Source organism: Bos javanicus, chromosome 26 (assembly GCF_032452875.1).
Source record: "Bos javanicus breed banteng chromosome 26, ARS-OSU_banteng_1.0, whole genome shotgun sequence".
Taxonomy (NCBI): Eukaryota; Metazoa; Chordata; class Mammalia; order Artiodactyla; family Bovidae; genus Bos; species Bos javanicus.
Genome location: NC_083893.1, coordinates 30871605 through 31159962, shown reverse-complemented (window position 1 = coordinate 31159962; position 288358 = coordinate 30871605). Strand labels below are relative to the sequence as shown.

The 288358-nt window shown below is 41.8% G+C and overlaps 4 protein-coding genes and 1 long non-coding RNA gene across 20 annotated transcripts; 1 reads left to right on the top strand and 4 right to left on the bottom strand.

The window, feature by feature from the left end:
• Positions 1 to 92477: 92477 nt before the first annotated feature.
• Positions 92478 to 144166, bottom strand: LOC133239408 (uncharacterized). Of its 9 annotated transcripts, none has more exons than XR_009733824.1 (9): positions 126197 to 130301; positions 122762 to 122867; positions 117630 to 117840; positions 117378 to 117446; positions 116460 to 116794; positions 111614 to 111962; positions 106088 to 111273; positions 102577 to 102666; positions 92478 to 102221 (listed from the first exon to the last, which is right to left on the bottom strand). It is a non-coding gene; the product is annotated as an uncharacterized LOC133239408 (long non-coding RNA). The 9 variants fall into 9 exon arrangements; XR_009733825.1 differs by having other exon boundaries at positions 102602 to 102666; XR_009733823.1 differs by having other exon boundaries at positions 92478 to 102666; positions 106088 to 106274; positions 110418 to 111273.
• On the bottom strand, positions 131166 to 134472 carry ADRA2A (adrenoceptor alpha 2A). The gene has a single exon (XM_061403444.1). The coding sequence runs from the start codon at positions 134033 to 134035 to the stop codon at positions 132629 to 132631; it is 1407 nt and encodes a 468-aa protein (XP_061259428.1). The 5' UTR covers positions 134036 to 134472; the 3' UTR covers positions 131166 to 132628.
• A 10376-nt stretch (positions 144167 to 154542) lies between the features above and the next one.
• On the bottom strand, positions 154543 to 241975 carry SHOC2 (SHOC2 leucine rich repeat scaffold protein). Of its 4 annotated transcripts, none has more exons than XM_061403438.1 (9): positions 241888 to 241975; positions 209096 to 210020; positions 183710 to 183847; positions 167565 to 167695; positions 164410 to 164598; positions 161179 to 161301; positions 158796 to 158933; positions 158147 to 158264; positions 154543 to 156669 (listed from the first exon to the last, which is right to left on the bottom strand). In XM_061403438.1, exons 2-9 carry the CDS (start codon positions 209796 to 209798, stop codon positions 156461 to 156463), a joined length of 1749 nt encoding a protein of 582 aa, XP_061259422.1. In that variant the 5' UTR covers positions 209799 to 210020; positions 241888 to 241975; the 3' UTR covers positions 154543 to 156460. The 4 variants fall into 4 exon arrangements, with proteins under 4 accessions (XP_061259422.1, XP_061259423.1, XP_061259421.1 ...); XM_061403439.1 differs by lacking the exon at positions 241888 to 241975 and adding an exon at positions 241338 to 241537; XM_061403437.1 differs by lacking the exon at positions 241888 to 241975 and adding an exon at positions 241174 to 241284.
• BBIP1 (BBSome interacting protein 1) lies at positions 241660 to 259330 on the top strand. 4 transcript variants are annotated; one of them, XM_061403446.1, is made up of 4 exons: positions 241660 to 241742; positions 242689 to 242786; positions 254632 to 254704; positions 258101 to 259330. In XM_061403446.1, the coding sequence occupies exons 3-4, from the start codon at positions 254659 to 254661 to the stop codon at positions 258262 to 258264; spliced, it is 210 nt and encodes a 69-aa protein (XP_061259430.1). In that variant the 5' UTR covers positions 241660 to 241742; positions 242689 to 242786; positions 254632 to 254658; the 3' UTR covers positions 258265 to 259330. The 4 variants fall into 4 exon arrangements, with proteins under 4 accessions (XP_061259430.1, XP_061259429.1, XP_061259431.1 ...); XM_061403445.1 differs by lacking the exon at positions 241660 to 241742 and adding an exon at positions 241952 to 242040; XM_061403447.1 differs by lacking the exon at positions 241660 to 241742 and adding an exon at positions 242269 to 242528.
• PDCD4 (programmed cell death 4) lies at positions 259315 to 285933 on the bottom strand. 2 transcript variants are annotated; one of them, XM_061403442.1, is made up of 12 exons: positions 285844 to 285933; positions 281378 to 281484; positions 274408 to 274710; positions 272768 to 272862; positions 271591 to 271704; positions 269793 to 270014; positions 268122 to 268219; positions 267051 to 267165; positions 264398 to 264505; positions 264065 to 264175; positions 263105 to 263244; positions 259315 to 260035 (listed from the first exon to the last, which is right to left on the bottom strand). In XM_061403442.1, exons 2-12 carry the CDS (start codon positions 281418 to 281420, stop codon positions 259975 to 259977), a joined length of 1410 nt encoding a protein of 469 aa, XP_061259426.1. In that variant the 5' UTR covers positions 281421 to 281484; positions 285844 to 285933; the 3' UTR covers positions 259315 to 259974. The 2 variants fall into 2 exon arrangements, with proteins under 2 accessions (XP_061259426.1, XP_061259427.1); XM_061403443.1 differs by lacking the exon at positions 285844 to 285933 and adding an exon at positions 282909 to 283592.
• Between the last annotated feature and the right edge of the window lie 2425 nt (positions 285934 to 288358).

Below are 288358 nucleotides of genomic sequence, written 5' to 3'. Positions count from 1 at the left end.
GGATGCCAGGTTCTTCTATGGATCAGAAATGTGGGAAGGTGAGGAAACAAAGTAAAAAGACCATTTAATTCTTGCAAATGTCTCCTAGAGCGGCAAGCCTCAGGCAGGGGGGTGTATTAGTTTCACTTCCTTAACAGCTCTTCACAGGCAGGCAGGGTCAGGCTAGCTCCCTGAGGCAGGCCATTAGGTTTGTCCAGAATAACAAAGGCAGCAAGATAAGGATTAAAGTCTCATAAGCAAATCCAGTATGAACTCAAAATTAACCCTTCCTGGTTACAACTATGGGGCTTCCCTCATAGCTCAGTTGAGAAAGAATCCACCTGCAATGCAGGAGACCCTGGTTCGATTTCTGGGCTGGGAAGACCCGCTGGAGAAGGGATACAGCTATGAGTTACAACTATAGTCATGGATGCCCAAGCATGTACTGGATTCCTCGATAGGAGAGAATTCATTTATATGAGAGGAAACCCGTCGGCCACCTTCCCCCTCCAACAGGGCTCCACCAGGCAGCATCTCTGGCCTGAAGCATGAGATCTAACTTCCTTTTGAGCCCCAAACGTGATGCAGGGCAGGCCAAGGGGGAACCACAAAACCTGTGCTCCTGGCCATTCCTGGAAGGACAGCTTTGACAGTGAGAGAAAGCTTATTAGGATGCCTGTGATGAAATTTAACACCTTTCTTGAGAGGTGGTGGCATCCGACTCTTTCAACCCCATGGACTGCTGCCCACCAGGCTACTCAGTCCATGGGGATTTCCCAGGCAAGAATACTGGAGTGGGTTGCCATTTCCTTCTCCACGGGATCTTCCCAACCCAGCAACTGAACCTGTGTCTCTTGCATTGCAGGTGGATTCTTTACCACGTGAACCACCATGGAAACCTTTCTTACCTTTGGGGAATTAAGTGGTAAAGTGCCAAAAAGGAGCTTGCCTTCTTTTCACTAGGCTCTCCTAGACCAGCTACAGTGTGCTCCAACTGCTCTGTCTTTTACCCCAGTTTCCAGGTTAACTTAAATTCTGATTCCACACCTCTCTGGACCCAAAATCCCAGGAGTAATAAAGATTAAGACTACAGGTTAACACTTCTCAAGGCCAATACCAGTTGAAGGTATTCCTACTTTCCTCACCCCTTCAGGGGCAGGCTCAGTGCTAAATGTAAAGATTAGAGAATTACCATTCAATTAGAAGCTATACTAATTGGTAAAGCCAGCTGATTGACCCAGATAAAACTACTTGGGTTAACAAAGGTACCTAACAAAAGAAAACTTTGCCAAGTTTGAAGTCTAAATAATGTAATGAGATTTAAAATAAAAGGAAAAATATCAATCTGGGAGTGGGGTGATATGTACAGCTTCATCATATTTTCGGTCTTTCTGGGAGACTGAGCTAACCTATGGCAGAACCAAACCACTGAGATAGTAATTACAAAATAACAATACGAAAAAGTTACATTTGAGAACCCTTTGGGCAAAACAGTCTGCAAAGCTTTCTTAATGGACTGATTTAATTCTAACAAGGATTCAGTGATGTGCAGGTTTATCTTCTTCAATACATGAAAAGCTGGGACTTAGGGAGGTTAGTGTTAATCACTCAGTTGTGTCTGACTCTTTGCAACCCCATGGACTGTAGCCCACCAGGCTTCTCTGTCCATGGAATTCTCCAGGCAAGAATACTGGAGTGGGTAGCTATTTCCTTCTCCAGGGCATCTTATCCAGCTACTAAGTAATGAAGCTGGGATTTAAACACAAATACATTTGAATCCAGCGTCAAAGCTCCCAACTAATATATGCAACAAGACATAGGCTGTCACATCCTCCTGGGGCCGTGGCATTTAGGAGGGATCCAGTCAAAATCCCAACCTCCTTTTAACAGTGAGTACCATGTGCCTGCCATGTTCCAAGCACTGCCCTGGGTGTTCTACATCATCATCACTGAATCCTCACAGTAGTGCTTTGATGCGGCCCATCCCTCCATTTTACATACAGATAACGGGCTTAGAGAGCTTAAGTGTCCCATGTCACCCTGTTAGGAAGAAGCAAAGCCAAGCCATGTTCACTCCAAAGTCTGTAACTTTCACCTCCAGACCTATACCTCCATATCAGGAGTTTCCATTTACAAATTTGGAAAAAACAAGATGCATGGAATTATTAGAGTCCATAGAGAATCATGACTAACTTCCCTCATAAATTTCCAGAGTGATCCCTTGATATCCCCAAATTTTGAAAACCAAGCAACCAGCCCCAACACTCAACATAGTCCATCAAGCTGAAATTTTGTAAGGGAATACTGGTGACAAATGTTTCTCAAGTTACAACAACAACAACAACAAAAAAAAAACAATTCCGCTTAGTAGCATCATGGATCACGGAAGCGTTTATGTGAGTCTGGGCCTCCCTCCAGCTCTTCCTAGGGTTTCTGCTTGGATTCCTTCACTTATGAATTGTTAGCTTTTAGAACAGGGTTAGTGGAGCTCTGCAGAGAGCTGTGATATCATGGGTCAGTTGTCTTAACAACTAACGGATATGTGCCCTCCCCACTTCCCTCTACCATCCAAAGCACGATGGGTGTTAAACCCTTCTCTCTGGTTCCCACTAACACAGGATATTCTCAGGACCCAAACTTGAGTCCCAAGTGGATACCCTGCAAAGACTTTGGCAAGTTTTCTAAGAATTTCTTCTCCTCCTCTCCCAGGCTGGCTTCATCTGCCTGCTGGAGAAGTATCAGCAGCTCTCACCACAGCCTCGAGCTGTCATCTCAGAGCACAGCTTCATGATGAAGTTGAATCTAGCCCACTTTCCATCCTGGGCACTTGCCACTATCAAATATTCAAGTGGAACTAATGAATGCCTTTTACTTCCCTTGAACATAAAGAGTCTTGAAGAAATCGAACCCCAAGAGCCTGCCAACTTCAGGGAATTAGTCTGGTCTTTGAGAAAATGTATTTGCCACTCCCACCCCCTCAAAATAGTTCTGTTTCCCGTGCCCACCTAAAAGGATAATAATATCTTCACCATTACTATGCCAGCAAGAAAAATGTTTCTTTCCCCAGGAGGCAGAAACACATTTTCTGACTGAGCCTAGGAGACCAAAATGTTAAAATTTGAATTCACTTTCTTTATAATATCTTTAAAATATCTGGGACCTGCCCCTGAGTTCCGTGTAGTCAGCAGTTTCTCCAATAAGCTCGTTTATTTTTCATACCGACTAGAAATAGAGCTTGATTTTCCCTAGTCCCATTTCTGTCTGCCCCTGGAAACTTCCAGAGAAAAGACCTTGATATCTAGGAAAAGAGCAGCTTGGAAGAGAAGTATGGAAGGGCTGGCCACTGAACGGAGCCCACAGTGGTTTCTAGAGGAAGGCAGCACTGGAAAACGCACCTCAGTGATTTTCCTCCATTTCCTCTCCTGAAGTTCTCCAGATAGACAATGTCCCTGAGAGGACTTTGGGGCGAGAGCTCTGAGTCTCGGCTGTAACGTTTCATCACACCATTTCACACCAACAAGAGGAAGAAACCCCAGTCGGTGCATATGAAACAGACAAACTTTCTACAGTCAGCAGCAGGGGAATCTGCGAACGCGGAGAACAAAAAGGGGAGCCATACCAAGGCTCTAATCAAAGCTCTGAAATTATCAGTGTCCCGAATCAAAAAAGATTCTCAAGGATGAGCCCAATCATTCACCGTATTTCCTGACCTAAGTCCCAAACCACACACCCAGAACTATGGGTTTGCCTTCTCTCGAATTCTGGAGTGTTCTGAAAGGACAAGGATGCAGCCTATTTGAAGATCAGAATTCAACCTACTAGTCAGTCTGTCCTCTTAGCATCAAAGAGCCCAAACAGGATAATAAAGTATGAAGTGCTCTCAAATTTTAAAAAGGGTGGCAGTCGCTGCAACTGGACCAAGGCACTGGAGCTGTCCCTGGTGCTGCCTCCAAAGGCTACAGTAGCCTGGGGCACCCAGTCTTGCCTTTTGATCTGCCCACTGGCATCTGCCCATGTCCAACTCCTTATCACTGTCCTTCTAGCTATACAGTCCCAATTTATACCTTTACAACCACACCCATTCTGAATCTCTGCATGCTCTGCAACACTCCCCAACCTCACTGGACTGAACTCCACCCACCTATTGATTGAGATCTTCAGCCAAAAACCCAGCCCACCACCACCTCAGATCACTGAACACAAACATATTTGAACTTCATCCCAAAAGCAACATGGGGTGACTGAAGAATTTTAAGTGGAGAAATAATGCCAACACATCTGATGTTTGGGAAGGTCATGCTGATCTCAGTGCAAGGAATGGAAGAGGAAATGGGAAATTAGTTATAGGCCGGTGCATTAACCGAGACAAAATATAATAGACAAGATAAGGAAAGTGACAGAGGAGTTAGAGAGAAGATTGTGGTTTCAAGAAATATTTAGGCTTTAAGATAAGCAAGATGTGGCTGAAGAAGATGCAGTCTGTGTGGAGAAAAAAGAAGCCAACGTCAAAGATAACCCCAAAGTTTCCGATTGGACAATAGGTAGGATGGTGTTACCAAATATGGAGTTGAAAAGCACGAGAGAAGACACAAATTTGAAGGGAAAAAAATGTAAATTCAATTTTATATATGTAGAGTTTAGGGAATTTGTGCCATATACATCTGGAAATGCTAAGTGAACAGCTGACTGCAGATCTGGAACTCAAGAGACACATCTGAACTTAACATAGAGATGTTGAAATTATCAGATACAGGTGGTGATCAAAGGCATGTGACTAAGTAAGAATGATCCAAGTCAAAAGAGATCCAAGGAAATGACTCCAGTGAACTCAATACTCACTTCTTTGGAGTATGGATTTTCAAATTCGTGAATAAGTAGTGAGGAGTCAGATAGAAGGGGGCACACTGAGGGATGTGTGTCAGGAAAACAAGAAGAAGGGAGTGTTTCCTTGAAGAATGGTCCACAGTGTCGTAGAAGACAGAGACCACATAAAATTAGACTTGCAAAGTGTCTACAGAATTTAATGACAAAGATCTTAGGCAACCTCCAACTGGCTAGCCTTTCACTGCAGAGAGGGTGAGATTGAGGCCAATTTAAAGTGCGTTAAAGAGAAACTGGAAAGTGAGAGATTGGAAGAGTACATGGATATAACTCTTTCAAGTTTGGCTGTGCAGGGAAGGAAACACCAGAAGGGTGGGCTGCGGACACCGTGAAGACTTTTGTCGTTAAGGTGAAAAAACTTACATATATTTAAATGCTGGCTGCATTGAGCCAATTGAAAAGGAGAAGTTAACGATGAAAAAAGAGATAACTGGTAGATAAAGATTCCTGAGGAACTAAGGGGAGGGAATATGGGATCCAAGGCACCAGCATTCCTCTCCTGGATGGAGGGGAGAGCTACAAGGGGTCAGAACCCACAGATGTGTGAGGAAGTGAGTCAGATGAGTGGCTGACAGTTAGGGAGTTCCTGCCAAGCCTGCATCAGATGCCAACCATGCACACTTTCTCCCCACCACTTCATCATCCAAGAGGAGAAATAAATTTGTTCTATCAGGAAAACTGGAACATATTGGTGAGTGTTAGGAGGAGGCAGATTTTGATTTAAGAGAAGAAGAAATCTGCTAACAACTGGAGCTGTCCAGTGACAGAATGGAATCCTCAGTGAGCTGTCTATCAGAGGCAGTGTTCAAGTAGAGAACCAAATGCCATAGCCTTCCTGGCCAATCTCGGTGAATCCTGTACTGGAAAGAAGCTTGAGCGAGATAGTGTCTAATGACCCTTTCAGCTATGAACTGCTTCTGCTTTCAAGGCAGTCCCTGACTCCTTCCCAGGAATCCTTGAATTGGCTACTGTTTTTGCCTATGAGGGGTCACGGGGGTTCTTAGACCACCAGTGCTAGAGATGTCATTTGCAGAGGGGCCCATAGTGGGTATTCAGGAGACAAATTTGTCCACTAATAAATAACTTCGTATCATGTCATTTTACTGTTGGAAGTTTATTCTGTGGAGCTTTGCTTACCCTCAAGAACTCCCTGTGCAAATATAGAGATTCTTAGGAGGGTTTCCATTTTACAGTGACATCGGCCAACATCTGGAAGCAGACCTCCATGAGAATGGACAGTCTGCTGTCGTGGCTGAGAGCTGGTCTAGCATCTTCCTTCCAGGTTTGCATTCAGCTCCATCAGTGTCAACTAGTTGACTGTTGGTGAGTTACTTAACCTTTCTCTACCCTGTTGTGGAGGATCACAAATCTAATACTTAGAAAAGCACCCAGCACATAGTAATTTCTCAATAAACATTTATTAAATGTATGAATGAGGCAATAATGCCAGAAGCCTGGGACAGAATAGTCATGGTTGGTGAGAGGATGCTAAAGAAATAGTATTTACTTCATTATCTTCCATCAAATTTTATCATTTGAGATTTGCCCAAATATCAGCCTTTTAGAAGATATTCTTCCAATGGTATAATTATCAGCTGACCACGAAGCACAAATGTGTTTGTCTTTCCAATGAAAAAATGCTCTGAGCTATAAAGCTTGACTGAGAAAGCAGGTTCAGGTTACTCTTCATTATGCTCTAGAGGGATCATTTCAGCCCAGCTAAGGATGCTCTACTGATTTCCCACCCAAATCATGCTGGTGACTGACAGTTATTCGGTACTTACCATGAGCCAGGAAGCTTAATTTTATATGTTGGCTGTAATCCTCATAAAACCCTGCAGGACAGATGTTAGTCCCACTTAACAGATTAAAAAAAAAGAAAGAAAACCTTGGTTTAGGGAAGTTTTAGCAGCTTTTCCAAGGTCACACAGGTAGTAATTAACAGGATCAGGATTCAAAGTCAGGTCTGTCTGACCACCAAGCCCACATTTGCTATTATGCCCCATTTTTTCTCCCTTAAAGACTCTAGCAGATGGTAAGTTTCTTGCAGGCCAGCAGGGTGATTCCTGTGTTTCCCCTGCACTGCCTGACCCTGTTACATAGGAAGGGCTTAGTAAATGGTTATTCAATTAAAATCTAATTACTTGGTAATTTCCAGGTTGTTAGTCACTGTTACTATGTCTTGTGCCTTACCTAACTTCCAACAAACAACAATCTACTAATAAACTTGAGTCCCAAAGCCTCTTCACTTCTGTTTTGCCCATGAGAGACCCTTGGGGTTCCCTTAGGGGATTTCCCTTAGAAACAGACCCTGGACAGCCCAGAGCCCATAGGAAGTCCTTCTACTGCCTGGCCTTTAACCTCATAGAGGAGCTACACTTCCCATGCTCTGTAGTAACCAGCACTAGAAATTCACTTAATATTCAACCTAAATGAAATCAAGGAAAACCAGGACTGAAGGCATGCAGAACAAAGACCAAGCCTCTAGGGTGGCTGAGTCAGGAAGGTATCTTAGACTTTGGGCTGAGACCAGCACATTCTATGCTCTTTATCACCCAGTCTTCTCTGCACCTTGCCTCTACGCCTCCCAGCAGGAAGCTTTCCAATCTGGCCCCTACACACATCCATTTCTTCCTCTGTGGTGTGAGTTGCAGCGCTGGCTTCTCTGGCATGCCTCTTCCCACCACTTTGTCAATTCCTTTTCATGCTGCAAAGGTCACAACCAGAAATCCCTTCCTGACTGTTCCATCCCTCTATATCTTTGTCTCTTCATTTCTAATGCAAAGTGTAGCTTAGACATAGCCATGTGTAGCCTCTTATCTGTCACTGATGCTTCCTGCTGATGCTCCAAGTCCCAACAAGTAGACTGAACATCCTTTACAAGTAAGAACGATGCATGCTATTCCCTGCCCCCTGCTGGTGACCAGGTCAAAGACACAGGATATCTCCCAGCCAAGTTTCTCATGCTGCAGTATTCAGCATGCACCACCCTGGCGGGCCTGGGAAGTGCCCTTCCCTTCAAACCCAAGAGTCATCCCCATCCCATCGGCTTTCCTCAATTATCTCTAACCAGATTATCCTTCTCCCACAGAATACAGAACCCTCCAAGGAGGCCCAGATGGATGCTGGCCCCAGGTCTTCAACTAATTGCTCTCATCCTCTTCCGATACAAGTAAGGAATTATCCCTTCCAAAGCAGTATAGTTCTGGAAAAACATTAATGATGACTCATGCCAGGGTGCAGGGTGGGAGCAGAGAGGAATGGAGAAAGAAAAGAGAGAGGGTGCAGGCTGCTTATGGAGCCACAGAATGAGGCACATTAACCAATTTTGCCAATTATGCAGCTGAAGCAATTAAATAGTATCACAGTGATAGGAGGAAGTGCAAACAGAGTCCACAACACTGTCCTGGGGCCAGAAGAAAACCAAACTTGGCTGCCGTGGTGGAAAGTCACTGCCTTCATGGCTCCAGCTTCACTTTCTCCTTTTACATCTGGTCATAGAAGTCCTCTCCCCTCAGGAGACCTCTCCTCTGCATCTGGTCGTGGGCTCGCCTCTAGGTGAGGGGGACATTGTACCTGGGTTAGGGGAGTGTGCCTTCCCCCAGCCTCAGTGGGTAGCAGAGCTGATTAGAATCAGTCCTGAAAATGAAAATATCGACACTGAAAGAACTATCAGATTGTGAATGTGGAAGGTGCTTGCTTGGGACTGCCAGTAGCCACCTCTCCTTCCAGATGGAGAAGCTTGCCTGAAAATAAAGGCAATCAGTGAAGGAGGGCAGTATTAAGAGGTGGAGAAAATGTGGAGCTTTGATACCTCATTTGAGCCCTAGATCTGACCATGCCTTAGCACCTGGACAGAAATCTCCTCTATCCCCCAGTTAGATATGGGTTTCTAGATGTTTCATTCTATTGTTTGAGTGAAACAGACACCCAGCCAATATAGCCACTGAGACCAGAGGCCATGTTCCGTGGGGAAAAGCTGCCAATCGCCAGACAGAGATCGATAAAACAGCATCACCTCCACATTTTACTGAAGCAATTCAGCAGGACTTTCAGCCTCCTGCACTGGAGAAGCAACCTACTGCACTGTACTTAAGCCAACAACAGAGAAGCCTTAAGTATAAGGCATGGAGAATACTGGTGGGAGTCATCTCAGTCTTCCCCTAAAATCTCATCTAATCTATGCTTCAGGGGGCAGGACGCACAGTCCTAATTTGACCAGAGGCTAATCACCAGCTCCTGTGCACTCTAGCCCTGAACCTAAACAGCTTCTGAAAGACCCCCACTTAACCCCCAGATCAGCTTTTCCAGTGTCCTGCCCAGACACTGACTGCCACATGAGAATGCCCACGACTGCCTTCCAAAAATGAGGAGTGGGGTACAGAGCCAGAGATGGCATCAAGTCACTCTCTTGATGGCCTCCTGATGCATCACTCAGCTCTCATTTCCCCGGGCAGAATGCCAGTGAGGCAACCACAGCTCCCTGGAGGACGAGAAGCAACTTCTTAATTAAAGGAAAGATCTAAACCTTCAAAGTGATTTATGCAGAGCCCTAAGGCCCCCAGTGGTGGGCACTCACACAGACCCTCCTCCTAGCACAGGATTTCTGGGCAGACCTGGCATCAATGCAGAACTGCTCCAGCCCCCTAAACTGCCTTACACACCCTGCGTTAGAAGATCCTCAAAAACTGGACATAGAGTGCAATTCATGCATTGATGCCACCGATACACGGTGGCAGTAGAAAACAGATGCCACACGGGAGTTCATGGGAAGTCAAACGATAAAGGAGCAAGAGACAGACAAAAAGACAAGCCATTTTCTCTGGAAGCTGACCCTTGGAGCTCACCCTGGCATTTCTAACTCTCTTTCACAACCACAAACCAGAGCCAAGATGTTGCTGTTCAGCCGCTAAGTTGTGTCCAACTCTGCGACACCATGGACTGTAGCCCACCAGGCTTTTCTGTCCATGAGGTTTTTTAGGCAAGAATCCTGGAGTGGATTGCCTTTCCTTCTCCAGGGGATCTTCCCCACCCGAGGATCAAACCCATGTCAACCCGTGTCTCCTGCATTAGCAGGCAGATTCCTTACTACTGAGCCACCAAGGAAGCCCAAGATAGACGTTCCCAATCCTGGATACACACTAGAATCACCAGGGTGGTACTAAAATTCTGTGATGCCTGAACCCCAGCTCCACCAAAGCCAGCCAGAATTTTCAGAGGAATCATTTTCAGAGGAATTTTCAGGCATGATTGAGAAGCACTGAGCCAAGAGAGCACCATTTTCCCATCCACTTCTTGTCACTTCCAGGATGCCCTCAGCACATGTGGTCCAGAGGAATCAAAGATGACATGAGGGTCCCTCTTCCTCAGTCCTCTCTCCGCTTCCTGGAGCACACAGGCTCCCATTTGGTGTTAAGCAGGACTTTACCCAGAGCTGAGGACCCCAAAAACTGGAAACAAAAGCCAGTAGGAAAAAGAAAACAGTAGAAGCCAGCTGGGTGACAGCTTCTCCAGATCCTGCCTCAGCACGGTGACCGTTGAATGGCGATCTTAGAAGCAGGGATGGGCAGAAATACTGACGGAGTGGAGAGTGGTCTTAGTGCTCAGTCACCCCACCACAAGTAGACTGGATGGGGGTGCACCAGTCGGACTTCCTCCCCCGGGACTGGAACACAGCTCCCATGGCTGGTCTCAGTTGGTGTTTAAATGGCAAAAATATGCTGATGTGTGTGTACAGAGAATGAAGCTGCTGGGAGAGATAAGAGGGGAGCAGACATGGTGAAAAGCAGAATAAAGCAGGGTGAGGCAAGTCGCTCCAGCTCTTGTGCCTTTCAGCCTCTTGCTCTAGGCTGTGTAGAAGCCTAGCAGCCACCTCTGCCTTGGGCTCCAAGAAAACCCCCGCAATGGTGAGCAAGGTAACTCTCCTGACTGAACATACACCCCCCCCCACTTCCCTGCCCTCCTCACCATGGAGCCGTGCCCACAGTGGAAAGAAAGAACCTGGCCCCAGGGTCCAGATAAGAGCTTTCCCATGAGAGGCTTGGGCACATTGCTTAACTTGCCTATGCCTCAGTTTTCACATCTATGAAATGGGAATGTGATGAACAGTAAAGGAGTTAATACAGATCACAGCCTCACACGGTGCCTGACATGTTAGATCTTAAACACATTTCCATAAAAGTCATATTTTGCTTCTCTCTAGAATCAAGTGCTGCTTCCTTCCAGTCCCAGGAAGGAAAACATACTGCCCAGTGACCCAGTGGATGAGCACGCTGGCCTCCCCAGGAGCCCACGGTGGTGCTTTATGGTGGGTGACTCTGCAGTGCTCACACTGCCAGCAGCTCAGAGGTCTCAGCGTGGAGGGTGGACTTGTGTAGGTCATGACTCTGGCGCTCAGGAGCCTTGCCTCCTTGTTGGGAAAATCAGGTATGCACAAGAAAAGAAAAGAAAAAACAAGTTCCCAGGGACACTGTAGGTGGTTAGTGGTGACACAGGGGTTGGTAGAGAACAGTCACTGACCAGACAGCCTGGTCGTGGATGCCTCACAGAGGAGCTGTGATGTGCATCACCACGCGATGCCAGGCCTGGCAAGGTAGCCATGGTGCTCTCCACCACATTCCACACCATGCCTCCTGGGAAAAACCATAAGCGCATTTTCCATGAAAGAGGAGAGTGAAAAAGCTGGCTTAAAACTCAACATTCAAATAACTAAGATCATGGCATCTGGTCCCAACACTTCATGGCAAATAATAGATGGGGAAACAACAGAAACAGCGACAGACTTTATTTCCTTGGGCTCCAAAGTCATTGTGGATGGGGACTGCAGACCTGGCATGCTGCAGTCCACGAGATTGCAAAGAGCCGGGCACGACTTGTTTTAGTTGCTAAGTCGTGTCCGACTCTTTGTGACCCCATGGACTGTAGCCTGTCCTCTGTCCATGGGATTTCCCAGGCAAGAATACTGGAATGGGTTGCCATTTCCTTCAGGTTTCTAATGATCCCATTTCCCCCTGAGGCTCATCAGATCTTATTTTTAGATGAGGAGGTTTGGGTTTGCTGTTAACCAGAAACCACAGTCCTTTTTGCAGCTAGAGTTGGAGCAGACCTGGCCACACCCATGCACCAGCCCCCGGGCCACCTGAAGACATTCCCATAGCTGCTGGCTTGCTGTGTCTCTATCTAGGGACACGAGTCTGCCTTGAGACCTTGCTCGGCCCGGCTCAGGGAAGCTGCGAAGGCCGAGGAGTCAACATCCCAGGGGCAGCTGTCAACCAGTGAAGGACAGGAGTTTGTGACAAATATCCTCTTTCTCTCTCCCCGCAGTGTAAAGGGCAAGACCAAGTCTAAGGCGTGTTCCACACAGTTTCTCAGCATCTCCAACAGGACTGAGCCCCAGCAGCCCACTGCATCTCCTGCTTAATGGCTCACCCCTTGTTGGGTCTCTTCCATCTCCCTAGCTCACTTCCCCAGATCCTTCATGGTGGCTTCTGAGATCACCTCCCAGATGAACTGCTGGCACCAAATCCTCATCTCAGGGCCTGCTTTTAGAGGAAACCCGACCTGAGCCCAGAGTACGGCGGACCCTCATGAAAAGGAGGGGCGTGGGCCACTGAGAAGTCATCTCCCAGCCTGCCCTCAGCCTGCTCAACTTGGCACAGTCTGGAATGCTTGCTTCTGCCTCCTTCCTGGGTGGTTTCTCATCCTGTTTGTTCCTGCCTCTACTATCCAACACCATTTGGTGCTGCTTAATAGGTCTCTGCTCCTGCAAGTGAATTAGCAATATTGCTTGGATGTTTTCCTAATAAGCATCTTTGGGGAGGTGTTTATGGTGCTCAGCAGCTACATTTGAACCTAAAGAGCTATCAGACATAGAGAAGGTAGCTGAAGCCCTGGACGGGTCCCTCATACTAGCCCCACTCAGTGATTCATCGGGGTGAAAGTGGGGCCCAAGTCAGACACTTACGTGGATTAAATCTCCTTGCAGGTAAATAAACCAGACAATTCCCATGCTTAGCATGTCAGCTGGGTGTTGGCAAACAGGAGCACGGCTTTAGCCCGGCTGTTGCAACAGCACAGCTGCCTAATGAACGGAGCCCCCTCAACTCAGGCTACCCGGATGGGAAAGGTCAGGATATCGGCTCGAGGGAGATGACACAGGTGACATCATGGAGCTGCACGTGACCCTTCAGCTGGACTCTGTTGGCTGATTTCAGTCTTGCATCCATAAATGTCATCCTCCTTTAAAGATTGGAATGAGATGGACACAGAAGAAGTCATGTGGAGATCAAAAATAAGCTGCCCTTCCTGCCTCCCAGATATACTGAGGGCTTGATCACTCTGCCGTGTTCAGTGGCAGGATCATTGAACAGATGTGTTCTGGCTCCCAGGATAAGAAAAGAGGAGGACACTGTCAATCTAGGGGTGCAGTGCTCGCAGGTGACCCAGTGACTCAGCCTGAGAAACTGGGTCTGTCTCCTTCCTCAGGTTGTATCAGAGTCTGTGCAGAAGAAGGTTGAAACTAGGAGGGCTCAAGGTGGGCAGTAAGGACACCCCCAATTCATGCCAGGCTCTCCAGCCCTGTCACACTTATAAGGACGTTGAGAAGGAGGAGAGAAGAAAGAAAAGGCAGGAGAGAGAGGCAGCTGAGGAGACAGGAGAGCTCAAGCCTCCCAAAGGACAGAATCCACCTGGAGCAGACCTACCAACACGAATCCCTTCACTCAGCACTTACGGCTGCTAGGTGCGCATCTCTGAGCCAGGTGCTGGGAAGACGGGGTAGGCGTAGCCCTTCAGGAATTTCCCACCAAGAGGAAAATAAAATTTTGAGAAAAAATGCCCATGAATGGCAGAAGAGTGTCACCTAAATGAAATCAGAGGGGACTTGAACAAGTGAAGTAGGAAGCATCTCATCCAGCTAGTTTCCCAGAGGCTCAGGGTAAGGTCGCTGGGAACAAGGAATGAACAGGAAGCAGCAGCCAGAAGGAGGCTGGGTGACAGCGACCTTCCAGGCAGAGCTAACAGCACATACAAAGGCCTCAGGGCAGAAAGCCCAGCTTCTCTGGAGGAGCTGAGGAGAAAAGGCAAGTAAGAGGCTGGTGGAGAGAGTGTGGAGAGGCAGAGAGAGACTGAGATGGGAGTGACTAGCTAAACTGCAGACAGATCAACCAAAGAGGGAATTGGTGAGTGGACGTTTTATCTGGAAAACTTAGGATGCCACAGAGAGAGACCCAAGATGGGGACCACGCATGAGACGTTAGAGGGTGTGGAAGAAAGAGCGAGAAGGAAGGAAAAGAAATGAGAGAGACGCTGTATCCAAAGACACGACGGTAGGAAATTCTCCAGGATTAAAGAGTTTCCTCAGATTGAAAAATCATGAGTCATGAGCGGGATAAATTTAAGAAGGTTCAGAATTGCTAACCCAATACCCCTGTGAGAAACAAATTTCCCAATTAGAATATCATGTTTGTGTGCAATTCTTTTTTGCATTTTCTCTAAACTGAAGTAGACACAATATTTCCTAGGTAACTTCTGTCAGCTCAGACCCTCCTGTGTGATTGTGTGAATCATTTTAAATACAGTTAGATTCATTTGTTCCAGGCCATATTCCTACCCTCGCCTCAACACACACACACACACACACACACACACACACACACACAGGTTGATTTCTTTTCATTTATGTACAATAAAATATATTCTTTGTAGACTATAGCTCTGTGATTTTGATCACTGTCGTGTACCCATACAGAAAACATCAACATGTGATTTAGGGATTCTAATAATGGTCCCCACTTTACACAGGACAAAAGGAAAAGTAACCTTGCCTTAGGTCATCCAACCAGTTCACAAAGGGCTGTGCTTTCACCTGGGTGGTTCCTGGCTCCAGAGCAGCAGCTAAAAACCCCTACGCCATCCCGTCTTAGATGTCCACACCCAGCCCAAGTCTACATAAACCTCTGATTACCATCTACTCAGTCACCCAGATGTGCATGTGCTTGAATCCTCAGTCACTGTCCTGACTGGGGCACGTGAAAAGCCTGGCCTAACTTTTTTGGGGAAAAAAAAAAGTCAGGAGGACAAAAATAACACCCCTTTCCAAACTGTGGAATCGGTTGGGATTGGGTAGAAAGAAGAGGGAAGATGTAAACCTCAAGCTCAAGACTGACTGAGGGTTATTTAATCCTCCAGCCTGTGACCCTTTGACGGCACCGTCACTTATCCATCTCTACATTCATGGTATTTAGCACATGGCAGGTGTTTAATCAACATTTGTTGGAAGAATGTGTGTATGAGTGAATAAAAGATCATACATTTAAATGTCAAGAGGTACCAAAGAAGACTTACGAGCCACAGGAGATGTTCCCTCTTGCAATCAACATTCTGTATCCTTTCCATCAGAAGAGAAGCCTTACTCTCCCAATCTTACTAACAACATCTCCACACCTGCAGTGCAGCAGAGACCATAGATATGCCAGACCTGTCAGCTAAATTATGAGTAATGACATACAGCTCAGTGTCTCTCTGTAGCCCTGGAAGTCAGGTGGAACTGTGAGGTGACACAAGGCAATATGAAGCAAAGCCATGGATGGATAATGGGTACAAGACGGATGGATGGACAGATGGACCAAAAGACTGCACTAAATTTAAGTTCAGAGCTACACTTACGTACTCCTTGAGGACAGAAGTTATTGTCCTCCTTCATAGCCATGAATTAGGCAGTGCCTAATGCATTGCCTCGCACACAATAGTTTCTCAAGAAATACCTGTTGAATAAAAGAGGAATGAAAAGAAAGTATCTGACAAGCAGTCTCCCTGTGCCAAATGCTATAAAGTACAGGCATTCAGAGTTTATCCAGATACTTATCTAAGTTTGGGCTTCCCTGGTGGCTCAGACGGTAAAGAATCTGCCTGCAGTGCAGGAGACCTGGGTTCGATCCCTGGGATGGGAAGATCCCCTGGAGAAGAGAATGGCTACCCTCTCTAGTATTCTTGCCTGGAGAATCCCATGGACAGAGGAGCCTGGCAGGCTACACTTCATGGGGTCATAAAGAGTTGGACATGACTGAGTGATTCACCCAAAGTTTGACTCCTGTGTCACAGCTTCTCTGCCAGATTTTACTAATAATGAGGAAAATTAGAAGACCAGCTCCTTCTGGGCTGATTTTTGTTCACACAGCCTACATAAGTTGGGAATGCCTGTAAGTTAACCAGGCTTTCTAAAGACTCAGTAGGAGAGCTCAGAACAGACAGGACAGGACTCTCGCAAGGGTCCCTGAGATAATTTGCTTGAAGACCATTAACTGTCTTCACTTTGCCCACAGAATCTGAAGGCAATGACGTTCAGAGGCACAGCACTCCTTACCCCACAATCAGGAAAGAAAACATTGCTAATGACATCCAGGGAGACCCTCAACAAAGGAAGTTGGCCTGAGAGAGCGTGGAGAGGCAAGCAGCCAACAGTCTGCGGTGGCAGATGTTCTGGCATGACCATAGGAAATGGAGAATCACATATTTAATGTACATCACTTTGCTTTTGTCATGTTGGGTTCTGGGGACAGGTGAAGGGCACGTTCCTCATTCCACCTTGCAGCCCGGCTTTCTAGTCAATCATTGCTATTCAGGATCATGCTTGTTGAGCCAACAAGAGCATCACACTGTCCTTGAAATCAGTGTGAATATGCTGGACTTAATAATAACTGGAGTGTTGCTTGGTCCCCTGGGCATTCCCTGAAGCGATCATGCCAAGGAGATACTCTGCTCCTCGGGGCTAAGAATTTATAAGAAAAGACTGCATTTTATACATCATAAAATTATTCCTGCAGAAGTGAGCTTCTCTGTCTGGGACACACAAGACCACAACAAAGAGCCCAGCTTTGAGGCAGGTTCTTCACAGACACAGTGTGTAAATTCTGAGCCTCAGAATCTGCAAATTAGGATTTGAGGCACCCTGCCTGTCATGGTGGGGTAGGGCTTTGTCAGCAAAACCCAGTGTCAAGGTTTGTCCAAACCCTTCAGGTGCACACCCACAAATCACTGATGCCAACTCTGCAGGGACTGTTCACTCCAAAACCTGGAGCTGTCAGGAAAAGTCTCCATCCCGTCACTCAATTCTCCAGTCTGCCACCAGAGGAAACTTTGCATCCCTGGCCCCTCAAAAAGACACGTGCCTCTCAGAACAGTGGACACTCTGGGGCTCAAGGAACCCTGAGCAGGTTCACAAGTACTAAACTCACTGCCACACACGCAAAGGGCCAGGAAGCCTGACCTGAAATGTGCCGAGGTCTGGCCCCGTCACTGCTCACCCGCTCCTCTGGGCACATGGCCTGACAGTGTAGTTAGGTTGTGTGGGTCCCTCTCTGTCTCCTCGGTGCCATTCTCCACCGGGAACTGCATCACCAGGCTTGCTGGGGCCTTCCAATGCGCTCCCCCGATGGAGGCACTGCCAGATTAGCCTTCCCCTCCCACTCCCTGCTTTGGGCCACACTGTGGGCAGGAATGCCTCCCTCCACACTCCAGCCACTGCCATGCAGCCACGCCTCCACCCTCAGCTCTCTTCTGGTTTAAAGAAGACCGTCCTCTCCCCCTGATACTTCAAGCCCAGTGATGGAGGCAGCTTCCTGCTCCTGACTGACTCTGGGTACCTCAGCATCCCTTGTTGATTTTCAGAACCCCACCCTTTGCTCTATAAGTCTCCCCTCATCAAACTATCCAAGAGGAATTCTGTTTCCTAGCAGGGTTCTGGCAAGTAAATACATGCAATGGAAAGGGCGTTGATCTTGGATTAAGGAACCTGGGTTCAAGATGCTGCTCTGCTTCTGACTAGCTGAGTGACCTTGACCAAACGCTTCATCTCTAAACTGCAGCTCCCAACCACATCATCAGAGTAAGAAGCTGGGTCTGTGCAGGGAAGACCTCCCTTTTCTTCATGCCAGCACCAGCGTTCCCTGGGACTTCCCTCCAGGATCCTGGGGCTCTGAAGAGCAAGCCAGACATACCAGTCACTAGTTCCTGTAGTGACTTTGATACTTGATATATACAGATTACATGGTCTTCTCTGGAGAATGAACACAATGATTAGGATAGCAATTTTCTTAAAAGAGGTTGTCTGGGCTTCTCTGGAATCAAGATTGTCAGGAGAAATATCAACAACCTCAGATATGCAGATGATACCACCCTAATGCAAGAAAATGAAAAGGAACTAAAGAGCCTCTTGATGAGGGTGAAAGAGAAGAGTGAAAAAGCTGGCTTGAAACTCAACATTAAAAAAAACTAAGATCCTGGCATCTGGTCCCAGCATCTCATAACAAATAGAAGGGGAAAAAATGGAAGCAGTGACAGATTTTATTTTCCTCGTCTCCAAAATCACTGTGGACAGTGACTGCAGCCACGAAATTAAAAGATGCTTGCTCCTTGGAAGGAAAGCTGTGACAAACCTAGACAGCATATTAAAAAACAGAGACATCACTTTGTCAACAAAGGTCCATAGAGTCGCAGCTGTGGTTTTTCCACTAGTCATGTATGGATGTGAGAGTTGGACCATAAAGAGAGTTGAGCACTAAAGAATTGATGCTTTTGAACATAGAAGACTCTTGAGAGTCCCTTGGACTATGAGATCAAACCAGTCAATCCTAAAGGAAATCAGTCCTGAATTTTCATTGAAAGGACTGATGCAGAAGCGGAAGCTCCAATACATTGGCCACCTGATACGAAGAACTGACTCACTGGAAAAGACCCTGATGCTGAGAAAGACTGAAGGCAGGAGGAAAAGGGGATAACAGAGGACAAGATGGTTACATGGTATCACTGACTCAAAGGGCATGAGTTTGAGCAAGCTCAAGGAGATGATGAAGGACAGGGAAGCCTGGTGTGCTGCAGTCCATGGGGTCACAAAGTGACGGACAAGACTGAGCGACTGAACAATAACAATGGTTTAGACATGAGAGTTGGAACACAAAGAAGGCTGCCCACCAAAGAATTGATGCTTTCAAACTGTGGTGCTGGAGAAGACTCTTGAGAGTCCCTTGGACTACAAGGAGATCAGACCAATCAATCCTAAAGGAAGTCAACCCTAAGTATTCATTGGAAGGACTGATGCTGAAACTGAAGCTCCAATACTTTGGCCACCTGATGGGAAGAGCCGACTCATTGGAAAAGACCCTGATGCTGGGAAAGATTGAGGGCAGGAGGAAAAGGGGACAGCAGAGCATGAGATGGTTAGATAGCATCACTGACTCCATGGATGTGAATTTGAGCAAACTCCACAAGATAGTGGGCTGCAGTCCATGGGTTCGTGAAAAGTCAGACATGACGGAGCGACTGAACAACAATATTGGGGTTCTCAAGGCACTCAGGAAGGGAAGCCAAGTACCAATTGTACTAGACACTGGCCCTTCCTGACACGAGGAGGCTGACCTTTCTTCTGTAGGCTCGTGTAGTCTGCCAGGTGTGTGGGCTGCAGGAGCCCAGGGGAATGCTTGGCTCTTTGCAGGTAGGCGCCCATTCCTCCAAGGGCGAGTCTCAGGAAGGGCACAGCAGTGCCCCCTCGTGGCCAACACTCACAGCCATGACGAGTTCCAGGGGGGACCTGTGTGGGGTGCCAGCAGCCTCCCCAACCCTGACCTCCTGCCTCTACAGCCCCTCACCGCACCCCAGGTGCCGCCCCTGGGAAGATCACCACCTCACTTGGTCCTCGCAGCCTCCTCCTGATGCCAGCAGGGCAAGAGCTTTTGACATTTACATTTCACAAGTAATAGACAAGTGCATTCAAGGAAAACGAGTCCCAGAGGCATTTCCCAAAGTTGCACAGCTCACGACCAAAATCCAGGCCTTGGTGTCTTTTACAGAACCCGATATTCAATTTATGTAGATGATTAAACTAAATTACTGGCTTGAAGGACTCTGTGTCTGGAACGAGGCCAACTTTGGCATGTTTTTAATTCAGGATTAGAAGCATGTCCCCTGGCTGATCTCCATAATGTCATAGGCTTACCGGGAAATAAAGATAGCTCTCTGTGAACTTTGGCTTCTTAGCTGTACTTTCCCACGTGCTTCGGTGAATGTTGTCTCACACAGGTGGGGCCATTTGGGCCAAGGTCACACAACTACTCAGCTCCTCAAGTCAGCGCTGGAGCCCCCATGTCTCTCAATTCTAAGTCTGGTACTGTCTTTGCCTCTTCACAATCCTTCAGTCAGTCAACAAATGTGCTGAGTCAGCAAGGGCCAGGCCTGCGTCCGAACAGCGGCAAACGAGGCCCAGCTCCTGCCCTTAGGAATGTTGAGAGTCTGGTGGGAAAATGGCTGCATGAAGGACAATAGAGGTCCAGGGGATGGCTGTAAGGAAGGGATGTGCTAGGAACATAGGAGGAGCCCCCCTGTCTTCCTTGGAGGCACCGCACAGAGGAGCAGGGGAAGAGCCGAGACTTGAAGGACCTGAAGATGACCTGGATCCAGCAGGCAGGGCACTGCTGGAGGAAGCAGCATACTGGGCCCAGCAGGAGCTCCGTGGGCCAAGGTGTAAGCAGGTCTGGCCAGGTTGTTCAGCAGGGCAGGAGCCTCAGGAGCAAGGATGCGACAGACTGACCGGGACAGGTCAACAGGAGGGTCTCCCTGAGTCCGTATGGAGACAGCGATTTCCAGGGGAGAAGAGCACCATGACATTTGGGAATCATCCAAGAATTTCAAAGGGAGCCACACAGTAGGTAATTCTTGGCAAGCCCTGTGTGACGGTTACTGCACCTGGGAGCGTGGTATCTGATGACTTTCAAGAGCCTCTCTCCAGGAAGGATAAAAAGCACCAACAGCAATAACAGTACTCACTGCTGCAGCTGCCTAGCTCACCTGGTGCCAGAAGGAGCCCTGCTGGTGTTCAGAGAATACAGTCAGCATTTTATTACAGCATCTGGTGGACTCATCTTACTCTAAGATGAGATGCAAATGTGCTTTTTAAAAAAAAAATGCTTAACAAAAAAACAGAAGTGGTCCACCCTCAGGTCCAGCCAGGCGCAGCTCCTGAAAGAAGCTGCTCTGAGCCTCGGGGGTGAACCCATCCCTATGGGTGTCCTGCACCCTGGCGGGCACCCGCCCCCACTCATGTCTGGTGCTGTTGAATGTTTCCTGAGTTCTGGGTCTGGCCTCCTCAGCAAGCCTGGGGCTTCCAGGGCCAGAGACTACAGCTGCACCTTCACAAAACCTCGGGCCACAGTGCACATGTGAGGGATGTGAAATAAATGAAAGTGGATAAAGGCAGCTCCCTCCTCCCTTAGTACAGCAGCACGTACAGGCAGTGCGTGCCCTTCCTGACAGCTTGTCTGTCTGTGTGTCTCCCCAGGAGGGACAGCAATTGACTCCCTGGCATCTTACCTTCCCGTGATCAATTTCTCCTGGCATTTGTCAGACTCTCATACCTCCGCTGTGGCCCTCCAAGGGTGGGTTCTGTTCGTGGAATCTCAGCACGGCCCATCTGAAGGGAGGTGCCTTTCTTAACACCACTTTTCAGAGCAGAAACATCAAGACAAGGGAAACCAGAGAGAAGAGAGGCTAGGCTGCAGCAGAGACCCAAGAACACTGGTGCAGGGTTCCAAGTGACAGGTGTTTCCAGAGGGTCACAGAAGCTGGCCCAGGAAGGGGCCACAGTTACAGCTTCCTACATGGTATCTCTCTGTTGATTAAAAAGCTGTGGCTTTCTCCCCTACCCCTGACAGAGCCCAATTCCATGTCAGGGAGCCAGATCCACAGATCCTGAATGTTTTTTCATCTCCAAGAGTCTCCTGTCCTCTGCCAATAGCCAAGAAAGGGCTTATTAAGCCATAAACTCTTAGTAGCTGAGATCTCAGAAATAAATTAATTTAGCAGATACTCCTGATAATCTGGCCCTGGGAAAGCAGAAACAACAATAAGCCCTGCAGGAAGGATGAGACTCCAATTGAATAGAAAGATCACAAGAAGGGGGAGATATTCAATTCCCCATGTCTAAGCCCTGTCCTGCGCCAAATACATAACACACACGGTCTATTTTCACTGCGGTCTTCGGGAGAGCAGGTGCTGTTATCCGCACTGACAGACGAGGTACCAGCAGCACAACAAAGCCGACGTACTTGGTCAAGGTCACATTGCTAGGCTAGGGCAGGTCTGGACTTGATCCCTGCTACTGAGCAGAGAGTCCTATGAGGAGACTGTTTAAAAACAGATTTCTCAGTCCCCCATTAGAGACTCTGATGCATCAGTGTGGGGAGAAAAGTCCAGGAATCTGCATATTTAACCAGCACCTCAAAGTGACTCCAGGGCTTTGGATGTCAGGTGGTGGTTTATAACATGAGCTTTTGAAAGACACTTGAGTTAGAAACCTAGCTCTGTGACCTTGAACAAGTCACTTAAGCTACCTAAGCCCCAGCTTCTCCATCTGTAGGTGATGGTATGCACACCACCCAGGCTTGTGGTGAGATTTATAGGGAATACTGCAGGAAAGTGCCCGGCATGGGCTCACCTCTAACATTTCAGGGGCCTGGGGCAACAGCACAAGCAGAGGTACCCCAGCCTGCAGCTCACTGCCCTTCACTTCTCGCCCGTTCTATTCTGCACCCTTAGGATCCTGTCCTGTCGAGTGCAGACAACTCAGGACATAATCAAAGCTTTGTCCACACCCACTGAAAACAGCGCTCCCCACCCCTACACCCTTTGGACCTAGGGTTGTACAAACTAGGAGCATGGTCTGACCCAGGGAATGCGGATTCAGGGAAGAGACTACCCAAGTGGGCAGGAAATTCTAGGCCTCCTGGTACTTGAGGGGATGAAGGCTTCTGATGGGCATGTTCCACTGGTCCACAGACACCTCACCTCCTGAGGAAGGCACGGCAGGGGGCCAGCCAGGCAGGGCCCTCCAAAGTCAGGGCCCAGGGAAGGGGCCCTGGTAGCCTAGGTCCAAAGATAGGAGATCAAGTGCATAGACGGAGAAGGCAGTGGCGCCCCACTCCAGTACTCTTGCCTAGAAAATCCCGTGGACGGAGGAGCCTGGTAGGCTGCGGTCCATGGGGTCGCTAGAGTCGGACATGACTGAGCGACTTCACTTTCACGTTTCACTTTCATGCATTGGAGAAGGAAATGGCAACCCACTCCAGTGTTCTTGCCTGGAGAATCCCAGGGACGGGGGAGCCTGGTGGGCTGCCGTCTACGGGGTCGCACAGAGTCGGACACGACTGGAGCGACTTAGCAGCAGCAGCAGCAAGTGCACAGAGTTGACAATACTATGTTACACCCTTGAAAGTTGCTAAGAGAGTAGATCTGTAAGGTTCTCACTTAAAAAAAGAAATGGTAATTATGTGGTGTGCTGGAGGTGGCAGCTAAGCTAAGGTGCTAATATTATCGCAGTATGCGTGTGTGCTCAGTCGCTCAGTCACGTGTGACTCTTGCAACTCTATGGACTGTAGCCCGCCAGGCTCCTCTGTCCATGGGATTACCCAGGCAAGAGTACTGGAGTGGGTTGTCATTTCCTCCTCCAGGGGATCTTCCTGACCCTTGTACACCTGTATCAAATTAATGCATGGTACACTTTAAACTTATACAATATTACCTGTCAATTATATCTCAATAAAATGGGGTGGGGGGACCATCCTACTTGGCAAAGGGTTAACACATTCCAAGGGCCCCAGAGACACATTGCTACTGCCAGCCCTGACTGTGGCCTTGGTCTTGGTGCCACCATTGTTGAGCTCATGCTTTTTGATGCCCCAAATTGGAAGCCACAGGCAGAGGCCCATGACATCACCCACAGTCACATAGGGCTGGTCATGGGGAATCCAGAGAGGCTAATGCCTGTTCTCCAAGGCAGCCCCAGAAAGAAAACACATAGAGACCACCTGGCCCCGACATGGCTCTGAGAATACTTGAGCGCATTTCCTCACGTGCACTCTTATCAACAGGCCTGAGGGGAGGAGTTGACAATAGCAGGGAAACGATCCCCAGTTTATGGATGAGAAACCGAGAAATAAGAGAACTCTCACTCATTTATTATAGTGTTTATCGCTTTCTGTCTGTTAAGGTTTGGAGCTGCATGGGTCTGAGTTCAAATTCAGCCTCTGGCACTAGGACCTGGGGCAGCTGTTCACTTCTTCTAGCCTCAGCTTCCTCATCTGTGAGATGGGGAAACACATGCTCCAAGTATTATAGACATTGAAGGCAATAATATACGAAAATCAATTAACACAGAATCTAGCAAATTCTGAGAGCTCAGGAAGTGTCACCTGTTATTATTTACCCTATATTATTTCAGGCAATGGCACCCCACTCCAGTACTCTTGCCTGGAAAATCCCATGGATGGAGGAGCCTAGTAGGCTGCAGTCCATGGGGTCGCTAAGAGTCGGATACGACTGAGCGACTTCACTTTCATGCATTGGAGAAGGAAATGGCAACCCATTCCAGTGTTCTTGCCTGGAGAATCCCAGGGACAGGGGAGCCTGGTGGGCTGCTGTCTATGGGGTCGCACAGAGTCGGACACGACTGAGGTGACTTAGCAGCAGCATTTACCTTATTGGGCTTCCCTGGTGGCTCAATGGTAAAGAATCCACCTGCTAATGCAGGAGATGCAGGTTTGATCCCTGGGTCAGGAAGATTCCCTGGAGGAGGAAATGGCAACCCACTCCAATATTCTTGCCTGGAAAACGCCATGGACAGAGGAACCTGGCATGTTATAGTCTGTGAAGAGTCGGACACGACTTAGCAACTGAAAACAACATTTACCTCATTGGGGAACATGGTTTACCTGTCTGAGTAGGCTGCAAAGCCCTGCAAAGGGGCCAAGATCCATATTCCACTTCAGATTCCTCTTCCCTTGAGAGCTGAGCGCAATGCTTGGGACATACCAACCAACTGATAAATGTTGGGGGAATAAGTAAAATAATATAAAATGAATGAGAAGGGGAGAAGAGCGTGATCCACAAAATCCACAACACCTTGATCCAAGCAAAGTCCAAGCAGCTAAGGAGCCTGGTGAGAGGGAGGCACCAATGCGCCCTTCACCCAGAGCGCTAATTGCTTCCAAGACAGACATACTGTATGCCAGACCCAACTCAGGCTCCAGCAAGGCTGGAGAGATGGTGGGAGAAGGTTTCAGAAGGATCTGGGAACACAGCTAACATTAAATGACTCATTTTTTTTAAAAAAACCACGAAGCTAAACTGGAACCATATAGTTGGATCACATGATAATATAAAAGTTTAACATGCATATGTATATATTTATTTAGTTTCCTTGGACAGTCTGACAAACCCCTTGGGACCTGCTTTATGACAGGAAAGCTATTTTCAGACCAATATGTTAAGAAACCGAGTCTCTACTCAGGACCTTAGCGTGCACCCCTGGGGCTCAGTGGACTGGGTGGGTCTTCCCCTTGGCTCCTCCAAGTGATCTGGGCACAGACTCCTTTGCCTCATTCAGAGCAACGCTAGGATTCTAAGCCAAGAAAAAGTTCCCAGAAAAGAGATGGGTCATGAAGGATGAGAGCCAGAAAACTAGAGGAAACATCAAGTGTTTGAAGGAATCTGGAGAATGAAGTGATTTTGTTTTCACAACAAATTAATTTAGGCAGCACACGCTTTCATTCTCTTTCAAGCCTACATTAGAAAAATATCCATATTAGCCCTGGAAAAGAACAATCAGGACAAGGCTCAGGTGATTCTAATGAGATCCACATTTCCAGGGCATTTTCCAGATCTGAAGCAAGGCCGAGCAAAGTTGAGATGTCAGAACTGAAAGCTTAGGGGAAACAGACAGGAGAAGTCCCACCAAATCAAAGAGGGCCTTGTCCTAACTCACTCAAGTGCCCCCAAGGGATCGTCTTCAATGTGAGCCTGCTGGGTCTTACTATGGATCTACACCTCCCCAGTCCACTTGTAGAGCACCCCCTACTCTGAGCATCTACTGCAATCACCAACAATAAAAGTCATCTGAAGTTCCTGATTGTGACCTACATCAGGTATATAATGTCTTCTAGGAGGCACCTATTTCTCTGTTAACAAGAAGTGGGGTACACAGTCAGGCCTTCTGCCTTTGGTAGGCTGCAGACCTTCAAACCTGGCACTAATCCTTTCTATCGGGACACCCCTGTCTGTCAGCCCTTCCCAAGCACAGAGCAATATCCCCCGGGCAACCCCATCCATGAGCTCAGTTCTGTACTTCTCCTGCAATCAAGTTTCTGAATCCTTCCCAAAAAATATACGAAGGTGCAGTATGGGAAAGCAGTAGAACCTGAAGGAAGGATGGAAGAAGAGAAAGGAGGGCAGGGAAGAAAGAGGGAGGAGCAGAACATTTCTTGAGCATCCTTCAAACTGCTCCCTGAAGCAGTCCATTTTATGCCGTTTTATAGACCAGGAAATTAAAGCCCAGAGAGTTTAAGTAGCTTTCAAGATCACACAGCTGATTAGTGCAAGAGCTAAGAGTTTTATTCATGACTTCCTGGCTCCAAAGTCCCATCCTATATGTTTTCCTGAATATTAAAATCATCACACCATACAGAGTGATTCCACACTCGCACATGCTAACTGTCACACTTACTCCCAGCTGGACCCAAACTGAGGACCAGTGTCACAACAACAGTGAGTGACAAGGAGTTCCAAACTGCTTATTACTTCACCCTGAACCTTCCAGTGCATCTGAAAAAGGCCAAAACTTCCCAGAAAAATTCATTTTCCCCTCCTCATTCAGTAATTCCAGGAAAAAGGAGGCCACAAGTAGTCTTGATACATACCCCAGGGTTTGGATTTCATAAAAGTGGTCAAAGTCCCAACCTCTTCAAGGTCTAATTAAACCTCTGCGGCCCTACATACATCCAGACAAAACTCTAATTCTAAAATACACAGGTTCATAGCAGCACGGTTCACCATAGCCAAGACACGAAAGCAACCTAAGTGTCCATCAACAGATGAATGGATACAATGTGGCACATATATACAATGGGATACTACCCAGCCATTAAAAGGAATAAAATAATTCCATTTGCAACAACGTGGATGGACCTAGAGATTATCATAATAAGCAAAGTCATAAAGAGAAAGACAATACCATATGGTATCACTTACAAGCAGAATCTAAAATAGGACACAAACGAACCTATCTACAAAACAGAAACAGACTCGCAGACACAGAAACAGACCTGTGGTCGCCAAGGGAAGGAGGACGAGGAGGAGTGGATCGGGGGTCTGGGATTAGCAGATATAAACTATTGCATACAGAACAGAGAAACAACAGGGTTCTACTGTAGCGCACAGAGAACTATATTCGATATCCTATGATAACCCATAATGGAAAATATAATAATATATATACACGCATAACTGCTATTACTTCTGTATAGCAGAAACTAACACAACACTATGCATCAACTATATGTCAATTAAAAAAAAAACTCTGAGACCATAAATGCCACCCCACATTACTCTAGTATATGAATGTGTGTAGATAAATATTCATGTGCATTTTGTTTCATTTTATCTGTATCATATACATGCACATTTTGTTTTAACATCTATCTGTATCATATATATGTTTGTGGGCATTGATATACATATAAAACAAAATACACATGAAGTTCTCATTGGGATGTCTCTGTCTGGCTGACACCTTGAGTGTTTTTATCTGCAACTGGACTAAGTCAGCACCACGCTACATAAAGCTTCCTTCCAAGGAAAATAACATAACAAGAGGGGCTGGAAGATGGATGGAAGAAAGCTGCTTCATCATCACATAGAAGAATGTGCATTCTTGATCCTTCCTTTCCCTTCTTGATCCTTCCTTTCCCTTCTGGGTGTGCCCAGGAAGTTCTATCGATATTTAAATCAAGGCAAGGTACTCCTGGGTTTTCTCTCAGAAACCCTTTCATCCTGGCTCGCTTTCTGAGCACAAAACACCCAGAGCCTGGGCAGGAAAAGGCACAGACACCAAGTGACATGGGGTCTCGGTTGGTGTCTCTGTGCCTCCCATGGGGGACCTGGAACTCATGAACTCAGGCATAGTGCTCTGACTGTGACTCCCACTTGTTTTCATAATTGAAAAACAAATCATCTGTGATGTTCCAGGCCCCTGAGAGGCACACACATAGAAATGTGGCATCCCTACAGTAAGACTCCTATGTTATGACTTTAGCATGAACTGAAGAGCCATCATAAGAAACACTGGGTTGGAAGAAGAACAAGCTGGAATCAAGATTGCCGGGAGAAATATCAATAACCTCAGATATGCAGATGACACCACCGTTATGGCAGAAAGCAAAGAACTAAAGAGCCTCTTGATGAAAGTGAAAGAGGAGAGTGAAAAAGTTGGCTTAAAGCTCAACATTCAGAAAACTAAGATCATGGCATCTGGTTCCATCACTTCATGGCAAATAGATGGGGAAACAGTGGAAACCGAGGCTGACTTTATTTTTGGGGCTCCAAAATCACTGCAGATGGTGACTGAAGCCATGAAATTAAAAGACACTTGCTTCTTGGAAGGAAAGTTATGACCAACCTAGACAGCATATTAAAAAGCAGAGACATTACTTTGCCAACAAAGGTCCATCTAGTCAAGGCTATGGTTTTTCCCGTGGTCATGTACGGATGTGAGAGTTGGACTGTGAAGAAAGCTGAGTGCCTAGGAATTAATGCTTTTGAACTGTGGTGTTGGAGAAGACTATTGAGAGTCCCTTGGACTGCAAGGAGATCCAACCAGTGCATTCTGAAGGAGATCAGCCCTAGGATTTCTTTGGAAGGAATGATGCTAAAGCTGAAACTCCAGTACTTTGGCCACCTCATGCAAAGAGTTGACTCATTGGAAAAGACCCTGATGCTGGGAGGGATTGGGACAGGAGGAGAAGGGGACGACAGAGGATGAGATGGCTGGATGGCATTACCGACTCGATGGACATGAGTTTGAGTAAACTCCGGGAGTTGGTGATGGACAGGGAGGCCTGGCGTGCTGTGATTCATGGGGTCACAAACAGTCAGACATGACTGAGCAACTGAACTGAACTAAACTGAAGCGCCATCATTAAGACAGGTAGAGCAAGGTGACTTTATAGACCTCTGATAATCTTGGGACTTCTCTCCCAGGATGTTCATTTTTAATTCAGAGTATTTGAATACAATGCTCTGTATTGCTTGAGTATGTCACTTTCTCTGTAATAAAAACCTCCCTCCCATTACTCACTTTTCTAGTGTGGATTCAAAGCCAACCAATTCAGCTCCTTGGAGACTCCCCTCTGCTCACCTCTACATCCCCTTGCACACTCACAACCACCTGGTAACTTAAAGAAATACATATGTGGAAGGACGACTGGAAAGAGCCAATATGAAAAAGCAGGTGTGTGGCGGGTGTATCTAATACAGAAGGGATGGAATGGTTTACAGCAGTCCCCAGCCTTTTGGGGACCAGGGACTGTTTTCATGGAAGACAGTTCTTCCACAAACTGAGGGACACTTTCGGGATGAGTCCAGCACATCACATTTATTGTGTTGTTGATCAGTTGCTTAGTTGTGTTTTACACTTTGTGACCCCAGAATGCCAGGCTTCCCTGTCCTTCACTATCTCCCTGAGTTTGCTCAAACTCATGTCCATTGAGTCAGTGATGCCATCCAACCTCTGTCATCCTCATCTCATCCTCTGTCACCCCCTTCTCCTCCTGCCCTCAATCTTTCCCAGCATCAGGGTCTTTTCTACTTTATTTCTATTATTATTACATCAGTTCCACCTCAGATCGTCAGGTATTAGATCCCAGAGTTAGGGGACCCCTGCTTTACATCACTCTGATAAAGAGGAATCTGAGAAGTGACAGAGGTAGGAAGACGACCCTCACCCCAGGCTGGTGATGGGTGGGGATAAAAGACTGGAAAAGTCAACAGGAGCCGAGGTGGAAAGAGGAGAATTCAAGGACTGTTTGATCTAAGGCTGGCTGGATAGAAGAGGGTGCAAGCCAAAGACTTTGTTCTTAAGCCTCTGCCACTCTCTAGGTGAGCCCAGAAGGCAGCAAAGAGCTGACCCGGGAGACCATCTAGATGGACACTAGATAATGCAGGACTAAACTCACAGTGTCTCCAGATTTAAATATTGCCCATCTGAAACATTCTCAACCTCCAATCGAGTTGTACAGCAAATGGACGGTCTCAGTATTCCCACTGTATGATGCCCTCTGAGATGGCCAAGATGCCCTCTGGGGGAGCATAAAGAAAGGCTCTAGGCTCAGAGTACAGCCTTGCTCACCTTGACCTCCTGCCAAACATGAGACTTCCTTAGACTTGGCAACTTTCTTGTCCTACGTGAAAGGACAGGGCTGCAGGATTCTCCCTCAAAACTGGACTCCTCAGCCTAAATGGAAACCACAGGTTGCATGTGTATATGTGTTTCCTCTAATCTAGACTCTGGCAAAACAGTGAGACTGCTAGGAGAGTGAATTCCTGAGAGAATAAGGCAGGAAAAAGGAACAGACCGATCTTTCAGAGGGAGCAGCCACGGTGGGAGAGCTGTCCTCCCTACTTTTTACCCTCAAGCAATGGCGTCTGCAAGAGAAATCAGGTCTGTTAGGCAGGGCGCAAGAGAGCCTACTTCTCTCTCCAGCCTGAAAACTTCTAAGCAGCTCTGGAAGGATGCCTCTCAGAGAAGGTGCACATCCAACTGAGCCAAATAAAGAGAGAACTTCAGAGCAGACAGCCCCCACCGTCAACAACACGCTGCTTTTCTTCTTGAGGGGCTCCAAGGAAAGACAACCGACATGAAAATGAGCCTTGCAATTTTCTAGAGCCACCGAAATGGATGACAGGTGTGAATAATGAGCCATTAGGATGAGTAGGAAAGGCCAGGACAGTTCACTCAACACAGAAAGAGATAAAATGAAGGTGCCTCTTTCAAAGGGACATGAGCAAGAAATAGCTTCTAGTTCCCATGAGAATAAGAGGTGGAGAGTGACATCTTTTTCTAGTCCCTACTAGACTCCCAAAGATATGCTTGGATATACAGTAAGAACCATGTCAAAGTTCATATCCTTTACCCAGAAATACTATTCCAAGGATTTCTCTAAAGGAGATCAGTAAACTAAAGCAAAAAAAGGATATTATATGGAAAAAACATTAACTATAGTATTATCCAGAATGGCCCCAAACTGGAAATAACCTGTCAAACCAGTCAGAAGTGAGTTAGTCATAGTGGTTTGTATTTGCATTATAGCCTATCATCCAGCCATCAAAATGACAGTTACAAAGATTGCATAAAACATGAAATCATGTTTATGATGTAATTTAAGGTCAAAAATGGTTTCTGTATATTTGAGTACTTACTACAGCTTCACTCTCTTACACAATTTGCATGCATTATCTCTTTTCATCCTCAAAGAACCTATGGGTAGGGCGAGGTCTATTACTGTCCTCCTTGTAGTGATGAGAAAATTGAGACAAAGTTGCTTAGTAATTTTCCCAAATTCACAGTAACGCCAGGATTCAAACATATGGTGACTGACACTGAAGCCATTTCTCCTCATTCAACATGCCATAAAAGCCCTAGACCTCAAGGATAATAAGCAAAGGTTATTTTGCATATTAATATACATGAAATAATGTAGGCCTAAAATATATATTTATATTTCTATATTTATTAAAATGAGAAATAACAGATGGAACAAATAGAAAACAAATAGCAAGGTAGTAGATTTAAATCCAATCATATCAATAATAGCAGCAAGTGTAAATAGTAATGTACTATTACATATAAATTAAATGTAAATAGTCTAAACAGTCCAATTATAAGATTGTCAAACTGGATTAAAAAAGGAAGACCTAACTATAAACTGCAAAATTCATTTTATTTTTTTGAGGAACTCATTTTAAAAGCAAAGGCCTGCATAATCTAAAAGTAAGGATGGCCCCCCAAAAATGGTTTATTTCTACATATTAACAACAAATAATGAGAAACTGAAATTTTTAAATAGCATTACAACAGCATTAAAGAAAAAAGAATTCTGGAATAAACTTAACTGCCGGGAGCCGGTGAGGCATTCCACTCGTGACAAAGGTCATGAGGAAGGAGGCTCAGCATACGCAAAGGCGGGATCGAGCCTCAGGAGTCCCCCTGGATATTCTCGAGTATCTACCCCCAAAAAACCAGAGTCTGCCTACTTTATTGCTTTGTGCTCTCACCTCTGACTTTACTGGGGGCTGTCCCCCACCACCATCTCACTCTCTCTGTCAAAGAGTTAACTTACAGCTCCAATTAATAAAGTTCCTGGGCAACTAGGAGTGTTTAAATCCAAACCCCTCAGATGGCTCTCTAACTCGCCTGACAAGTTTACCCGGACTCCTACAGCTATGCATACGATTGTTTACAGTCTCCCAGCCTCGAGAGGCGCGGGAAGCTTAAGATATTCAAATAGCTTAGAGCCTCTCAGAGAGTTAGAAACTGTCAGAATAAAACTCGTAAAAGATTTCGTTGATGAGCCAATGCTTGTTGCCAAGTTTCCACATCCCCTGGATTGTATTCTTGAATGTGTATTAATTAATATAGTTGGTATGTAGGAAAAAAGGTAGTGGCCTTGGTGTTAGTAACTTTAGACCCTTAAGGTAATAAATTCTTTCCTTTGTTGTAAACCCATTACACATCCGCCCTATAGGAATGCAATTTTATCTTCAGAAAATGGTGCCAAACCTTAAAATAATTACGCTTAGAGAAAATAAGTGTTACAGTTGATAAGTCTTTGTCAAGAGTCATAAAATGTTAATAGGCCTTCTGGCCAGAAGATGATGTAAATCACCTAAACCATTTGTATACGATAAATTTGCAGGAAAGAAACACTGGTTTTTGATAAGGATCAAAGACTGCTGACTTTGCATCCCCTATTATCTTCTATGTGTAACTTAGGGTATAAAAGCCCCTGTTGAAAATAAAGCTACGGGCCTTGCTCACCAACGCTTGGTCTCCCCATGTCATTCTTCCCCTCAATTTCCAGCTGAGTCTCCATCTGGAGCGCGGATATCCTCTGTGACCATTTATTTGCCTGGGCTTCTAAGACCCACTCGAGAAGGTGTCTAAGGTGGGGCACCTTCCGCTATTCGAGAGGGCACCTGCGGCCTCCGTGGTCACAGCTAACCTGGTATCATGGGTTGTATTGATTTTCCGCGTAAACCAAGCTACTCAGCTTCTTTTCTCCACTGAATTTTCCTACTGAGCTATCCTCATTCTATTACTCTTTATATCTTTGATAAATAAATAAATAAATAGGTTGCCGAAGCTGTCTCTCCTTCGAATACCCTGGATCAGCCGGGGCTGGACCCCGGCACTTAACAAAATATTTGAAATATCTGTATGCTGAGAACTATAAGATTTACTAAGATAAAGAAGCCTGAATTACATGGATTAGAAGATCAATATTGTTAGATGTCCTTTCTCAACAAATTAACCTGTGGGTGAAAAGTTATGGCAGTCAAAATGGGATTTTGTTTAGAAATTGGCAAGCTAATTCCATATGGAAATGCACAGACTTAGAATAGCCAAAACAATTTTGAAAAAGAATAAAGTTGGGGGACACACATTAACAGATTTCAAGACTTACTGTGGAGCCACAGAAATCAGAAATCGGTAAATGCATAAGAATAAGTATATAGATGAATAAAGGAAGGAGAATCAACTGATTCTTAACAAAGATTCCACAAGAAAGGAATTCAGTAGAGAAAGAAGAGTCTTTTCAACAAATGGTGTTTGAACAGTTGGATATCAATAAGCAGACAGACAGAAAAAATGAGATATTCCCAACTCTTATCTCATACCATATATATAGATAATACAAGAGCTAAAACAACAACATTTCTTGAAGAAAGCGAGACAAAATTTTATGACTTTGGATTTCTCAAGACTGTAGATAGGACAAAAAAGCATGAACCATGAAAGAAAAACATATGATAAACTGGACTTCACCAAAATTAAAAACCTCTGTTTTCAAAAGACTTACGAAAATTAAAAGAATAGAAACATACTGGGTGAAAATGCTTGAAAACCACATATCTGACCCCCCTCCAAAAAATGAATATGGAATATATAAAAATTTCAAAAGAAAAAAAGCAGTAAAAATGGCCATATAATGTAAAAAGTTTGCAAAAATTGTTTATAAATAGTCAATAAGTACATGAAAAGATGTTCATATCACTCACTTATAATCAAAATTGGAAGGACTGACCATACCAATCGTTAACAAGAGTGTGGAGCAACTGGAATTCTCACATACTGCTAGTAGAGATGCAAAATGATACAACCACTTTAGAAAATAATATGGCAATTTCTTATAATGTTTAACATATACTTTACCATACTACCCAGAAATCACAGCACTAATTATTTACCCAAGAGAAATAAAAATCTATGTCCATTCAGAAACCATTCAGGTTTTAGAATATCACGACAGTGGACTACAAGTCAGCACCTTAAAAAGAGAAGTACTGATAACAACAGGGATGAGTCTCCAAAGCACTATGGTAAATAATAGAAGCCAGACATGAAAACTTCCATCCGTATGATCCCCTGTATATCACATTCCACAAAAGATAAAACAATAAGAACAGAAAACAAATCCATGGTTATTGGGCTCGGAATGTGGACAGGGGACTGACTGCCAAAGGGACACAGGAAACTCCAGGAAAATAATAAAAAATGTTCTATATCTTTATTGTTTTGCTGGCTACACGATTGTACATATTTGTCAAAACTCACATTCACAAGAGTGAATTTTGCTATATGTAAATTATGCCTCACTAAACCTACATATAAAAGAAGTGATGGGATTTGTCAGGCATATTAAATATAAATACCACTTTACTTAAGAGCAAATAAAATAAAGATGAGAAGCCTTTCTCTTTTTTTGCTTGGCTTGGAACTCCATTGAACCTCTTGAATTATTAGCCTCTGGGCCAAATACTGACCACTGGGCAAAGCAGTCTGCCGCCTGCAGAAACCTCTCTGCTCTACCTTCCTTAAAGAGGCTCAGAATACCTTTTTGTTGTTGTTGTTGTTGTTGTTGTTGTTAAATGCCACTTTCTAATCTACCGAGGAGTGCATTAACAGTAAATAAATCACAGTCATGTAGACTGAATGTTTCTTGAAACAGAGACCAACATTTAAAAGGAAGAAAAGGAAATAAACACTTTAAAGCCTGTGTGATAACCAACCGTGAAGTTATAATACCAGAGAACAATCAGATTGGTCCACAGACCCCTCCTCACCCTGGCTCTCTTAGCTCACCTGGGATGAGCAGTGACCCGCCATCAACAGCTTTTTGTTGAGGGATGACGACATTGATAATGATGATGACAGCTGTAGCAGTATCACAGTGCCAGGTATACGCTAAGCACTCAGTAAACTTTCATTCTGAATTTTCTCATTCAGACCACCCTTCATAGGCTTGTCTTAGCCTAAGAGTAAGCACATTAATTACCTATCCTACTTTACAGAGAAGGGAAATAAAACACAAAGACGTCAGGTAACGCTCAAGATCACACAGCTCTTAAGTAATAGAGTTGTTACGATTGTTCATTTTATGTATCAAACTGACTGGACCACAGTCAAGCCCTGAAATTTGGCCAAACATCAGCTGGATGCATCTGTGAGGGAGTTCCTGAGTAAGAGTAACACCTGAGTCATAGACTGAGTGAAGCAGATCGTCCTCTTAATGTGGGTGACCTCAGCCTATCACTGAAGACCTGGATAGAAGAAAGGTGGATAAGAGAAAATTCCTCCTTCCTTCCCGATTGACCTGGGACACTTGGTCTTTTCCAGCTTTTGGACTCAGACTGAAACCCTGGCTCTTCTTGGGTATCAATCCTATTGGCCTTCATTGGAACTTACACCATTGGCTCTCCTAGATCTCTAGCTTGCTGACTGCAGTTCTCAAGAGTCTTTGTCTCCAAAATTATGGGAGTCAACTCCTTCTAATATTAGATACATATTATGTCCCAAGACCAACAGAGATGAGAGGAAAGCAGGGAAGCAGGGGAAGGGAAGGAGGAGGAGAGAGAGAACCTGTTGGATCTGATTCTCTGGAGAACTCTGACTCTTACAGCTGGGCTTTCAACCATCTATCTCTGACTGCAAAGCAAGAACTCTCAGCAGTGCTGCAATTCTTCAGATACCTTATGTCAGCGAAAAATCAACTTGTTTTCATGAAAGTTGAACATCTTCTCCAAGTTCTAGGATGTCTAGAGTTTTTTGTTCTTGTTATTTTACATCCATCTTTTACTTGCCACAGCTTCTGAAATTCTAAAACAGGAAACACTTTTACCATACATGGCTGTCCTAAATCTCATGTTCGGATTCAGTTTCTCACTCACTTATAATTTCCAAGTTCTCCCTAAGCACCGAGTCCTGATAAAATGAGGGCCTCCAGTTTAATTTGAACTTTTTATCCAAAGCAGTCACATAATAGGGAATCAAACACAGAGGCAGGAGGCAAGGTGGCTAAGGGGTAAGATTAAGAACTAGGACAATGTAGAATTAAGGGAGAGCTAGAAAAACAACTTTATTCAGCCACCTCTAAGCTCTGTAATGTATAATTATACCCACAATTTCCATCTTTACCATCAAGATTTACATGGAGGCATGAGAAGAATAGGGAAAATGGCCAGGGCCTTCCCTGGTGGTTCAGTGATTAAGAATCCACCTGCTAATGCAGGGAACACGGGTTCAATCCCTGGGTCTGGAAAAAGTCCACATGCCATAGGGCAACTAAGCCTGTAAGCCATGACTATTGAGCCCAGGCACCCTAGAGACCATGCTCTGTAACAAGAGAAGCCACCGCAATGAGAAGCTTGTTCACCATAACTAGAGAAAGCCAACGTGCAGCAATGAAGACCCAGAACAGCCAAAAATTAAATAAATTTTTTTTAATGAATCATGTTTTTAAAAAAAGAAAGACAGAAAAATGCCCAGGAAATGAACCAAGAAGAAAGTCCATTTTACCACCGGGATCTCTGATACAATGAGAGAAACCAACGTGAAGTCTTTCATCTCAGCCAGATCCTCCCAGAGTGGCTCCTCCAGCCTTCAGTGGTGGGGAACTATTGTACATGAATATATCTAGTCTTCTAAGATGGCCTATTTCTGGTCTCTCCCACTCCTTAGGTTAGATGCTTATGCTCTACTGGATAATGTGGTGCCTTCTTTAAAATACCTCAAAATAGTGATGGAATTTGCAGTGCACTTAACAGTTCTCATATTTGTATGATCTCCTTGTCTCTGTTCTATGGCCTGGCCACGTGACTAGCCAAAGAACTGTGAGCAGAAATGATGCGCCATTTCCAGGCCAGACCACTTTTTGCTGTGTAGGATGTTCCCTCTGCTGGAAAATCATAGTGTTGAGGATGGGCTGTTCCATCAGCCTGAATCTCAAAAAGAAGAGACAAGAAGCCAAGTTCCCCAAAGATGAGCAATGGACCTGTGCTCTAAGTTGTTACAGCCACTAAGATTTGGGGGTTGTTTATTATTGCAGTGAAACAGAGACTATCTTAAATGAAACAAGTTGTTAAAACTACCTCTTTGGGGCCTTAAAAGGTATATTCAAATTAGATGAGTTAGTCTTTGCTGACCCTTCTGAACCATTCATGAATTGTAGGGCTTGATTCACATCTCTCATCAGGCTTGGTATAGCTAGTCTGAAATACCCTAGTCCTTAAAGTCTACCCTGATTAATTTCCTCCACCACCATCACCACCTAGTCGGCTCATGCATACACTCCCACCCACGTACACATGAGGACTCACACTCACTCATACACATTCCCACATACATACATCTTTCTCCATTTAATGGTGCCGCTTGTTATGAACCCGGCAATCTGGAACCTTCCTTGTTACATTAGTTGGAAGTGACTTTACAGAGCTGCAGAAAGGATTCCACCTAAAAGGAGTGTCCAGAGAGAGTGGCCTCTTCCATTTCACGGCTGTGTGACTGAAGATGGGAAAGCACAGCAGATGGAGCTCAGACCGCTGAGTCAGATAAAGACAAATTACAGGAAGAATGAAATGAGCCCCGGAGTCAGGGACAGAAAAGGGAATAATACTGTGGAGACTTGAACAAAATCCTAATCAGGAAAATCAGTTGATACTCCCAAACCAGGCGGCCCCTCAGAATCCCCAGCTAACACTTGGGAAAATGCAGTTGCCCAAGCCTCATCCTGATTGTTCTGCATCTGGATCTCTAGGGACAGAAACAGGGAACATCACAGTTTTACAATCCTGAGGGGCATTCTGATGATGAACCAGGTTGGTGACTCGTTGTAGGTGTGTGTTTGTGTGTGTGTGTGTAATAAATCATTTTAGTCATGTCTGACTCTTTGTGATTCTATGGACTATAGCCCACCAGGCGCCTCTGTCCACGGGATTCTCCAGGCAAGAATACTGGAGTGGGTAGGCATTTCCAGAGGATCTTCCTGACCCAGGGATCAAACCTATATCTCTTCATCTTCTGCATTGGCAGGCATGTTCTTTTACCACCAGTGCTACCTGGGAAGCCCCAGGGGAGCTATGCAGCCCCTTCTACTTGTGAAATCCCTTGGTCTCTATGCAGAGCCAGGCATATAAGAAGTCAGTGTCCCCAGATGTGAAACCAGGTGCTAGTTTGTGCTCAGGTGAATCCTTGTCCATGTTCATCTTCCCAAGCCAGGTATCAAACCCAGATCTCCCGCATTGCAGCTGGATTCTTTACCATCTGAGCCACCAGGGAAGCCCAAGAACACTGGAATGGGTAGCCTATCCCTTCTTCAGCAGGTCTTCCCCACCCAGGAATTGAACTGGGGTCTCCAGCATTGCAGGCGGATTCTCTACCAGCTGAGCTACTAGGGAAGCCCTTTGTCCATTAGGTGAGCTAATGAGAGGCTTTGATAAATGTAATTGATAAGACATTTGGAGAAAGTATTTTTTTTAATGGCTGTGTTGAGGTCCAGGTTAGAATGAAGGAGAACTTCCTGGAGTTTCGATATTCCTAGACTGTGAAGATAAGTCTGCCAGAAACTAACCTAGGCTTCATGCGGTCAGTAACCTGCATTCCATCCACTGGCCACATTCTCTAGTCCAGGAACCACTGGCTTCATGTGTATATGACCGGTTGCCTCACAGAGGCACTCAATCCCAGAAGAGACCCATACTTAGTGTACGCTCTACAGTTACTTTCTTAAAATTATTAGTAATTTTATTGCTGAATATGGGGTTTTTTTTAAGTGAAGTCTTGAACTGAACTGAACTGAACTACGTGACAGTGAAGGATGCTAATGAGCAGAAAAGGTGTATACCAGGCAGCAATACAGGCTGAAGGCAGTCCAGGATGTCATGGGACCCTGTGGGGGGAGCCAGGGCTGGGACTGAGTCAAGGTAGGTGGTGGCAAAGGCAGTAACAGCAGCTGTACGAGCCCCAGCAACAGGAGGCCCATCGCCGGTCATTCCTCAGAGCTCAGCCCCGTGACATCTGCATAAATATGAACTCTCTATCCTGAACGCCAGGGTAGGAACTGCTGGTGCTCAGGCAATAAACTCTGTCGGTAAATTATCACAAAATAAAAATGTGCACATGGACATTGCAATAAAGCCTATCCATGAGTTACTGGGAGTCTTCAAAGAATCCAGTTTTAAAAACTGTTGCAACATTTACAACATTGCAAAGCAAATGGCCACAGGCTTAAAAATAGAAATTTAATGTTAAGGTTGTCACATTCCATGGAAAAGAACATTTTCATAAGAAACTTTAAAATAACCAATTTTAAAAGAAGGATAGTTTTAAAATTAATGCATCCTGTATGAAGAAAGACAGCAGATGACCTAAAAAAGCATTTTGAAAAGTGAAATTGTTAGTCGCTCTGTCGTGTCCGACTCTTTGAGACCCCATGAACTGTAGCCCGCCAGGCTCCTCTGTCCATGGAATTCTCCAGACAAGAATAGTGGAGTGGGTAGCCATCCCATTCTCCAGGGGATCTTCCCAACCCAGGAATTGAACCCTGGTCTCCTGCATAGCAGGCAGATTCTTCATCCTCTGAGCCACCAGGGGAGCATTTTGAAATATACATACACAAATTGTGAAGCCACTTTCAGTTGCTCCCAGAATCTTTGCAAGCTACAGGAAATGTCAGAGAAAACATTAAAATGCCATTCTGAAAATTTACATTTAAAATTAAATTCAACTTTATACAAAACTAATTTGTATGGAGAGTTAGATCTTTTTAGAGAACCTGTTAGGCCAGAAACATCGGCTCTAGATATACTGTCTATATATCAAAATGATTCTTTAGAAATCTATCCTAATGCTATTATAGCCAATAAGATACTCTTAGCTGCCAGTAACAGTTACATCAGTAGAAAGATCCTTCTCAAAATTTAAAATTATCCAAAATTATTTGTGATCTTGCACATGCAAACAGCAACTCATGCTGCTGTGAATTATATCAATTGAAAATGAAATTGTGAAAAGTATAAATTTTCATAAATCTGATAAATAGATTCCCAGAAAAGAGAGCCAGAAAAATGTTATGGTCAATCAGGATATCACAGTTTGATAAAGTATTATTTTTTTAACTGTAGTATATAAAATTATGGCAACAAACCTTTTTTTTAACTATAATTTTTGTTACTCATGTATCACAACTTACACCATTATGCTTTACAATAAAATATTTTTAAAGGAAAAGGTTTATGTTTAAACCCCTTTAACTATACTTAAAAAAAAAAAACAAAGGGCCCCACATTTTCATTTTGTATTTAGCCAATTATGTCACCACCCTCCTTGAAGGGTAACTATTCTGAGACTTTGCTGGAAACTTCAAGATGTGCCCAAGATCCGCATCTTGCCAAAGGTTTTCACAGTGATTTCATCAAGTACAAGAGAGTACAGTGCATCCTGTAATGCAAAAACCAGGAACATTATAGCAGTTACGTTCTCAGGGTCTACATCCCTAGGCATTCTAGGGCATCCTTGACGTTGGGTTCTCTTTTTACAATAAGGTCCCCATCTTCTGAAACAGAAGGGGCTGTATTTCAAGTTTTCACCAATGATTCATGAGTCCAGCATCTTTAAATAAAAACAGCGCTGAGAGGGAAGAAAGCATCAGACATCTTTGAATTTGGGCCAGTGTTTCCAAATGCAAAGTACTCAACAGCCAATTTCCCCTGGCTTCATAGATAAACAACAAGATGACCTTTTATGTCAGAAAGGAACAGTGAAATTTCCATTTCCTTGTGGAATGTTGGGTTTGAAACCAAGTTTTTCTTTGTTTCTTCTCAAGATAACAATCCACAAAAAATGCCCCCAACAAATGCAAATTATGGGATTCCTGTAGCCAATTCAGATGTTCAAGCAAATGATCTCGCCTCTTTTCTAAACAAAATATTACAATTACTTCCTTAGGAATGTATCCCTGCAGAAATGGAAGTTACCCCTTTCTCTATAACGTTGTGTCCTGGGGCTCCTGAGAAATGTTGTTCTATCCAGCAACTGATATTGTGAAAGCAGGGGATTCCCGCACTCTCCTTCCAGACAGTTCAGAACAAACTGAGGCCATATCCCTGAATCTTTTCTGGGAAGGGAGGGACAGGGAATAAAATTTTCCCAGTGGAGAAAAATGAAACCATTGTCCATACTCCACATATCTTTTGATCCATTCTCTCTTCTTTCCTTATTCCCACAGTTTCTTAAAATTATGGTTCTCAGGCCATACCAGTCTGGGGCTAAACCAAGATGGCCATAAGAGTCATGTTCCCACCCTCCTTAAAAAAAAAAAAAAAGAAGAATCTGCTGCCTCCACCAAGTCTAACTTTCAGGGGGTTCTGGTTATTCTTTTTTTACAGGATTTCTTTAAATAACAACTCTTCAGGGTGGACTTAAAATAGATTTTGAATAACAAATTTGGGGTTTACATGCAACCTTCCAAGACTAGGTCAAGTAACATGCAATGAGGTCCACACGTGATTTTTTTTTTTTAATACTTTTTTGGCCGCATATCAGGGCATGTGGGATGTTAGTTCCCTGACCAGGGATTGAACCTCTGCCCCTTGCATTGGAAGCACAGTCTCAACCACTGGGCCACCAGGGAAGTCCCCACACATGATTCTTTTGCTTTTAATCTCTCACAAAATTTTTTGTTTCACAATAAAATGTTGAGAGAACACTTTTTAAAAACTTTGTTGGGTTCTGTTAAATTTGCTTTTAAAAAGCCTTGATATAAGAGCTCTTTGTCAGAGTTCAAAATGTGAGGGCGCTCTCTGCCAAACCATCCAATATTAGAGAGAGACAGAGTGATCTCGACCTTGAGGATCTGAGAAGGAATGAATAAAAGTAGATTAAGTGACCATGTGCCTTTCTCTGATACTTGACACCCATCCCATCTTCATTGGTATTATCAATATCAACCTTCATTGCAGGCCCACTGGACCAAAAAGCTTTGTGTTCCTGTCAGCACCAGCACATTAGCAAAGAATCAGGCAGGGTTGGAGGTACAATGTCCATCTGTGAAACTGCCAGAATTAAGTGGGCTCTAGATTGATAACAAGCACTGCCGTGACCATGCAAATTCACACAGCCAGACACCAGCATGGTGCTTGGCCCAGAACAGCCATAGATATGTATTCATTGGCTGAATGAGTAAGTGGCCTTTATCTAGTGAAAGGTATCACAAACATGGACGAATTCCATCCAAAATCTGGACTGGAAAAGCAACAGATTAGTGGGTCAGACAAAGGGCTATGTCAACTCCAAGGAAAGAGAGAGCTCAGAAGATGCTTTAGGAGGAGGGAGAGGCTAACAACTTCACCCAGAGGTAATTCCAGGGAGACTTTCATCTGTTCCCTTGTCACACTGAGAGAAGGGATGAAGATGACACCTATAAGATTGCAGTGAAGATGATTTCAAAGTGGCAGGACTTAACAGATACCAAACAAACAGCTCTGCTGGTGGAGTTACCCTGAGCATTGTAACTCCCTATTCACTTCCAGTGCCTAAGTGGGGAACTGCCTATACGTCCCAAGGTTTAAAAACCACAACAAAATCACTATGAAACTGCCTCCACTGTAAAGAGCTGGGAAATGTACACTGCATAGGAAACTGTCTTCAGAACCAGCATTCCTGCTGACTCATTGACAGTAAAAAGAGGAGGACAAAAAAAGAGTTTTCCCTCCCATCTCCAGCTGAGCAAAGCTGGCTGCACATGAAGTCCAAGCAGCACCAATAGCTGGGTTGGTGATGGTGGTTCAGTCAGACCCTTGAATGGCTGGATGATGCACCTTCTGCACTGACTCTGTTAAGGACTGGCTCCTTGTTCAAGCCAGAAAATTACTCTGTCCATGAATTATATGTCTGTTCTCTTTTATTTTTTCCCTTTTTGCTTTAGTAACTCTTGAATCATTATGAATAATTTAAAAATTATAGGAGGTTGTCATGTTATATACTAGTAAGCAAACAATCCATTCAATAAAAATATCTCCAGTAGGAGCCATACTGCCAACGTTATCTTTGCCAAATTAAATGTACTCACCACACCAAACTGGACCTTTTCATGTGCTCAGTCGTATCTGACTCGTTGCAACCTCATGGACTGTAGCCCGCTGGGCACCTCTGTCCATGGGATTTCCCAGGCAAGAATACTGGAGTGGGTTGCCATTTCCTACTCGAAGGGATCTTCCCAACCCAGGAATCAAACCCATGTCTCTTGCATGTCCTACATTGGCAGGCGGATTCTTTACCAGTAATGCCACCTGAGAGACATGTAAAAATATTCACATATGAGCCCTTCCTCCACAAGCATGCATGTACACACATACACTCTACATGATTCATGTTATGCCTCATTTCATTTGTTTGTTTACAATAACCAAGATGATTTGGGGAAACTGAAAAAAATTTGGAACTGGACCATCCTTACTCGCTCCTATCATAACACAGCCCACTCGAACTGAAATTCAAAAGGAGATCCTTCCCTTAAGAGAAGAATCGTGGGCTTGCTCTTTTAAATAGAGTTTAGGAAACAGCTACTTTAAAGTCTTTTTTCCTAGTCATCTGACTTCTAATGTCTACTTCCTTTCTGCCCAGAGTTGCCCTTTTTTTGGATAACAGGCGAAGTAAGGTAGAGATTGATAAACTCTATATTGCATGGGGAAAAAAAACAATTTCAATCTCTTCCAGTGAAATTTTACCTGCTTGACTAACTGCTGGCTGCCACTTATATGTACTTAGTGTTGTGTTGAATTCTGAAAGATGTGGGAATACCAGACCACCTGATCTGCCTCTTAAGAAATTTGTATGCAGGTCAGGAAGCAACAGTTAGAACTGGACATGGAACAACAGACTGGTTCCAAGGAAAAGGAGTACATCAAGGCTGTGTATTGTCACCCTGCTTATTTAACTTATATGCAGAGTACCTCATGAGAAACGCTGGGCTAGAAGCACAAGCTGGAATCAAGATTGCCAGGAGAAATATCAATAACCTCAGATATGCAGATGACACCACACTTATAGCAGAAAGTGAGGAGGAACTCAAAAGCCTCTTGATGAAAGTGAAATTGGAGAGTGAAAAAGTTGGCTTACAGCTCAACATTCAGAAAACAAAGATCATGGCATCCGGTCCCATCACTTCATGGGAAATAGATGGGGAAACAGTGGAAACAGTGTCAGACTTTATTTTTTTGGGCTCCAAAATCACTGCAGATGGTGACTGCAGCCATGAAATTAAAAGACGCTTACTCCTTGGAAGGAAAGTTATGACCAACCTAGATAGCATATTCAAAAGCAGAGACATTACTTTGCCAACAAAGGTTCGTCTAGTCAAGGCTATGGTTTTTCCTGTGGTCATGTATGGATGTGAGAGTTGGACTGTGAAGAAGGCTGAGTGCCGAAAAATTGATGCTTTTGAACTGTGGTGTTGGAGAAGACTCTTGAGAGTCCCTTGAACTGCAAGGAGATCCAACCAGTCCATCCTAATGGAGATCAGCCCTGGGATTTCTTTGGAAGGAATGATGCTAAAGCTGAAACTCCAGTACTTTGGCCACCTCATGCGAAGAGTTGACTCATTGGAAAAGACTCTGATGCTGGGAAGGATTGGGGGCAGGAGGAGAAGGGGACGACAGAGGATGAGATGGCTGGATGGCATCACTGACTCGATGGATGTGAGTCTGAGTGAACTCCGGGAGTTGGTGTTGGACAGGGAGGCCTGGCGTGCTGCGATTCATGGGGTCGCAAAGAGTCAGACACGACTGAGCGACTGAACTGAACTGAGTGTTGTGTTTTCTCCACCTTCATGAAAATATACAGAAGCTGAGCCTCTGTAGAGACAAAAAAGCATAGGATTTTGAAATGATAAGAAACTAAGGGATCTTCTAAGGCTGACTACTCACTCTACTAAAATAATTAGCTGTGGAGTCCCTTTAAGGGACAAGCTCCTGTGTGCCTTTAAAATGGAATTGAATTACAAAAAATAAATTCACTAGCTTCCATATTCCAGGAATATGTTCACTATACATAGTAAAGTGTTAATGTTATTCGCTCAGTCGTGTCCAACTCCTTGCGACCCCGTGGATTATAGCCCTCCAGGCTCCTGTCCATGGAACTCTCCAGGCAAGAATACTAGAATGGTAGCCATTCCCTTCTCCAGGGGATATTCCCAATCTAGGAATCGAGCCCAGGTCTCCTGCATTGCAGGTGGATTCTTTACCATCTGAACCACAAAGTAGAAAGTGGACCTGTAACATTATTTGGTTTATCTGGTAAGAGCTATAATGCAAAAGGGCAAAATGAAAGTTCTGTGGTCATCTTACCACTGAGAAAAAAGTGGTGGTTACAGCTATCAGGCCTGCTCCCACCCCAAGGCCTTCCCATTGTTCCTCCTTCTACTTAGAACACAGCTTTTCACAGAATATGGATGCCTGAGTCCCTGCTTCATCCAGGTCTCTATTCAAATGTTCTTAGAGAAAGTTTCCCCCTGGTTATTCCAGCTAAAGTAGTGCCCCCCACCCCCCCTCCCTAATGCTGCCTTAATTCTCTTCATCAGGCCGATAACTACCTGGCTTATTAGATCTCTTTATAATCAGCTGCCCCTGACTAAAGCATAAGCTCCATGAAGATAGGGTTGTTGTTGGTTTTTTATGGGTTTTTTTTTTTTTCAGTTTTGTTCACTAGTGATATTTCCAGCAGCATCAAGAACTGTGCTTGGCACACATACATTAATAAATATTGAATAAGTGAATGAAGGAACAGCCAAGCAAAGGAGTACTTGGAATACCTCAAGCATTTCTCACGTTGCCAGGTGCCTGTCACTATTGCAAACATGACGTTCTTACCCCATGAGGGAGCTCTCTGCTTTGACAGTTCTTTCCAAATGGCAGTGGGTATGAAACACGTTTTGTAATTCCTCTGACCTCTGACCTCTATTCTTTTTTTTTTCTTTTTTGGAGTATTAACACTTTACAATGATACATTAGTTTCTGCTGTACAATGATTAGATGATTGATTATCTTTTCTCTCTATTTCCTCAGCTACTCAAAAAAAAAAAAAAAAGCCTGCTAGGTACCAGACAATATATATGAACAAAGAGGGAATGACTGAATAGTATAGTGAGAGACAGGATGAGCGTGAGTGTCAAAGAGGGAAATGTGAGCCAATCAGGGGACATGTTCTGAAGGACAGATGAGGGTAGCCAGACAAGCATGGAGAAATAGGCATCCTAGAAGGAGGAAACAAAAGACACAAGTATCAGAACAGCAGAAATGATGAAAGGAAAGGAGCTAGCTAAAAGGCAAAGAAGAAGAACAGATGAAATTTGAGTTCTTGCTTTGGGTGAATGAAAAGCCTTTTGTAAAGGTCCAGCTCCTAACTGCCTAGAACCCAAACACAGACTGTTCTGTAATGATCCTTAGTGGTCTCATGGGTAGCAGCCACCACAGTCTGTCCTGATCACAGCTGCAGGCAGACCCCACGAAAGGCGGGACAGCTGGCGTCCCAGGCTATGTGTAGGACAGAAACTGTTGCCTGAGCAGCCAGTTCTGCAAACTGTCAGATAAAGCCAAGCCTCACCTGGCTAGACTTTCACAACCAGGAATTTGATGATAACCTTGGTAGAGATCATCTGCCTGATTTCATTTTCTGGTCTGTGAACAAAGAGAGGCAAGAAATGATACACAGAGTTGTTCAGGTCCTCGAGTTCCCTGTAGCTCACCTTAGCCCCAAATACATCCAGTTCACAGTTTTACACCTGATTTTATGAAGAAACCCTATAGGCAACTAGAGAAAACCTAGCCTGTATCGGACATGATACCCAGTGCTCTTGGGTTATGATCTCAATAGACCTGATAACAGCCCAGTGAGGTCACAACACTCATTCCCTTATGGATGAGCAAATGGAGGATGAAGAGGTATCATGGCTTTCCCAAGAGCCATTAACTACTGAGTAAAGAAGCTGAGAGCCTCAAGGCTAAATCTGTCTGACATCTAAGTCTGGCGGCCATGCTCTACCCCCTTACATCCAGCTACCTGGTCAGCAAGGTACTCATAAAGCCAGAGGTATTTATTTGGCAAGATGCAAAGTCAGAACGCGATTTGAGAGAACGGATGACAAGGCAGTGGCGAGGAAGGACACTGCACTTGTCCTCGTGGAGCCCCAGGGCCCCAGTGTTCTACTTCCCACAGCCCTGCGTCCCCTTTGCCAGTGCCTCATCAGGGCCAGGGCCAAGTCCCAGGATCTGACTCTGTCCCTGGCTCTGGTCTTCAGTCCAAGCATACAGCATCCAATTAATGCAGCATCCTAAGGAGTTTTTAATGAGGTATAAAGGTTTTAATAAAGGTTTTAAGACAAAAGACGTGAAACAAAGCATATACAAAATCTAGACACCATAGGGTTGCTTTTTTCTTTTTAACATTTTCTACTTCTTCCATAGGTCTTAAATATATGAGAATAAAGAAATATGCCTGGATAGAGTAACCAGCTACATAGCTCCTTTTCCTATGAACAACTAGGTAACTGGGAAGATACACAAACAATGGTTTCCAAATATGGAACAACAGTCATTGCAAAGCTCTAATCTCAGGGCGGGGGGGAAGGAAAATAAGAGCAGCCCTGTTTTTGCCCTAGTTCTTGACCAGAGGAACTTTACAGACTGTAGACGGAGGAGAATCCCAAGCAGGTGGCCAGTCTTGCTGCACTGTGGATACAGACACTTGGGTCTGAGTGTGCTGGGACAGCTGGACTTTGTGGAGGCAAAATTCCAGAGAAGAGAGAACTGGGCAGAGAAAGAGCTTCAGGAAACTCTTTAATGCACAAGTATGAAGGTGTGCATTAACAGGACGAAACTCCACAGAATCAGGGATAAAATGACCAGGGATCTGTAAGCTGAACACTTGGGACAGCTGAAAAGACTGAAAGAAATGTAAGTCCTAACCAGCCAGGGCAGTGACTCATCACTGATCAGCACTCAGTAGAGAGTCCAGAGGACCATGTCCTCACAGTGGGGCTATACCAGATCTAGAATAAAGGCTTCTATGGTATTGCCCTAACAGAGCTGAAAACAAGCCCTGAAAGAGGGAGGCTGTTTCCCAAGCAACTTAACTCCCTGCCAGAACACAGCCTCATTAAGGGACACTCATTAAGGGAAACAAAACAAAACAACAACAGTCTTATGGGCTGAACTGTACCCCCCCAAATTCATAGGCTGAAGTGCTAACCCCTCTCCATGTGACTGTATTTGGAGATAAGGCCTTTTAAGAGGTAATTAAGCTTTAAATGAGGTCATAAGCCCTAATCCAATATGACAAGTGTCTTCATAAGAAAAGGAAGAGATCTCAGGGAAGCAGGCACACAAAAGGAAGGCCGTTGTGACTGCACTGGAAAAAAATCAATCACGTGAAACAGATCCAGAAATAGTGGGTAAGATTTTTTTAAACATCTATTATAAACATGCTAAAGAATAAAGAAGGGCTTCCCAGGCAGTTCAGTGGGTAAAGAATCCACCTGAAATGAAGGAGTCATAGGAGACGTGGGTTCAATCCCTGGGTCGGGAAGATCCCCTGGAGAAGGAAATAACCCACTCCGGTATTCTTGCCTGGAGAATCCCATGGACAGAGGAGCCTGGTGGGCTAGAGTCCATAGGGTCACAAAGAGTCGAAAACTACTGAAGTGAGTGAGTTACAATTCACAAAGAATTACATGACTATAAGGCAGATATAAAAAACATGAAAAAAGAACTAAATGAAACTTCTAGACATGAAATATAGACCAATGTGAAAATTTTACTTAATGAGTTGTATTAGCCAGGGTTCTGCAAAGAAAGAGAGCCAATCTGAGATAGGAATTAACTTTAAGCAACTGCCTTGCATAATTATGGTCTTCCCTGATAGCTCAGTTGGTAAAGAATCCACCTGCAATGCAGGAGACCCACTCCAGTGTTCTTGCCTGGAGAATCCCAGGGGCGGGGGAGCCTGGTGGGCTGATGTCTATGGGGTCACACAGAGTCGGACACGACTGAAGTGACTTAGCAGTAGCAGCAATGCAGGAGACCCCAGTTCAATTCCTAGGTTGGGAAGATCCACTGCAGAAGGGATAGGCTACCTACCCCAGTATTCTTGGGCTTCCCTGTGGCTCAGCTGATAAAGAATCTGCCTGCAGTGCAGGAGACCTGGGTTTGATCCCTGGATCGGGAGGATCTCCTGGAGAAGTGAAAGGCTACCCATCCCAGTATTCTGGCCTGGAGAATTCCATGGACTGTATAGTCCGTGGGGTCTCGAAGAGTCGGACACAATGAGCAACTTTCAACTAATTTGCATAATTATGGAGGCTGGAAAATCCAAGATCTGCAAGGTGGGCTGGCATCCTAGAGACCCAGGGAAGAGTCAGTGTTGCTGTTCACGTTTAAAGACATCTCCTATGAGGCTTCCTTCTTGCTCAGGGGAGGTCAGTCTTTGTTCTGTTAAGTCTTTCAACTGATGGGATGAGGCTCCCCCATATCTAAAGGGCAATCTGCTTTCCTCAAATTCAAGAATGATGTCTTTAATCAAGAAGACATGTACTTTGTACTATGTACAATGCCTTTGTACTAAATAAGAAAGCTTCAAATTACACAAAACTTCAAATACAAAACAAAAGGAAAAATGGATAAATCTAAAATTAGAGATAATAAAAGTCTTCTTATTAATTAAAGTAGCAAAATAAAAATCAATTAAGTGCATAGAAGATTTGAACAACACTGCAACAACTTAACCTGACAGACATTTGTAGACACTACACTCAACAACAGTGAAATACACATTGCTCTCAAATGCTCATGGAAATTTCACTGTGACACGTAATCTGGGCCATAAAATAAATTTCAATAAGTTTGAAAGGGCTGAAACATATTGAATATGTTTTCTGACCACATTGAAGTTCAGTTAGTCATAAACAAGAGAAAATATGGAAAATCTTCAAATATTTAGAAAATAAGCAAACAGACTTGTAAATAACCAATGGCCCAAAGAAGACATTACCAAGGAAACTAGAAAATATTTGGAACAGGATGAAAGGGAAAACCAGTGTATCAAAATCTGTACCATACAGCAAAGCAGTCCTTGGAGGGAAATGTATAAATCTAAAGATGTATACAAGTAAAGAAAAATAATCTAAAATAAAGGGCCTAAATTTACATGTTAAAAGCTAGAAAAAAGCAAATGTAAGTCTAAAATAAGTAGAAGTAATGAGATAATGAACAAAAATTAATGAAACAGAGCTGACCAAAAAAAATGGAGACTAGCAACAAAACAAAAAGTCACTTTTTGGGGGGAAAAAATGAGTTAAAAAAAAAAAAAGAATACCACAAAATGTTAACATTTCTTTTTCTTGGATATTTAGATTATAGTCATTTGATTTTATTCTTTATATTTCATATTGTCTAAATTTTTTAATGAACACTAGTTACAGTCATCATCAGAACATCAACTCTATTTTTAAAATGACCACTTCTGTGTTTATTTCAGAAGAATTTCAAAGCCTTGCTCTGAATTGTCTTTCAGAATTGTCTTTCCTAAAATCTGTTGACCAGGTAAAGTAACAGAGAGGGGACACGGCCTACCCAAGCTTACCACTTTAGGAAAGAGGTCCCCACTCCACTCCTGACAGCTCCAGTCCTGGAATAAACACTCCTGTTTCTGTTCACTACACCCTGTCATGTCCCAGAGAGCGTGATATACCATGAATCCTTGGAACCCACCAGCACTTCAAAGTAGAACTGACCCCTACTCTGCATTTCCCTCTCCTTCCGCTCTCTTACTCTCCAAATAAAGTCTGACCCCTTGTCTTCCTCACCTAGACAGGCCCTTCCCCTCTCCCTCTCATCCTCCCCGCTGCAGGTCAGACCTACCGTTCTCTCTCTCTGCCCCAGAACAGCTGTTACTTCCGTGTGGTAGGAGGAAGTAACACGTGACATGTCCCACTGTATTCTGCAGCACATCTTCTCAGTATCAAATGTGATACTAGACCTGATTCCCATTTGGCAACATGTGTGTATGTCCAATTGGTCAGAATCCTGAGAAAAGGGGAGGCCTTGCCTAACCTCCTGTCCAATATACTATTGGATTCATAACCTGCTCGCCCCAGATGACACATGCTTTTTCCTGATTGAACTGTACATGTGTGACAGATGAAGCTAATTTATGACACAATCTCTAGAAAAACTGGGTTTATCTAGATACTGTGATGCTAAAGACATAAAGCCTGAGTATTACAGTTGGTAAATCTGTTTTTCACAGGGGCACAGGTTAACAAGTCTAACATTACTTATATGCTAAGACTGAACAATAGATAAATACATTATACATGATGAGAATCATGTTCTTCACTATAAAAGAAAGAAGACACAAACGAGGGAGGGGAAGTCTAAAGTGAATCCTGCTGGATTCGAGTCACAGAAATCAGTAGAAACTCATGATTTATTCAAACACATATACAAATGAATACAGAAACAAATGTCGATATGGAATATTACATACGTGTATATGTGTATACTGTATATATCATTTTTCTAGCTCTGTACACTCAGAAAACCTAGAATCAATGATATCCCAGTGGCAATGAGCACAGCTAACACCCAGATCTTGGGTTTTTAAATACCATTTTCCAATAAAAGGAAGTGACTGATTCTAAGTCTGGGGACTGAAGCATCTCATAACTTTAAAAAGAAAAAGACATAAGCCAGTAACAAAAAGACAAATACTGCACAATTCCACTTATTCCACAAATATTGCACAAGTAAAATAGTCAAATTCATAGGCTCAAAGAGTGGAATGGCAGTTGCTAGAGGCTTGGGGCAGAGGAAACAGTTACTAGTCATTGGGCAAAAAGTCTCAGTCAAACAAGATGAATTAGCTCTAGAGATCTTCTAGACAATATTGTACCTATAGTCAACAATAATCTATTACAGAAAAACTCCAATTTTAAAAAGTAAGGAATGAGAGAAACAGAAAAAAACACTATTAGCACACTATAGTAACAGTGCTTCAGGCAATATCCTTTGGCTGCTGATTGGTCACTAAGCAGTGTTCAACTCTTGCAACCCCATGGACTGTGTAGCCCACCAGGCTCCTCTGCCCATGGGATTTCAAATTGATCGGTAAAATTTTAAGGAGAAACAGGATATTTGCATAGCCTCAAAGTGTAACTACTGAAATATTTACTAACTACTGTGGAACTTTGAATATGTCCACAAATTCTTTGATACACATCCCTCTAGAAGGTGGAGTTTACTTTCCCTCAGCTTGAGTGATGGCTGGACTTAGCGGCTCACCTCTAATGGACAAAGTACGGAAAGAGGAAAAAAGGCAATTTTACAGTCGTAGAACCCTGGCAGACACTGCTTTTACTAACTGAACAAAGTTAATAACACCAGCATTTGGTCATACTGACATCATATAACCCCTGATATGAGGTAATGAATTATCATCTGAGATATTCTTCCCCAATATCCATAACCTTAGTCTAATTATGAGAAAATAGACAAAACCAAATTGAATGCTTATAAAACCAGCTTGAACATCAAAAAAAAAATTTTTTTAAACCAAATTGAAGAATGCTCTACAAAATATCCCAACAGCATTCATCAAGGGTGTCAAGGTCATGAAAGACAAGGAAATCCCAGCCCCCCCAAAGAACTGTCACAGACTAGAGGAGACTAGAGAGATAAGACAGATGTAAGGCGGTATCTTGGACTGAATTCAGAAACAAGAGAAAAGGATACTCATGGAAAAACTTGGGATATGAAAAAAAGCCTACAGTATAGTAAATAGTACTGCACCAACATTAATTTTTTAGTTGTAAAAAATGTACCATGGTTACATAAGATGTTACCATTAGAGGAAACAGAGTTCCGGAAAAGTATGTGAGATCTCTCTGTACTATCTTCACAATTTTTCTTATAAATCTAGAGTTACTGTAAAGGGGAAAAGGGGGGAAATACGGCCTCAATCAGCAAAGCCAAAAGTTCAGCTTTGAAAGATTAATAAAGCGGATGAACTCCTAGGACAACTGGTCAATAAAAGGGAAATGCAATGAATAATGAAACAAATCAAAAGAAGATCTCTACATAGAACACAACAACGCATTGTGAAATAGGTAAAGAAAATTCAAATAAATGGAGGGATATATCATGTTTGTGAGCTGAAAAAGTTGATGTCAAAAAGATATCAAATTCCAAACTGATCTACCAGTTGTGAGGAATCTCACTCAAAATTTCAGCAGGTTTTGCTTTGGAAATGAAAAAGTGATTCTAAAATCGATACAGAAATGTGCAGAGAAAGGGAAAAGTCTTGAAGAATAACAACAAAGGACTTATGTTACCCAAAGTTAAAGCTTCAGTAATTAAAACGGTGTGCGACTGGCATAGAGACAAACTGGCAAATGACACAGAGGATAGTCCAGGGACATAAACACATAGAGACGCAGTCCTCGGGGCCATAATGAAAGTGAACATGCAGTGCAGAAGGGAAGGTCACTGTTCTAAACTATGGGTGCTGATTCGATTGAATATCCGTGTGGGGAAATATATAAGTCTCGGTTCCTATCACATACTACCCACAAACATCAGTTTCAGATGAACTGTTGGCGTAAATGCCGAAGCTAAAAACATAAGACTTTTATAGGAAAATACAGAGAATATGTTTATTACACTGGCCTAGACAAACATGTCTTAAATAGATCACAAAAAGCTCTAGCCAAAAGTAAAAAAAATCGATAAATCATGCTACATTAAAATTGAGAACATCCACTCATCAAAGACATCATTAGATTTTTTAAAGCCACGGATATATGTATTTGCAATGCATTTATCTAACAAAAGACTCATCCAAAATATATAAAGAAACCCTATAATCATTAAGTAGAAGAGAGCCCAATAAAATAGGCCAAAGACTTGAAAAGGTGTTTCACAAAAGAGAATATCCGGATTAGCTAAAGTAGATGAAAAGGTGATTGGGTTCGTTTAGTCATCATGGAAAAGCAAAGTTAAAAAGTTACAATCAGATACCACCATGCCCCCACTAGAATTGAGTTCAGTTCAGTCACTCAGTCGTGTCCGACTCTTTGTGACCCCATGAATCGCAGCACACTAGGCCTCCCTGTCCATCACCAACTCCCGGAGTTCACTCAGACTCACGTCCATCGAGTCAGTGATGCCATCCAGCCATCTCATCCTCTGTCGTCCCCTTCTCCTCCTGCCCCCAATCCCTCCCAGCATCAGAGTCTTTTCCAATAGTTATAATGAAAAAGGCAAGTCATGCAAAATGTAGGAGAAGATGTAAATCAACTGAGACTTTTATACACTGCTGCTGGTAAGGGTGTAAATTAGTATAACTATGTTGAAAAACCATTTAGCAGTAGCTGCTAAAAGGGAACATGTGCATTCCTACAATCCAGCAATTTTACTAATAACATACTCAGCAGATATGTACACATATGTTCACCTAAACACACGTACAAAGATATTCACAGCATCATTACTAGTAATACCCCAAAATTGAAATAATCTGGATGTCCATCAATAGTAAGATGAGTCTTCATAAAAAACAATTGCATGATATGGAGTCAAATAAATCAGAGACACACAAATATATAATTCGAAGTTCAAAATCAGGTAAAACTGATCTACGGAATAAGTCAGGATAGTGGGTATTCTGTGTCAGGAGGGTGACTGGGGGGAGACATATTAACTGGAAGAGAGCATGAGGGTGGCATGCTGATAATGTTCTATGTTTTGATCTGGAGCTGATTCAACAAGTGTGTTCAGTTTGTGAATACGTATCATGTGATACACTTATGACTTGTGCATCTTTCTAAATGTATGTTATACTCGTTAATAAGGTTTACTGAGAGACAAAAGGTTGTATATATGCCCCTAGAAGGCATGTTATTATATATATGTTAACAGAGAGATATGAGCCCCGGCAGTGGAAACAAACTGGGAGGAAATAAAGATCCCCAATCAGCTGGGATGAAAATCTCTAATTTGTACAACTCCTTTTGGTGAGCAGCCTCAGTTGTCCCACCTTTTCCATTTCTCTCTCTTTTTCCATCTCTAGTTCTTTTGCGAGGTACAGGGTTGGATAGAGACAGCGTACATTAGACTCACTCCATCCTGAACTGTGTTTCCTAACCACTTCACCAAGTCAGGATGCCAAATCTAACAAGAAGCTTTCTGGGAAAGCAGTGCCAGGAAGACCACCTCTAAAGACCAGAGAAAAACAGAGGCAGATGACCCATGTGTCTGCCAAAGCCCTTTGTGAGATAAACAAATGGGAAGACGTTGGGAAAACATGTTCTTTTTGTCAGTAAGAAATTTGAGGCCCTGTCCTTCACCCTGCTATCAATCAAAGTATCTCAGTGATTTCATCTCCAAATAAATATCGCTCTGATGACACTTGTGTCTTGCCTCTGAACCATAAAGTCAAGATTTAAGAACAATGTGGTGCAGGAAGCTTGGGGATTCATTAGGATCATCTGAATGTGTCCTTAGAACACCAACTAAGCTCTGATTTAATGCCAAGTTCTTTCTAATGAGGGAATGTGCAGAACCACATGACTGGCCTGTAGAAACTGGCCTTGAGTTGACCCTCTGTGACTCCCTTCGACCATCTGTCTTTAAAGGGTCCCCTCCATCGTCTGACCTCCTGTGGCACTTCGTGAGTCAGAATGTTCCAGGAATGGAACTACTTCCTGAGTTACCACTATGCTGCTGACCATTTTGAATCCTCATTTGGCATTTGTTGATGTAACTTCCTGGTCATGGCCACTCTGGGTATTTTTCCGGACCATGTTCAGGGTCGACTTCCCTACAACGCCCTTCTGAGCATCCCTTCCCCCACCCTGTACCTCCCCACAACACCTGTGCCCCCTGGACACAGTTCTATCACTGCTCACATGATGGCATCCTTCCTTTAGTGGCTTTCTCCCCTACGAGACTTTGACCTTTACAAGGGTGGGGACAGTAACTTATACATCATGTTATCCACAGCTCCCTGCACAGTACGTAGCATCGTTATTGCTCTGATAACACACGTAACACAAGGCAATATAAAATTCACATCTTAGAGAAGTACAGAATGTAGACAACGAAACTTCCCCCAGAATCTTTCTGTCACAAGATAACCACTGCATATTTTGTCCACAGTGTATCAAAACAACAAATTATTAATAATTATATTTTTTCCTGAAGATGAAATCATTGCCTACATGCTGTTTTGCAAATTGCTTTTACCACTAAGTAGTATAAGACAGGAGCAGGCTTCCTTGATGAAGCACATGGCTCTGCCTCACTGATTTTAACAGCTGCATAGGATTCCATCATAGCGAGGCCCTATAGTTTACTTACATTTCTCTTTGGAAAGACTTTCACATTATATCCCATTTTCCTTGTTATACAAACAATAAGACTATAAACTTTTTTGTGCATCTCTCTTTGTGTTCATAAGGGAGTATTTTTCTGGGCTACATTCTAGAAGTTAAAGTACTAGATCTGAAAGAGTAACAGGCAGGAAGGCCAGGGGTCTCCAAACGGAGGAAATAGCCTGCAAGTGTCAGACATTTTTCTCTCTCTTAAGCAGCAGGAGGAAACAAACTAGCGATATTTTTTTCCTTCTCTATACAAATTTAAAAGGAGGTTTCTCTTAAAATACTGTGTTGCCATAATGACACCTGGTTTCACCTGAAGTTAACTATTCGCAAACCTTGAGTTAACCAATGCCTTTTCCTTACGGAAATGTTTGTCTTAAGCTATGCTAATGTGCTATGCATTTACCCCAGACTCTGTCTTCATGTCGGTTCCGCCAAATGGCTCAGAACCTACTTGACAACCCAGTATGTTATACTCAGATATTGTTGCCCTAATCTATATAAATGAAACTATTTGTATGGTAATCTGCCCTTCTACGAGATTCAAGTTAATCATTTTATGGCCCAGGATGAACCATTTGGTGCCAAGATTATCCCAAAATGCATCTTATGGGTGAGACACCTGGTGCCATTCTGAGTTTTAAGACATTCCTTTCTTTCATTAACAGACTGCTAGTGACTATATAACATCCATCTGAAGACTAGCAGGGGGGTACTCTTTCTGCCCCCTTCTGATGTCTATGTCAGAAGCTTTCTCTATCTCCTTTATACTTTAATAAAACTTTATTACACAAAAGCTCTGAGCGATCAAGCCTCGTCTCTGGCCCCGGATTGAATTCTTCTCCTCCAGGGGCCAAGAATCCCAGCGTCTTTTCATTCAACAACAATCTTTCAGATCCTTAGTTTCCATTTCCTTCTGCAGAGAACTGGTGTGGTGTCTGCAGCCAACAGTGCCCAGAAATGATTGCTGACTGACCAAACAATGGAAGTCAATAAAAGAAATGGTCCTAAAAATATAATTTCTGTTCCATTGCTAATGTGGCTTTAGGAAACTGGCCCCTTGTATTGGATATGATCCCTTAATACAAGCATACACGTGACAAACTCCTCCCCATTAGGCTAAAGACAAAGATGAGGTCTTAATTTAATTTGTTCATTCAGCAAATATTCCAAGCCAACCCTAAGCTATAAGCAGGGGATGGAATTGCCAGCAGTAATTTCTATAAAAAGTTGATGACTCCAGCAGAAATACTGAGCATCATTTACTAGCTAATTTCCCTTTATGCCTCGTTTGCCAGGAAGTTCAACACTCAGTGCTGATAAGAACTCTCTCTGGCTTCAGATTTCTGCTATATGGAGTTGCCGTTTTTAGTTTTCATTGCATTGCTTTGCTACATTTTTTAACCCATATTTCTATCATTCTACAGAAACTGAACTCAAATTCATATCAAGGGTCATAATGATAACTAATTGCTTTATAAAGAATTTACATATGTCATTTAATTTAATCCCCAATTTTCAAAAGTTGCTATGAAGGTCGGACAGAGATCATCACTGTCATCTCATATTTTCAGTAAACTGAGGATCAGGAAGATTAAGCAACTCACCCAAGACATTGCAGCCAGGAAAACACAGCTTTGAGAACCTAACTAGGGTCTCATAATTTTGTAACTGAAAAAACAAAAATGAACTTATACATTGAGTCATATAAATGCCTGAATCCTTCTTTCCCCTTTACAGGTAAGTACACTCACCTTCTCTCACCTGGGCATCCATATCCTCTAAATAATCAAGTAGTTCTTAGTGGAGAGGCAGAGGGAGCAGAAAGTTGCCTTAGTTTCTAACGAGATAAACACTGCCCTGCCCGCCCACCACCACCACACATCACAGTCTTCAACTGTGATTTCTCACTTTGCACCTTAACACAGCTATTTCTCTATCTCTTATGGCTCCTTCTAATTGTTCTAGAATCTTCCAGAAATGTTAAATCACATGACAGAAGGAGTGAAGAGGGAGGTTGAAGGAGGGGTTATGTAGGAAGGATGGGACTGGAGGTAAGGGTGGAGAGAGAAAGTAAAAGAAAATGTGACTGATGTCCCAATGTCCACACTAAAGCCCTTCCTTTTCTTCTTTGCTTCACTATTTTGATGGAGTGGGAGGAGGATGGTTTTTACACCGCAGCAAAACAAATAGAACTTTGAGCTAACATTTCACAATTTATTTAGCGATTTCCTGTCATTTTGAAAATCTACTAGAGTGGCAACAGTTAAAATTTTTTCCTCCCAGGAGAGTTTAAGAGGCATACACCTGTCACCCTCCCTGCATCGTGTATTTATGACCCAGATCCTGGGCATTTCACAGGCTGGTTTCTATTGATCTTCCCTACCAGCCTCTCTGAATACTTGACTCAGGGCTTTTCCCTGCTCACCCCTGGTATCGTTCATCTATTTCCTTGGAGCTTGCTTACCTGACTCTCCAGTGACTTTTGGAACCACCGATCATTCTCTAGATGAGACCTTCAGGCGCATTGTCTTCATCTGCTCCCAGCTGAAGATAATCCCTGGTACCACAGTGCCCTGTGACCACTGCCTGCTGCCCCAGCTCTGTAGACACAGGTACCCAATGGTGGTGGTGAATTTTATGTGTCAGCTTCTCTCTCGTTCTCTCTCGTCCACTTTGAAGGGGTTTCAGACCACCTGTTATTCAGAGTCCAAGCTGGCAGAACAAGTGCTTGAACTTTTGTGAATCCTGCATTGCAGCTGAAGTAGTAACGTTTTTCAGTAGGGACGCTCAGAGTCGAGAAAAACTTGTGCTAGCAATTGGTGAAATTTCCAAACTGTATCTCTCTGGGACAGACCTGTGCTCTGAGTACCAGTCTCACACATCACCTGCCTTCTCAACAACTCCACCTGGATGACCAAGAGCAGCTTCAGCATCACAGGTGCAAAAGCGAACCAGCCTTCTTCTCCATCTTCCAACGTCTTCAGTTCCCCATCTCAGGAAATGGCATTTCTCTGCATTCAAAGAAATGCTGGAGTCATTCTGACACCTCCTTCTCCCTCAGTCATGAATTTTACCTGCTGGATATTTCTCCAACTTATTCACTACTCTCCCACCTCACTGCTGTCACCCCTTTCACACCACCATGATCTCATGACTCAGATACTCATGCGGCCTCCTGGCTGGTCTTCCTCCTCCTCACTCTTGACGCTCTTCAATTAGCTTCAATAATACAGTGAGCTCTTCAAAAACACAAACCATTGCATAGACACTCCGATGGCTTCCTAGTGCTTTTAGAATTAAGTGCACAGATTTGGCTTGGCCTTACAAAGGCCCACATAGGTCAGACCCCTGCAAGTCTCTCCAATACCATCTATGCCTTCATTTGTTCAAATGCACTGTGCATTTCCTGCCCCAGAGACTTTGCACATGCTGCTTGACCATATCTGCCTGGAACGCTCAGCTCCTGTTTCACTTCACTCAGTCAACTCTTTATTTGTCAGGTCTCAGCTTAAATGGCATTTACTCCAGGAAACCTTCCTGACCCTCTATAACAAGCTGTCACAGCATCTTGTATCTTTTCATTGTATTTATGAAATTGTAATTAATCATTCTTGCAATTATTTATTAAGTGCCTATCTCCTCCTCCCTCACCCTAATTCCCAAACTGTAAGCTCAGCGAGGGCAGAGACTATACAGGTGCTCCCCTACATTCTACACATGCAACCATGAATGAGACAGACGCAGAGTAAATGCTCAGTAAAGGTCTTGGGGAGGACAGATGGGAAATGAAGCTGAAAGAACAGGAGGGAAGGACAATTTGGTTCTTTTCTGAACCAATTTCTCCTTTATCTTTGGAATGCAGGAAATAAGAGTTTCCTAAGTGACTTGAAGGAAAGCTGTTTTTGAAGACGTATATGCATTGGCATATATATTTTTTCTTTCTTCCTCATTAATAAGGAAATCCAAAAAAATCCAAGCTTAGGCTTACACCTAAAATTTGATTAAAGTGGGACCATTTAAATGAAAATCATCAATTAATAAAAGGCTGTGTACAGAAAACTTGCCTCACTATGGCAAAACCACCACTTTCCTGCATTCCAAACAACTGGAATAAGCAAAGAACCAAAGAAATTCCTGGTGCCTATTTTACTTTTTGTGTGATAATCTTCTTTTAAGAACCTTTTCTTCCCTCTTTCCAAAAATTGCACAGGTCTTTCGGGGATATTAAAAATTTTCCAAATCTTTGGCAGCATCAGTGCAGTTCTACAATTCATTGCTGTCAACTGAAAATGAGAAATGTCCAAACCCAGCTGCCAAGCCAGAGAGTCAGTGCAGCAGGGTTCACGCCAGTCCAATGTTTCCTGAGCTCAGGGCTGCTGAAGGTAATGAGACCGCATGACAAACATCCAGACGCATCCATTCCACAACCAGCATCCAAGCCACAGCTGTCGCCTGGAAAGATCGAACACTAATACTAAGCTGCGACCCAAGCTACCTTCATAACTACCTTTATGTACCCACAGCTTGGCTACTTCTAACTGCTGAGATTCAAAGAAGGATATAAAAGACAGTTGGGGGCAAGCCTGGTGCCCACCTGGAAGGTCATTTGAGTAACATCATTGTTTGGTTTCTACAACACCTCCTGCATATTATCAAGGACACAGAAAGTCTTGTACCTCATTTGGCTTCTCTGTAGCCATTGCCCACAGAGGACTCCTTTTCTGCAGGCATTTCTCAAAGAATTGTCTTGAGCTGTAGCTGCATAGAAGAAAACTGCCCTTATGTTTTCCATCCAAGTATAGGCCAAAGAATTGATGCTTTTGAACTGTGGTGTTGGAGAAAACTCTTGAGAGTCCCTTGGACTGCAAGGAGATCAAACCAGTCCATCCTAAAGGAGATTAGTCCTGGGTGTTCACTGGAAGGACTGATATTAAAGCTGAAACTCCAATATTTTGGCCACCTGATGCGAAGAGCTGACTCATTGGAAAAGACCCTGATGCTGGGAAAGATGAGGACAGGAGGAGTAGGGGATGACAGAGGATGAGATGGTTGGACAGCATCACCAACTCAATGGACATGAGTTCGGGTGGATTCCGGGAGTTGGTGATGGACAGGGAGGCCTGGCGTGCTGTGGTTCATGGGGTCGCAAAGAGTCAGACACGACTGAGCGACTGAACTGAACTGAACTGATAGACCATAAGCATTAGAATCATGGGGTGGAGGGAACTTGTGACAATGTAGATTTCCCAGCCCCATTCTGAACCTCTGAGGAAATTAAAATAAATCCACTGACGGAGAGTAACAGGGACCAAGAGTGTAAGAGCCATGGATGTGGGAGAGGGGAGAGGCAGAGTGCTCAAGGCAAAGGAAAGAACACGGGAAGATTCTACATGCGGACATGCTTCCGAGACTAGAAGGGGGCCTGTGTAATGGGAGGTGGGTGAGAAGGAGACCAGAAACAATGGGGAGGGAAGGCACGGGCTGACCAAGGTCGAGTATCAGGGGTAGTGTTTGTTTTGCCAAGATTGCTCTGATGCTGAGTGAACCTCTGGAGGGCAAGAGAACTCAGAAGAACATGCAGATTTGTATGAGGTTGGTAAAAGTAGAAAGAGAGAGATGGACAAATCCCAGGTATGAGGCAGAATTGACACAGCCCAGTGGGCTGACGGTCAGGGTAAGAGGGAGAGAATCTGGGCCCACAGCCAGAAGGTTTGCAGCGCCCACAGCAGGAAGGTGGCAACTTCAGCTCATATGGGCAAGACTGGGAGAAGACGTGGGCAGCAAGACGTCCCCATGAACCTGTTCAACGAGCTGTCTTACCTGGAAGGTAGAGATAATTCCACCAGCATAAATGGCTTTTGTAATGATTAGAGATAATATACACAAGGTTCTTTAACAATAGGAACTCAATTAATAAAAATATTTTCTTATTTTTTAATCAAGCATCAGAATATTTGGTGGTACACTGGACACATTTAGGCTAATATTTCTTCCTTTTTTCTTTCTAAAAACACCATATCTTGAAGCTAAACTGAACGATGCCCACCACTCAAGTCCAACCTCAGAGATTTTGCATACAGGTCATCTCTGCCTCCACTTAACTCCAGTGCCCAACATCTGACACCACACACTTGGTTCACTTTGCCCCACATCATTGGAAGGAAACATCCAGAGCCATAAGAATTCTGTTCCAAAGACGTGTGTGTGGAGGAAGCTTGTCAACAGTCAATCTCACACGCCAATGGCTTTTCCAACTCTCCGGTCTCACCTCTACATGTCTCAAGCCCACAAGTCTTCTCCAGGTTTCCCAGTGCAGAGCCAACAACCACAATTTTGCCTCTCCTGAGACCTAAAGGTGCTGCAAAGAAAATTAACCTCACACTTCAAAGGGGAGCAGAGGAGACCCCCATCCCTGGTGATGGGAGGAAGTGAGTACTCACTGGGAAATCCCTGAAGTCCATTTTAAATGATTTAATGTGATGAGGAAGAACACAGCCCCGTTCACACCAGAAGAACCTGCATGGGCTCTAAGGAATTAAGTGATCCTGAAAATGTTTGCTGGAGGAACAAGAAGAGTCACGGGGGAGCAAGCAAAATGTCACCCAGAGTAAACTGTTCCCTGACATCAGGTGACGGCTCAGCCCCTGTGCCTTTCATCAGGTTTCAGGAAGGCAGGCTTGACATCAAAATCCTCTGGCTGCCAAGAGGAGGAAAGTGATGACTGTGACTACAGGGACAAGTATGGCCAGAAAAATAAAACTGCTCAATAACTCCAAAGCACCTAGAAAATGTCATGATTGGGGACAGAGACTGGGAGTTTATCACATCAGCCTTAGTAAAGGAATAGTCAAGCCTATCTGTTCCAGGACCACAAGCTGCTGCTGCTGCTGCTGCTACTGCTAAGGCACTTCAGTCATGTCCGACTTTGTGCGATCCCATAGATGGCAGCCCACAAGACTCCTCTGTCCCTGGGATTCTCCAGGCAAGAACACTGGAGTGGGTTGCCATTCCCTTCTCCAATGCATGAAAGTGAAAAGTGACAGTGAAGTCGCTCAGTCGTGTCCGACTCTTAGCGCCCCCATGGACTGTACCCTACCAGGTTCCTCCATCCCTGGGGGTTTTCCAGGAAAGAGTACTGGAGTGGGATGCCATTGCCTTCTCCAGGGACCACAAGCAAAGGGAAGTAAAGCCTTTGGGACACTCAGGAGCTGGGGAGTTCAGTCCAGAGGAGGGAGCAGTACTCAACAAGGGACCAAGCCATTTGCCCTCCTGCCGTAACAACCAGAAACAGGCAGAGAGGTGGCCAAGGGCAAGAGCAGACTGGCTGAGAGGGTGCTGAAGTGGCTACCAGCCCCTCCTCATCTCTCCTAACAGAGTGGACTTCCCAGCTCTCCAGGTGGATTGCCTGCATGCCGGTCTCTCTAATCAAGGAGAAGGCAATCTCCAGAGGCTCAAAAATATGTTCAGCATCACTTGTTCATCCAACTCTTTTCAACCCGATGGACTGCAGCATACCAGACTTCCTTGTCCTTCACTATCTCCCAGAGTTTGCTCAAACTCAGCATCACTGGGACTGGGACAGATGTCATTACACAGCTGTAGTCACTGGTCAAAGGCGTGTGAGACCATTCCATTGTCCTCTCACCAAAGCTTCTGCCACAGAGCATTTAACCCAGGTCCTGGGGACAGTGTTGCGTCATCAGCATCATGCTAAACAGAAGGGTGCCGACCCATTTATAAATTATCTTCCAGCCCCAAGTCATTCAAACATTCAATAACCTTGAATATCCCCTGTCAGGACTGCAGCTGAGGGGGGACAGCAACACCCAGCAGAGTAACAATAGAGACACGCCTTTCCATTGGGCAGCTGCTAGCCGAGGAGGATGACTCGTGTCTGGTCCAGTGAAGTCTAAGAGACAGGGGTGGAGGAGCTTTTCAGTTTAATTTTGGAGACACAGCAGAATGTAATCAGTTTACGAGTTAAACAGAGACATCTGTCTGGTTCTACCTGAGACCTCCCAGCTTGCTGTGCTTAGCCCAGAGTGCTTTTTAATAACACAGTAGGATCAAGATTGAGAAATGTACATAAACACCAAAAGATGGAGAGCAGAGCTGCTCCCTTTCTATCACCCTCCCCTCAACCACAGATTCCCCACCTCCCTGCTCTCTCCAACAGGTGAGAACTCTCACTAAATGTCACGGCACCCAGAGGGGCATCACTAACTCAATGCACATGAGTTCGAGCAAACTTCAGAGACGGTGAAGGACAGGGAAGCCTGGTATGCTGCAGTTCATGGGGTCGCAGAGAGTCAGACACGACTGAGCAACTGGAGGGGCAAGAGGGGCAGCTTTCAGAAGAAGAAAATAATGTCCTTCAAGATGGGGTCTTCCCTGTACTGCCCCTAGTTACAGGTCCCCAGTATTGCTGCCACTGGCGGATACCAAGGGCCTGGAAGAAGCATCCAATCGGTCATCCAATGGGCATTTACTGAGCACATGCTCTGGGCCAGGCCCTTGGCTAGATGCTAAGGAGACAAAACATGATAGACACACAAGTGACTTGCAAGTGAGAAGAGAGAACAAAAACGAACCAGCGCGCACATGAGCAAGGCTACATGGAGAAAAAGTTAGGACTCCAGGGGAAACAGAGATGGAAGAGAGGGTCACTGGAGCCTGAGTGTTTGCTTGAAATCAGGGAGGAACTGCTCAGAGGACAGGAAACCTGGGGCAAAACCTGGAGGCCATGGAGAAGGCAGCTCTCAGCAAAGGGAGCAGAAAACGTATCACAGGCACCCAGTGGGCACTGCCATGGAGCCATTCCCAGGCGTGCAAGATGAAGAGAGACAACTGACAGATGTAAGGAATTATGTGCAAAGCAGTTCCGCCTCATCCACGGGTCTGGCAGTGTGCATCAGGTACATGCACATTTGCATATAAGATGTCCCATGTTCCTTCCATGGCTGGAGCGCCCAACTGGCTTTATTTAGCAATTCCAAGGCAGATCCAGGGCACATAAATAAATGGCCAGATCACAGGTCACAGGCCACAGAAAACCTCCTGCACTGACACCAGGGTTTCCTGCTCTTCTTCATTCTGAAGGTGGCATCACATGTTTTATGAGGGAAACCTCTTAGACACCACAGGGAGCACGGCACCCTTCCCTCCAAAAGATTTGGAGCAGAGACAGAGCTCCCTCTCACTTTACAGTGAGCTTGGGGCTGGATTGATGCTGGGTCATTGCGCCCCATTAAGGTTGCCATGGTTACCCCAGGCCTGTGGTACCTGGACTTTTGATGTGCTGGATACAGGGGCAATAGCTGCTCTGCTTCTCCTATAATTTGCCAGGGGAGTGGCAGAGAGGCTCAAGGTAGAAATGCTAGATGGGACCCCAGTGTATGGAGACACTACAGGTGGGTAGGGCACATCCCTCATCACTGAAAAAGTAAGACCCTTTCCTAAACCCACTAGCCTGTGAGTGGCCAGGAGGGCAGGGACCCAGGCTGCTAAACTGTGGTCTCCTCCAGCATGTAAAACAGACCTGGCACATAACAAACTCAATCAACGTGACTGATTCATTTTGTGACACAGAAAAATATTTGCAAAAGCATTCAAACGAAGAATCCACCTTGGGCTCCACCTTCTACAGAAGCCAAGGGGGTAATGAGGAGGTTCCAAGGGAAACCATGTGCCTCCCATTGCAAACTGGAGATCAAAGAGAGTGAAGCGTCTCCAGATAAAAGGAAGGCTCTGAACATGTGGGCAGAGAAGCAAGTCAGTGTCAGCCCTCCAAGTGGCAGATATTAAGATAGTGTTAGATGCACAAGAGGCTTTTTTTGGGGAGGTGGGGAATGCCTGTAAAGGATAAGAGGAGAGGAAGCAGGAGAGGGAAAGGAGAGCTTTCAGAGCATGATGCAGACCTAATAACCAGGAGAAGAGTCAGGGGAGAGGAAATGAGGTTTCAGGGCAGCTCTGGCAAAGCCTTGGCCAGGCTAATGGAGAGGCTCCAAGAAAAGGCTGTCTGTTAGAAGGATCCCATGCTGAGGAGGAGTGGCCAACTCCAGTGATCCCACAGCATGCAGTCATGAGCTGGATGGACCAAGGGGAAATGTGGTCTCACCATGAATATGGTGTGGAATCCAAAGTGAGACAGCTGTCTGCCCCCTGCAAGGAGATCTGAGCCTCCATGACTACCCAGGATGAGGGGACATTTGAGATGGGTAAGGAGTCTGGAACCAGTATGGCTGGAGGTGTGGGGAATGTCTTCAGGCCACAAAAGGAAGATGAGGAGGTGACTGGGAGGCTGTGCCTCTCCAGGCTAGTTGCCTACCCAGTGTCTGCTCTGCCCTTCCTGCTTAAACCCAGAAACACCTCAGACTCCCTTGCAGCTATACGTGGCCATGTGACCCAATTCTGGCTGGTGAGATGGAGGCAGAAATCTACTGGAGGTTGACAAAAAGGGACCAGCTCAACTGGCATGTCTGTGACGGATGCTCTCCTCCCTTCTCCTGGAACAGAAGACCTGAGGCCCGCAGGGGAACAGTCCTCTTATTACCGCAAGGTGATAAGCCTGAGGATGAAAACCACATGCTTGAAATGGCAGAGCACAAAGAGAGAGGAAGTCTGGAAAACTGACACCAAGATGGAGCTGCTGCACGTGAGAAGCTCACTTTCAGAATTCTTGTTAAGAGAGAAAAATAAACTCCCATGCAGTTTAGGCATAAGAGTCAAGCTAACACTCCATGCAGCCAAGCCAGGGTCATGAATAATCCAGAGAAGATTCAGATGGAGGGTAAGCAATGGAACTCTTTGTGTTTAGACAAGACATTCAGTAAAATTCCTTCCGCAGTGTGGTTGGATAGTCTTGGGTGATGGGGGTTTCTGAAGGGAAGTGGGTGTGACAAAGCTGCTTTTTTTTTTTTTTTAACTTTTTATTTGGTATTGGAGTATAGCCAGTTGGGAGCTTCCCAGGTGTCTCAGTGGTAAACAATCCATGGAAATGTAGAAGATACAGGTTCAATCCCTGAGTCAGGAAGATCCCCCGGAGAAGGAAGTGGCAATACACTCCAGTATTCTTGCCCGGGAAATCTCATAGACAGAGGAGCCTGGCAGGCTAGAGTCCATGGAGTCACAAAAAGTCAGACATGGCTTAGCGTCTAAACAATAACAATAGCCCATTAACAATGTTGTGACAGTTTCAGGTAAACAGGGAAGGGATTCAAGCACACGTATCCAAGGATCATTCTCCTCCAAACTCCCCTCCCATCCAGGCTGCCACATAACATTGAGCAGAGTTCCCTGTGCTATAAAGTAGGTCCTTGTTGGTTATTCATTTTAAACCTGCTCTGTTTTTAAAGCACACATTTAAAAAAAAAAAAAAAAAACATTTGTTTTTAAAGGGCAAGAGAAGAGGTTGTCCCAAAGAACCAACGACCTGCTCTGTAAATGAACGACTCCCAAAGCATGCCCTCAGTTTGTAACCTAAGTGCAGAAATGAAGCACAGAAACTTGACCGTAACCTACACGTTAATCTTAACATTGTATGACTTCATCCCCAGGCCACTCTTGTGCCCACGCCCATCACACATGAGGATGGACATTAGTAACACTCTCAGGACTCTTTCCCCTTTGGGCCCAGGGAAGGTTTGGCATCCTCCCTGCCCTCAGGCAGCCCCTGCCACTCTGCTGAGGTTGGCCCTTGAAGTGAGATCTATTTACCTGGCTGGACGTCATCTGCAAACTTGAGGATTTTAGGCCACAAAACAGAAAGTTGAAAGATATCATATCTCAGACTTAGGACAAATTTCCCCTAGGGATCTCTGGAATAGCATTTCAGATACCAGTGGACATGAAACAGCCGCCCAAAGCCACCCACTCACTCTGTCCAACATTAGAAAGTGGTCCATGCGACTCAGCCCTTCACGTGGTCACAGCAGGAACTCCTACTTCTGAAACTCTGGGAGGAGAACTACCCAAAACCGCCACCCTGACAAACACTGCACATTTGCGGTGATGGAAGAGAGATTGCCAGGCCACGCTTCACTTGTCAGCACGTCAATTTCAGAATGTCAGCAGAAGCGTTCACTTACCATCACTGCTCTGCGGGTCAAGCACTAGCAATCTGATCAGTCCTCCGTGTTCTTTGAAGGCACGGCTCATGGTCCAGAAAATTAATTAAGGCCTCCAAAGGATAAAGAAAATTCTGATCTTTCCAAAATGAAACCAACTGCCCTCTGCTCTCCTCACATCCCCAGGAGGCTTACATGGAGTCAACCTTCTCATCAAAGAGCAAGTTCCACATCCTTTTCCAGTTGCCATAACAGGAAGAAGCTCCCCACGGACCGTTTCAGCTATTTCTTCAGTCTGGAGAAAATAGATTTGATTAACAATCATGTAATTACATTTACAATCCAATGACCATTATCATTGGATGGGGTGACCTTGGAGCTTCAAAGGTGAAGTCCAAATGACAGTGAAGAGTTTGGTAAAAGGCATGTCACTGGTGATGGAGGGAGGCTTTATGAGTATCACAGGCACCATCTGGTTATATGATGGAGTCCTATCCTTTGGCAGACTTTTTTTTTTTCCTTTTTATGGGGTCGGGGGAGGGCAGGGTAGATAAAAGATAGAATATTTATTTGGGAAACAATAGTTTCAAAATTATCTCCTGAGTTCAGAATCTACGGGCCAGAATATACACCCTAAGCGAACAAGTGTTGTTCTTTTAGTCACTCAGTTGTGTCCACGTAGCCTGCCAGGCTCCTCTGTCCATGGAATTTCCCATGCAAGAACACCGGGTTGCCATTTCCTTGTCTAGGGGATCTTCCCGCCCAGGGATCAGACCCCTGTCTCCTGCACTGGCAGGCAGATTCTTCACCACTGAGCCGCCTGGGAAGCCCAAGCAAACAAGCGAGGTCTTCATTAATGGCTCACTTATTAAATAAAACTTTTAATTAACTGATTAGGTGGAGTAGTGCATCTCCCACACTTTCATGATAGGAATCCCTTAGAGTGCTAGAGTTAATTCCATTAATTAACACACTGGGCCTGAGATGGGACAGTAATTTTAAATTTTTAATTTTACAAATTCCTCTAGATGATTTTAATGATGAAAGAAATTTGGGGAGCACTGAAGAAACATGCTTTTCTGCTTCCTTTTCAGATTTTAAGACTTGAACACCTGGTCCCAGAATGACCCAGTCTAGTTCTAGGAAAGGAAAGTAAGTCTTCCAAACATTTGGTTTGGTGTTTCCTAGAATACACGGTTTCTCATTTCCATTTCTGGCCCACTTCTTCTAGATCAGGTCTTTTTTGGAGGGTCCATCTTCTTTGAGTTGATGCATAGCAATCCAATTTTTAAAAATTGGTTTAATAAAAGATTGTCACATTTAATTAAATCATCTTCGCTTGCTTTTGTCTTGTTCCCCTTTTCCCTGAAACTTGTGTTAAGAAGTTAGGATGCTTTGCATAGATTCAATATTCTCGCTTTTCCACCTTACATCTCCTACTGATGACCCCATGTGGACCAGCCCAGATCTCATTGTTTTCTTAAAAGGGTCCCATTCCCTTTGACCTCCCAGTCAAGATAATGTCTCCTTCATCCAAGGTCATTATCTTAGAAATGTAGTAGATGAAGAAGTGAAAGTTGCTCAGTCATGTCTGACTCTGCAACCTCATGGTCCATGGAATTCTCCAGGCCAGAATACTGCAGTGGGTAGCCTTTCCCTTCTCCAGGGGACCTTCCCAACACAGGGATCGAACCCAGGTCTCCCACATTGCAGGCAGATTCTTTACCAGCTGAGCCACCAGGGAAGCCCAGATGAAGAAAAGGGATGGAGACAATCATGGAGGATGTTTCACCCTCTTGTCTGAGTTCACCTTGGCCTTGAGCCCCAGCTTCAGGTTGGGAGGGTCAGGGAGCTTCTCTTTAGGTACAAAGGCACTGATGGGGCAGGAGGCCGTGAAGCTCGTGGCCAGGCTCCAGGCAGGTCTTGCGCTCACCCTGCATGTCACTGGAGGTCACATCCAAGCACAGAAACAGCCAGTCGTGTGGTCCACGGTTGTGTCCTCCATGCCGATGCTTGCCCATCACCACGTCTGACTGGAGCTCAAGGTGTAGGCTGCACCTGTAGGCCGCACAAGGACCAGCGAGCCATCGGGATGCAGCTGGTGGAGGCTTCAGGAAGAGCTCTGGCTCACTGAGCATCTCCTCAACATGGCCTCAAGGTCCCTGCCCATGCATACAATGCTCACCCCCGACTCCCAGGAGCTGGACACCAGCCTGGTGGCATCCACGCTTCTGCCCGTGGCCTCCAAAGACACTGGGACACTGCCTGATAGGCTACCGGATTCTGCTTGCTGACCAGAGAGGACCAGCTACCTCGGAGCACTGTCCCAATGACTCTGCTGGGTGCCCAGCGCCCATCCCCCTGGGAACTGCTGTCCAGAGACTCCCTCAGGGCTGCCTGGCCTCAAGACATGGCCTGGTCCCTGGAGAGATGTGCAGGTTCTGGCCACAGCCTCTCAGGTCACCATCAGGCCCGCAGCAGCCCCAAGCAGGGCCTACAGACTTTGCCTAAAAACAAACTTACCTCTAGTAAGTTGAACAGATGAAATTAGGAAGAGAGAGGCAAACAGAAGCTGGTCCCATAGAAAAGGGGCTTAAAAGCAGGTGCACAAAAGGCAGGTTGCTGTGTTCTGCTCTCTCCTCACCATCTCCCACTCCTCCTGCCAATGCCCAGATGGCTAAGATACCCATCTCCAAGCACGGGAAGCCTCAATTCCAGCTGGAACTCCCAGCTCCCTCCTCAGGACTTAATATCCTAGCCATTTGCCTCAGCTGCTTGGTTCCAGCACTAACTGCCCATCACTGACTTAATTACCTCCTTCACAACTTGAACTAGGCTGTTTCACCTGTGCTGTTATCTAGTGGGGAATCCTTCCTGTGTGTTAACCTGGCAAAGCAATGGCCCCAGTTACTCAAACTCTAATCTAGGTGAAATCTGTGCTTGCTGTTTAGTCGCTAAGTCGTGTCCAATTCTGCTACCCGTGGACTGTAGCCACCAGTCTCCTTTGCCCTTGGGATTTTTCCAGGCAATACTGGAGCAGGTTGCCATCTCCTTCTCCAGGGGATCTTCCCTGACCCAGGGATCAAACCCGCTTCTCCTGCTTGGCAGGAGGATTCTTTACCACTGAGCCACCAGAGAAGCCCAAAAGCTTCTGTCAGTTCAGTTCAGTCGCTCAGTCAAGTCCGACTCTCTGTGACCCCATGAATCGCAGCACACCAGGCCTCCCTGTCCATCACCAACTCCTGGAGTTCACTCAAACTCATGTCCATCAAGTCGGTGATGCCATCCAGCCATCTCATCCTCTGTCATCCCCTTCTCCTCCTGCCTCCAATCCCTCCCAGCACCAGAGTCTTGTTCAATGAGTCAGCTCTTTCCATGAGGTGGCCAAAGTATTGGAGTTTCAGCTTCAGCATCAGTCCTTCCAATGAACACCCAGGACTGGTCTCCTTTAGGATGGAGTGGTTGGATCTCCTTGCAGTCCAAGGGATTCTCAAGAGTCTTCTCCAACACTACAGTTCAAAAGCATCAATTCTTCGGCACTCAGCTTTCTTCACAGTCCAACTCTCACATCCATACATGACCACTGGAAAAACCATAGCCTTGACTAGACGAACCTTTGTTGGCAAAGTAATGTCTCTGCTTTTGAATATGCTATGTAGGTTGATCATAACTTTCCTTCCAAGGAGTAAATGTCTTTTAATTTCATGGCTGCAGTCACCATCTGCAGTGATTTTGGAACCCAAAAAAATAAAGTCTGACACTGTTTCCACTGTTTCCCCATCTATTTCCCATGAAGTGATTGGACCAGATGCCATGATCTTCGTTTTCTGAATGTTGAGCTTTAAGCCAACTTTTTCACTCTGCTCTTTCACTTTCATCAAGAAGCTTTTTAGTTCCTCTTCATTTTCTGCCATAAGGGTGGTGTCATCTGCATATCTGAGGTTATTGATATTTCTCCTGGCAATCTTGATTCCAGTTTGTGCTTCTTTCAGCCCAGCATTTCTCATGATGTACTCTGCATATAAGTTAAATAAGCAGGGTGACAATATACAACCTTGATGTACTCCTTTTCCTATTTGGAACCAGTCTGTTGTTCCATGTCCAGTTCCAACTGTTGCTTTATGACCTGCATATAGGTTTCTCAAGAGGCAGGTCAGGTGGTCTGGTATTCCCATCTCTTTCAGAATTTCCCACAGTTTATTGTGATCCACACAGTCAAAGGCTTTGGCATGGGTGAATTTAACTCAGATGACTATTATATCTACTACTGTGGGCAGGAATCCTTTAGAAGAAACGGAGTAGCTATCATGGTCAACAAAGGGGTCCGAAATGCAGTACTTGGATGCAATCTCAAAAATGACAGAATGATCTCTGTTTGTTTCCAAGGCAAACCATTAAATATTACGGTGATCCAAGCCTATGCTCCAACCAGTAACGGTGAAGAAGCTGAAGTTGAAAGGTTCTGTGAAGACCTACAAGACCTTTTAGAACTAACACCCAAAAAAGATGTCCTTTTCATGATAGGGGACTGGAATGCAAAAGTAGGAAGTCAAGAAACACCTGGAGTAACAGGCAAATTTGGCCTTGGAATACAGAATGAAGCAGAGCAAAAGCTAATAGAGTTTTGCCAAGTTTTGCCTCCTACAAATAGGAGGCCTATCTGTAAGTCCTCCTTACAAGGCTTGCTATTTGTGAAAAGAAGAGAAGCAAAAAGCAAAGGAGAAAAGGAAAGGTATAAACATCTGAATGCAGAGTTCCAAATAATAGCAAGGAGAGATAAGAAAGCCTTCCTCAGTGATCAGTGCAAAGAAATAGAAGAAAACAATAGAATGGGAAAGACTAGAGATCTCTTCAAGAAAATTAGAGATCCAAGGGAATATTTCATGCAGAGATGGGCTTGATAAAGGACAGAAATGGTAGGGACCTAACAGAAGCAGAAGATATTAAGAAGAGGTGGCAAGAATACACAGAAGAGCTGTCCAAAAAAGATCTTCAAGACCCAGATAATCATGATGGTGTGATCACTCACCTAGAGCCAGACATCCTGGAATGTGAAGTCAAGTGGGCCTTAGATAGCATCACTACGAACAAAGCTAGTGGAGGTGCTGGAATTCCGGTTGAACTATTTCAAATCCTAGAAGACGATGCTGTGAAAGTGCTGCACTCAATATGTCAGCAAATTTGGAAAACTCAGCAGTGGCCACAGGATTGGAAAAGATCAGTTTTCATTCCAATCCCAAAGAAAGGCAATGCCAAAGAATGCTCAAACTGCCGCACAATTGCATTCATCTCACATGCTAGTAAAATAATGCTCAAAATTCTTCAAGCCAGGCTTCAGCAATACGTGAACCGTGAACTTCCAGATGTTCAAGCTGGTTTTAGGAAAGGCAGAGGAACCAGAGATCAAATTGCCAACATCCACTGGATCATCGAAAAAGCAAGAGAATTCCAAGAAAACATCTATTTCTGCTTTATTGACTATGCCAAAGCCTATGACTGTGTGGATCACAATAAACTGTGGAAAAGCTTCTGTAGATATGATTAAAATCTGTAATCAGTTGACTTTAAGTAAGGGAGATTATTCCAGATGATATGGGTAGATCAATTCAATCAGTTGAAATACTTGAGAGCAGAGCTGAGGTTTCCCAGAAGCAGAAGGAATTCACTCTGCAGGAGTAGGTTCAGCCCAGCCCACCCTCCCTGACCACCCACCCATGGATTTCAAACTCACCTAGCCAGACCCACACTTATGTGAGCCCCTTGCAGCAAATCTCAATACTAATCTCCTACTACCTCTGTTTATTTGGTTGAACCCTGACTGATATATATGATACATCTAATTAAGAATGTTTTCTTTTAACCCACTCACTTTCTTTTGCTAAAAGAATTTTATTTTGTACATGTATATGCCTACCATAAGTAAAAAATCCAGGGCCACCTGCCAAAATGGAAAGAAACCATAAAGATAAATACAATAAAAACAAAAGCAATGCCATGGAATTCCAGCTGGATGCTATTGCCTGCCAAAGGCTCTAAGCATGAGGCCCATCCTGCTAGCGTCAGAAAGAAGATGAGAGAGTGGTGATTTGGTGCTGGGATGTGCCTACCTCAAGGACAAAGTCTCAGAAAGATGCTGATCAGACAGACCCAGAAGGGAATACACTTTTGACCACGTGCTCCCTGTCATTTAATCCTACATCTGTGTACATCCCATCTCTCTTGTGCAGTCAGAAGTCTCCATCCAGCACTGCGGATATACACTGCCCATTGTGGAAGGGCGACCTGGGAGCACACAGATCTTCCTGGTGATCACAGACTGTCCACAGCAACTGTTCTTGGTTTAACTGCAGGGAGTTGCCAAGCCCAACCACGGGGACAGTGGACTCAAACCACCTGCCTCATCTTTCCTATGCACCTAAAGAACAGAGACCCATAGGAGTCTCCCTAGTGACCTATTAGGGTGGCAAGTTCATGTACCTCCCCCACTTCCTAAGGAACTCTCTCAGCACCTGACTACTTTGCCAAGGTTCTTTGGGACAGACTCACTGTGTACAGTAATCAGATTCACAGCACACAGCAGAGCTCTTTTCCAATCCCCCACCTGTGTCACTGGATTCCTTCCTGTTTGACAACTCACTCTAGTTGCTCACCAGTAACCTATAGGAAGCCAAGCCAATGAAAAGACACAAGAGATGCTCCTGAGTCAGGGACAGAGATATACCTGGTCAGGCCTGAAATAGGCCAAATAATGGAAAGAAACTGGAGTTAGGTTCAAATTTCAGTTCTGGACCTCCCAGTGGAGAGATCTTGAATCAAATTACACAAATTCTCTGACCCTTAGTCTCTTCATCTACAGAATGGACCAGATAATAAAACTGTGGTTGATACCTGATATTTTGTCTTCTTTGGATTAAAGGGCCCCGATTTTCTTTGGGAATACCATCCCTTCTCGGTCTCAGTCCATATGCTATGGATGGGGTAAACTTAACTCCTCCCCCTAAAGTACCAGGTATACACACATGATCCAGCTCCGGCCACTCAATCTAGCCTACCTCCCTGGTTCAGGTTTACAAACTGGAGCACACAACCAAAGGCAGTCCACTCAGAGTGACTTCTGGAGCCACACAGCCAAAGCACCTTCTTTCTTCTACTTGGCTCTCTAGGCTGGGAAGATATAAGGCAGATATAAGCCACTGGTGGCCGTTCACCTCATGGAGAATTTCTGCTGAGAACAAAGTCAATATAAAGGAAGGCAAAGCAGTATGAGGAGGAGGAGGTCCAATCATAGTATTTGAGCACCTGGATCCAGCCAGACCTAAAGGTATCCAGATTTATTGCAAAAACTTTTTTTTCAGCATCATTAGGGCAATAAAACTAGGTTAAAGAGAGCTGAGTTGAGTTACTCTCACTTGCATCCTCACTAGGCAACTACCCGTCCTAAGAGGATATGAAGATCACATCAGATGCTATAAAATCACTGAGCACAACTTGATGCACAATAAGTATTCGATAAACACTAGCTGTGGTTTTGTAGGGTCTCAAAGGAAATAAGGCACCTAAAGTACTTCTCTAATTGCTCACATTTATTCGGTAATGATGATTGTTGTTTCTCCATAGTAACCTCCTTAAGCACCAGTTCATTCATCGAGCAGCGCTACCAGCCAGTAGGCTCACAGGAGCATACTGCTGAAGGCCCATATTTTAGGCTCCAGAGATAAAAAGTTAGTTAACCAAAACATTATTATTGTAAGCGGCAAAGCTCACTGTAGACACCACTCAGCTCTGTGTGACTTGGTAGACCTCGGCAGAGCTGCTGCAAATGGGAAAGTCATTTTGTTGCTGATTAAATCAAGACAAGCTCTGAAAAGTAACCGTGAAACTCCTGAAGAACCTAAACTTTTTCAAAAGGAAAAAAAGGGGGGCCAAGTAAAAATTCATCTTGTTTCTAAAATCTAGATTTAGACACTGCCAAGAGTTATGCATGACACACAACCCCACTAAATCTTGATGACATCTTGACGACAAGAAAGATTTAATAATTACTCTTTTTTTTAAAAAGGTTGATGTACTTAACCATTCTTCCAAAAATACCAGTTAAGCAGGGAGAGGGAGGAGCAGATGGGAAGTGACAAAAATGCATCAACTGGCCCACATCATTTCACAACAACAGCAGTCAGAAGCAGCAGCCAGTCTCCCAGTGGTGGGACTGCCATCTTTAGATCCAACCACCATTGGCAGGTTTCACCAGTAGCTGCAGATAAGTCCCATGCTTTAAAATACAAGAAAATCTGATAAGAGAAAACATTATGGAATGAATGTTGCTGGATAAAATCTTTTCAAATAATTTTTTGAAGGCTTCTGAATTCTTTCAAGGTCTATGTTATCGGCAGGCGATTAGTGACCTTGACTTCATCTTGGGGGGATAAAGGGAGAAGAGAGGTAAGAAATTAGTACTATTGAGTAGCTACCATATAAGTTCTCTCCTCTGATCTTCACCCCCATCTCATAAGATACGTAGACAGTAGCCCCTCTGTAAAGATCTTGAGTTCTAAATAGCAAAGCAATTCAGGTCACAATGCCTGAAGCCAAGCAATTAGAAATAACAAGGACAGTCTTTGTCAGACTCCAAAATTTGTATGCCTACCCTATGGACCCCCTTTTCTTTCCCATTCTCCCAATTACTTTCTCTCTTCTTTTATTCCTTTTCTATAAGAACTGGAGCTTAGAGAGAATATGAAGCAGGTCTATTTACTGTCCAAAAAAATATTTGAGGAAGGACACAGGAAAGCAGGAAAGAAAGTTGGGGGGGCTTCCCTGGTAGTCTAGTAGCTAAGACTCTGTACTCCCAATGCTGGAGACCTGGGCTCAATCCTCAGTCAGAAACTAGATCCCACATGCCACAGCTAAAGATCCTGCAAGCTTCAACAAAGATTGAAGATCCTGGCACAGCCAAATAAACAAAAACAAATAAATATAAAAAAGAAGGAAAGTTGGTCTACCAAGCCATTGGTCCACAAAAGGAGCCCCAAACCTGGGTAGATCAGCACTATCTGAATGACCTTCCTCTGTTTCTGTCCTTGAACTCTTTGACGTTCACGAGGAGTCTATGATGATTAGAACTTTCCAATCAAGCAAAATCTAAAAAACAGGAGAATGAGCTTGAAGTTACCATGATAATTGCTAATGTTTTTCTTACCTAAATGCTTACTATCTGCTTCTTTTTTAACCATTTCATTTACATTAACTCAGAGAACCTCCATAGCAATGCTATGCTGCTGCTGCTGCTGCTGCTGCTACTGCTAAGTCGCTTCAGTCATGTCTGACTCTGTGCGACCCCAGAGACGGCAGCCCACCAGGCTCCCCCGTCCCTGGGATTCTCCAGACAAGAACACTGGAGTGGGTTGCCATTTCCTTCTCCAATGCATGAAAGTGAAAAGTGAAAGTGAAGTCGCTCAGTCGTGTCCAACTCTTAGTGACCCCATGGACTGCAGCCCACCAGGCTCCTCCGTCCATGGGATTTTCCAGGCAATGCTATGAGGTAAGTGGTATTAACACCTCCACATTACAGATGAGTAACAAGGCCCAAAGAGGTAAAGCCACGTGACCAGGGTTGCCCAGCTGATAAATGGTCCAAACCAAAGCAGCTGGCTCTGGAGCTCATGTGGAAATCTACCACTTGAGTCCTCAGTGGGTAAGCGTGTCCCATAAACTATGTTCATCCTACACTTTAGGGGCATCTGGACAAGAAGACTTCATCTGAAGAAACAAGGAGTCCAGGAAAGGAGAAGAGATATAGCATTGCCCACAACCCCTCCAAACAGAATAAACCAGTGTCAGGATGGAGAAGGGGCTTCCCCTACACCCACCCTTTAAAACATCCCCTTTGCCCAGTCCCCAGTGACTCACGTGAATTTTGGCAATGGAATGTAAAATTAAAGAGCCATTAACATGAAAACTGCTGGAGCCCTGGACAGACTCAGACACTACCAAAGGCAGCACCTGGATGCAGGCATCCTCCTCCACCTCCTGGGTGTCGTTCAGCTGAGCATAGACAGCAGACAGCAGGGGCAGCCAGAAAATGGGAGGCAGAGCCGCCTCTCTTGGCATCCCCTAAGATGGAAAAACCAGAGTGGCAGAGGTGGAAAGATGCCTTGGGTTACCAAGAGCCAAGCAGACATGTTCAGGAGTCTTTTGGGTAGGGGGAGAGAGGGGGTGCCTGGCATCTCTATGGAACAAATGAGATAGAGACACAGAAATCCTTCTTTGTGGCTATCATCAAGACCCTACTTTACCCTATATTGGTATAATCTAGAAAGAACAGCCATCTTTACCCAGAAAAAAATTCACAACAAATCAGAATCAGACAGGCACATATGCACATGTACACGCACACGGGTTTGGTATGTGAGTATGTGAATAGGCATACGTGTACTCATGCTTCATTTATCATTTTAACAAGCACCTACATTTTCTTCCTCCCTGAGTCACTGAGTTGTTTGAAAAAATAGACAAGAAACTCAACTCTTGGGATTTCTTCAGATTTCTGAACAGAGAGCTTCTTAGAAGAGTCATTCAGGAGAGGAACACTTGGAGCAAGCCTCTGGGACAGACTCATAAAATGCATCTTGCTTGTTTTCAAGATCTACAGCATCTACCCCTGCCCCCATTCCTATCAGTATCTTCCTCACCGCCACACATGCTGCTCCTTCATCCTCAGGGGTACCTGCTTCAGCTCCCCAGGAAAGTGTTAGTCACTCACACTGTCAGACTCTGTGGCCCACGGTCTGTAAGCTGCCAAGCTCCTACGTCCTTGGAATTCTCCAGGCAAGAATACTGAAGTGGGTTTCCATTTCCTTCTCCAGGGGATCTTCCCAACCCACAGATTGAACCCAGGTCTCCTGCATTGCAGGCAAGTTTTTTGCCAACTGAACCACCAGGGATGCCCTGAGTGAACCACCAGGGAAGTCCCAGCGCAGTTCAGTTCAGTTCAGTTGCTCAGTTGTGTCCGACTCTTTGCGACCCCATGAATCGCAGCACACCAGGCCTCCTGTCCATCACCAACTCCAGGAATTTACTCAAACTCATGTCCATCGAGTTGGTGATGCCATCCAGCCATCTCATCCTCTGTCATCCCCTTCTCCTCCTGCCCCCAATCCCTCCCAGCATCAGGGCCTTTTCCAATGAGTCAACTCTTTGCATGAGGTGGCCAAAGTATTGGAGTTTCAGCTTTAACATCAGGCCCTCCAATGAACACCCAGGACTGGTCTCCTTTAGGATGGACTGGTTGGATCTCCTTGCAGTCCAAGGAACTCGCAAGAGTCTTCTCCAACACCACAGTTCAAAAGCATCAATTCTTTGGCATTCAGCTTTCTTCACAGTCCAACTCTCACATCCATACATGACCACTGGAAAAACAGCCTTGATTAGATGGACCTTTGTTGGAAAAGTAATGTCTCTGCTTTTGAATATGCTATCTAGGTTGGTCATAACTTTCCTTCCAAGAAGTAAGTGTCTTTTAATTTCATGGCTGCAGTCACCATCTGCAGTGATTTTGGAGCCCAAAAAAATAAAGTCTGACACTGTTTCCACTGTTTCCCCATCTATTTCCCATGAAGTGATGGGACCAGATGCCATGATCTTCGTTTTCTGAATGTTGAGCTTTAAGCCAACTTTTTCACTCTGCTCTTTCACTCTCATCAAGAGGCTTTTGAGTTCCTCTTCACTTTCTGCCATAAGGGTGGTGTCATCTGTATGTCTGAGGTTATTGATATTTCTCCTGGCAATCTTGATTCCAGCTTGTGCTTCTTCCAGCCCAGCGTTTCTCATGATGTACTCTGCATATAAGTTAAATAAGCAGGGTGACAATATATAGCCTTGATGTATTCCTTTTCCTATTTCGAACCAGTCTGTTGTTCCATGTCCAGTTCTAACTGTTGCTTCCTGACCTGCGTACAAATTTCTCAAGAGGCAGGTCAGGTGGTCTGATATTCCCATCTCTTTCAGAATTTTCCACAGTTTATTGTGATCCACACAGTCAAAGGCTTTGGTATAGTCAATAAAGCAGAAATAGATGTTTTTCTGGAACTCTCTTGCTTTTTCGATGATCCAGTGGATGTTGGCAATTTGATCTCTGGTTCCTCTGCCTTTTCTAAAACCAGCTTGAACATCAGGAAGTTCACGGTTCACATATTGCTGAAGCCTGGCTTGGAGAATTTTAAGCATTACTTTACTATCGTGTGAGATGAGTGCAATTGTGCGGTAGTTTGAGCATTCTTTGGCATTGCCTTTCTCTGGGATTGGAATGAAAACTGACCTTTTCCAGTCCTGTGTCCACTGCTGAGTTTTCCAAATTTGCTGGCATATTGAGTGCAGCATTTTCACAGCATCATCTTTCGGGGTTTGAAATAGCTCAACAAGCTCCTTGTATATCCCTTTGGCTAAGACTGGCTTATTTACTTATATCACCCCCATCCTAGTGCCCAGGAACAGAGATGAAGCCCCCAATCTTTACTCCACATGTGGAGGGTGAGATCTGAGAAGCAGACCCCTGATATCACCTGTCTCTGTGTCATCCAGCCCTCTTGCCTGCCTCACCCTTGAGAGCACAGTCTCCAATTCTGGAAGGATCTGTGGAGATGGCATGAGCTGGAAAAAAAACCAAGTCAGAGAAGCAGTGTTGAAAGGCACTGTGAAGGTCTCTTGTACCATCGTTATTCAGCAAATGTTAATTGAGCACTTAGAGAATGCCAGGTAATTCTTAAAACCCGGTGGAAGGTGAAGCAATGAGATTAGTTTACTTCCACAGTGGTCAATCTCTTCTTTTATTGTCCATGTTTAAATCATTAGAAATTTCATTCATGCAATGAATCAAAATCTTCCCCCTGATAACTCGTATCTTTTGATTTGGATATTAGCTTAAACTGCATTTAATTAAACCATAGGAATTTAGTGTAAAAAATTAGGGAAAATATATAGGTGAACATATAATCTTAGGTCAGGAGAGATTTTTCTAAATTTGACATAAAAGGAAAAATTGAATGAAAATGTTGATGGATTAAAAATTAAATAAAAATGTATGGATTTGGCAATATAAAAATTAGAAATATGCATATACTAACTCAAAGGCAAGAAGCAAAATGAAAAATATTTGCAACGTGGATAACAGATAAAGAGCTAACAGTCAACATTAAAAATGTTTACAGTCAATAAACAAAGAATAATACTGATGGAGAAAAATGGGCAAAAGACACAGATAGGCAATTCACAAAAAGAGATTTAAAAAGCCAAATATGGAAGAAAATATATTTAACTTCACTAATAATCCAAAACAAATTAAAACAAAACACCACATTTCAGTTACCAATCCGACAAGCCATTTTAAAGTCACAGTACCCAGTACTAGGGAGAATGTGGGAAAACACGAGTACATTGGTGGCACAGTCGAGGGAGCCATTTGGTCACACACACCAAAAACAACACAATAAAGCCCTTTAAAATGTTCATAATCCTTTAAATCCTAGAACTTCCACTTCTAGGACTTTATATTAAAGAAATCCTCAAGAGTGTGCACAAAAATTTATGTGCGAGGCTGCTTTTCCCAGCATTCACTGTACTAGAGAAAAACAGAAGAAAAATAAAATTTCATAAATAAATTATGGTTAATCCTTAGAATTCTGAATTCAAGTTTAGAATACTTGAAAATGATGTTGCAACTATCGTATATAGGATGGATAAACAACAAGGTCTGACTATACAGCACAGAGAACTATATTCAATATCCTCTGATAAACCCTAATGGAAAAGAATGTATGTAACTGAATCACTTTTCTGTACAGCAGAAATTAACACAACACTGTGAATCAACTATACTTTCGTAAAATAAAATTTTTTTAAAAGTAAAAGGAAATGATGTGGAAAAATATGACTGTGAAAGTTGTTTATAATAGTGAGCCATTAAGCCAGTTTTCAGGCTATGTTCTCTCAAAAATTTTATATTTATATATACACATGTGTGTGTATTTGCTAGGGGAAAAAAAAAAGGTTATAACTCAATGGGTTAATAGATAATTGTAAGAGATAGAATTAGCGATAATTACTCACCACTACCACCATTTCTATCTCTCTCTCTCCTCTGTAATTCTCTAATTTTTTTTGCAGTGAATACAAGTTTTTTTCCTAATCATAATGTTTTTCTATTTAAGCTAAGATTACATGCCGTGTTTTTTTAAGGAACTCCACCACACAATTAGTCTATGTTAAGACTTTCACAAAAAATAAAGCCCAAGGAATTACCCCCTGGTCTTCTATATCTGACTTTTGGGACCTAAATACCATCTTTTGCATTACCTACAGAGTGTCATTCATTTCTGACTTAGAGCCTCCTGGGGTCCTTTCAACCCCACGCTGCTGTGGACACCTTAGCTTTCTGATTCTGTACATTTGGGAAATTTGATAAGCACGCTTTCTCTTCCCTCCTCTCTTCCCCAAGGGCACAGAATTGAAGACGGGCCACTGCAGGGACATTTCCCTTCTCTGATCCTGCCTGGGTAGTGGGTCTGGAAGGATGAGAGACAGAGCAATTTACCAAGTCAACCCTCAGCACCAACTGGGAGCAGGATGGCAGGGGAAGAGAAACGGAATCAAAACAGGGAGACTATATGGAGGAGCCACAGAAAAACATTCTGCCTCCAATCTGATTACAGAGGGAGAAGTCAAACCTCTGGGGCCAGCTCTCCTGGCTGCCTGCCCCATCCACAGACCCAGGCACCGTGGGGACCCACTCTGCATCACTCACTTAAATGGCAACAATATCTGACAGACAGAGCACCAAGCCGTGGCCCCGTGTGTCCCTAATGTGGTTAGAGTCAGAGAAATTATTCATCAGAGGATATACTAAAGCGCTTAGTGTCCCCTGGATGCATTAGGGGCAGGTTCTGTCAGCCTCCGTGAAGCACCTCTACGTGTTTATCCTGAAAACTCCCGAGCTGGCTCCACACTGATGCTCCATTACTCATCTCCATGACTCACAGTCACGTGGCCTCATCACAGCCCCTTTTCTCTCTTCATGCCCTCCAGGACTTTTTGGGGCTGCTTACCACCCTCTTCCTAGGTGCCACAGTCTCTAGCGAAGATGCAAAGGGCCCCCACTTGCTGTCCTCACCCACATCCTCCCACACACATCTTTCCATGCCCCCTGCCTGCCCAATCAGTCCCTGTTCCCCAGCATCACCACCTGTCCTTCCTGTCCTTCTGGGCTTGGCTACCTTAACCTTAACCCTTCTTTTGATGTCTGCCCAGTTCTCTCTGCCCAGTTTTCATCAGTGGAAAATGGGCCCCTCTCAAGGGCTCTCCCAGAACTTTTTTTTATTAAGTTATAGTTGATATACAATATAAGTTATAATATAGTGATTCACAATTGTTAAAGGTTATACTTTATTGACTGTGCCAAAGCCTTTGACTGTGTGGATCACAATAAACTGTGGGAAATTCTGAAAGAGATGGGAATACCAGACCACCTGACCTGTCTCTTGAGAAATCTGTATGCAGGTCAGGAAGCAACAGTTAGAACTGGACATGGAACAACAGACTGGTTCCAAATAGGAAAAGGAGTATGTCAAGGCTGTATATTGTCACCCTGTTTATTTAACTTATATGCAGAGTACATCATGAGAAACACTGGGCTGGAAGAAACACAAGCTGGAATCAAGATTGTCGGGAGAAATCTCAATAAGCTCAGATATGCAGATGACACCACCCTTATGGCAGAAAGTGAAGAGGAACTTAAAAGCCTCTTGATGAAAGTGATAGTGGAGAGTGAAAAAGTTGGCTTAAAGCTCAACATTCAGAAAACGAAGATCATGGCATCCGGTCCCACCACTTCATGGGAAATAGATGGGGAAACAGTGGAAACAGTGTCAGACTTTATTTTTCTGGGCTCCAAAATCACTGCAGATGGTGACTGCAGCCATGAAATTAAAAGACGCTTACTCCTTGGAAGGAAAGTTATGACCAACCTAGACAGCATATTCAAAAGCAGAGACATTACTTTGCCAACAAAGGTTTGTCTAGTCAAGGCTATGGTTTTTCCTGTGGTCATGTATGGATGTGAGAGTTGGACTGTGAAGAAGGCTGAGCACCAAAGAATTGATGCTTTGGAACTGTGGTGTTGGAGAAGACTCTTGAGAGTCCCTTGGACTGCAAGGAGATCCAACCCGTCCATTCTGAAGGAGATCAGCCCTGGGACTTCTTTGGAAGGAATGATGCTAAAGCTGAAACTCCAGTACTTTGGCCACCTCATGCGAAGAGTTGACTCATTGGAAAAGACTCTGATGCTGGGAGGGATTGGGGGCAGGAGGAGAAGGGGACGACAGAGGATGAGATGGCTGGATGGCATCACTGACTCTATGGATGTGAGTCTCAGTGAACTCCAGGAGTTGGTGATGGACAGGGAGGCCTGGTGTGCTGTGATTCATGGGGTCGCAAAGAGTCGGACACGACTGAGCGACTGATGTGATCTGATCTGATACTCCATTTATGGGCTTCCCTGGTAGCTCAGCTGATAAAGAATCCGCCTGCAATGCAGGAGACCCCGGTTCAATTCCTGAGTCGGGAAGATCCCCTGGAGAAGGGATAGGCTAGCCACTCCAGTATTTTGGGGCTTCCCTGGTAGCTCAGACGGTAAAGAATCTGCCCGCAATGCAGGAAACCTAGGTTCCATCCCTGGGTTGGGAAGATCCCCTGGAGGAGAGCATGGCAACCCACTCCAGTATTCTTGCCTGGAGAATCCCCATGGACAGAGGAGCCTGGAGGGCTTCAGTCCATGGGGTTGCAAAGAGTTGGACACAACTGAGTGACTAAGCAAGCACACATACACACATACTCCTTTTACTGTTTTGAAATACTAGCTATATTCCCTCTGTTGTAGAGTGTATCCTTGTAGCTTATTTCATACCTAAGTTTGTATCTCCCACACCCCTACCTCCATATTGCCCCTCCCCCTTCCCTCTTCCCACTGACAACCACTAGTCTGTTCTCTGTATCTGTGAGTCTGCAATTTTTGTTATATGCACTAGTTTGTTGTATTTTTTATATTCCACATATAAGTGTTATCATACAGTATTTGTCTTTCTCTGTCTGACTTATTTCACTTAATATAATACCTTCCAAGTCCATTCATGTTGTTGCAAATGACAAGATCTCATTCTTTTTTATGACCAAGTAAGAGTTGGACTGTGAAGAAAGCTGAGTGCCAAAGAATTGATGCTTTTGAACTGTGGTGTTGGAGAAGCCTCTTGAGAGTCCCTTGGACTGCAAGGAGGTCCAACCAGTCCATCCTAAAGGAGACCAGTCCTGGGTGTTGGAAGGACTGATGCTGAAGCTGAAACTCCAGTACTTTGGCCACCTCATGAGAAGAGTTGACTCATTGGAAAAGACCCTGATGCTGGGAGGGACTGGGGGCAGGAGGAGAAGGGGACGACAGAGGGTGAGATGGCTGGATGGCATCACCGACTCGATGCACATGAGTTTGGGTGAACTCTGGGAGTTGGTGATGGACAGGGAGGCCTGGCGTGCTGCGATTCATGGGGTTGCAGAGTCGGACACAACTCAGCGACTGAATTTAACTGAATATCCCATCATGTATATGTACACCACATCTTTTTCTTTTCATCTGTTGATGGACACTTAGGTTGCTTCCATACCTTGGCTATTGTAAATGGTGCTGCTAGGACTATTGGGGTGCTTGCATCTTTTCAAATTAGTGTTTTGGGGTTTTTTGGATATATGCCCAGGATTGGAATTGCTGGGTCATATGATAGTTCTATTTTTAGTTTTTTGAGAAATCTCCATACTGTTTCCATAGGGCTTCACCAATTTACATTCCCACCACAAGGCACTTTCTTTTTCTTTTTCTCCAGCACTTTCCAAACAAGCATGTAAGGGTAGTCAGGTGGGAGAGGCAGCGTGGTGGCAGGTGGAGAGCTATCATGAGGGAGATTATCAGCTCCTACAGAGAGCAAAGACCACCATCTCCTGCTCCTTCATGCTTTGCATATGGCATAAAACCAAGTACACGGCCCGAGTGTGCATTGGCTTGGGTTTCCTGTACTCTGATTCCTTATGAAAAGAATAATTTTAATATTATTTCTAATAACCACTATTAAACACTTAGCTACCTAATATTTTGAAGGCCTGAGCTTAGGAAAAGATCTCTACCAAAGAAACTCATTATAATTATATTATTATCATCAGTAGTAGTTTAGTGATCACCTTCATTTACTATGTATCTGCTATGAACCAGGTCCATTCTATGCATTCTATATATACTGTTTTTAATATTACAATAATACCTCAAGGTAAGTCCTAACTCTGTGTGATAAATGGGAAAATTAAGACAAAGAGAGATACAGTGATTTACCTAAGGTCTAATTACTCCAGATTGTGAAGTTAGGATTTAAACCTGAGATCTAACTCCATATTCCCATTCTCTCCACTCTTCAGTGTTTTCTGGTAAACTTTAAGATGTTTCCTGCAGATTGTGAATTTCTGGGCTCTACTTAAGTATTTTTATTGGGGGAGAGCAGTGTCATCGGTAGGAACAGGATCCTGTAGTTAGGTACACTGGGTTTAAATCCTGGCTCAAGGATGACTAGCTGTGAGCCCTTGTTCAGGGCACTCATCCTCTTCATGGCTGAGTTTCCTCACCTGTGAAAAGGCAAGTTAGCTCAGTGACATCCCAGCTATTGCACTTCTGGGTGCTATGCATGTTAAGGCAATGAGCTCATTAATCCCCAAGAACAGCCCAACAAGAAAGGCATAATCAACTTGGCAGGGAGACTTTTGAGGTGAAGAGTTGGAAAGAGTTTTGAAACCACCACAACTTGGAAGATCCCTCAGAATTTTTTTTAATTCAAAAGTAGCTTGTAGATCGTTTGTAAACTGTTTTATGGTTTATAGAATGCTCATGATGAGGACATGTTCAGAGACATTGGGTTTACCAGTTGGCCTAGCAACCTGAGACCTATTTGTCAGGGCATGATAGGTAGAAGGGAGCCCTGTGATTTTAGTAGCTCATTTAAAATCCTTCCTTCAACAGGTCCTTAATGCCAGTAGGTCAAAGTTCAATGCCTGAACTTGCCCTATAGGAATCCTATCAAGCTAGCCTCAGGTCAAATTATCAGTCATTATCTCAAACACTAACCTTCCACTCCTGCATACCACAAGCTTCTATTTATACCCAACTCTAATGTCCCCTGCCTAGTAGAGCCCTCACTGATTTCTGTGAAAGAAGGTCATTGTTACTCCACCCTTGTTACCAAGGCCCTTATGAACACCTCTCTACTGCAGTGCTTCTTAACATCGTGTTCTAATTAAAGGTTTATGTGTCTGTCTCCTCTCTTAGTCAGGGATAGTGAGCTGCTTAAGGGTTGGGGCCACATCCTAGTCATTTTCCACCCTGTACGTGTCAAGTACTGAGTACATAAATCAGTAAATAACTTTCAATGTTAGTGAAAAAAATCACTCAGGCAAACCAAAATTTTGTTTGATCTTAATAAACAGTAGCTCCCTCAACCTCATCATCCTCAAGAACATGAAGATTTCACCAATAGAGCCTGTGTATCTGAGAAAACTTAAGACCCTTGATGGAAGATTTCCTTGCATTGTTCTCCTAAATAATCAGTGTCAATCAAAAGGCTTTCTCAGAGGTCTCAAATATAACTATCTTCCTCATACAGTCAATCTGCTATGAGACAGCAAAAGCACAAGGACATTCAAAGGTTGATATATTGCTCTTGCAGGAACATGGACACCTGTGTTCACAGGGACAGCACATGGTAGGCACCCTGGTAAATATTTGCAGCATGATGAATATTTACGGTATAAGGCAGCTCTCCCATGTTGCCAGCTTGGAAGTCAACTGTCCACACACCTCTGGTTCAACCACTTCAGTTATGAAGGAGCGAGTGGCATTGCAAGGGAAAAAAGCATTGTCAGAAGACTCAGGTTCAAGTCCTAGCCCTGCTACTTAGCAGCTGGGTGACTTCAGGTAGATCACTTGCCTCTCTGGGAAAGTGTCCTCATCTGTAAAGTGGGGTTAATTCCCCTTGTCTTGTGGGGACACCACAAAATCAGTACATCAGAAGGTATCTAGCATAGGTCTGACGGGGTGGTCCGTGAACATCTGTAGGGTATGAACTTGGTTCTGTGGCTTTCCTCAAGTTCTTTCATGATGCTCAGCTTCAGGATCAAGAATTGTATTCATATCCATCTTGCTGTTGCTGCTGTTTAGTCTCTGAGTCATGTCCAACTCTTTCACAACCCCATGGACTGTAGCCTGCCAGGTTTTCCGTCTGTGGGATTTCCAAGGCAAGAATACTGGAGTGGGTTGCCATTTCCTTCTCAGGAGGTCTTTCCAACCCAAAGATCAAACCTGCATCTCTTGCATTTGCAGGTGGGTTCTTTACCACCAAACCACCTGGGAAGCCCCCATAACCATATACCAGCATCCAAAACAAGAGGATGAAGGGAAAGTAGAGAACAGAAAGGAAAGACTGATTCCTTGGAAGAAAGATGCTTTATCCAACTGGACTAGAGGTGGAACTAAGAAAATCTCAGGGAAAACCATCACATACACACATACCTCGGACACCGAGTGTGACACTGGGGATAAATTCAGAGACACATCCAGTTTATTTTGGCTCTATAAAATCTGACAAAGTACTTCCCTTATGGGAACCACTTACCATGTGTGCCCAATTTTATGCCATTCACATCATTAAATAAAATGTTGGCTTCTGTTGGTTATAAGTCAGTATGCATGCTGCATCTCATACATTGCCTATTTGTTGCAGTCAAACAGTTGCTATTTTTTAAAATGAAAGAGGAGTATGTTGACTCTGGCTTTTGTTCATATTTGTGATCAAAGAAAGGACAACTTAAAAAATATTTGGATGTACCATTCATATGACAATTAATCAACAAAAAATGCAAAATAACAAATGTTGGTGAGGATATGGAGAAACTGGAATCCTTGTGCATTGCTAGTGGGACTTTAGACTGGTATGGCCACTATGGAAAACATCATAACAGTTCCTCCAAAAGTTAAACATAAAAATAGCATATAGGGACTTCCCTGGTGGTCCAGTGGCTAAGACTCCACACCTCCAGTGCAGTGGGCCTGGGTTCAATGCCTGGTCAGGGAGCCAGATCCCACATGGTCAAACTAAAACCTGGCAGAGCCAAATAAATAAATATGTTTTTAAAATACTATATAATCCAGCCATTCCACCTCTGGATATACATCCTAAGGATTAAAGGCAGAAACTGAAACAGATACTTATACACCAGTGTTCATAGTAGCATCATTCATAGTAGCCAAAAGTTGGATACAACCACCCAAATGTCCTACAAAAGATGAACTAATAAACAATATGTAGTATATACATAAAGCAGAATATTACTCAGCCTTAAAAAGGAAGGAAATTCTGATACAATGCTACAACATGGATGAATCTTGATGACATCATGCTAAGTGAAATAAGCCAGACATACAAGGACAATTACTGCAAGATTCTACTTGTACGAGGCAAGTAGAACAGCCAAATTCATACAGACAGAAAGTAGAATGGTGGCTACGAAGGGCAAAGAGGAAGAGGCAATAGAGGATTATTGTGAATGGGTACAGAATTTCTGTTTGGGGTGATGCAAAGCTCTGGAGCTAAACAATGATGATGACTATTCAACCTTGTGAATATATTTGACATCACTGAATTCTACCAAACATGGTTAAAACAGTAAACTTTATGCTTTGTCTATTGTACCACAATTTTTAAAAACTTTAAAATACAGATGGAATATATTTCTATGATGCAGTGATTGGGATGGCTCTTAATTTCTCCTTATTTCAATATAATTGCTGGCAAATTGGCAATGAGCGAAACATCTCAATGTCAGTGCATTTCTGGAGACCTGCATTTGGAGGGATCCTGAAGGGACAGTCTTTTCAATTCCTCTTCATGAATTCCCCAAATCCTGCTAACAGGGTTGGCAAAAAGTCAAAGGAGCCCATTCCTTCTGGAGCCTGGGACTCCCTGGCAGGTCCTTAATGGAAAACAAACCCACCATCATCCTTTTCTGAGCTTCTATATCCAGTCACCAAATGACCAGCCGGGGCTCCTCAGAATCCAGTTAGGTAGCCAGAAACAATTCAACAGACTGGTGATATAGACCTAATAGCTTAACAGGCTACCTCTCCCAGAAATCATATTTGCAATCTCATTGAGTTTTCTGGAAACAATAGTTTAAATCGAAATGGCAAATACAAATCTGCTCTCTCAACAAATATTTGTTGCTATGGGACACACAGCAACATAGCAATAGAATACTTTTCCTTTCAAGGATGTTTGGGTCACATGCTACAGGTAGCTGCAGATCAGGCCTGAGTCCATCAACCGCAAAGGAAAGAACAGAATGTGGAACATGGCAGAGAACCAAGGGCACCTCTGTTTCATGTCAGTCTCAGCCTATAGATCAAACCAGTCAGTCCTAAAAGAAACTGACCCAGAATATTCATTGGAAGGACTGATGCTAAAGCTGAAGCTCCAATATTTTGGCCATATGATTCGAAGAGCCGACTCATTGGAAAAGACTCTGATGCTGGGAAGGATTGAGGGCAGAAGGCAAGGGGGACAACAGATGATGAGATGATTGGATGGCATCACCAACTCAATGGACATGAGTTTGAACAAACTCCGGGAGATAGTGAAGGACAGGGAAGCCTGGCATGCTGCAGTCCATGGGATCACAAAGAGTCAGACAGGACTGAGAAATGAAACAACAGCCTATAGGTAGTGAGGCTAGAAATGCCAGGAGGCACTCACCTGGACCCAGGTTCCGTTCAGAACCTATGTTGTGACTGGACCACCCCTTGTGGTGCAAATTGTGACTGCAAGACACCCTCAGCAATAACCATCAGGAAGTTTTGAAAGATAGTGTTTGTTACTCACAAGTCCAAAAGGTACACAGCACTCCTGAGGCCACACAGCAAGGTTCTCTGGGCAGGGGTGGGGGAGAAAGAGCCTGGGGTTTTGTTTTCACTGGAGCTGAGGGTGAGGCCTAGGGTTTCATAGGCTTACTCTTTATCAGTGAATTTAAAACATAAGAGTGGGAATTAAAGCTCAAAGAGAAAAGAACTGCACCACGAGGCAGTCATCAAAACCAACTGAAGATCTCTGAAACAAAGAAACTGGCCTGGGAAACTGTGGCTGGCAGTGTGTTTACTCAACATGTTTACTGGAGGGCGCCGTCTTTCAAGTGGAAGCCTGAACAATCCAAGCTTAAATCAGGCACTCACCTTACAAAACGCAAAACCAACTGTGAAGGCTCAGTGCTTCACTCTCTAAGCCTCTAAGTGCAAGTCCCCCAGCCTGTAACTGAGACTCTTGGGCAGCGTTCTCTCTGGGGCCTTTTCAGATCTAAATTGCACTGATTACGCTCTGCTATGATATTCAACAGCTCAGCTCCAGCCACACAAGCCTCTCAAGTTTCTCACCTGAGCCACATTTCAAACAGAGGGCTTGGTGAGTAAATAACACTGCCTTCCCACCCAGTTAATCCCATAGGTTTCCTGAACAAGGGCAAGGCCAGTGTTGTGGTTATTGGATCACCGCCCACCCCCACTCCCACCACCACCACCACCACCAGGTTCCAGCCAAATTCCATTAACTCAAAGCTGGTCTTTTAAAACAGACTGAAACTCATTCCCAGATGAGCGGGGACAGAGCCCTAGAGGAACCTTGTTTTTGCTGGCCAAAAGCAGAAAGGATGAGTGCCCCAAAATGGCTTTGGCCCAAGAGGGTAAGGCGTTGATCCTTGAAGAAGGCAGAAAAGGAACTGGGAGAGGGGGTGGATGGTTCTATGAAGAGAAGGCGCCACGGCAAGGTGTTCCTCCTCTCTCAGCCCTCCCAGGCAGCTCAGGCCACAGCCCTCTCTGACAAGCAATCAGGCAGAAGCATGGAAGGAAGGACTGAAGGGGAACCTTGGGCTCAGGGCAAGGTGCCCAGCACCCACTCAACTGACTGAATAAGCCCGCCCAAGAGCATCAGAGAAGCTGCCAGCCCTCAAGCACTTAGAGCGGGTCCAGCCTGTGCTATAGGCTGGGCAGCCATTATCTCCTTTAATTTTCAAGCTGAAATAGAAACTCTTATCCTTTCTTTGTGATAGGACTGAGGTACGAAGATATAGGCTGACCATCAAGAAAGCAAATGTGTAGCTCCTTTTAGCTCCCCTGAAAAGTGACATTTTTAGACTCAATTCATGCCATGCATTTCACTCACTTTCGACGGAGCCCTCCTCATTTTCCTTATTAGAGGTAGAGACCTCTGCATAATCCCCACTTTTCCCTGCCTCTGTCCTTAGAACAGATGGGAACACAACTGAGGCCTCTCCAGATTGAACTTGAGTGCGAGGCTCATGTGTCTTGTCCATCCTGGATACCAAGTGAACTGAGCCAACAAGGCCACGTGGGTGACACAAGAGAAAACCATCCGAACACAGGATGTTTTGCAAAAGGTTCCTTCCCAGGGAAGGACCACCAGATACCCTATCTCCAACCTCCAGGCCTGGGGGCGAGCAGGGCTGACGCTTGCCTATTGTCTGTGACTAACACTGGGGCCAGACCTTGCAGTGTATAAGCCCCGTGTATTTTCTTGCTCTTATGGAGTCAGTTGCCTTGAAAATACCCAACAGCTGTGCATTCCACAGTCGACTGTACATTAATCACGCATCACAGGGGAAAGTGCCATCGTTGCTTCCAAATCTGCTAACACACAGACGTGCACCCAGCTTCTGAGCTGCTAGGATGTAAAGACAGGCCTCCCAACTCCAGCTGGTCCCTTTCTGTACGCTGTAAAGCCTCAGACATCTGGCTAGAAAGATTGGCAAGGATGCAGTCCCTTGGCTGTGATGTGTGTCATAAGGGTTGGGGTGCCTCTGACAAAACCCAGCTCACCCTCCCCAGACCTGAGATGGTCCAGGGCACCCACCTCATCCCTTTTCTTTCTCCCTCTATTTTCTTTCAGTCTCTCTCATAGTCAGTCTCTCTCTTGTCTATGACTCTCTCCTTCCAACAGTTCAGGACAGGACATGTTAAAAAGAATTAGACTCACAATATTCATTTAAGAACAACACAGCGGTTTCTATCTGAAGAAGGCCTACCATGTGCTTGGCCCTGCTCTGAGCCTCAGAAACACCCTGTAAGCTGTGCTTCTCTACCAAGGAAGAAGCAAAATCAACTGGGAAGGAAAGGACCTTCCCAAGTCACAGAGCTGGGAAGTGGCAGAGCTGTGACTCAAACCCTGATCTGGTTGATTCCCTCATCACACTTTTTTTTCATTCCCACAATTCCATCAGGTCCTCCAGCCATTACTGTTTCCTGGTCAGGATCCTGAAGCCCGGAAATAAAAATGACTCACCAGAGAGGCCAGGCCAGAAGGGGCAGAGGCGGGGCCAGAGGCCAGAGGCCAGGCCAGAAGGGGCAGAGGCGGGGCCAGAAGGGGCAGAGGCGGGGCCAGGAGGGGGTGTAGGCGGGGCTAGAAGGGGCAGAGGCGGGGCCAGAGGCCAGGCCAGAAGGGGCAGAGGCGGGGCCAGAGGCCAGAGGCCAGGCCAGAAGGGGCAGAGGCGGGGCCAGAAGGGGCAGAGGCGGGGCCAGGAGGGGGCGGGTGGAGGTGGGGCCAGAAGGTGCAAAGGCAGGGCCAGAGGGGGCGGGGTGGGGCGGGGCCATGAGGGCGGGGCAGGGAGGAGGAGTGTCAGAGCGAGAGGAGCCTGTGAGGAAGCTTATTGTAGAAGGAAACTATGTTGTGAAACGTTTAATTGTTGCACTTGGGGGTAATTTATTATCAGGGAAATTAAGTGATGCCATTAGCCTCCTGTCGCTTTCCAAAATAAATCTGTCAGAGTGGGGTGAGCGGGGGAAAGGGAGATGAGAGCCTCTCTGCTTTAGTTTTTCTGCTGATTGCCAAATGGAGGTTCGGGCTGCATTTATCTATGGGAAGGGAGTTGGCCACGGTCCTGGGTGCGCCTCTCTGCTACATTCAGCCCCTCTACAGCCACATTTCCATATCAGAACAAAAACGAGCCCAGCTTGAGAAAATGGGGCAAGTGCCCAGTCAACGCGGAAAGAGACCAGAGGCCTAGGAGCTGGAGCCAGTTCTGCCACCAACTGGCTCTGGGGCCTCTGGCAACTCATGCCCCAACTCACAGATGAGTCTCAGATGGCCTTGCCCTCCCCGCCAACGTCCCCTAAGTCTGATCCAAATTTCAATAATGCTTGTGCCTAACTCCAACATTTGGCTCATAAGGAGAGTTCAATCACTGGCAGTGGTCTTCTTCCCTCCCGACTGCCCGGTACACTGCTATCTGGGTCTAACAGATGTGGTCCTGAGGGAGCCATGGTGACCAGAACTGGAGCCCAGATCTGAGTCCTCAGCCAGTGCTCAAAGCCCCTGCCCGGCCCTGTCATCTCCTCCTGTGTGGGCCCAAGGACCACTCCACAGGCTCCTCAATCACCCACATCCCCTGTCTATTACTTCCTCCTTTGCATCTGAACTAGTCCAGAGCCTGCTGCTGCTACTAAGTCACTTCAGTTGTGTCCGACTCTGTGTGACCCCATAGACGGCAGCCCACCAGGCTCCCCGTCCCTGGGATTCTCCAGGCAAGAACACTGGAGTGGGTTGCCATTTTCTTCTCCAATGCATCAAAGTGAAAAGTGAAAGTGAAGTCGCTCAGTCATGTCCAACCCTCATCGACCCCATGGACTGCAGCCCACCAGGCTCCTCTGTCCATGGGATTTGCCAGGCAAGAGTACTGGAGTGGGGTGCCATTGCCTGCTCCGAGTCCAGAGCCTAACCAAAGGCAAAAGTACTTTTTTGTATTCCCAGTCCTTAACACTCAGCAGGTACCAAATATATATTTGTTGCCTTAATTGATCGCTCTGTAACATGAAATTTCTCACTTAGCTGAGCAGATAACCAGGTCATAACGAAAAGACAGAGATCTGCCTTTTTCACAGAAACTCTAAATATCTGGAGAAAAGCTGATGATCTCATAATTTCAGTCAAGAGAAGCCAAATTATACTCCTCTACCCAAGAGCTCCAATTTCCTCAGCCACTCCATGGGAGCTCCAAAGAGATGAATGCCACCAACTGACAAGGGTGCCAGAGGCCACGGGCCACAGAAATCAGCCTTCCACAGATGCCCAGCCCTGGCCATGGACCCAGGGAGCGGCAGTCTCTCTCCTGGCATGGTTTCCTGGTCATTTCCTCATCTATAATGTGATAACAGAGCAGTTCGTGCAAGCAGAGCCCAAGCCCAGGCACCATGTGAGATCTTCTGAAGGATTCAGTCCCAGAGAATCAGGACACTTCATGGTCCAAACAGGCACCAAGCTCAAAGCCAAGGGATCCCAACTCTGTCACATACAGAGATTTAAGACATGTGCCTGCCATCATCAAGGAATTATCTTGGGTCCCCAGTCACGGTTTGTGTGCTAAGGGTGAGACTTCCCCACCATGGACAATGTGTCTGACAATGTCTCCCCCAGTCCACCACCAGCCTTTACTCAGTAATTCACAGCTAGAAGAAACATACACCCTAGACAGCGTCTGGGTAGTTTTGTAAATCAATAAATAGCTTTGTTTACCATCAACCACTCAAACTATTTGAAGATATGCCTGCCAGGGGAGCCAGTGAATACCAGCTGGGATTCAGATGCCTGACCCAAGCTCTGCACATCCTGGTTCCCATTCTCCTAACATGAGGGTGGAGGGTAGAGCCACCCCCACCTCTTGAATGATGGCTGCCTGGATCCCTTATCTATATCTGCTGTTAGCTAGAGGATATCAAGCAAGTCCCCCAAATCTATGTGATAAATTTGTCTCAAATTCTAAAATGCACTCAAGTCACCTGGTAAGCTATTATTAAAACACAGATTTTGATATAGTGGGACTGGAGAGGGACCTGAAATTCTGCATTTCTAACAAGCTCTACTACTTGTTAGAAACGTAGATGCTACTGGTCTGCAGACCACACTTTGAGTACCAATGCTCTAAACTCTCTGAGTCCCAGTTTGGTCCATAGAATGGGACTCACGCTAGCTACCTCCCCAGGTTGTTGGAAATTAAGCACCATGATACATGTGAAGGACTCAGCAAAGCATTTGGCACATAATGGGGTATGTAGTAAATGTGTGTTTAACCTTCCCTGCATGCCATACCCTTCCAGCTGACCCCTGAGCCAGTGATTCTGGACCTTGCTTGGCTAATAGACCCCTCTGAGAACCTGATGAAAACTAAAGGCTCTTCAGCAGTTAGGAGGGGCAAGGCTGTGCTGTGCTAACACAATCTCTGTGGTTTAACACAAACAAAGTAAACTTCCTGCTCCTGCTCTATGTCCAGTGTGGGTCAGCAGAGCTCTTCTTGTTGTGGTCATTCAGAGACTCAGCCTGATAGAGACACCATCTCAATGTACAAATCCATGACCATCCTGGTGGAGGAAAGGCACAGGCTAACTCACATCTGGCACTTCCAGTACCTGCCCGGAAGTGACCTACAGCATCTCCATTCACATTCCAAAGGCCACAACAAGTCCCAAGGCAACGCCTCCCCTTCAAAGGGGCCAAAGAAGTATTTGGTGAAGAACCCTAAGGATTACCATCGACCTACTTCCCAGGGAAAAGAAAACAATATAAGCTTTCCCATAATTCCAAGAGGTCCACAGGACACCCCACCCCACCCCCCACCAAGGCAGGTCCACCCTTTACACTTTCTTATCAGGTCAAAGCAGATTGAAAAGAAGTCATGCTCATTCATCAATTCCATAAATGTCAACTGAGTATCTACCATGTCAGGCATATTCTGGGAGGTCCATGCCCTCACAGATCTTACAGAGGGGGTAAACAGATAATAAATGAGGAAGTTGCAGAGGGTAGGAAGTACTGTGAAGGTCATGAACAACAATCTGATGTCACAGAGTAACCAGGAGGTAGAGAGAGCCCTCTTTTAGATGGAGTGCTTAGGAAAGGCCACTTTGAGAGGAGATACTTGAAATCAGAAGTGAAGGATCAGAAGGAGCCAGGCTAAAAGAAGAACATTCCAGGCAGAGGGAATAGCAAGGGCCAAGGCCATGTGGCACAGAGATCCGTGTGCTGGATGGATGGACAGGCCAGTGTGCCAAGGGCTAAGTCAGTCAAGTGGGCAGTGGCAGGAGCTGTGATGGGAGGTGGAGTCAGAGGGGTCAGCAGGGGCTCGACTGTGCAGACTCTGGGTGTGTGTTTATGCCACCCGACCCAGCTCCTGGGTGTCCTTCCCCACTGCCAGGGGAGTCAGAGACATCCTGAAGACCATGGAACCAACTGGAATCTTAGGACAGCACAGCCTGATGCTGAAGTCAAGACTTTGAGAGCAGATGACACTAGTGATAAACCCAGCAGTCTCGAGAACAAGATCCTCCACGAACACCCGCTTTCCCGATCTCATCTCTCCCTGCTACAACAGCCACTTGAGTGCTTTCTTCTATAACTCAACATCTCTCTCTTTTCTCTTGTAGGAAGACCCATGGTACTCTCCTCTCCTCCCCAGGGCTGCACCGGACTGGCCTCTGTGTCTCCAGAACAAGTTCTCTGCTTTCCTACCACCACAGCTATGATGTTCCTCCTTAAAATTCTGTTCCCTATCTCCCTCGCTGAACATGGACCATTCTTCCCACAGAAAACAGCTGAAATCCCACCTCCTTTCTGACACGTCTATGGATCACCCCCACACACACACACAGCTGGAGCCAGCAGACCTCTTCTTGAATTTTTACATCCTCTCCAGCACCACTGACTTGGCTAACGGCATTGGTTACTGTTTCCACACACACTTCTCATCTCTTCAAGAAAACTGTAAGCTCCTGGAGGGCAGGAATGATAACGACAAGCAAGCCCACCATGGGGACCCCCAAAGTGGTACTCAGAAAATGCTTTGACTTGGTAAGACAGAGGCAGCAAATTGGGAAACATGCCAACATTTGCCATCTGTGCCCAGACCCCCTGGATGACAAGCTTGGGCTCATCTCTGCACCCCTACCCCCTCACACAGGGCCTGGAGTTGGCCAGCACTCAATAAATGCTTGTGAAATAAACTTCCAGAGTCATCTTAGGCTGCTGTTGTGAAATAAACTTCTGGAGTCATCTTAGGCTGCTGATTTTGGATAAGTGACTTAACATCTCTGAACCTGGCTTCCTTATCTCTAAACCATGAATAACAAGTTCCTTCCACGTGAGGTTGTTTTGAAGACCATATGAAACATGAAAGGTTTTGGCAAATGTGAGTTCTCATATATTATGAGTGGTTGAATGGATCACTTGTCATTTCCCAGTGGACACCACACCCAGTAAAGGATGTGAAGCAGAGAGTTGACTGAAGCACATCCTGCTGCCAGCCAGAACAGACCAGACCAAAGCAAAGAACAACAGGATCGTGTTTCAGAGGAGAGTGTTTCAGAGGAGAGTGTCCGTGCTTTGAAGGATGAGTGCCTTCTCACCTCGGGAGACCGAACTCCGTGGACTGCATCAACAGTTTCCTTGATATCTGGTTTCCAGGTGGTCTGAGCCCATAGGAGATCAGAAGTTGGGAGGAGAGAGAGGCTGGGGGATTTATCTCCCCAGCAACTTCCCTGATGGTCTTAGCTTGGCAGTGGCTGTGTTCCTCCACCCAAGGCCACAGCTGCTGGCTGGCAGCCCTCTCCTCTGTGTAGCTTGCTACAGCTTCCATCACTGTGCTCTCCCTGGAACCCTTCAGACACAGGTGTGGTGACAGTTTTCTGCTGATACTAATCTGGGGTCTTTCATCACCCTGTTCAGTGTGCTTGAACCCTGCCCATACATTTGTAAATAGTCCACTCCATGAATTCGCCTTAATATCCAGCTTGATTATGATATCTGCTTCCTGAAATTCAACAGACAGACCTAGAAATCTAAAGAGCCGGGTTCTCATCCTGGCAATGTGACAGCTATGTGCTTTTGGGAAGCCCCCTCCCCTCTGGGCTTCAGTCTTTTCCTATGTACGGTGGTGACTTGACTAAGTGTCTCTAAGGCCCCTCTTATGCCACAACATTGTTCTCACAGATCTCCCAGGATCCCTAGGACAGTACTGTACAGAGAGACGGTGCTGGAAACTCCTTGGCCTAAGGCTGCTGGGGTTGAAAAAGGAGAGAGTGCCTGGGGAGCCCAAAGATTTGGAGGGAGGGTGTTGGGATCCTTAATTATTGGTTCAACTTAGGGACTAGACAGTGAAAGAATAAAATTACCTGGTGAGTCCTTAGCTATCTGTATCAACCAGATTTCACCAAGAAATAGAACCAGTAGGGTATTGAGCGGGAGGAGAGAGATTAAGCCAGAGAAATAGAGATTGCATGGAACTGGCTTGCATAGCCATGGAGGCTGGCAAGTCCAAAATCTACAGGCCAGGCTGCAGTCTAGAGATCCAGGGAAGGACTGAAGCTGCAGTTTGAGTCTGAAGGCAGTCTGCTGGCAGAAATTCCTCTTCTTCAGGCTTTTTCTATTAAGGAGGTCGTTGCTCTATTTTATTGAGGCCTTCCACTGAAAGGATGAGGCTCACCCATATTATTGAGGCGAATGTGCTTTACTCAAAGCCTATTGATTTAAATTATAACTTAATCCTATAAAAATCATCTTAGAAACAGAATAATGTCAAATATCTGGGTCCCAAGGCCTAGCTAAGTTGACACATAATATTAACCATAATATCTTCATTCTGACAAATCGTGTTTCCTGAGAGAAGGACCTAGACAGGACAGAGATGAGCCTGAGGACAATGTCAACTGGAGTAGAGGGGATCTGTGAGCACCAACTCCAGTGTGGTCTCAGGCAGCATCAGTAGAAGCCAAGGGATCCATGTGCTTTCAGACCAGACTGTCCCAATTCAAATGTGCATGTGAATTACCTGGGATCCTGGTTGGGGGCCTGAGACCCAGCATTTCTCACAAGGCCCCAGGAACTTCCCACAGTGGTTGGAGGGTCACAATTTGAGAAACAGGGTGGAGGGGTTAAGAGCTCAGGCCCTGGGGTTAGACTTGTCGGGTCCAGTCCCAGCTGTATCCTCTTATTGACTACATTACTAAGGGAGGTACTTACCCAGCCTGAGTCTCAGTATGCATGTGTGCTAGGTCACATCAGTCATGTCGGACTCTTTGCCACCCCATGGATTGTAGCCCACCAGGCTCCTCTGTCCATGGGATTCTCCAGACAAGAATACTGGAGTGGGTTGCCATGCCCTTCTCCAGGGGATCTTCCTGACCCAGGGATCGGACCCATGTCTCTTAGCCTTGTCCTGCAATTGGCAGGTGGGTTCTTTATCACTAGTACCACCTGGGAAGCCCAGATCTCAGTATCCTCATCTATAAAGTGGGGGGTAATATTATCAGGTGGCCAAAAAGTTCATTTGGGTTTTTCTGTAAGATGTTAAGAAAAACCCAAACAAATTTTTTGGACAGCCCAATAGTATCAATTTAAATTTAAAAGGTCATCGCACCATGGACAGAGGAGCCTGGCAGGCTACAGTCCATAGGGTCGCAAAGAGTCAGACAGGACTGAAGCAACTTAGCGCACACACACACACACACACACACACACACATAATTAAAGAGAAAATGAACACGCAGTATTAGTGGCACAGAGCTCAAGCCCATTAAAAGCTTTTGGCTACCATCATCTATATGAGTACCAGATTTCTAAGGAGTCCATGTCAAGTAAGATATAAATATTAATAAATCTCATATCCATTGATCCAGATGGTAAAGGCACCTAACCATAAAACCACCAGAAGAACAGTCAATAAAATTGAGAATATTCTCCCTGGAGAAGAATAGATGTGGTAAGGAGGCAGAAGGGGAGTGGAGGCAGAAAAAGAAATGCTTAAGGGCTCCCTGAACACACTTGAGTGTCAGTGGAAATGAAATGAGAATGAGCCTACAAGGCTCCAGAAGCTTAAACAAAGAGCAAGACACAGATCTGGGAGGTCAAGATGGGATCAGTAAAAGAACTAGAGAGTAATTAAAACTGCCCAGAAGTTAAGCAGGCTGCATGCACTGGGAGAATCATCCACCACCAGCGCTGGACTAGCGAGCTGCACCACCACCCCTCAGTCTCACGCTGAGAGCCTGGTGCCACAAATCCACGGGACAATTCCTCAAACCCTCCAAGAGCTTCTAGAGCTCAGAGCCACCAACGTCGGTGGCTCTCTCTGGAAATGGTCTCCAACGCGTAATTGTGGTGCTCCAGTCTGCTATCCAAGGGCCTCTCCTGGGGGACACTTGGCACATTGCAGGCTTAGTCATGACACATCAGACGATTCATTCAGATTTCTTCAATTCCATTATCGGGCCCTTTGGGAGCCAAACAGGAAAAAGAAACCAGTCCAAGTGCCGGCCAGAGAAGCCGCCATGCCCAAAGAGCCCTCCCCAACCCATGAAACCACAGGCTGTCTTCCTGAGCCTCCCAGACCAAGGGTGCCGTGCTGACAGGATGCTTGGGCAGCCATGCTGCTTGGCTGGATGTTGGAACACCCTGTATACCAGTTGAGACAGTCCCCTCAGTACCCTCTGCCCCAGCCCCCTACCTTAGGCTTCCCTGGAGGGCCGAATGTCTAGCAACCAAAGGGTTAATGGCAGGCACATCAGAGATCTGGTCTGCCCAACCGGCAGTCACCAGCTGTGGAATAGCTTGCCCATCATTCTGTACCTTCTGGTTATGCCCCAGGACTCACGGGTCACAGTGTTGCTTGCCTCTTGCACAGGGGCTGAGAATTCTCTGCATGCCGAGCACAGCCTCCTGAGAGAGAAACCAATGCGTCCCCAAAGACAGGTGGCTCCATTCAGCCTTATATTTTATCTCCTGCCACCCCCTTCCCCATACAAGAGAAGACTGCCTAGAAGAGAAAGAGGATGAAGAGGACAGAATGGGGTGGGAATACCTGGGCTCAGCTGCTGGGTTGGGTGTTGGACCATCTAGGGAGACTCTTTGCCCCAGCACAGGAGGGAACAACACTCCATGTCCTCCTTCCCCTTGGAGATGGGCACTCATAAGTTCTTCCTATGGGGACAGTGAACCCCTCAAGGCCAAGGACAGATTTAGGGGTCAAGTAGATAGGCCTAACCTCAAGTCCTGACCCTGCTTCTCACTACCTGTGTACTTGTGAGGTTAACTAAACCTCTTGGAACCTCATTTTTTTCATCTGTAAAATGGGAATGGGCTTCCCAGGTGGCACTAGGGGTAAAGAATCCACCTGCCAATGCAGGCGGTGTGAGAGACACGGGTTTGATCCCAGGGTGGAGAAGGTCTCCTGGAGTAGGAAGTGGCAACCTGCTCCAGTATTCTTGCCTGTAAAATTCCATGGGCAGGGGAGTCCATGGGGCTGCAGAGAGTCCAACACGACTGAGCACAGCGACTAAGCAAAATGGGAATAAGGATAATACCTGCCTCACAGGGATGCTATGAGGTTAAAAAGACATTAAAGCATATAAAACACTTAGCCTGATCCTTGACATGCTGTACTGAATAAATGTGGGAGTTACACCTCCCTGGAGATACCCTGGCCCCGAAGCCTGGAACAGTGCAGGCTCTGACTAAATGCCCATCAAACTGAATCAAGTTAGATTCTGTCAGGAATACTCAGCAGCTCCCAGGTCTGTCCTACAGTGGATTCCAGGGTAGAGGCAACTGACTCCTAGTACCCCCTCTCCTAGGTCAGCAGGAAGCAAGGCCAGGGAGATGGGGCATCCCCCCCTCTCCTAGGTCAGCAGGAAGCAAGGCCAGGGAGATGGGGCATCCCCCCCTCTCCTAGGTCAGCAGGAAGCAAGGCCAGGGAGATGGGGCATCCCCCCCTCTCCTAGGTCAGCAGGAAGCAAGGCCAGGGAGATGGGGGCATCCCCACCCCCCCACTTCCCAGGGAAGACAAGGCGTCTGCATTTTATGGCTCATGCAGCTGAAGCTGCTTCAGAGTCACAGCTCCTTCAGCACAGGGGTTGGGGGTGCAGGAAGGGGCATGGGGCCAGTGGGTGGAGACCTCCCAGGAGGACTTGCTCCCATCTCTATCAGGCCCAAGCAGCTTTTGCCTGAATGTTCTTGCATCTCTCTGTCTGATGCCCTCCCTGTCCTCTGTTAAAGGGCCTCCTCAGCAGGGGCTTGTCACAGTGAATCCAGAAGGGAGTTGGACATGCCTGTCACATCAGGCCCCAGCAGGCTCCACTGACCGCTTGCTTGACCAACCCACAGAGACAGGCCCACAGGCCCCTGTGGTCTTGAACACTAACCCCCAGCCTGTCGGGGCTCATGGAGCTGGGCCACCTCAGACATCTCAGTTAACAGTCAGGCATCTGTTGTGCGCCAGGCTCTCTCCGCTGTAAGGGGAGGATGGGCACTCAGTCTGTGGAGGGAAGGAGGCAGCGGGATGGCTGCTCCAGTGCCCATCATCTGAGGCCGTGGTGGACAGGGCCACAGGACCCCTCACAGATTTTCAGGTCTCCTGGGATGATTCAGGGGGATCCAGGACTAGCACCCCATCTGTCAGAGAGGTGCTCACAGACCAGTAAGATGTTCCCAGGGGAGAGGACAGAGACTGTGGGAGAACATGGGTCATTCCTGGTGAAGTGGGGGTCACAGGAAAAGCAGGCATGAGCCCCTGAAACACAGGGACACTGAGGTTTGCTCCTGGGATCCCAGGGTACTCAGGGGAACACTGACATGGAGAGAAGGACACCCATCTGCAGAGGTCAAGAGCCGGAGGAGACAGCCCTGGAAGCTCTCACATGCTGTCCCACTTCCATGGAGCTGGGGGTGACATCGGACCCTGCAGAACCCCAAGTACTCCTGCAGGTACCCACCTCTGCGAGAGGCTTTTGGAGAGGCCACGCCCTAAGAGCCAGGTCTGATTGCTTTCAGCCAATCATGGTGGTCCTTTGGGCTTAGATGGATGATTCTGGCCAATGAGATGGAAGCCTGCTAGAAGGCCACTGGGCAAGGTTTCCTTGCCTGTAAGCATAGCCACCAGTTGGCAATCACATGGATGTAGTACCTGGAGATACTGTATTCATCCAGTGATCCTGAGGAGTACCATTCTGCAGGCAGAGCTGACAGAAACTCAGAGCAAGTAGAGCTGGAGTTCAGGGGCCACAGGGGACTCCTCCCTGCCTCTGGACTCCTCCTTATGGGCAGTAATAAATGTCCTTATGCCCAAGTCTATCCGCTCACAGTTTTGTTACTGGCAGCTGAGGACCTCCTAAGAGATTTAAGGACCCCTCGTCCTCTCCTATCCCCACATCCTGCTTTAGGAACATCCAGAGCCTACCCAAACTATGGTTGCCAAATAAAATGAAGTGCTTTTTAGCAAGTAAAAATACATGACACCCAGTTAAATTTAAACTTCAGGTAAACAATGAATAATTTTTCTAGTATAAGTATGTCCTGTACTATAATGGGCACATAGTTATCCTAAAAAATTATTCATTTTTTATCTGAAATTCAAATTTAACTGGGCATCTTATACTTTACCTGCAACTCTATACCAAGTCCATCATCTTCTCTTTCCTAGATGTGGACTATGCTCCACAATGGTCCCACTGTCCTGGGGGCTTCTGGATGCCTGAGAAAGCAATTTGGGGGAATATTGGCTGAGAACTTCAAGCACCTGGACCTCATAATATGGAACTCCAGAATTAGACAAATCACCTCCCCAGCCCCAGGCAGCCTGGGACCCTCCCATCCTACTGTGGGTAGGGGAGGGGAGCTGCCATTTCCCTAACTCTTAGCAGGACCAAGAAAAATGAAGATTCAGGCAAGAGGAAATGATGGAGGTCATTTCCCAAACTTACTCATCAGCTCAATCCTGTCTGCTTTCCTCCCACTCTCTTTCCACCTGCCTCCTCGGGAGGAGAGGGGTTTGGAGTATTGGACTGACAGGTGGGCGTCAACTGGAAGGATCAACTGTGTGGCTGGAGCCTGCCCACTTCAGCAGCTCTAGGGAGCCCTGTCGCCCCCACCAGCAGCAGGCCGCTCACACGAGTGCCCCTTAATGACAGGGCCTGGGTCATGGTGATACTAATCAAATAAGCCTTGACTAACAGAGCTCACTGCCAACCTCTCTGTGATTCAGTTTCCTCTTCTGTGAAATGGGGAGAAGAAAAGCCCTTAGGTCACGACCACAGTTCACCACAAGGCAATTAGCACAGCAGACAGAGTATTCCTAGATGCCCACCTGTGAGGTCACAGTGTAGAGAGGCTTCCTGGAGAAACCTCACAGAAGGCAGGGGGGGTGTCCAAAAATGAAAACAACAGAAAATAGGAGTGAGCCCTGGCCGTCTGTGGGGCAGAGAAGAAACCTTGGTGCCTGGGTCCACCAAAGGGTGGCAGGGATGTCACGGAGGGAGCTCTCCTTATACTTGCTGGGGTGGAGGAAAAGGAAAAGAAAAACCATTAAGAGTGTTTACTGGTTTCCCACTCATCTCCCAGCCCTCTTTTCCAACCAGACCCAGACTGACACTGGATAGCCACCCTATATATATAAATACCATGTGCTTTGGAAGAATTGAAACCTATAGCCCCAAGAGTAGGTCTGAGTTGGGCTCAGCCATTCAGAACATTCCATCCCCTGGCCAAAGTCATCGGTCCCACGTGACCAAAGCCCATATGACCAAAGCCCATCCAATCAGAGGAATCCCTGAGACTCTCGCTTGGGGCTATGAGCCCCTCAGGCAGCCAGCAGTCACAGTGCATCAGACATACATGGAAAGAACCTGGGTCCCTGGTGACATCATCGAGGCCCTGGATCAACCTGTCCTGTGACTAGCCCACCTCCAGACTTTCTGGTTACATGAGCCAAACATCACCTTTCACGATTAAACTTTTCAAGCTGGGTGGGTGTTCCATTCCTTACAATGATGGCAAAAGTTGTTACATGTATAGTTAAGTGCTGGGCCCTGAATTAAGCTCTCCTTACACACTGTGCAGTGTTGGAATTATCACTCACACTGCCCAGAAAGGAAACCTGAGGCTCAGGAAGTGCAGTCACCAGCCCAAGGTCACACAGCTGGAAGTGGCAGAGCTGACTCCAGGGTCTGGCTCCTGGTGCCTTCCCGCCAGTTCCTTTAGGCCCTGGGACAAGCCAGCACCCTCACTGAACACTGTTGAGGCTGTTCCAGAGAGAGGATCCTGAGAACTTTGAGTCTTTTCCCAGAAAAGTTGGATGGGGCAGAGGCCTAGACTCTGGGCTGGTGGAGCCCTGAGTTCCGATCCTGGCATCCGAATTAGTGGCTGTGTGACCTTGGGCAAGGTGCTCCCACCTCCTGAGGCTCAGTTTCCCCATGTGGGAAGTCAGGGTTGAGCTACGACCCCATTATATCACCTGTTTTGTTGTTGTTGTTCAGTCACTAAGTTGTGTCCAACTCTGCAACCCCATGAACTGCAGCACCGCAGGCTTCCCTGTCCTTCACTCTCTCCCGGAGTTTGCTCAGACTCATGTCCATTGAGTTGGTAATGCCATCCAACCATCTATTACTTAAAAACACTTAGGTATGAATTGTTGTTGTTCAGTTGCCAAATTGTGTCCAACTCTTTGTGACCCCATGGACTGTAGCCCACCAAGTTCCTCTGTCCATGGGATTTCCCAGGCAAGAGTACTGGAGTGGGGTGCCATTGCCTTCTCCAATGTGGCTACTAGAGTATGTTAAATAATGTTTGTAGCTCACACTATTTCTACTGGACAGCACCACTTCGAGGCATAAATTGGGGGAACAGGGCATGTAAACATTTGAGTCAGGCCCAACACTGTTTATAGGCTTCCCTAGTGGCTCAGCTCGGAGAAGGCAATGGCACCCCACTCCAGCACTCTTGCCTGGAAAATCCCATGGATGGAGGAGCCTGGTGGGCCACAGTCCATGGGGTCCCTAAGAATTGGACACGACTGAGCGACTTCACTTTCACTTTTCACTTTCATGCATTGGAGAAGGAAATGGCAACCTACTCCAGTGTTCTTGCCAGGAGAATCCCAGGGACGGGGGAGCCTCGTGGGCTGCCATCTATGGGGTCGCACAGAGTTGGACACGACTGAAGTGACTTAGCAGCAGCAGGAGCAGTGGCTCAGCTCTAAAGAATCTGCTTGCCAATGCAGGAGATGTGGATTCAATCCCTAGGAAAATCCTCTGGAGAAGAAAATGGCAACCTATTCCAGTGCTCTTGCCTGGGAAATCCCATGGATAGAGGAGCCCGTGGGCTACAGTCACAAAGAGTCAGATGCAACTAAGCGACTGAACAACAACACTGTTATGATGAAACTCATTTTGTATGACTTTCTGAGGGTGTATCTGCTTCCCAGACCCTTGGGCGGTGGTATTAAAACTGTGCACTGGTTGACCAGCTCTGTTGGTCCCATGTCTTTCCTAAGCCCTGAGAAGTTGGAGCAGAGGCCTGAGGATAAAAGCCAGGGCATGATGCTGGGTGCCCAGCAGGGCTTCCATTGAAATCAGTAGAGGATGATGGTGACCATGACATAAGTGAAATTCTCACTGCGTCTCTTTGGGGGAGAAGCCATGAGGGCCAGACCAGGCCCCATGAGGTGTCAGCCAGCCCAGTCGTATGGAGGCAGGTGAAGGAGGGCTCCAGAAACACTCATGGTGCCTGAGCTGTTTCTCTACTCCTGCTCAGCTCCAAGGGGCCTGTGGACCCCCTCCCTTGCTAGCTGCAGTCCTCCAAGTCCGCCTGCCGTGCTCCAAGATGGGATGGGACTGTAGCTTCGGGGGGAGTTGCTCTCTCTCCCTGTCATTCCAGGAAGTAGGAAAAGCTGGGTGTGAGAATGAAATGGGCCCAGAGCCCACTCAGCTCCAAAAGACACCACATGCCGCACAGACACACGTTAAGTGTAGAAGCTCCCCAAGAAAGGAGAAAGAGTGCATCGGCACACTCCCCACGTTGCTTCCCTGATGGTGGCCAAGCCCTGCGCGGGCTGGGGCTCAGCCTCACAGAGCTGGCGTCTGGCTGAGGAGGGACGCGGTGGAGCACTCCCAACCCTGTGCAGAGCTCCAGGTGTCCTGGCCTTTTGCACACACAGCCCCGGCCCCCACACATGCTGTTCCTCACCTGGAACTGCAGCCCCACCTGATAAGCCTACCCTTCTTCCCTCAAGCCTCAGCTGGGTTCAGGCTCCCCGGCCCCTAGGATGCCATCTTCCATGTCCCCCAGTGGCAATGGCCCCTCAGCCTCAATCACACGGCCACACCCCGTGCCCCTCTCCATCCATGCCATCTTGCCAGCCCCCGGCTCACCAAGGGAGGACTAGAGACATGGCCCTGCCCAGCAGGCTAGCTCCGCTGTGATGTGAAGGCGGGAAACCAGCCCTGTTTTATCTCAGCCATCCCTCTTTTCTTCCAAACCCGAACTAGAGGGCGTCTTATCACGCACATTTAATCACTGCTGTTCCCCCTTTCTCTCATTACAGCAAAGGTGATTTAAGGCCTGTCCTTGGCAGTTTGGAACCAATAGGACTAGAAACTCCAGTCACTTTGCAACACAGCCTGGAGTTCCTTCATCAGCATGTCAGAATTCACCCCCATAAACCTTCACCCAGACTTTTCCGTGAGCCAGGGACCCGGCCACACTGCAGAGTCACCTAACCGTCCCCACTCCGTGGAGCCTGACGGACTCATAAGGGAACAGCTGCTGTATCCTGAGCTGTTTGTAACAGGGAACTGAACACCAGGCTGTGGGGAGCAGATGATGGAGAAGCTGAGTCTGTCTGGAGGAATCAGGGAAGACTTCACAGAGGAGGTGACTAGGAGCCGTGCTGGGTCAACCCTCCCATCCGTGGTCACCCCGCAGGCCCATAAAGTGATGAGCAGATCATGTAGGACTGGGACTGGGGGCAGCTGGGTCGGTCTCCCTCCAGCCTTGGCCTCTGGGTCAGTGGGCTTCATTGCACATGCTCACTGCCCAACACTCCCTTCCTGGGTTCCCTGAATGCCTGCTGGGGTCCCTCTTCCTCTCAGTGTGACTGGATCAGACCCTACAGCTGGGCATACAGTTGGGAAATTCCTGTACCATCTGCCTGATATAGGCTGGGACTGGCCACGCTCACGAACGACACAAAAGCAGGAGAGTCGCATGCCCAGTGCCTCCCACTTTTCTCTCTTTCCAGCCTTCCTGCTCCTGCCCAGACTCATGACAAAAAGGCCACTGTGCCACATGGAGAGGGGGTCCCCAGGTTTCCATGGAGAGCCCTCTATGACGCCCACAGCAGCTGTACCTTGAAGCCCAAGGCCTGTGCTGCCCTGGCAGGTACCAAATAGAGCTGACCCCAGGTTGGCAAATCATTAGGTACTCCTTAAAAACTAGTTCTTCCTGAATTCAGAGGAAATTAGAGAGGACCTGGGATGGTGATCCTCAGCCTTTCCTCCAATGCCCTGAACCATTCAGTTCTGGCCCCAAAACTACCCAGTAAACTGAAAGCTCATCAGAGAGGTGTCTCCACCCTGTCTAGGGACCATCTGTGTTCTCGGCACACACTGAGAGGCCATCCAGCATCCCAAACAACCTACCCCAAATCTCCGAAAAATCATAGGACTTGTCCTGAAAGCAACTCCATTAAATGTTCTCCATCACATTAAATTTCCAGTGGGATTCTTGTATTTCCTACAGATGGGGCTCCAGGCAGCTTCCTGGCTGGTCACATATCAATACTGGTAAGGTCCCAGGAGAATTCCCTTGGCACCACAGACCCACAAATGACAGTAATTATCTTGATGACACCAGGTCAGACCCTGGTCATTGCAGCCGCTTTTCTTCATTGCCGTTCACTGCCAAAAGGACAGACGATGTCTCTTGGCTCATCTAGAACAAACCAGAGACATCTACAGCAGGGCTATGTCTGTCCATGTCATGACTCTTTAAAGAATTAGTAGTTCCCAGCCAGCCTCCTTGACAGCATGTTGAAAGACAGAAAAGATGGGGATGCTAAGGTAAAGAGGAGGGTGGAAGGTTGGGAAATATATAGAGAGATGGTATATTAGCTATGAGAAATAATAGTATTATTAATATTTCTGATAGTTACCATTCACTGTGCACTCAATACATACCTGGTGCTGAACTCACACACAGCATTCATTATCCCATTCCACCCAGCCTGTGAAGGGATAGTATGATTCCCATCTTACAGATGAGGAAACTGAGGCTCAGAGAAGATTAGTGACAGTGCAGACATTCGAGCAACAAATGGAAAAACCTGGATACACACCCGTGTTTGTCTGAACCTCAAGCTCGTCGCATCTGTCTGGTTGCGGACACCAGGCCTGGCTCCATTGCTTCCTAACTTGGTGGGTCCTGGGCCCACATTTCCATCCCTTTCTGTTTCTTCGATTGTAGCATGAGGATGATGCTGTGGTTGATTAGCAATGCCTGTGATGGACACAGACAATGGCATGAAGAGAGGAACGATGGCACTTGTGCTAGCCCCTATTTGAAGGATTAACTTAAATTCCCCACTCCCACCTGTCCAGGCTGTAGCCATTAAACCTTTAAAATAAAAGGTCAGTTGTCTAACACAGGGGTCCAATAGGCTGTGCCCAGCACAGCCCACTATACACTCCAGAATGGTTCAATCTCTATTCAGATTCCAGAGTGAGCTTCCTGCAAAATATACGCAAACAGCTCCCCACTCCCTCCAGCAACACACATGACCGTTCAAATTCTGGAACCAACTTCCCCCCTAGTCTCCTCGGGACACGACCTTTCATACCTCCTTGCGTCTGTACATGCTGTTCCCTCTGCCTGGATCATGTCTTCCTTTCTTCTTAGGCTTTAAGACACAGCAATATGTCACCTCCTCTGTGAAGTCTTCGCTGATCCCTCCAGACTGACTCAGCCCCTCCATCTGTTTGCCCACAGCTTTGTGTATAGTTCCTCATTGCAGAAGCACACGTGTGAACAGACAACTCAAGAAAAGCATTTTGTAAACTGCAGAGGACTGACTACTGGGCAGCTCCTGGTTCCTGATGAATTAGTGAACTCCTCCAGTGGAGAAAATCACCCTCTTTGCTCCTCTCGGTCTAGAAGGCACTGGTTCCTCCTCTCCTTAGAAATGTTTTCTGAAATAGACAAGCTCTGTGTCAAGCCCCAGGCGTACCAACTTCAGGCACCTCGAACCCTAAGTCCTGATGTTCTTTCATTCACGGCTGCCTCCAAGTGATTCAGAGCAATCACGTGTCTCCTCGAGAAAGAAGGTTACACGGGGCCCCAACGTGGGAGATGGCTGGTTTTTTCCCATGTGAACGAGTGACACAAGATAGGAAAATAGAAATGGACAGAGGACTCCACCCCACGGCTGACTGGCCTCACTGAGCTAAAAAGGAGAACGGGGTTTTACGACCCAGGCAAGAACAACAATGAATTGGCTTGTGGGGAGGAAAAGAGATGGAATTTTCTTGAGCTAAAGGGACTAAAAATAGTGTGACGTTTTCCAAGAGGCTGTCGTGGTACTTCAGGATGTGGCTACAAAGCATTTATTTCAACAGCAATTGGCGAGCTCAAAGCCAAGGCCATTCCCCGGGACAGTCACAGTGCCGGTGGCAGGCTGCTCACCCAGCTCCAGGGACCAGCAAGAGCTACAGCCGCTCCCATCTCCCCATCTTTCTCATGGATGCTCCCCCTGGAATTCCCTCCCTTCTCCCCTACACTGAATCTCATCACCCCAAGCCCTGAGTTCCAGCCACTCCTCTGAGCGGCACTTCTCCAACATTTTCCATCAAAGCACCCCCCAGAGCAGAGTAGAAATTGTAATGGAAAGTTGGAGGGGGGAGGGGAGGGAAAGCTGAGAATTGCCTGTCAAGGCCTCCACAAGCATGAAATTCCCTCCAAATCTGTTTTATCCTAAGAATTTACAAAAGAACTGACTCTTCCAAAAAAGAAAAAAAAATCACTGTTTAAATATCGATTTGTTCTCTGATCTCACAGTTATAGCACCACCCCAGAAAGGAGAGCTGTGTTTACCTGTGACATCAAGAGCTCAGTGTGGCCAGTGTGGGTGTCCCACAGTGACGGAACAAGGGCCTTCATGGAGGACCTCAGCCTCAGTGCTCCTTCAGCCATTGAAGTAAATCATCCCTCCATCTGTCCATTCATCCATCCCTCCATCTGTCCACTCATCCATCGGTCCATTCTTCCATCCATCCACCCATCCATTCATTCAACAGGCCTTTACTAAGCTCTTTTTAAATGCCCAGAACTAGTGATGAAGCCAGGAGGGTCGCAGGCCTCCAGGAACTGTCTCATGGAAGAAACATGAGACAAGGCATTTCACAGCTCTGTGACAAGTGTCCTACCAGGGGAAAACCAGAGGTTTGGGGAACCGGGGTGGGGGGGGGGATTGGAAAAGCCTTTGTTCCAGGGAAAACACAAACCAGTCTGTACCCCAGGCTAACAGCTGAGATCCACGTGTCCTCAGGCAGTCAGTGAACCACTCAGTTTCCTGGCCTGTGAACTGGGTATAATAGCTTCGCACCGTTTTCATTGGGACTAAATGAGTTATTCAGTGCAAAGCGCTTCCTACTAAGTGTTCAATAAATATGATATATTAAGCTGAGGCCAGAAGAATGGATGGAATTGGGCTGCAGGGATGGGGCCGAGATAGAGGAGGAGGGAGAAAAAGAGTGTGTTCCAGACAGAGGGAACAACATGTTTAAGAACAAATATTCAATAAATATTTGAACTCATAAATTCTTTAAGGGAAGTGAGAGTAATACAATCTCCGTAAGCTGTGTCCTTTATCTATTGTTCCCCAGAATGAGTGTTTATGTGTGTGCGTGAGTGTGTGTGTATATAGCTGGGTGGCACCACAGCAAGGCAGCCACAGGCCAGCCTGCTGCATTTTTCTAACCAGATCATCAGATTCTTGGGGGCAGAGATTGAGCCTTCTCCTCTTGAAGTCTCATAGCCCAGAGCCTTTAACTCCCCTGGTTTCTCAGTGTCCCCCTCTAACCCTGTTGGGGCCCCCCCATTTCCCTAGTGACTGTTTAGAGGCCAGGGGCCTATTACAGTGGGGAAGGAAGTATGGATGCAAATAATGTGTTTGATCACCACCTGCCCTCCTGCAAAAACAGAAGAAGTTTGAACGTTCAGTAGGCAACCTGAACTTAAATCCTGGGAAGTCTCTCCTCTCCCCCTCTTTCTGCTCTATCACCACCACTTCCATCCTGGGGAAAGGCCTTGGCCAAGAACACTAGAGAGAGCTCATGGATGACATGAGAAATACAGGCAGGGGGGCACAGAGCCTTGAACTTTCAGTCAGAAGGCCTGGACTCAAGTCCCCACTCTGTCAGCTGACAGCCCTGTGACCTGGGGTGGGTCTCCTGGGACTCCAGTCCAGAGAGCACGCTGCGGTCCCACAACAAACTGGTTTAGGGGAGCAGGGGTATGCAGTAGGGAAACCAACCATTCTGGCTTTCCCGGGACCGAGGGATTCCCTGGGATTCAGGACTTGCATGCCAAGGCCAGGAAAGTCTCAGACACACAGGGATGAGATGGTCGCTCACAGCTTTGGTTCTCCCTCTTGGTTCTGGCTCCTCCCCTCCCCAGACCCAAGTCACATGTCAGCACAGAGCAGCCTCTGGGCCCTTTGGCCCCACGGCTGACCCATGGGACCCCATCTATGCAGGAAGGAGGCAGAGGAGGAACAAGACTTCCGAGTTGCCACCACCGGGTTTCCACAGGTTGGCATCAGTCCATTGCTTGAGACAGGAGGGTGGGGTAGATTCTCTTAGAGACTCAACGTGCGGCCAATCCAGTCTAGCCAGGTGACCACAGCCCTGACAGCCGGGAAGCCTGGTCCATGCCACTCTCCAGAGTCTTGGGGAGATGGGATTCATGACAACCCCAGTTGGCACTGAGCCCTCTACTCCTCCCCACAAGAGCTTATTGGGCTCATCAACCTGATGCTGGCAAGAGGCTGCAGGGTGGTCTCAGCTGGGCCCCCACCCCACCACACCAGGAGCTCCAGGAGAGCCCCCTGGGCCTCTGCTCAGACCCGCACAGGCTGCCCTGCCATGGAGATCACCGCAAGCACCCTGCCGCCCTATCGGAGAGACATGCTGTGTTTTCAATTACAGTCCCCGTTTCTTTCCTGGTTCGGGCTCGAATGCCAGGCTATATTAGGTCATGCCGAGCCGGCCCTGTTGTGCTTTCTCATTAGCCGCATCACATCGTATTTTTAGGGGCAGCCAAGACCAAGACAATGCCAGAGAGCTGCTTTTCTTCCTGAGTCCCCAAACACCACCTCCGTAAAAAGATTATGCTGGGAGGTCCAAGGGCCCCCGTAGCTGCTGCTGCAGACAGCAAAGGCACCGGCTCTGAGAGGAGTGGCAAGTGATGGGATGGACCAGAGGCAATGAGGGAAGTGGTCCCTCTGCCTGTCTTTTCGTCCACTTCAGACACCTACCGTTACCACCCCAAAGCCACGTGGAGTTCCTGGTTTCTCATGCGCTGGGACAAAAGGACAGAGATCCAAGACTCTTGTGAGGACCAGACTGCCTTCCCCAGAGCAGCCTCTCCTGTCCCTCCCATCTTTTTGCAGACCCAGAGCACTGCAATGTGAGGTTCCCATACTCCGGGGTCTTCCCTGTCCCTCACCACTACAGCAGGAACATTAAAGCTTGCAAAGCACTGCTTCCTCCATGGTCTCATCTGACCTACCTGTGAGGGTGGTGTTAGGATACCTATTTTACAGGTGGGGAAACTGAGGCAGTGAAAAGGGAGGTGATGCATCCAAGCCACAGAGGAGTAAGTAGAAGGGTGGGCCTCCACATGGCCCCAGGGGCTCGGCTCGGCTCAGAGCTGGACCCAGATGCCCATTCTTGTCCACACACTGGAAACCAGGGAGGGGCCACTGTTCCTCAGTTTCCTCTCCCTGAAGCTCACTGCCCACCTGCGTGGGGGGTCCCACAAGTGCCAGCACTCTCTATACCTCACTCCCAGCCCAGCTTCCTCGAGCCAGGACAGTCACCTTCCAGGGGGCTGAGGACAAGGGAAGCAGAGAGAGAGCAAGTCCCGCCTGTGAATTTCCACTTGTCTCTGCCCTCTGTCCCTGTCCAGGCTTAGATCAGTCTCTCTCCCTCCTTACACACAGACATACACACACACGTGTGTACACAGATGAGCCTGGGATCCAGCATCCCAGAGACCCCCATGCCATCTCAGGTTGGAGGGGGAGGGGTAAGCCTGTTCCTCCAGGGAACTTTGCATGGAGCCAATGTGCAAGGGCAGAGGGTGAGGGGTGGCTCCCAGGGTGGATACAGTGGTCACCATGGGACTGAGATAATAGGAATGAAGGCCCATTTGAATGCAGCCATTTTGAGAACAGACTTCCCTGGTGGCTCAGATGGTAAAGAATCCACCTGCAATGCAGGAGACCCAGGTTCCATGCCTGAATTGGGAAGATCCCTTGAAGGAAGACATGGCAACCACTCCAGTATTCTTGCCTGGAGAATCCCATGGACAGAGGAGCCTAGAGGGCTACGGTCTATAGGGTCGCAGAGTTGGACACACTGAGCAACCAAGCACAGCACACACAGCTTTGAGAACAGGGCTGGTACCTTCCAGATTCCTTCATCCATGAGATCCTTAGGGTAAGACTGCAGACGGAGAGCAGCAGGACCCCCTCCAGATGTGTTCCATGCTCTCTGAGCAAGCGGGGCCAAGGCAAACCATTTGTCCGCAGCTCTTTGGCTTCCACCCCTTCACGTCAATCACAGGCCCTGGGTCAGGACAGAGACCACCCAGCAGGGCTGGGTGCCCAGGGAAGGGCACCAGAGCAGCAGGTCAGTCCACCTCGTATAAGTGGCTGCAGTCACTTTGGCTTCCACCTCAAGCCACGAATCCAGGCTGACTCTTTCGAGGCGCAATGCAGCCCTGGGGCACTGAACACAGACTGGAACACAGAGCAGGCATTTAGCCTTCCTCTCACTGGCCACTACTTCCTCCCTCTTCTGGCTACTCCCCTCCACACCCAACTTCTGCCCTCAGACTCTTCCTTCACATTCAGTGGTCACTCCCACCCCCCAGAGAGCAAAGGCCCAGGACCAAAAGGCCACACTAAACACCCTCGACATGCCGGGTGCTACGATAGATGCTGGTCGGGGGAGAAGGAGAGGTGGATTTGCAGACAACTGAAGCATACTCTTAAGCCTGCCCAGTGGTTTCAGGCTAGTTTGAGAGAAAGAAAAGGCTCAGAGACCCACCCCCTATGAAACCAAATAACAGGGCAAAACAAATATCCAGAATTCATCCCTGTACCTGGTGGAAGCAACATTTAGAAAAAGATTCTAAATGAGAAGAAAACATGGAGGAATTTTAAGAGTTGATGAGACTCCAGGTTATCTAGGAAAGGTGAAAGAACTGTGGTTCCCAGACACTCCACTCCCTCTGGAATCAGCGTGTAGGGAACACGGGTCTGCAGACCACAGTGTCCATGCTCTTGACCACAAGGCTTCCTCATTTTTCACTGGACTCACCTTCACACATTATTGGCACTTACAGGATTCATGCCCAATCACCGTTGCACAGTTTTGAAGGCTGATCATCTACAAAAATGTGAAAAGAGGCAGAACGTAAGGGCAGAAAGTTGGAAACCCAAACGGCCCATGCTCTCAGCTCATATTGTTTCATTTTGCCAACTAGATCAAAGAAGAATATCCCCAAAACTCAACACACAAAAATATACACGCATTCCAACAACTTCGAAATCCTTTTCCTGGAAGGCTTACCCATGAAATAAATCACTGGGTGGCTACAGCTCCCTTTAGAAACAGTCAGGATGTAGGTCATGAACTCAGTTGCCTTCAGTGCTGATGACTGGGTTGCAGCATTTGCTCAGCCAAGGAACTGTTATGAGAACAACTGCTCTGTCCTCTTTTAGCAACACATGAAGAATAAGCTGGATCCTGGGAGCCCAGATGACCAGGAATCTTCCACCTCCTACCCACAGCATAGAAGAATTCCAGGAATCAATGGATGATTGAAAGTTCCTCTCCACTCATCCAAGGAGCTGTACCAACTCATCTTATACATTCAACCTGTTGGTTCCCATAAAACAATAAGTGCTCCCATAAAACAACAAACAACAAGTGGGTTATGGGTTTCCAACTTTCAGACAAGTTCAAAGAACTGATTAAGGCTATTGAAAACCAAAAGCAATGTTATCAACGCAGTTTGGATTAGATTGGTTCAGTTCAGTCGCTCAGTCCTGTCTGACTCTTTGAGACCCCATGAATTGCAGCACGCCAGGCCTCCCTGTCCATCACCAACTCCTGGAGTTCACCCAGACTCATGTCCATCGAGTCAGTGATGCCATCCAGACATCTCATCCTGTCGTCCCCTTCTCCTCCTGCCCCCAATCCCTCCCAGCATCAGAGTCTTTTCTAATGAGTCAACTCTTTGCATGAGGTGGCCAAAGTACTGGAGTTTCAGCTTTAGCATCATTCCTTCCAAAGAATGATATAAGCATCTGAATGCAGAGTTTCAAAGAATTGGATTAGATAGCTGATCCTAACACAAGGACCAAGTGACGCCCAATTAAAGAAACAAAACAACTAAATGCCCTTCAAAGTCAGGCAGCCTTCGAAGATGCAGACATAGAGAACATACTTGTGGACACAGTGGGGGAAGGAGAGGGTGGGGCGAACTGAGAGAGCAGCAGGAAACATACATATTACCATATGCAAAATAGAGAGCCCATGTGAATTTGCTGTGTGACACAGGGAGCTCAGCCCAGTGCTCCGTGACCACCTAGAGCGGGGGGATGGGAGGGAAGTTCAAGAGGGAGGAGACACATGTATTTCTGTGGCCGATTCATGTTGTTGCATGGCAGAAACCAGCACGATATTGTAAAGCAATTATCCTCCAATAAAGTTTCTTTAAAAAAATCACGTAGCCTTTGAGAATATTGATGAAGTGACTTTGACCCAAAGGTCACAGGGCTGGCTCCATTAGGATTTTCTTGGTGGCAGGTGACAGAAAACCCAGTTGAGATTGGCTTAAATAAAAGCAAGGGAATTTAATTGCTTATGAAAATTTTTTTTAAGTCTGGAGGAAGATCTTACTTCATATTCATCTGGATTGAGGGCTAAACTGATGTCACCAAGATTCCATCCCTCTCAGACTCTGCCATCTACCACAGTGAACCCAGGTGATAAGTGAACTCAGCCGGTCCCAACAATACTAGCAAAAGACTTCTGTCTCTGATGGGTTCAGAGGTGGGACCATGACTACCGTGTTCTGAATGTTTGCATCCACTCAAAATTTGTATGTTCAAATTCTAACCCCCAATATGATGATATTAAGAGGTGGGGCATTTGGGAGGTGCTCAGGGCATGAGAGCAGAGCTCTAATGAATGGCATTAGTGTTTCTCTAAAAAGGACCCTGAAGAGTTCTCTTGTCCCTTCTGCCCCAGGAAGATACAAGCCTTAAGCCCAGAAGAGGGTCCTCACCCAACCACGTTGGCCCCTGGATCTTGGGCCCTCTGGCCTCCAGGTCTACGAGAAAAAAGTTTTTGTTGTTTACAAACCACTCAGTCTGTGGCGTCGTAGTCCATGTCACAGCAATGTGAAGGGACAAGGGCAACGACAGTGATGTGCAGAAGGTCACACAAATGGTCTGACCCCAGGAAGAGCTCAGACTTGGAGTCTCACAAAAGGTACCCTACATCTCCTGCCTCTCTCCACCTTGCTCCCATGGTCCTACACCCTTCACTCCCCCACCATGGGAACTGCCCAGGTTCAGCCGTGTACATGAGCCCCGCAGAGAGTGAGTCACCCCTGTCAGCATCCTAGTAAGGCCCCAGGGACTGGGTCAGGGAGGTATGCCCAAGACATTCTGCACGTGTTTCTGGGACAGAGAGCAGGCATCACTGTCACTGAGCAAGTATCAACAAGAGAAGCCAGACCCAGAGGACAACAGCATGTGCCCAAACCGAAACAAAATGAGTTGAGAGTCAGTGACCACGGTGGCTGCCAGGACAGCCAGCAGTCAGATGAGGGCATAGGCAAGTGAGCTGCAGTGAGTGGTTCAGGACCAAGACTGTGAACAGTGAGCACAGCCAGAGCTGCTTGTGGGTGAGCAAGTGTGATGATAGGGAGGCCCAGATCCTGCCAGGTGCAGACTGCATGACAGAGAACACAGAGCGGCTACTAATGTGGGCCCAGCGTGACCCTGACTTTGAGGCTTCCTCTCGCAGTCTCCATGGAGAGTGGCAGGGAGCAGCTGAGTCACCCAGAGAGCAAAGCAAAGGCTGGTGTCTCTGCTGCACACACAAAAGACCATTGGGATGTGATTGGAAAGCACTGAACCATGTGAGCTGATCAGTTCTGAGCATTTTCCAGTCCTTCCCTGCCAGGTCAGGGCCAGTCTTAATGAGCCGAGACCACCTTTTGTGTTTGGGCTAAAAGCTGGGGCAGGAAAACCTACCCCCACTAACTCCACTGTCCTGAGTACAGACAAATGTCTAGATCACCATTCTGTTTTAACCTGTCTAAAATGGGTAGCTAGGCTTCCCTGGTAGCTCAGCTAGTAAAGAATCCACATGCAATGCAGGAGACCCCGGTTCGATTCCTTGGTTGGGAAGACCCCCGAAGAAGGGATAGGCTACCCACTCCAGTATTCTTGGGCTTCCCTAGTGGTTCAGGCAGTTAAGAATCCGCCTGCAATGAGGGAAACCTGGGTTCGATCCCTGAGTTGAGAAAATCCCCTGGAGGAGAGCATGGCAACCCACTCCAGTATTCTTGCCTGGAGAATCCCCATGGGCAGAGGATCCTGATGGCCTACAGTCCATGGGGTTGCAAATAGTCGGACACAACTGAGCAACCACGCATGTAATGGTTATATATATACACACACACACGCATATATATTTGCAGAATGAAATGGCTAGGCCACAGTACACAGATATCTGATTCAACATTATCCAAGATGTCTCTGAAAAGGTGTTTGTATTTTTTTAAAGATAAGATTAACATTTAAATCAGTAGACTTTGAGTAAAGCAGCCTGCCATCCATAAGGTGGGTGGGTCTCACCCGTCTGCTAGAGCCTTAAGGGAAAAAGACTGACCTCCCCCAAGCAAGAGGGTACTTGGCCGGCAGACTACCTGTAAACTGCAGCTCTTCGATGGGCCTCCAGCCTACCCTATAGATATTGACCTTGCCAGCTTCCACAATTGTGTGAGTCAGTTCTCTAAATTAATCTCCATAGATAGGCAGCTGTACTGTGCTTAGTCACTTCAGTCATGTCTGACTCTTTGTCACCCCATGCTCCATAGCCTGCCAGGCTCCTCTGTCCATGGGATTCTCCATAGGTTGGAGTGGGTTGCCATGCCCTCCTCCAGGGGACTGTCCCAACCCAGGGATCAAACCCAGGTCTCCCGCATTGCAGGCGGATTCTTTACCATCTGAGCCACCAGGGAAGACTAAGAATACTGGAATACGTAGCCTATCCCTTCTCCAGGGGATCTTCCTGACCCACAAATCGAACCGGTATCTCCTACATTGCAGGTGGATTCTTTACCAGTTGAGCTACCAAGGAAACCCATAGATAGGCAGATATATAGGTAAATTCATAGATACAGAGACACACACATACAAACATCGTACCAGTTCTGTGTCCGGAGAACCTTGACTCATACACCATCTCTCTGGGTTTAAAAGCTGAAACCCTTTTCCATATTCCCAAGCACTCATCCCACTGCCAAATGAGAAGTATATAGATATATTAAGACAAATGGATAGACAGACAGACAGACAGATAGATGGATATTGGGTTGGCCAAAAAGTTCATTTGGGGTTTTTTGTAAGATGTTATGGAAAAACCCCAATGAACTTTTTGGCCAATTGGTAGGTAGGTAGGTGGGTAGATAATAGATAGAAGAGAGATAATATTAATAGAGAGAGATACAGTACTGCCCTCTGTGTCCTCCATCACATCACACATCATTCACTCACTGTATCTGACAAATGTTTACTGGTACCTACTAGGGGTTTCAGGTGCCAAAGACTCAGCAGATAACATAGCTCCTCCCTCTTTGGAACTTAAACTCTCAAACATATAAAACATGATAAACATGTAGAAATGAAATGATAGCCAGGCCATGACATTGTGGGGAAAGGTAATATTTTACCCATTTTTCAGAGGGTAAAAACCTGTGAGGTTCTGGAAAATGAAACATGTCCAAATTTATATAGACAGCCAGAGATGGAGCCACCATGTAACTCCATGTCTAACACCAGTGTCCAAGCCCCTTATCCAGGTGCTGGAGAGGTTGGGAGAACTTTAGGCGAGGGGATGCTGAAAGGGGAGAGATCATTCCAAAAGCAAAATATCCACATTTCTCATGCTTTCCTCTTGGTTTATGTCTGAAACTCTTCTGACAAAAGTTCCCCCATGAAGTGGGTACAGCAGAGTTGGTGAAGACACCAGTCTTTGGACCCAAGCCATTTGAGCAAGAAGAAAGAGCGGTAGAAAGATGCTCCCTCAGAGCCTTGGAGGATGGGCTGGGCTGAGGGCAAGCCCAGGAGCAGCCCCTCTGATTGGCAGCATGGTACCCTCCCCACACACCCCTACTGGCCACCTTCACGAACAGGGAAGGATGTCAAAAAGGAGTCAGACCCAAGGTTTAAGCCCTGAAATAACTGTTGTCAAATCCCAGGTTCCTCCCATCACTAACGTTAAAGAGTCCTGGGGTGTAGCTTGGCTTTAATGTTTAGATGTGATTTTGCTAGGCAGCTGGGGAAGGATGGTGTGGTTTTCCACTTGTAGGAGAAGCAAAGTCATGGAGACAAGGACAGAGTGCTATCATCAGAACACAGTAAACCAGCCTGGGGTGCAGCAAGGCAGGAAGGAGCACTAACCTGGCCACCAGGAGACTTCGGTTTCAGGGCTGCTTCAGGAGAAACCATTGTGGTCACTATGGATCTGGTCTGGGTCTTGAAGTTTGTCCAGTCCTACCCTCTGGCTCTAATAAAGAACACAAGGTCTTGCTTTCATCCAGCTGGAAAGAGAGAAAGCTAAGAGACTGACACGTCAAATTACCATCACAAATCTCCCTAAAACAGCAGTTCAGAAGCCATGATGCTGGCACCATCCAAACCAGCCAGCCCAGCCCGACTCAGCTTAGAGCAGCTTCCAAGCTGGAGCAGAAAAGACTGGCAGTATTGGTTTCTATGGGCTTCCCAGGTGGTGCTAGTGGTAAAGAACCCACTTGTCAATGTAGAAGACATAAGAGACAAGGGCTCAGTCCCTGGGTCAGGAAGATCCCCTGCAAGAGGGCATGACAACCCACTCTAGTATTCTTGCCTGGAGAATCCCCTGGACAGAGGAGCCTGGTGGGTTACAGTCCATAGGGTTGCAAAGAGCCAGACATGACTGAAGCAATTTAGCACACACACATTTGTCTCAGCCCTACGTGAGCACTGGCCTGGGCAATTGACTAAAATGCTAGCAACCATCATCTCCAAGTTACAGGTGGGGAAAATGAGGTTGGTCATTTGTTGAAGGTTAAAATCAAGGGGAGGTGCTGGAACCAGGATTATAATCAGATCTTCTGACTCCCAAGTCTTAAAGTGTCCTTCTCAGAAATCCCAGCCATCCTCTCCAAGACCCAAACTCGTTCTCTGTGAACTTCTGGGAGAGACAGGTCAATGGCAAATAATAAGCTCATGTTGAAAGCGTAGGGACTAGATTTCAAGCAAACGATCAGGTATGAAGTGTCAGAGGGAGGGGTGCACAGGCACCGTGAGTCTGCAGCTGAAAGTGCCTCATGGCAGGCAGAGTAGACAGGTGTGCCAAGTTACAGGTTTCCTGAACTTGCAAACAGAGGGCTTTTCCCCTGGAGGGGCCTGGTTAAGCCTAGTGCAGGAATAAGGGGGGCGAGTCCCAGATTTCTGGATTATCAAATCTCCTGGTCCCAAGCAGAATCCACGAGGTGCTGAGGGCCTCCAACTCTCATGATCTCACATTGCCAACAAGCCTTTGAGGGGCTCAGGGGACACACAGACCTCGATTCTCATGGCCTCCTCTAATCCTCCCTGATTGTGGTAAAGATAAGGCGTGTGTGTGCATGCAGTCGCTCAGTCCTGACTCTTTGCGAGCCTATCGACTGTAGCCAACTAAGCTCCTCTGTCCATGGGATTCTCCAGGCAAGAATACTGGAGTGGGTTGCCATGCCCTCCTCCTCCAGCGGATCTTCCTGACCCAGGGATCAAACCTGCCTCTCTCATGTCTCCTGCATTGGCAGGCAGGTTCTTTACCACTAGTGCCACTTGGGAAGCCCCAGAGATAAGGCTGCTGAGGTTCAAATCATGCAGGGAGTCAGACCAAGTCACATGACCAGATCTACAGCCCACCGAGATAGACTGAATTAGGGTTAGGGTTAGGTTAGGGTTGAATTAACCCTTCAAGATGGTTTCATGTAACCAGAAACAGGAAGCTCTGAGCCTGGGACTCACCCTCTAGAGATGGAAATCCACAGAGGGTGGGGCGGTGGTGTGTACTAGTATTTTGCCAGCAAAGACTTCTCTGAAATCCCAGTGTCTGGGTCTGCACCAAGTCTGGCACTGCCTTTGGGTAACCTCAGGGGATGCAGGGGCCCTGGACTTTCCAAGCTCCTATCATCTCTTCGCTACTGCTCCTGAGATGCCTCACCCCATCAGTCCCCACTCAGCAGCCAGAATATTGTTCCAAACAAAAACCCTCTGATCACTTTCATCCTCCACTCCAAATCCCTCCAGTGGCTCTGCATTGCCCTCGAGATGAATCTTTCCAAATGGCTGTGTGACCTGGTCCCAACCGTCTCCAGCCTCTTCGCCCTTCTGTCAGTCTCTCAGGACATACGGTCCAAGCAGGGTGGACTTCATTTAGTGACCGGAACAAATGGCGCTCCTCTCTCACCCCCAGCCCCTTTGCCAGACCTACCTGCCCATCCCTCTGTCCTCACCCAGCGGTCACTCCTCTAAGCCCCTCCCCTGACACCTTAGCCCAGGCCAGGTTCCCCCTCAGTGAGCCCCTGTCTCCCACTTTTGTCAACCTGCTTACCACTCCCCTGTACCCACTTAATATCTGTCTCCCCCTCAAAAGAAGAAGCTCTGCAAGGTCAAGATCCTGATTATCTTACCATTCTATCCCCAGCACCAAGCACGAATGGAACGCTATCAGTGATATTAGCTTGGGAACAGCTCCAAAAACTCGTTGTTGAGTGAATGAACGGATGGAGAAAGGAATCTGTCGTGCATTAAACTCTCAGGCCTCCGCTGAGGTTCATCATTTGTTGTTGCTTAGTCACGAAGTCGTGTCCGACTCTGCGACCCCATGGACTATAACCTGCCGGGCTCCTCCGTCCATGGACTTCTCCAGACAACAATACTGGAGTGGGTTGCTGTTTTCTCTTTCCGGGGATCTTCCCGACCCAGGGATTGAACCTGTGTCTTCTACATGGGCAGACAGAGTCTTGACCTCGGAGCCACCGGGGAAGCTTCCTCTGGGGCTAATGGCATGAAAAAGCATCCTGAAGGTGTGTATCTGTGAGCAGGAAGGCCAAGGGGTGCCCTCAGGTGCTGGGTCCCCAGTGTACCCAGGGCACAGATGGGGTCACTGACCTGGGCCAGTGCCCACCCCTCCCCACCGAGGCCCCAGTCTGCTGGTCATCACTGCCAGACAGCCCAGTGTCTGCTTCTCGGCTGTCTAAGCTGGACCTCACAGGCATGAGGCCAGTCTAGAGAGCTTTGGTCAAAGGGTGCCTGGGGCTCTCTCTCACCGGATGGGCCAGATGGCAGGTGTGTGGGTCTGTGTGTCGGTGTGTGTGCCCAGTCTGATCTGCTCATAACAAGCCCAACATACACCCTCCCACCCACGAGGTCTGCCCAGCGGCCCACAGAGCTGGCCACAGACACGCTGAAGAAACGAGGTGCTGGCCTCCCGCCAGCCTGTCTCCCCCAGACTGGCATCGCTCAGCCTTTCTCAAGCGGCGGGTTCTGTGCTGGATGTTGCCCGCCTACCCCGTGCCTACCACCTCTGCCGTTGCCCTCCTGCTCTGAGCCCAGGCCGGTGGCCGGTTGAGGGCAGAGGAGGTGTTATCCCCCAGGCTCTCTCCATGCCCACTGGCTACAGTGACCCTGACCAAAGGCACCTTCCAGACACCCTCCCTGCAAACTGCAACTCTAATATTTGAGTTACAGCCCTCTCCCCTCAGTCCTCTGACCCCTGGCAGCTCCAGGGTGTCACTGCCCCTTGGTGCTTTAACCCTGATGCGCCTTGTACTAAGAGTACGCTCTTAATCCCTCATCACTTACCTTCTCAGCTAACCATCTTGTTTTTCTCAGATGCAAATTTCAAAGAGGGCCAAGTTCCTGCCCTTGAGCGGAACTGAAAGAACCTGACAGGCCACTCCCAACTGGCCTTCCACACCCTCCTGAGCTCCCTGGGGTCAGACTCCCCTTCCACGGGACAGCAGCTGCTAAGGAAACTGCAAAGAACCAGTGCCACCTCTCCAGAACAGTCCACCCCTCCTCCCAGCCTCCTCCTCTGGCTCAGCTCCACTGCCTGGTAGGGGAGAGGGACTGCAGCCTGGGGGTTGGGGTGGGGGGACGCCTCACATCTAAGGCAAGGACAGGAGAGAGCAGACACTTAAAACCCATCAACAGAAAAGTCTGGTGAGACCCCTCGGCCCAGCAAGATCCAACAAGTATTTCTGCAAACACCATTCACTGAGATGCTCCGTAAAAAAAAATGAAATTCTGCAGTCCAGGGAGTTTTGGAAACCTAACACACCATATCATCTCCTCTCGGAGAATTGCAATCCACACTGGCATAATTAAGACTAAGAAGACCTAAAGAAAAAGTACCTGTTAAAGATTGTTTTTTGTTTTTGCTTTCTTTCTGGCCACACTGCACATGGGATCTTAGTTCCCTGACCAGGAATCAAAATCTTGCCACTTGCGTTGGAAGCGTGGAGCCTTAACCGCTGAACCCCCAAGGAAGTCTCGAAAAGGTACCTATTAAAGGTCACTGAACCAGCATTTCATCAGCTATTAATAGATGATGTGGTTGGATAGACAGAGAGGCTGAGGATAGATGGGAGATAGAGATTGAGATTAATTTTTATAGTTATATAAGTACAATGAAACACAGTTTTAAATAGCAGGGATCCAGACCAACCATTTTCATTTTATAAATGAAGTCATGGGGGCTCAGAAAAGCTTTTACCCAAGGTCACACCACAGCACTAGAATCCAGGCCTCCTGATGCCTAGTCCAGGCTTTTTCCAACAGGCCCTGTTTCTTTTTTTTGCTTGACTCTAAACCCCAGGACTTCTGGTAATCAAAGAGATCGATGCTATTTTCAAGACAGACTCTGGTGTTTGTGATTAATCTCAGTGACTTCACAGGGCTTCCCTTGCAGGCATGCCCTCTGCTGAGGAAGGCGTCCTTTCCTGCATCCCAGACTCCAGGTCGACCGTGGAGGGTGGCAGGGCCCAGGGCAGAGGCTGCAGGTGAGGGTGACATTGAGCCCTCACTCTGGATGCTGAGCCATCCTGGTGGCTCAGACAGTAAAGAATCCGCCTGCAGTGCAGGAGACCTGGATTCAATCCCTGGGTTGAGAAGATCCCCTGGAAGAGGGCATGGCAACCCAAATCCAGTACTCTTGCCTGAAGAATCCCCACAGACAGAGGAGCCTGGTGGGCTACAGCCCATGGGGTTGCAAAGAGTCAGACACAACTGAGCGACTAAGCAAAAAACAAAAAGAAAAAACAATCTTTAACCGGTACTTTTTCTTTAGGTCTTCTCAGAGTCTTGGCTAGGCCAGTGTGGATTGTGATTCTCCGATTCACACACTCAGCTTGAGTTTGGGAAGTGGGCTTCCTGACAGGTGTCCCCAAATGGGAACAGACATTTGACAGGACATCTTCAGTGATGAAGTTGGAGACACAAAATCTGGGGACTGACTTAGGCCTTGGGGCGTTATATAGGCCTGGCACTGTTCCACAGGGCTCAGCTGCTAGAACCAGAGTTGCCTTCCCACCCGTCCTCCCTAAGCCTAAGTCTTGGCATCTCTGAGCTCCTGCATCTTACTCCCTGAGCCCCCAGCCACAGCCATCTCTCCCACACTGCACACTCACAGCACAGAGATGTGTGTGTGTGTGTGTGTGTGCACATGCTCACTCAGTTGTCAGATTCTTTGCAACCCTATGGACTATAGCCTGCCAAACTTTTCTGTTTATGGACTTTTTCCAGCAAGAATACTGGAGTGGGTAGCCATTTCCTCCTCCAGAGGAGCTTCCTGACCCAGGGATTGAACCCACATCTCTTGCATTGGTAGGTGGATTCTTTACCACTGAGTCACTAAGGAAGGGGCTGCTAATGCCAGAGACCCGGGTTCAATCCTGGTCTGGGAAGATCCTCTGGAGAAGGAAATGGCAACCCACTCCAGTATCCTCGCTGCAGAGAATTCCATGGACAGAGGAGCCTAGTAGGCTATAGTCCATGATGTCACAAAGAGTCAGACATGACTTAGTGACTAAATACACACACACCAGGGAAAACCCTCCTCCAGCCCTTTAGCAGAGAAGAAATTGAACTGAGACTTTCAGGAAAGACAGACCCTTGGGGCTTAGGCTCAAAGGAGGCTGCCCGCCCCCAACTCCAGGCACTGGGTGGGAGTGAGCCTGGCAAGACATGCTTCAGAGCCCAAAGCCAGTGGCTTTTGGTGCCCCAACCAAAATCACGTAAAATAGAAGACTTCACCACAAAAACAGACCCAGGTAATCAGGATCAGATATAGACTGGAAGTCCTAGACTGACAGGCTTATCTCCTCATCTTTAGACTGAGATCCTCAAATCCCGTCCCCCACCCCAGACCTATTGGACTGTGGCTTGAGGCCTCTGCAGTGAACAGTGCTGCCCCCAGCATCCTAGCCTCAGCTCCAGCCCTCTCTCCCCTCCCTTCCCCAGGCCTCATCCATCTCTGGGGCTTCTCTGCTGCTGGGGTGGGGCAGGGAGGGCCTGCCCTCTGTGGCTCTAGTGCCCACACTTCCCCTTTCTCAGAGAGCAGGGCCACTTCCCTGAAGACAGCAGTTAACATCAAGCAGTGTTTGTATCTGCCCCTGTGTCTGGGACACACAGCCCAGTCTGGGGGCCTGTCGGGCTGGCCTATCGTCTGCCACTGTTTGCCTTTGGGGCAATGGGTGCCTTGAGCAAGCTGGGAGAGAGGAGGCTGCTGTGGGGATAGGGAGCAGGGCACAGCCCCAGACAGGGCAGCCTTGATGCCAAAGGCTGTGGCTTCTGAAGCTCCAGGCAAGGGTTGCTGGAGCCAAATGCCTGTCCACTGTCCTGTCTTCAGAGTCAGAGCATCTGATGCTAGAGGACACTCCCTCCCACCTCTAATAAAACCCCTCAGAAACATGGTCTTCCTTCTTCCAGGCCCCTCAAAGCCCAGATCCCTTCTAAGGGCTCTGCACCCTCCCACCCCTGCATACCTACCCTAAACCCTGTGCTGTGCTGTGCTTAGTCGCTCAGTCATGTCCGACTCTTTGCGACCTTGTGGACTGTAGCCCACTAGGCTCCTCTGTCCATGGGGGATTCTCCAGGCAAGAATACTGGAGTGGGTTGCCATGCTCTCCTCCAGGGGATCTTCGCAACTCAGGGATCAAACCCCAGGTCTCCCGTATTGCAGGCAGATTCTTTATCGCTTGAGCCACCAGGGAAGCCCAAGAATACTAGAGTGGGTAGCCTATTCCTTCTCCAGGGGATCTTCCCAACCCAGGAATAGAACTGGGATCTCCTGCATTGCAGGCAGATTCTTTACCAGCTGAGCTATGAAGGAAGCCCACCCTCACCCCACCCCAAAAAAGTTAATAAGGAGATATTGCAGGTGCTGCCCAGAGGGAACACCTGGAGGCAAACTGATGATCTGCTTCTGGGGCATCCAGAGCTGGGCTGCATGCGTGTTGTAAGTGGCTGGTCTTACAAACCCGTCTCCCCCCAGACTTGGACCTGTGGCTTGGGATTGCCCCTCAAACCCAGCTCCTGGGACGGTGACTCTCCTTCACCAGCACAGCCTTTTATAATACACACATGAGAACTATTAATATTCCACTCTTGGCCAGTTGCTTTCAACAGAAGGTCACCCAGAGCTGGAGGACCCTGAGCAGGTCACTTCCTCTAAGAAGATGAGGGGCTGAATTCCTGGATTTCTAGACCCTTCCAGCTTCAAAGTGCCATCACCATAACCACAGGGCAAGGGTTGTAAGCCCTCCTAGACATAGGGAGAGAACTCAATATTACAGGAATGCAACAGGAAGGATCCCAGCCTTTGGCCAGAGACAACTCAACCGATCAAATATGTGGTTCTGTTTAGGTTTATACCACAATTGCTTCATATACCATGCTTGCGTGCTAAGCTGCTTCAGTAGTGTCTGATTCTGTGACCCTATGGATTGTAGCCCACCAGGCTCCTCTGTCCATGGGATTCTCCAGGCAAGACTCCTGGAGTGGATTGCCATGCCCTCTTCCAGGGGATCTTCCCAAATCAGGGACTGAACCCTTGTCCCAGGCATCGCCTGCGTTGGCAAGCAGGTTATCTACCACTAGCATCACCTGGGAAGCCTATCCCGTCCTATGGGCTATGTACCACATGTTGTATACATTACATTGTTAGGTCTGGTACACATTTGGAGTATATGGCATAATTGGTGTATGTACCACACTTGGGCGATGGATACATTTTGAGGAATAACACATAAAACACTGCAGCATGCACACACTTTGTGTATATCTACACACTCAGGGTGTATACCTGCACACTTGGAATATATCCAGTGCTCTGGAGATATAGCACACCTTGTGTAGAGACTCCACTGCTGGGAGCATTCTGCGAAGTCTTAGTGATATAACTCTGGCAAGACTCTGGGGTGAACAGTACAGACCTTAAGACCTGATCACCCTGCATGCAGTACACTCCCCCCACTGTGGTTAACCTTGAATAAATCCCTTGCCCTCTGAGACTCAGTTTTTTTCACCTGTTAGATGGGGATCATAACAGTACCTACCCTCATAGGCTTTGGGGGACAATTAAATGAAACAGAGCTTATAACAGACTCACCATCGCGTCTGGCAAAGAAGAAACAGATGATAAATGGCAGCTTTGTTACCGCTTGGCCTTTTAAAAGTGTTTTATAATGCATAAGTATTTTTTAATTTCAAATATACATAAATTCAGATGTTTCCAGAGTCTTAATGCTTTTGAAAACTCAGATAACAGACAGACCATTTAATTCATATTTATTTCACATTTGATCTGTAAACTTTTTGTTAAAAAAAATCCACTGTCATTAGCAACATGTGCTAACATTAATTTTTCTTTAGTGAAATATGAGCGCAGGCCTTAAAGAGTCTCTGTCTAAAACATAGGGCAACTTGGATGTAAACAAGGTCTCCGCCCTTCTTCCTTGACTTTGGGAGTTTATCAATGACTTGATCTCAACCAGAAAAACAGGGAGGAAAAATGGACAACACTTTGATACTTAAGAGCTCTTGGGGCAGGAACTGTACAGTTGGGCAGGCCCATTTGTCTCTTCAAACTGTTTACTTTGGGCAAATTGTATCAGGTTTGCTTCTTCCACATAATTTCCACTTCTCCGTGTCTAAAAACAGCAGGTAAAAGATTTCCCACAGTCAGCACTCTGAAGGAGGGAGTGGTAACACATACATCTAAGATGGAAACATACATATTTTTCAAGCAGTGGCCCCAGAGGAAGGGAGGAAGGGGACACTGGAAAGAGAAGGTTTTAAAGTGCAGTACTGGAGTGAAAAAGGGTGCATCCGAGAATAATGGCTTTATACACAGGGCTGCTGCAAGGCAGAAAGGTTCATTTACTTCTGTCTTGATCCATCCTTGTAATATTTACATAGGACAAGGCAATTATGCTGTTAGGCACAGGGGTGGGGAAACGGACAGAAATCTTTTCCCCCTCAGGAAATCTCAACGCAAGTCCAGTCCCAAGGGACAGTCACCAGTTGCTGGTGAAAAGGACACAGAGAGGGTAATGACACCAGAAAAGGACTCACTTTGCAAAGAGGCTTGCCCTGAACTAGACACAATGTGTCTGCCTGGAGAGCATCTCCAGGATTCAAACATCAGTAGCCAGGATTCAAACATCAAAAGCCAAGAGACATTTAGGTCCCCATCCCCATCCCCAAGTACTATCAAAAATAGTGTATATTTACAAGGGGGAGGGGGATGGGAGGGCCGGCCGGGCTGCCCTGAGCATTTGTTTAAAAATAGAGTTGGGGAAGGGGGACAGCAATTAGCCGGGGCTGGGTAACCCCCACCCCCACCCCATCTGTTAACCCTTTGGGAGCCCTCCATCCCCTCTGGCCTCTCGTGCTTGCTCTGAACGACTGTGACAGCTGGGCCCAGGTGAGGTGAAAATACTTTTAGGAAACAATACTGATTTGGGGCTGCCCAAGAACCCAGGAAGATGGCTCTGAGTGAGGAGCTGCCCTAACAATAATGAGGGGGTTGGAGTGGGGGGTGTGGCCCTCCCAGCCAGTACTTTTCTCAGGTAGGAGAGCGCAGATGCCCGCAAGAAGCGGCAGAGCCATCCTGGGGCCAAGAAACTAGGAACAGGCAGGACCCGGGTTTTGGCAGGACCACGTAGACGCGCCCCCTGGATCCCAGCTGCCTGCAGTCAGCGCAAGTCTGTTCTCCGGGCGCGGACTCCGCACTCACACGATCCGCTTCCTGTCCCCCCGGCAGAGGATCTTCTTGAAGGCGCGGCGGAAGTCGTGATTGAAGATGGTGTATATGACCGGGTTCAGCGAGCTGTTGCAGTAGCCGAACCAGAAGAAGAACTTGAAGAGCGTGGGCGGCACGGGGCAGCCGATGGCCGTGAGCGTGTAGGTGAAGAAGAAGGGGAACCAGCACACCACGAACACGCCGATGACCACCGCCAGCACGAAGGTGAAGCGCTTCTCGCGGTTCTGCCGCCCACGCCAGCGCGACGCCTTGGGGCCCCCGCCAGAGCGCTCCTCCGCCGGCCCGGCCATGGGTGCCCCCGGCCCCGTCGCCCCCGGCCCGCGCCGCGGCAGGCTGTCCCCGGGCTTCACCTGGCTCGCCCGGGCCTTGCCTTTGGCCCGGGGCCCGCGTTCCGACCTGCGGGACCCCGGGGGCCGCTCAGCATGCTCAGACGAGGAGCTCTCCTCTAGGTCCAGCGCATCGGCGTCCGGCGGCCCTGCGGGCGCGGGCTCCCCCGGGGCACCATTGAGCTGGACCTGCAGCGACTCGACCTCGGCGCCCACGGGGCCCACGCCGCCGCGCTCCGGGCCCAAGCCGTTGGGCCTGCGCTCGGCGCCCCCTGGCAGCTCAGCGGCGGTGGCATCCGGACCCCGGCGACTGGGCGGCACGCGGGTGCGGCGCTTGGCGATCTGGTAGATGCGCACATAGACCAGGATCATGATCAGGCAGGGCGCGAAGAAGGAGCCGATGCTCGACGAGATGACGTACCACTTCTGGTCGTTGATCTCACAGCGCGGTTCGGCGGACGGCTGGCCACTCCTGCCTCTCTTCTTCTCGAAGGAAATGAGCGGGGGGAAGGAGATGACGGCCGAGATGACCCACACCGTGACGATGATGGCCTTGATGCGGCGTGGCGTGCGCTTCAGGTTGTACTCTATGGCCTGGGTGATGGACCAGTAACGATCCAGGCTGATGGCGCACAGGTGCACTATGGAAGACGTGCAGAAGAGCACGTCGAGCGCCAGGTAGATCTCACACCACGCCTTGCCGAAGTACCAGTAGCCCATGACCTCGTTGGCCAGCGAGAAAGGGATGACAAGCGTGGCCACCAGGATGTCCGCCGAAGCCAGAGACACCAGGAAGAGATTCTGGGGCGCCTTGAGCGCGCGGCTTGTGAACACAGCAATGATGACAAGCACGTTACCGAACACTGTGAACAGCATGAGCAGGCCAGCCAGGCACACCAGCGTCAGCGTCACCTGCAGGGAGTAGGGGGTGGCCCGGGCGCCGCCCCCTGGGGCCTCGGTCCCGTTCCAGCTCGCGTTGCCCGCGTCCGGCTGCAGGGAGCCCATGGGCGCGAAGCTGCCCTCGGCCAGCGGCTGCTCCTGGCGGAACATGAACGCGGGTGCCCACTCGCCTGGGCCTGCTGCCAGCTGCCTTCCGGCCCGGTGCCCGTGGGTCCTCCTCTTCCTCTCGCGCCCCGCTCGCCCCGCCGCACCTCACATGGAGAAGGGGCCTCAGGGAGGCCGGGCCCCGAGCTGGGGGACCGCTAGCGGCCCATGGGCCCGGCTCCCGCGAACCGCACCCGGTCCGCGCGCTTCGGGCTCTCGGGGTCGGCGCCTTCTCGCTCCCAGCTCCTAGATACAGCCAAGTTTTATTTCTAAGCGGCGGGAGAGAGTAGGTCGAACCGATGGGGAAAGAGATATTTATTCTTCAAGAAGAGAGAACAAAAATCATCGGTGGCCTGATGACTTGGAAAGATAACAGGAAATTAAATATATCTGTTTCTATATCTTTGACTCTTGAGCCTGAGCGAAAGCAAGAGGTCTTACCGTGTGCGGGGCCCGCCCCCAACCCGGGAGGCAGCCGAGGGGTGCTGATGCTGGCTTGGGGTCGTGTGTCTCTCTCCTTATATCTCCGAAGCGAACACCGACTCTCTCGCTTCCCCCAGACGCGGCGGGGCCGGCGGGGCCCGGGTTGGGACCACGGTGCGGACTCTGCCGCCTCTCGGAGCGTCGCGGGACTTCCAAAGTTGAGTGCCCTGCTGGGGCTGGGGCGCAGCGCGCGGAGCTCGGAGACGGCGGCGGCGGCGGGATGAGGAATGTGGGGGCCGCATGAAGGCGCCCCCGTCCTCAGGCGGACCCGGGCGGGTGGGCGATCGGCCCTCCAGGAATCGCGACCGAGGCAGGAGGTCTCCTGGGCGTCGGCACGGCGAGCTTCGGGCGCTGAGCGCGACGGGACAGGCTGGGGTCCGAGGGCAGCGTGAGTTTGGGGAGGAGAGCAGGGCTAGGGAGAGAAGGTGCTGGGGGTGGCCGGGCGGCGGCGCGCCGGCTGCTAGGCGTCTGCACTGAAGCCCGGGCCGCTGCTTCTCCGCCGCACTAGCCGTGGACTGGTTTTATAGCCCCAGGATCAAGCCGGCGTTGCTGAGCAGCCGGCGTCAGCCCCCACGTGGGAAGCCGACCCTCCCCCGCCCCTTGCACCTCCCCTCCACGGGTCTAGCGCCCTCACCCAGCGCGGGACCCACTGGAACCCTGCCCCACTGGTGAGACGGGCCCTTTGGGGAGGCGGATACCCTGAGCGAGGGATTTAAAGGGCGTGCCCGGGGAGTGCCTGCTGGGAATTGGCCAAGCATCTCTGGGCGCGCCGAGCAGAACACATTGGGCACCCGGGAGTGGCCACATCGAGTTGAGTGGGACTTGGGAGGAAAGGGTGTTGAGGTCCCCTGGATGAATCGGGAGAAGCAATTACCGGTACAGGTCGCATCCGGAGCAACCCCGCCCTGGGCCGGGCCACACTTTTTCCTGCAAGTGCTCCTGGCGGCGGGGCGAGTGGAGCTGGTGAGAGGAAGGCGCACGTTCGGATCCAACCCCTTTGGCGGAAAGGGAGGCAACACCCACGCGGAGTGGGCTCCGCCAGAGTTAGGAGCTCCACTGTGGGGAGAAACGGCCATTTGTGGTTCCAGCTGCAGAGCTGCTGCGAGACCTGAGCAGCCTGGGTCTGAACCGGCGCCCCCTAGACCACGGTGAGGAGGGGTCCTAGAGCGGAGGAGGCGCGTGGCGGCAGCGCGAGGGCGCACTGACACCTGCCGGCCGCACGCCGGCACCGCTGCCAGTCTACGCGGACGTCCGGAGCCTACTCTCGTCCCTGAGACTGCCTTCTCTCATATCAGGGCAAGTTTGGGTCCATGCTCGGGGACAGAGAACCCAGATTTTTTATTGCACTTTGTCATGTTGCAGAAATCTGCCTAACGCATACACTCTTGTGTGGCTACCCTCTCGCCGGCGAGAGTGAAGCTTGGGCTGATGAAGACACATCAGAAGAGGGCTCTGCAGGCATCAGAGCCCAGAGCTGGCAGCCCACCCTGCCAGTACAGGGCAACCCACGCTTCCCGCAGATCCCGGAGGCCTGGATCCTGCCTGACTGGTTGCTCTGCTCTGGTCTTCTCTGAACCATTGTGTCTTTGTTGAGGCCGAAAGCTAGACTTCTCCCCCCACCACATCCGCATTTCAGATGCACGCACACCAGTCTTTCAGTAAGACGAGGATGCTGACCAAAAGAAGAGAGAATGTTTTCCAGGTTCCATCTGATAGAAATAGCATGGAGAGGGGGTGAGTGCAGTGTTCCTCTGCATGCTCGGTGTCCTGAGATAGATTTTAACGGTTGCTAGAGTACCGGCTTGTATTGTGTTATCTGCACTTTTCAAATAAACAGTAAGCAGTTTAAGGGCAAGGCCCAGGAGGATGGAAACTGTCAGCAGGAGAGAGATTAGACCTAAAGAAAAGTTATCTTATTTAAGGGCCTACTAAACCAAAATACCTTATGTAGTCAATCAAGCTGGAAGTTCTAAGGATGGAACAGATTGCTTCTCTGCCCAGCAGGGTTCAGGCTCAGGACTGAGGACTAAATTAAGGACCTTGAGCATCAAGGCTGAGCATCACCTTCAACACCAGCTGATGTCTACAGCCTCTGCCAGTGATACAGGCCAGTGATACAGTAATCAATGTGGTTGCTCTTGTTGTAGATAGTCCTGAAGTCTGTGCTTTTCAAAGTATTTCACAGGTGTCTCCTGCAATCATTCCTCCAATTGGATGACCTCCCTTTCCAGATTTAATTCTGAAGAGCCTTTCTAATCCCCTTTTCTGGAGCACCTGAAGAAAGTTAAGGCACTCTTTCCTCCCTCTGTTAAATCTATTTTCCATCTTCTAACCAAGTCTCAGCTCTGTATGTCCTGAGAGAAGAGATTCAGAGAGATTGCATGAGACTCAGTTGGAAATGTGGTCACGCTCACCTTTGCACAGAAACTAAGAGCCCCAGACCTCAAGTATGAATGCTAAGAGAGACAAATATCAAAGCCCATGGCAATCTGGGCTTCACTGTGTTGTTCACAGACCTTAGGGCCCGAGTTTTCATAGACCATCACCGCCTATCTCCACACCAGCTGCTGACACACATCTCTCCTTCCCATCTCATTTCAGAAGCAAAAAGGGAAATGAAAATAGAGGCCACAGGGCTTTCTTTTCTTGGAATCTCTGCTGCTAGCCTGTGTATAACATCTCATGTCACATTTTCTTAAATGCTTCCCAAACAGCCAGTCAGCAGCCAGTCAGCTTCTTAATTCCTGGGTTTGGAGTCTTTTCTCCTAAAATGGAAACAGGTTTTTCAAGGAGCTAGGGTCTTGGAGGCCAATTCAGGACAATTATTAATAATAATGATAGCTGTCTTTTGTTGAGTTCCTAGTACACAACATGTCTAAGGCTAGCTACAGAGCCTCTTCATATGCAGAGTTCTTCCTCTTAACATATGTGTTTGTCTCTCCGTTGTGTCTGACTCTTTGCGACCCCATGAGCTGTAGCCTGCCAGGCTCCTCTGTCCATGGAATTCTCCAGGCAAGAATACTGGAATGGGTTGCCATTCCCTTCTCCAGGGGATCTTCCTAACCCAGGCATCAAACCTGGGTCTCCCACATTGCAGGCAGATTCTTTACCGTCTGAGCCACCAGGGTAACACATGTATCTATCACTAAATGCTCTAGCTCCTTAGTTTGACACTCAAGTGTCAGTATCTCTGAGCTTTAAAAGGCTATGTGGATGCTATTAGTTTTTTGATAGAAGATTTAGTGCTGTGCTTGCTTAGTGAGACAGCACTGAGCAGAGAGAGATCCACAAAGACAATAATTTCTATCCAAGCCTGTATATCTGCATTGCTTGGGAAGGTGAAAAGACTTACTAGTGCTCCACCAAGGTAATTTTGATTCATCAGGGCTGTGATGGAATGCAGACTGTGTATTTTAACAAACCTCCTTGGGAGATGCTAACATGCACACTCAGTGAAGATTCACTGCTCTAAGTAATAAATAATAAATCTCACTGGGGGCAGGAGAGATGAGCAGCTGCCTTGGTGGGGGCATAAAGGTGGTGTCTAAGGAAGGCAGAGCTGCTAAGGATGGGCTCCAGATTGAGAATAACTGTCCTAGTTCTTCTGGGTCAGCTAAGAGGGTGTCATATTCTTCCAGGAACCAGAGGCATCAGGAAGTTGGCATTTCTGGCCTAAGGAGAAGTCTAGGGCACACAAATGGAGGTCCACTATTATTTCTACTATTAATAAAAATACATACTACAGAGGATCTGAATAGACAATTTTCCAAAGACGGCATACAAAATGGGCAACAGACACATGAAAAAATGCTCAACATCACTAATCATCAGAGAAATGCAAATCAAAACTACATTGACTATCACCTCACACTGGTCAGAATGCCATTCTCCAAGTCTACAAACAACAAATGCTAGAGAGAATATCTAAAAAAGGGGATCTTCCTACACTGTTGGCAGAAATGGAAATTGGTACAACCACAATGGAGAACAGCAAGGAGGCTCCTTAAAAAGTTAAAATAGGACTACCATATGACCTTGCAATCCCACTCCTGAGCATATATCTGGAAAACAAACAAACAAACATAATTTGAAAAGATAATGTACCCGTGTTCATTGCAGTGCTATTTACAATAGCCAGGACATGGAAGCAACATAAATGTCCATCAGCAGAGGAATGGATGAAGATGTGGTGCATAAATATAGTGGACTATTACTCAGACATAGAAAAGAATGAAATAATGCCATTTGCAGAAACATGGATGGACCTAGAGATTATCATACTAAGTGAAGTTAAGTCAGGAAAAGGAAAAACATCATTTGATATCACATATCACTTACCTGTGGAATCTAATTTTTTTAATCATATAAATGAACTTATTTACAAAACAGAAACAGAAAAAAAAAAAAAAAAGCTTGTGGTTACCAAAGGGGAAATGTGGGTGGGGAGGGGATAAATTATGTGTATTAACATACACATATTACTAGTTAACTAGTGTGAAATAAAAAACATAGATGCTCTCATTTTATATCTCTAGCTCTACCTCCCTTTCTATCTATATTTTCTTCTGAAAAGGAACACATAAGTACTGGAAGATGGTCTATTTATGACTACCAGCCAGGCAAATTACCAATACATGTAATTTAGCTTATACTCAAGTATCTGTTTGTCCTGGAATTACATCTATAATTAAAGTGCCAGGTAATATTAAAATTCTTGTGTGTGTGCATGTGTGTTCAGTCATTCAGTCGCATCTGACTCTCTGCAACCCCGTGGACTGTAGCCCACACCAGGCTCCTCTGTCCATGGAATTCTCCAGGCACAAATACTGGAGTGGGTTGCCATTTCCTCCTCCAGGGGATCTTTCCAACCCAGGGATCAAACCTGCATCTCCCATGTCTCTTGTATTGCAGACAGATTCTTTACCACTGAGCCATGGGGGACTTCATCTAAAAAGAGCCAGAAAACTGGACTGGAGATGATATTAATAGCTTATTACTATTTTTTGAAGACTAAGAAAAAACTACATCCTCATTAGCTTGGACTCCTGCTGCTGCTAAGTCGCTTCAGTCATGTCCGACTCTGTGCGACCCCATAGACAGCAGCCCACCAGGCTCCCCCGTCCCTGGGATTCTCCAGGCAAGAACACTGGAGTGGGTTGCCTTTCCTTCTCCAATGCATGAAAGTGAAAAGTGAAAGAAGTCGCTCAGTCGTGTCTGACTCTTAGCGACCCCATGGACTGCAGCCTACCAGGCTCCCCCATCCATGAGATTCTCCAGGCAAGAGTACTGGAGTGGGGTGCCATTGCCTTCTCCGACTCCTAGGCTCTCACAAATCGAAGTTCAGACACACAAACACAGGCCACACACCCATGCATATGGGCCATATGGGCACACACTCACCCATCTGAACATGATGAGCAGGTGGGGAACACAGTGTTCCCATTGCCGCCCATGCCCCACACACAACTGGAACCAAATGCTGCGATCAGTTACTAACATCTGTCAAGTCACTGCATTGCTGACATGGTGGCGGGGAGGAGGGGCTGGCAGTCACTAGAAAAAAATCTATTGCTTCCTCTGAGCTATTATTTAATTCTTCCACTTTCTTGCTGCCAGTGCTGGAGCTCTTTGCAAGCACATTGTTCCTGAAGGTGAATGGAAGCCAAAAGAAAAGCATCACCTCCAAGAGTGTTGTTGGAAGGAGTGGCCTTATTTACCACCTTCCGTGTTTCTCATCACTGACTGTTAGATCCATCCTGCTATTCCCATGGAAAAAGTGTGAAGTCTGAGCATCACCTTCATCTTTTTTTTTTTCCCCCCCTAAGGTGCTAGCCCATCCTGCTCCCACCTGGAAGATGAAGCCAAGTGATTTCTTCCCCTACTGGGCCCTCGCCAAGACCCAAGATAATAGTCTGTGCCAGGATCACCTCTATCTTAAGAATGCCCAGAAAGGTTGGGCTCTCATCTGGATCTTTGCTGCTGCCGACCTTGCAAGATAAATGTGTGCGTTTCCACTAAAACTTGACTGCTGAGGGTTGTGCACACATGAAACTTACCATTACCTCCTGAGTTTTCCAGGTCAGTCCTCGCAAATAAGGGCTCTTTCCCACCACATTCAGGTGAGTTGTCTTGCCTGCTTTGTCCAGAAGCATAAGAAAAAGCACGCTTGAATTAGTTATGGCCAGTGATGGTTATTTATGGCACATGGCTATTTATGGCACAACAGGTGAGCTAGAGCCTCTGGCCCTTGGGAATAATGGAGATATTTGTGACCAAACTTAATAACTTTTAAACTAACATTCATTAACCTAATTAAGTAAAGTGAATCGCCTTTCACATTTTCACAAAGAAACCATGGAAACCTCATGAACACACACATACACCACACACACACACACACTGTTTAAAAGGTAATCTGGTCATTCTGCTCCCTGGAAATGATTTCTTTTTTCCATTCTCCCTAGTTAATGATACCAGGAAAGCACAAGCTTTTCCCTCCTAAAGGGGCCCCTGCCTGCCAGCTCCAGGGAGTGAAGCCATTAGCAATTCAGGCTTTGGAGTAAGATAAACTTGGGCTCTGGTCCTACTTCTGTCACTTAATAACTGTATTAACTTACTTAACTTTCTGGACCTTGGTTTTCTCATACAGAAATGGGGAAAATAGTAATAAGCATCTCAGGCATGCTCTTAAGTGAATGTTTAATAAATGAATACCTGGAAAATATATAACACAATGTTCAGCATTTAATAGATGCTTTGTTGTTGTTCAGTCACTAAGTCATGTCTGACTCTTAGTGACCCCATGGACTGCAGCACACCAAGCTTCCCTAGATGCTTGACATACATTAAGTGTATTTGTTTATTTGGCAAAACTTTCTCCTTTATTAACCTGATTCTTCCTCAGACAGATACAAAGATATTTGAAGATCTGCCCCTTAAAGTTTGACAGTTAATAAATTGGTGTGAAAAATAAGAATTAAAAACTAAATAAAAGTAGGAAAATGTAACTTCACATTTTAACAGGTATTTATTTCTTTTTGTGTATGTAAACAGCCAGGAATGGGGAGAAAGTCCCTTGCCTTAAGACTATACCCAACTGAAAAGCTTCTGCACAGCAAAGAAAGCCATCAACAAAATGAAAAGGCAACCTACAGAATGGGAGAATATATTTGCAAATCATATATCTGATGAGGGGCTAATATGCAAAATATATAAAGAATCCATATAACTCAATCACAAAAATTTAAATAAACAATCCAATTTTTTTTAATGTACAAAGGGGATAAATAGACATCTTTCCAAAGAAGACATGCAGATGACCAACAAGTATGAGGAAAGGTGCTCAAAATCACTAGTCATCAGGGAAATGCAAATCAAAGCTACAATGAGGTATCACCCCACACCTGTTACAATGACTGTTACCAAAAAGAAAAGAAAGGGAACTCTTGTGCACTGCTGATAGGAATGTAAATTGGTGCAGCCACTATGGAAGAAAGTATGAAGGTTCCCCAAAAAATGAAAAGTCGAACTGCATACGATTCAACAGTGCTGCTTCTGAGTAAAACACTAACTCAAAAAGATGGGTGCACCCTCACATTCACTGCAGCATTATTTACAGAAGCAAGATATGGAAACAATCTGTGTCCATCAATAAATCGATGGATAAAAAAAAAAGTGGTATGTATATACCATGGAATACTACTCAGTCATAGAAAAATGAAAGAAATCTTGCCATTTGTGACAACATGGATGGACCCTTATACCGTTACACTAAGTAAAATATGTCAGACAGAGAAAGGCAAGTACCATATGATCTCACATATTCATGTGGAATCTAAAGAAAATTCAAGCAAACAAACAAAAACCAAGTGCATGGATACAGAGAACAGATTGGTGGTTGCCAGATGTGAGGAATAAGGGGTGAAAAAAATGGGTGAATGGCAAAGGGTACAAACTTGCAGTTAGAAAGTCAGTCCGTCATGATATGGAACTGGCACAAAAATAGAAATGTAGACCAATGGAGCAGGATAGAAAACCCAGAAAAAAACCCACGCACCTATGGTCAGTTAATCTGTGACAAAGGCAAGACTACACAATGTTGAAAAGACAGTCTTTTCAACAAACGATGCTGGGAAAACTGGACAGCTACATGTAAAAAAAAAAAAAAAAAGAAATTAGATCATTCTTTGACATCATACATAAAAACAAGTTCAAAATGGATGAAAGACCTAAAGGTGACACTGGACACTTTAAAATTCCTAGAGGAAAACATAGGCAGAACACTCTCTGATATAAATCAGAGCAATATTTTTTCAATCTGTCTCCCAGAAAAATGGAAATAAAAATAAACAGGGCCTACTTAAACTCAAAAGCTTTTGCACAGCAAAGAAATAATAAACAAAATGAAAAGACAACTCACAGGTTGGGAGAAAATGATGTGACATACAAGGGATTAGTCTCCAAAATTTACAAACAGCTCAGGATGCTTAGCTCATTTCACATGCAAGAAAGGTAATGCTCAAAATCTTTCAACCCAGGTTTCAGCCATATGTGGTGAACTGAACTTCCAGATGGTCAAGCTGGATTTAGAAAAGGCAGAGGAACCAGAGATCAAATTGCCAATATCTGTTGGATCATAGAAAAAGCAAGGGAATTACAGAAAAGCATCTACTCTGTTTCATTGACTATGCTAAAGCCTTCTGACTTTTCCAACAAACTGTGAAACATTCTTAGAGATGGGAATACCAGACCATCTTACCTGCCTAAGAGACCTGTATGCAGATCAAGAAGCAAGTCAGAACCAGACATGGAACAACAGACTGGTTGAAAATTGGTAAAGGAGTACATCAAGGCTGTATATTGTCACCCTGCTTATTTAACTTATATGCAGAGTACATCATGTGACATGACTGGCTAGATGAAGCACAAGCTGGAATCAAGATTGCCGGGAGAAATGTCAATTAACATCAGATATGCGGATGACACCACCCTAATGACAGAAACTGAAAAGGAACTAAAGAGTTTCCTGATGAAGGTCAAAGAGGAGAGTCAAAGAGTTGGCTTAAAATTCAACATTCAAAAAACTAAGATCATGGCATCTAGTCCCAGCACTTCATGGCAAATAAAAATGGAAACAGTGGCAGATTTTATTATCTTAGGCTCCAAGATCACTGTAGACGATGACTGCAGCCATGAAATTCAAAGATGTTTGCTCCTTGGAAGAAAACCTATGACAAATCTAGACAATGTATTAAAAAACAGAGACATCGCTTTGCCAACAAAGGTCCATACAGTCAAAGCTATGGATTTTCTAGTGGTCATGGATAGATGTGAGTTCCTGCTGCTGCTGCTGCTGCGTCGCTTCAGTCGTGTCCAACTCTGTGTGGCTCTATAGACGGCAGCCCACCAGGCTCCTCTGTCCTTGGCATCCCCCAGGCAAGAATACTGGAGTGGGTTGCCGTTTCCTTCTCCAATGGATGTGAGTTGGACCATAAAGAAGGCTGAGTACCGAAGAACTGATGCTTTCGAACTGTGATGCTGGAGAAGACTCTTGAGAGTCCCTTGGACAGCAAGGAGATCAAACCAGTCAATCCTAAAGGAAAACAGTCCTGAATATTCATTGGAAGGACTGATGCTGAAGCTCCAATACTTTGGCCACCTGATGAGAAGATATGACTCATTGGAAAAGACCCTGATGCTGGGAAAGCTTGAGGGCAGGAGAAGGGGGCTACAGAGGATGAGATATTTGGATGGCATCACCAACTCAATGGACATGAGTTTGAGTAAACTCTGGGAGATAGTGAAGGACAGGGAAGCCCGGCATGCTGTAGTCCATGGGAATCACAAAAGAGTCACATGACTTGGCAACTCAACAATGCCTTTTTACCTCTGATAATTTTCCTTGCTCTCGTTTGTTTTGTCTGAAATTAATACAGCTACTCCAACTTTGATTAGTATTAGCATGGTGTATCTTTCTCCATCTTGTGCCTTTAATCTTTATGTATCTTGATATTTAAAGTGTGTTTCTCATAGGCAACATATTTTTGGTCTTTTTTAAATCTACTGTGACAATCGCTTTTCACTGGCAGCTGAAGTGATCACTGATATAGTTGAATATCTAACTTCACTACCATTTTTTTTTTTTGGTCTTCCATGCCTTTTATGCTTTGAATGGACCGTTTTATGATTCCATATTCTCTTAACATATTAAGCATACATTTAACTTTTTTAGCTGTTCACCTACTGTTTGCAATGTTTATTTACAACTAATCCAAGTTCCCTTTCAAATAACACTTATCACTTAATGGGTAAGGCAACTGCTTTATAATAGAGTATTTCCAATTCCTCTCTCTCACCCCTTATATATAATATTGCTGCCATTCCTCTTATCCATAGTCTCCAAATATATTATTATTGGAACAATTATGTTAAATCAGTGAAGAAAAATGAAAGATTTTACCTTCATTTATTCCTTAATGCTCCTTTGTGTAGATTGTTTCTGACCTGTATTACTTTCCTTCTCCCTTAAGAATTTCTTTTAGTAATTCTTGCAGGGGAAGTACATTGGTGACAAATTCCCTAAATTTTAGTTTGTAAAAATTAATTTCTTCTTTTGAATGATAATTTCAGATACTACATAACTCTTTTTTTTTTTCTTCCTCTCAACACAGAAAGTATTTTATTCTACTCTCTTTTGAGAAATGCAAAAAAGCAAAATGGCTGTCTGAGGAGGCCTTACAAATAGCTGTGAAAAGAAGAAAAGGAAAGATATAAGCATCTGAATGCAGAATTCCAAAGAATAGCAAGGAGAGATAAGAAAGCCTTCCTCAGCGATCAATGCAAAGAAATAGAGGAAAACAACAGAATGGGAAAGACTAGAGATCTCGTCAAGAAAATTAGAGATACCAAGGGAACATTTCATGCAAAGACGGGCTCAATAAAGGACAGAAATGGTATGGACCTAACAAAAGCAGAAGATATTAAGAACAGGTGCCAAGAATACACAAAACTGTACAAAAAAGATCTTCACGACCCAAATAATCACGATGGTGTGATCACTCACCTAGAGCCAGACATCCTGGAATGTGAAGTCAAGTGGGCCTTAGGAAACATCACCATCAACAAAGCTAGTGGAGGTGATGGAATTCCAGTTGAGCTATTCCAAATCCTGAAAGATGATGCTGTGAAAGTGCTGCACTCAATATGCCAGCAAATTTGGAAAACTCAGCAGTGGCCACAGGACTGGAAAAGGTCAATTTTCATTCCAATCCCAAAGAAAGGCAATGCCAAAGAATGCTCAAACTACCGTACAACTGCACTCATCTCACACACTAGTAAAGTAATGCTCAAATTTCTCCAATCAGGCTTCAGCAATATGTGAACCGTGAACTTCCTGATGTTCAAGCTGGTTTTAGAAAAGGCAGAGGAACCAGAGATCAAATTGCCAACATCTGCTGCATCATAGAAAAAGCAAGAGAGTTCCAGAAAAACATCTATTTCTGCTTTATTGACTATGCCAAAGCCTTTGACTGTGTGGATCACAATAAACTGGAAAATTCTGAAAGAGATGGGAATACCAGACCACCTGACCTGCCTCTTGAGAAACCCGTATGCAGGTCAGAAAGCAACAGTTAGACTGGACATGGAACAGACTGGTTCCAAATAGGAAAAGGAGTACGTCAAGGCTGTATATTGTCACCCTGCTTATTTAACTTATATGCAGAGTATATCATGAGAAACGCTGGGCTGGAAGAAGCACAAGCTGGAATCAAGATTGCTGGGAGAAATAGCAAAACCTCAGATATGCAGATGACACCACCCTTATGGCAGAAAAGTGAAGAGGAACTGAAAAGCCTCTTGATGAAAGAGGAGAATGAAAAAGTTGGCTTAAAGCTCAACATTCAGAAAACTAAGATCATGGCATCTGGTCCCACCACTTCATGGGAAATAGATGGGGAAACAGTAGAAACCATGGCAGACTTTATTTTTGGGGCTCCAAAATCACAGCAGATGGTGACTGCAGCCATGAAATTAAAAGATGCTTACTCCTTGGAAGGAAAGTTATGACCAACCTAGATAGCATATTCAAAAGCAGAGACATTACTTTGCCAACAAAGGTCCGTCTAGTCAAGGCTATGGTTTTTCCAGTGGTCACGTATGGATGTGAGAGTTGGACTGTGAAGCAAGCTGAGCGCCGAATAATTGATGCTTTTGAACTGTGGTGTTGGAGAAGACTCTTGGGAGTCCCTTGGACTGCAGGGAGATCCAACCAGTCCATCTAAAGGAGATCAGTCCTGGGTGTTCTTTGGAAGGAATGATGCTAAAGCTAAAACTCCAATACTTTGGCCACCTCATGTGAAGAGTTGGCTCATTGGAAAAGACTCTGATGCTGGGAGAGATTGGGGGCAGGAAGAGAAGAGGATGACAGAGGATGAGATGGCTGGATGGCATCACCAACTCGATGGACATGAGTTCAAGTGAACTCCGGGAGTTGGTGATGGACAGGGAGGCCTGGCGTGCTGCGATTCATGGGGTCGCCAAGAGTTGGACACGACTGAGCAACTGAACTGACTGAAACTTTCCTGTGATCTCAATACTCTGAGACAAATCTAGTAAGAGTTGTTTCGCTTTGTATTTGTTGTTAGGACATAATGAAAACTTCCAAGTTCCTTACATGCAGGACCAGAAAACAGAATTTTGGTTGTTTTGTGTGTGTTTGTGTTTTATGGCATATATCAACCTCTAACAGAAGTTTTACTATGTTCACCACTTGCCTTACTCCACTAGAACATAAGTTTCATTTACTGTTTTTTTTTTCCCACTAATACACCCTGCACTTACATCAGTGACTAGTATGTTAGTGAGTACTCAAACATTTGTTGACCGAATGCCCACCATTTCTTCAAATCCAAGTCTAGGGTATAGAAAAACAAAGGAACTTGAATGCAGAATCCTCCGTCAACCACACCACAAAAAATAACTATAAGAACTTTAGTTTTGATTTATACCTTGCAGGCTACCTGGATTCCAAGTGGTCTTGGAAGCAAATGAAATGTGGTTGCAACACCTGTCACTCCATTATTGCCTTGGATTCAATTAAACTTATCAGCATGGCTAGCCAGGAGGCCACCTTTCTTAGTTATTACTCACAGAGCTCCAAGCATTCAGCTCTCAGAAAGCTACATCTAGAAAGGGTAATGTGTTCACAGATAAGCATACAACATCACAAAGTCAACATGATTAAGAGTCAAAAGAACACTGTATTAGTAGAGGTAGTCCCTAGTTCCACTGCAGTACATATTAGTTGACTTAACAACCTCTTTGGGTTTGGTTTATCTTTAAAATAGGTAATGTCTTACCTACCTGAAAGGGAATGATTCATGTAATTTCTCTGAACCCCCAAGTCTAAAGCCATTAATCCTTTACTTTGTCCAAAACAAATATCTTGTAATATTCACCTAAGATCAATATGAAAGATTACCTATACAGAAACAGTATCCGTTAAGTATAAATTACACATTACAGACTTAAGTCTGGTACTTGGCTTGTGGTTTGTATCCTACATTTGGTTTAAAATGATGAGAAATGTGGGACTCAATCTAAATTGTTCAAAATTCTGACTTACAATATATGATTTTTCACATTAGTAGATTCTAATGGAGAAAAAAAAATGTTTAATTTGGCTTTCTTACACATTATAGACTTAAAGTCTGGCACTCTGTGGCTTGTATCCTGCATTTGGTTTAAAAAGATAAGAAAAGGAACTCAATCTAAACCGTTCAAAATTCTGTTATAATGTATGATTTTTCAAATTAGCAAATTCTTAGTGGAGGAAAGAAAATGTTTGCTTTGGCTTTCACCTGCTTAACCTGTGTAAATCAAGCCCTCACTTTACCAGCTTTCACTTGAGTAACCGATTTCAACTGGGACGGTGCAGATGATGTGGTTAATGGGGAGCTGAGTAGGAAAAATACCAACCAAGAAGTTAGAAGACCCGGGCCCTAATCAATGTTGACCTGACACTCACAATGTATAAGTCATTTAATTAATTACCTTGGATATTCCTTCATCTTGAAAATAAAGATAATGGAGTCAGATTTACATAAAAGCTGAAGAGCAGCAAGGGAATAATGAAATTAGCTTACTTAAAGTGACAACAAACTGATCCTTACACCCAAGTATAATCACAACCAAGGAAGTGGGAAACATGACTACCAATGTTATTAAGATACAGAAGCTGAATCCTTAATAAAATTGAATCCTCAATAAAATTTATAGCCCATGGAATTGTAGTAATTCAAATTATTTCAAGATTCACTGCTGGATAAATAATAGCAGACAAAAGTTATTTAACGGCCATGGCAGTTTGATGTAAGCAAAATCTTTTTGACATTAAAACTTGTTTTAAGGATTTCCCTTGAAAGAATTGTTTTTATGTTTTAAAATATTTTTAAAAGCTGGTGTTTGCTACCTGGTATTCAAGCTGGAGAATGTAATCTTGAGGAAGAGTGAGTGGGCTGTGTGTATGTGTAAGTGCATGTGTGGTATGTATATAAAATTTAAAAAGTAAACCCTAATACTCCTATATCTCACCTATGATAGCATCCAATGAATGCAGTAAGATGAATTATGTCTTTCATAAGACATAATTGGGAAAAGTAACGTAGGCTGTTAATGTAGAAAACCACAAAAGTAGAAAAGCTTTGCTTTTTGTTTTCATCTGCAATCCAAATTAGGAGTTACTTAAGAGTTCTTGACTGTACAGGGTTCAAGTTGACATCAAATATCAAAATGTGTAGATTTATTACTTACATCTACACTGATGTTCATGGAAGGAAAAAGAAATCATCGAACATTTTGGGGGGAAATGGTAATCATTCCAAACCTAGGTTCATTCATAACTCTTTATGTTAATATTTTATTCTCTCTAAAGCAGCCTATCAGTACTTTTTAAAAATGCAATTCGTGTTCTCAATTGCCGCAGGATAGCCTTTATTTAAGCAGTAACAGGAGGTGCTCTGGAGGTTGGAAAAATTGAACTCTCAATGAAATCAGCTATTAATTTTTTTTAAGTAGATTACTCAAATACGTGTGAAATTCATTAGACTGCAATCACAAAGGCAAAAATTTGTCTGTAGTGTGTGTTTGACAAGATATATGATAAACATTGCTTTGTGTCAAGAAACAGCGCTAATTAAAAGGCATGGAACCTATAATAAGTAAAAACAACAGGGTTGAGTAAAACATAACAACCTTCCAAATCAAGAAAAACCAGAGAACTTCTTTACAAATCAGTCACCTGCCTGAGTTAAAAGTGAACATCAAGTTCACTTTGTTTACGTTTTCACCACTGTGCTCTTTCTCGTAAGTATGTGCTCACATACACATATGATATGTGACAAGTGTGACTGAGGAGTTGAATTTGTATTTTAATCTAAATAACCACATGCGGTTAGTTAGTGGCACCTATTTTGGACAGTGCAGGGTCCTAGAAAAATAAGCATAATAAGTAAAATGACACTGAAACAGAATACACTGAGAGGTTAGAAAAACTAAACTGAGTGAAACTATTGTATTTCAAAAATACCATATTCTTTGTTTCCTTAACACTTTTTACTACAGCTACTTCTCAATTTCTGCAAATTCCTTCCTATCTGTGCAAAAGTAATTACCACTTATGTACTGGATCATCTGTTTCCAGGCCTGACTTCTAAGCACTAGATGTATCCACTTGCTTACTTGACATCTCCTCCACTTAACATCCCACAGGTACTAAAACACATCTTCCCCTTACATCCAAACAAACTAAAAGAAAGTAGCCCTCCTGCGAAGTTCCATAGTTTAATAAATACAAGCAGGTACTTAAGTCAAAATCCTGGAAGTAACCTGTGATTCTCTAACCCACTTTTTCCAACCAATCATCAAGTCTTCCTAACCTTTCTTCCTTAGATTCCCTGAAACGTTTTTCTTTCCATCCCCAATGCTACAACCCCAATCAAAGCCACTGTCATCTCACCCAGATTACTCCACCAGCCTCCCATATGGCCACTTGGCTCCTAGTTTTGATTCCCTCCAAAACCATTCTTCTCAAGGTAGTCAGTGATGTTCTAAAAACATGTATCAGAGAATGTTAAAAGATGAGTTAATCACATGGTACACAAGACTAATATTTATTGCCTTCCCTGATTAAGTTTTCTTCAGCCAATTAAACAGTTCCCACTGGGTAAGGTCTCTTTTACCCTTAGCATTTTCATCTTCATAAACAGTTGAAAACATAATTTAATGTTCTTTAATAGCCAATGTTAGAACTTCTTCTAGGAATCCTATACTGTTCTACCTTTTAATTACCAAGATATCCTAAACAGCACAGTTTTTTATGAAAGGTTACAAAACAGAACAAAAAGTATTTTCTTCACAAAGGCTCAGGGAATGGGGGAATTATCTCCAGTCAGTCAATGTCTTCACCACAAGCCAGTCTTCTTTACAAGATATATTCATTATATACTCTAATTGTTTTGTTTTTAAAATTTCCCAAATCCTGTAGTTTGGGATTTTATAAATAGTAAATATGAACAATTAAATAACTATATTGAAGGTCACTATTACCATACAAAATAATTTGTTGCATTTTTGTGCAGCTATTTTTGTGTATCTTATGCATGCCATATGCTTTACTAAAGTTTTCCAGAAGATTCAATGGTAATGAAGAGTCATTTCTCTTAGTTGCACATTTTTGTGGTTCAATGACATTGCAAACACTGATTTCATGTCCAACTTCAGTTAAACACAGGATTGGAACTTAAAAGATTCAACAGCAAAACATTTAAAAGTACATTATTTATACTGAATACCTTACTACATAATGACTAAAAAAGTCAGAGTTTTTGTGTAGTCAAAATAAACAATATAATTCAGGTTGAAAAGTACATTTTCTGAAGACTGTTTATGCCTTTTAGCCTAGAATCATAACTCAGAATAGTTATGTATTTATCACAGCATAAGCCATGTTAAATATCAGTGAAAGCCTGACCTTTACTAAGAGAAAAGTCAAAATGGTTAAATATTGTTTTCAGGTATCGTTTTTGTGGTGTTCTGTCTATTCCTTGTAAACTATGTACTATGCAAATTATCATGTATCTAATTAAAAACAAGTTCTGAGGTACAGATTCAAATAGAATCAAAAGAGACCATCATCATATAAAATACTTTGTTTCATAACTTTTTCTCAACTCTGTTAAAAATGAGTTTTGAGGTGAGATATGAGGAAAACTATAAAGACAAATATTAAAATAAATGTTTTGAGCCATATATGAAACATTCCCTTTGGTACTGGAATGAGGTTTTACGTGCTAGCTAGCTAGCTAGACTTATTGAAAAATAATTCCTACAAAATCGTGAAAAAAAATGATATAGATGACTAGAGCAAATGTTATTTGTATATTTAGCCTGATCAGACTAATGGAAGGTTAAATTCACCATATATATATAATGCCAGAATGACAAAAGGTAAATAATACATGGAATCTAAATAATAATGGTAGCTGATGAAGCACCTACAGATGCTGATTAATTTTTAGAGTAAGATCCTTTTTAGTAGTACGTATAACAAACTGATTTTATTGTCATTAAAACATCATTTGTTAGGATTGTTAGGATGGAGCTCTACTAATTTGCATGAAGAGATCAAATCTCTCCACTCTCCCAACCTAGTGCCTTGTACAAATGGGGGAGGGGGGGCGGAATGCCCCTTCCTCAAGACTCTTTACTTCCATCTGTCAGAAATTTGACATAGTATCATGATTGTTAGAACAAGACACTTTACTGCCATCTGCTGAAAAACTGTCATAATAAATATACAAATCTATGACCTGACTAAATTCCCCTAACATGCAGCAGTGCTGTATGCTGCAAAACATGCAAAATTCATACTACTTTCAATAGTGGACACTATTCCTCCTACCAAACTTTAAAGAGCCCCCAGTCTGAAACACTAGAAACTACTAGCCAGTTGAAGTCTTGACCACAAACAGGTATTTATATTCAAAACAGTTTATATTCAGAATGTATACTATCAACAGGATAATACCAAGTGTGTAAAGAAAAATTGTTTTAAAAGGTACTAAGGACCAACTACAGTTCAAACCTTTTTTATATTTTAACTTATATTTCAAAGTTAAAAATTAAACTCACAAATGTTTCCTTAAATTATTGTTGGCAGGTTTAAGAAGGCATTCTATTCAGTAACAAGTACTGATATCTGTTTTATAAAATTCTCATAATACTTTAATAGCATTCAAGATACTCTCTTAGATATCAATCAGTATCACAACTCTTACATATTTAAATTCTCAGAGATTTGATAATTAACCAAAGATTGTCAAGTGTATTCCAGTTACCCAAATTGACTCTTAAAGGTTACACTAATCAAAAGAATAAGACAAAAGTTTTAGCTAAAGATATGTGGTATATCTTTCCTGATGGCTCAGCAGGTAAAGAACTTGCCTGTCAATGCAGGAGATACAAGAGATGTGGGCTCAAATCCCTGGGTTGTGAAGATGCTCTGGAGAAAATGGCAATCCACTCCAGTATTCTTGCCCGGAAAACCTCATGGGCAGAGAGCCTTTGTTCTACATCCAAAGGGTCAAAAGAGTCGGACACAACTGAGTGATAATACATGGACTGGATGTGGTATATCATCTTATACCATCTTCCAGTATAAGCAAAAGGAAATCTTTCTTCACAAGTTATTTAATTAAATTTGAAAACTGTAGGAATGTATTCTTCTGCTTTTATGGGTTATGTCATTTGCTTTCATCTAATTTTTAATCATGCAAGAATAACCATATACCCTGGTTTTCCAGAGACATTTCTGATGTATGGTTATTAATAGTGCCCCCTTTCCATTTCCAAGTGTCCCACTTTATACCCTTTAACCATGACCCCTTCTTACTCATGCAAAATGACAAATTCTGCAAGCTGAAATCTGAACTCAATATGTATGAATGGCTTAGCAATAACTGAGAAGAAAAGCAAAAGTTACCACAAAAGTTATCAGAGAATGATTCATTCATCTGAAACTGTCACAACATTGTTAACTAGCTATACCTCAATACAAAATTAAAAGTTTTAAATCCAGGCTTTACAATGAGATAAATTAGAAATATGCAAATATATTTATAGAGCTCATTCCAATTGCATCATCCACCTTTCAGTAAAAGTACAAATAAATATTTTATGTGTTTTTCCTCCTGCAAGAATTTCTATCATCTATTGTTTTCATTTGTATCCATCAAATCCATAAATTACTTAGCATCTCTCCCTTCTTTCTGTATGAAATAATCATTTGGGATTTTTAAAGTACTAAATACCACAAAGGAATTTTTGACATTGTCACTGTCAATTTGCTACTATATATATTAACAAAAAGCAAAGTTTAGAGCAATATTTTTAAAAATGTAACATTCTATGACATTCTTTTTTTATTTACTGAGCCTCACAGAGAGATTAAACCTAATTTCTTTAAAAGAAAGGACCATTGTTGGACATGGCAATTAGTCCCACTGCAGTTTAGGAAATTATCAGCTCATATGTAGTCATTCAGTAATATCCCTTACTATAGTCAAACTATTTAAATATTAAATATACTGACTGCACAAGGATAATTGGGAAATTAAGAGTCCATTTAGCTTCATGTTAGAAGTAATGAAATCCATAAGCTCTCTAAGGTGACAGCCATACATGTGACATATTTTATGCACCTTAAAAAATTTTAATTCCTTAGCTATAGATGGTTTGTCTATAACTTCTACACGTAGGGTTGTGATCACCTTGCATTTCTATTATAAACTAACATAAATGAATGTAGGGGAACAAAAATATTTCAAAAACTGTATCTATTTTCATTTTTAAGAAACAATACCCATTAAAAAAAAAAAAAACATTAGGTTACTGCCTTTAAAGTTCAAGTTCCATTATCTTAAGATATAAACACACTTTGATATGAGATTTTTATAAAAACCACACATACAAGCTTCAGGTAGAGCTGTAATAAACAAATTCCTTTTATAAACACAATTTTAACTGAAAAGCCACAGTAGATGGAAAAAAAAAAAGAAGAAAGGATATTACCTGGTAAAATCCAGTGACATCTACAATAGTTTTACAGCACATTTAAGCATTCTACGGTTTTATATCTTTACCTGCCTTCCATTTCTTAGTTGCTCCTTAAAAAATTGCCAATTACGACTATAGGTTCAACTTCAAACTTCGTCCTGATTTTGAGTGCCAGGAAAAGCAAAACAACAATCCAAATTTCCATCTTAATGTTATAACCTCACTTCAAAAATGGTTTTATTTAAATTACAATGCCCATCTAAATAGAAAAAAAAAAAAGAAAACCAAGCAGCAACATGTAATTATACATAATAGTTATTCATTATATGGGAAGTGTTTTTTAGGATGGTATATCTAGAATGCACTTGCTCTGTGAGTCTCTTCAGTAATTAAATTGACTTAGACCAACACTATCAAAAGTAAGAGTACTGTAATAAGGGGCACACATTTACAATACTGCTAGCCTTAAAAGCAGTAAAGCAAAAGAAAATATACCAAATAGCACATGCATATCTCACAGAACTTCCACTGAACTATCAATGACTTTTATGCAATGTGCTCTTTTCTGTAACTTTATTAACAACTACCAAAAAAGGAAAGATGAGATTGAAATCAATGGTACTGAACTGAATTGTTTGAAGCCAGTGCCCCATTTGTGGGGAAAAGTGCATTTAATTCAGCAGCAATATAGCACAGTGTGAAGATATTGTGCTTAGACGCAGATATTCCAGAACTGAAAGATGTACAAGGCAAGTCAAGATATAAAACCATAGTACACTGTTAAATAACCTTGAAACATACATATATTGCAGTGTTCAAAGAAAAACATTCATTTCATTGTACAAGGCTAGGGAGAAATCCTTAAAGTTACCTATCGCAGTTTATGATATAATAAATACATATCTATATAGCATTGTATATACATATATAGAATGTGTTTATGTGTGTTTATGTGTATCTTTTTCTTTTTTTGCCAAATTATTCTGTTAGTTTCTGTGGATCTGCAACTTTCAGGAATGAAAACTCCTTTACACTACAAGTTTCTGTTCCCCTAAACTTCAGAAAAGATATTTATACTAGAAAAGGTATCAATACTTTCCCCCAACCCAAAGACTTACTTCAGATATTTTGCTTCACAATTGATCAGAGAAACACAATTAAAGGAATTCAAAATTTTTTGACTGTATCTTTTCACTTTGCCAGTTGTTTCAACAAGCAGATATCTTTTAATATTAAATCAGCTGATGCAAATTCTTTAGCAAAGGATATAAATGAGATTTTGCTGATCAAAACAGAGCAAATCAAAACCAAAAAAAAATAAAATAAAATAAAATCCAGTGATTTACTCTGACTGTAAACAATATATAAAATTCAAATCTCAAATTTCAAAATAAGTTAAAAGAAAAATTCTACCTTCAGGGCCTATAATACTAAAAAGATCTGACAATTGGTAAGGGGAAAATATATATGAAAAGTTGCAACAAAATTGCTTGCCCAGAATTTTTGCTAAGAAAAAGTATATCTAACTATACTACCTCTGGCCCTTAAGTTTAATAATTTCATAATTTGTTGGCAAATGTTTTAAGCAAACTGGCATATCATATTACACAACAGAAAAACATCCATCAAGTTCAGCAAAGAAAACTTATATAAGCTTTTTGTACAGAATTTAAAAAAATCTAAATGGCTATGATTCCTCTATTAGCAGAAACACATAAACATAGTCTTTATAAATCTGCCAAATATATCAATATCTACATAAATAGATACAGATATAGATATGAAACATTAACGGCAGTCTATTTTTGAACAGTGTGTGGGACCAGCAGATTTGTATCAGACCATGGCACGATATGGACCCTGCATCTTTAGGAACTGAATGATGAAAGAAGGACCCCCAGCAACAATCTGAGGTGGAAGATGGCTGAGTGGACAGTTCTCAATACTCATGATTGAAAGCTTGCTGCAAAGAGCCAGCTCAAAGGGAAGGCTATGCAGGTTGGGGTTGTCATTCAAATACAGTTCTTCTAGATTCTCCAGTGTACCTGTTATAAAAAATAATTTTTAAAAAATTAGTTATTATTTAAAAAGCTCAACTGAGCATGATCCTTATCCTGGGTATCACACATACTGAACACACAGTGCCTTTTACTCTCTTCTCTTAGTTTTAAAACTCTCTACAACCATGGATCTCAAACTTTCCTGCTTATTCAAATAAACAAGGGAGATTTTTAAAAAGTGATGTCCAGGTCACGTGCTATACCAATAAAAATCTCTTCCTTTATGTTTGGTTTTCAAGCTCAGTTTCTTTGAAAAAATATATACTGTATCTCCAGAGACTCTGTTTGGGATAGCCTGGCATTCATGTGTATTTTAAATTTCAAAAATTATATAATCAACTTACATAGTAAGTGCCTATAATTACTTTCATGTTGAAGAAATGTGATCATTTCTCTTAGTAATAAATTTCTCACGTGAAAGGTTAAGAGAGTTATTATGTATTTGCCAGTAAGGCAAAAGTCAATTTATGTAATCTTTTAAAATTTTTCCTTAGACCATCTTAGGATACTCATACTTTCTAGGCAAATAGTCTCAAGCAATTGCATGTGGCCAGCTGGATAAGCACACTAGAAATAAGTATATAAAGTTGCTTTATGAGTTTCCAATTTTTTAATTTCAAAATCTTAATATTTGACAGTGGTATGTAATAGAACTAATTTAAAAAGTTACTAGATATTGGATTTGTTTACATTTAAGATTTTATGTATTATTCAGAGCAACCTTACGGAAAGTTACTAGAATCCATATTTTATAGATAGGAACCTGAAGCTTAGGGAGGTTCTGTACCTTATTCAATGCCACAAAACCAGAAGCAGTAGAGCCAGATTTTGAATTGTCTATTGTACTCCAAAACCATCCTTAACCACTCATCTATAGTGCCTCTGAAACAGCATGGTATAGATGAGAGAATAACAAATGGGATTACTAATTTTAGTACTATGTGACTGTAATTGATTAAAACACTGTAACATGAAGCAACTTGCACTGCGTAAAATTCAAGGTGTTCATATTGACAGTATGAAATAATGGGTATGAAAACACTTGGAAAATTCTAAAGTAACTCAAATATTAACATTAATCAAATATTAATATCAATCCTAAAACCTCACAAGGGAAAATTCTTTTGGCATAAGAAACTAATTTAATTCACGCTTGTGTAATTTTTAAACTTGGAAGAAAAAGAACTCCTCCAAATTAACGTTAAATCTACTGAAATACAAGTATGCTAAAACATTCTCAAATATTATGTTAAACTCAATTCCCCATGAGGAAACCTAATAAAAACTAACCAACTACTACTATTACTACTAGTGCTCTATAAAAAAAATCTTGAGCTTGATGTAATTTGAGTAAGTTGACAAAAATAGTAGATTTATTTATCAGAAACACTGCTTGAACACATGTTCTAATAACTAATGAAAGCATGTTATTAGTACAGTCAAATACCCAAAGGGTTCATACCAATTTCCTCAGGAAGATGAGTAAGTAGGTTCTCTCCAAGGCCTAGATGTGTAAGATTGGTAAGGTGACCAATGCCTCTGGGAAGAGTGGTCAGTTGGTTGTTTGTCAAGACTAATTTCTAAAAGGTTAACAAAATAAAAGACGGTTACATGTATGTTTCCCGTAACTGATGTAAATTTTTTAAAAACTACATCTACTAAACAGCAAGATAAATTTATAGGGAAATTAGATTGACTAATATTATATAGTAGTAATGTAGTATTAGTCACTCAGTCGTGTCTGACTCTGCGACCCCACAGACTGTAGCCCTCCAGGAATCTCTGTCCATGGGATTCTCCAGGCAAGAATACTGGAGTGGGTTGTATTCCTTTCTCCAGAGGATCTTCCCAACCCAGATACTGAACCTGGGTCTCCTGCATAGCAGGCAGATTCTTTACTGTCTGAGCTACATATTATATAAAAATCACTAAATAACTTTTTCTTTCAAACACTATCATTTGTTAGGAAGACAAAAGCAGCTAGGTTACATGAACATAAAATTCAGCTCTAATAGGAAAATCTATTTGGTCCAAGAATAAAAAAATGTACAATTTGGAATGCATCCCAAAAACTTTAATTATATACCTATAAAATCATCAGAATGTTTTACCTGCAAATCCTTAAGATAAGCAATTTCATTTGGCAAGGATTCCAATTTGTTCTCCTCTAGATCCAATTCTCTTAACTTCCTAAGGTTTCCAAGGCCATGAGGAAGCTTCTTTAGAAGATTGTTTGATAATATTAAAACCTAAAGAGAAATTATTGATAATGTTTGACAACCCACAAAACAGAAATATATTATCATCATGTGCCTTAAAATTAAGCAATGTTAATTTTCTAAACAGTGAATATTTAGGGTAATGTCTAATTATATAACAAGATATTAAACTTACTATTCTAAAAAAAAAATTACCATAGTTACTGGAAACAAAATAGTTTGATAAAGTCAAAACTAATGAAAGCAAAAGGAAAGAATTTAAACTAAATTACAAAAAATATGAAAATTATTAACTACTTGCACTAAGATTCATACAGGTAATGGTATTTTGATACTGAATGGTTACAAATATCTATCTAATAGGAAACCAATTATTTATTCAAAACTCCTTACAAGCAAGCCATCATTTAAGGTAGGTAACAATTGACTTCTAAACTGCCTATATCAATCCACTAGTTATTATTTGTAGTAAATTTATTACATTGCAGGGCATCCTGCAGTATCTTGAATAAGAAGGGGAAAAAAGGTTGAAGTAGATACAAGTCTTCATTCTCAGAGAAGTTATAGTGGAGGGGGGTTAGGTAGGCAAACAATACTGAGTATGGGGATAGTGAGAAGAGCACTAAATGGAAAGATCTATGTAAGGCTCTAGCTAAATTTTTATGCCCACTTATTTCTTCCAAAGTTATACTACATACAATGAAGTAAACATATTCAATAAGACCAAGAAAATGACAATAGTAGCTATCACTGAGTTTACTACTATTTGTATGCATGCTAAGTTGCTTCAGCTGTATCCGATTCTTTGTGACCCACTGGACTGCAACCCCCCAAGCTCCTTTGTCCATGGGAGTCTCCGGGCAAGAATACTGGAATGGGTTGCCATACCCTCCTCCAGGGGATCTTCCCAATCCAGGGATTGAACCCATGTCCCCTGTGTCTCTTGCACTGGCAGGTGGATTCTTTACCACTAACACCACATATTAAATGAAAAATGTGCATTATTGCATTTAGTCTTAATTACAATTCTATGTGGAGAAGGAAATGGCAACCCACTCCAATATTCTTGCCTGGAAAATCCCATGGATGGAGGAACGTGCCAGGCTACAGTCCATGGGGTCACAAAGAGTCAAACACAACTGAGTGACTTCATTAGCACTAGCACAATTCTATGAGGAATATATTACTATCCCCATTACTTTCCCCAGCTGAGGAAACTGAAGCTTGGGTACATTAAATCCATAAATAGTTAAAAGGGGAATTGTACCCAGATCTATTTGGCTTCAAAGTTCCTGCTGTTAGCCATTACACCATACTTTTTCACCTTATTAAATACAATAATAAAAGAATAGAAAAATTAGAATTTTTAAAAAAACATGAGGACAATTTTAGAAATATTTACTATTAGTAAGCTTTTTCATCAAAAGAGTGAAAATGCTAGGGATTCAGAGGCAGGAGAAATCTTTGAGGAAGTAACAGGAAGGTAGATCTTTGTTAACTACTTTAACAACAAAGTAGTTGCTAAACTGTGTCTGAGTCTTTGCAACTCCATGGACTGCACGGATCTTTAATTGTGAGAAATAATTTTAAAAGAAAAATTTTAAGGGGATGAGAAAAGAGCATTCTAGATACTGGGAACAATAAAGGTACAGAGCTAGAAATATGCACACATTGCCAACAAAGAAACTAATCAATTCAGTTAGTAAATAAAAGAGGAGGTGGGTAATTAGGATGAAAAAGTAGGTCAGAATTATATGAAGGGTGCTGAATGCCAATATGAGGAACCCAGAATTATTTTAGAGGACAATGGTATAGCATTCTTAGAAAGAATTAAGAAAAAAAATACAAAAGATGCTGCGCTTTAGAGACCCTTTCTTTCAAAGATAGTTAATAGTATTCAAACCGACCGACTTTTAGTGGGCAAGAGTGATTCAAAAGCATTGAGCCCAGATTAAGTCAACACTTCATCATCCTAATACAGCTGCATGTTTAAGAGAGCACTACATTTCTTTTTTTAATTGACAGAATCTGGACTATTTATTTATTTATGACCACTTCACGTGGCATACAGGACCTTAGTTCTCCAACCAGGGATCAAATCCACACCCTCTGCATTGGGAGTGAAGAGTTTGAACAACTGAACTGCTAGGGAAGTCCTGAGAGCACTAACACTTCTAATTATGATCTTCAATTATGAAACTGATTAATTGTAAACTTCATAAGTGAGGTAACTGTGGAAAAGTCTAATGAGTTCTAAATGTTCTTTTATACTCACCTCAAGAGAAACAAGACCAGACACATCCTCAGGGATCTTTGTGAGCTGATTGGTAGCTAAATTCAATTCTACCATACTGGTCCAAGTTCCAAAATCCAAGGGAAGTGATGTCAATTGATTGTCCTGACAGAGATAAAACGAAGCATTCAAGGTAAAACCACAAAAACAAAGCTCCATATGTAACTCCCTATAGAAAGAGAATTCTTAAACAGAAAAAGACATTCCCTTTCTTTAATATCTAAATATAGAAAGAAAGAAAAACAAGGAACAAAAACACTCAGCCTCCAAAGTTTTCCATACAGTTAAGTTCAGTCACTAAGTCGTGTCCGATTTTCATGACGCCATGGGCTACAGCACGTCAGGATTCCCTGTCCATCACCAACCCCGGAGCTTGCTCAAAATGATGTCCATCGAGTAGGTGATGCCATCCAACCATTTCATTATCTGTAGTCTCCTCCTCCTGCCTTCAGTCGTTCCCAGCATCAGGGTCTTTTCCATGGAGTCAGTTCTTCACATCAGGTGGCCAAAGTATTGGAGTTTCAGCTTCAACATCAGTCCTTCCAATGAACACCCAGGACTGATCTCCTTTAGGATGGACTGGTTGGATCTCCTTGCTGTCCAAGGGACTCTAGAGAGCCTTCTCCAACACCACAGTTCAAAAGCATCAATTCTTCAGCGCTCAGCTTTCTTTATAGTCCAACTCTCACATCCATACATGACCCCTGGAAAAACCATAGCCTTGACTAGACGGACCTTTGTTGACAAAGTAAGGTCTCTGCTGTTTAATATGCTATCTAGGTTGGTCGTAACTTTTCTTCCAAGGAGTAAGTGTCTTTTAATTTCATGGCTGCAATCACCATCTGCTGTGATTTTGGAGCCCAAAAAATAGTCAGCCACTGTTTCTACTGTTTCCCCATCTATTTGCCATGAAGTGACGGGACCGGATGCCATGATCTTAGTTTTCTGAATGTTGAGCTTTAAGCTAACTTTTTTCACTCTACTCTTTCACTTTCATCAAGAGGCTCTTTAGTTCTTCACTTTCTGCCATAAGGGTGGTTATCATCTACATATCTGAGGTTATTGATATTTCTCCTAGCAATCTTGATTCCAGCTTGTGCTTCCTCCAGCCCAGCGTTTCTCATCATGCACTCTACATATAAGTTAAATAAGCTTATATATATTGACACACTAATATACAGCCTTGACAAACTCCTTTTCCTATTTGGAACCAGTCTGTTGTTTCATGTCCAGGTCTAACTGTTGCTTCCTGACCTGCATACAGGTTTCTCAAGAGTCAGGTCAGGTGGTGTGGTATTTCCATCTCTCAGAATTTTCCATAGTTTGTTGTGATCCACATAGTCAAAGGCTTTGGCATAGTCAATAAAGCAGAAATAGATGTTTTCCTGGAACTCTTTTGCTTTTCCATGATTCAGCAGATGTTGGCCATTTGATCTCTGGTTCACCTGCCTTTTCTAAAACCAGCTTGAACATCTGGAAGTTCACGGTTCACATATTGCTGAAGCCTGGCCTGGAGAATTTTGAGCATTACCTTACTAGTGTGTAAGATGACTACAATTGTGTGTAGTTTAAGCATTCTTTGGCATTGCCTTTCTTTGGGACTGGAGTGAAAACTGACCTTTTCCAGTCCTGTGGCCACTGCTGAGTTTTCCAAATTTGCTGACATATAGAGTGCAGCACTTTCACAGCATCATCTTTCGGGATTTGAAATAGCTCAACTGGAATTCCATCACCTCCACTAGCTTTGTTCGTAGTGATGCTTTCTAAGGCCCACTTGACTTCACATTCCAGGATGTCTGGTTCTAGCTGAGTGTGAGTGATCACACCATCGTGATAATCTTGGTTGTGAAGATCTTTTTTGTACAGTTCTTCTGTGTATTCTTGCCACCTCTTCTTAATATCTTCTGCTTCTGATAGGTCCCTACCATTTCTGCCCTTTATTGAGCCCATCTTTGCATGAAATGTTCCCTTGGTAGCTCTAATAGTCTTGAAGAGATCTCTAGTCTTTCCCATTCTATTGTTTTCCTCTATTTCTTTGCATTGGTTGGTGAGGAAGGCTTTCTTATCTCTCCTTGCTATTCTTTGGAACTCTGCATTCAAATGGGTATATCTTTCCTTTTCTCCTTTGCTTTTCACTTCTCTTCTTTTTACAGCTATTTGTACAGCCTCCCCAGCCAGCCATCTTGCTTTTTTACATTTCTTTTTCTTGGGGATGGTCTTGATCCCTGTCTCCTGTACAATGTCATGAACCTCCATCCATAGTTCATCAGGCACTCTGTCTATCAGATCTAGTCCCTTAAATCTATTTCTCACTTCCACTGTATAATCATAAGGGATTTGATTTAGCTCATACCTGAATGGTCTAGTGGTTTTCCCCACTTTCTTCAGTTTAAGTCTGAATTTGGCAATAAGGAGTTCATGATCTGAGCCACAGTCAGCTCCCGGTCTTGTTTTTGCTGACTGTATAGAGCTTCTCCATCTTTGGCTGCAAAGAATATAATTAATCTGATATCGGTGTTGACCATCTGGTGATGCCCGTGTGTAGTCTTCTCTTGTGTTGTTGGAAGAGGGTGTTTGCTATGACCAGTGCGTTCTCTTGGCAAAACTCTTATTAGCCTTTGCCCTGCTTCATTCTGTACTCCAAGGGCAAATTTGCCTGTTACTCCAGGTGTTTCTTGACTTCCTACTTTTGCATTCCAAGTCTATGCCCCAACCAGTAATGCTGAAGAAGCTGAAGTTGAACGGTTTTATGAAGACCTACAAGGCCTTTTAGAACTAACATCCCAAAAAAGATGTCCTTTTCATTATACGGGACTGGAATGCAAAAGTAGGAAGTCAAGAAAAATAAGTTTGTTCACTACAAATTAAATTGCTGGACAAACCATTTTTCATTTCTTCCTTCCTTCTGCAATAAAATTTCTTTTCCTTACTACAAATGTGATTCATTCATGGTAGAGAATATAGACAAGCAACAAGAAACTAAAAATCACCCACTGGGAGAAAATAGTTGCAAATCATATAACTGACAAAGCATTAACATCCAAAATACATAAAGAACTGCAACTCAACAGTAAAAAAAGAAAAACCCAAACAATCCAATTTAAAAATGAGCACAGCATAAGGAAGAAACAATTGCCCATTCTGATAAATCATAAATACACTAAAAGTACTAGTTAAAGTAGTGATTTTCCCCTAACACAAATAGAGGCTTACCTTCATATTCAGCTTACTTAATACTTTTGCTCTGGAGAAAATTCCAAATGGGATTTTGTTGATTCGATTGTGTTCCATATTGAGGGAATAGATAGTGGAAAATTGAGAGGGACCACCTACTGGATATAACTGGAAGCAATTTCTAGCTAATGTCAAACTATTCAGTTTCACAAGACTTGATAAAAGACTCTGTTAAAAACAAAAAATGAAATAAGCATAATAATTAGAACTATAACAAGACTTATTCTGTAGAACATAGAGCAGCAGTACCAAACAAATGCCTGGGGGAGTCTTGCAGGTAACAAATGACAGACACTGGCTGGGCCGGTTCTATAATGCCTCATCCAGAAGGAAAGTCATTCACTACTCAGCTCTAGCTAATTGTTACCTTGCAGGGATGTGCAGCCAATGTAGTCAGATTTTCAGAATTTAGGAAGAAACAGGAAATTCATTTACTTATATTAAATCTCCTTTTATTCTTTGGCTTTATTTAAAATACTCTACAGGGTAAAGATAATGTATCTGTGGGTAAGAGGTGTTTCATGAGTGGCCAGTTTGAGACCTCTCATACAGGATCTTACAGAGGACTGGTATCAGACAGTCCTGGGTCTGAGTCCTGACTCCATCACCTGCTGTGTATTCAGTGCTATTCAAGTCTTGGTTAAGTATCTATCTCTAAATTATTATTAAGATTAATATAATACCTGACACAGAATAAGGTATCATTCAGTAATTTAAATGTTCCTTTTAAGAATATTAAATTCAGAAGGTAACACTACTTTTTGATATTATATAATACATTGCTTTTCCATACTGTAAATTTCTGAGGGAATATACATCTATCAAACAAGTATTCACTTAGCACATAACCCCATATTCCCTCTTACTTCAGTCCCCCACCGTGTAACCAGAGTACTAGGTGTTTAGTATTATAAAAGGATCTCTACCATCAGGAAGACTAAATTCCATTTAGAGAAATAAAGCACACAGATAGGAAAAAGAAAATAATATACAACTCTATATAATCAATAATAAATTATACAGAATAGGCTCTTGCTATTCAAAGTCTGGTTTAAAGAAGAGCAGCATCCGTATCCCCAGAGAGCTTGTTAGAAATGTGGACTCTTAGGCCCCACCTCCACAGAATCATAATATGAATCTTAAGATTTCCAGGTGATTTGTATGCTCATTAATGTTTGAGAAACACTGGTTCAGGCTATAAAATAGTTTTAAATCCTGGTCCCATCTTTTAGTAGTTCATGACTTTGAGCAAGTTATCTCTCTGAACCTTTGTTCTATTCATTTGTAAGAGGATGATGTCTTGTTTTATAGGTTGTAGTAAAGATTTTTTAAATAAATAAATATATATATATATAAGTAACTTTATAAGTCACTTCTTTATTTAAATTCAAAGAAAAGGAGAAATACTGGAATAACTGGAAAAGCAGAAGACAATTTAAAGTGAGTGAAATCTTAAAGGATGAAAAACCATTTTAAATACTCAGAGAAGCAGAAGAAAACATTCTGGATTGCTGTAAGGCAGCTCTCCAACCTTTTCATTCTAAGGTCATACTGTGAAGCTTTGAGGTTGCTGACCATTGCTGCAGAGTCAAACACATCTGGGTTCCCATCTCAGATCTTCTACTTACCAGCCTTGTAAGCTTCAGTGAATTAATCAATCAATATATCTCTCACTATATTCCCAGAAAAAAATATTTCAGGGTGACACATTTGGCCAAAAACATGACTTCTCAAGTCTTATTTCTCTATTTGATGAGACCACTCCAATAATCAGTAGGATTACAGTGAAGATAAAAATGAAATAATACATGTAAAGCTTCCAGCCTTATGCCTTGAGTATATGGGCTTAAATTTATTAAGTTCCTTCTCCTTTAGTCTTTGGGTATCCATTAAAACTAGTCCATTTGCAGACAGTCTTCAAATGGAAAAGTATATAGTGATTTTGCCAGCTCCGATTTCAGCAATATAATGAGCCCCCTTTGAAAATCACTTTCCCGATTTTTCTTGCCAGCTTGAATATCTAAGTGCTGTTTAATGGTTTTTATTGTTTTTCTTGTTATTATAAATGCAGATAATTACACATTTGCATTAAGAATATGCTACTTCCAAAGCACATAGACTACCTTTAAATAAAAATGCTTTCCAATGTTTGAACAAGGCCTATCAAGTATTTCATCCATACTTCTCTATCTGAAAATGGGTATGTTTAAATATACACACACACCCCTTCTTCCATAAACAGACTGAAGAGAGCTGTCTTCTTTATAATTCTATCAAAAATAAATCCTGACTTATTTCGGTCACAAAGTTATATGAAAGTACTCAGCACATGTCTTTATCCTAAGATACCCAATAATTATGTTTCCCTTCAGTGACAATATGACTGGATATATAAATAAATGTTAAAATTTCTCACTAGGTGAAACTTGGTATATACCTAGTCTTTACATTTAGACATAATGACACTGTAAAAGAGGTCAGTCTTACTTAAACTCATAAATCACACCCTAAAAGAATGCCAACAAGATCTAATTAATGTGTTAATTATTTGCCTTATTATGGGATATGAATCACTGTTAGAAAAGAGGATGATATTAAACAGTAGAACTTCACCCATTTTCAAGTTAAGAATTACCATTATCACAGAAATTTAAAAATCCAAACAGTCTAGCTGTCAGGGCTATATCTACAATCTGTGGATTCTATTTCCTAATCCCAAACTACTACTTACTACTAACAATAGTGCTCTTTTGCCACAGGTGAGATACTGTCACAGTAGTTTTAGTGAACTGGTCCAGACTAGAAACTACACAAGGTATTTTTAATTATTAGAAAAAAAAGACTTTGCAAAGTTCAGTCAATCCATTAAGTCCACAATTCTTCTCATGTTAGAATATTACAGTAAAATATGCTTGAATAACTATAAGCAAACTTACTAGTTGCTGGGTATGCTAAAACATACCTGCTCTTTCTTTTTTGGAATTTTTTTATCTCAGCGATGGGATATGTATCACAGCACACCCATTATTTAAGCAAACTCAATCATCAAATTTACCAAGCTGTAAAGACTGATTAATCTTCCCTTCATTATGTTATAGACTCGTTTCAAGAGTTTACCATAATTCACTTCTTACCTCTGGTAAAGTAGAAATGTTATTGTTCTCTAAATTTAATTCTTCAAGTGCACTGCATTTTGCCAATGATCTGGGTATTGCTGACAGTCTGTTGTATCTCAGACCAAGACGACTTAAACTGGACAGATTTCCTGTGAACATAAAAAAAAAAAAAAAAAGGAATTGTTTTTTTTAATCTGATAAGCCTGTCACTCTCCCAGGCGATTATCAAGCAATATTTATAAATTACTTTCAAGTACTATTTCAGCAAGAGCCCTAACTTTTTGTACCAAAAAACTACACAGTACACTCTACCAATCAGGATGAAACTGAAGCCACTTTTGTGTCCACCGTCTTAGAGAAATAATGAAATACACAGCTACAAGTCAATTTTTAAAATCAGTTATTGGAAAGTATTGGCACACTTAAATAAAATATTAACCTTTAGACAAGGCCCAGTTGAATAACATCAAAGTAATAAATGATAGAAGTTTACTCCTTGGAAGAAAAGTTATGACCAACCTAGACAGCATATTCAAAAGCAGAGACATTACTTTGCCAACAAAGGTTCGTCTAGTCAAAGCTATGGTTTTCCCAGTGGTCGTGTATAGATGTGAGAGTTGGACTGTGAAGAAAGCTGAGCGCCAAAGAATTGATGCTTTTGAACTGTGGTGTTGGAGAAGACTCTTGGGAGTCCCTTGGACTACAGGGAGATCCAACCAGTCCATTCTAAAGGAGATCAGTCCTGGGTGTTCTTTGGAAGGAGTGATGCTAAAGCTGAAACTCCAGTACTTTGGCAACCTCATGCGAAGAGTTGACTCATTGGAAAAGACTCTGATGCTGGGAGGGATTAGGGGCAGGAGGAAAAGGGGATGACAGACGATGAGATGGCTGGATGGCATCACTGACTCGATGGACATGAGTTTGAGTGAACTCCAGGAGATGGTGATGGACAGGGAGGCCTGGCGTGCTGCGATTCATGGGGTCGCAGAGAGTCGGACACTACTGAGCGACTGAATTGAATAAATGATAATTACTTAAAATACGAGATGCACAATTATTTTGTGAGATCAGAAAGGTTCAATATTTTTCATGAGTTTAAATATAAACAATCCAAAATTTCTCTAAAAAGTTGACTTGATGGTTAAAAATTTCTCAAAATAATTTTTTATGAACAAAAGTGAAAGCTACAGTCTCTCATTATCTAAGCATATCCAGCTTGAGCATATTAGTCACTATTGAATACCTAAAATGAGCAGAGCAGAAAGACAGACATTTTATACTTCTATAGCCAAGACCTATGGTAAGCTACATATAAGCTACATGGATGAATATGATGATATCTGCTATCACAGGTTTAAATCAAATTTAATTTTCAAAATAGTATAAACTCATTTTGATACCAAAAAAGATGAGTAATGAGAATTTAGTTCAATGTATTTTTTTTTTTTTTTTTGTCATGGCTGGTTAATTTCTGATTCAACAATGTAATTGTTGCTACAACCTTTTTAGTTGGGCTAGGTTAAATGTTAGCCTCTAGTTTTAAATTCAACAGTATAACCAGTATTAGAAATTAAAAGGATACTTCATTTTATTATACTTTTCTTTATTGTGCTTCACTGATATTGTGTGTTTATATATCAAAGGTTTGTGGCAACCATACTTTGAACAAATCTACTTGTGCCATTTTTCACAAAAGCATTTGTTCACTTAATGTCTCTGTGTCACATTTTAGTAATTCTCGCTACATTTCAAACTTTTATGTTATTATTATACTTGTTTTGGAGATCTATGATCAGTGATCTTGGATGTTACTAGTGTAATTGTTTTGGGGTGCCATGAACTGCACTTATTTAAGATGGTGAACTTAATTGGTAAATGCTATGTATATTCTTTATGCTCCACCAAACAGTTGCTTCCCTGTCTCTCTCCCTCTCCCCTGAAATACAACAATATTGAAATTAAGCCAATAATGACCCTACAGTGACTTCTAACCAAGTCAAAGTCAGAATTGCATGTCTTTCACTTTAAATCAAAAGCCAGAAATAACTGAAAGAAATCAAAAGAGCTACTCTATAATCTGAATGATACTTTTTCAATAAAGTATTTTTAATTAAGGCATGTATAGTTTTTAGACAAAATGGTACTGCACACTTAATAGACTACAGTACTGTGTAACAGAACTTTTATATACACTGGCAAACAAAAAAATTTGTGTGACACTTTATTGTGATAGTTGCTTTGTTGAAGTGCTCTGAGATGGAATCGACAATATCTCCAAAGTAGGTCTGTATAGAAGTGGATGCCTGTGTCACACAACATTTTGGAGATAAGTATTTTGGTGCCTTTCAACTTTCAGCAACTGTCTGATGTTTGTCAATTTCTTTCGAATTTCTGCTCTATTTTTCAGAAAGTCATTGTATGAATAACTTTTAGATACATTACTCCAATATTTACAGAAAACATGTATTAGCCTACAGAATAAGATAAGCCTTAAACCTAGCAGAGCAGTCACCTTGTCTCATATTCCTCATCTAGTTATATTCATTTGCATCTTTCCAGCCTGGTAGGCTGCAGTCCATGGAGTCGCTAGGAGTCGGACACGACTGAGCGACTTCATTTTCACTTTTCACTTTCATGCATTGGAGAAGGAAATGGCAACCCACTCCAGTGTTCTTGCCTGGAGAATCCCAGGGACAGTGGAGCCTGGTGGGCTGCAGTCTACGGGGTCTCACAGAGTCGGAGGCAACTGAAGCAACTTAGCAGCAGCAGGAGCTCTTGCTGAAGAAAATAGTGATCAAAATTGTAAGAAATGCCCAAATGGAGCTAATTTTTACCCTTTACATTTTTAAGAGTTAGTTACTGGTATCAAAAATACTCTGATAAGTCTATATACCATAAGTCTAGCCAACTACAGTGCAAAAAAACCTTAGCAATCATTTCAATTCCTGCAATTAGAACTATTCCAGAGGTATGGTATACTCATTTTCATTACGTTCTTATAACAGTGTTTGGAAACTGGGTCAAGAGTTCACTAGTTATGATTAATTAAGATTTCCAACAGGCAGAAAACTGAATTAAAAAGCAACAGTAAAAACGACCACTTAGAAAAGACAAGTTAACTTTGTCTTTACAGTGCTTCCTAAATTAAATAAGGATGCTTCACCACTGTCTTTCTAATGACACTCCAGGGATATGTGTCAATTTTGGAGGTGGGGGGGAAACAAGCAGAGAACTGGATCACTTTCCAAAGTTCCAGAGAATTCAGAGATTAAAAATAAGTACAAGAACATTATTATTTCTATCAGTGAACTATGACATTGTAGTGTTAGTTGCTCAGTCGTGTCCGACTCTGCGACCCCATGGATTGTAGCCCACAGGCTCCTCTGTCCATGGAATTCTCCAGGCAAGAATACTGGAGTGGGCAGCCATTCCTTTCTCCACTATGACATTAAATATGATACAAATATTACTTGGAAATTGGGCTGGCAAAAAATAATCTGCTTTATGATGAAATTATAGTCAAGTTTCTAATAGCAAAAAATGGGGACCACCTTTATGTTTAAGAATTGATGCATAATTATTTAGATTGAAGGCATCACAGTGTAACAGCAAAAACAAAGGATATTCTATATCTACGTGTCCCTGGGTAAGTTACTTAACTTAGTCTATCTCCTCATCCATAAAGTGAGGATAATGTCTAATATCTGACAGGGTTGCTCTAATGATTAAATACAATGTATGTAAGATACTTAGTACAATGACTGATATGAAATAGATACTCAAAAGATAATCCTATTCTATGGTACTACTATAGTCTGCTATATTCTGTACCTATTAAAATTATTCTACAAAAAATCTTGTAAGATATGAAAGACTGTTATGACATTAAATGAAGTCAGGTAACAAAATCATGTGTTTTGTATGATCTGTATGATTACATACACATGCAAAGAGTTTAAGTTATCTCTATATGATAGAAATACAGATTAAATTTTTTTCTTTGAACTTGTCTAGAATTTCCCTAATTTTCTATAATTTTTTAATTTTAAAATGTCCTTTTGATAAAGAAAAATTCTGTAATTCTGAAGTCAGTTTAATTTTAAAAACTGTGATATCTTTATACCATCCTTTTATTGAATGAATAGTTTACATTATGGAGAAGCTTTATATTAACACAGAGAGGTAAGATGTTTGGACACTTTACACTGTGAGGCTCATTTTCTCCATACAGTGAGTATATGAGCTAAGCTGTGGAAAAACAGAGCATGGTGGTTTCAAGTTTCAGATAGTCAACCCCCCCACCCCCCAAAAAAGACAAGAGATTAAAAAGATACCCAAGCAGCACCAATAAGAACCATCTGAGAGTACTCAAAATGGACTTTAGCATAAGACATGTGAAGTGACTTGATGGCAGAGCTAGAATCAAACTCAATTGGCTCCTTATCAAGTAATCGTTTTTTGTGAATTTTATCAACCCTGATCCAGTGAACTAGTTTCCTCCTGACACAGAAGCATGATATGCTCATTCTTGCCTCCATGCTGTTTGACTGTCCTTGCTGTTCAGCTCACGGAATGCATTTTTTATTCCATACTAAGTCCAGCATATTTCTTCATGAAGTTTTCTCTGGCCATTCTATCAAGATCTTATTGATCTCCCTCTAAACCGGACACATGGCTACATGCTGTTTTCATTATACATTAGCATTTTACTTACAGTCTACATTGCTGGTTGTTTCATGAATTAGTTACTTCCCCCAACAGACTGAAAATCCTTTAAGTAAGGGAGCTTGCTATGCATTTCTACTGAAATTTGCACAGAATTTCAGTGCAAAGCACACACCAGGCTTTCATTCATGCTTTCGTATTTACTAAAGACGCTAAAATATTTCACCATATGGCCTCCTTTCCATTAGGAACAAGATGTAAAAACTCAAAATTATATGAGACTCATTAAAAGCTTTTTTTCTTTGACCCATTCTCAACTTATAAAATAGCATGTCTCCAAAACACAGATGTTAACTGGACATGATTTTAAAGTACATAACAGATTTTCCTGGTCTACCTGACTAAAAATTAGTTCTTTTAAAAATATTCACTTTAATTTTTCCTGGATACCCAATGACTAAGCAGCCCATTTTTAGATATCAGAGAATGAACTAACCATTGCACTCCTCTTATCACACCAAATAAATTTTCAATTACAAAATATATAAGTATAACTTACTTTACTGCCCAGAAAACCATGGTGTGTAATCCAATATGTACATATTGAGATCCTTCTCTTAAGCTTTTACTTCAGTTCAGCTCAGTCGTGTCCGACTCTTTGCGACCCCATGAATCACAGCACGCCAGGCCTCCCTGTCTATCACCAACTCCCGGAGTTCACCCAGACTCACGTCCATCGAGTCAGTGATGCCATCCAGCCATCTCATCCTCTGTCGTCCCTTTCTCCTCCTGCCCCCAATCCCTCCCAGCATCAGAGTCTTTTCCAATGAGTCAACACTTCGCATGAGGTAGCCAAGGTACTGGAATTTCGGCTTTAGCATCATTCCCTCCAAAGAAATCCCAGGGCTGATCTCCTTCAGAATGGACTGCTTGGATCTCCTTGCAGTCCAAGGGACTCTCAAGAGTCTTCTCCAACACCACAGTTCAAAAGCATCAATTCTTCGGCGCTCAGCCTTCTTCACAGTCCAACTCTCACATCCACACATGACCACAGGAAAAACCATAGCCTTGACTAGACGAACTTTGTTGGCAAAGTAATGTCTCTGCTTTTGAACATGCTATCTAGGTTGGTCATAACTTTCCTTCCAAGGAGTAAGCGTCTTTTAATTTCATGGCTGCAGTCACCATCTGCAGTATTTTTGGAGCCCAAAAAAATAAAGTCTGACACTGTTTCCCCATCTATTTCCCATGAAGTGATGAGACCGGATAAGCTTTTACTTATACATATACAAATTCAGGATTTTTTAAAATGTTTCTCTATTTGTCTTTATATAAATGGGATCATTTTGCACACTTTTCCTCCTAAATAACAGGTCATAGAAATATTTTCTTGTTGAGTAAATACTGATATACTTCATTTTATTTAACCACTGTACCCTATGATATGTATAATTATACAATTATCTAATCATCCCCAATGGACAGCATTTGTTCCTAATATTTAAAAAGGAATTCTATAATGAACGTCCTAATAGATACTTGTGTGTACATGTGAAAATATTTCAGATGTATCAAAAGATAGCAATATCTTAAATCTTAACAGACAGTGCCATTAGGCTGTATCAATTTCATTCCCACCAAAACTGAAGGGCAGTCCCCATTAACTCACATCCATTTAAAATGGGGAAGGAGGGAGGGTATCAATATCTTATTCCTTGCCTATCGCATGCCCATGGCCACTACAAGACTGGTAAAGAGATGGAAATTTTCCTATAAGCAGTGATAATGTCTGAGTACAAAGAATTTCAAAAATCTTTTGATAAAATTTTAATTTGCTATACCACGCTGAAGATAAAAAAGGCACTCAATCTTAAAAAATAAATAGAAGAAGCTCATCCTCTGTCTCTCCTTCATACCACTGCTTTCCCTATGTAATAAAGCTGTTCCATGGTAATAAAATGGCTGAAGCATTCACCAACAGGTCTATGAAATGCCTGAACTTCACCACCGCCCCCCCCAGTGGGATTGAAGAGGATGAACTTTAAAAATTGTACTCTATGAGAATATGCTATTCTGATGAAGCAATTAACATCTGCAAAGGACTTGTCACTTTCTTGAGAGCATGGTATGCTCAGAGTCATCCACATTTTGTCAAAATGCACTACTCTCAGCAAAATAAAAAAGGTGAAAAAAAATTAACAATGAAATATCAACACTGTCTTATGCCAGAAAAAAAAAAAAAAACTTGACATGAGAAGTCTGGCATTTACTGTGATTCACCCCCTGCAGTGGTTTCAACTCGAGCCTCTTTCAGTAAGTGGTTTTAACCACAAAGTAAACTGCAACCTAGAAATCAAGCCACAGCTTGCTTTAATATTGAGCCACTGTGACTAAGAAATAAAATCAATGTTGCCAACGCTTATAAATGTAGGCTGATCACTGTCAATCACTGGCATTTAGCTTTCTAAGTGCTTAACTTTGACAGTAAGTTGCTCTGTGTTCTGAATCTGACAGCTTGTTTTCTTATGCTGTCAGATTTTTAAAATATGGAAACATTAAATGGCTATGAATTAAAATTAATGCTTTCAATTTCAGCAAAAGAAATCAGCATTTTTAGGTTAATTTAGTGTAACTTTTGAGTAAGACTCTAACTCAAACAGTCTTTATCTTAACAAAGTAGCAAAAAATCACTAGAAAAGGCATACAAGTTCTAACAATGAAATATTGTTAAAGGTACAATTTTTTTCCAGAAACATTAAACTAATAAATTGAAAATAAACTTAAAAGTTATATAAAATGTAAGGCCAGGATCTCTAAAACTCTTAGAGGAAAACAGAGACAAGACACTCTTGATATAAATGTCTGCAATATCCTCTTTGACCACCTCTTAGAGAAATGGAAATAAAACAAAAACAAGTGGGACCTAGTTAAACTTAAAAGCTTTGCATAACAAAGGAAAGTATAACCAAGATGAAAAGACAACCCTCAGAATGGGAGAAAATAATCATAAATGAAACTAACAAAGGATTAATCTCCAAAATATACAAGCAGTTCATGCAGCCCTATGCCAGAAAAGCAAACAACCCAATCAAAAAGTAGGCAGAAGATCTAAGCACACATTTCTCCAACGAAGATATACAGATGGCCAACCAACACATGAAAAGATGCTCTACATTGCTCATTATTAAAGAAATTAAAATCAAAACTACAATGAGGTATTACCTTACACTGGTCAGAATGGTCATCAAAACAATCTACAAACAATAAATGCTGGAGAAGGTGTGGAGAAAAGGGAACTCTCTTGCACTGTTGGTGGGAATGTAAATTGATATAGTCACTATGGAGAAACAGTGTGGCTATTTCTTTAAATACTAGGAATAAAACTACCATATGACCCAGCAATCCCAACTGGGCATATACATTGAGAAAATCGTAACTGAAAAAGACACATATGCCTCAATGTTCACTGCAGCACTATTTATAATAACCAGGACATGGAAGCAACCTAGATATCACTGACAAATGAATGGATAAATGACAAATGAAATGGAATATTACTTAGCCATAAAAAGAAAAGCATTTGAGTCAGTTCTAGTGAGGTGGATGAACCTAGAGCCTATATGCAGAGTGAAGTAAGTCAGAAAAAGAAAAACAAATTCTTGTATATTAACACGTACATATATGGACTCTAGAAAAATAGTACCAATAAACATTTGTAGGGCAGTAATGGAGACGCAGACATAGAGAACAGACTTTGGACACAACGGAGTAAGGAGAAGGTGGGCCGAACTGAGAGAGTAGCACTGAAACATAAACATTACCATATGTAAAACAGATAACTAATGGGAAATTGTTGTATAACACAGGGAGCTCAACATAGTACTCTGTGACAACCTAGAGGGGTGGGATGTGGTGGAAGTTCAACAGGGAAGGGACATATGCATATTTATGGCTAACTCATGTTGTGTGGTGGAGAAGGCAATGGCACCCCACTCCAGTACTTTTGCCTAGAAAATCCTATGGACAGAAGAGCCTGGTAGGCTGCAGACTATGGGGTCGCTAGAGTCGGACACGACTGAGCGACTTCACTTTCACTTTTCACTTTCATGCATTGGAGAAGGAAATGCCAACCCACTCCAGTGTTCTTGCCTGGAGAATCCCAGGGACGGGGGAGCCTGGTGGGCTGCCATCTATGGGGTCGCACAGAGTCGGACATGACTAAAGCGATGCAGCAGCAGCAGCAGCATGTTGTGTGGTAAAAGCCAACACAATGGTGTAAAGCAATTATCCTCCAATTAAAAGTAAACTTATTAAAAAATATTCTTAAAAGTCAAAAACTCAAAAGAATACCACCATTAAAGAGAAAACTAGTAAAGGTGTTACATGTAAGTAGAACTGTAATTACCTAAAATCAATTACTAAAACTCTATTTGTTGATATAATTACTGTAACATTTCTTCAGAGCACAGTGTAACAAAATGAGATATGAATTATTCTGTGCTCTAGCCTTGAAGGCAAAGTCTTCTTGTATATTTCTCTCACTTTGAAAAGAAATAGAAAATAAAAAATTTTTCCTATTTCAGATCCCCCTCTCCCTGATTTCATAAAACCACTGGAGACCTCAGAAGGCTTTCAGTTCAATTCAGTTCAGTTGCTCAGTTGTGTCCGACTCTTTGCGACCCCATGAATTGCAGCACGCCAGGCCTCCCTGTCCATCACACACTCCCGGAGTTCACTCAGACTCACGCCCATCGAGTCAGTGATGCCATCCAACCATCTCATCCTCTGTCGTCCCCTTCTCCTCCTGCCCCCAATCCCTCCCAACATCAGAGTCTTTTCCAAGGAGTCAACTCTTCACATGAGGTCAAAGTACTGGAGTTTCAGCTTTAGCATCACTCCTTCCAAGAACACCAGGACCGATCTCCTTTAGAATGGACTGGTTGGATCTTCTTGCTGTCCAAGGGACTCTCAAGCGTCTTCTCCAACACCACAGTTTAAAAGCATCAATTCTTCGGCGCTCAGCTTTCTTCACTGTCCAACTCTCACATCCATACATGACTACTGGAAAAACCATAGCCTTGACTAGACAGACCTTTATAGGCAATGTAATGTCTCTGCTTTTGAATATGCTATTAGGTTGGTCATAACTTTCCTTCCAAGGAGTAAGCGTCTTTTAATTGCATGGCTGCAGTCACCATCTGCAGTGATTTTGGAGCCCCCAAAATACAGTCTGACACTGTTTCCCCATCTATTTCCCATGAAGTGATGGGACCAGATGCCATGATCTTCGTTTTCTGAATGTTGAGCTTTAAGCCAACTTTTTCACTCTCCTCTTTCACTTTCATCAAGAGGCTTTTTAGTTCCTCTTCACTTTCTGCCATAAGGGTGGTGTCATCTGCATATCTGAAGCTTCAAGACTCTAAATATGTTTTTGAGCACTCTTTCACTTAACCGCAATCAGCTGTGCCAATCTCCCCAGTTCCTTCTGCCTCTTCTCTACAGTGTGAGTTGTCAGTGATCTTGGCACTGCTCAGCCTGGAAGTAAATGGCATTGCTTATTGCCAAAGAGTGATAACTACTCTAGGAGTATTTATATCTCAAGCAAAAAAGAGTTAAAAATATCTGGATATACTTGTGAGGAAAAAAAAAAGGCAAATAATTAAAAACGATTTTTGGAAAAGTAACTGTAAAAGATTTGATTTTCAATTGTGAATTCAGTGCAAATTTCTTTGGTCCAGGGAAAAGAGACAGGGCAACTCCTGTGGGACTAGCATCAACTCTCCAAGACAGGTGTTGGGTTTTTTGTTTTTCATTTTAAGTTATACTTTTCAACTAGTAAACCAGGGGGGAAAAAAAAGCAAAGTATCAGAATTATACTCCAGCTAAGTTTGTCACTGATGGTTTGGGGTGAATTGCTCTTCTCCAATAGATGAGAGAGAGAATCTCAAAGGTGAATTATGACTGTTGAGATTTGTAACAGATCAAGACCTGCATGTTCAGATTTCTCATCAAATCTCAACCTTCTGCAATACAATCAAACTATGGGGGATAAGAGGGATGGAGAAAGGCAAAGAACTATCTTAATAAACACAGTATATGATAAATGACTATAATATTATAAAAACTTTCAACACACAATACTTAACTCACTTTGCTATTACTTGGGATAACAGCTGTATTTAGTTTGCTGACAACTATCAAAGCCTATTTATATTTATTATAAAAATTTATAAATGAGATATATAAATTTTTATTATCATTTATGTTTCAGTTCTTATTGATTTCCAATACATATTTGTAATCTGACCATGTAGAGTGTGTTAGAAGTCAGGCACTTGTGTTTTTCTGAGATAACATGTCAATTACCCAAGATTAATAATGAAGTCAAATGTTTTCATATTAACAAGCACACTTGAAATACAGAAGAATTACTTTGGATAGAAATGCAAAATTAAGAAAGCCAGGAGAAAGAATACATGGAGACGCTATCCTCTGTCAGAGGAAGTGAATCCAAAGGACCCTAGTCTTAATAACTGGATTGCTTTATCATCCTCTATGACTTATGCTTTCTCTATTTGCCAACACTATTTTAGTACTTTATAACTGCACCCCCCCCCCCGCCAATTGTTATTGAGGAAGATAGGGAAACCAATACATGCATAAAATATTAAATAATGAAATACTGTTAGAATATTCGAGAGTAAGAACAGGACTCTACAGGGCCTTTCTGGAACAGACCCCTCCCTCAAATCCTCTGCCGAAGTACCCAGATAATAGTATCTGATGCACATTTCCTGAGTCATTTCACAAATGCTAAGTTGGAGAAGACTCTTCAGAGTCACTTGGACAGCAAGGAGATCAAACTAGTCCATCCTAAAGGAAATCAGTCCTGAATATTCATTGGAAAGACTGATGATGAAGCTGGAACCCCAATACTTTGGCCACCTGATGCTGGGAAAGACTGAAGGCAGGAGGAAAGGGGGACAACAGAGGATGAGATGGTTGGATGCCATCACCGACTCAATGGACATGAGTTTGAGCAAGCTTTGGGAGTTCATAATGGAAAGGGAAGCCTGGCACGCTGCAGTCCATGGGGTTGCAAAGTGTCAGACACAACTGAGCAACTAAACTGAAGAACAGGACTAATTGATAACCATGCCCTTTATAGAACTCTATATATCCATTTGATTAGTTGAAAGAGTAGAGGAAATTATGTGTATATTTAGGAAAAAAAGTTCTAAGCCGAGAAACTGAGAAGTACAAAGACCCTGAGGCTAGAACTTGCCTGATATGCTCAAGGAACAATAAAGTATCTGCACATATAGTATCTTAGGAAATACACAATAATTAAGCGTCAATGAGATGGATAAGGCCGTAACTTTATAACATTTCAACCGTCTTTAATTTCAGTTGACCTGATTTGCTAGAGTAAACAACCTTTACTTTTCTAAGACTGAGAAGCCTTTATGTTTATAAAAGAAGTCTCTTTTTAAAGTGCTTTTATGTGTCATTCACTGAAAAGTGATCATGTTAAAATGCATTATTCTTTCTTTTCTCCTTTACTATCAAAATCAGTTTCTTATTTAAAATCAGCAAACTTACGTATTTCAACATAAGAACATACAACAAAGTAAACACGTCAATAGGTGATTTATACTGAAGTAAAAATTAAACCTGTATTACTGAACTGGTTCAGAGTATCCCAAGGAAATGGGAACCTGAAAGATTAACACTTAGAAATATAATAGAGTTCTTGAACTTTAGAAATAAAGAAATAGCCCTTTGGGTGGCCAGAGACAAACATTAAGTCATTATAATGAGAAAAAAACAATTAGACCAGCCTCATACTGTTGCATATTCAGTTCTAGAAGACAAAAGAGCTACCTTTTAGGTCTCCTGAGATGTTCAAGGAAAGGAAGTTGAACCCAATGATTTTTAAATCCATCAAAGAGTTCTTTAAATATAAAGCTTACAAACATACAAAAACTAGAAAACTACTGCTAATAAGTCTTCCCTGGTGGCTCAGATGGTAAAGCGTCTGCCTACAATGTGGGAGACCCTGGTTTAATACCTGGGTCCGGAAGATCCCCTGGAGAAGGAAATGGCAACCCACTCCAGTACTCTTGCCTGGAAAATCCCATGGATGGAGGAGCCTGGTAGGCTACAGTCCATGGGGTTACAAAGAGTCAGACAGGACTGAGCGACTTCACTTTCACTGTTTACGAACGATTTCAGAGAAAATTACTGTAAGACTGACTTTAACCAACCAAGAAATAACTTGAACAACTATGGCCTTTAATTTTATAGCAGCAAGCACTGTTAGTGAACAATTAAGACTAAACTAGACTGGCTTAACAAGATATACCATAAATGTTGCATGTCCTAACAATATAACTAATAAAAATTGGGAGGAAAAAATGACCAAAAAGGGCTAGCAGCACAATAAATTCACTGACTGCCTCATCCACATTACTCTACTCAACAAAAATAGAATACATATTCAATTGCACATGGAATACTTATCAAGATAGACCATATACTGAGCCATAAAATAAGTCTCAATATATTTAAATGATTCAAGTCACACAAAGTATGTTCTCAACCACAATGAAATTAGAAATCAGTAACAGAAAGACCCCTGGGAAATTGTTAGATGTTGGGAACTAAATAACAAACTTTTCAGTAACATATAGATCATAGAAAACAAAAGGGCAGATTAGAAAGCATTTTGGACAAAACAAAAAATAAAACACAACATGTCAATTTGTGGGATGTTGTCAGTGGTATGTAAGAGGAAATTTTATAGCACTAAATGGCTGGGAAAGATTGAGGATGAGAGGAGAAGGGGACAACAAAGGATGAGATGATTGGATGGCATCACTGACTCAATGGACATGAATCTGAGTAAACTCCGGGAGTTGGTGATGGACAGGGAGGCCTGCCGTGGTGCAGTCAGTCCATGGGGTCTCAAAGAGTCGGACATGACTGAGCGACTGAAATGAACTGAACTGACTCTCTGAGAAGAGAAGAAAGGTCTTAAATCAATAATCTCAATCTTCCACTATAAGAAACTAGAAAAGGGGCAAATAAAATCAAAGTAAGCAGACAAACAGGAATGAGAAAGGTCAAAGTAGAAATCAATGAAATAAAAACCAAGGGAAAAATAGAGTAAAATCAATACTTTGAGACAATCAATGAACTGATAAAATTAATAAACCTTTAGCCAGACTGATTAGGAAAAGAGAGAAGATATAAATTGCCAATATCAGAAAAGAGAAAAATGGCATTATCACAGATTCTATAGACACTGAAATAATAAGCAAATGTTATGAACAATTTTACCCCCATTAAATGTGACAACGTAAATGGAATGAACACATTCTATGAAAGACACAAATAATGATCAAGTTTTCTCAAGAAGAAACTGATAACCTAAATAGCTCTATGTCTATCAAAAAAACTGAAATTGTTTTAAAAAAACATTCCAACAAACAAAAGTTCTGACTAGGTGGCTGTATCAATGAACTTTATCAAATAAGAAATATGCCAATTTATACAAATTTTTCCAAAAATTGAAGAGTAGGGAAAACTTCCCAACTTACTATATATCGTCAGCATTACTCTGAAACTGAAACTAGACAAAGGTTTTATAACATTACACATGAACATATTGTTTATTCTTATTATTGTTTATTTGCTAAGTAGTGATCAACCCTTTTGCAGCCCTATGGACTGCAGTTCTCCAGGCTTCCCTGTCCATGGGACTTCCCATGTAAGAACACTGGAGTAGGTTGCCACTTCCTTCTCCAGGGGATCTTCCCAACCCAAGGATCAAACCTGGGTCTCCTACACTGGCAGGCAGATTCTTTACTGCTGAGTCACCAGAGAAGCCCATATCGTTTATTAAAAATTAGCAAACTTAATTTTTAAAACTCCTACCAGAATGTATCTTTTTTCATTATTTCATCTTGGTAAGAAATTTCAATCTTATTATCTGGGTTTTTGTCAAATTCAGGGAAACAGTATTAAATTATATTTTACAGCTTCATTGTCTTACCTCTATTCTCTTTCTAGAACTTCTAGTCCTGTCTCCCATGACTTTTTTCATTTATTTTGTGTTTTTCTGTCTTTTTGTTCTAGACTCTAGGGGACAAGAATCAGAAAGATACAGGTTCTAATGGCTAGCTATTATAATCTGAAGAAGTCTCAGATTAACTTTTCTGTGAATAGTTGTTATGTTACCAGAGACAGTCTACTGTAACATTAAAAAAAATTCTGCTACAATTGTTTCTGCTTCAAGTAATGAAGCAGAAAGTAATTCAAGGTAATTCAAGCAAACCCTCCCATTGCAGAAAACTAAGAACACTTCTAAAACAAAAATCAGAAAACGAATATGATAATGACTAGCAGTAACCAGGCTGGAAACCAGCTGGGAACCCAGAAACAAGCAAAGCACGGGAGATTTTTGTCCTAAGAGCGCTCTCCCAAACAGAAGATGTAACTGAAAGGCGAAGGCATGTTTTGCCAAGAGTCAAAATCTAGAGCCTGCCAAGGGTGAGGAGTCTAGTAATCAGCATCAACTAGGACCCTACAGGGCTGCACCCTAGTACGAGGGGTCAATCAGAATTAAAACGGCCCTCCAATTACTCTGCAGTTTGCCTCTGAATCACTTGAGAGGACCAGAAAAATTACAACCCTTAGAACACGGATGGATTAAAGTGGTTAGTTACTCTAGGTACCTGAGAGAAGCAAATAAAAATTCTTCTGGAGAAAGATAACATCATAGGCCTCATGCAATTTAGTAATAGAACCTTATAAATATTCATTACTAAAATTATATAAACTAAGTACAGAGTAATTTTTTAAAATAAACCTAATAGTTTCCTCATACCACAGTGATAACTAAAAGCATCCAAAAATTTTTAAATTCCCTCTATTGTTTGTATAAATTTGGGGGCATTCAGAAATATAAACAAGAATTTATAAATATGGAACACATCAACTTTCTGTAGTTTGACTATGTCTTCAAAACACATTATGCATTTTGAGACATCTTTTCTTTTAATCCCTCGATATTACAGATGAGCAAATTTTAAAATGTACTTGCCATGTTTTAAAAACTAAACAGCAATGATCTTATTTTTTCAGTGTGGTCTACTTTAGCACAGAAGGGACCACACCCTACACAAGAGCATGCAACATTTCTGAAATAAGCAAAAACAGAGAACGCACCCATTCTGCAATTTAAGCACAGAGTTATAGAACATATAGACGTTACTCAATATTCTACCTTCTTTACAATTTAACTGAGCTCATTTCCTAAAACTTACTTTCCTTTCCTAGAAATGGAAATAAAAAATTATTTTAAAATACTATCTTTTAGAAGTTTTACCACTTCAACAATGCTGAATTTTAATCTTTTAACTTTATTATTGAAATAGATTTTAATGTCCAAGTAGTTATAAATGATTAACAGTATCTTCTTTCTCTTTTCATACCAATAGTATCTGGGAGGTCTAACAATTCATTGTGCTGCAAGTCAAGGTTGGTTATCTGTGTGCAGTTTCCAATCTCCTTTGGAAGGTGTTCAAGTTGATTGTGAGCTACATCCAGCGTAATGAGGTTACATAATTCACCTGTAAATTGATCAACATAAAAATGTAAGAATTTCTGGGAGATAAAACATTTTATATCATAACTATACTTTTTCTCACAAAGTAAAAGTTAAACAAAATCTGAAACTCTTATTTGAAAATGACATCTTACAAATACTGAACTATGTTGTACACCTGAAGCTAATATATGGTTTTATGTCAATTATACCTAAAGAAAAAAAGAAAATGATATTGATAACATTAACATGTTGACTGTAAATCATTATCAACCAATATTATATATTTTTAATTAACCAATTTAACCACATTTACATTTGTACATTCTATACTTCAAAAAGAGCTTACTAATTTTTAAATCAAATTCAACACAATAATATCAGATAGATCTTGAGGGTCACCTTACCTCAAAATGTAAAGTAAGAGTTAGAAATCAAAAACTGCTTCTCAATTTAATATTACTCCAAAAGGATACAAAATAAGGTATTTTTCTCCTCATTCTGTTTGAAAGGACTGTACTGGCAATTTAGATTATTCTTAGTGTTTTTCTGTCTTCAAAAACTTATTTATAAAAGCTCGATCGGCTCTCTCATGATTTTTCCTTTTTTGGGGGGAGGGGCGAAGTTGGAAATTAAAAGACACTTACTCCTTGGAAGGAAAGTTATGACCAACCTAGATAGCATGTTCAAAAGCAGAGACATTACTTTGCCAACAAGGTTCGTCTAGTCAAGGCTATGGTTTTTCCTGTGGTCATGTATGGATGTGAGAGTTGGACTGTGAAGAAGGCTGAGCGCCGAAGAATTGATGTTTTTGAACTGTGGTGTTGGAGAAGACTCTTGAGAGTCCCTTGGACTGCAAGGAGATCCAAGCAGTCCATTCTGAAGGAGATCAGCCCTGGGATTTCTTTGGAGGGAATGATGCTAAAGCTGAAACTCCAGTACTTTGGCCACCTCATGTGAAGAGTTGATTCATTGGAAAAGACTCTGATGCTGGGAGGGATTGGGGGAAAGAGAAGGGGAAGACAGAGAATGAGATGGCTGGATGGCATCACTGACTCGATGGACGTGAGTCTGAGTGAACTCCGGGAGTGTGTGATGGACAGGGAGGCCTGGCATGCTGCAATTCATGGGGTCACAAAGAGTTGGACACGACTGAGTGACTGAACTGAACTGAACTGAAGTTGGAAATACTGAGCAAGTAAGATAAGTAAAAGTGCATAAAACTAAAAAATGGGTGTAGGGCATATTTCTGTCACATCCTAAGCAACTAAGAAAAAACAGATTAACTGGATTTCAAAATTGAAAACTTATTTGTATAAAGGACACTATCAAGAGAATGAAAAGGCAACCCATAGAATAGGGGTAAATATTGACAAATTATGTATCTGGGAAGGGATTAGCAGCCCAGATGTATAAAGAGCTCCCATAATTCAACAGCAACCAAAAAAACCAATTTAAAAGTGTGTAAAGAAACTGAATATTTTTCCAAAGATATGCAAATAAACAATAAACACATGAAAGCTGCTCAACATCACTAATCATTAAAAAATGCAAATCAATTAGATGAGATACTACTTTATACCCCTGAAGATGGCTGTAAACAAAAGCAAACAACAAAACAAAACAAATGTTGGCAAGGATATGGAAAAACTGGAATCCTTGTGCTTTACCTCCAGGAGCCCCACCGCAGGTTCTCAGAGTGAAGATAAAAGTCCCCTCCTATTCTCACCCTGCATACCATATTCAAAATCATATACAGAAAATCAAAGATAAAATTTTGAAGGAAGACAGAGGTGGGGAAAAAACTTTACCTATATAGGAACAAGGTAAATACATTGGACTTCTCTTCAGTAATGATGCAGGCAAGAAAAGAATGGAATAGAATACTTACAAAGTGTTGAGGGAAAAAAAATCACCAACCTAAAAGTTTGTACCCAATGAAATTATCCTTCAAAGTAAAGGAGAAATAAAGACCTTCTCAGATGAACAGAAATGAGGTAATCTGTCACCAGTAGACCTGTCTTTAAAGAAATATTAAAATTAACAAGTTCTTCAGAATGAAGGAAAATGATGTAAGTCAGAAACTTAGCTCTACATAGAGAAAAGAACAATAGAGAAGGAATAAGATAAAATCTTTTATATTCTTAAACTCTTAATTGATCTAACAGATAACAGTTTGTTAAAAGTATGAAGAGCAGCAATATACTGGGTAACTATAGATTAAGGGTAAATGAAATGAATGACAGCAGTGTTATAAGGGACAGGAGAGAAGAACTGGGAATATTCTGTTATAAGCTACCACACTGAGTGGTATAGTGTTATTTGAAGGTGGACTTAAATTAGCTGTAAATTTATGCCGCAAACTCCAGGGCAATCACAAACATACATACAAGCGAAAAAAAAAAAAGTAATACAAGTATAAATGATATGCTAAGGAGAGAAATAATGAAATAATACAAAATGCTCAATTAAACCCAGATAATGCAGAAAAATGATGTAAGACCAAAAAAAATAAAAAATAGAGAACAAGTTATAGAAAACAGTTCCAAATATGGTTGATATCAATCCAACTAAATCAATAAATACTTTAAATATTAAAGTGAATGCAAGAAGACAGAGACTATCAGAAGGAACTTAAGAAATAAGACCCTGCCCCCAACCCCACTAAATAGTACAGTCTTTTAAAAACCTACTTTACAGACACAGGTGGATTAAGAATAAAGGGATGGAGAAATACAATGTTAATGTTAATCAAAAGAAAGCTGAAATATTTACACAGATTTCAGACAAAGCCAACTTCAAAACAAGGAAAATTATCAGAGATACACAAAGTATTACATAATGATAAACAGAACAATTCTCTAATAAAAGCCTCAAAGTGTAAGCAGCTGTTTATCTCCTCCGCATATTGTGTAGTATCTAGCACACAGCACTATGTTAACTGAAAGAATAAATGATAACTGGGGAAAATAAAATTTGGATGCTAATACTCTTCATGCCAGAAGTAACAAATGTTTTGTGTATTTGCCACAACTGTTCTAATAATACTCAAAGTTGTTTCAATTCCTAGGAAAGTAACTCCCACTACTTTAAAGGAAGATGCACAAATTGAAGTATATAAGAGTCCCAGCACATAAATAAAGCAAGTTGAGAGGAGACTATGGCTAACTATAGCCTATATGAAACTGATATGATTCAACTCAGCTCAATTACTGCTATATTACAGGACTCCTCAAACTCAATACTGAAATATTTTAGACCAGATAATTCTTTGCTGTAGAAAGGTGTTCTGTGCATAAGCAGCATGCCTGGTCTTTTTAGCCAAAAGATGCCAAGAGCACCTCCCCACCAAGTCATGACAATCATCTAGACATTAACAAATGTCCTTTGTTGTTTAACATTGCCAAAACTGCCCCAGGTTATCACTGCAATGTTGGGATGAGAAAGCTCAAATACTGTCCAATCCTCACACTTTTCAAAAAAAACCTAGAAATTTATATTTTCATATAAAATCTAATGTTCAAATACTAACAACTAATTTTTAGGTTAAAATAGAACAAAACACTGCGTTATCAAACATATCTGTGGACTTTTTTTTTTTTTTTACAGTATTCAGGACACCAGTTTGATACCCATGAACACAGAAACAGATGAATTACCAGTATCTTAGGACAGGAACTTACATATGACTATCTAACATTAAACTAAAAAATAAGTGTTTTAAAAATGCAGAATATAATTACTTTGATTCAAATTAAGTTAAATCCTTTTTGATTTATGTAAATCACCATCTATATAACTGAATTATTTTGAGCCTATATGCTCTCCAGAAAATCATCCTCTAACAATACAACATTCTACAACATCAGGAAATCATGTTAACACTGATACATTAAGGAGAGTGTCATCTACTAATCTTTCTTTCTCACAATCTATTAATTATGGTTTTGAAAATGCTTAAAACTCAGGAAATGTGATTTAATTTTTTAACAGTATCAGCACACAAAAATAACCTGATTTTTAAGTTTGATCTGTCAGTCCTTGAACTACAATAAACTCATGAGTAAATTATACATATTGCGGAATTTGAAACTGATTTTTAGATTTTCCCCAAAACCCATGTATATATTTTAAGACATAAAAAACATTTTCTCTTAGGAACTGAATTTTCTTCAGTCCAATGAAAAAGATCTAAAAAACTTCAGGGGCGTTTATAATTAATAAAAGATAGCTTCCAGGAAAATCTAAAATATTTTCAAAACTAATCCAAAATGTCCTATTAAATGTACAAAACATTTTTAGTGCGGGGAAAAAAGAAGTTTAGATCTCTCTTCTTTAGAGCAATGCTCATAACTGCTCAAGCTTTTTTTCTTCATATCCAAATAGTCAGAAACATCTGACAATTCTGAATATATGATAAACTCTGCACTAGTCAATACTGTGCCAGGATAAGACTTTGTGTTACCATTCAGAAAAGACAGGATATTAAATATTGAACGAGTTCATAAAATACTTTCACACTATTTATTATTTCTATACTTTGTCCAATTATCTAGTACTTCTAAACATTTATTTCACTATATATGATCCAAATATTACTTTAAAAACGTAAGTTCATTTCAGATGGTTCTAAAGAACAATAATCAATATCTTAACAGTGACTTGTCTCTGGCTAGGTTTAAGAGTGGTTTTTCTTTTCTACTTCATATATTTGTATTTTGTGATTTTTTGATGTTTTTGTACATCTTTTAATCTAAAGAGGAAAGGGGGGGACAGATTCAAGACAGAAACATAAGCAGTCTCTCCTACACTGTACATGAAGAGCAGTTTTCAAACCATAAAGAGAAGTTTCCTGGCTGTGGAGCAGATGTACCTTTTAGTGAAAATGAATGCACCATGTGATCATATTGATGACACCAGCCATTAATATGAAGCATTTTATGACTCACATTCCATACTTACTAAGCAAACTTTTTAAGTTTGACTTCCTACAGAGAGAACATAGACTTCATTGATCCACCCTACACATGTTTATTAAGCACCTACTGTGTGCTAGACACTATTCTAGGGACTAAAGACACGATAGGGAAAAAGAGGGAGAAGGCAAGAAAAAAGTTTGCTGCCCTCAGCGAACTTGTATTTTAATAAGGAAAAATAAACAGTATATAACCAAGGTGAGGCTGTAAGGAGAAAAGGAAAGATATACCCATTTGAATGCAGAGTTCCAAAGAATAGCAAGGAGAGATAAGAAAGCTTTCCTCAGCAATCAATGCAAAGAAACAGAGGAGAACAACAGAATGTGAAAGACTAGAGATCTCTTCAAAAACATCAGAGATACCAAGGGAATATTTCATGCAAAGATGGGCTCAATAAAGGGCAGAAATGGTAGGGACCTAACAGAAGCAGAAGATACTAAGAAGAGGTGGCAAGAATACACTGAAGAACTGTACAAAAAAGATCTTCATGACCCAGATAATCACAATAGTGTGATCACTCACACTCAGCTAGAGCCAGACATCCTGGAATGTGAAGTCAAGTGGGCCTTAGGAAGCATCACTACAAACAAAGCTAGTGGAGGTGATGGGATTCCAGTGGAGCTATTTCAAATCCCGAAAGATGATGCTGTAAAAGTGCTGCACTCTATATGTCAGCAAATTTGGAAAACTCAGCAGTGGCCACAGGACTGGAAAAGGTCAATTTTCATTCCAATCCCAAAGAAACGCAATGCCAAAGAATGCTCAAACTACCACACAATTGCACTCATCTCACACACTAGTAAAGTAATGCTCAAAATTCTCCAGGCTAGGCTTCAGCAATATGTGAACCGTGAACTTCCAAATGTTCAAGCTGGTTTTAGAAAAGGGAGAGGAACCAGAGATCAAATTGCCAACATCCGCTGGATCATCAAAAGAGCAAGAGAGTTCCAGAAAAACATCTATTTCTGCTTTATTGACTATGCCAAAGCCTTTGACTGTGGATCACAACAAACTGTGGAAAATTCTGAAAGAGATGGGAACACCAGACCACCTGACCTGCCTCTTGAGAAGCCTGTATGTAGGTCAGGAAGCAACAGTTAGAACTGGATATGGAACAACAGACTGGTTCCAAACAGGAAAAGGAGTACATCAAGGCTGTATATTGTCACCCCACTTATTTAACTTATATGTAGAGTGCATCATGAGAAACGTTGGGCTGGAGGAAGCCCAAGCTGGAATCAAGATTGGCGGGAGAAATATCAATAAGCTCAGATATGCAGATGACACCACCCTTATGGCAGAAAGTGAAGAGGACCTCAAAAGCCTCTTGATGAAACTGAAAGTGGAGAGTGAAAAAGTTGGCTTAAAGCTCAACATTCAGAAAACTAAGATCATGGCATCTGGTCCCATCTCCTCATGGCAAATAGATGGGGAAACAGTAGAAACAGTGGCTGACTTTATTTTGGGGGGACTCCAAAACCACTGCAGATGGTGACTGCAGCCATGAAATTAAAAGTAAAATTAAATTACTCCTTGGAAGTTATGACCAACCTAGACAGCATATTAAAAAGCAGAGACATTACTTTGTCCACAAAGGTCCATCTAGTCAAGGCTATGGTTTTTCCAGTGGTCATGTATGGATGTGAGAGTTGGACTGTGAAGAAGGCTGAGCACCAAAGAATTGATGCTTTTGAACCTGTGGTGTTGGAGAAGACTCTTGAGAGTCCCTTGGGCTGCAAGGAGATCCAACCAGTCCATCCTAAAGGAGATTAGTCCTGGGTGTTCTTTGGAAGGACTGATGTTGAAGCTGAAACTCCAATACTTTGGCCACCTGATGCGAAGAGCTGACTCATTGGAAAAACCCTGATGCTGGCAAAGATTGAGGGCAGGAGGAGAAGGGGATGCAGAGGATGAGATGGTTGGATGGTATCACCGACCCAATGGACATGGGTTTCGGTGGACTCCGGGAATTGGTGATGAACAGGGAGGCCTGGCGTGCTGTGGATCATGGGGTTGCAAAGAGTCGGACACGACTGAATGACTGAACTGAACTGAGGATGTATAAAAGCTATAAAAGAAAAAAAAGCAAGGTCAAAGAGTCTGATGGTGGGAAGCAGAGATCAGAGGTATTGATAGTAAGCAGAAAAGGAAAATAACCCCAATGGAGTAGCATTTTAATATACACAGCTAAATAATGGAAGAGGAAAGAAACAATGGAAACATCTGGGGGAAGCTGAGTGAACAGCAAATACAAAGACTCTGAGGCAAGAAAGCAGTTCAAAACACAACAGAAAGCCAATGTTGCTGGAATAATGAGTAATGAAGAAAGTGATAGATGAAGTAGCCAGGAGTCAGATTTATTTAGAGCCTTGTGGGCTAAGGTAGCAACTTCAACTTTGACTAAGAAAATAGTGGTGTGGGTATTAAGAGTAGGGTTTTCTTTGTTCGTTGGAGCAATTTCAGGTTTACAGAAAAACTGCAAATTAAGTACAGAGTTCTTATATACCACCCTCCCCATAATTTCCACTATTACTAACATCCAACATTGTGCATTACAGTTGATGAACCAACATTTATACATTATCATTATTAACTAAAAGTCCATATTTTACACTGACATCCATCCACTATTTGTGTTTTCCAGTTCTGTAGATTTTGGTAAATGTGTAATAGCCAGTACCCATGATTACAGTATCATATGTAAGTTTTACTGATCTAAAAATCTTCAGTGTTTCACTATTCATTGATCTGAGTCTCCTGTACTAGGGCCCCTGGCAACTACTGATCTTTTACTTTTACCTTTTCCAGAATATTGTATAGTTAGAATCATACGATACACAGCTTTTCCAGATTAATTTCTTTCATTTAGAAATATGCATTTTTTACCACGGAACAATATTCCATTGTAAGGAATATTTTAGCAATTTTTAGCAATTATGAATAGAACAACTAAAAATATTTTCTGTACAGTTTTCTGCATGGACATAAGAGAAGGCAATGGCAACCCACTCCAGTACTCTTGCCTGGAAAATCCCATGGACGGAGGAGCCTGGTAGGCTGCAGTCCATGGGGTCACTAAGAGTCGGGCACGACTGAGCAACTTCACTTTCACTTTTCACTTTCATGCGTTGGACAAGGCAATGGCAACCCACTTCAGTATTCTTGCCTGGAGAATCCCAGGGATGGCGGAGCCTGGTGGGCTGCCATCTATGGGGTCGCTTACAGTCAGACACGCCAGTGACTTAGCAGCAAGTTTAACTCATTTGGGTAAAGAGAAGCATGACTGATAGGTTTTATGGTAAGACTGTGTTCAGCTTTGCAAGAAACTGCCACTGTCTTCCAAAGTGGCTATACTCATTTGCATTCCAACAGTAATAAATGAAGTTTGCACAAGTATTTGGTATTGTCCAGCCAAAAACAACAGAATAAATAAAACTGTGGTATATTCACACTATGGAATATTATACAGTAGTGAAAAATAATAACTTCTAACTATGTATACCAATATGATAGCTTAGTGAAGAACTGTAAATCTGTTTCTGTTGCTGTTGTTCAGTTGTGTCCGACTCTTCATGACCCCATGGACTAGAGCATGCAGGCTTCCCTGTCCTTCACTATCTCCCAGAGTTTGTTCAAACTGTCCATTGCGTCTATGATGCAATTCAACCATCTCATCCTCTCTCACCCCTTCTGCTCCTGTCCTCGATCTTTCCCAGCATCAGGGTTTTTACCAATGAGTTGGCTCTTCACATCAGATGGCCAAAATATTGGAGCTTCATGTCAGCATCAGTCCTTCCAATGAATATTCAGGGTTGATTTCCTTTAGGATTGACAGGTTGAACTTCTTGCATTCCAAGGGACTCTCAAAAATCTTCTGCAGCATCACAATTTGAAAGCATCGATTCTTCGGTACTCAGCCTTCTTTATGGTCCAACTCGCACATCCATACATGACTACTGGCAAAACCATAGCTCTGACTCAGTTCAGTCGTGTCCGACTCTTTACGACTCCATGGACTAAAGTGCTCAAGGCTTCCCTGTCCATCACCAACTCCTGGAGCTTGCTCAAACTCATGTCCATCGAGTCTGTGATGCCATCCAACCATCTCATCCTCTGTTGTCCCCTTCTCCTGCTGCCTTCAGTCTTTCCCAGGATCAAGGTCTTTTCCAATGAGTCAGTTCTTTGCATCGGGTGGCCAGAGTACTATAGCTTCAGCTTCAGTATTATCCTTGCAATGAATATTCACGGTGGATTTTCTTTAGGATGGACTGGTTTGATCTCCTTGCAGTCCAAGGGACTCTCAAGAGTCTTCTCCAACACCATAGTTCAAAACCATCAATTCTTAGGTGCTCAGCTTTCTACACCATCCAACTCTCACATCTATACATGACTAGTGGAAAAACCATAGCTTTGAAAATACAGACCTTTGTTGGGAAAGTAATCTCTCTGCTTTTTAATATGCTGTCTAGGTTGGTCATAACTTTTCTTTCAAGGAGCAAGCGTCTTTTAATTTCATGGCTGCAGTCACCATCTGCAGTGACTTTGGAGCCGCAAAATATAAAGTCTGTCACTGTTTCCATTGTTTCCCCATCTATTTGCCATGAAGTGGTGAGACCAGATGCCATGATCTTACTTTTCTGAATGCTGAGTTTTAAGCCAACTTTTTCACTTTCCTCTTTCACTTTTATCAAGAGCCTCTTTAGTTCCTCTTCATTTTCTGCCATAAGGGTGGTGTCTTCTGCATATCTGAGGTTACTGATATTTCTCCCAGCAATCTTGATTACAGCTTGTGCTTCAACCAGCCTTGCATTCACATGATGTACTCTGCATGTAAGTTAAATAAGCAGGGTGACAATATACAGTATTGATGTACTCCCTTCCCAATTTGAAACCAGTGTGTTGTTCCATGTCCAGTTCTAACTGTTGCTTCTTGATCTGCATACAGATTACTCAGAAAGCAGGTCAGGTGGTCTGGTGTTCCCATCTCTTTTAGAATTTTCCACAGTTTGTTGTGATCCACATAGTCAAAGGCTTTAGTGTAGTCAATGAAGCAGATGTTTTTCTGGAATTCTTTTGCTTTTCCTATGATCCAGGAGATGTTGGTAATTTGATCTCCGATTCCTCTGCCTTTTCTAAACCCAGCTTGAACATCTATAAGCTCTCAGTTCACGCACTGTTGAAGCCTAGCATAGAGAATTTTGAGCATTATACTGTGTGAGATGAGTGCAATTGTGCAGTAGTTTGAACATTCTTTGGTATTGCCTTTCTTTGGGATTGGAATGAAAACCGATCTTTTCCAGTCTTGTGGCCACTGCTGAGTTTTCCAAATTTGCTGGCATATTGATTGCAGCATTTTAACAGCATCATCTTTTAGGACTTCACATAGCTCAACTGGAATTCCATCACCTCCACTAGCTTTGTTCATAGTGATACTTTCTAAGGCTCACTTGACTTCACACTCCAGGATTTCTGGCTTTAGGATGAGTGATCACACCATCGTGGTTACTGGCGTCATGAAGATCTTTTTTGTATAGTTCTTCTGTGTATTCTTGCCACCTCTTAATATCTTCTGCTTCTGTTAGGTCCATGCTACTGCTGCTGCTGCTAAGTCGCTTCAGTCGTGTCCAACTCTGTGCGACCCCATAGAAGGCAGTCCATCAGGCTCCCCCGTCCCTGGGATTCTCCAGGCAAGAACACTGGAGTGGGTTGCCATTTCCTTCTCCAATGCGTGAAAGTGAAGAGTGAAAGTGAAGTTGCTCAGTCGTGTCCAACTCTTAGCGACCCCATGGACTGCAGCCTACCAAGCTCCTCTGTCCATGGGATTTTCCAGGCAAGAGTACTGGAGTGGGGTGCCATTGTACTGTTTTTATCCTTTATTGTGCCCATCTTTGCATGAAATGTTCCCTTAGTATCTCTGATTTTCTTGATGAGATCTCTAGACTTTCCCATTCTTTTGTTTTCCTCTATTTCTTTGCACTGTTCACTTAAGAAGGCTTTCTTTTCTCTCCTTGCTGTTCTTTGGAACTCTGCATTCAGATGGGTATATCTTTCCTCTTCACTTGCCTTTTGCTTCTCTTCCTTTCTCAGCTATTTGTAAGGCCTCCTCAGACAGCCATTTTGCCTTTTGGCATTTCCTCTTCTTGGGGATGGTTTTAATCACTGTGTCCTGTACTATGTCACAAACCTCTGTCCATAGTTCTTCGGGCACTCTATCAAATCTAATCCCTTGAATCTATTTGTCACTGCCACTGTATAATCATAAGGGATTTGATTTACATCATACCTGAATGGCCTGGTGGTTTTCCTTACTTTCTTCAATTTAAGCCTGTTTTTTGCAAGGAGTTAATGATCTGAGCCACAGTCTGCTCGTGGTCTTTTTTTGTGCTGTCTGTATGGAGCTTCTCCATCTTCAGCAGCAAAGAATATAATCCATCTGATTTTGGTACTGACCATCTGGTGATGTCCATGTATAGAGTCATCTCTTGTGTTGATGGTAAAGGGTGTTTGCTATGACCAGTGCATTCTCTTGGCAAAACTCTGTTAGCCTTTGCCCTGCTTCATTTTGTACTCCAAAGCCAAACTTGCCTGTTACTCCAGGTATCTCTTGACTTCTTGACTTCCTACTTTTGCATTCCAGTCCCCAGTGATGAAAAGGACATTTTTTTTTTTTTTTTAGGTTTTAGTTCTAGAAGGTCTTGAAGGTCTTCATCAGATCAGATCAGATCAGATCAGTCGCTCAGTCGTGTCCGACTCCTTGAGACCCCATGTATCACCTTCTTCAGCATAGTGGTTGGAGCATAGACTTGGATTGCTATGATATTTAATGATTTGCCTTGGAAACAAACAGAGATCATTCTGCTGTCTTTGAGACTGTACCCAAGTACTACATTTACGACTCTTGCTGACTATGAAGGCTACTCCACTTCTTCTAAGGGATTCTTGCCCACAGTAGTACACATAATGATCTGAATTAAATTTGCCCATTCCAGTCAATTTTAGTTCACTAATTCCTAAAATGTCAGTGTTCACTCTTGCCATCTCCTGTTTGACCACTTCCAATTTACTGTGATTCATTCATGCATGGAGAAGGAAATGGCAACCCACTCCAGTGTTCTTGCCTGGAGAATCCCAGGGACGGGGGAGCCTGGTGGGCTGCCGTCTCTGGGGTCGCACAAAGTCGGACACGACTGAAGCGACTTAGCAGCAGCAGCAGCATGGCCTAACAGTCCAGACTCCTATGCAATATTGTTCTTTACAGCATCAGACTTTACTTCCATCACCAGCCACATACACAACTGGGTTTTGTTTTCACTTTGGCTCAGCCTCTTCATTCTTTCTGGAGCTATTTCTCCACTCTTCTCCAGTAGTAGTATGCCAGATGCAAAAAGCAGTGGGACACATTGCCCCTCATTTCCAGAATTCAGACAGTTAAAATATTCATCAAACAGACAGGCAATTTTTGGAGGAAAAAGGTTTTCCCTCCCTTCTCGAGACTGCAAGTATTGATAATTAAAATGCTTAAATAAATTCCTGACCATTATTGAGAAAATGAAATTTGTGGGGTTTAACCAGTAACAAAGAAACATTATTATACAAACATGTGAATACACTATTTTCTGTTGTGTTTTAGGCTCATAAACTATTACTACAAGAGCATTAAGTCAGTCAATCAGACAAGATTCTTATGTGCACATTCTCTTTTCCAGACATAAAACTAGACACTAAAGACACAAAGACACTACAGTACACTAAATGCTTGTTTTCATGAAATTACAAATTAGTAGGAGACTACATGTGATTTGAGGAAGGCTACAGAGGGTCCCGTTTATTAAATTTCAACATTAAAGAGTCTTTCTTTTGGATCTTCAAGACCAAGGGAAGATACAAGGCAAGATGAGAGAGGACACCTGGAACCTTCAATACCAAACTAAGGAATCTGAATCTTTTTGATCAAATAATAAAACAAAATTTAAAGCTTCTGAATAATGCATGATAATCAGAATGCTATTCTAAAATGACTATTTACTCATAGATTTGAAAGGATGGATAGCTTAGGAAGCATAGTCTATTAGGAAACTACTGTAACTAGCTCATATGAAATAATATGAGGGTCTATACAAAATCAATAGTAGAATGAACGGGAGGGCTATCTCCCACTAGGAGACCTATTAAGAGAGATGGCAAAAGCAGTATGAATGAAATAAGACAAGTAATTCTCAAATTACATATGGTAAAGCCCATATACAAATTGTTGGAAACCAGAAATAAAGAAAAATATTAAAACTATACAGAGAAGAAAATACTTTACAAACACACAAATATAACAGCAAAACTCTTGTCAGAAACTAGGCAAGCAAAGAAAAAAACAAACAAAAACATAGGGAAAGGAGAGCTATTTTAAAAATAATGAATAAACAAGAAAAGATGCCAAACTAGGATTTTGTAACAGGAAAAACCATTAAAAATGAAAACAAAATAAAGGCTTTCAGACCTATAGAAAGCATAAAAAATTCAATCAGAGGAGACCTGGGCTACAATATGCATTAAAAGAAGCTCTTTGGGCAAAAAGCAAATACCAGAGATTCAGATCTAGTCAAAGAATGAAAAGCACTAGAAGGAATAAATACATGAGCAAATATCAAAATTTGGGGGCATTTTTAGTCTCTTTAAAAGATAAAAAAAGATGATGACACATCAAAAGGCACAGGAACCAACTAACATAGAGTTCACAGTAAGCAAAGCTGGAATAATTTGAGCAACAAAACGGTAAAGAATAATCTTGGATTGAAACCCACAGAATAAATGAGTCCAGACTGATATAATTAACTGAATAAATAAATGGGGGAGAAAGGACAGCTCTTCCTTATAGAAGAATTTCAACTAATAAATACAAAAGAAACAAGGGAAATTTTTAAAAATCATTCAGTTCAGTTGCTCACTCGTGTCCGACTCTTTGTGACCCCATGAACCGCAGCAGCACGCCAGGCCTCCCTGTCCAACATCAACTCCTGGAGTTTAGAGAATATAGTAATAATTGCTTCAGGGAAGATCTACCAACGAAAGCTACAATTTATAAACAAAAGGTGATTTGGAAAATATTTAGAATTAAATAATAAGGAAAATACAACGTATCAAAATTTATGTGATGCTGCTAAAATAGCACTTGGGGGGGAGGTTCACAGCTATCAACACTTACACAATGAAAGGAAGAAAGGAATGAAATCAAACAATTTAAGAGAAAGGACATATGAAACCTACAGTAATAGGAAACAAGATAATTAAGCGTCAGTTCAGTTCAGTCGCTCAGTCGTGTCCAACTCTTTGTGACCCCATGAATCGCAGCACGCTAGGCCTCCCTGTCCACCGCAAACACCCAGAGTTCACTCAGACTCACGTCCATTGAGTCAGTGATGCCATCCAGCCATCTCATCCTCTGGCATCCCCTTCTCCTCCTGCCCCCTTTCCCTCCCAGCTTCAGAGTCTTTTCCAATGAGTCAGCTCTTCCCATGAGGTGGCCAAAGTACTGGAGTTTCAGCTTCAGTTTCAGCTTCAGCATCATTCCCTCCAAAGAATGATGGGCTGATCTCCTTCAGAATGGACTGGTTGGATCTCCTTGCAGTCCAAGGGACTCTCTCAAGAGTCTTCTCCAACACCACAGTTCAAAAGCATCAATTCTTTGGCGCTCAGCTTTCTTCACTGTCCAACTCTCACATCCATACATGACCACTGGGAAAACCACAGCCTTGACTAGATGGACCTTTGTTGGCAAAGTAATGTCTCTGCTTTTGAATATGCTATCTAGGTTGGTCATAACTTTCCTTCCAAGGAGTAAGCGTCTTTTAATTGCATGGCTGCAGTCACCATCTGCAGTGATTTTGGAGCCCCCCAAAAATACAGTCTGATACTGTTTCCACTGTTTACCCATCTATTTCCCATGAAGTGATGGGACCAGATGCCATGATCTTTGTTTTCTGAATGTTGAGCTTTAAGCCAACTTTTTCACTCTCCACTTTCACTTTCATCAAGAGGCTTTTGAGTTCCTCTTCACTTTCTGCCATAAGGGTGGTGTCATCTGCATATCTGAGCTTATTGATATTTCTCCCGCCAATCTTGATTCCAGCCTGTGCTTCTTCCAGTCCAGCATTTCTCATGACGTACTCTGCATAAAAGTTAAATAAACAGGGTGACAATATACAGCCTTGACGAACTCCTTTTCCTATCTGGAACCAGTCTGTTGTTCCATGTCCAGTTCTAACTGTTGCTTCCTGACCTACATACAGATTTCTCAAGAGGCAGATCAGGTGGTCTGGAATTCCCATCTCTTTCAGAATTTTCCACAGTTTATTGTGATCCACACAGTCAAAGGCTTTGGCATAGTCAATAAAGCAGAAATAGATGTTTTTCTGGAACTCTTTGCTTTTTCCATGATCCAGCGGACGTTGGCAATTTGATCTCTGGTTCACCTGCCTTTTCCAAAACCAGCTTAAACATCAGGAAGTTCACGGTTCACATATTGCTGAAGCCTGGCTTGGAGAATTTTGAGCATTACTTTACTAGCATGTGAGATGAGTGCAATTGTGCAGTAGTTTGAGCATTCTTTGGCATTGCCTTTCTTTGAGATTGGAATGAAAATTGACCTTTTCCAGTCCTGTGGCCACTGCTGGGTTTTCCAAATTTGCTGGCATATTGAGTGCAGCACTTTAACAGCATTATCTTTCAGGATTTGAAATAGCTCCACTGGAATTCCATCACCTCCTCTAGCTTTGTTCGTAGTGATGCTTCCTAAGGCCCACTTGACTTCACATTCCAGGATGTCTGGCTCTAGGTGAGTGATCACATCATTGTGATTATCTGGGTTGTGAAGATCTTTTTGTACAGTTCTTCTGTGTATTCTTGCCACCTCTTCTTAATATCTTCTGCTTCTGATAGGTCCATACCATTTCTGTCCTTTATCGAGCTCAGCTTTGCATGAAATGTTCCCTTGGTATCTCTAATTTTCTTGAAGAGATCTCTAGTCTTTCCCATTCTATTGTTTTCCTCTATTTCTTTGCATTGATCACTGAGGAAGTCTTTCTTCTCTCTTCTTGCTATTCTTTGGAACTCTGCATTCAGATGTTTATATTTTTCCTTTTCTCCTTTGCTTTTCTCTTCTCTTCTTTTCACAGCTATTTGTAAGGCCTCCCCAGACAGCCATTTTGCTTTTCTGCATTTCTTTTCCATGGGAATGGTCTTGATCCCTGTCTCCTGTACAATGTCACGAACCTCATTCCATAGTTCATCAAGCACTCTATCAGATCTAGGCCCTTAAATCTATTTCTCACTTCCACTGTATAATCATAAGGGATTTGATTTAGGTCATACCTGAATGGTCTAGTGATTTTCCCTACTTTCAATTTAAGTCTGAATTTGGTAATAAGGAGTTCATAATCTGAGCCACAGTCAGCTCCCAGTCTTGTTTTTGTTGACTGTATAGAGCTTCTCCATCTTTGGCTGCAAAGAACATAATCAATCTGATTTCGGTGTTGACCATCTGGTGATGTCCATGTGTAGAGTCTTCTCTCGTGTTGTTGAAAGAGGGTGTTTGCTATGACCAGTGCATTTTCTTGGCAAAACTCTATTAATTATGCATAGAAAACAACAACAACAAAAAAAGGGAATATAATAGAAAAAATAAAGACATCAAAAGCAGTTTTTTTTTTTTTAAATACCAATAAAAGCAATATCAGGAATGAATGAGAGACATAATAATACATATTCCAAATTTCAAAAGTATAATAAGGAACTAAATGAACTTTAATTCAAAAACTTTAATGCCAAAAAATTTAACAAATCAAAAGACAAATGCTCTGACAGATTTAAAACTACCAAAATTCAACTAAGAAGAAACAAAAAACCCAAATAACTTTCCATTAACTTGCCATTTAAAACCTTTCTACAAAGAAAACCATCCCAGATTACAAGACTCTTAAATTCTTCTAAACATTTCAAAGGAGTAAAAGTTTGTCGCTCAGTAATGTCTGCCTCTTTGCAACTCCATGGACTACAGCCTGCCAGGCTCCTCTGTCCATGGGATTCTCCAGGCAAGAATACTGGAGTGGATAGCCATTTCCTTCTCCAGGGGATCTTTCCAACCCAGGGATCAAACCTGGGTCTCCTGCATTGCAGTTGGATTATTTACCATCTGAATCATTTGAAAACATAATACTAATTCTACACAAACTCCTCCAGAACATAAAAGAGGAACTCCTCCCAACTCATTCCACAGTATGAAGCCAGAGTTGCCCTGATAGCAAACCATTACAAAAATGAGAAAGGGAAAAAAGGAAATTACAGATAATATCCATGAGGAGTACAGATGCAAAAATCTTCAAGATTTAGTAAATTAAATCTAGCAACATACAAAAAGACCCTATTAAAATGTATCTAACAGGCACTCAAATATTAGGAAATAAATAATTTAGGTTTATTTCATAAGTTGTGGCTTACCCTATATTATCATTTGACTCATATTAAGGACACGACTGAGCGACTGAACTGAACTAAAGGACATTTACATTTTTAAATTAACTTTTGTTCCTGAACTTATAGGGTCATTTTTCAAACATTCAGAGCAATAAAAACCAAATCAAATCTTACTAAAATACATATGCAAAACAACACAATTAACAAGGGCTGGAAATTTTTATTACACAAGCTTGAACAGATTTAGGGACTTATATCAGAATACACATTATTTTATTTGTATAAATTTGTATTATAGGCCTAATTCTCCCTTTCACTCTAAAGAAAACTTTAGTAATTCTTCTAAGCAAGTGCTTCTGTAACTAAGCAACATAGACAACACTGTGTGTATTCTTTGAATGGCTAGCATGCTATCATTAGAGCACAAAGACTGCCCTCTTCCCTACACCACAGCAGAGTGGGAAGTCAAATGTATCCTCTGGTTCAGTCAGATCTTTCCAAGATGGTTCAAATGCTGTTTTTCCCCTCTGTTATCTCCTCCTTTAGCAATAATAACAACTTTTCCAGGTTTCTGTTGTTTTAGTGAAACACCGGACAATTTGACAATGGCACCCCACTCCAGTACTCTTGCCTGGGAAATCCCATGGACAGCGGAGCCTGGTAGGCTACAGTCCATGGGGTCTCGAAGAGTTGGACCCGACTGAGCAACTTCACTTTCACTTTTCACTTTCATGCACTGGAGAAGGAAATGGCAACCCACTCCAGTATTCTTGCCTGGAGAATCCCAGGGACGGAGGAGCCTGGTGGGCTGCCGTCTATGGGGCTGCACAGAGTCAGACATGACTGACGTGACTTAGCAGCAGCAGCAACTAAATTAACAGTTCATTTCTAGGTCTGTAAGGTTTCTTGCTGATTTCCAGTGGAAAAAAGTTATTTATTAACAACTATGAATTCCCTTTCCTGATTTCTCTTGCCTGCCAAACTAAGTTACTCATTAGCACTTGTACAAAACAGTCAAATGAGATCATTAAATAATGTTACCTGGACCATGAAAGCAACTGCAGCACCCCTGACAGTCCTGAGAGAATTTCAAGAATTTTAGGAACTAAGGGTTACAATTTGAGTTAATATTAAAAATTGGGTAATAGTGTTGGGCTTCATTAAATTCACTTCAAGCCACATTTATTGAAAGTATTGGTCACTCGGTCATGTCCAACTCTTTGCAACCCCATGGACTGTAGCCTGCCAGGGACCTCTGTCCATGGAATTCTCCAGGCAAGAATACTGGAGGGGATATCCCTTCTTCAGGGTATCTTCCCGACCCAGGGATCGAAACTGAGTCTCCTGCACTGCAGGTAGACTCTACCATGTGAGCCACCAAGGAAGCCCTTCAACATTTATTGAAAGCCTACCATTTATTATCTTAAAAAATTTACAGAAAATTACATAATAGGGAATTAAAATCTCTAAGGTCTCTTCGATATTTAAAAAAACTGATTCTTAGTATTTTTTTATATATTGATTATACACATATATATATTTATTATATATTACTTGACATAAAATATAACTGCAGTACTGTAGTATAAACAGTAGAAAACTGATTTTGTTTTCAATAAGTGTTAATGAGTCATATGGGTTAAAAAATTGCTATTTCTAATTTCTCATATATCTGAATGCTGTGTGAGTTTTTTAAACGGGTAAAAATGATCTGGGTTCTCAAAAAGCATGTATAACATAGCAGATCATTCTCTAAGACAATTTACCCACTCAAAATTGTGTACAATATAAATGATCTAGCACTTCACTGAACAGAAAATATAGGATGAATATTTTTTTTTTAAAAAGATTCCCTCTAACTTAGCTATTTTATAAAGAATAATGAATAGGAGGAAACTTTAAAGAGAAGAAATTTTAAAACTAGTCTTTTAATTCACTGAAGGAAAAGTTCTAGAAATATTGAATGAATGTCTAGTGCGTGCTTAGTCACGTCCAACTCTCTGTGACCCTCTGGACTGTGGCCCACCAGGCTCCTCTATCAAAGGGATTTTTCAGACAAGAATACTGGAATGGGTTGCCATTTCTTTCTCCAAGGGATATTCCCGACCAAGGGATCCAACCCAGGTCTCCTGCATTGCAGGCAGATTCTTTACCCACTGAGCCATGGGGGAAGTCCTATAGTATTACTAGTAAGAGACAAAGATGGAGTTTATTTCTGGTTTCAAAGAGTAATCATTTCCTTTCTAGAAGAATAAAACCCTTTAAAACTTCATTGTTCAGAATTACCTGAACTAAAGTGAGAGATTATTCAAAATGAAAACCTGATAACCTTTACTCTAATTTACTGAAGCAAAAAAAAATTTTTACAAAAGCACATCTCTAACATGAAACTCAAAGGAACCAGGCAGGGAAGAGGATGGGGTAAGAGAGTGGTTATTTATTGTTTTCCCTCTGAAAATATGACTTCTTGAGTGTCCTGGTGTTCAGTGAGGAGTCTTTTTCAAGATTAAAAATGGTGAAAGGAGATGTGGGCAGGAAGAATGATGTACTCGTCTAAAAGAGAAAGCAATGCCTAAGGTTTCCATCTATCTATTTAACACAAAAAGATAGTACATTTACTTTATCTGTCCACACCTTATCATACAAAAGGAAAAAAATAAATTCAGTATCACCAAATGAAAAGTTTTCCTGACTATTCTAATATATTATGATCTTCATATGTCTTTCAGTATCCTTTCACTGTTTTATGCCAATGTTCACCCACGTGAATATGCATCATTGGTATCAAATCACATGGCATTAATAAAGATGTCATTAATACTTAAACAGGTATTCAGTTTTTAATATAATTTCCTTATAAACACAACAGAGCTGCTAAATTTCAAATATGCTAAACTAAATACTACTACGCTATGTTTCACAAATTTCAAATTTCTCATACTTATCAAATATACTGCTGAACAAACCAGATAGCATGAATCAAGATTTTATACTCATAAAAACAACAAAGAATAAGTACCATATGTGTGTGTATATATATATATATATATAAATAATGTAGAGCTAAACTTCTAAAAATGCAAGTTTAACAAATGGTAATTAGTATATATAATGAACATAATGAAGTGTACATTCTCTTGTTATGATCTTCAACAATAAGTCAAATTACATTAAAGATGTCGAACTTTTCAAAATGTCAAATTCCATTTCATTTGATCTTGGTGCATGAGTCTTTTTAATAAGCATTCTTAAAAGAGCTCAGGATTTGCAGGAGGGTGGGGGGGTGCTATAATTTAAAAATCAGAAGAGCAAGATCTGCATCACAGAAAACAGTTATTTCTGTCTTTCCTTTAAAACAAAAGATAGCTTTCAAAAATTAAAAACAAATCAATAATCACAGAACTATAAATAAAAAACATATGAGATACCACTTCACACTCATGGAATGGCTACATTAAAATAGCTAACACAAGTGTTGAGGATGTAGAGGAATTGGAATCCTCATACACCGCTGATGGAAATGTAAGATGGTGCAGTAACTTAAGAAAATAGTCTAGTAGTTCCTCAAAAGATTAAACATAGAGTTACTATATGACTCAGTAATTCTAGGTATACACCCAAGAGAAATGAAAACAAATGTCTATACAAAAACTTACACACAAATGTTCATAGTAATTTTATTCCTAACAGTCAAAAGGTGAAAGCAACCCAAATGTTCAACAACTGATGAGTAGATAAATAAAATGTGGTATAATATACAATGGAATATTATTCAGCAATAAAAAGGAACAATATATTGATAGCTGCTACAATCTGGATGAATTTTGAAAACATTTTGCTAAGTGAAAGAAACCACTCACCAAAGACTATATATTTTATTATTCCAATTATTAGAACTGGAGAATTCCATGGACAGAGGAGCCTGGTAGGCTACAGTCCACAGGATCACAAAGAGTCGGACATGACTGAAGGGACTTAGCATGCACACACCACAATAGGCAAATCTACAGAAACAGAAAGTAGATTAATGCTTGAATAGGTCTAAGGGGTTGGAAGAAAATGGGGCTGGGGTGGGGTGATTGCCAAAGAGTACAGTTTCTCTCTGGAGTAATGAAAATGTCCTGTAATTGTTTGTGATAGTGAACAACTTTGTGAACATGCTAAAAAACCACTAAATTGTATTCTTCAAATGCATTAATCATACGGCATGTGAATTATATCTGAATTAAGCTATTAATCTGTCAACATGTCAGCAAATTTGGAAAACAGCAGTGGCCACAGGATTGGAGAAGGTCAGTTTTCATTCCAATCGAAAAGAAGGGCAATGCCAAAGAATGTTCAAACCACCATACAATTGCACTCATTTCACATGCTAGTAAGATTATGCTCAAAATCCTTCAAGCTAAGCTTCTGCAGTACATGAACTGAGAACTGCCAGATGTACAAGCTGGATTTAGAAAAGGTAGAGGAACCAGAGATCAAATTACCAGCATCTGTTGGATCATAGAAAAAGCAAGGAATTCCAGAAAAACATCCACTTCTGCTTCACAGACTAAAGCTTTCAGTGTGTGGATCGCAACTATAAAAAATTCTTAAAGACATGTGAATACCAGACCACCATATATGTCTCCTGAGAAACCTATATGAAGGTCAAGAAGCAACAGAACCAGAGATGGAACTATGGACTGGAAAAGGAGTGTGTCAAGGCTGTATATTGTCACCCTGCTTATTTAACTTATATGCAGAGTACATTATGGGAAATGCTGGGCTGGATGTATCCCAAGCTAAAATCAAGACTGCCAGGAGAAATATCAACAACCTCAGATATGCAGATGATACCACTCTCATGGCAGAAAGCAAAGAGTTACCAAAGAGCCTCTTGAAAGTCAAAGAGTAGTGAAAAGGCTGCCTTAAAACTCAACATTCAAAAAACTGAGATCATGTCATCTGGTTCCAACACTTCACGGCAAATAGAAGGGGGAAAAGTGGAAAGCAGTGACAGATTTTATTTTCTTGGGCTACAAAATCACTGCAGATGGTGACTGCAGCCACAAAATTAAAAGATGCTTGCTCCTTGGCAGAAAAGCTATGACAAAGCTAGACAGCACCCTAAAAGCAGAGACATCACTTTGCTGACAAATATCCATGTAATCAATGGTATGATTTTTCCACAGTCATGTATGGATGTGAGCACTGGACCATAAAGAAGGCTAAGCACTGAAGAACTAATGCTTTCCAATTGTGGTGCTAGAGAAGATTCCTGAGTCCCTTGGACTGCAAGAGGATCAAACCAGCTAATCCTAAAGGAAATCAACCCTGAATATTCATCGGAAGGACTGATGCTGAAGCTGAAGCTCCAATACTTTGGCCACCTGACATGAAGAGCTGACTCAACTGGGAAAGACCCTGATGCTGGGAAAGACTGAGGGCAGGAGAAGAAGGGCACAACAGAGGATGAGGTTGTTGGATGGCATCACCAACTCAATGGACATGACTCCAGGAGATAGTGAAGGACAGAGAAGCCTGGTGTGCTACAGTCCATGAGGTTGCAAAGTCAGATGGCATCCACTTCTAGACACTGGAAGCAGTACAGTGAGACCTAGAGTCAAACTGTGACTTTGCCAACTTCTTACCATATGACCTTTAGTAAATTATCTAATCTCACTCAATTTTCAGTTCCTTTCTCAGCATAGAGAAAAGTACTTATTTCACTGGATTACTATAAGAATTTAATGAGATAACAAAGTTACATGTAAAAAACAGTGTATGTTATACAACATACTGTGCTCAAACAACAGCTATTCATATTATTCCAACTATTTTATTTTTACTAGACCTTTATTTTCTTATTCCCATAAGGAAATACATAATGCAGACTTCTGCAAGGTTTGTCCCAAATCCATGCATCTAAAGTAAACCTTATAAATTTTAATTCCTTATAAGAAATATTATTTTATTTTTTAAAGTAATTTACTTTCTATCTGATGCCTTGCCTGGAATATGAATGACATTTATGAAGTTACTATTTTCATAGAAATACAGAAATTAAAAGAACACAAAATTCAATGTCACTATTAAAAAACAACAAATTTAGAAATAAAGGTCCAAAGATTAGGCAGCCACAAAAATCAACCTAATTAAATAAAATTTGCCAATAAATGCATTACTTTATAGTAAAAATATTTTATCCATATGCTTAAAAACAAAGTGAAGTAAATTTAAAGTCCAATGAAATAATTTCCTGTTTAAGAAATGAATGTTCTTAATTCCCAGGTAATTTGATAACATTTCTACAGAAAGTCCTTAATGAAAAACTCTCATATGAATGAAAGTCAACATTTTAGACTGAAGTGTAACATGCACAAAACATTAAGTACAAAGACAGCAAATAACATTTTATATGTCTACCTAAAAATTCAGCATTACATTCCCCAAAAACTTATAATTCTATTCTACAATGAATCACATAAACAGGTCAAATTTTGATCAAATCAAGTACAGAATCAAAAGTCATTCAACAATCACATTCCTATCTGAAAACATGGAAAAGAGCCTTTCCACTCAAATTTTCAGGAATATTTTAATATCTTATAAGTGTGTCACACTTTATAAATCTTTGAGAAAAATCAATCATGGATTTCTAAATATATTTAATTAAACCAAAATTAAATTAAGATTTTAAGTTTCTGGCTAGAGCTAAATATAATAGAATACCATACCTAAAATATAAATTACATTTTTTTCAAAGCTAAACAAAAAATTTTTAAATGCCCACAGAGTATTGTATCTCTACAAAGCTGCACAGCCTAAAAACAAAGTTTCTTTTATCACTGGTAAGACCAACACTTAAGGCAACAATATATTTAACTAACCTGTTTTATTCAGAATAAATCTTTCACCCACAAAAAAAGAAACTTATCTTTAAAAGTTACATAATCAATTTTTATGTCAAGTTTTTGAACTCTCATAAAAAGGGCCTACAAAGACAATACCTTTATCAATTTCTCAAATCTGGTAAATCAACAGTTTACTCTATTCCAAAAGTTGCTGAAAAAATTTTAATTAAAAATATCAAACAAGTAACTTTTTACTGACTTGTTTACACATGTATATTTCCTATTTTTTTATCCATCTATCCATTCTTTTAAAAGCATTCCCCCTTTTTTTTAGTACATATAGCTTTAGGTGTAAAAATAAGAATGAAAGCTATCAAAATACTAAGTGTTGACATTAACTATAGCTGCCTCTGTACTTTTCTGCATCCTCAGAGTGTTTTTAATGAACATGTAAGTATTTTCAAAATGAAAAAATTTTTCAACTTGCTTACCACCCAGCTTATTCACAAGACTCTTACATGCCAATCTTTTGTGGTAAATTAGGTAGAAAAGAGATGTGAATTTAAACAAACATTTTCAGGTAAAAAGGAAAATGTCAGAAAATGGGAAAACATAGCCTTAAAGCGTCTTACATAATGCTATCTGTAAATACTTTAAAAGCAGATGGTTAACAACTAAAAACTTTGCCAAGAATTTTTTTCTGCTTCAAATTTACTATTTCCCAATGAAAATGAAAGTAGATTAGTTTTGTGTGAAAAAGGCCCAATTGCATTTACGTTCTAAGTCATTTTCTAGGTCTATAAAATGATCTCAAACCATGTACTATTAATATCATAAAACCGATTAAAGCAAGCTAAAGACAGAACTTAGAAACTAATTAGTTTTTTTTTTTTTTTTTAAGGCAAGTTATTAGACACTTTCTGATATGGAAAAGAACTCAACGAAACTATTTAGCATAATAAATACTATAAATAATAAAAGTAATGCAAGGCCTCTTACCAATTTCAGCAGGTAGTTGTTTGATTTTGTTCTCTCGAATGCTAAGCATGCTGAGTTTTGACAGGTTTTTGATGTCTTTTTCCACAGTAGTTATACGATTAAAGCGAAGGTAAAGAGTGGTGAGAGAATCTAGCCTATACACCACTGAAGGAATTTCTCTCAGTTTATTATGCCTTAAATCAAGCATCCGCAGCTTCTTCAAGTTATCGAGAGAGTCAGGCAAACTGGTAAGTGAATTTTCACTTAGAGCCAGTGTCATGAGATTTACTAGACAGCCCACTTCTGCTGGGAGGGACTGTAATTTGTTGCTATATAAATAAAGTTCTGTTAATTGAGTCAACTCCTTGATTGATGATGGCAATATGTGTATAGACCTCTTGGATAAGTCCAAACGCATTGAGTTCTCTTCTCGGCATTTGTTGAGCTCTTTAATCACCTCTGCATTGCTAGACTTTTTTCTAGTCCCAGGTGCTGGATTTGGCCGTTTGATCGTATTATCAACCGAAAAAGCCACCCCTGGCTGGGCAGCACTGGAGTCCTTCTTTCCATCTTTGGCATCTTTCCCTTTGGTCTTAGGTTCTTTTTCTTTGCTCTCTTTCCCAAAACCTCCAGAGGCTTTTGCCTCCTTTTCTCTTTCCTTGGCTGATGGTGCTTTGGGATCTTTCTCTTTAGAGTCTTTTTCTTTTCCTAAACTACTACTCATGGTGACTCAAGCTAGGGCAAAAACTACATGAACTCCTTTTATTTACCAACAAAAGAAATTCAAAGATGAAGAGACAAAGATCCTACACAGTCAAAAAAGGTGTTGGCTTGAAGAAGTAATCTCCATCTGTTACATGCTGGATCTAAAACCACTATGCCCATTTCTGATAACTCATTCCAACTGGTAAAATGGTGCTGGTCAATCAATGATTCATTAGAATTCCTGAAATATAATACAGAGAGAGTATTAAATTACTTTAGGTTATCATTTATAGTAAGTAAATTGGTGCTGCAAACAATCTTACTGACAATTTTGCTATTTTCCTATGATTTGAAACAGTAATAATATTGAACACCTTCTACTTTACAAAACCCATTAAAAAACTAAAAATTAATAAAACAGATTCTAACTTTGAGGAATTTACAATCTAACAGGAAGTGGTAAGATAAGAACAAGTAATCAAAATGCAAAATTCTAAAGTGATGAAACATGGAGAAATCACCACAGCAGCTAATGTCTAAGTAGTTTCTATGAACAAACACCACTGCAAGGAATTTACAAACATTAATTCTATATCAGCCCTGAGATAAATCCTTACCCCTATCTTACACACAGGGACAACTGAGGCACAGAAATATCTTTAAATAACCAGCTTTGTGATCTTGGCAAAGTAATGAAACTAAGATTCCAAAATGGTGGTACACTCCCTACATGCCTAACTACTACAGTAAAACTGCTATATCTGCAGCTAATTAACAAACAGTTTCAAGCAAAAGGAAAGACTTGAAAGGCAATCATGACAGAATGGAGAGCAGTGGAGTAAAGGAACAAAATTGAGATACATATGGAAAATAGCAAATACATCAGGAAAGGGGCTCTAAGTACCCCTTTTGAGAAACAATAACAGAGCAATATCCATGAAACCTATATTCTAGGAACTGAAAAGGTAACTTTTCAGTTGACAGTGAGAAGGATTAAGGGTTCTTAGAAACAGGAACAGTTCACTGGTAAAAATGACTGACCAAAATGACCCACAAAGGTTGAAAATACAAGGGGAGATGGAAGTAAGACAACACTAGGCTAATATGATCTATTCTTGGTATAAGACTAGAATGTTGATCATCACATTTAATAATTAGTTACTCAGAAAAACACATCAATAAGCCACATATACTAAATATATTCCCTAGTCTTACCTTAAATGCATATGTGAAAGCTTTACAATACTGAATCTTAAATTACAATAAAAGACTTCTGATTCCATACAAGTTAGAATAATAATAATTCCATACAAGTTAGAAAAATATTCTGTTTTTCACATTAATTGTAACTTAAAACCCTGACAAAACACATGAAGCAACTAGCAGAATATTCTGAAAGGTAGATACAAGAAGACAGACTGGTAGTAAAGGACAAGGAAACCTGGAGGACTGCAGTCCATGGGGTCCCAAAGAGTTAGACATGACTTGGTGACTGAACAAGAAGAACTAAAGAACAAACAGAGATAAATACAATAACTGAAATGAAAAATACACTAGAAGGAATCTACAGCTGAATAACTGAAGTAGAAGAACAGATAAGTGACATGGAAGACAGAATGGTGGAAATCACTGCCATGGAAAAGAAAAAATAAGAATAAAAAGAAATGAAGACAGTCTGAGAGACCTCTGGACAACATTAAATGCATCAACATTCGCATTATAGGGGTCCCAGAAGGAGAATAGAGAGAGAATCAACCTGAGAAAATATCTGAAGAGATAATAGCTAAAAACATCCCTAACATGGGAAAGGAAACAGTCACCCAAGTCCAGGAAGCTCAGAGAGTCTCAGGCAGAATAAACCCAAGGAAGAACATGCCAAGACACATAGTAATTAAAGGGAAAAAAAAATTAAAAGCAACAAAGGAAAAATGATAAATAACATACAAGTGAATTCCCATATGGTTATCATCTGATTGATTTCTCAGCAAAACTCTGCAGGCCCAAGGGGAGTGGTATGACATATTTAAAGTGATAAAAGGGAAAAACCTACAACCAAGAATATGCTAGGAGTTCCCTGGTGGTCCAGTGGCTAAGACTCTGCAATCCCAGTGCAGGGACCCAGGTTCGATCCCTGGTCAAGGATCTAGACCCCACATGTCACAACTAAGATGTGATGCAGCCAAATAAATTAAAAAAAAAAAGAATACTGTACCCATCAAGGCTCTCAGTCAGATGTGACAGAGACATCAAATGTTTTACAGACAAGCAAAAGCTAACCAGCACCACCAGACCAGCTTTGCAACAAATGATAAGGGAACTTTTCTAGGTGGGAAACAGACCAGCAAACTTAAAACAACCTTGCACATATATTAGACTGCTATATCAAAACCTCATGGGAACAACAAATCCCAAAACTACGATAAACAGACAAAAAAGAAAAAGCAGTCTAAACACACAAAAATGGTCATCAAACGGAAAGAGAACAGAAGAGGAAGGGAAGGAAAAAGGCCTATTAAAAACAAACCCAAAACAAGTGAGAAAATGGTAATAAGAACATACATATTGATAATTATTTTAAATGTAAATGGATAGCTATTCAATAGATGTAAAAAAATGAAATTAGAACATTCTCTAACATACACAAAAATAAGCACAAAATGAATGAAAGACCTAAATGTGAGACCAGACACTATAAAACTCTTACAGGAACACATAGGCACTTTCTGACATAAATCGCAGTGATATCTTTTTCGGTCCATCCCCCAAGAGTAGTGGAAATAAAAACAAAAATGAACAAATGGGACCTAATTAAATGTAAAAGCTTTTGCATAACAAAGGAAACCATACAAAACAAAAAGACAACCCACAGAATTGGAGAAAATATTTGCAAATGACATGACCAACAAGGGATTAGTTTCCAAAATTTACAAATAATTCATGGGGCTTAATATCATCAAAACAACTCAATCAAAAAAGGGTATAAGACCTAAATAGACATTTCTCCAAAGAAGATATGCAGATGGCCATGAGGCACATGAAAAGATGTTCAACATCACTAATTATTAGAGAACTGCAAATCAAAACTACATTGAGATATCACCTCACATCAGTCAGAATGGCTATCATCAAAAAATTCACAAACAATAAATGCTAGAGAGAGTGCGGAGAGAAGGGAACTCTCCTACACGGTTGGTGGGAATGTAAACTGGTATAGCCACTGTAGAGAACAGTATGGAGGTTCCTTAAAAAAACGAAAAATAGAGCTATCATAAGATCCTACAACCCTACTCTTGAGCATGCATTAGAATCCGAAAGGACACAAGTACCCCAATTTCTGTACTGTTTACAACAGCCAAGACATGGAAAAAACCTAAGTGTTCAACAACAGAGGACTGGATAAAGAAGATGTGGTATATATAACACAATGGAATAATACTCAGCCATTAAAAAGAATGAAGAAATGCCACTTGCAGCAGCAAACATGGATGGACCCAGAAACTGAGTGAATTAAGTTAGAAGGAGAAAGTGAAATATGATACCACTTCTATGCAGAATCTAAAAAAATGATACAAATGAACCTATTTACAAAACAGAAACAGGCTCATAGAGAACTTATGGTTACCAGGGAAGCGTGGTGGAAAGAGACAGGTAGGGAGTTTAGGACTGACAGGTACACACAATTATATTTAAAATGGATAACCAACAAGAATCTACTCTGCTCAATATTATGTAACAACCTAAACAGGAAAGAGTAGCTCTATATATATGTATAACTGAATCACTTTGCTGTACTCCTGAAACTAACACAACATTTTCACCCACTATATTCCAATATAAAATAAAAAGTTTTAAAAAGACATAAAACATATAAATTGCATAATGATAAAGAATGGTTCCATCTGTATAATGTTTCAATACATACAAATTAATATATATGGTTTGTGAACACATTTATCATACCATGGACGGTCCTGTCTTTTTTTTTTTCTTTTTAAAAATATTTTTGACTTTGAACCAATATTGTACTTCTCATAGTTTTAATTTGTATTTCTTGACATTCATTTTCAAATGTTTGTTGGGCCTTTGTATTTCTACTTGTGTAAATTTTTTAATTCTTTGCCAAAAAAAAAAAAAAACACCATACATTTAGACACACAAAGGATTGAGAAACATCAAATTCAGGATGGTGGTTTCTAAGCTGTGGTTCCAAGGTGGCTTCTAAGTTGCAGCTGTAAAGACAACTAAGTAGAACGCTAACCCAATGTTTGACAAGTGGATTTCAGTAGAGTCCAAAGTTATGTTTTCATTTTGAAGCAAATGGGCAAATGAACTCTGAGTCCTCTTCTGGCTGTATGAAAGATTTAGAAAGCCATCTTCTTCTACTTATTAGAAGAATATTTAACAAACTATGAGAAATAATACCTATCAAACTGATTAAAAACTAAAAAAAGAATTGTGCTGGTGAGGACACAGAGACACTTATACTCTCATAGACTGCTGATGGGCATACAATCCAGTAAAGACTTTTTGAAAATGTCGCTTCTTCTTAATATGATTAATTTGGCATTTTTTGTTTGAATAAAAATATAAATGTATGTGAGAGTTACAAATCTGTGTAATAACACAGAAAAAAATAAAAGAATACACCCTCAAACTGTTCATTTAACTGCTTACCTCTCTCTCTGGAAAAAGATACTGGGTGATGAGAGAGAGAGAGAGACAAGAAAAGGAAATGCCAGGGAATGAGGTAAAGAAATTGAAGTTGAGACCAAATCATAAAGGGCCATGGACACTGAGCTTGAGTTTGGACTTTGCCACAAACTCTTCATCTAGGATCTTACACATATCACATGGAGAACACTGGTGAAACAGATATGCACTTTGAGCCTGACTTATCAGGAAAGGAACTTACGTATCTACATCTGCCTCAGTCTAGCAAATCTGTTATCAAGTCTTCAGTTAAACCCTTTCCCAAAAAAGCAGATCCCCATTGCCTCTGCTTTTACCTGCCCAATCCTAATGGTACAAGACTTGCTCCCTCTTTTCAGATAGGTTGAGAAATTTATAAACTACTATCACACGATTATATTTGATTTCCAAAGTGACCATCTGTTAGCAGGCACCCCAGGAGTGTTACTCTCATTAACAGATGAGACTTTACTGACCTCTCTCCCCTTCCCTCTCTCTCTCTCTCTCTCTCTCTCTCTCCTCTCCTTAACCCTTTCTATCCTTCCCTGTTTTTCTAGTCCCCCGGTCCTAGACACAGGAATCTGGTTGAAGGGCCTTCAGCCTGAGCTGAGGATTGGAGACTGATCACCTCCTCTTGGCAGAGAACTCGAATTCTGGTCCTGGTCTTGTCTGATTTCTGGTAGGGCCGAGTTTCCAGTCCTGCCTTCTCTGGAGGCCCAGGGAAAAGTCCCATAATGCCTGGGTATCTGGAGGTGGCAGGGGACGTCTGTAAGGCCACCCCTTTCGCTCCCCCTCTCCCGCCTCCTCCCCCTTCTTCTTTCAACCTGGCTTCCTTTCCTCCCTTGAAATCTTTGATGTTAGTACTTGGATCTGAAGTTCTGTGTCTCTATAGGAGGTTTTCTGAGAGACCGATTCTTGTATTTAAGGGCTTCCCTGGTGGTGCAGAGGTTAAAGCGTCTGCCTGCAATGTGGGAGACCTGGGTTCGATCCCTGGGTCGGGAAGATCCCCTGGAGAAGGAAATGGCAACCCACTCCAGTATTCTTGCCTGGAGAATCCCATGGATGGAGGAGCTTGGTGGGCTACAGTCCACCGGTCGCAAAGAGTCAGACACGACTGAGCGACTTCACTTTCACTTTCACCTTAACTAAGGTTTATGGAAGTTAAATTATCTGCCCAACAGCATGGTGGGAGTCTGACAATAATAACACTAGAGGTAGCAGCAGATAATGTTTATTTAGTACTTACTACTTGTCAGGCACAGTGCTAAATGCTTTTAGCTCTTATCTCATGAAGTCCTTGCAACAATTCGGAGCCAGATTAACATCCATTTATAGATAAGGAAACTAAGGCTCAAGAGTAATCAAACAACTTGTCAAAGATCACACAGACCATAATTGACTAAGTCACAAGGCTAACACAGTTCCAACTCCAAAACCCATGTCGTAACCACTATACTATCTCATAATACATTAAAGGGTTATACATAACCATGTAAATAATCAGGTTGACACAGGAATCAAGGTTTTAACAGAGCAAGATTGAAAAAGGTAGGATTGCTTTCTATAGTCTTAAGAAATGCTAAATTAAAAAACCCAATACAGAAAATCTAAATATCTTTACAAAATTATTCTCCCTCCATATAGATCACACTAGTAGTTTATTACGGAGAAGGCAATGGCACCCCACTCCAGTACTCTTGCCTGGAAAATCCCATGGACGGAGGAGCCTGGTGGGCTACAGTCCATGGGGTCGTGAAGAGTCGGACACGACTGAGTGACTTCACTTTCACTTTTATGCATTGGAGAAGGAAATGGCAACCCACTCCAGCGTTCTTGCCTGGAGAATCCCAGGGACAGGGGAGCCTGGTGGGCTGCCGTCTCTGGGGTCGCAGAGTCGGACACGACTGAAGCGACTTAGCAGCAGCAGTAGTTTATTAACAAATCTGAGAAATTGAGAAATTTCTGAGCAAATGAGAAATTTCTTCCATGTATTATTATATGCCTAAATGCATAATTCATATAACTTTCAACTCAACAAGTTCAATTATTTTCTACTGAGTGGTATCTTCCTGAAAAGTATGATAAAAAGAATATATTTTATAAATTAATTTTAATTCAGTACCTTACAGTTTAACTCTACCACCAATTAGCTCTACTTTTCCATTAACAGAATATATAAATGTTTCAATAACTGGCCACTAGAAAGTGATAACACAGCTCAATTTAGAAAAGAGCCTGACTCATACATCCGTGGCCCATGCACTAATTATTAAAAACCAGTACTGACTAGTCCCTTCTAGTAATAGTGTCATAGGATCCAGCAATCCCACTCCTGGACATGTATCAAGAGAAAACCATAATTCAAAAAGATACACATACCCCGATGGTCACTGCAGCACTATTCACCCTAGTCAGGTCGTGAAAACAATTTAAATGTCCATCAACAGAGAAGATGTAATATATATTACACAATGGAATATTACTCAGTCATAGAAAAGAATGAAAAATGCCATTTGCAGTGACATGGATAGAACTAGATAGTGAGTGAAGTAAATCAAAGACAAACAGCATATGATACTGTCTATATGTGGAACCTTAAAAAAAAAATGTACAAATGAACCTATTTAGAAAACAGAAATAGAGTCACAGATATAGAAAGCAAACTTATTTTTACCAAGAGGGAAGTGGGGGTGGGGATAAATTGGGAGGTTGGGAGTGACACACACACTATATAAAATAGATAACTAAAAAGAGTCTACTGCATAGCACAGTGACCTCTACTCAATACTCTGTAATGATCTATATGGGAATAGAATCTTAAGAGTGAATATATGTGTACATATAATTGATTCACTTTGCTGTACAGCAGAAATTTATAGAATATTTTAAAGCAACTATTCTCCAATACAAAATTTAAAAAGAGTACATGCTTATTTTCTAACTATTTTTCTCTTGCCTAGGATAAAGAGAATTATTCCCATAAGTGAGGAGGGGGAACTGGATGTTCAGAGACTTGAGGAGTTCTAGCTATATTAAATTTGACTCGCCTTATAACCTAACTCAGTCTCTATCCTGTATTCTAATGTTAAATGTACATATCTGCTAGCTAATTTCTGATCTAAAGGAATTTGGTTAAAAGTACTATTGAAAAACATAGACTTCTGCATGATACAGGATGCTCAGGGCTGGTGCACCGGGATGACCCAGAGGGATGTGAGAGGGGGGTTCGGGATGGGGAACACGTGTACACCCGTGGCGGATTCATACTGATGTATGGCAAAACCAATACAATATTGAAAAGTAAAAAAAAAGAAAAACATAAATTTTAAAGGGGGAAACTACTGTACTTCAAGGATTCAAAGAGAATTCTTTGGGAATCTATACAAACTCACTGCTACCTAAAAACAAACAGGAGGAGGGACTCAGTGGCAAAGACAGTAGATCAACTGCAAAGAGTCTTCAAGGACAAAAAAATATGACCAAGAATTAATACTGAGTTCTAACAATATAGTTCAGTATAAAAACAGGTAAATATTATTAAACATGTAAGAACTGAAGGAATATTGTTCCTATTAATTGCTCTTGAAGAAAACACTAGTTAATATAATTCAAACATCCAAAAGATAAACAGAAAAACTATGACCTCCTGGGCCTCAGTGCCACCCACCAGTGGGCTAACACCAAGTCTGGGACCCTGAGGCCCCACAGTCAGAGACTCCAGGATCCAGCTCTACCTACCAGTAGGCTGACAGGACTTACCCACTATTGGACAGCACAAGCCCCAGGATCCCCTGGGCCTCAGCCCCACTCACCAGTGGGCCAACATAAATTCCAGAACTCTTGTGGCCCCACAGCCAGTCTTTAAAGATTCGGCCCACCCACTGGCAGGCCAGCACCACCACAGGACTCCTCTGTCCATGGAGCCAAATGTGCCAGGACCCAGTCTTACCTACCAGCTGCCAGTAGCCTCCACAAAAGGTGGGGCCTGGCAACCAACCAGGCCAGCCACTCTCAGTGTACCCACAGAAGGTAGCCCACCACAACACAAAGGCCAAAAGAACTCACACAGAGGCCATTTTTGGAACTTAAATCTCTGGTGACTACAGAGGAGTGTGCTATGGGGACCTCTAAGACATTTTCTATATAAGGCCACTATTCCAAGATCAGGAAATGTAACCAACCTATTGAATAAATAGAAATGAAAGCAGGAACCTGGGATTCCCTGGTGGCTCAGTGGTAAAGAGTCTGCCTGCAATGCAGGAGATACAGGAGAAACAGGCTCGATCCCCCAGTCAGGAAGATCCCCTGGAGAAGGAAATGGCAACTCACTCCAGTATTCTTGCCAGGACAATCCCATGGACAGAGGAGCTTGACAGACTACAGTCCATGGGGTCACAAAGAGTCAGAGGCGACTGAGCACAAAAACAGGCAAAATAAGGGGGAACAAGTTAAAACCCCAGAAAAAAAACTAAGTGGAGATAAGGAATCTACCCGATAAAGAGTACAAGGTAATGGTCTTAGAGATGCTCAAAGAACTTGGGAGAAGAAGGAATAAACACAGTAAGATTTAACAAAGAGTTAGAAAATACGAAGAGCAACCAGAGATGAAGAATACCATAAATGAAGTAAATACATTAGAAGGAAACAACAGCAGATTAGATGATGAAAAGGAATAAAGGAGTGAGCTAAAAACAACGGAAATCACTAAAGCTGAAAAGAAAAAAGAATAAAAAGAAATACGGACAGTCTAAGAAACCTCTAGGACAACATCAGCATACTAACATTCACATACAGAGATCCCAGAAATGTGTGTGGGGTGGGGGGCGGGACGGGAGCGGAACAGAGAACATATCTGAGGACAAAACAGTTGGAAACTTCCCTAACCTAGGGAAGGAAACAAGACACCCAGGTCCACAAAGCACAGAATTCCAAACAGAATCAATCAAAAGACGACCACATCAAAGATAAATGGTAATTAAAATAGCAGAAGTAAAAGATAAAGTAGTAAGGGGAAAGCAACAAGTTATATACATAAAACTACCAGCTGTTTTTCAGCAGAAACTCCACAGACCAGAAGAGAAAGAAAGGCATGATATATTTTAAAAAATGAAAGAGAAAAATCTACAATCAAGAATACTCTCCTGAGCAAAGCTTTCATTCAGATTTGGAGGGAAGAGCAAAAGTTTTACAGACCAGCAAAACCTAAAAGAGTTCAACATTACAACCAGTTTTGTAAGAAATGTTAAAGAAAAGGCCACAACTAGAAATATGAAAATTACAAAAGGAAAAGTCTCATTGGTAAAGGAAAATACATAACAGACTGATAAACCTTGTCAGTTCACTTCAGTTCAGTCGCTCAGTCGTGTCCGACTCTTTGCGACCCCATGAATCACAGCACACCAGACCTCCCTGTCCATCACCAACTCGCAGAGTTTACTCAAACTCATGTCCATCGAGTTGGTGATGCCATCCAGCCATCTCATCCTCTGTCGTCCCCTTCTCCTCCTACCCCCAATCCCTCCCAGCAGTCAAATCTTCACATGAGGTAGCCAAAGTATTGGAGTTTCAGCTTTAGCATCAGTCCTTCCAATGAACACCGAGGACTGGTTGGATCTCCTTGCAGTCCAAGGGCCTCTCAAGAGTCTTCTCCAACACCACAGTTCAAAAGTATCAATTCTTCGGCACTCAGCTTTCTTCACAGTCCAACTCTCACATCCATACATGACCACAGGAAAAACCATAGCCTTGACTAGAACCTTTGTTGGCAAAGTAACGTCTCTGCTTTTGAATATGTTATTTAGGTTAGTCATAACTTTCCTTCCAAGGAGTAAGCGTCTTTTAATTTCATGGCTGCAGTCACCATCTGCAGTGATTTTGGAGCCCCCAAAAATAAAGTCTGACCCTGTTTCCACTGTTTCCCCATCTATTTCCCATGAAGTGATGGGACTGGATGCCATGATCTTAGTTTTCTGAATGTTGAGCTTTAAGCCAACTTTTTCACTCTCCACTTTCACTTTCATCAAGAGGCTCTTTAGTTCCTCTTCACTTTCTGCCATAAGGGTGGTGTCATCTGCATATCTGAGCTTAATGATATTTCTCCCGGCAATCTTGATTTCAGCTTGTGTTTCTTCCAGCCCAGCGTTTCTCATGATGTACTCTGCATAGATGTTCAATAAGCAGGGTGACAATATACAGCCTTGACATACTCCTTTTCCTATTTGGAACCAGTCTGTTGTTCCATGTCCAGTTTTAACTGTTGCTCTCTGACCTGCATATAGGTTTCACAAGAGGCAGGTCAGGTGGTCTGGTATGCCCATCTCTTTCAGAATTTTCCACAGTTTAAAAGACAAAAGTCGTAAATATCATCTGCTACAGTTTGGCTGGGAAGTTCTGATTCATCCACCATAGTCACTAGACATTGCTCCTTTGGATTTCTATTAATTTCGGCCTTTACAAATTCTCTTAATGGAAAAAACTTCAATTTCCTGGAAGACTGTAAAAGGCACCTGGAATAGTTCTTTGCTCAAAAAGATAAAAAGTTTTGGGAAGATGGAATTATGAAGTTGCCTGAAAAAAGGCAGAAGGTAGGGGAACAAAATGGTGAATATGTTGTTCTATAAAGTTCTTGGTGAAAATGAAAAATATATCACTTACTTAAAAACTAAAAGAACTTTTTAGCCAACCCAATATACAGAGAACATTCCATCCATAAGTAGCAGAATAAGCATTCTTTTCAAGCACATATGGAACATTCTCCAGGATAGACTATAAGCTAGGCCACAAAAAAGTCAGTAAATTTAGGAAGACTAAAATTGTATCAAGCAACTTTTATAATCACAAGGCTGTGAGAATAGAAATCAACAAGGGAAAAACACTGCAAAAAACACAAATACATGGAGGCTTGAACACACTAAACATCAATGGATTACTGAAGAAATTAAGGCAACATTTTTAAAAAAAGAAAAAAAAACAGATAAATGAAAATACACTGAGCCAAAATCTATGGGACATAGCATATGCAGTTCTAAGAGGGAAACAGTGATATAAGTGTATCTCAGGCTGCATTAAGAATCTCAAACAACCTAACCTTACACTTGAGGGAATTAGAAAAAGAAGAAATAACAAAACCCATTGTCTGGTGGCTCAAAAACGGTAAAGAATCTGCCTGCAATGCATGAGACCCAGGTTCAATCCCTGGGTCAGGAAGATCCCCTGGAGAAGGGAATGGCAACCCACTCCAGTATTTTTGCCTCGAGAATCCCATGGACAGGCAAGCCTGGCTGGCTCAGTCCATGGGGTTGCTAAGAGTCAGACATAACTGAGCAACTAATACATACTTACTTACTTAATGTCAGCAGAAGCAAAGAAATCATAAAGATCAGAGCAAAAATACATGAAACAGAGACTAAAAAGCAAAAAAAAAAAGGGGGGGGGGCGGGCAATGGAAAAGATCAATGAAACTAAAAGGGAGTTCTTTAAAGAGATAAACAAAGTTGCTAAACCTTTAGGCAGACTCATGAGAGAGGGCCCAAACAAATAAAATCAAAAATGGAAAAGACGTTAAAACCAACACCACAAAACAAATGATCACAAGAGATTACTATGAACAATCATATGGTAATAAAATGGACAACATAGAAAAAAAGGACAAATTCCTAGAAATGTACAATCTCTCACAACTGAATCAGGGAGAAACAGAAAATATGAACAGACTAATTATCAGGAATGATATCAAATCAGTAATCAAAAAATTTTCAACCAACCAAAGTCCAGAACCAGACAGCTTCATAGATGAGTATTACCAAATATTAGAGCTTCCTTGGTGGCTCAAATGGTAAAGAATCACCTGCACTGCAGGAGACCCAGGTTCAATCCCTGGGTTGGGAAGATCTCCTGGAGAAGGGAATGGCTACCTACTCTAGTATTCTTGCCTGGAGAATTCCATTGACAGAGGAGCCTGGTGGGCTACAGTTCATGGGGTCACAAAGAGTCAGACACGACTGAGTGACTAATACTTTCACTTTCACAATACTTTATGCTGCTTTATACCTTTAAGTACACCTCAATAGTTATAGCTTGATCTGTATCTTACTCTCTTAGGTATAAAAGATAAGGAAATAAACATAAAGCTATAATAAACACAGATGAACGAAACATACCCATTAAAGGAAAAAGTCTGATATTAGATCACAAAATAAAATATAACTGTGCATACTAGATTCACCCTCATCCTGCCCAAATGTGAAAGGATGAAAATGAAATACATGCAAATTCTGTATGTACAAAATGACATAGGGATTATATTGGCACAAGGATATTCATTGTAGAACTATATGTAAACAATAATATATTCAAATAACCTAAGTGCCCATCACCAAGGCCATGGTTATATACATTATTTTTTATTCAGTGAAATACTTTGTAATTACTAAAAAGAATGGTCAACAACCATGTACTGGTATAACATAATTGAGACAGTAAAGCTTTCTGGGTAATAGTTAGAACTCTGTAGACAGACTGCTGGAATTCAATTTCCAGTTCCCCAACTACCTAGCATTTTAAAGTTTCTATGCCTCAGTTAATTTCTTTGTAAGAGGAGGATGAAATAATACTATCTACCTCTCAAGATGTGGCATGAAGATTGTGATGAAGATTAGTAATAAATACTAAAATGCTTGTTAAAACAGGCTGTAGAACATACAAAGCACTGCAAAAATATATTAATTATAAATAAGTGAGAAAAACCCAGGTGTAGAACAGCATATTGTGCTATTTATGGGAAAATATATATATATAAACATATGCTTATATGTACAAAATACAGAGGTACCCACAAAACTGAGAGTGGTTTTATAGGAAAGAAAACTAGGCAGAAGTCTCAGAGTAGGAGAAATATTTGCTGCATATGTCTGTATCTTTTGGACTCTATCATAAGCATATATTGAGCAGACAGAAATCAGTACTTAAATTACCCTTAAAAATCTTAAGGAATCTAAGATAAGTAAACACAGTGCCACTTCTTTATTAGCTCTCTGACCACTGTGCCTAAGGTGCATTTACTCAGATCAAAGGTTACAAACAGCAGACTCTCAGAGACAAATGTATTTCTTCAAACTATCTATGAAAGCTCAGATATTTAATATGTTACTGTATAATATACAAAAGGAATTTATCTTTGGAGACAACATTACAAATACAAATATCAAAAAAATGTTCAAAGAAATGTGCATACAAATACCAAACATTAGAAATAACTTACATGTACATCAAGTGTCAATAAATTATGGTGCCACACAATGGAGTTTCATTCAGATATTTAAAATGATAGCATACACACATAAATTTAGGTTTACAATTTTGCACATAAATGATAAACAGTAAATTATGGACTCTTCAAAGTTCCCTGGACTGCAAGATCAAACCAGTCAATCCTAAAGGAAATCAACCCTGAACATTCATTGGAAGGCCTGTTGTTGAAGCTCCAATACTTTGGACACCTGATGCAAAGAGCCAACTGCAAAAGATCTGGATGCTGGGAAAGACTGAAGGCAAAAGGAGAAGGGGGAGGCGAAGACAAGATGGTCAGATACCATCACTGACTCAAACAGTCATGAATGTGAGCAAACTCTGGGAGACAGTGAAGGACACATGGGGTCAGAAAGAGTCAGACACAACTTAGCAACTGAACAACACCAACAACAAACTATGGACTCTTTCTACACAAGAACACAGATATCCTTCATTCCTTTTCATTGTTATAATTTGTGGTATGACTACACCATAATTTACTTAATCATTTTCTTATCAACTGACGTTTAGGTTATTTCTATTTGCCTTCAGTGGGGGGGGGATAGGTAGCACAAATAATGCTTCATTTAACATAAATCTTTATATACAGGAACCAGTATTTCCATAAGGCAGGGTCCTGAAAGCAGAACTGTTCGGTCAAAACTAAAGTGCCTTTGAAACACGTATGCTAGTGTTAGTTGCTCAGTCGTGTCCAACTCTTTGCAACCCTCTGGACCATAGCCCGCCAGGCTCTTCTGTCCATAGATTTTTTTCAGCAAGAATACTAGAGTGGGTTGCTATTCCCTTCTCCAGGGGATCTTCCCAATCCAAGAACTGAACCCTGGTATCCTGCATTGCAGACAGTTTCTTTACCGGCCGAGCCACCAGGGAAGCACTAAAATATGTGTAAGTAGTTCTAAACCGTCTTCTTCCAAAGAGAATGCATAAATCTACACTCTTTCAATCTTGACAATCATTATTCTTTCTCATTTTTATCAATCTGATGTATGAAAAATGACATATTATCTTTATTTCTTTGATTAGGGACGGTGAAGAAATCTTTCCATTCTTCCCGTTTGTGGTATTCAGGCAAAATACGGACTATAGCTACATTATGTATAGTACTCACCATGGTTTTAACTTTTCTTATTTTGCCAATATTTAATCATTGGAGGAGAAGGAAATGGCAACCCACTCCAGTATTCTTGCCTGGAAAATCCCAGGGACGAAGGAGCCTGGTGGGCTGCCATCTATGGGGTCACAGAGTCGGACACAACTGAAGCACTTAGCAGCAGTAGCAATCACTGGAAGTTTCACATACAAATTCAGACTACTACTTCTCATTTTTAAAAAAATTTTAAATGTGAGCACCACTGGGTCAACATTTATTAATGACAAAAACCAACTAGTGGTGAACAGAAGTTGTGCCCACACAGCGCTCTCCAACTCAACAATCTCATATATAATCCCTACTGAGTTCACTCATTTATGTTACCTGCCTGATCTCTTGCAGGAATTTAAATTTAGCATTCTACTGCTATTGAGTTACTTGGCTATATACTAGTTATGAGAATTCTTCCTATGAAGGATATGTGTGCGTGTGTGTGCACGCGCACGCACATATAAGTAATTATATATATAAAGTATTTCTTGTCTCAATTTTTAACTTAATGATATTGTTCATATATACATATATATAGGAATCGCAAAGTCTTAATCAAATGATAGCAATGTTTATCCTTGGTTGTAAGAATGGCTTTCACTTTTATTTATCTTTGTATCATTTTTTAAAATAAATACAAGAATTCCCTCCTTTTACAATCAGTGAGGGGGGAAAGAAAAAGCTATGTTCATTTTGGTTTTTTTTTTTTTTTTTAAATTGGCCATGTTCATTTTGAAACAGAGAATGGTAGTTCGGTTATGTTCTCTTTTAAACTAACAAAGAAAACTCTAATATACAATACCAGAGGAGGGCAACATAATAATCAAACCCATTTAAATTAGTCCACAATAGTTCATGAGGAGCCAAATATAGCCAATACTTCAGATTTGACTGCTTTACAAGCGATATTCAAAAGTGCCTGGAGCGATCTGATTCATATTGAAGTTATAAAACCAAATTTCTGAATACTGACAGTTCAGAAACCAGCTTTTTCTTCAATTATGAATATTTCAATTTTCATAAATATAAAAACTATAGTTTCATTCAGTCAACATTTAAAATATACTAAATGCCATGAACTGCACAAGGTGCCAAGTATGCAACCATAATAAAGCATATTATCCTTACCTGTAAGCTAACAAACAAGTGTAAAGGCAAAAACAGTGTGGTAAGAGCTGTTGAAGCACAAAGGCACTTATGAGCCTTGGAAAGGCTTCATCTTAAAGAGACAACACCTAAGAAGAGATCAACTATAAGAGTGGAAGAGGGCCAGGAATCCTAAGGTCATACTGACTCCTCTCTCTCCTTCATCTTTCATATCCTAACAATCACTAAATCCTACTCATTCTTCCCATAAAATTACTCCTGGCTCTTCAACTTCTCTTTATTCTCAATGCCACTACCCTGAGCCAGGTACACTGAACATTCTCCTGTAATAGCTTTGTAACTGGTCTCAAGCATCCACTCCCCATCTTATTCTTAATCTAATCACTACATTGTAACTAAAGTAATCTTTCAAATACTCAGGGATTTCCCGGTGGTTCAGATGGTAAAGAGTCTGCCTGCAATGTGGGAGACCCAGGTTCCATCCCTGGGTCAGGAAGCTTCACTGGAGAAGGAAATGGCAACCCACTCCAGTATTCTTGCCTGGAAAATCCCATGGATGAAGGAACCCAGCAAGCTACAGTCCATGAGGTCACAAAGAGCTGGACACAACTGAGCGATTTCACTTTCTTTCTTTCTTTTCAAATACTCAAATCTAATCAACCAACTATCCAAATTAAAACACCTGGATGGGAGAGGGGGTGGTCCCACAAACACAGCCCTCAAGATAAAATCCAAAATTCTTAGCAATAATTCTCAAGTCTTTCATGATCTGGCCCCTGACTTCAGCTACAACTCCAACATTCCCCACCTTATCCTCTGGTCACAAACACTTCTTTCCAATCCCCCAAGTTCTGCTATCTCTTGTCCCTAAGACTTTACATGAGCTATTTCATTTGATCAGAAACCAGCATAAAATGATCTCAGTTCATTTCCAAGGCAAACCATTCAATATTATAGTAATAAATGTCTATGCCCCAACCACTATGCCAAAGATGAATTGGAACGGTTCTATGAAGACCTACAAGACCTTCTAGAACTAAAACAAAAAAAAAGTGTCCTTTTCATCATGGGGACTGGAATGCAAAAGTAGAAGTCAAGGGATACCTGGAGTAACAGGCAAGTTTGGCTTTGGAGTACAAAATGAAGCAGGGCAATAGCTAACAGAGTTTTGCCAAGGAACACACTGGTCATAGCAAACACGCTCTTCCAACAACACAACAGACAACTCTACACATGGACATCACCAGACGGTCAATACCAAAATCAGATGGATTATATTCTTTGCTGCTGAAGATGGAGAAGCTCCAAACAGTCAGCACAAAAAAAGACCAGGAGCTGACTGTGGCTCAGATCATGAACTCCTTGCAAAAAACAGGCTTAAATTGAAGAAAGTAAGGAAAACCACCAGGCCATTCAGGTATGACGTAAATCAAATCCCTTATGATTATACAGTGGAAGTGACAAATAGATTCAAGGGATTAGATTTGATAGAGTACCTGAAGAACTATGGACGGAAGTTTGTGATACTCTACAGGAGGCAGTGATCAAACCATCCCCAAGAAGAAGAAATGCCAAAAGGCAAAATGGCTGTCTGAGGAGGCCTTACAAATAGCTGAGAAAGGAAGAGAAGCAAAAGGCAAGTGAAGAGGAAAGATATACCCATCTGAATGCAAAGTACCAAAGAATAGCAAGGAGAGATAAGAAAGCTTTCTTAAGTGAACCATGCAAAGAAATAGAGGAAAGCAATAGAATGGGAAAGTCTAGAGACCTCATCAAGAAAATCAGAGATACCAAGGGAACATTTCATGCAAAGATGGGCACAATAAAGGATAGAAATGGTATGGACCTAATAGAAGATATTATGAAGAGGTGGCAGAACTGTACAAAAAAGATCTTAATGACCCGGATAATCATCATGGTATGGTCACTCATCTAGAGCCAGACATCCTGGAGTGGGCCTTAGGAAGCATTACTATGAACAACGCTAGTGGAGATGATGGAATTCCAGCTGAGCTATTTCAAATCCTACAAAACAATGCTGTTAAAGTGCTGCACTCAATATGCCAGCAAATTTGGAAAACTCACCAGTGGTCACAGGACTGGAAAAGGTCACTGCAATGCCAATGAATGTTCAAACTACCTCACAACTGCACTCATTTCACATGCTAGCAAGGTCATGCTCAAAATTCTTCAAGCTAAGCTTCAACAGTACATGAACAGAGAATTTTGCAGATGTACAAGCTGGATTTAGAAAAGGCAGAGGAACCAGAGATCACACTGCCAACATCTGTTGGATCATTAAAAAAGCAAGAGAATTCCAGAAAAACACCTACTTCTGTTCCATGGATAATGCTAAAGCCTTTGACTGTGTGGATCACAACAAATTGTGGAAAATTCTGAAAGAGACGGGAATACCAGACCACCTGACCTGCCTCTTGCAAAACCTGTATGCAGGTCAAAAAGCAACAGTCAGAATTAGACATGGAAAAACAGACTAGTTCAAAATTGGAAGAGGAGTATGTCAAAGCTGTATATTGTCACCCTGCTTATTTAACTTCTATGCAGAGTACATTATGGGAAATGCTGGGCTGGAGGAAGTACAAGCTGGAATCAAGATTGCCAGGAGAAATATCAATAACCTCAGATATGCAAATGACACCACTCTTATGGCACAAAGCAAAGAAGAACTAAAGAGCCTCTTGATGAAAGCAAAAGAGGAGAGTGAAAAAGCTGGCTTACAACTCAACATTCAAAAAACTAAGATCATGGCATCTGGTGCCATCAGTTCATGGCGAATAGATGGGGAAACAATGGAAACAGAGACAGACTTTATTTTCTTGGGCTCCAAAATCACTGTGGATGGTGACAGCAGCCATGAAACTAAAAGATACTTGCCCTTTGGAAGAAAAATTATGATAAACCTAGACAGTACATTTATAAAGTATAAAATATTTTAAGTATTTGTATTTATCAGTGTATTTATATTTATCACTTTGCTGACAAAAGTCCTTCTAGTCAAAGTTATGGTTTCTCCAGCAGTCATGTACAGATGTGAGAGCTGGACCATAAAGAACGCTGAGCAATGAAGAATTGAGGCTTTCAAACTGTGATGTTGGAGAAGACTCTTGAAGAGTCCCTTGGACAGCAAGGAGACCAAATCAGTCTATCCTAAAGAAAATCAGTCCTGAATATGCACTGGAAGGATTGATACTGAAGCTCCAATTTTTTAGCCACCTGATGCGAAGAGCTGCCTCACTGGAAAAGACCCTGATGCTGGGTAAGACTGAGGGCAGGAGAAGGGGGTGACAGAGGATGAGACGGTTGGATGGCATCATCAACTCAACAAACATGAGGTTGAGCAAACTCAGGGAGACAGCGAAGGACAGGAAAGCCTGGCGTGCGATACAGTCCATGGGGCTGCAAAGAGTCAGACATGACTGAGTAACTGAACAACAACAATAGAAACAGGTTTACAGTTCTTCACTGAGATCCATGCACCCTTCAGATCTCAGTTTAAATATCAGGGAAGTCCTTCCTGACTACTCAAAAGCATTTCTGAATACTGTCTCCGCTCTCTGTGCTCCCACTTAAAACTTCCCCTATCAGAGTATTTTTCACACTGTATCATATTTGTCAGATTAGCTATTTCACTCCCTCATTTAAAGCAGTGGGAAAACAGGGAGCTTACTGTCTTTTTCACAGTTTTATTCTAATAGTTATAAAATAATACCTAACAGTTTAATTTATTGAAAGAATTGTTGAGTATTTGTTAACTTGGGCTTTATCTACCCTACTAAATAGCAGCCTTCCTACAGTTTTCCTCTTAAGTACTTTACAGCTTCAAAAATACTATGAACTTTTTATTAAACACACAATAAGCATGTAGTAAACACTTGCTGAAACCAGTTGAACAATAAGCAAAGACAAAAATCTTGTCTCATTGCATACTTCCCTATACTCAAAATTAAATCACTCAGATTTTTTAATGAATAACTAAAATGGCAAGATTTCAACTATTTTCGTTTGTTTATAAAGATCTGAAATGCTCCTTATATTCTTTTACTAGTTGAAAGAAATAAACTGCTCTCCCCTCCAAATCACATAATTCTATGTATTTTTGTAATTCAAGTTAAAAAAGGAATCTTCAAAACTGGAAAACCAAAGATTGAGAAAGTACCCAAAATTAACATGTTCAAGGGAACATTACTGTTCAGAGAGAAATGGAAAAACACTGCCCTAAGCAGCATGAATGAACATGATGCGAGAGTTAATTTTCATGCAGGCTAAAGAAATAGCTGTAAATAAATAAATTGTTCTATATTAGTCCATGTTAATTAGAATCAAGGCAAGAGTGCACAACTCATAGCATCTCTAAACTCATCTCTCCCCCTTTTCTAAAGAGGCAAGATGAAATAGTTTGGACTGAAATAGTTTGGACTAACATGCACGGAAACTAAGTATTATACAGTAACAAATACATGAGAGTTTTCCAAGAAATTTGGTATTCCTTCTTATGGGAAAGCACAAGATTTATTATGTAATTTTGATTCTGAGCAAACAAAAGTTTTGAGCAAAGAACTGAAAATCTGTTTACTCAACCTAAAAGTCAAGCCATAATTGAGATTACAGCTCTCTTGTACAACACTTCACTATATACATAAATTGTAAGATTCTCCAGCAAAATAAAAGGAAGAGGTGGGATGGGGGAATTTAAATGTCTCAAGATAACTAAGATATAATAATAAATGTCATATCTTGATCAAACTTAATCTGAAAAGTTCTTAGGCCACACAGTCTAAAGAAAAAGATTTGTGAATATTTGCTTTAACAGCCTTTCTTTCCCAGAACTCAAAACATGTCAAACAGAACCTAAGTGTTCTCAAAGAACACTTACTCTTTAACATGGGCTAATTGGCAATAAATCAAAAAGTTGGCTACCTAATTATCAGTGTAAAGCAAACGAGATAAAATGTAATTCCTATCTTAGGTTATATGCACTAAGGTGACTACAGTATTTTAAAAGTATTTTCAACTTAGAATTTGATTTTCAGTACTTTTAAGCTAAAAATTAATCTCATTTAATTGCTTTTTGTGTGTATAAACCCACATATTCCTTCACTAGATCTTATTTGATCATAAAGTCTGTCCATTACTCACTCTATAAACTATCAGAACTGTCAGGAAAAAAATATAAACAAAAATAAATTTACCACACACAGCAAGATTAGAGGACTGTGGTGTCAAGGCAGGTATATTACATTTAAGAGTCAGTATTTAATAAGTTGCCTTTATTATAAAACAAAGTTTTTCTTATATTCATATAGTTCACTTTTTAGACTATTTAGGTGAAGACCAGTATGCTCAGTTATTTATCTATTCATCCTAACAGCTGTTAAAACAGAATTTACATTGTGCATTTGGGGCCTTAATAATATAATCTCATTATCTCTGTATTACATTTTAAAAAATACCCCAAAGCAAAAGTCTTCCTCATACAAGATCAAAAAAAAAAAAAAAACATGGAACAGTCAAGCCCAATTTAACTTAAGGTTAATAAAGATTCTTTCCCATCAGAACCTACTCTAAATATGGAAAAGCAGCCCGTGCTTATAGATTTGAATATATATTAAAAAAAATTTTTTTTTTGCAATTTAACATATTAAATCTAACCAGTTCCCAACTGGTTAGATGTACTATCTACTACTATGTGACTATAATTGCAAAATGAGTCCCACATAGTTTACAGAAGCTTTAATGTAAAAAATTCTTACATCATAAAAATGTAAATCATTTAGTAATTTGCAGGTAGCAATTGATTTATTATTTAAATTATGCCAGAAAAAAAGAAAAAGCATTATTTGGCCATACTTAATTTCAATTACTCTCAGAAGCAACTCAAATATTATCAAATTGTTAATTATAAAAGCTGGGTAATGGTATGGTCAAAAAAAAGATGTGTCAATTAAGAAATTATTTTTATTTTTACACATGATCTACCTTTGAGGATTATTCAAAGAATTTGAACATAATGGGCTTCCCTGATGGCTCAGCTGGTAAAGAATCTGCCTGCAATGCAGGAGACCCTGGTTTAAATCTTGGGTTGGGAAGATCCCCTGGAGAAGGGATAGGTTACAACTTCAATTATATGAAACTTAATTTTAACTTTCTTTGATAAAATAAAAATCTTCAAGATCTTACTACAGAGTCATTATAAAAGTATCAATTAGCATAATATATGTGTGTGTGTGTGTGTGTGTGTGTGTGTAAATATCAGGTATAGTGAGCTCCAACTGAAAAAAGGCCAGATAAGTTTATTTTTGCATATAGATAATTAGTTATGCGTTAAAGCATTACTCACAGAGCTAACTCTATAAAAATTACATAGCTGACTTTAAAGGCTAATTTATTAAGTCCTTCCTTTTTCATATCACAAAATCTTTAAACTGAAACATTTAACTCTAAAATCCATTTGTCTGATAATAATAATTAGCATAGATCAACTCAGTACCTTTTTTAATTAACAAAATAAGCTGGTAAAAAGTATGTTTTATAAAATGCCTTGACAGTATACTATCCTGAACAATGGATATAAACTAGTTTCATACTTTACAGTTAGTTTCTAATCAGTTTCAGTATCTGTTTCTCACAGTCTGATACAATGCTGCAACTTCAGAGTTGCACAACATTCTGGGGGAAATGTATAAAATTATTTACATTGAAATACTTAGTCCTGTACACAAGCATCATGACAATTTCACAAGAGTGGTCAAACTTTTTAAATAAAAATATTAATAAATTTTAATAGAATTAAGTGTTTGTTTTAAAAACTGTGACTCCATTTTAAAGAATCATTGTTCTCAAGTCCCAAAACAATTTTTGCTTTTCATGCCTTATTTGCAACCTAAAATATTAACTGATTTATGTCACTCACTCACCCATTGACTATCATATTTGATCATCTTCAGGTTTTTCCTGCCCAATCCAAAGCCCAACACAGACTCACGTTCTGGACCTTCAATACACTTTGTTCTTGTCCTAAATACGCATGTTCTGTGTGTACTACTATAAGCTATTATATAACAGGAGGTGGGATAAATTAAAGAATACTGCAGCACTATAAGCCATTGAGCATGCTGAGTTTCCACAGTTGCTTAGTGGGTGTTCTGAAACTAGGCCATATTTCTAGTATTAAGAATTTCAAATCCCTACTTCCAAAGCAGAAATAAATGTTTTCAAAATTAAATCATAAAACCTTACTATTTTAAGCTGCCTGGTATATAAGTATCCCATTTCTATGACTTTAAAACTGTAATTAACACATGGTAGATAAACCAATATTTGTTTTAGCAACAAAAAAGGAAATAACTAGCTCTTTTACCTATCCTTATATAGTCAGAAAACACGATTACAAAACTAAGACAAAATAAATTTATATGAACCAGAACTAAAGCCCTTTAAGTGAAATATCAAATTCTTTATCCCAGAAGACATAAAGAAAACAAAGTTGAATTAAAAATAATATATTTCAGGTCATCCAAGCTGCAACATTCTACAGACTTCTAAAACAAGTATTATAACCTCCAATCTAATTTTTCTAGTCTAGGTTACCAAAAATGCCAAAAATAAACAATAAAACTTACTCTTTAAGGACTTCCCTCATAGCTCGGTTGGTAAAGAATCTGCCTGCAATGCAGGAGACCCAAGTTCAATTCCTGGGTCGGAAAGATCCTCTGGAGAAGGAAATGGCAACCCACTCCAGTATTCTCGCCTGGAGAATGCCATGGACAGAGGAGCCTGGCAGGCTACAGTCTATGGGATCACAAAAGTCGGACATGACTTAGCAACTAAACCACTACTCTCTTTAACAGTTTAAAAGTTGCTTTATGTCATTTTGTCATATCACTGCAACAGGTATGTTTTCATTCAAAACTGATAAACATGTTGTTACTCAGTTTTACATATTTCGTACCTCAGTACACAAAAGAAACACATGGTAGGTATAAAATCCAAAAGCTTTTAAGGCAGTAATAATATACTGCACTAAATCAGGACTTTCAATCATTTTCTTCAATTTAATTTTACTTAATAAATACTTACAATACCTACTATGTTTCATCTCATTAAGCAAATCTTCCCAATAACAAAAGGCTAACATTAAAACTGCAAGGAGATCCAACCAGTCCATTCTGAAGGAGATCAACCCTGGGATTTCTTTGGAAGGAATGATGCTAAAGCTGAAACTCCAGTACTTTGGCCACCTCATGTGAAGAGCTGACTCATTGGAAAAGACTCTGACGCTGGGAGGGATTGGGGGCAGGAGAAGGGGACGACAGATGATGAGATGGCTGGATGGCATTGAGTCTGAGTGAACTCCGGGAGTTGGTGATGGACAGGGAGGCCTGGCATGCTGCAATTCATGGGGTCGCAAAGAGTCGGACACGACTGAGCAACTGAACTGAACATTAAAACTTGTTATCATTTTAGATGGAAACCTTTCTGAAATACAATACCTGTTCCTGTGTCATTATCAAAATTTACCAACAGCAATTAATATCTTTGTCATGATCTTACATCATCGTTTTTGCTATACTATTCTACATATAAAACAGATGGCATCTTAAAAGACTTTAAGTATTTATCACATTAATTTATTTTTTAATGTCTTACGTCTGCTTTTTAAGTACTTTACCCTCGCTCTTATTTTCAACTTTCATAAGGCCTCTAGGAGTACCCTATCCTTTCTACATTTGGCTACCAAACTTTAAAGTAACTGTACATTATGAAATTTTAACGGAGAAGTCAACGGCAACCCACTCCAGTACTCTTGCCTGGAAAATCCCATGGATAGAGGGGCCTGGTGGGCTGCAGTCCATGGGGTCGCTAGGAGTTGGACACGACTGAGAGACTTCACTTTATTTTTTCACTTTCATGCGTTGGAGAAGGAAATGGCAACCCACTCCAGTGTTCTTGCCTGGAGAATCCCAGGGACGGAGGAGCCTGGTGGGTTGCCATCTATGGGGTCGCACAAAGTCGGACACGACTGAAGCGACTTAGCAGCAGCAGCATAAAATTGTAAAGATCCCTCAATTAAGGCCTAGGGGGTTCTAAGAGCAGAAAATGTGTTTAAGAGCAAAAGCATTATGATATCTTTGTCCTTTTTGGCCTGTTTGTTTGGGGGCCCTAGACAAATTTTCTATTAGAAGCCTTACAAAGTTAAGACATTGTGTACTGGAGAAATGGTAGTAAAGAGGACAAATACTTGATGCTCATCATGAAGCTTACAGTAATGCAAAAAAGACAAAGACATTAAACACATCATTACAAAAATGATGAGTATTATAAAAAGGCAATAACAGGTGGGAGACCTTAAAACAGGAGAATCTAACTAGAGATCAAAGGCTTCCCCAAGGATGTGATATTGGGGCCTGACCAGCAATTAGGAGGTTAGCCAGGTGAAGCGAGCATGGGGCTGTACCCAAGGAGATGACACCAGAAAGTTTCAGTTTCTTAAAAGATAACCTTGAGATAAGTGAGATGTTATAACATTTATATGGGAATTGCTAAAATGTGAAACATTTAAAAAGGAATTTCTCAGATTTCTATAAGGAAAATAACAGGAAGGACTGCTGTGCTTAGTTGCTCAGTCGTGTCCAACTCTTTGTGATCCGCCATTCTCTTTTGTCCATGGGGATTCTCTAGGTAAGAATTCTGGAGTGGGTTGCCATGCCCTCCTCCAGAGGATCTTTCCAACCGAGAGATCAAATCCAGGCCTCCCACACTGCAGGCAGATTCTTTACTGTCTGAGCCACCAGGGAAGCTCAACCAACAATACTGAAGTGTGTAGCCTATCCCTTCTCCAGGGGATCTTCCTGACCCAGGAATAGAACCAGGGTCTCCCATATTGCAGGCGGATTCTTTACCAACTGAGCTATCAAGGAAGCCCCAACAGGAAGGATTGAAAAAAAGCCAAGTATGAGAATGTTTTAAAATGGGAAACTACGGCACGCTGGGAGAGCCGAAGAGCCTTCATTTCATCCTCAAAAAGTATTAAATCACACTGCATGAAAAATTACTTTTTAATAGTCAAGTTCAGAGAACTTTTAAATCTTAAAAAACTTTTAAAGGCATACAAAGACTTCTAGCAGGCTACCAGGATATAACTACTGATCATACAGTCTGACTTTTAAGCAAAGAGTGGCACTCTGAAGTAAGTATGGAAAGAGGCTATTTTTAATGTTCTCAGAAGAGTGCATTTTAAATATCTGCGAAATAACTCACCATGAGTTCTAAGGAAGGAAATTCATAAATGTTACTCTTAACAAGATACATAAAAGCTGAGAAAAATATATTTAAGTATGATATGAGAAAAATATATTTAAATACTATTTTGAAACATTTTCTTATTATCCAAGTTCCATGCTTCAGAATTATTTCACGTTAGGCTGATATGTTCTTCTATTTAACTATGAAAATATACTTAGTTAAAAATTTTAAATAATAATTTGGAGCAGATTCCTAACATTAGTGCAGATCCATAGTTCAAGCCCCAAATTAAATGAGGCACAAAAGGCATACAATCTCTAAAGATAATAACTTTAATGAAAGCCTACTGTATCACTTAAAATATTAACATTAGGTCATAGATGGACTCCAAATTTATTCCCTGCAATTCTCCAAATGGACCTTAACATCTCTAACTTCTATGCTTTTTCTACCCTCCATCCAACTTATTCCTCAAGAGTTAGTTCAGGTTGTATCCTTCAGTAAGCACTGATGATTATACATGCAGTCTGAATTAATTCATCTGAGTTCTTCAGTGTATACTGCTACCAAAGCACTTGTCACACTGCAAAACAATTAACTACTGTTTGTCCCCTTCATGCAACAAACCATGAACTTACTAAATGCAGAAAACAGTATATTTATCTCTGTGCCTTTACAGACCGGGAAACGCACAGCACTCAGGAGAAGGTCTATGACATGAGTGAGTATGAAACTAGTGAGAAACACTTACATAACAAAACTTAAAGGTTAACTCAAAAACTATCTGCAAAATGGTAAAATTCCTGAAGGCAGTGTTGTACAACACAAAACCGGAAACAGAGAAAGCCCAAATTTAACTGATGAAATTAACTCCAAATTCTAGACATCACCCATGTCAGAACACATCATTTCTACCTACAAGGCATTAGAAAAACTGAAAGAAAAAATATTTATCTGTCAACGGTGAAATTACTTAACTAAACTTGCAAGATTTATAAAGTACTTGAGGGCAAATAAGATGCTTAAATTGTGTGTTCACAGTGCTATGAACATTAGAAGATAGACATTCCAAAATATTTCATAGTAGTCTTTCACATAGGGACAAATCATACCCTCTTTTAAGGTCATCTATAATGTTTTAGCTTCAAGCAATATCTTCTTTATTTCCAATAAAAGAAACTTTAACCTTTTCTAGCATGAACTACTTTCTGTGACCAGTTATGATATTTACAAAAGTTGGAATGAGATACGTAGTGTGAAATAATCTAATTAGTTCTTTAAATCTTGATAATGGGAACATCATACTTTCTCAAAGAGCACATATGTTAGCAACATCTCAAAAGCTGAAGAGCCCTCTGCAATTAGAATATGCTTTTCATACACTAGAACTTTGATTTGCTGAGTTAAAGATGATGTGCTAAAAAACTGGGAACCAGGAGAAAATGCCAAAGACAGAAGAAATATTATGTTAAAATAATGCAACTACATATTTTAGAACATAAATTAGTTTCTTAGACTTACGCATGTTCTTTTCTACCTGCGCTGGTTGACAATTACATTTCAGAGCACTCCAATACTTAAAGCACACTATAGGTCAACTTGTGACAGAAATTTTTAATATTTTAAAAGTCAGAGTTGATAGTAAAATACAAAATTTAACTACTGTGTTAACAGAAAAAAAAATTTCCAGAAAGATATATAGTACATAGCCTTGATACAACGTAAAATTCAGAAGACAGGAATAGCAAACCTGATCTATATATTCTTTAGTCAGTAAAAGATTTAGCCTTAAATTATAATATGCCTAATGCTTAATGTGAAATATGTAATGCAGGAAATATAAGTCAAATAATAAGCAAAAACAGCAAATTTATTTGCAGTACTCCTTTTTCAAGTATCACATAGAAGTACTTTATTATTCTGCTGCTAAATTACAGCCCATTTCTAATTCATCTATAACAAAGTATTACTAATTCCCCACGGATCTTATTAGGAAATATCAAAGTTTTATATCTAAGTTTCCTCTCCTAATTGGTATCTTATAATCCAGTTCAAGAACACCTTCACCAAGCCCAAGTTACAGAACCTCAGAATTCACCGAAGGACAGGAGTCAGCTTGTTTTTCTGTTGTTTTTTATTGTTTTGAGAGTGTTTTGGTCTTGTGATTTTTTTAATTACTATAAGCATATATTCTGTTTTTTCATTCATGAAAAATACATAAACGATACAGTGAACTGAATCCTATGAAGATATAGTCTTTCATTTAATCTTCAACCTCCAAAGAAATTCATTCTTATATCTGCATGCCCAGGTTAGTGTATATTTTTCAGTTAAAAAAAAAAAAACACACACACAAAAAACACAACAGATTCTGGTATTCTTTTCTCATATGATATTTAAAATCTAAAAACTATTTAAACTGTTTAAAGAATACAAGTCTTACAGAAATATTAAATTACACAATATTGATAATCCAGCATATTTTTAAAACAAATATGACTGCAATTTAACTGCCTGGATAACAAGGAATTTCAATTTTCACGCTTGCCCTCAAAATCCATACAGGTAACGCAAGGCAAAAAAAAATATACCAGCAGTTATTCAGAAGCCATCTTTGGGAGCATTCCACCTAGAATTCCAGTTTATTATCTCTCTTGAATATGGGAGAAGCCCTCTCCCAAGTCACTGAAGAAACAAAAAAAATTCAAAAAGTATAATTCCAGCCAGCATAACAAAAGAATTTATGATTTTAGTGTTCCGTTTGAAAAGTGAAATGTTTCAAATTTCTGACTGGTTTCTAGTTCACAAGTTGCTGTGTCTTGTTACCATTATCAAAACAGTTCTGATCAACTTTCTGAATATGGTAGCTTAAAAACTCAAAAAAAAAAAAAAAAAACCCAGCTGCAAGTTATTAATGTATTTCTTAACATCACTCTTTAATCCATTACCATTCATAACAAATGAAAGAGAAAAATCTTAAAAACAGCTGAAAAATTGTATTAACAATCAAGAAATCAGAAAACAAATGCCAACCTGAGATCAATGTGTTTTTCAAAAACTGAACAAACGCCGGGAAAACGTAGTAACCTTAGAGATAGGCCATGTCCGTTATTTCCAAACTGGCATTTCAAGAATATAGTTTTATATGTCAGCTTTATGTTACATTTAAACCATTAGACAAAGCCTTTATTTCTCTGTGGTCTACTTTAAAATGCATATGCATAATTAAAACTTTTACAGTGTGCCTGAGGTGCAAATTAGTATTTAAAAGATTATCATATTCAGTCTAAGATCCTTATGTAGGTAGGGAATGGTCATTTTCATAATTATTCCTAATAATTCTTGTCACTGTCACACAGAAAACACTTAACAAATTCAAACTATGAACTTTAAGTTTGCTGAATGTCACAAATTGTACTCAATAGCTAAATCTCAAATACATAGTAACAGACAGTTACAAAGGCTATAACATGTAAAGGTGAGGGTAGAGATTAGCAACTAATAAACTGAGGTCTTTAAGACAATCTTTCTTAAAGGGTTGATGATGTAAAAATTACTTGGTGACACAAGTGTACTCTAAGATTCTGAAAATCTAACAAAAAATAGTTTTAGATACAACTATCCATTACTCCTGAGTACTGAGCAAGGAGAAAGTGCTGACATTTACGAAGAAGTGTATAATACTGCACAGGTGTAAGCTTAGATATAGACTGGTGGTACTTATCGTGAGGGAAGCAAATACTATACAGTCCACATCTGCAACCCAATTTTGCTTCAGCATCCCTAGAGACTTAGAAAACATTTTTTGGGTAGATTGCAAAATATTGCTTCCTCTTTTATTCTCATCACCCCCATTATGATACAAAGCAACAGAAAAGAAAATCAAATCACCAACTGAAAGGGCTGAAAGCTTAAACACACACACAGACACACACACAAAAGCATCTTCTTTCCAACTACTGAAACGGTATTCATTTCACCTGTTTGTAGATCCACACTAACACAATTACACAAACCCTCTGCTGATTTTTGAGGGGAAAAAAAAAAAAAGGAAGGCAATTAATGGCTTGGAGTCATTCTTCTTCTACCTAGGAAAGGAGGGGAGGGAGGTGGTACAAAACAATGGATACTGAAGGGCTGGGGGAAAATCGTTTTGTCCCGAAGCCTCTAGCATTGGGGGGGGGGGGGGGGAGGCGGGGAGAAGAGTACTTTTCCTCTACCCCTAAAAGCCTCCGGGGAAAAAGGCTGCCATTAGGCATGTCCAACAGAGCACTCTTGGATGCCTACAACTCGCTTCACCAAGCAACACACCCAAAGCCGACTCACCACTCTTCACGGAACCGAGAGGAGACAGTGAGCGCGGTGGGCTTTGGGGAAGGGGCGAGGAAAGACTCCACCCCGTATCACTACCGCTGCGCCAAGGCCCCCGCCAACGATTCGCACGCCCACGGGGCGCCCCGCAGCCTGGGCCCGGTGACCCCAGGAGCCTAGTGGAGCGAGACTATCCTCCGGGCGCCCCCGGCCCCGGCCCTTGCGCCGGTTAGTCCTCGCCCGGGCGCTGTCCCGGCCGGCCGCCCGCCCGCCGCCACCGCAGGCCCGGCCCCCGGACACTGTCAGCCGGCCGGCTCGCTCTCGGTGCTCGGCTGCGGGCCCCACAGGAGAGTCAGCTCCCAGGGCCCGGGCCTCCCGGCGACAGCACCCAGGAAAACGGCGGCGGCGGCGCCTCCTAGGGCCCCGGCACCTCGGGCCTCGCCCCGGCCCCGCCGGCTCGCGCCTGTCAGGACGCGCGGGGCCTCCCCCTACCGACCGACCGCCCGACGGACAGGAAGGAAGGCAAGAAGAACCGGCCAACAGGCACCCTCCCGCCTCGGCGGCCCCTGGTTACCGTCAGGAGCCCGGACTTCGCCATCCTCCTCACTCGCCCTCCTTCCTCCTCCTCCTTGGAAGCGACGCTGCCCAACCGCCGCCCCCCGCCCGCCCCTCCCCCACTCGCCCCGCCCCGCCCCGCCCGCCCCTCCACACACTCTCGCTTCTACCGCCCCGCCCCACCTCTCGAGTGCAGGCCCGTCAATCGCCGGGGAAGAGAAACAGGCGGGGCCAGAGCCGCCAACGCTGCCCAATCAGACAGACGTACTGTCGCCAGCGACGCTACCCAATCAGAATGAGGTATTGGCGCCAGCTTCCCTCTCTGCGCCCTTTTCCTTTTCTCTGCTCCTGGACGCCCTCTCTCCCGCCCACTGGGCGCCGCTGGCTGGCTGGGCCACAGAGAGAGCCTCCAGCAGGGTAGAGTGACAACTCTCAAGCGGAAGTTACTGTTGACGCTAAGGCAGCCATAACTGATAATGGCAACGGGAGTTTCCTGGCCTCCCGTCTCCTGTGTGACGTAGTTTTCCCTTCGCCCAGACTCACAGTTGCCCTGGGCAACAGTCGAGCAGTCAGAGAAGAGAAGCATCTGTAAGTAGGCCCAAAAAAGGACCAAAGGTGACCAGACATCCCATGTAAAACAAGTTAATTCCTATTCCGGACTACCTTCCCGTTTGCGGGATTAGAGACAGCAGGTTTCCCGTCCCTTATTTTGCTGGGACGTCTGGTCACTTACCTAGGTGGACAGGAGTTTAGAGCTCCGAAAATCCCTGTTCTGCCCGAAAGTTGCATTTGACACTTCTGAATGGGGTCATGGCAGAAGGATGGGAATAGCTTGCGCCCCCCTTGCCCCAGGGAGTACCCATTCTGACAGGAGTCGAGAAGTGAGGTGAGTGTCCCTTGGTTCCGAACCGTGGGTCAGATCCGAGCGGGCCCCAGGGCCCTGGGAGACCGAGAGTCCCGGAGGAGAGCAAGGCTCAGAGTAGCTTCCGCTGGAAGAAGGTTTTCTTTCCGGGCTGGCCAGGCGGCAGCCCTCCCTCCCTCCGCCCCTTTGAGGCTCCCTGTGGGGCGAGGCCGCTCAACCGGCTCCCCTCGCCTAGCTGCAGCAAGTCGAGACGGGAGGGGCCTGGGTGCGGGCCGCCGGGCGGAGCCCCTAACTCTAGCAAAGTGCAGCTCCTGACCACGCCCCCGCAAATTCTGTTAAGTACTTTCACCCCCTGACCTTTGAGGATGGAGAATTCTGGAACTTGAGGAAATCGTTTTACGTTCCCAGCTACGAAGGAAAAAGATGGTTACCCACCACCGCGGCAACACCTCTAAGTCTTATTTCCCCACTTCCTGTCTTCAGATTCTGAATTTTCTCCCTTTGTTTCTCTGGTGAGAGTTTGTAAGCACTGACTGCCATTCTGAAAGAAAGTATACTGTTCTAATCCTGCAAGTCAACGGTGTATTAAACAATTTAATGTTTGTGAATATTCGTTTCGTGTTAGTTTTACATGACTCTTTACCACAAGTGTCTCACATTTATCTCATATAGTTCCTTCTGTAGGTTTGAGTCAACACCTGTCAGTCATCTTCGTAATACCGGCTTGGATACCTAAAGCTGCGGGGAAAAAGGATCAGGAGAACTTTCAGGTAAACTGAAAATTGTTTATATCCACGCTAGTCCACAACAAGGGTGCACACCTACATTCTTTGCTGAATTTCCTTTTATATTCTTAGTATTCATTCTCTAGCCAAAATGGACTTTTCTTGTTTCTAACAAGATTAATCACTGAAGCACCAACGTTTTGTGATTCTGTATCCATGTCCTAGTAACCTTGGAGATTTGTGTCCAGATTTTCCCCAGCAGGAAGTAATTTCCTCTGAGCTTACCTAGCATTTTTCTGAACCTCTTTTATGACAACCATTGTTTTATATAACAGCTGCTTGTGTTCTTAGCTTCTCTGCCTTGCATGTGTGCTAAGTTGCTTCAATTGTGTCCAATTCTTTGTGACTGTATGAACTATAGCCGGCCAGGCTCTTCTGTCCAGGCAAAAATACTGGAGTGGATTGCCATGCCCTCCTCCAGGGGATCTTCCCAACCTAGGGATCAGACTCAGATGTCCTGCATTAGCCCACCAGTGCCACCTGGAAAGCCCAGTTTACTCCTAAATAGAATGGTTTGTATCAGATTTATCAGCCTATTATTTTACCCTACACATTATTTTGATAAATACTGAAAGATTGAATATCTGGTGTCTCCTGGATGCCCAGTATGCTTGCCAGCAACTTCAGTTTTAGGGAATTTCGGTTTATCAGAATTTGAGCATAGTTCCTGCTACTCAACACAATTTCTTCCCCCAATATTTTATCAAAGAAATATTCATACATTAAAAGTTTAAAGAATGCAACAAACATTCATATACCTATCACCTAGATCCAACAGTTGTTAACATTGTGCCATATTTATTTCATTTCTTCTCGCACACTTTTTGTCATTGAGACATTTGGAAATAGGTTGCAGATGCCTGTTGTTAAGTAGACATCTCTAAAATTCCCAACATGTATTTCCTAAGAATTCTAAAGTTCTCCTGGAAAACATAATATTATTATCACAATTAAGGAAGTTAACAATTCTATAGTCTTTAGAATCCAGTCTGTATGTACATATGTTTTCCCATTTGACCCAAAAATGTCTTCTATACCTTCTCCTCCTTGCAAAAAAACAAAACTCAAGATCCAGTCATGGTTTATGTACTGTATTTCAGTATTATAACTATTTACCCTTAATCTAGAACAGTCACCCCATTTTTTCTTCACATGTAACATTGTCATTTTGAAAAATTCAGGCCAGGGGTCTTTTTGACCGTCTCCTTTTTCTTATTTCCCGTACATCAGAAGTTGGTCTGGAGGCGTGCTTACATCCAATTTAATGGTTTTTGCCAGACTACTTCAAAGTAAGAAAACTAAAAGTTTTCATCCTTTTCCAGTCATGATTGCTGCTGCTGCTAAGTCGCTTCAGTCGTGTCTGACTCTGTGCGACCCCATAGATGGCACCCTGCCAGGCTCCCCCATCCCTGGGATTCTCCAGGAAAGAATATTGGAGTGGGTTGCCATTTCCTTCTCCAATGTGTGAAAGTGAAGTCACTCAGTCATGTCTGACTCCTAGCGACCCCATGGACTGCAGCCTATCAGGCTCCTCCATCCATGGGATTTTCCAGGCAAGAGTACTAGAGTGGGTTGCCATTGCCTTCTCCACCAGTCATGATTAAATCTTCCCAAATGCAGCTACTCTTACCCATACCATGAGCTGCTCATTAAATCCATGCCAGTTCTCAGCATACCACTTTCTATCATGTCCTACAAAGAACAGTTTAGCATTTAATCCTCTTGTCTATGGAGACTGTATTAGTACCATGCACTGGCAGCATAGACTATCTCAGTTCAGTTCAGTCACTCAGTTGTGTACAACTGTTTGCAACCCTATGGACTGCAGCACACCAAGCTTCCCTGTCCATCACCAACTCCTGGAGCTCGCTCAAACTCATGTCTGTCGAGTCAGTGATGCCATCCAATGTAGAGTGTTTTAGTACCCTGCACTGGCAACATAGACTGTCCACCTTTTGATAAATTGTTGCTGCTACTTTGCCTTCACTTGGAGCTGATGCAATGTCATCTACAGCAGAGTGTACTGATGTCAGCATAGTTTCATGAGTTTCATCTCCTGGCACCCCAAAGACTGTTGATGAAAGGTGTGTGGGCCTTGCAATTCAAATACAGATGAATCTTGATGTTATCAAAGCAGATACTGAGGCAAGTACTGGCCATATGGCTGCATTCCAATTTCTGCAGTATTATTTTTCTCCCTGAAATTCTCCTGCAAGTCTTAATTGGTCCTGGTGTTTTTGTGATGGCTTGTTGGTAGCATTCATCAGAGCCTATTAAAAATTGCAAAATCAAGATTATACTTAGCACTGAGTACACAAAGAACATTCTGTGTTCAGTGGATATACAGATGTCTGTAGAATTTAATTCATGATCACAAGAGGAAAACTCCCAGGACAGCCAAGCTTTTGTACTCCTCCTATCCTAGACTTACAGTTGATCATGAAAGATAAGCAGAAGGAAGAAAATTCTCTGAGAGGGCAGATACTCTTAGATTGATACAGAATATTTTTAGTCTTCGCATTGGAATTTAAGTAATGCACTACATCAATCACTTTTTTTGTATTCTAGATTCAAGTAAAGCTAAATAATATACTAATTAAGACCACAGATTTTAGAATCAGACCTGGGTTTCAGAAACAGGGATATTCATTAGCTGATGACTTTGAACAGTTTACTCATTCTGTTTATCATCTATTACATAGAAGTGTAAAACCTCAGGCTTGTTAAACAGAGTGAGTCAAACACACATAAAATGCATCAGCATATTGTGTAGCACATGGTGTATAGACAGTGTATGATAGTTATTATTGGTAACTTCTAAAGCAGTCCAATCTGAATATATTGTTGGCATTAAATATTTATTTATTGAATGAATGAATCTAAGACAGTGGTTCTCCAACTTTAATGTGGGGAACTTAAAAATTAGAGATTCTAATTCAGTGAATCTGGGGAAGGCTCCAGAAAAATCTGTACTGTTAATAATCATCCAGGGGATTTTGATAAGGTGATCCAAGGGTCAGGCTTTCAGAAAAACTGAGTAAAGTATCAAACAATTCTTTATTTCCCTTTCTTTGCATTCTATTGAAGTAACTACATATCTCTGATGCTGAGAATATAAAAGATACCTTTTTTTAAAAAAGGCTTAACCCTTTTTTAAAGCGTTAATAGCTAATGTTTTTAGGATCACTTTTAGTACTGGATTTTGAAAAAGCAAAAATTATTAGTAAAAGGCATTTTGCATGAGTAGGACATGTCATTTTCTGCTAACTTAACAGTAGTGTCTGCTACTGGAGAGTAACAGAACCAATGGCATCATCCAAGTTCACTCACGAAGAGCAGTTCCTGTTCTTAGGCCTAGGCACGTTCCAGAAGGTAGACTCTGCACATATTATTCACATGAGTCTGGGTTAATTAGCCAAACTGAACATGTTGCAACATTTTTCTACTAGCAGATGCCAGATAGCAAAACAGAGTAGAATCTACTGTAGTTTCCAACTACATGACATATAATGTTATTTGGCATCGCCAGTTGAACATTATCAATCCAAGTTAAGCACTCTGCCAGCACATGGTCAATCACTTGAGTGAGAGAGAACATTACTACTTTGTATCTGCTGAAAAACACCTTATTTGGGGGCTCCCTCTCACGTTTTTCTCATGCTGGTTTACATTCAGAAGTCTAATATGTGTTTGAAAATTTATCTATCAGTCAACCACACAAGTCTTGCATCAGACAAAAGACAGATTTTTTCATTTTTATTCCTACCGTTCCTCCCATCCCCATCAACAACCTGCAGTAAGCATTCAGACACTGAGCTCTTCCTGTGTGCTAGGGCTGGTTAATGGCTTTGTGTGAATTATGTCATTTAATAAGGCATCTAAAGTCAGTGCTATTGTAAACTGTATTTTAGAGATAAAACCGAAGTTTAGAAAATTAAATAATTTGTTTAAATGACTAATTTGACTCCAGACCCTTCTCTAAACTGCTACACTGTCTTTATCTCTTTTTACCACCACCCTACCACTATTTACCATCTTTCCGTATCCTTGTTAGGTCATTATATCCACTCCCATAGCTTATACTACTGTGCAGCCGCCTGTCTAGGCCTCCCGTCTTTTTTACCTTCCAAACTCATTGGGTCAGAACCTAATTCATAGTCTTTACCCTTCCCTCCTAGCTTGTCCCTCTTATCTGTCCTCAACTTGAATTGATACCTACACCATCTACTCAGGCATGTTAGCTTAAAATCTCAGTCATCCTTGATCATTTTCTTATTACCCAAAGTGGTATTGGGGAATGGCAGAGGAGACTTGAATCTCAACTTCTTTTTGTTCTTTAATTGTTTTATTTTTTAAATATAAATTTATTTATTTTAATTGGAGGCTAATTACCTTACAATACTGTATTGGTTTTGCCATACATCAACATGAATCCACCATGAGTGTACACGTGTTCCCCATCCTGAATCCCCCTCCCACCTCCCTCCTTGAATCTCAACTTCTTATATCTTTGAATACCTCAAGTATCTTCTCCTCATACTGATCAGTATTGCTGATTTTGTTCATATCCTCATCATCCTACCTAAACAATAGCTTCCTTACTAATCGTCTTGCCTCTAGTGTCTCTTCTGTTTTTCCTTTTTATCTAGAATATGTGTCTCCAAAAAAAAAAAAAAAATCATATGTCGTATTTATACTCAAAGCCATCCAGTAACTCCCTCCTGTTTATAAAGTTCAAACTCCAAGGCATGCCATTCAAGGCTGAACATGAACTGGCCTCCACCTGGTTGACCCTACCATGATATGTGCACTGTATATACATTGTAATCTAGCCATTCCTCCAAGCTTTTTTTTTCAAATGCTTCTTTCTTTGAGCACATTATTCACTTTATCTGGAACACCCTCCCTTTGCTACACAGCCACTTCTTTGGATAGTAAATCCCCATGCATCCTGGAACTAGTTCCAATGTCATGTGTAATAATTATTCCTGAGAGATCACCACTTTCACCTGTACAGAGCCAAGTTATTCATGGTTTTGGTTTCTTAAGGCACAATAGATATGCTTTTATTAAAGTATGTTGCATTGAATTGTAATTGTTTATTTACATGTCTCTTCCCCGATCTCACCTCCTCCAGATTCCTCAAGGAGAAGAACAGGTTCTTATCTACTGTATCTCCCACGTTTAGCTGTGATTGGTACATTATAGACAATTAGTATGTTGTTGAAAGAAAAAAATCTGGATAGGCTAGGTACATAGGATCTAAAACTTCTTAATTTTACATTTATTTTCCACTCTAAAGGAATAATTTCCTTGTCATCAAATAGAGCATACTTTCCTACTCCAATCTTTTTCAAAATTTATTTTATTGAAGTGTAGTTGATTTACAGTGTTGTGTTAATTTCTGCCGTACAGCAAAGTGACTCACTTATATATGTATATACATTCTTTTTCATCTTCTTTTCCATTTCGGTTTATCACAGGACACTGAATATAGTTCCCTGTGCTACACAGTAGGACCTTGTTGTTTATCCATCCTTTATGTAATAGTTTGCATCTGGTAACCCCAAACTCCCAGTCTGTCCTCCCCCATCCCACTCCCCCTGGCAAGCACAGGTGTGTTCTGTGTGTGTGTCTGTTTCATAAATAAGTTCATTTGTGTCATACTTTAAATTCCACATATAAGTGATATCATATGGTACTTGTCTTTCTCTTTCTGACTTCACTTAGTATGATCATCTCTAGTTGTGCTCATGTTGATGCAGATAACATTATTTTATCCTTTTTTATGACTGAGTAGTTGTCTATTATGTACACATACCACAACTTCTTTATCCGTTCGTCTGTTGATGGTCATTTAGATTGTTTCCATGTCTTGGCTATTGTGAATAGTGCTGCTATGGACATAGGGGTAAATATGCTGAAAATTTTGTCCTTTGCAACTTATCATAAGTTTAAACTTACGATAACAGTTTATATGTCTACCTGGAAATGTGTAAAAGAGTACCTAATTTTTCTGCTAGTTTTTCAAAATCTCTTTGGGGGTTATGCAAGGATAAAATTTGAGGACCACAAATATACATTCTTAAGTTTCAAAAGGACACTCTAGTGCTCTTGTCTAGTCCTACTCCCACAATTTAGTTTGGTTGTAATAGTAAATCTAGGTTGGTCCTCAGACTAAATCACTCTAGAGATTTTTAACTTCTTCAAGTTCTGTGACTAATTTATGCTATCAATATGTGTATAATTGACTTAACTAATCCTGCCTAGACCTACTGCTGCTGCTGCTGCTAAGCCGCTTCAGTCGTGTCCGACTGTGCGACCCCATAGACAGCAGCCCACCAGGCTCCCCCGTCCCTGGAATTCTCCAAGCAAGAAGACTGGAGTGGGTTGCCATTTCCTTCTCCAGTGCATGAAAGTGAAAAGTGAAAGTGAAGTCGCTCAGTCATGTCTGACTCCTGGCGACCCCATGGACTGCAGCCTACCAGGCTCCTCAGTCCATGGGATTTTCCAGGCAAGAGTACTGGACTGGGGTGCCATTGCCTAGACCTAAGTGCCTTTCGATTTTCACTCAACTTAGTAAAACAACTTAGTAAAATTTTTCATGACAAAAATTTGGTTTCCCTCTGAGTTCCGCATTAATTTTAGACAACTAGCTCAAATGGCTACAACAGGTTTGCTTCTTTTATCATGATTTGAAATGTATTATCCATCAAAATCATTATTTGTGGGGAAAATTACAAAGTGAAGAAACTGGGGGAGAAGGAAACAACAGATTCTTTTCTAATTACCCGGACCAAAAACTTCAAAAATTGAGTGACACTGTATTCTCTCAGCATTAAAAGTTTGCATTCTGTTAGTGTAGGAATTTTAACTTTTGCAATTTAATGTTTTGTTTAAAAAACATGCCTTGACAGTCTGTATCATTTTGAAATCTGTCAGAGTACTCCATTGTATGGTTTTTCCATAATTTATTTGACCTATGACATATGCCTGAACGCAGTGTCCTAATGAACATTCATACTCTTTTATGCAAAGAAATAGAGGAAAATAATAGAATGGGAAAGTCTAGAGATCTCTTCAAGAAAATTAGAGATACCAAGGGAACGTTTCATGCAAAGTTGGGCACAATAAAGGACAGAAATGATATGGACCTAACAGAAGCAGAAGATATTAAGAAGAGGTGGCAAGAATACACAGAACTATACAGAAAAGGTCTTCATGACCCAGATTATCACGATGGTGTGATCACTCACCTAGAGCCAGACATCCTGGAATGCGAAGTCAAGTGGGCCTTAGGAAGCATCACTAGAAACAAAGCTGGTGGAGGTGATGGAATTCCAGCTGAGCTATTTCAAGTCCTAAAAGATGATGCTGTGAAACAGCTGCACTCAATATGCCAGCAAATTTGGAAAACTCAGCAGTGACCACAAGACTGGAAAAGGTCAATTTTCATTCCAATCCCAAAGAAAGGCAATGCCAAAGAATGCTCAAACTACTGCACAATTGCACTCATCTCACATGCTAACAAAGTAATGCTCAAAATTCTCCAAGCCAGGCTTCAACAGTATGTGAACTGTGAACTTCCAGATGTTCAAGCTGGATTTAGAAAAGGCAGAGGAGCCAGAGATCAAATTGCCAACATCCGTTGGATCATCAAAAGAGCAAGAGAGTTCCAGAAAAACATCTATTTCTGCTTTATGGACTATGCCAAAGCCTTTGACTGTGTGGATCACAACAAACTGTGGAAAATTCTTAAAGAGATGGAAATACCAGACCACCTTACCTGCCTCCTGAGAAATCTGTATGCAGGTCAAGAAGCAACAGTTAGAACTGGACATGGAACAACAGACTGGTTCCAAATCGAGAAAGGAGTATGTCAAGGCTGTATATTGTCACCCTGCTTATTTATATGCAGAGTACATCATGAGAAATGCTGGACTGGATGAAGCACAAGCTGGAATCAAGATTGCCGGGAGAAATATCAATAACCTCAGATATGCAGATAACAGCACACTTATGGCAGAAAGCAAAGAACTAAAGAACCTCTTATTGAAAGGAGAGAGTGAAAAAGTTGGCTTAAAGCTCAACATTCAGAAAACTAAGGTCATGGCATCTGGTCCCATCACTTCATGGGAAATAGATGGGGAAACAATGGAAACAGTGACAGACTTTATTTTGGGGGCTCCAAAATCACTGCAGATGGTGACTGAAGCCATGAAATTAAAATACGCTTGCTTCTTGGAAGAAAAGTTATGACCAACCTAGACAGCATGTTAAAAAGCAGAGACATTACTTTGCCAACAAAGTCTGTCTAGTCAAAGCTATGGTTTGTCCAGTAGTCATGTATGGATGTGAGAGTTGGACTATAAAGAAAGCTGAGTGCCGAAGAATTGATGCTTTTGAACTGTGGTGTTGGAGAAGACTCTTGAGAGTCCTTGGACAGCAAGGAGATCCAACCAGTCCATCCTAAAGGAAATCAGTGCTGAATATTCATTGGAAGGACTGATGCTGAAGCTGTAACTCCAGTCCTTTGGCCACCTGATGTGAAGAACTGACTCATTTGAAAAGACCCTGATGCTGGGAAAGATTGAAGGCAGGAGGAGAAGAGGACGACAGAGGATAAGATGGTTGGATGGCATCACCGACTCAATGGACAGGAGTTTGAGCAAACTCTGGGAGTTGGTGATGGACAGGGAAGCCTCGTGTGCTGTAGTCCACAGGGTCACAAAGAGTCAGACGTGACTGAGCGGCTAAACTGAACGCTTTTATCTTTACATGCTCATGCTTTGTTTCTTTAGGGATCACTACTAGTAGTAGAATGTTTGGGTCAAAGAAAATATACATATTTGGTTTTCGTAGTAGATACTATAAAATACTTAAGGATACTACAAATTATCCCTCTAAAAATGCTGTACTGACAAACCTGCTCACCAATAGGGAGTGCCCATTTCCCTATATGTTCCCTAACTGTGGATACTATCAGGCATTTTGATTTTTTTGCAATCTCAAAAAACATAACACACACGCCCTAAAATAAGACCACAATGATTTTCACTTTATGAGGCCATAATGATTTTCCTATTTAAAGTATAACCACCACAACCCCCAGCACTCCTAAATCCCCTTAAACTATTTTAGTTTCTGTAACACTACCTTCTAATAGCATTGTTATTTGTTTTTCTCCCTATACACTACACCGTAAGCTCCAAAAGAGCAAAGGTTTTTTTCCTCTTTTATTCACTAATGAATGGTTCCTGGCATGTGGTGGACACTCACATATTTATTGAATTGAATGATGTGACACTTGTATAACATACATGAATTTTATCCATAACTGGTATGTTTCCTTCTTGGGCCTATCTGTCCCTGGTATTACACACGTCTTACCTTACCAATTAGAAAGTACCCTGAAGGGTAGCCACACTCCATAGGGTGCATTACACCAGGCAAAACACCCATGTTTGGCTATTAGCAGGCCACCTGGGGAAGGATAAAAATGCTCCTTCCTACTCTGGGCTCCCTGGGCAGTTGATTAGCAAGACACTGTAGGCTTGGCAGTGCCAGCCAACCAACCAATACCTTGCTTATTTTAGCCCTTCCCTTCCTGTTTCTGTCCTGCCAATGCCTAGGGGAACCTCGGAACAAGAATCAGCCCCAGCAAAGTAGACACTCCACCCAGGCAAGTGACGGCACTGATCTTCCTTACACCGGGTCCAACCCACTCCCTACCGGGCCTTTAGCTCCACACCCTTTCCAGTAACAATGGCAGCTTAATCAGAGAACTAAGGTTTCATAGAGCACCAAGCTTCATTGTTTTCTTCAAGTTAGATTTTGGGTATAGAGAAGAGAAAGCAAAAGATAGTGATTAAATTATGAGTATCTAGAGTTGCTATTTAAATCAGCTAAGATTTAAGTATTTGTTCATCCACCATTTTAGCATTTTGGTGATTAAAAAAATTGGTAATATAAAAATTCTTAGATGCTATGCACTCCTTCACATTTGTCAACATTTATAATGTCTGTCCTCCCTTTCAGTAGCATATCATGTCAGATTTGCACCAAATAAAGGCTTAAGGAATATTTTCGTTGTTCTACCTTTGAGGTAAAGTGTTTCTTATATTCATGCTATTCAGAGATCTGCAATGTTTTTGCCCTTCAACATAACCTGGAAAAAGAAATGATCACTCGTTACCACTGGCAGGCCTAAGTAACAGGAAGGAAAGAATGTGTCAGAAGGAGAAGCAGCCGTGCATTGAGTAAATTGCATTTTTCTCAGATTCTAGGTAGTGTGATGCATTGCTTTATTCCTGGTCCATTCCCTACTTCATCTTCCTTCCCAGACAGAGCAGAATAGGGGTAAGTTTTGATGACCGTTCTGGAAAGCAGATAGAGCTTTCTCAGGAACTTTAGATCTTTCAGAATAGAAATTTGAACAAGAAGGGGAAAAGGCTTGGTGGATGGAGAGTAGGAAACTTTTATTAGGAATGTCAAAATAGTGGTAATGGGAATAAGACCAGCAGCAGCTTCACTTTATTATAACTAATTTGCAGTGGGTGGTAAAGGCAGGCACCAAGCCAGCATCATCACATTATAGATAATAAATCTTTCTTCTGTGGTGGTGTTGTGAAAGATATACAGTAAGTTGCATCAGTGTGGCAAAATATCACAAAATGGGTGGGACTGTCTAGAGAAGCTTCTGTATTTGGAAGGGGATTATGCTAAAAATTACAGTCCAGAACACCTTGAACATACTAATACATAGCATGGCATAAACTGGGATGTAACACTGGAAACATGTCACTAGCCAGAGATGACATACACTGGGATCTGCATAACAAAATACTCACTTGAGGGTATTCACTGGCACTTCAGCATATAGTATTAATATATGTGTATTAGAGGAAAATAGTAAACTGAAAGCACACCTCACTTCTGGTATTCAGAAGCCAGTTTCACCTGTGTGTGTTGCTTCCTTACAAATTGCAGCTGTGTAGCCAGTAACTGATCCTTAAGTTGCTTTTTGTCATTAAAGCAAAGGAATTAAAGCAGAAACCGGTTGTTAGCTACTGAAAGAAGTGTGAATGTTAGGCAGTATTTGCATAGTACTGCCTCCTTTCCCTAACAGCCTGGCATAGGCCACCTCCCAAACTGTCTTGTCTTTTATCATCATCTACCACTCAGGAGATGCTATCAGCTGCACATAAATCCTTTTGTTTTCCCTCAGCTACACAGATACCTGCTAACTGCTAAGTCACTTCAGTTGTGTCCGACTCTGTGTGACCCCATAGACGGCAGCCCACCAGGCTCCCCCGTCCCTGGTATTCTCCAGGCAAGAACACTGGAGTGGGTTGCCATTTCCTTCTCCAATGCGTGAAAGTGAAAGGTGAAAGTCAAGTCGCTCAGTCGTGTCCGACTCTTCGCGACCCCATAGACTGCAGCCTACCAGGCTCCTCCGCCCCTGGGGTTTTCCAGGCAAGAGTACTGGACTGGGGTGACACAGATACCTACTAGATGATTAATTATCTTTGCTTGAAAAACTTAAGCCCTACCAATTTTCACTAAGAGGGGAAAAATTTGGAACATGCAGCCTTCCAGTTAACACCACCACTGATGAACAAAAGTTGACAAAGTCTGCATGCTTACATGAACTATCTCAACCTTGTTTCAGTGGAAAGACTCACAGGTAATTAAAAGAAAAATTATGCAAGGATAGGATAGTTCATTTTCTATACACATTGTGATTTTACTTCTTAAACTACAATGGAAATCTCTCAAGAAATATGCTTTGGGAATTCATTCTTAAATAATATTTGTTTTCTCATTGAAGGACGAGACTGTATCCAACATTTCAGATATGGCAGAAACGAAGTCGATGTTCCGGGAAGTTCTTCCAAAACAAGGTATCTAAATCACAGATGCTTTGGTCATAGAATATTATTGTTTGCTGCTTTAGTCGTTTAGTTGTGTCTGAGTCTCTTGCAACCCCATGGACTGTAGCCTGCCAAGCTTCTCTGTCCATGGGATTTTCCAAGCAAGAATACTAGAGTGGGTTGCCATTTCCTTCTCCAATATTATACATATAAGTGTCATAAAGCAGACTCAATAGCTAGACATCTTGTAACCATTTTGTTATATAGATGCCACAGATACTCTCCACTTTCACTATGCTTTTGTCATGAGTAGTTTGTAAAGGAGTAATCCATTGCTTTTTTGCCCCCAGTAAAAGGATGTAAGATGATGGTTTGTTTCTTAAATGTAGAAATCCTATTATTCTCAAGATTGGTGATAACAAGAAGAAATTTAGTGACAAAAATAGCACCATAATTTACCATAATACTAAGGTCCGAAAGTGAGGGAAAAGGAACCTGTATCAAACAATGTAACAAAAGCTGAAGGTTTAAGGTAAACATTCAGTAATTTGAATATTCATGTTAATACCATATCTTACTAGGTACTTGATTTCCCATTTAATTGAAGTATATAGTTGGTTTACAACTATACAAGTGTATAGCAAGTTTTATATACAAGTTATACATACATATTTAATTACCTTGTTTTTTTTCAGATTCTTTTCTCGTAGGTTATTACAAAATACTGACTATAGTTCCAGGTTGTATATAGTAGATTCCTGTAGGTCCTTTTTGTTTATATGTTCTATATATAGTGGTGTGTGTGTGCTGATCCCAAACTCCTGTTATCCCTTCTCCACCTTTTCCTTTTGGTAACTAAGTTTGTTTTCTATGTCTTTTTGGTCTGTTTCTGTTCTATATTTAAAAGTTCATATTTTTTTTTTTAGATTCCACATATAAACGATATCTTTGTCTGACTTCCTCCTCTTAGTATGGTCCATCCATGTTGCTGCAAACAGCATTATTTCAGTCTTCTTCATGTTAATACTCCACACACACACAGTCTTGTTTATCCATCTGTAAGTGGACATTTAGGGTGCCTGCATATGTTCATTAGAGAAGGAAATGGCAACCCACTCCAGTGTTCTTGCCTGGTGAATCCCAGGGACGGGGGAGCCTGGTGGGCTGCTGTCTATGGGGTCGCACAGAGTCGGACATGACTGAAGCGACGCAGCAGCAGCATGTGTTAGCTATTGTAAATAGTGCTGCAATGAACACTGGGGTGCCTTTCTTTTTTCAAATTGCAGTTTGCTTCAGACACATGCCTAGGAGTGGGATTGCAGAACCATGTGGTTAACTCTATTTTTAGTTCCTTAGGGAACTCCATACTGTCCTCCATAGTGGCTGCACAGATTTGCATTCCCACCAACAGTGTAGGTGGGAATGTATGTATAACTTGTATATAAAATTTGCTGTACACTTGTATAGTTGCTTCCATGGTGGCTCAGCTGGGAAAGAATCCACCTGCAATGTGGGAGACCTGGGTTCCATCCCTGGATTGGAACGATCCCCTGGAGAAGGGAAAGGCTACGCACTACAGTATTCTGGCCTGGAGAATTCCATGGACTGTGTAGTCCATGGGGTTGCAGAGTTGGACACTACTGAGCAACTTTCAACAGTGTAGGAGGGTTCTCTTTTCTCCACACCCTCTCCAGCTTTTATTTGTAGATATTTTGATGGTGGCCATTCTGATTGGTGTGAGGTGATACCTCATTGTAGTTTTGTTTCTCTCGAATTAGCTTCTTGTGTCTTTTGGCCATCTTTTTAGAGAAATGTTTATTTAGATCTGCCCATTTTTTGATTGGGTTTTTATATTGAGCTGTATTAGCTATTGGTGTATTTTGAAAATTAATCACTTTTTAGTCACATCATTTGCAAACATTTTCTCCCATTCTATAGGTTGTTCGTTTTATGGTTTCCTTTGCTGTGCAAAAGCTTTTGAGTTTAATTAGGTCCCATTTGTGTATTTTTGTTATTTCTACTACTCTAGGAAGTGTATTCCTCTGCTGTCTCATTTTCTCTTAATTTCTTTTTTATGTATATGGAAGGTTATTTATGTTCCTTGACCTTGGAGAAGTGACCCTCTGTAGGGGATGTCCTGTGTGTCCCACCCAGCCTTACACTCTCGTCACCTAGCAGTCCAGGGACCAGCTAGTCCCAGGGAAGGTTCTGATCTGTTTGTGAACTCAGTTCCCAGGCTGCTGGATGCTAGTTTTCTTGCTTCTGGAGTCTACCCCCTGGTGGTTGAGCCTGGTCCAGAGGCTTGAGCAGGCTTCCTGGTGGAAATGGCCTATGCTTGGCAACACTTTTGGGTAGAGCTCAGCCTTGGTTCTCTGACGGGCAGTGGTAGTGCCGTATCAAGGGACGTGACCAGAGGTGGCTGTGGGCTCAGGAAGTGTTTAAGCAGTCTGATGGCGGGGAGGGGATGTTCCTGCTTTGTTGTTTGGCCTCAGGGGTCCCAGCACTGGAGCCTACGGGCTGTTGGGTGGCATCAGGTCTTGGTGCCAAATGGCAGCCTCTAGGAGAGCTCATGCCAATGAGCGTTCCCTAATGTCTCCACTACCAGTGTCCTTGTCCTCACAGTGAGCCAGTCACCCCACACCTCCCCAAAAGAGCCTCTTAAGACCAGCAGGTATGACCCACGGTCCTATGAAGTCAGTGCACTTTTGCCCTGGGTCCCAGTGCACGCACGCCCGTGTGTGTCCTCCAGGAGTGGAGCTGCTGTTTCCCCCAGTCCTGTGGCAGTCCTGCACTCAAGCCCCACTGGACTACAAAGCCAAGTGCTCTGGGGGCTCTTCCTCCTGATGCCAGACCCCCAGGCTGGGGAGCCTGATGTGGGACTCAGTCCTACGGGAGAACTTCTGCAATATAATTGTTCTCCAGTTTGTGGGTCCCACCTGGGGGGTATGGGGTTTGATTATATTGTGAGTGTGCCCTTCCTACCATCTTGTTGGGTTTCTTCATGTCTTTGGATGTATCAACAGAATATCTTTTTTGGTAGATTTGCGTCTTTTTTATTGGTGGTTGGTCAGCATTCAGTTGTGACTCTGGTGGGCTTCTACCCTGCCATCTTGTCCCCCTAAGTATTTTTATGTATGTTGTATTTCCTTCCATTTTTTTTGTTTGTTTGTTTGAAATTCAACATCTGACACAAGAAGTTGTGTCCCACGGCAACTTATAATTTTAGGTTGAAAATTCAAAACCTTTCTCATGAACTTCCTAGTATTAAATGATGCTTTTATATTTTTATATTAAAGATATGTTACAAGGATAACTGTAAGAACAAGAGATTTTAAATGACAATGTATTAAATTTTTAAACTGCAAATCCAAACTACCAAACAGCTGTATTTATCTCACTCTGATTTTTATTTCTTTTTAAACTTAGGGCAGTTGTATGTAGAAGATATAACCACAATGGTGCTATGTAAACCCAAACTTTTACCATTAAAATCTCTGACTCTGGAAAAACTGGAGAAAATGCAGCAAGCAGCACAGGATACAATTCACCAACAGGAAATGACAGAAAAGGAACAGAAAATAACTCACTGAACAACGGCAAGTAACTCACTGAATGATAACTAGCACTTCTACAGAACACCCTACACCTTTCTATTAACAAGAGCTGAAAATAATCTGCATCTGTATGCTGAAAACAGTATGTATTAATAAAAGATAGTATCCCTATAAAAAAAACCAGATTACTAAAATTTGGATTGTGAATTTAAACACTGGTTTGTATTGAATATAAGCAATTTTAAAACTTTGAACCCAGATTTTGTTTTATTTTTAACCCAAGCTTTTCAAACTACAAATTACTGTTCACCATTCCTGTCAGTTTTCTAGATAACATTCTTAGTTAGGCACAGTGAGTAAATGCAACTTCTTTTACAGTCATCCTGTACATGGTTTTAAAAACTGAACTAAGCTTTTTAATTATACTGACTTTAAGGACTTACCTTGCCACCTTTGTCTTCCAGGTATCAAAACATAAAACCCTAAAAATGGAAATTAATAAGGACTTGAAAGAGCCCATGAAGTAAAATGAACATAAATTTGGAAGTTTTATTTCTAAAAGACTGTAGCTAGACCTGTAATGGGTATATTCCTAGGAAAACCTTTGTAAATTCTGAATATAATTCTTGGTTGGTTTGCTACAGTTGGTAATAGACAATTTAAATTAGTATGGACCTTTAGGCCTCGCTGAGTAATTAGGCTCTGCAAAAGAGGTTAGAAATGTGAACTTCCCTTAGATTACTGTTATCAGTAACTACTATTTTCTCATACACTGACTAAATGTAAAACTTTTGAGTCTTTGAAGAATAATTTTTCTAACTACAAGCACTACTTGGTAATAGAACTTAATGATGAAAGGTATATACTTTTAGAAATTTCATTAAGTTCTAGATAAGATAAAAAACAAGGAAGTGTGCAAGTATTTCCCAAGTATAATATTAAAATAATTTATTTACTACTGTACTCTTGTTTTAAAAGTTTGCCAGGAGCAAAGTTTAACTGGGTTCAAATATGCTCTTTTATATGATTTAAAATTTGCTGTGGGAAATAAATTTTTTGAAAGATCTAAAATAAATGCACTCCAAATAAAGAATCAACACTGCTTCACATGTTTTATTTTGTCATACATTCTTCTAGAACTGGGTTCATTTTTCCAGTTTTGTAGAAAAATAGATGTTCCAGCCACCATTTACTTAACTGTCTAGTCTTTAAGACCAAGCAATATGTTTTCTGGAAAGATGAATAAGTCTCACAACTAGCTCATTTTTTAAAAATTCTTTAAAACAAAGAAATAACTTTTTTTTTTTTTTAACTCCCAAAGCACAGTATTTCAACAGCAGCAGCCAACATGGGGTTTTAGCAGCTTAACTTGACCCCCTAAATAAAGCTTTGTATAAACCAGTGATTTTACTACAAAAACACTGTCCTTGAAAGAAAGGAGTGGCAGTCAGACATCAATGCAAAACTTGGAATGATTAGGTCATAAACATGGCACTTACAAAAGGTAGCTTATGAGAATATCCCACTTAAGAAGTGGTTGCTTTTCTGTCCCTCCTTTACACCCTCAAATTAAAAAACAGAGAAAAGAAAGAAAAAGAAAAAAAACACTTCCTTTAAAAATTTCAGACATGCCTTGTACCCAAAACAAGTGCTTTAAAAAAAAAAAGAAAAAAACCTGTGCTAACAACTCTTACAATTCAGATATATATATTTTTTATAACATCTAAGACTGCAAGAGTTCTTTATTCAGTAGCTCTCTGGTTTAAGACGACCTCCATCTCCTTCACTTACAAACCGTTTTCTACCCCTGTAATGAAAAGAACAAAAACATGTAAACAGATACAAATTTTGACTACAGTCAATTAAAATAATTAAAAACTTCATCTTTTTTTGTCATTAACTTTTGAATAGTTTGTCATTTAAATTTTAAAAAGTCAGCATGCCTAAGTCTTTTGAAAAGACCTTACTGGTTACATACCCTAGAACATACCAAATGAACTACTTAATCTGAGCATTTTTTAGTTAAACAAAAGCTCAATTATTGAAATAAGTTCACTGTTCAAATGAAGTCATGCAAGAAAAAAAAATACAAATATGGCAAACATTTTGCTGTTTGGAAATTTAATACAAACACACGCCAAAATTATTACGAGTTCGGTTCCAGACTGCCTCAATAAAGCGAATCACGTGAGTTTTTTGGTTTCCCACTGCATATAATGTTTACATAAATCTGTGGCCTATTAAGTGTGCAATATCATTATGTCTAAAACCCCAATGTACATATAATAATTTAAAAATACTTTATTGAGGAAAAATGCTAACCATCATCCAAACTTTTAACAAGTCTAATCTTTTTGCAAGTTGAGGGTTAGAAATACTCTGAGAACTACCAAACTGTGACACGCAGACATAAAGTGAGCAAATGCTGTTTGGGAAAATGGCACCGACTTGTCAATGCAGGGTTGTCACAAACCTTCAGTTTGTTAAAAAACAGTATCTGTAAAGCACAATAAAATGAGACATGCCTGTATTTATTTCTACTATGTTATTAATATTATTTAAAAGCTAAACATTGAACCAAATAGGAAATACCAACATGAATGGGAACTATGAAAACTAAAGCTACAGAACCTATAAAATATCTATGTTTTAAAATGGTTTTTAATTTTTTCTCAGATACAGAAAAGCCATAACCTGAATGTGGAAAAACAGAGTCAATTTAATTCCTGTATATACCCCATTTTGAACTTCATGCCATTTCAAACTCAAGATGCCTTCCTCTACAGCTACATGTAGTAACAACAGCTCAAGAGGAACAGTCACAGCAGCTGAAAGCAGGAAGTGCTCAACAGAGCTTGGGCAGAATTGGTCCTTATTTCTTCTCTGACCCTAGACCAATATGCACAGGCATTCAGGGTCACACACAAATGTGCACTTTGCCCAAATAAGCAAAAAAAGAGAGGATAAAAAGTTAAAGTTGTATGGAATTCACAGAAAGTTTAGACATCTCTCCAAATGATCCTTGAAAGTAAGGCCATAATAGAAATCACTAGTTAAGACTTTTGAAGAGAAGCTGAAAAACTTTTAAAAAAAGTGAAAGTGAAGTTGCTCAGTTGTGTCCAACTCTTTGCAACCCCATGGACTGCAGCCTACCAGGCTCCTCTGTCCATGCGATTTTCCAGGCAAGAATACTGGAATGGGTTGCCATTTTCCTCTCCAGGGGATCTTCCCAACCCAGGGATCGAACCCGGGCCTCTTGCACTGCAGGCAGACACTTTCCCGTCTGAGCTATCAAAGGACAGTGCCAAAGTGTTGACTCCTTTTCATATTAAGGGGTATTTATGAAAGGGGTATGTATTGCAGCTATATTTTCCTGAACATAAAGGCTTCATACTATAATATTAGGAGATCAAGGGTGGAAATGAAGCAGCAAGTAGCAAAAAGCCTTGCCAAAGTTGACAGTTTATACTGATGTACACCACTTTGCACATTAGTACATAAAGGATGCCATCACCAAGTAGAAATACACATTTTCAGACATTTTTATCAAAGCCATTAAAAAGTATCTCCACCATTATCTTGTCCTTCTCTCTTAATGGCTTCTGAACTTTGTAAGCAATGGACAGCCTTAAGTATTTTTTGAGATTTCTCACAATGCACTTACATAAAAGTATGCAAAGTTTGAAATTTCTTCAGAAAAAAATTACAAAAACTTAAAATATACATAAAGGAGACCACACAATAAGTTTCTTCTTTGTTTTAGTCGCTTTATGTCCAACTTGCAACCCCATGGACTGTAGCCTCCCAGATTCCTCTGTCCATGGGATATCCCAGGCAAGAATACTGGAGTGGGTAGCCATTCCCTTCTCCAGGGGATGTTCCTGACCAAGGATCGAACCTGTGTCTCCTGCATTGCAGGAGATTCTTTACCACTGAGCCACCTGGGAAGCCCAAACAAGAAGTTTAGCTGTTACTAAACTTTTATATCTATTACAATATAAACTTAAGCTTTAACAATAACAAAAAACCCATCAACTCCTAAAGAGTGTGATCCTACTAGCACATATACCTCCAAAGAATCACACACACACACACACACTTTCTAGAAAAGTAAAATGCAATCAGCCCCAATTCTCCATTCTGTGAAGGATCAAAAGGAACCTACATACAGAATAGGAATGAGCTGCTGCTGCTGCTGCTGCTACTGCTACTGCTAAGTCACTTCAGTCGTGTCCAACTCTGTGTGATCCCACAGACAGCAGCCACCAGGCTCCCCCGTCCCTGGGATTCTCCAGGCAAGAACATTGGAGTGGGTTGCCATTTCCTTCTCCAATGCATGAAAGTGAAAAGTGAAAGTGAAGTCGCTCAGTCGTGTCCAACTCTTCGTGACCCCGTGGACTGCAGCCTACCAGGCTCCTCCATCCATGGGATTTTCCAGGCAAAGTACTGGAGTGGGGTGCCATTGCCTTCTCCAATAGGAATGAGCATAGACCTTTAAAGCCGGAAAAAGTCTGGATCCATCCTTGGCTTTTACTATGTGTAACCTTAGAAAAGGTACATTACACTGTCATAAGCCTCAATTTTTTTCATCTTACTGATTAATATCTACTCTGAAATAATCTACTCAGAACAGAGTAAGACACATTTTGTTCCACAAAATTAGCTTCTTTCCAGTGAACTGGGGCTTCATGAGATAGTCCTGTACAGATTTACAAGAGAAAAAGCTTCATGCTTGCTTCTCCATAGACTCAGATGATTTTCCACTAGTGAGTAACTAAAGGGAAGATACTATTATTTTTCAGACAGAATGACAGAAAATTAGCTTAACCTTAAGTACCTCAGTCAGTATTTGATGTTGAGAAAGTAAATAAAGTACCTTGAAGGACAAAGATCTCTGAGTTGTTTGGAAATTATTCCAGCCTGAAAACAATCTTCCACAAATCGCTCAAGCACAGAGTATGAATGTGGGACATCCAGATTAATGTCCGGAATTTCATTGTAAATTCTCTCATAACCCTAGAACAATGAAGTTATATACAGAAGTGTTAGCCCATATAAAATACATAATGCATGTAACCCATCACTGTTATCAAGCTATATTTAAGTCCAAGTGGTCATATTAATTAGACTGAAGTCAGATCTGAACCTTGAAAAGTACAGAGAGTTAAGTACATTTGTTACAGAATATTTAAAACTGTTCTCTCAAAAGAGCTTCCAGCAGACAATGGACACTGGATACATTTCTCCATCTACTGTAATACATTTACTACATTTTAAAAAAATAAAAGGCAAATAAGAACCTTACCAACATTTTAATAACAATGCATACAATAAAATAGGAATAAATCAAGTACTTTTGTTACAAGTTTGTTTCTCTCTGCTGCTGCTGCTAAGTCGCTTCAGTGGTGTCCAACTCTTGTGCGACCCCATAGATGGCAGCCCACCAGGCTCCCCTTCCCTGGGATTCTCCAGGCAAGAACACTGGAGTGGGTTACCATTTCCTTCTCCAATGCATGAAAGTGAAAAGTGAAAGTGAAGTCGCTCAATCGTGTCTGACTCGTAGATATAACCAAATTATCATATCTTAGAACTCTTGAGGAAGAACATACACACACACATTTTTAAAATTTAGATTAAAAAAAAGCTGACGTATTTACAACTTCCCAGGAAATGGCTGTAAGAGGTTCAAAACTAAACAGTACCATTAAAAAATATAGAAAAAGGCATAACATTACTAAATAAACCAGAAAGAAAGTTTCATTGACACTTCAGTCTGTATTCAAGCATACAAAATTTAAGATATCAGCCTAAACATGGTTCAAAATGTTATACTTACTCTTTTCATTTGGTCTAGAGTAATGGTGGAAGATTTCCAAAGAGATTTTAATAAATCCAAAATCATCTTAAATGTACTTTCTCCAGTTGACTCTAAAACCATTACAATGGCCTAAAAATTGAATAAATGATTGAATTATTGCTCATTTTCATATAAGAAACTGCTCCTAAAATCTATCAGATCTCTTTTCTCTAATATGTAACCATTAAAAATTATAGAACTCTCCCTTAATATTGTAATTTTTAAAAAATGTGTATTATTAAAGCAGCATTAAGTCTCTGTGGTGCAAAAAGGAACACAATAATTCTCTTTGGAATGCCAAAGTAATCTTACTTCATATACAAGCTCGTGGTGAAAATGAGGTACTTCCAGTTCCTTAAGGCAATGTTCAGCTTCAGACATGTCTCCAGAGAGTAAATACTCTTTCAGCAGCATATCAATCTATCAGATTTAAGAATTGAGATGTTAGTTCTGGATTTCTGAAAACTTCTGCTTTGCCTGAAGATTTACCCTCATCTCAATATATTACATAGTAAATAAGTATAAGTAGGTCACAAACAGTTGTCTAGTAGTCTTGACATAACAGAATTTTTTCACAACTGAAAAGCAAATCATAAAGGGAATAATGCAGTGTTCTGCTGTGCTTTGATAATCACTGAGACTGACGAGTAGACGTGTGTAATGGCCTGAGCTGTGGTCATGCTTCAACGCTCCCTGTGAAAAAAGAAGTCACTTTAAATACCACTAGAGGGCACTAACTGAAGTCTCAAAATGACTTTTTAAAGTGGCACAAACTTATTTCCACCAGGATAACCGGAATACTGCAGTGGGAGCCAAAAAATGAGAGATAATAGGGCTTTACTAGACAGAGCAAAGATTCTCTAAATACTGTTCTCTTTCCTCTAAAACTGAAGTTTTGAGGCCCATTTAAAACGTTTGTTAGCAATTCTGCTTCCAGTTACGGCTAAGGAGGTCAAGTTCTGACTCTGTTTAAAGTCACACAAGAATATCTATGGCTCCAGAAAAAAAGAAAGAGGATAGTTTTTCAGCACAAGAACTTCAACTAGGAATGTTCTCCCCTATACACTGCCTGTTAAAATCATCTGCACTTAGCAGACACTCAAATGAATGTTAGCTGACTGAATAAAATAATCTTATTTACATATCTTCTACTTCCAAATTCTACAACATATTTCCATAAAAAATAAAATCTGATCAACAGAATACAGATTGATGAATAATTCCTATTATGCTCTAGGAAAATAAATATTTAAAGCATGGAACTTTTAACTTTGTTATATAAAGTATTTAAATGTTTCTCATTTGGTTCCATGCATTTTTGAGAATGATAAATACACGTATATATTTCTAAAAGTCCTCTCTGTCCAACTCATCCTTCCATATAAAATAAATGAATATCCAAATGCTGTCAACCTCAAACTCATATATTGGTAGTATTATTTCAGCTTTTATGTTGACTAATTTTTGTTGAGATAATTCACGTACCATTAAATAGTTTGGCAGTTTCTCAAAATATTAACTTTGACAAGCATTATCATCCGAGCAATGTTGTCTTTCAGTCCATAAACATGGGATATTTTTCTACTTATTTAAACCTTAGTTCTTTCAACAGTGTTTTATCATTTTTAGTGCAGAAGACCTGCACTTCTTTTGTTAAACTTATTCCTTTATATTTAATTTTTATGCTATTATCAATGTAATTGTTTAATTTCATTTCAAATCATTCACTCATTGCTAGCATACAGATGATCTACAATTAAATTCTGTATGCAGATCTTATATCCTGCAACCACAGTGAATTCTTTTGTAACAGTTTGGTGTTTTTGTTTTCTTGAGGATTCACTTGGATTTTCTGTATACAGATGATGTCATCTGGGAATATAGAAAGTTTTACTTCTTTCACATGAAAAGACTACACTCAAAAATAAAAATCACATGTACTATATAAATCTTCTAATTTTCTTTAAAATCCTCAAGAAGAGTAAAACATTTTTGGTTTCTTAATATAGAATATCATTTTGCTGCCAGGAAAAAAATCCATAGAGAGTAATCTGGTATTAATGCAAAAATCAATTACTTTTTCTTTTAAAGTATGTATTTGTTGCTGTTCAGTCGCTCAGTCATGTCTTGACGCTTTGCAACTCCATGGACTGCAGTACGCCAAGCTTCCCTGTCCTTCACCATCTCCCAGAGCTTGCTCAAACTCATGTCCATTGAGTTGGTGATGCCATCCAACCATCTTGTCCTCTCTCGTTCCTTTCTGTTCCTGCCTTCAGTGTTTCTCAGCATCAGGGTCTTTTTCAGTGAGTCAGCTCTTCACATCAGGTGACTTCACATCAAGTATTGGAGCTTCAGCATCAGTACTTCCAATGAATATTCAGGACTGATTTCCTTTAGGATGGACTGGTTTGAACTCCTTGCAGTCCAAGGGACTCTCAAGAGTGTTCTCCAACACCACAGTTCAAAAGCATCAATTCTTCAGCGCTCAGCTTTCTTTATGGTCCAACTCTCACAGTAGTGAACTTCCTTACAAAAATTCTACCACTCTGATCTACTCTAGTGTTCATAATGCATAACAAAATCTGAGACCATTCAGTTTCAAACTGGTTATAAAAATGGACATTTAGTAAATAACTACAAAATAGAAACTCTTACTTCAACAGTTTGAAAGTTTTTAAATACCAAGAAAAAGACTAGGTATTCCGCTAAGGTTCCCACATAGCTTTCTTCATGAAAGCCACTTTAACTTAACACAATCTTATTTTTAAGTCAGGGAAACAGTAAAAATTTAATTGATTATATGGTCGTGGTATAATTTATAGCAAAAGGGCACAAAGCCATATATATAAGGATTATTCAATTTTTCACTTGCAGGACTGAACTTAATTTTTGTCCATAAAAGCTAGAGGGCATGTTTATTTTCCTAAAGAATACATATAAATTAAAGACAATACCCCATAGTTACCTCTTTAACAAGGTGATTAACAGACTGCTGCCCACCTCCAGAGCCCCAAACACTGTCTTTGCGCTTTCCACCTTTAGACATACTCAAAAGCACAGTAGCCTTGTCCAGAGCAGCTCTACAAAAACAAACAAAAACAGTTAATTTTGACATATGAACACTGTTGAGATTGACTAAATTATGGATAAAGTCCGGGGAAGAGGTAGGGCTATATACACTAAAAGCTTTTGCATTATAACATAAAAGCAACCTAAAGTTAAGAAGTCTCTTAAACTATTTTTCAAAATAAAAAGCTGGAGGAAAAAGGTTGCTTTTCATATTAATATTCTCTCACACACTTATTTCCATTTCCCAGTCAACAGAACTCTAATGTTATTACAAAATAATTGATCTACACTGAGAAGGAACATTTCACCTAAAATGAATTTCTGTATATATTCATACTTTCCCACCAAGGCAACCATTACACTATGACCTGAAATAGTTCCAGAAAATTAGTATCTATACCTATGAAAACCTAAGACATGGCTAAGTCCAAATCTAAGTTCTAGGAAGTTATGAAAAATTATAGAGCATAATTCCCAAATAACACATTTAGCTTATAGTTATGCTAAAGAACAAAAGTAAGAAACATTATTTCCTAAGATTTCCATAGCAAATAAATATAAAATTGAAAATATGGCTCTTTTGTTAATGTTGTCCATCTTATTAGAAGATTAAATAATTACAGAATATTAAAACCTGAAGGGACCTTAAAGAACATTCTAAGTCCCATCCTTTCCTTTTATAAATATGGAAACTGAGGCAGAAAGAAAAGTAGCTTGACATAAAGGTAGGTAATAGTTTAGCTAAAACTCTGCATATAATATAGATGCAGAAATATATAATGCAGAACTTCTGCATTATAATACTATCTTCTTTCTGTTCTATTGTATCAAGAAACTCAATTTTAATTACACATAAATGACAAATAGATATCCACAATGTCTGATTAATTCCAGTGTCATTTCAACAGAATCCTGCAGAACTTTCCCCTATTTTGAAAGTTCTAAGTAGAAAAATTAATTTACTTACCTAGCCTGTACACAATCTACAGTTCCTTTGTAACTGTCAATATAGGTATTACATAATATTCCATCTCCAACAGCTCTAGCAATAAACTGGCCCACCAACTATAATAAGGGGGGAAAAAAAGAGCCATATAAAAAATCTAAAACCTTTATAGGACACAATTTCTAAATACATAAATGATGAAGACTGGTTGAACTACACAGTCAATACCTAAGACATGCTGGAATATTCAGAAAACATCATTTAGCACCTACTAGTTATGCTTGGCATACACTCCCCACATCTTAACCTTCAATTTAAGTGCTGTGAGGCATAAAACATCTGTTTTCCTCACTACTGAATCCCCGACCTTGCACACTGCCTGAAGCATAGCATACATGATCAAAAATATTTGCCAAGTCAATGACTTAACAGTCAAGAGAAACCACTCTTCTGGGGGGAAAAAAAACTTGGGACTATGGTCTCTCAAAAACCTGTTTGAATAAGAGAGTTTATCTGAGGGGGTAAAAGTGCGTAGAAATATTTACATGAAAGCATGTTCACAGCATTATTTCTTATAACACTGGAAACAACTGAGTGTCTAAAAGTAATTTTGGGTTAAACGGTATATATATAAGATGGGTACACTATATGGACAAATATGTTTACCGCATTTTTATGAGTATAAGAAAAATCAAGTTTACAAAGTAGCATATACACCATGATTCCACTTTTTATTAAAACCAAAAAGGTAAGGATATATAAAAATTATACATTGACATATATCCACAAAAAGTAGAATGGAAGATTTAATACCAAAATGCTAACAGTTAACAGTGGCTATTTTTGCTTGCCTTTCTTTCTTTTGGCTTTTCCTTATTTTCCAAAATTTCTATAATGACTAATTTGTACAGTTTCTTTTTTTAAGTATTGGTACTGGTATAAAAAAAAAAGTTCATGTTTGAATCACAGTTCAATACTAGCACAGACTACTTACTGTCTGTCACAGGAAAGAAAACAGAAACAGCATTTAAGCTAACCTACCTATACTCTATTCCTAAATTAATGTTTAAGTAAAGTGCTCCTACCTTGCTTTAAAACTTTGGTCAGGTAAATAGCAACGATTTCACACGTTTTCAATTTCAAACCAGAAAGTCATATTATAGTGTCAGCATGTATTAAATCTAATAAAAGTAAAAGGCTTTGAGGACAGAATCTAAACAAAAGCATACATAAGTCATGAATTTTCTAATTATCTCCCTACAAAGCTATAAAAGGGAACAATCTTATTTATGATTATTTTCATAACATTAGTGAAGCAAACTCAATCCTCAATTACAACAATCTACATTTTTAAAAGATCCTAGGTCATGAAACAGCTCAAGTACATGTAATAAAGAATATAGAGACAGCAAAAAAAAAAAAAAATAATGACCAAAAAACTAGAGACCATAGTGGAGAAAGTAGGATATAAAATTACAGTGATGAGAACTACACTGGGGGAATGGAAAGAGCTAAGGAAAAATACATTAAAATATTAGAGCACTATTGTTGTGTGATAGGGAATATGGGCCAGTTTTTCCCTCTTTCGTCTAATAAAACTTCCTAGGAGCAGGTATTAGTTCTTTAAATCCAAGCAAAGCAGACGGAGAATGAACAAAAAGAAGAATGAACACAAAGAAGAATTTTACAAACCTGTGGTGCTCTAGGAGTATCCAGTGCTAATTCAGGTAGGTCTTTCAACAATTTATCAAATGATTTTTCTACATCATTTGTGCTCATTACTGTCCCACAAAGATCGGAAAGAAGCTTAGACGTCATTTCTCTGTGACTGGCTTTTCCCTCCAATGCCAAGGACACTGCCAACACTGGTACTCCACTTTTCATTTCTCCAAGATTTAAATCTCTTAGCATTTCCTACTCCAAAAAAAAAAAAAAAGAAGAAGTATGTCACTGCCTATAGTTTAATTTTATTTTGGAAAAAAAATCAAAACTTTATCCATGTATCCTCTCTCCTTGTTTCGAAATAATCAGAGAAGCAGTCATATTTGGGGGAATAAGTTTTTATTACTTAATTCAAAAAACCAACTTTTGAGGAGGTATTATCATATTCACCCTATCCCAAGCACAGAAAAATGGAAGTATTTGCTGAAGATTCCCAGAAGAGTGACCAAGTATGAAGCAGAATATAGGCAGTATGACCAAAGAAGCTACGTTGTAACTCAGTTACATACAGCGATGACTAATAACAAGGATACCAGTTAGGTTACTCAGAGTAACCAGTTAGTTACTGATACTTACTCTGAGTGACCTAACTGGTGTCCTTGTTAATAGTCTCTCCCCACTCCATTTCATCTTCCTGGGCTGCACCTGAACAATTCATTGACTTGAAACATGACACTCCTTCCTGGAAAACTCCTTCCAGGACTACTCCTTCCCGGAAAACCTGCTTCGACCATCTTAGCCTGGCAAATGCCTAACTATCCTCAGATGGTTCCAGATAATCTATCACCCTCCATCTTATGCTTCCATAACACTCACCTCACAGTACTACTCAGTTAATAAACTGAGTATACTGCTGGTCCCATGCTACGTAGGTAACAAGATTTCAAGTCCCTACCCTCATGGGACTTTGGTAAACTTTTCCTCTATAACATTCTAATAATCTGTGCATGTATCATTTCCTTCACTTGACTGAGCTTCAAAAGGGCAGGAATCACCATTATAAATAACTCCACATGGTATCCACTGATCAAATATTTGTTTTATATTCAAATACTACAAAAATGCAAAGCTATCAAACCTCATATTATGAGACAAACCAAGAAAGCCCAGTCTGAATTAAAAGAATCTAAATCATAAGTCTTCTACAGAGATACAATTTTATTACTTTGTCAATAATACTAAACTACTAAACAAGAGCAACAATTTTATTTTACCCTTCTAGATTTACTTTATGAACAATTCAAAATAGGGCAAATGTCCTCATGCAAATTATGCTTCAAAAACACATTTGTTCTCTTGATTTTTGTATGCATTCTTTTCTAAATCTTTGTTTACATTTGTGTTCATTTTTGGACAGAGTACAAGGATAAATTTTATTCTAGTCCTAAGTATTGAAATGAATATCAAAGAAAGTGGAACTGAAGTATTTTTAACTGAGATCCCTGAGGTTTTAGGTCCATAAACGCCTTGAAATTGTTAAAATTATATTTTAAATACTATCAATTATGGAAATGTTATAATTACAACAATTATTAAAATATTGTGTTGTGCTGTTTTTCAGAGAAGGAAATGGCACATAGTCCTCATCAGATTGCAAACAGGTTAAGAATGGTAAATAAAATTTTATTCCATTTCTTAGTTAAAACTTCATTTACATATTAAAAAATGCTTAGTCTTTTCCAGTGATCCAAAATCCTCCTGGATATGATGCTTTAACAGTGTGTGTTCTCCCATATTAAACAAGTTACACTTGCAACTTTAAACCTACCGCAACTTCATTAGTATCTCCATGCTCAAAATATTCCTGTATAATTGGTGTCAGAGTCTTTTCAAATGCCATTTCATCCAAAGGCAAAACTACAGTTTCATAAACACAGTTCTCCTGGCAAGGGAAGAGGCAGAGTGTTATAAATTAAAGAACACAATATTCAGATAAATTGAAATTGTTTCATAGTTTTGTACTCCAACTGCTTAGTAATACCTATTTGGAACAAGAAAAAAACATGCTACATGCTTTGATCACTTACATAATATAAAAACAGAAATCTATGTCACTGTTCTTTTATAAAATCTGAATATAATAAATCAAAATATAGATCAGAACCACTAACCACAGCAAATATATGACTTGTTCCTGATCCCCCATAGCTTGTTTATTTTTTCTCTCTCCCAAAAAACCAATAATACTTCAGTGACCAAAAAACTTTATGATGGCTTTCTATTATATCCAGTATTTTCACTAAAGTGTCATTTAAAAAAAAAACAGCAGGAACCAAAGACTTTATGATTAGTACTACAAAATAAAAGCCTTCATGAGTCCAGAAAATCTCTAAGAAAAAGCACTATTCAACTGAAATTTCAAAACAAATAAGAAGTCCAATAATCTTCTAACCCTGTCCTCTGCAAAAAACAGTCCTGAAGTGTTTGCCTGCAACATGTGACTGGCTTCATCTAACAACAAATACCTTCAAGTTTATACATTAAAATTAGAATATTTAGCAAACATTTTATAGTACTTGAATCCTACTGGTTTTAAAACATTTTTTTCAAAAAAAAAAAACAAAACAAAACATTTTTTTCATGTTCTCTTAGAAATATTTCCATATCCAAATATTAAATTAAAAAACCAAGTGAAAATTACACATACATTACTCAGTTAACTTGGTTTTCTAATCCAAAATTAACCTAATAGTCTGAAAGTACTGAATATACATACGATTTAGATATATATACGAATGGGTGTAATGTGTACACACATATATACACACTCATATACATATTATATAATCATGCAGATAATCACACATATAAATAAAATTATATGTATATGAATAGTACAAATATAGAATACATGATTTGACCAATATATGAGTATGTTACAAACATGAGGTCAAAAAAGTCTGTAAGTCTTTAAATACATATCACAAGAAGTATCAGCCTTATACCTGGTCATCGTCATAGTTGGGGTCTCTCACATCTACCTCCTCCACATCATACACCTGTCCAGGTGTGCCCCAGACACCTTTGCCTCCAGCACCACCTGAAAAGTTTAGAATTGAGAAAGGAAACAGCATAATGTCCACAGTTCATAAATTTTAATTGAAATCTGAAATAGTTCTAGACGTTCAGGTGTTAATTAAGGAGCAGTTAAAAAACTGTATTTTAATTTTTATGCCAGGGTTTTTTTTTGCCAGTTGAGAATTATACGGTAAACTTTTTATTCAGATTATTGCTTTTTCAGTAATGATTAGATATATTTATAACCTAGTTCAAAAAAACCAAGTTGAAACAGCTCACAAAGTTAAAACTAAAAAGGCAGATGCTTTAAAATAAAAGTAAAAAACAAACAAACAAAAATAGCTGTAGCGGTAACCTCAAGGCAGCTGATAACAACTGGGCTCTAAATTCTGACATTTCTTGGGAACAACAAAAAGAAATACGCTGATTCAGTTAAGGGATGACATAGAAAACTCAACAACAGAGAAATTATTCAACAAAGTATGGTGACCACCATTAACTGTTTTAAAGTCAAATTCTCTTTAGATATTCACGTGTGTGTGCTCAGTCGTGTCCGACTGCAACCCTTTAAACCCACCAGAAACAAATACTTTACAGTCAGAAATATATTACAAATAACTGATTTCTATTTAAGCATTAACCAAACTAATCATTTCTATTTTTCTACCAACAAATAGATCAGCAGAAGTTGAACAATTCCAACTTTCAAAGTTGCTTTACTAAATAAATGTATTGAAATGTTTTTATAAGGCTCAATATATTGCAATATTTTAAAAGAACTTTATCACCCATGGGGAAGGGGGGCGTTATTTACACATTGAGTATAATTCTTACCACCAGAGCAAAACTAAATCTGGTAGTTAGGTTTCATTCTGATCCAGGCAATGGTTGCAGAGTCATTCAACAACAATTTTCGACAAGGCACAAAAACTTTACAAGAATCCTAGGCCATAATTTGATGCTTCCACCATTTAGATGCAAGTGAAATCTCCAAACTGCATCAAAATTCTACCACAGAGGCTAACAAGACCCCTCAATTCAACAATTATGTAAGTACCTACCTTGTGAGTCACTACTCCAGGCCCTGGAGATACATCAGTACCCAAAATAAATAGAACTAAAAAGAACTTAGAACCAGATCTACAAAATTATTAAAATTCTGACCCTGATATTACCAGTCAAATTGTATTTATCATGTATTCTTAACAAGACATAATTAATTAGATTCATTAGATAATAGGTATGATGAATTTCTGACCCTACTTCTTTCAAGCAGAATTAGAGAATACGTGCACAAGTCATAACTGTGAAAAGCACTGGTGTATATTTTGCTGGAAATATGAGACCAAGTTCTGCTTAAGAGAGCTAAACCTAAACAAACAAGCAAAAAGACTCAATTTAAAGAGTGGGGTAATTCTTGGATTATTACTATGTAAAAATACATACAAACCATAAAGCCTTATATTATCATTGTTTAAATTCCTCTCATTCTTAGAACAAGAAATTGCAGTACAAGAATCAGAAAGCATCTCTTCCTTTTATTTCTTTGTGTAAGATATATACCAACCTTTCTTTGGTAATCCCCGTCCTTTCCCAGATCTGGATCGCCTATCCAGCAACCTTCCCTTTGGACTGGTTGGTGCAGATACTCCACATCTAAGGCCTTCACTTCCATTATCACTGACGGAATCGCCTCTGCCAGAGTCCCGGGATGAGTTTTTCCGCAGCCGCCTTTTTGCCCTGGCATTAATCCTAGCTTCATTAATGGAAGACGCCGAAATCCAATTTCCATTTATCTCATTCTTTATTTCCTCAGTCCCAGCATTTTCTTCATCACCAGAAAAGAGAGAGTCACTTAAATTATCTGGGTCTTAAAAACAAAATGAAGGAAAAAAGGAAATCTAAGTAAGCATTTTAACTGTCTATTGCTATACCAGCTATAGTCATGTTAGATTAGGTTGAATCATATGAAATTATCATTTTTATATGTAGCAGTCACATATTGCCAATTTCATAGGCTCAATCTAATAAATGACAACTAACCAACAGTTAGAACCGGACATGTAAAATGGACTGGCTCAAAACTGGAGGAGTACATCGAGAGTGTATATTGTCACCCTGCTTATTTAACATCATGCAAAATGCCAGGCACAAGCTGGAATCAAGACTGCAGGGAGAAATTATCAATAACCTCAGATATGCAGATGATGCCACCCTTATGGCAAAAATCAAGAGGAACTAAAGAGCTGGCTTAAAACTCAACATTCAAAAAAATAATTTCATGGCATCCAGTCTCATCACTTCATGGCAAATACATGGGGAAACAATGGAAACAGTGACAGACTTTATTTTCTTGGGCTCCAAAATCACTGTGGACACTGACTACAGCCATAAAAGATGCTTGCTCCTTCGAAGAAAAGCTTCTTGACAAACCAAGACAGTGTATTAAAAAGCAGAGACACTGCTGACAAAGGTCTTCTAGTCAAAGATATGCCTTTTCCAGTGGTCATGTATGGATGTGAGAGTCTGACCATAAAGAAAGCTGAGCGCCGAAGAATTGATGCTTTTGAACTATGGTACTGGAGAAGACTCTTGAGAGCCCTTGGACTGCAAGCAGGTCAAACCAGTCAATCCTAAAGGAAATCGGTCCTGAATATTCACTGGAAGGACTAGATGCTGAAGCTGAAGCTCCAATACTCTAGCCACCTGATGAGAAGAGCCTACTCACTGGAAAAGACCCTGATGCTGGGAAAGACTGAAGGCAGGAGAAGGGGACAACAGAGGACGAGATGGTTAGATGGCACCACCGACTTGATGGACATGAGTTAGACTAAACTCCGGGAGTTGTTGATGGAAAGGGAAGCCTGGCGTGCTACAGTCCATGGGGCTGCAAAGAGTTGGACACAACTGACTGACTGAGCTGAACTGAACTGAACCAGGATTTTCTTCACAGTATCATGGAAAGTAAACTAAGGCATTGAATGTTAATGAACAATGTTTACAGAAAGTGTGTTATCTCATGTGTTTATATCATAAAACCTGTGTTAATATAAACACAAACATAAAACCTTTGAAACTTGTATGAGTTAAGACAGTCAAGCAGCTGGAGATAGAAACAAAAGACTAAGGCTCTTGAGAGAAGGGAGATAAACTTTTACAGAATGCCTATTATTTACCAAGCTCTAGGCTGGGCATTTTGTCACTTACCCATAAGTTAGAGAGCTATTTATTGCATCATTTATACAGACAAGGAAACTAAGGATAAGAGTATTTAAATAAATTGCCAAACATCTCATGATTAATTATGGACACTTAGAAAATGCTACTAATCCAAAGAGGTTGAAAGGCATTTGGCAAATAAGTGATCATTTGTGATTACTGAGCCAAACTGCTGATTCATCACTGCTTTCAAAGCCATTATCTCAAAATTCTAATTCATTTCTCCAAATCTGACTCACATTTACTTACCACTCTCTGAATATCTTCTAGCCTATATAAAATTTGCACATTATTCTCTGAAAGACAGCAATGCATCCACAGTTCCCAATGGTCTTCTGTTTAAAATGTCATTCTCTCTGCTTTTTCCAGTTACCAAAGTCCTTTAGGACATACTTTAGGTCTTACTTCCTCCATGAAAACTTTTCTAACAATTTTAGGCACAGTAACACTCACATACTGCACATTTACCACCTCACGAAATCACTTTATTTTTATATACCAGTCGTGCTTTTCCAAATAAGTCATAAGGCTCAAAAGAGGAACCATGTCTATACTGTATATTTTTGTAACTGCAGCACCTAGCAGAGTATCCTTCATGCTATCTACTCTAATGTCAATGGGGATCAAATGACATGGAAACAACTGGCTTTACTCTGAAAACTTTTCAAGGCTCAGAAAGCTAGTGAATTAGTTACCCCTGGGCCTGAGTATTGCTCATTATGGCTAACTCAACTCAGAGCTGAATCCCTTTTCAAAGGTCTTGCTAGGTTGCCTCAGTCATGTCCAACTCTTTGTGACCCTAGGGACTGTAGCCTGCCAGACTCCTCTGTCCATGGGATTCTCCAGGCAAGAATACTGGAGTGGGTTACCACAGGAGATCTTCTCAAGCCAAGGATTGAACCTGTGTCTCTTATGTCTTCCTGCATTGTCTCCTGTATTGACAGGCAGGTTCTTTACCACTAGTGCCACCTGGAAAGCCCTTCAAATGTCTTCAGTTGCATCCAACTCTTTGCGACCCCATGGACTGCAGCACGCCAGGCCTCCCTGTCCATCACCAACTCCTGAAGCTTGCTTAAATGTCTTAAGAAATTCCGAAGTGTAACTAAGATGTGTCAAATCTATATGCACGGTCTTTCAAATGTTTAAGGTAGAAACTAAGGATTTTTTAAATCATCCTATAAAGAACCATAGGTGTGTTAAAATCTTTACAATTCTTGAAAAAAAGTATAACAGGCACAAATCCTGTAGTAATCACAAAACAAAAACATTAAGAAGCACCAAACCACTTGAGCAGTCTCATAAATAGTCTCCTGCCCTGAATCCTCAAACCATTCTCCAAACTGCATGGAGACTGATCTTCTTCCACTGATAATCCTTTGAAGGTATTCCTATTGGGTCGAAATAAAGTGTAAACTCATTACCTTGTAATGTTAGGTCCTTTTTGATCCTGTCCCAATCACTGGAATAGCTGCTGACCACTCCCACATTCAAATGGTCAGAGCTCAGATTTGATATCATAGGTAGATATGGCATAATTTGTTTGCAGAGGAATACTGAATATCTTATAAAAAATAGAAAGTGTCAAGAGACCAGCTAAGAAAATGTTGCTGTATTCAGTCACGAACTAACTGAAAAGGGCAAGGGTAATAACTCTGAGATAAATAAAAAGGTTAACCCTTTTAAAGACAAAATAAAGGGCTTTCAAAGAGAATTAAAAAAATAAACAGTATTTCAAAAGTTTAGACTAGGAAAGGAAGCCAGTGCTAGGAGGGTCACTTTGGGACATCATCATAACCACCAGACCTAAACTGGTAAGACTGTTAGTAGTAAAAGTAGCAGTAGCCATAGTAGTTGTATACTTCTTCTATCATTACCATCAGTATTGTACCTACTACATAGCAGGTCACCAGTACTTTACCTACATGGTCTATAATTCAAACAAAGTTCTACAATGAAACTGTTTATCCTCATTTTCCAGAAAGATGTTTCATAGAAAAGTTACAAACTTAAGAAGGACTGCGGATAAGATTCAAACTCACATTGAATCTTAGATGACTGTTAACTATAGAAAATATAAAGCTAGAGTGCAACAAAGTGGTGACAGCTAAAGAAACAGGGAATGAGGGAATACAAAGAAGAAAAAAGAATAAGAGGAAGAAGGAAAGATCATAGATTAGACAAGCTAGATGGTGTTTCACATAAGAATGGATGACCGAAGCAAACATTAAACACCTATCTCTAACATATTGCTTTCATTATTCAACAATCAAGGTGAGCCACCAAACTCAACCAGAAGATAAAGGCCTCTCTTAGAAGTATAACAATGCATTAAAATGTCCCTCAGAGTACTAAAGTATTCAATTTAATCATATTTCCTACACTTGAGTTTCTTCAACTATTTTAACATCCTTTCAAATATACATTTATGTATCTTGAGCAGTAGATATATCTAGGTATATTTATATATTAGGTATTATAATTTTAACCCATTTTTACATCAATTGCTCTTTTATATTTTGCTATATACTTACCTATTCCCTGGTGGCTCAGAGGTTAAAGCGTCTGCCTCCAATGCGGGAGACCAGGGTTCGATCCCTGGGTCGGGAAGATCCCCTGGAGAAGGAAATGGTAACCCACTCCAGTACTCTTGCCTGGAGAATCCCATGGAGGGAGGAGCCTGGTAGGCTACAGTCCACGGGGTCGCAAAGAGTCAGACACGACTGAGAGACTTCACTTCACTACCTAAGTTTTGGGGTTCTATAACCAAGAAAAAGAAATGCAAAAAAGCAAAATGGCTGTCTGAAGAGGCCTTACAAATAGCTATGAAAAGAAGAGAAGCAAAAAGCAAAGGAGAAAAGGAAAGATATACCCATTTGAATGCAGAGTTCCAAAGAATAGCAAGGAGAGATAAGAAAGCCTTCCTCAGCAATCAATGAAAAGAAATAGAGGAAAACAACAGAATGGGAAAGACTAGAGATCTCATCAAGAAAATCAGAGATACCAAGGGAACATTTTATGCAAAGATGGGCTCAATAAAGGGCAGAAATGGTAGGGACCTAACAGAAGCAGAGGATATTAAGAAGAGGTGGCAAGAATACACAGAAGAACTGTACAAAAAAGATCTTCACGACCCAGATAATCACGATGGTGTGATCACTTACCTAGAGCCAGACATCCTGGAATGTGAAGTCAAGTGGGCCTTAGGAAGTATCACTACAAACAAAGCTAGTGGAGGTGATGGAATTCCAGTTGAGCTATTTCAAATCCTAAAAGATGATGCTGTGAAAGTGCTGCACTCAATACGCCAGCAAATTTGGAAAACTCAGCAGTGGCCACAGGACTGGAAAAGGTCAGTTTTCATTCCAATCGCAAAAAAAGGCAATGCCAAAGAATGCTCCAACTACCACGCAATTGTACTCATCTCACATGCTAGTAAAGTAATGCTCAAAATTCTCCCAGCCAGGCTTCAGCAATATGTGAACCGTGAACTTTCAGATGTTCAAGCTGGTTTTAGAAATGGGGTCACAATAGAGTCAGACACGACTGAACGACTGAACTGAACCACTATTGATCTGACTTTAAGAAAACCGAAGTTTAAAAGATAAAAAAAACCTTGAGTACAGAATGTGGTGACTTCAAAGTCATTTTCTGTGTACTAAATTCTTCTTTCTGAATTCTCTAACATCTCAATAACCAACCCAACATACATTACACCACAGTACCAGACAATCACACTTTCAATTACTAGTCCACTGAATTATGTTATTATATTTAACAATATAAGCACATTTTCATTTGTGATATGCATAATACATGCTATGGGCATGACACACATGCACAGTATCTCACTTAATCCCAGTAACAAACCTTTAAAGTGGGTTATTTACAATTCCAGCTTTACATATGAATAAACTGAAGGTCAAAGCACATAACCTACTTCCCCAAAGTAACATAGCTGGTAAAAGTAGAAGCTGGAATTAATACACTAGTCTAACATGGACTGTTACAGGTTAAATTGAATGCAAAAGCCTGTCTAAGGCACATCCAAGTAGTGAAGTATTTAAGAAGTACTGAGCAGAGACATCAAGAACAAAGTCAGAAATAGAACTTGTTACAATTAGAAAACAGTATAAAAGAGCTGTGCTATCTAATAAATAATGCAAGTCAAAGATGTAATTTTAAGTTTCCTAATATTCCTATTAAAAACTAAAAAGGAACAACTGAAATTTATTTTAATATATTTTATTTAATGTAATAGATCCATTTTACAATTTCAACATGTAACCAATAGAAAAAGTTTTACACCTACAATACATCTGAATTCAGACACGTCCCAGTTTAAGAGCTGAGTAGTCGTACGTAGCTATTGGCTATCATACTAGACAATACAGAGAAGAAACAATTATCCATCTGTGAAATATATTCTTAAATTTTATCATTACTATTCCCGCCTCAATGAAGCAGGGACATAAGACCCATTTATAATGCTAAAAAACAAGTATTCATAGAGACATTATATATAGCAGCACCAAAATAATCATTAATTATTGTAGTAATTTTTTTCAACAATAATTTTCTAGCACACTTAAAATAGGAAAGAAGCTTCAACTTCAAAGTGTGAATTCAGATCACTATATAACTGGACAGAACAGTGAATCAAAATCATTGAAAAACGAAGCTATAATATTAAAAAATGAAATATGCTAAACATTCAATTCCATGGAGATTTTTTCAGTATTAATCATAAAGCAAAGAATTACCTAAAACGTACCAACATGAAAAGTTCTTGCTACTGAGAATATTTCATAATCCTAATCAGCTCTCTACAAAGATTATCCTGAAAGGTATATACACATTTTAAGTGATCTAAAGTTATTTTGGATATCTATTCTACAAAATCATTTTTACAATAATGTACTACTGAAGCATCATGGGAAATTGAGGAAAATACAGTTAATTTATAATAAATTATTAGTTAGGAAAGATAGCAATGATACCAAGAATAGTTTATAGTATAGAAACCACTAACTAGCACATATGAAAATAGTAATGATCAGGTTCACTATTCTGCTCCCATCCACACCATAGAGTTTATTATAAATACTGAAGAATAAATGTATGAAATGTGAAAGGACACACAGAAAAATACATACAATGAATTTCATAAAAGTAAGAATCACCAACCTGATTTTTAAAATAATATGACCTGATTTCTTATAGCATGAGTTAAGATGGTTTTTAAAGTAAAGATGTTTTCATAAAATTTGGAATGGCCTAAAACTTGCTCACAGTAGTCAAGATTCAAGATAATTACTTACCTGTAGGGTTTACATTCAGTATCTGCTCATTTTCTACATCCATTGTTCCTTAATTTCACTTGCACTGATTAAATTACCAAATGGAACTCTTCCTTTGGGATGTATTTCTTTAAAAAGAAAAAAAAAAAGAAAAACTTCAACGTCTTCCAAACTCACATAATTAAGGTCCATTTAATTTACTTACTCAGACCGTTTAAAAAAAAAAATCACCACATAATTCCATTTTTTTTTAAGAGTTCACTTTACTTCCCCTAATTAACATTTGGTTTCAATCTTCTTGATAAGTTTACCTGTGTCCAAAAAGATTTAAAAAAAAGTCCATATTTCTGATGTGGCAAAGCACCCCTGTAACTTGGAATTAAAAGATATATTTGCTTAACATGCTTATTTCAAGTTAAAGTAGATACACATTCCAAATTTTTTAAAAATACCAGGCCTCATAATTAATCTGCTACATCTAGATATTGAATAGTTTGTTGCCAATTAACTGTAAGAACTAATACTTTAAAATGCAAATAACACAGTTTTGGTTAAAAAAAAAAAAAGACAGGATTATCTTATTTTTCACACTAAAACATATCTGAAAGCAGATAAATCTGCCATTTCATCACCGAAGCACCTATAATTACTGCTACAAAGAAATTTTTTAAATTAGTATTTTCTATGAGAGCATTATTTTTATAATCTGAAAAACTCATTCATTTTAAAAATCTTACCTATTTAAGAAAAGAGTAAGTACAATGACATTAGCACCTCAATATTTTAGATCTTGATTTCAAAATGGTTTGAATATTACTAATGCTGGAAGGCCCTAGTTGATGAAATCAGTTACCTTTTATTTAGACAATTAACTTAGCAATAAAAATCCACTGTTTGAAAAAAGACTATCAAAATACATTCTCATGAAAATTATCACCAGAAGGTGCAACCAAATACAATTTTATAATCTCTCTGGAAATATTTTTTAAATAGTGATTTAGAGTACTTAAGTATCTATTTAGAAGTAGCGTAAGTTAGATATGTCATTCAGGTCATTTATAATGATTTCACCAGCAGTGTGCCCTTTTTTAAAGATATGTGTGTTAGTCACTCAGTTGTGTCCAACTCTTTACGACCCCATAGATTGGGGCCCACCAGGCTCCTCTGTCCATGGGATTTTCCAGGCAAGGATACCAGAGTGGGTTGCCGTTTCCTTCTCCAGGGGAGCTTCCTGACCCACGGATCAAACCAGGTCTCCCGCATTGCAGGCAGACTCTTTACCATCTGGGTCACTAGGGAAGTCTAGTGACTTTTTAAAAGATATAAAATGCACAAATTAAAAAGAATGACTAATAAACAAATTACAAAAAAGCATTTAGTTTTCATGTAACATAACCTGTTGTCATTTTAGAAAAATTATATGCCTCCTGCGACTCAAAGGAAAAACTGACTTTTACATTTCTTAACATACACCATTTTAACATCTTGTAAGTTGTACAGCCCTTTCCTTCAGAAAAAGGTATTATTTTGTGAAACAAAAATGAACACATACCTTATGCTAAAATTTTAAGTTTCTTAATGTGGCATAATCCTTAGGCTACCGAGATGCTACCATATTGTTTCAGAAGTTAAGAAAATGGTGAAATCACTCTCTATTCAGAAGAAACAAAAATATGGATTGTACATAAATATCTTTCAGTATCATAACTCCTACCAACTTCAGATTTAAGGGGGAAAAAATGAACCTTAGAAATACATAAAGATAAATGAACAATAAGAGTTCGTAAACCTAAACATTAGTGTCCTCCATAGCTGAAAATCCCAAACCTATTTCATTTTTTAGATGAATCACATGTTTTGGAAAGAGAAAATGTCACATGATACGCGTGTGAGATTTTTTAACGAGTTACATTTTAAAAATCTTCTTCAATCTTGATACAAGCATAATCTTCAAGAGGACACTTTCCACAGAACTTAGCTAATAAAGTATAACTGATGTTTAAAAAGCCCCTTATAATTCAAAAACAATTTTACATGTGTTATTTCATGTACAACTCAGAACAATCTTGAGGTAGAACTCCACTGTTCACATAACTAAACAGAATCAGAGAAAGTGCTCATTGGAAGAACCAGGATTAGAACCCTGACCTTCTAAATCCAGTTCCGTGTGCACAAGCTCAATACAAGATATTAATAATCCACAGGAAAATTCTTCTTTAGAGTTACCAGAGAGAAGCTTATTAGAACACAGACTTCTGCTGTCATATCAAAATTTTAAATACTGCTTTTCTAACACTAAAAATAATATCTAAATTATCACACAAAAGACACTCAGTTGGACAAAGAACATTATCAGGTAATGACTATAGTTTATCAAGTTTGTTTTTATTAAATAACTATACAACAACAAAAAGCCCTGTCTGGGTCTTCTGGCAATGATTAACACATTCGAGAACTCAGGGACACTTGATAACAACACAGATGTTTTAGAATTTACAGAAGGATAAAGATAAGTCCCATGTTTTTACTGTCTTCAAAGTAATGAGCTTCCAGTTACTTAACAATCCATAAGATTTTTGCCACAAACTTAAGAAAAATGTAAAGCAAAAAAAAAAAAAAATCTAAACTCCACATTCTTCACACAAAACTAGAAAATTTTCAATAAAGCTGTAAGTCAGACAAAATTAAAGGCTGAAATTAAACAGTTTTCATTTATCCATTGTGTTTCACAGAAACATACAGACAGAAGCATCAATTTCCAAGACATTCCCCAAAAGACCCTCACTTTCCCATCCTACCTCCCCTAAAAAAACCTATTTCCTGAAATATACCTCATAAACCACTTTGACTGTTTTTTGAAGTTTAGGCCATATGTTAACTAGAAAAGTACTTGTATTCACTCCAGGGCTACAGTCACTGCTAACTAGCCACTTAAAATCAACTAAAAGCACTCAACCACAATGATGCAAAAATGAGGGAAAATAGCAAAATGTCATTTATTTTTACACTTTTAGCAACTACTTTTCCTTTCTCATTATTACAACAGAAAAACCAATCAAAATAAAATTCAAAGACGCCTGCTAAGATATTAAGGAGTTTAATAAACCTATAAAAAAGGGAAGTTAAGAGCACAAATGGTGGTGGCAGTTTAGTAGCTAAGTTGTGTCCAACTCTTGCAACCCCATGAACTGTAGACTTCCAGGCTCCTCTGTCCACAGGATTTCCCAGGCAAGAATACTGGAGTGGATTGCCATTTCCTTCTCCAAGGGATCTTCCGGAGCCAGGAATCGAACCAGCATCTCCTGCACTGGCAGGCGGATTCTTCACCACTGAGCCGCCAGGAAAGCTCAAAGGCATAAATACCAATAAGTAAATTTACAACGTATCTGTAGTGATCCTTTAAAAAGTGAGTGGTGAGTTCCTAAAAAGCCTTACGTTAGCAAGAATGCCAAAAGTCTAATTTAACAGTGAAAATGCAGGGAAAAACAGGCGGTGACATTCCCCCCTACCCCGAGAAAGGTGCATTTTTAGTCATTTTACTCCTCTGTCAGTATCTCACAACTGCTGGCTACGCAGTCAGTTCTCACTAGGGCCAGGGGAGACCGGCGATTTTGACTTCCGAAGGCAGTTCTAAAGCTCTTGTAAAGCAAACAAACCAAAAAAGCCTCCCCGCATACACCGCAGCATCAAATAGACAAACGCAGCAGACAGAGCACACGTTACACAGAAAGGGGGCTCCCTCCCTGCCTTTGTTTTCTCCGGGAGATTTCATTTAAACTAAACAAGCGACCCTATACCCAACCTGAGGCGCCGCGAAGTTCTCGCAGGGCCGGGGCGGCGGGCACGTGGCCGCCTCCCAGCAGCCCCTCCCGCTGCGGCCCGGCCCGCTTCCCCGCCGCGCAGGCCCGGGCTCCTGCAGACCCCAGGCCAGGCCGACCCCCGCGTGGTGCTGGACGCGGGCGGGCGGCCGGGCCCGGGCTCCGGTGGGCCGGGTCTGGGAACGCCCGGCCGCATCTTCAGAGCCGGCCACCAAGGAGACCAGGAGGGCGGGGAGGGCGCAAACCTTCCTCACAGGATTTCAGTCGGGCCAGAAACCCGCCTCCCGACGCCCACCCCCAGAGGAAAATGAAAAGTCGGCCTTCTGGGGGGCGAGGAGCCCCTCGACGGCGAGAGCCTCGCGCGCCCCGCTAAGCCTGGAGGGGGTCCAAGAGGGGGCGGGCCCGCGGCGCCACGCTCCCGGCCGGGGGCAGAAGGAGGGCACCGGGGCCGGTTCTCCGCAGCCCAGGGCGTTGGGGCGGACGCGGCTGGGCCTGCCGAACTCCAAGGAGGCGGCGGACGCCGGCCCCGCCAGCCTGACCCAGACTCGGCCGCCGCCTCCACAACCCCCCGGCCCCCTCCCCCCTCAACGAGCGGCTGCCTCTGAAGATAGGGGCTGTGGGAGAGGGCGCAGTCCTCCCGACCGCGCGAGCCGGGCCGCCGCTACTGACCCCTCAGGCCGCCGCCGTCGCCGCCGCTGTTGCTCGCCCAGGTCTCTGGTCAGCCGGCCCCGACCCCGCACCTCAGCGTCTGCCGCTGCCTCCGAGCGTCTCTGGCCCCTCTCGCTCTGTTTGTTTTTGTTTTGTTCTACCCAGTAACACGGGGGCGACAGGGCGCCGTTTATTGGCCAATCCGAGGAGGTCTTCTGGCCAATCGTAGCGATGGAGCTGGCGCTGCGGAGGGAAAAGGAGGGAAGTGAAACGTGGAAAGCTGGGCAAAGGCGCGGGAGGACGCATGCGCATCAGGCTTTGGGGCCTGGCTGGTGGGGGAACCGAGTAGAGTGGCTGGGGAGGTTGGGGGCGGGGAGTTGAGGGGGGCGGCGGGGAGTTATGGAGTGGGTTGCTGCTGGGAGGCCCGGCTGGAGGGAAGTGAGGACGGAAGGGCAAAGCCTCAGGCTGCGGGCACCCATCCTTCCACGCCGGTCAGCAGCCTCGGCTGAAGCAAACGCTTTGGGCTTCCTGAGGGTCCCGGCCTCCATTTCCCGACACTCCTCAGGGGAATACTCTTAACTTCTCTAATTCCTTCTCCCGCTGGCCCCTGCTCACTCCTTAGCCCCTACTGTGTGCAAACCCCATGCTAAGAATATTAGTGAATGCTCTCAATCCTTTGCGGTAAAAATCACTCACATTTCATAGATGAGAAAACAGACTCAAAAACTCTTTGAAGTCCCTTTGCTAAATGTGACTACTCGGGTTCCTGGGATTCAAACACACGTTTCCGGCTCCAAGGTTGAGGTTTTCAACCATGGCTATAATTTCGTTATTGAAACTTCGGCCTCCTGTGGCTGTTCGTGCATCTTTTCCTCCTGTCTAGGTTCTCTTTGGCTAGTCTTTTCCTCACATCCTCCCTATCTTCCCTGTTACCTGAGACAACCACCAGAACTTTCTGCTGTCTCTTGTCCTCTCGGGAGATGACTCAGCCAGGATCTGCGGCTAGATTTTCCGATTGTCTGATGTGCAACACCTCACGGGTGTCCGTAGCCTCTTTGGAACCAAATTGCATCCTCCCCTACCAGCAAGCGCCTTCTCCTAGTTTACCTCTTTCTGCCAGTCACCCTGCCTGGGAATCATTTGTAACACATAAACAACACGAAAACCTTTTTCACCAGCTTCCCGCTACCTGCTTGGAGCATCACCTCAGCCCCGCCTTCATGGCCCTTTGGCTGTGACGTCAAGACTTTCTAGTCATGTCTCTCCACACCACTCCCAATCCACACACACACACACACCACCGACTGGAGCCCACTTGGACCGCTCTATGTTCCATATGTTTTGATATGATCTTGCAGTCCCCTAATTCTTCAGTTTGGACTTGTTGCACCTATAGAGACACTGCTCCCGTTCCACCTGGCATTTTATCTGAATCTCTCTTATTGCCCATTAGCCTTTCACCTCGTGGAGAGCGAGACCTGTGTTATTCATCTGTTATTGTTGTAGGGCTTTAAAAAATGTCTTGCACGTTTATTGTAACAGTGCAATAAATCCGACTTGATCCAGGTTCACAAAGGTTCTCAGCAGTTGGTGCTCATCCACACCTCCTGGCATGGCCAGGCTCTGAATTAGCCTTACCAGTCACTGTTTAAAAGCAAAGCTTCCTGATCAAAAGTCAATTTCATTTTGTTGTTTTCTCCCATCACCTGCAACTGTCTCCATTCCCTTCTCTGACAGAGCACCTCTGTCCTCCACTGAGCACTGACTGCTGGCTCTTTTCATCCATCCTGCTCTTTCTGCTCAGTTTCTCTTTTTCTGACTCCTGCAGATTCTTTCATTTATTCTTTTAACATATAACCTATGGCACACACAGACTGCAATAGGGAAGCACCCCAAGAACTGAAATAACGAAAGAGTAGGATATGATTACCTATTTTTAAAAGCATCTAAAATAACCACTATCTTCAAGCAAATTACCCTTAAAAGGACCTATTATAAAGTAAAGTTTTCATTCCAATCCCAAAGAAAGGCAATGCCAAAGAATGCTCAAACTACCGCACAATTGCACTCATCTCACATGCTAGTAAACTAATGCTCAAAATTCTCCAAGCCAGGCTTCAGCAATATGTGAACCGTGAACTTCCTGATGTTCAAGCTGGTTTTAGAAAAGGCAGAGGAACCAGAGATCAAATTGCCAACATCTGCTGCATCATGGAAAAAGCAAGAGAGTTCCAGAAAAACATCTATTTCTGCTTTATTGACTATACCAAAGCTTTTGACTGTGTGGATCACAATAAACTGTGGAAAATTCTGAAAGAGAGGGGAATACCAGACCACCTGACCTGCCTCTTGAGAAACCTATATGCAGGTCAGAGAGCAACAGTTAAAACTGGACATGGAACAACAGACTGGTTCCAAATAGGAAAAGGAGTTCGTCAAGGCTGTATATTGTCACCCTGTTTATTTAACTTATATGCAGAGTACATCATGAGAAACGCTGGACTGGAAGAAACACAAACTGGAATCAAGATTTCCA

Excerpts from the sequence above, each read along its gene's own strand:
- PDCD4 (XM_061403442.1), bottom strand. The coding sequence starts at position 281,420 with ATGGATGTAGAAAATGAGCAGATACTGAATGTAAACCCTACAG. Across the intron at positions 274,711-281,377 it reads ACTGAATGTAAACCCTACAG|ACCCAGATAATTTAAGTGAC; the intron begins GTAAGTAATTAT and ends TTTGTTTTTAAG. Across the intron at positions 267,166-268,121 it reads GTAGATTGTGTACAGGCTAG|AGCTGCTCTGGACAAGGCTA; the intron begins GTAAGTAAATTA and ends TTGTTTTTGTAG.
- BBIP1 (XM_061403446.1), top strand. The coding sequence starts at position 254,659 with ATGGCAGAAACGAAGTCGATGTTCCGGGAAGTTCTTCCAAAACAAG. Across the intron at positions 254,705-258,100 it reads GGAAGTTCTTCCAAAACAAG|GGCAGTTGTATGTAGAAGAT; the intron begins GTATCTAAATCA and ends TTTTAAACTTAG.
- ADRA2A (XM_061403444.1), bottom strand. The coding sequence starts at position 134,035 with ATGTTCCGCCAGGAGCAGCCGCTGGCCGAGGGCAGCTTCGCGCCCATG.
- SHOC2 (XM_061403438.1), bottom strand. The coding sequence starts at position 209,798 with ATGAGTAGTAGTTTAGGAAAAGAAAAAGACTCTAAAGAGAAAGATCCC. Across the intron at positions 183,848-209,095 it reads ACAACTACCTGCTGAAATTG|GTGAATTATGTAACCTCATT; the intron begins GTAAGAGGCCTT and ends ATCAATTTACAG. Across the intron at positions 158,934-161,178 it reads CTGGTCTTGTTTCTCTTGAG|GTTTTAATATTATCAAACAA; the intron begins GTGAGTATAAAA and ends ATTTCTCTTTAG.